This window comes from Aotus nancymaae, unplaced genomic scaffold (genome assembly GCF_030222135.1).
Source record: "Aotus nancymaae isolate 86718 unplaced genomic scaffold, 86718_ANA_hifiasm-v0.15.2.pri h1tg000059l, whole genome shotgun sequence".
Classification (NCBI taxonomy): domain Eukaryota; kingdom Metazoa; phylum Chordata; class Mammalia; order Primates; family Aotidae; genus Aotus; species Aotus nancymaae.
Genome location: NW_026988473.1, coordinates 44737027 through 45025384, shown reverse-complemented (window position 1 = coordinate 45025384; position 288358 = coordinate 44737027). Strand labels below are relative to the sequence as shown.

Sequence of the window (288358 nt, the reverse complement as noted above, 5' to 3'; positions counted from 1 at the left end):
AGCCTGTTCCTTGTTCCAAATCTGATTTAGTCAGTGTTAAAGGTGCTGGACCATCAATCTGGATATAAATACATACTTCTTTTTAAAAACCTCAGAGACAAATTACAAATTATGACCTATAAATGAACCCAGGGCGTTTCTGCTTCTTCTTGGAATATTTCCAAGATGCCATTAAAGAGACTTGCAGTTACTTATTGGTATATTTAAGCACTACCCTCTCCAGACTCATTATGCCAGGGAATAGTGGTGAAGAATTGATCTGCTTGTGGCCAGATGGGCTAGCAAAAAGTATAGCAAAAATTACTCGGGGAAGGTAGATATTTGTGTGCGATTTTATTGCAGATGGAATTTATCTTAGTCTGCTTGGGCTTCATAGCAAAAACCATACACTGGGTGGCTTAAACAATAAACATTTATTTCTCTGGTCCCTGAGGCTATAAGTCCAAGAGCAAGATGCAAGCAATGCAGATTTCGTTCTGAGACCTCTTCTCTGAGTGGGTGCCATGTTGCCATGTGCTCACATGACCTCTTCTTTGTGTGAAAGAGAAGAGAGGGCACTCTGGTATCTTTTCTTCTTATAAGTATACTTATAAGAAGTATACTTCTCACAATTAAGAACTGGTATACTTCTTATGGTATGCATCATGGGGGCCCCACCCTCATGACCTCACCTAAACCCAGCTATCTCCAACGGCCCTGCCTTCAACATACGAATCTTGGGGGGCCACAAACATTCAGTCCACAACAGCATTTATGAGTCAAAAGATGTGGGAAAATATGGCCACAATCCAAAACACTCGTAACCTCTTCAATCTGACTGTTCATCCCTCCATTGCAAAACTAATTGATTATCTTATTAAGTCATTATTCCCTTTTCCCCAACTCACCTCAGCAATTTTAAAACCAGTTCTTCCTTGTATCCAGATAACTATTTTAGAATTTTACCCTATCACAAAATTACCACCTAATCCTCATCAAATATTGTGACTTTGACAATACTACCCTTCTTTGCAGGGGAAAAGAACATAATATTTGTAATAAATGAATATTTGCATATATAAACATAAATTTTGCAATCTATTTGAAGTTGAGTTTTGTAGAATTATCCTACCTGAAGTCTATAAAATGAAAACTGGAAGATAAGAATTTATCAGTGTCAGATTAATATTATTCCAGGGAAACAAAGACTATCTAGAGGATTCTGATCCTCTTTTGTGGGTAGGATCTTACCAGGCTTTGCCAGGGATGAGATGAAATATCCGTGTTGGCTATCAACTTTCTTGTACCTTATTTTTTGCTGCTCACTAAGAAAGATCCTGATGATGAATTTGGCTTCTCAGGTATCTTGATATGAAGAAGAGTAAGCTCCAAAAAGTGGCATAAAATTCTGGTCCTTGGAAAGAGGAAGGCGTAGCCTTCATTGTAAATTACATACATCAGGTTTTGGTAAGTCCAATTTATAAGTCAGTTCCCCAAGTCTGGTCAACCCTGGTGCACTGAAAAAAAAAAAGAGTTTCTAGACTTCAAAGCTTCAAACAAAAGCCTGGTAAACAGACCAGAACAAGATACTCAGCTCAGTGAGACCTCGCTTGAATCGCTAGCCAGTGTATCTTTGTCTCTTATGTCTTCTCGCTTGAACAAATCTGAATGGGCAAGCAGAGTGGTCATGTCAGTTGCCACCTGCCAGCTGTTGTGTCATCTTCACTGACACAGAGAACTAACTCCCCCTGTCATCCCCACACAATAGCTCTGCCCCATGAATAGAGTACTTGGCAGCATTCACAGCAACTGTGCCAGAATGCTGCAGACATAAAATAGAATCATATTTTCAGGATCTCTGAAAATTTCTTCATATATAACATGCTACCTTCTCAGAGTCGACCACTCCTTAAAACAGCCTAGTTTTACGGGGACACTTTTTATGTTAAGAATCAGTGAAGGGTTTTAGAAGCATTAAAAAAAATTGAATACAGTTGTGTATTCTTCCTTTGAGTGGAAGGTTATACATGGGCACAGTTACAACACCCAGCCCAACCAGAACTGTATCTCTGAGCACAGCTGATAGTATCTGAAGTTAGAAACTGTATTCTGGAAGAAGACGGGGTAAAAACTTTGAGGCAGCTGTGCGCAATGGCTCATGCCTATAATCCCAGCACTTTGGGAGGCTGAGGCGGGCAAATTACCTGAGGTCAGGAGTTTGAGACCAGCCTGGCCAACATGGTGAAACCCCATCTCTACTAGAAATACAAAAATTTGGTGGGTGTGGTGGCAGGCACCTGTAATCCCAGCTACTAAGGAGGCTGAGGCAGGAGAATCGCTGGAACCTGGGAGGTTGCAGCAAGCTAAGACTGCATCACTGCACTCCAGCCTGGGTGACAGAGCGAGACTCTGTCTCAAAACAAACAAAATAAATAAATAATAAAAACTTCGAGGCAAGTTAAGTAGAAGGCATTTTTACTTTTACAAATTCACATTACAGACTAGACATCCTGGTAGTTTTCTGTCCACTAACCGATTTTTGATACAGATATTCTTGGTTTACTCTTTTTGCTGAGTCTTTCTGGATTTTTCCCTGTTCTGCAAACAGAATCTTGCTGTCGGTATAGTCTCTGTAATTCTTCAGGGTACAAGTTCCATTGAACTGCATGCATTAACACTATCCATTATCTTTAAACAGACCTTTGTCCTTAGAACAGCTGTCTCTATGAATATTTTATTAGTGAATGTTTACTAGTAACATTTTAAATTATCCTTTATTTTAAACAACTTCCCTGGTTCTCCTTTTTTTTTTATTAGAGTTTTGTATTTTTTTCTTAAAACTCTTACTGGAGAACATCTTCTAGATATCCTAGGAATATAACACGCAGAGGCTTTCTTTAAGTAGAGATGTCAGTGATGACCTGTCTGTGTATTGCTCACATAAAATATCTCCAAAAATATAATTCTTCTGATAATGGAATTGTGAAGTGTATAAAGCACACAAAGATATAATTCAAGAATAAATCTTACAAAGAGACAAAAATTGAGGTGCCTCAAATATCTTTAAATATCAGGATATTGACTGAAGCCCTAGACCTCAAGTTGCTCACTAAAATGTCAAGCTGAAGTCCAGTCTGGTGCTAAGACTATCAGTTATCTGAAGATAAATATTCCTTCCTTTGAGAACCAAGGTGGCCGGGCGCGGTGGCTCACGCCTGTAATCCCAGCACTTTGGGAGGCCGAGGCGGGTGGATCACGAGGTCAAGAGATCGAGACTATCCTGGTCAACATGGTGAAACCCCGTCTCTACTAATACAAAAAATTAGCTGGGCATGGTGGCGCGTGCCTGTAATCCCAGCTACTCAGGAGGCTGAGGCAGGAGAATTGCCTGAACCTAGGAGGTGGAGGTTGCGGTGAGCCGAGATCGCGCCATTGCACTCCAGCCTGGGTAACAAGAGCGAAACTCCGTTTCAAAAAAAAAAAAAAAGAGAACCAAGGTGTCTTCTGAGTCCTAACATATATATGCTAAATGAGCTGTTCAATAGATATACCCAAACCACTGATCCAAATGCTCGTGGCCTTATGACATGTCATTAGAAATTTCTTTCCAGTTTGAAGTCAATCAATCAGTACCTTTTAGTTTTTGTCATTTAACGAGTTGTCCTTCATATTGTCCAAATATCTGCTTTTGTCCACCAGGATTTCATGAGATCCATTAACAGAACCTGAGGTTGTGGGCATGGGAAGCATCAAATTCTACCTGTAGGTCCCGGGGAGTAATGGTGAAAGGTGACAATCTTATTTCCACTTCTTAGTTGTCTTTTCTAGCTACTGAGGATGCAGCACAACACGTAAGTTATTGGTTTAATACATATGTTGCATCCAGCAGGAGAGCTCCCCAATGCTGCAGAATGTCCCTGAGTTGGTGCCTTATCTAAGCCCTTTACCATTAATTCTAAGGCGATTTTACCATTCCATAAACTGGATACTTCTGAGAATGGGTACAGAGAAAGCTAATTGCTGCACTTCCTTTGAGGTACATGGATATCTTTGTCTCAGGCAATGTTATATGGGACATAATATCAACAGATCAGGCATTCTTAAGTCTAAGAGAAGTGGTGCTGAACAGGGAAGGCAAGATCATATTCAGAGTATGTATTGATTATAGTAAGGACAAATAGCTACCCTTTCTAGCCTATGTGGAATGTTCTCTGGACCCTAAACAAGGTTAACTCCATGAAATTATACCAATTAAGTGAACCAACTACTTGATAACCTTGATATCCAATTTCCTTCTGTTCTGTGTCCCAGTTAACCACAGGTAAAAGAAGCCTCAGTAATTGTGAGGCCTGCATGGCAGAATTCATAGCTATACTGCTTACCACTTAAATGGAGTCTTCTGTTGCCTTCAGACAATCCAACTCAAAGTCCATCATGAGGTCTGCTCTTCCAGGGCCACTGCCAGTGTTGTCTTAGTATGGGTTTCCTAGAAAACAGGATCTAAGGCAAAAAATTATATCCTAACATTGTAGAGTAGAATTTAATCCCAAGAAAGCAGAAATAAGGGAAAATGGGAAGCGACACAAGGGAAGGAGGGAGGGCAAACACGATAGGATGTGCCAGTGAGCTGGCCACCACTCCTAGATAATGAACATAGCTGATGACTTGGCCTCATAAGATATCTTCAGAAAAGCCAAATACAGTATTACTGCACCTTTGAAATAGCTCATGGTTCAGAGACTGGACTGAAGGGGGTAGGAAAGAGAGGGAGGAAAGGAGATGAATTTATTTCATCCTCTAGTGTCTTCTCCCATTTGTTAAGTTCATTCCATAAGGTGTTACTTCTCTTGTATTTTTGGGTTGGGTTGTATTGCCTCTTCTTTCCAGGAAGCTGCTGGAGAAGCAGAGCTCCTCCTGGTCCTTCCTTCACAATCAGCTCTATAACTGGGGTCATTTGATCTATATGTGTGTGGTTGGAGAGAGGGCAGCTTCAGTGACCTGGCTCTGTGACTATGGGAACTGTGTTAAGGGTAGTTGGTTGAGGGAAAGGTGGATACAAACAGTGAGAAATAGGTATAGCCATAAGAAGCTGGGAATAATGCATAAATTGAGTGTTGTTTTAACAGAATGCCACAGACTGGGAAATTTATAATGAACAAAATTGTGTTGGCTTATGGTCCTGGAGGCTGCGAAGTCCAAGAGTGAGGAGAGGGCATCTTGCAGAGGCCTTCTTGTTGTGTCATCCCATGGTGGAAAAGAGGATGAGAAAGAGAGAAAAGCAGGCCAAACTCATCTTTTTATTATGAACCCACTCCAGTAATCATGAACTATTTCCCACCATAACAGCATTAATCTATCCATGAGGGTAGAGCCTTCATGGTCTAATCACCCCTCATTAGGCCTCACCTCCTAACATTACTGCATTGGGGATTAAGTTTCCAACACACGAACTTTGAGGGACACCTTCAAATCATAGAACTGCATCTGGCAAAGGTTCAGGAAATTGTGTTGAGAAAACGGTGATTTGCCCCAGACCTACACCCCATTAGACTCTTTTCTGCCTAGAAATTCCACAGGAATAGTCAAGAATACATTTCCAACATGAATTCTCATAAAACATTTATACTTCTTGCATTCCTAAGGCACCTAGCAAAGTGCCTGCCACACAAAATGCTCTAGGCAATTTGGATTTAGAAGCCTTCCAATTTTTAAGAAGCTGTCTCCAGTGTCTGATGGACCCAGTGGACAAATTATCACACTATGGATTTATCTTCTTACAAAGTGTACATATTAGAAATTAAAAGGAAAAGAAAAAGCCTACTGTCCATGACATTTAATTTAATTGCCTGGTTCATTTCTATAACTCAGATGACATAACCTACTGGAAATGATTTTTACCCCACTTGTACACTCTTGACTACTTTTTTTTCTTGAACATAGAGAAATGTAAACCATTTTCTTAGTTTGAACAGGACATTTGAATTTATGTACCTTTTAATGATTCAGAGCTGTTTAATTTTGGACTTAAAACAAGCAAGAATATCCTTTAACACAGATTGTATGCTTTGTAGGTAACTTTTACATTTCATTTGTGAGGAAAGAATGAGGATTGGAGGTGGTAGGTGGTAAGAAGAAATCCAAGGAAAAGTAGAGCTCTATTAATTGGTATTTGCAAATGGAAGAAAGTTTTTTTACTTGTTTTTTTTTTTTTAACCAGAGAATCCTATATTACAACCAATTAATAGATTAATTGATTACCAGCATTGATAAATTAGTTTTCTTAGTCAATATTTCAGGTGCTTGAGCTATCATTCAGTGAAATTCAACCAACATCACTAAGTTATATCCTTTGAGAATTTATATATTAATATAACAAGTAAAAACAATCAATTATGGGACTGGTTTAGCTAGACTGTGTTAATAAGCTGCAATAATTTAAATTAAATAAAGATCTTCACTATTCTTGGACATATATGGGTATGTAAGCAAATGACTACATAGTCTATTCAATTAGAACACATGCAGGAACTAAGACTGCATTAAATCAACCTCATTCAGGTATTACTCCTTAACAGCATTTGATGGGTGTCTTTTTTTTTTTACAGTTTTATTTGGCAAGGATAAACTATGTGAAAATGGAAATCATTTATAATTAGCTAACATATTTATTACATACGATATGCATGCTTTATAATCATGCATTGTCATTCCTATGTATGGCTCTTAGGTGCATGGAAATTTTGAAATAAATGTTGTCTTCACTTGCTATTATTATTTCTATTTATTATCAAAATGATCCTGACTCAAAGGAACTGCATGCCTTGGGAAATAATCGAGCCATGCTGTTTTAAGGCTTTGCTATTGAATGGCCTATTTTATATTGACCACACACTTGTTGCATTGCCCAGCCCAGGGTCTAATGTGCTTTAATGGTAGACAAAATAGTTGAGATGGAGGGTGGAAGAGGGAAGAATGAGCAAGACTTACAAAACTTACAACAACTCCTAACTGCCTATTTAGCGATCTGAAATTCAACCATGAGCTCTGTAGTCTTTAGAGTTGCTTGAGTGTTGTCCATTGAGTGCTTTAAGAATTACCAAAACCGGCCAGGCACGGTGGCTCGCGCCTATAATTCCAGCACTTTGGGAGGTCACGGTGAGTGATCACTTGAGGTCAGGAGTTCGAGACCAGCCTGGCCAACATGGTGAAACCCAGTCTCTACTAAAAATACAAAAATCAGTCAATGTGGTGACACACACCTGTAGTCCTAGCTACTCGGAAGGCTGAGGCAGGAGAATTGCTTGAACCAGGGAAGCGGAGGTTGCAGTGAGCAGGGATTGCACCACTGTACTCCAGCCTGGGCAACAGAGGGATACTCTGTCTCAGAAAAAAAAACAAAAACAACAACAACAACAACAACAAACCTTTTGTTAGCCTCTGTCTTGTGTTTCCTGTTTGCCTATTTTAATTGTGGATCCTCCATGGTAGAATAGTTTCGCCACAGCAGAATGTCTTACCAGTGCCTATACTGCCACCTTAGGAAGCCTGGAATTGCGATGCTACTCAGACCACTTGCCAGCTGCTTAGCTCTATTGCTGGAACTCTTTTAGGCACTCTCTTCACATCACTGATTTTTTTTTTTCTTTTACGCTAATAGTTATAACTAGATTACTAGGAGCCAGTGTCCCAGGATCCTCATATAGCACTAAATTAATACCTTCCCTACTTCTCTTATGACCCAATACTTAGCACTGAATTCCTGTACTGGCCCTCATTAATTGGCTGCCTAGCTCTCTGCTCCATCATCAGGACAGAACTCCAACACTCTTGTTTTCAACCTTCCACAGCGGGAGGGGGAATTTTGGCTTCCAGTTCTCCCAATTTTCTGATTGGGTGTTGGGGTGAGATCCATACTCTATGACTTGAACTATTTCAGACTCTTGAGTGGTCCCTCCCTTTGTGGATTCCTGATCATTGTATTTGACTAATGAGAACTGACATTCAGTGCTGATGGCTTCTGGAATTAAAAATGTGAGGCAGTGTCCACTTAGGCACTAGCTTGTCCAACCCAACTCTCTTTTGCCTGTGTCTGCATTTAAATTGTTTTTTCCTAATTCCTATTTTGATGTCACCAACTCAAAGGTCCCAGTCCAGGGCCACCTGGATTATGACCAATGTGAAATCTTACGAGAACCCCATGGCAAGTCCTGTGAGAATGAAATGGAAACAGAATAGAGAAAAAGACCATCAAAGCATGTCTGAGAACATCTTGGTTTGCGTCATTGGTCTCCAGGGACAGTCTTAGTGATGACATTGCTCAGAACAGGGCAATTTGTATATACAGCGTCTTTCCATCTTTCATTTTCAAAAGGATTTATTTTTATCCCCAAAATACCTTCCAGTTTACTTATCCTAAGGAGCCCTGCTTCTTTGGCAGTTTTCCGCTGGCCACATTAGTTGGAAACCTCTCTGAGCATCTCTGCTTGGCTGCCAATCTCTATCTGACTGACAGCATCTAAGAGATGACTTCCTCTGGGAATAAGCAGAAAAATTTGAGGAAATAACTAAAAGTCGTGTAGAAAACAAAGCCTTTTTACAACCACTTACAGTTTTCTTCTAAGTACTCAGCAAAGAGAAATAGCTCATGGAAATCTTTCTCCTTGTGTTTGCCCTTTGAGGGCCAGCAAACCTTTTTCTATTCATTGTATAGGACTTCTTGGGTGGAACAGTAACTTAGAGATGTCATCATTTCATGGAAGGGTCTTGTCTTTAATATGCAGAGTAGATGAAAGCCTGTAGAAATGTGATCACGGTGTAAAAGGATTTTACATTGCAGTGTGAATAATGACAACATTTTTAATTGAGAAGAGCATTGTTGTGCATGAGCCAAGAGACTCCTTCTGCGGCTGTTGGGAACCATTTCCTCCAGGACTCACCCGATAGTCTGTCATCAGGTGAGAGTGTCTCTTGGGCTGCCAGCCAGTTCTTGGACGGCTGAAACACTTGCCTGGGCACTGGCTTCTCACCCCACAGTGCTCTCTGAACAGAGTTGCCCAGAGTGACTCACACAGAAAACTGTTACCTCATTTTGTTCAATTCCATTGTGTAGGCTGAAGGTTGAGTTTAGCTGGGAGAGAGGAAAGTGAGGACCAGAGATGAGGCGACTAATTGACAATCCCAATTATGAAATGACACATGAGAACATCAAAGGTCTTAAAAAGGAAGATAAGGTGAGGGATTTGCCCTCTATTGGATTTCTTTTGCTGCAGGGTACTTGTGAGTCACAGGCTGAGCTGGGGGCAGGCACAGTGAGTTCAAGAGGGTTGATGCAATGATATGAAAATGTTTCAGTGAACAACCCCCAGTGAAATCTCACAGGGCATAAGGGTAATAAATAATTCTCATTTCTACTGAATGAAAAGCAATAACCTTGAGAAACCTATCACTGAGTGGCTGTCCTGATGCTAGTGTAGCTCAGATGCAAGCTGAACTTTACCAACCCCTTACAAGATAGGGTCAGCTTAAATCCTTATTTCATGTTTTATAGCCTTTGGGCTTTAGTTTTTATGTGTGCTGACAAAACTCAACTCCTTCCTTCATTTCTCAAAAGTGTCCAGTTTAACAAAACACAAAAAATTATATTCAATTTTATTTAAGATATGGGGGTTATAGAAAGTCACATCATAGCCTACCAGGTAAAAAAACTAACTTTTCATATTAGGCATTTCTGTTTTTTCAATGTTTTTATCCTCATCTCATTCCTAACTACCAAGGCAAGTTTCTCATTTGCTCATCACCTGTGTAAGCTCTTAGACTTCTGCTGTTTCTACTTTCTCCTACTTTCTTTCACTCATCCCTTCCAGACTGTTCTAAGGGGACTTTAAATTTTCTTCCCTCTATGTTTGTCAGAACAATTCATTTCTTCCTGACTCCAAATCACAGACTTTGATATCTGAACCCAACAAAGATTCAGTAAAACAGCAGCAAAAAAAAAAAAAAAAAAAAAAAAGCTTTTGCACCTCTATTATTCATGTAACCAATATTTGCTGAGTGGTGACTATGTGTCAAGCACTGTTCTAGACACTATTCATCTCTGAACAGAAATCTGCACAGCATTTTTACCTTCCCAGGATTTTACCTGGTTTCAATTAAAATATCACATTGGTTGCTTTTGGGCCCAGATTTTTGGCTAGTTCTGATTTCTGCACCAATAGTTCCTTCATTCATTCTATCCTGGAAGACAGACATATCTCTAACCCATCCAACCTGTGGATGGGTCAGAGAAGTAGTCAACTAAGGAGATCCTGGATTCTGGTTTTGGGACTGGAGACTTCCACTCTGAAAATTTCTACAGTGTTTGTCACAGTCTTCAGATATACTGAAGAGATGATCAAAGGACAGTGATGGCCCAGACAAGACTGAATTTTGTCCTCCAAATGGATTTAGCTTTCCAAAAGCCTTCTTTCTTCCTTCCCTTCCTCCCTCCCTCCCTTCCTCCCTCCTTCCCTCCCTCTCTTCCTCTTTCTTTCCCTCTTTCTTTCTTTCTTTCTTCCTTTCTTTCTTTCTTCTCTCCCTCCCTCTCTCCCTTCCTCCCTTCCCTCCCTCCTTCCTTCCTTCCTTTTCTTCCTTCCTCTCTGTCTCTCTCTCTCTCTCTCTCTTTCTTTCTCATTCTCTCACCCAGGCTGGAGTACAGTAGCATCATCTAGGCTCACTGCAACCTCTGCCTCCCAGGTTCAAGCGATTCTTCTGCCTCAGCCTCCCAAGTAGCTGGGATTACAGGCGCCCACCACCATGCCCGGCTAATTTTTGTATTTTCAGTAGAGACAAAGTTTCGCCATATTGGCCAGGCTGGCCTTGAACTACTGATCTCAGGTGATTTGCCTGCCTTGGCCTTCCAAAGCGCTGGAAATACAGGCATGAGCCACTGCACCCAGCCCCAAGAGCCTTCTGTAATGATTATGGCTGGGCACCTGGAGAGATGGTTGGGGTTGCCTAGAATTTGACATGTTTGACATGATTGAGCTGACTATTTATCAAGAGCTTCTTGCTTCTCCATAAAGAGCTACAGTTGCTATGAAAAAGGCAAATAAACATAAATATTGAAAGTGTGGCCTCTGAAATCTGACTGCTTTATACTTAAACCCTCTCTTACTAATAAGACATTTGGCCAGTACTTAACTTCTCTATCCTCAGTTTTCTCAACTGGAAAGCAAGGGTAACAGTGTCTACTTCATAAGGCTGTTGTAAGGACTGTGTCAAGTTGCAGAGTAAGCATTCATAGGCTTCCATCAGACTTGAGATGTTTATTAACCCAAGCTTTATGTTGGGCACTCTTTCAGGTACTGGGATTACAGTGATGAACAAGGTATTCAAGGAGATGTCTCTCAAGGAGCTTACATTCTAGTGAGGAAAGACAAATAATATTCAAATAAATATATTTCAGAGATAATTTCAGAGAGTTCTAAGTTTTGTGAGGGAAGTAAAACAGGTTAATGTTGTAAAGAAATTGACAGGACTTTTTTAAAGATAGGTGGGCAGCAAAAGTCTTTTTAAAGTAGATGACACTGATTTTAAGCTGAACAGTAAAAAGTGATTCAGGATCATGGTTCAGTGATTCAGTGCTTTGGGAGCTAGCTACCAAGAGTGATGGTATGGTGTGTGTGTTGGGGCGGTGCCAAAGAAGGTAGGATTGATAGGTGAAAGAAAGCTTTTTAGGATGAGAAACCAGCAAGTGCAAAGGCTCTGGACTGGAAAAGGTCTTGGTGTTTCAGTTCTAGCATTTTTCAAAATGCCAATGTGAGTATATGGGTGAGGGGAGGCTGGCATAAGAGCATGCTGGTGAGACAGAGAGCAGCTAGACCACATAAGAAATTATTTAGTGTAGGAAAAGGATTTAATTTTTTATCCTAACTATACAGAGATTTGTCAGAAGGAAAGTGACTCAACATAATCTATACTTTTAAAAGATTACTCTAAGGGTTATGTGGAGAGGAAATTACATGGGCAACAGTCAAAACCAGGAGACTAGTTATGAGACTATTGCACTTGTCCGGGCAGGAGATGATGGTAGTTTAGTCTAGGTTCCCCAGTAGAGGTGGAGAGAAAGTGATGGATTTGAGATGTGTTTGGGGGTAGGGAAGAGTAAAGTTAATATGACATATTAGTGGATTGAATATAGATAAGGGAAAAGGAAGTTATTGGTGCTATCATTTATTATGATGGGGAAAAGTGTGTATGTGGGGGTCATATTTGGCTAGAAAAAACAAAAATTACTTTATTGGAAACAGTGAGAGAGGATTATTAGACATCCACAAGAAGCTGTATGTGGCTTGCTCAATACTTATTCAAAGGTTTCTTGCAAGCCTTTCTGCAGAGGCTAGAAAATTTAACAGTTGATTTCCTAGGTTCCCTTGAAGCTAGAGTTCCACACAGATTTAGGTTCTGGAAATCAGAGGCATTCATGAACACGTGGAAGGCAAAAGTGAGCACTCGAATATGATGGCTGTCTGAGAGGAGACTGGATATTATGGGAAGTCACTTGGATTCAAAACTTCTCCAGGTGAGCAGCAATGGACTTCCTACCAGAGCATTTCCATGGTGTTGTTTTTTTTCCTGGATGTATTATTCCTGACTGCTTGGGATCCAGAACTGACTCCCTGGCCTTTTAAAAAAATCTGTAAGCTTCGCAATATCCTGTCCTTATATGCAACTAAGCACCCAAATTATTACAACACCAAATGTTAATAATTACCATTATTGTTAATAGTCATACTGCCATCTCCCATGATCCTCTTTCCTTTCAGGAGAACTTACGAAAATTTAATTTTAACTCATTAAGAAAGAATTAAAAATACCTATCCACATAAATAAACCTAATTTAATTATCTTAATTAATAAACGGAAGAAGTTCATCAGTAATTTCATGGCTAAGGAAACTTCCAAGATGCTAGGTTTGAAAAAATAGGATTTGTCCAACAAGAAATAACAGATTGATTCATGAAAACTTATAAATCAGGATTGGGATACTCCCTCTGCTTCCCCCAACCTTCGTCCAGCCCTAGCAACAAGTCTTTTCTATATTCCTTTGAGCTGTGGGCTTCTGTGTGGGTTCTGATATATTGCTGTGAGAGAATAGAGGACACTGAGTTTTCTGTGTTTGCTTACTGATTAAAGAAATACTGAAGATAACTGGCACTAAGACTGCCAAAGGGCCTTCTAGATTCTCTGGGGAAAGGCCTTAAGAATAAGGTGGGCTGGAGTAGCCAATGAGGTCACAACATCATATAACAGTCTGTTGGCTAATCTTTTGCAACATGATATGGATGGGGAAACTTATTCCTGACTATTTCTAGGGAGGATCAGTAAGCAGTGGCAATCTCTTTGTAGTAATAATCTGGGCTATAGCAGGCTGTCTTGGTGCTCTGCCAGTGTTTGCCATTCCTATTTGTACCCACGGTTCTCTGTTATAAGACTTATGATTCTCTGCCTAGGCATTTTCTCTGGCCACAGAAGCTTGGCCATGTAGGACTGGCTAGTTATGCTGAGGCATCAGCATCCCTGGGAAGTACCCCTTAATAACAATAGACAGGAGTTGGTGGATAAATAACTTATCACTCCTTGGGTGGGATAATTCTGAGACATGCTCTCTACAGTGTTCCAGAGGGTCTCCACAGGATGAGGCCTCAGTTGCCTACACCAGTAACCTGCTCAAGATCATACTCCGTAAAGGCCACCTTTCTTCTCTGTCTCACTTCCCTGATTCCTTACCAATGCGACTCCCAAAGAAATGATTTGTACTCAAATTCTTGTCTTAGCATCTGCTTCTGGAGAAATCCAAAGTAAGATAATGGTCAACATCTATATAGCACTTACTATTAGCTGCACATTGTTCTAAGAATTTTATGATTATTACCTCATGTAATCCTCACAACAGCCCTAAAAAATAAGTAATAATATTATCCCTATTTTACAAAAGAGGATCCAGAGACTCAGAAAGTTTAAGTGATTTGCCTACGGTCACATAGCTAATAAATGTGGGAGCCAGAATTTGAAAAACAGTCTGACTTCACAATCTGCATTTAGCAACAACTATATTATACTATAGACCTATGTTGTCTCACAGAGTAGCCACTAGCCACATATAGATAATTACTTTCAAATTAATTAAAAATAAAAGTAAATAATTCAGCTCTTCAGTTACACTAGTTATATTTCATGTGTTCGAGAGCCACGTGTCTAGTGTCTGTTATACTGGTGGTGCAGATATAGAACATTTTTATTATTGCAGTAAGTTCTATTGGATAGCATTATTATGCAGGACCCTCTTTTAAATGTATAGTCTTTCTCAAACTTCCTTAACACAATAGAAATAGTGAAAGAAACTACGGAAACACTCACTGGCTGGGCATGGTGGCTTACGCCTGTAATCACAGCACTTTGGGAGGCTGAGGTGGGCAAATCACAAAGTCAGGAGCTCGAGACCAGCCTGACCAACATGGGGAAACCTCATCTCTACTAAAAATAAAAAAATTAATTGGACATGGGGGTGCGCACATGTAATCCTAGCTACTCAGGAGGCTGAGGCATAAGAATCACTTGAACCAGGGAGGCCAAGGTTGCAGTGAGCTGAGATCAAGCCATTGCACTCCAGCCTGAGTGACAGAGCAAGACTCTGTCTAAAATAAAAAGAAACACTCACCTATTCAGAAACTTCCTCTATATAGACCATAGTGAGAGCTAGAAAAGACAGGAAAATGGCCTTTGAGTAGCTGCAGTAAATGTAGTAATTCAATGCATTAGAGCCCTTTAGCATTCTTTAGCTCTGCACATAGGAGAGACACCTAGATCCTCTCCTTAACCTTCCTTCCTTCTGATTGGCTCCAGCCAGTTCTATTGAGCATGTTTCTATTGTTTTCCTGGTGGCATTAAATTAGAAGGTGAATATTCAGGTAGACTGGGCCTGGGGCTAGTGGCAAAGGTATTAGAAAAAGAAGCCAGCAAAATCCCAAAACATGATCCTGAGGTCCTGACTGTGAAGGAGGAAATGGTGGACCCTGAGCTCCAAAGCATGGCAGCTGGGGGTCAGCAGGAGTGATGATAAACAGCCTAGCCAACTCAGGTTTTTACTCGGGACACAGCACTGTGACTGATGTTCCTTTGATGATGGCTGTGAGTCATCCAGAGAAGGTTAAGAGGAGAGTGTAATGCATTTTAAGAGAGTTTCCATGCAAAGTGACTTTTTAAAAAGGTGCATTTACCACTTAAAGTATATTTCTCTTACCTGGGAATTTATCTTAGCAAGAATTGTCATTGTCTGAGAGTGTTGAATGAAGCAGATTTTACACCAACGAGCTTTACAAGGAAGTTTTAAGGACCTGCATTTCTACCTTCTTTGCAGTGTGGAATAATGCTCTCAGTCAGGGAGAGAGAGTCAGTTTGGGTTCTGCAAGTCTGAGCCAAGAGAGAATTTTAATCATCTCAGAGGAACCTGACCTGAGTAATTTTTTGACGTCACTCCTGAGTCTATTTATTAGAGTGATCAGCTTGAGTCTGGGCCACTATGCTTTGCTCATTCTCTGGCAAGCACAGACAACACTAAAAATATTCTCTAGAAGGAACTTCTCCAGGTTAGATGTTGGCATTTTTATTTCTCTGGGGTTTGAGGAGAGCAGCCTGCAGCAGCCAGATGGCCTGTGATGGGGAATGGGACTCAGCTGAAGTAGAGTGCCCAGTGAATTGAGTTTAAATTAGAGGGCTCTGTGAAGATTGTCTGTATTTCCACCCTTTAGCCAGTCTTCCTAACTAGCTTGGCAGAAGGGAAAGCAGTATAAAGACATATGTTTCTAGTAAACACTCTAGTAAGGTAGAGAAATATATCAAGAAGCAAGGACTCTAGAAGAGCTTAGGATTTTGAGCAATTGGTTGCCTCTGTTGGTAGAGTTACAAGATGAGCTGAAAGTAGGAGAGATTGCAGGACCCAGGATTTCCTTTTAAATCCTATGCAGTTAGATGACTCTCCCTCCTTAGTCCCAGAAAAGACTGGAAGGTTACCAGAATGAATGGCAAGACTCTCAGCTTCCTACTCATCTGCTAGTACTCCACTCAACCTCCATCCTGTTGCCCTCCAGAGGAGATTACAGGAATCCTCTTAAACCAAACAAGAAGCCAAAAAAAGACTTATAGCTACTGATAGTTTAGGGTTCCCCTCAATGAAACAGCAAGATCACTTACTATCCAATCACTCTATATTCAGGCCCATCATGGACAACTCTGCCATCCATATCATCTGATTAGCACTTTAATGTGAGAATAGCCTCTATGTGAAAAGAATAAAACAAGAAAAGAAACCTATATTTAATATCCTCAGAGAGCTAGAAGAGGGTGCTGTACCCCTTAAATAAAAACAGGAGGCCATAAAAAGTAACATTCATGGAATAAAATAGAAGCTTTTAGAAATTAAAAATATGATCAAAAGAATGAAAAAAAAAATCAATATACACTTGAAAAAAACCCTCCCAGAAAGTTGAACAGAGAGAGAGAAGAAAATTAAGAAAAGAGGCAAAAAAAAAAAAAACAACAACCCTTCCCTGAAGTGAATGACATGAAATTTCATATTGCGACTGTTCCCCCAGTACTCAGAACAATCAATAGAAACAGTCCGCACCAAGGCACATCATCATAAAATTTTAGAACACTGGTGAGGAGAGAGAGGGAGAGATCTTATAACAACAGCAAGAACAAAGGAGAAAATGAAATGAGTTTCTCAACAGTGACACTGGAAATAGAAGACAGCAGAAAATACTTTCAAAATTTTGAGTGAAAATTATTTCCAACCTAGAATTATTCCCAGAAAAGCTACCCATCAGATGATAGTGGAAAATATGCTCCACCTAAGTGAGAGAGTAAACCATGTGTGAGAACAAATAGGATCCAGGAAGAGGGATAAAAAAGTCATGGGCAGAAAGAAAATTAAGGAGATGAGAAGAGAGGGAGTTACTAACTCAAAGTAAAACATATATGCAAATAAATGTAATCCAAGCACACAATGTGTCTCAGGTAGGAATAATATATATATAGGCTTAATAATGTAAACCCTGAATATCTTTTTGACAAACAAATAGATGATGTTACTACATTGACAGGATGTGATTAGGGCAGGATGTGTTCTATTTGCAGGGATGGGTGATATACAAGGATTCTTGTTAAGTAAGTACATTACTGAAACATAAGTACAGGGAAGGCAGGAGTTTTTGTTTTGTTCACTGTGAATTCCTAGTGCCTAGAACAATGCCTGGCACATAGTAGGTCCTCAATAAATGTGTGTTGAACGAATGAAACTTTCTCCTAAGAAACATTTCTTCTAGGAAATTTGTAAAGAAAACAAAAAATAAACTAAAATAAATAAAAATAAGCTTCAAAACTATAGTACATGGAATCTGTTCCCAAAATGTTAAGACCACCGTTTTCAAAATGTATAAGTAATACTATAAGATTATTTAAACTGAGTATCAAAATATTTAAGACACAATTTAATCACCAGATATTCCTAGGAAACTATTGTCTGTAAATCTTTATGGTAGTTTTGTTGGTTGAGGCTCAGAACAGTTCCAGGGAAATCAAGATGCAATTTTCTCAATTTAAAAAATAAATTATTTTATTAACTTTTCCTCCCATTCACTCACTAATATCATACAAAGATGGGCTGAAGAAAACTGCCTTGTTTTGCTTTGCAAACTGGCAGACTTCCAAAGAGACGAAGCCCTCACTACTTCTTCTCACATTAGATTCCAGAAAGTTTTCACCAAAGACACTGATAAATTTTATTAAAATAAAAAGAGGTACGCCTTTGGATAAACAATCTGCCCTTCCATCTAATAGCTGTAAATTTTGTCTACAGCCCAATTTAACTTGGGTGAACTTATTGTCTGACTTTTAGGGTAATGAACCCATGAACTGTTCATTTGTTCACTGCCCTGTGCTTTCTGCTTCATTGAGCATTTGCAGGAACCTATGATGTGCCAAACACTGTGCAAAGACGCTAGTGGAGGAACAAAACTAGGTCAGGTAATCCTGGGTGCTCAAACTAAAATAGCTAATCCCATGGAGACACTCAAGAAGATAAGATAACCAGCTTGCCAAATGGGGTATGTTTGTGTTTAGGTTGCTAAACTTCCCTTGGTGTCTGGTAAGCACTCACTCTTCCCAGAGCAGAGCACAGGGATCCCAGTCTTGGCGACATTAATAGAAACTACCGCCTAATCTGCCCAAGGAAGGAGTTGTGTGCTGCTGGGTTGTGGGCCACCCAATATGTGCCTGTGAAGCAGAGGGCCTAGCCCGGGAATTGTGCCATGCTACGGCAGTCTGGCCATCTGTCCCAACACTTCAGAAAAGTCCTAGTGACACAGACCTGGCCTTTGGAGATAGTGCCAGCTTGTGAGCCCCAGTTCCAACGGTTCAAAGTTCCCTTCAAGTACTATTGCTGGGCTTCTTGGGAGGCCAAACACCAATTGTGACTCCTCTTGAGCTCCCAGCTTGCTTCCTGGGCCTTGCACCACTGACAACATTGGCAAGCTGGGGAGCCCACGGCTCTAGGGGCGGGGGCCTTCCAGATTTTCTCTCCTACTCAACTTTCTTCTCTATCCTGCTAGGCTGGCCCAAGGGTTCTGTGAAGAGTGGTGCTGCCCAGAACTACTGGGCTACGCTTTCTGCTAGATCTCAGAGACGGTGGTGTGTCCGAGGAAGAAGTGGGATAGAGGGCACAGCCCTCATGCAGTATAGCACCTCCCAACTTTGCCTTTCTACTAGGCAGCCCTTTTTCTGGGCCGGAATCGGGGAGAGGGAGACAGAAGTCTCCCCTAGAATTGCAGGGCTTTGGGAGGAAGGGCTCCCAAGTGACAGCCGCCTTGGTGTCCCTCATTGCATCCAAAAGTGAGCCCAACATGTAAAAATCTAAACAATTGAACTCATGGACATGGACAGTACAGATGGTTACCAGAGGCTAGAAAGGATAGTAGGTGGTGGTGATGGAGATGAGAAAGGTTAAAGGATACAAAAAATAGAATGAGTAAGACCTACTATTTGCTAGCACAACAGGGTGACTATGGTCAATAATAACTTAATTGTACATTTAAAAATAACTAAAACAGTGTAATTTGATTGTTTGTAACACAAAGGATAAATGCTTGAGGGGACTAATATCCCATTCTCCATAATGTGATTATTACATTATATGCTTATATAAAAACATTTAATGTACCCCATAAATATATACACCTACTATGTACTCACACAAATTAAAAATCGAAAAACAAAGCAAAACAAAAAACTCAAAACTGAGTCCAACAGTTTAGATGTAGATAACCTTCCTATTATGTAGAAATACTCCTTAGAAAGCTGCAGTTCCTGATGTGGTACTACACAGGTCCTGGAAGTCCTCCTGCCCTATTTTGAGTACACCACAGTCCAGAGCTACTTCTACAGCAGTTGCCTGAGTCAGCGGTCCTGATTCTTCGTGGGTGTTACCTGGAGTTTCGATTGCACGGGTGCTGGAGGTCTTCCCACCTTAGCTCCACCAGCTGGATCCTGCCACACGAAAAGGACCCAAAGGGCCTACACAGACATACCCTGAACTCCTTTCTGACCTGCAGAAACAGTGAGCACCACCTGCAGAGATTCTGCCAACCTCTGGCTTTACTTCCTGCCCCGCAGCCTCCAGCAAGGTTTCTGGAACGCTTTCCCGGAGTGTAGGGGGCGCCGGTGGATTCTTTTAGGGGAGCTGCTGTCAAGTGGCATAGGGGAGCTGCTGTCAAGTGGCAAAGAGCGAACCTGAGGCCCGGGGGCGGGGGCAGTGGTGAGTGGCGCTCCCTTACTTTCTTGCTACCACCCCTACCCACAGCTCCCTCCCTAGCCCCTTCTGCCAAAGCTGGGATCTTCTCCTGGAACCCAGGAGCAAGAACCCAGCTTTCCTTAAGAAAAAACAGCATGGTACTTATACCAAAACAGAGATATAGACCAATGGAACAGAACAGAGGCCCGGGAGGCAATGCCACACATCTACAACCATCCAATCTTTGAGAAACCTGACAAAAACAAGCAATGGGGAAAGGATTCCCTGTTTAATAAATGGTGTTGGGGAAACTGGCTAGCAGTTTGCAGAAAGCAGAAACTGGACCCCTTCCTGACACCTTACACTAAAATTAACTCCAGATGGATTAAAGACTTAAACATAGGACCCAACACCATAAAAATCATAGAAGAAAACCTAGGCAAAACCATTCAGGACATAGGAATAGGCAAAGACTTCAAAACTAAAACACCAAAAGCATTGGAAACAAAAGCCAAAATAGACAAATGGGACCTAATTAAACTCCAGAGCTTCTGTACAGTAAAAGAAACAATCATTAGCGTGAACTGGCAACCAACAGAATGGGAAAAAATTTTTGCACCTTACCCATCTGACAAAGGGCTAATATCTAGAATCTACAAAGAACTAAAACAGATTTACAAGAAAAAAAACAAACAACCCCATCAAAAGTGGACAAAGGATATGAACAGACACTTTTCAAAAGAAGACATATATGAGGCCAAGAAACATATGAAAAAATGCTCATCATCACTGATTATTAGAGAAATGCAAATCAAAACCACATTGAGATACCATCTCACGCCAGTTAGAATGGCGATTATTAAAAAATCTGGAGACAGATGCTGGAGAGGATGTGGAGAAATAGGAACACTTTTACACTGCTGGTGGGAGTGTAAATTAGTTCAACCACTGTGGAAGACAGTGTGGCGCTTCATCAAGGACCTAGAAATAGAAATTCCATTTGACCCAGCAATCCCATTACTGGGTATTACCCAAAGGATTACAAATCATTCTATTTTAAGGATACATGCATACGTATGTTCATAGAGGCACTGTTTACAATAGCAAAGACCTGGAACCAACCCAAATGCCCATCAACAATAGACTGGACAAGGAAAATGTGGCACATATAAACCATAGAATACTATGCAGCTATAAAAAACGATGAGTTTGTGTCCTTTGTAGGGACATGGATGAATCTGGAAACCATAATTCTCAGCAAACTGACACGAGAACAGAAAATCAAACACCACATGTTCTCACTCATAGGCGGTTGATGAACAGTGAGAACACATGGACACAGGGAGGGGAGCATCACATACTGGGGTCTGTTGCGGGAGACCAAGGGAGGAACAGCGGGGTGGGGGTGGGGAGGTCGGGGAGGGATAACATGGGGAGAAATGCCAGATGTAGGTGATGGACTACTGAGGTAGCAAACCACATTGCCATGTGTGTACCTATGCAACAATCCTGCATGATCTGCACATGTGTACCCAGAACCTTAAGTACAATTAAAAAAAAAATCTTAAAAAAAAAAGGATAGGCTGAGTTCGTGTGCGTGGATGTGCATGTGTAGGTATGCGTGTTTGGGGGACAGTATGTACCCCCATTTGCATAAAACACGTCCGTTTTTGAAAACAGAAGCACACGGGGTTGCTTTCGGGTCTGGGTGTGGTTAGTTTGGGTTCCTGTGCGCGCGCCCTTTGCGAGAGGCTGGTGAGGGCGCGTCTGTACCAGTGAGTGCTGGATGTCTGCGGGACTGTCTGTGAATGCAGAAGGCAGAGCGTGTGGCGGGGGTCCAGCCATGTGAGTGGTGATGCTCGCACCAGCTGATCTGTAGTCGCGAGTGGAACGGGTGTGGAAATTCTTAGGCTGACCCTTGGGCTGCAGCACCCTCTTCCCTCCGCTGGTGGCAGAGGGACCCAGCGCGCTCAGCTCTCAAGCGCTTCAGGGAAGTGGGGCAGGGGTGTGGAGCAAGAGCAATAGAGACCCGGGCATACACCATCCCCGCCAGGCAGCTTGGCAAACAGGGGGCAGAGTCGCAGTGCAGCTATGTAAGACAACTTCGGCGTGGCAGTGGAGGGTCCTGGCTTGGGGGGTTGCTGGACCCGCAGTCGAGGATTTGGGGATACAGGGGAAGGGGAGGAGGTGGACGCTGAGCCTTGTATGCAGGCAGTGACAGTTTAGTCCTCTCCTCGTCCTCTCTTCCACTCCTACCCATCCCAGAGGATTGAGGTGGAGAAGGATTGGCTGCCAGACTGGCACCAAAACAGCCTTCTTTGGGGACCCAGGGTGCCAGGGCTTGAGGGGTCGGAGGATATCCAGAGAAGCACCCCAGGTGATCCAAAGAGATCAATTTTTGAGGACTCCTTCCCTTTTCCCTTCCCCACCATTCCTTTCCTGCCGTGGGCTCTTTCAGCTGTGGTCTCTTTAGAACCCAGGATTACTGCTTAACCTCGCTGGGGGTTCAGGTGACTGGACTTGGGTTCCCCACTGGCGTGACAGGAGGGAGTGCGAGGCAGGAAGTTTAGGAGCCAAGGAGGTGAGAGAAGCTCTGGCCCCTCACTGTAGGTGACGCCAAACTCTCCTCGACTTGTCCCGACTCTTAGGTAGTTGAAAGCTCTCTGTCCTCTCCCAGGCTCTGCAGCTTCCCAAGCAATGACCTCAATAAAAAAAATGACAGCGGGGCGGACTGCCCCCGCTCCAGAGTACCAGTGCGGGCAGTGAGAACTATGACGCAATCCGAATTCGGTCGGTCCTCTGATTGGCTAGTCCTGGCCACTTTGGATTGGCCGCGCGTGCCGGTGGGGACCCCCCTCCCGCTATCTCTGTAATAAGAACAGGGGGCTCCCTGGGGAAGGCGCCCACAGCAGGCGTGGTATTCATCCCGGTTGGACCTGCCGCTCGCGCTGCCCTGAAACTCGCGTCTCCAGGTGAGGAACTTTCCATTCCGCTCACTCTAATAACCTGCCTCTTCGATTAGTTCATCCAGTTTGCGCCATCTGCCTGTCTGCCTCTCCACCGCCATCTGGTCTTACCCTACAGCGGTGGTCCTAGCTCTCTTCCAGGCTCCGGAGAAGGAGAGCGGTTGGGGTTGTCCCGGCCTTTTCTCCTACCCGTGCGAGAGGCGCCCGAGCATCGCCCGGGCTCAGCGTGGGCGCCGGAAGCGCGGCTAGCCGAGGTAGGCGGGTCTGCGGCAGTGGCTTTGGGGCCGGACTGCGCGCAGGATTCTACCGAGTTGGGTCCGGGAGCTCCTGAGCTGTTTTGTTTTTTGGGATCGTGTTTCCTTCCCGGGAGGTCGGAACCCTGAGTTTTCCTCTGAGGCGCCTCCTGGCGAGCCTTCCTGGGATTCTGGGCCAGACCTGAGGCAGTGTAGTCAGCCCACTAGAACCCTGGGCGCTCACCTCGGGCAGCTGCGGTCCAGCATCTGCTGCTAAAGTGCTCTACGGCAGAGTGCCTGCTTTGCAGGAGAGTCCCGAGACACCTGTAACTGGCATGTTAAAAATTTCCTCGGTTCCAAGACTGAGAGATGAGCGCTCCTTTCCAATCCACCCTTCCCGCCTTCCCCTCGCACGCGTTGGCGCGAAGCCCAGCAGAGGAGAAGGCGAGAAGACAGGCGCAAGGGGAGAGCAGGTCTACAGCAAGGTGCGTCCACGCCTGGTTTCGGCATAAATCAGGGCAAAAGTTTGGGTTAGTGTGCACGGGCGCGTGTGGCTTCCTCCTGGCCTTCAACAAAACAGAACCAAAATCCATCCTTTCTCCCTACCCTTCCCCCAGGACACCATTTTCTGTTCTATCAAGCCATTCACTCACTGCAATGTATCTATTGAGATTCACAGCAGCCCTTCCTGCAAATGAAGGGAACAGAGGCTCAGGCAGGTGAAGTAACCTGCCTGAGGTCATATGGCGGTTGTGGCAGAGGCAGGACTGGAACCTAGATCTGTGTTGGTGCAGTGGTAACGTCATCCGTCATCCTTCCTTTACAGAGAGGCGGCATGGGCTTCCGCAAGTTCTCCCCCTTCCTGGCTCTCAGTATCTTGGTCCTGTGCCAGGCGGGCAGCCTCCAGGCAGCGCCATTCAGGTGAGACAGCTTGGAGCCAGGGGCACCCTCTGCTCCCACTGCCCCTGGGACCAGACAGCTCTGTGCCTCTGAAGTCAAGCGTGGCTCCCGGTGAATCAGTGCCCACAGGTAGACACTGGCCTCATGCCCTGTTCCCTGGGAGTTGCCGTGGCCACATCCCCAGGGGAAGAAGCAGAGACCAGAAAGCCTGGCTGCTTACCCTGGGGGTTGGGGGGTGGGCAGGCAGGGGCTTACAGCCTGCATTGAGTTTGCTTTCCTTTCACAGGTCTGCCCTGGAGAGCAGCCCAGACCCGGTCACACTCAGTGAGGAGGAAGCGCGCCTCCTGCTGGCTGCACTGGTGCAGGACTATGTGCAGATGAAGGCCAGTGAGCTGGAGCAGGAGCAGGAGACAGAAGGCTCCAGGTGAGAGGCTCCGCAGGCGCCAGCACAGGGCTTCCTTCCCTGCAGCATACCAAGAAAGCAGATCCCAAGAGGCAGGAGAGACCACACTGGCAAGGGATCCAGCAGGCTCCCTTTCTCAAGTTCCAAGGGAGACAGAGGTCCCAGTGCAGCTGGAGGGACTGTGGTTAGACACAATTAAAAACTCCGTTTCTGAAAGCTGTTAGGACATAGATGTTGAAGCTTTTTCTAGACATAGAAAAAACTCAATTCCTGAAAGCTGATAGGAAATGAAATGGGGAGTGTGGAATTGCTCACTGTGGGAATTGCTCTTGCTGTACTGGGAGACCTCCTAGCAGTGGATGAGTTAAGACTGGTGAGGGTGAAGCCAGGGATAGACCCAGTATCTCAGAAAGTTTTAGAAATTTTACATTGTATAGTTGCTCTTTCACACCTGCAAGGAGCCTTCATTTCACATTTGCAAGGTGAAGATGAAGCCCTTGCAGGGGTTGGGGATAGAGCAGTGTCTGAGGTAGGTTTGAACCTTTAGATGTGCAAGCTCTGTGGAGATGTGCATATTGTCAGGAGGCCAGGGAGAACGCCCTTTCCCAGAACCACATCCCTGTGCACCTTGAGCCTGAGCAGAGACCAGCCTCTGGTCTGATCCCAGCACTGCTGGGCAGAGGCATGTGTCACACCTACATCCATCCTGAGAACCCCTCTGCTGAGCATGAAGGACTGAACAACCTGTGAATGTCAGAAAAGATCATCCTTCCCCATTCAGCCCTTCTCTACACTGCCCTGGCCCACTGAACCTCTCAGCTCTCCCAATGGAGTGTGTGTGACCTGCCCTCCTGCCTGTCCCTCCTGCTCCCACTCGACATGCCCCCTGCCTGCTCCAACCTTCTGAATTAGTGCCCATGGGGACAGCCCCAGTGCATGGTACTGTCTTGCATGTCCTTTCCTTGCAGCTTGAATAGTACTAGAATTAAGTAGTGTAGTAATCTGAGTACCTGCCTTCTAGGCACATACTTACAGTATCTGAACAACTTTAGTATGTTCCCTGTCATCAACTTCGGGCCTGAAATGCCTGGCAAGAGTAGGAATATAGCCAGGGGCTTGCAAAGGAACCAATACCTCACTTTACGGTACCCCGGAATGGCAGCTGAACTCCTCCCACATCTCCTGATTCACTTTCTTGCTCCACGTAATGAACCTGATGCATGTGGATTCCTCTCTAATTTGTCTTCATGCTGGTGTTGGTAGCTTTGCTTATAACAGAGAATGTTGTGAAAACCCCAGGATGGAAGGGAAGAGAGCAGAACTTACTGACCACATTAGAGATAAGAGAAAATGAGGGAAGCTTCTTCAGACTGTAGAGGATGTTATGACAGAGCTATCCAATTTCAGCTTCTAAATGTACTGTAATAAAATAAGCACATCCTTCATGCCTCAGCATTTGATGAATCAATCTATTTTTCTAAAGGAACCTGAGCTTCCATGCTCATTGCTCTGGTACACATCCAAGGCTTGAGGGTGTCCAGTGCCTATGCTCAGAAGTAGCCTTAGCTTCAGGGTAGCTGGGTATGGGGCTTGGTGGGTCATCTCTATGACCCAACTCAAGCAGCAAGAACAGTGTGTGAAGGAGCAGGTAGGTACTTCTGGGAGATAATGCTGCAAACCCTGTTCTCTGAGCTTCTGAAGACTTTAAGGAATTTCACTTTCCTGTGGTAAGGTGTAGTGTTGGTGCTTGTGGCTGGGTTATGGTCTCTGTGTATTCCTTGTGTATCTTGGGGTGTGGCTGAGCCTCCTTGCCCATTTTCTCCTTGAATCGTAAGTGCAGGGTTTCAGCATGTGCCCCATGGCTTGGAATTGTTTTTTTTCTTCTTTCTTTTCATGATGGTCTTTGGGCAGAGCTCCTGGCAAAGGCTGCCAGGCCATTTCCCCTAACAGCTTTGATAATTGCATTTTCGAGAAACACTTACTGTTAGGCAGTATGTTGAAGAGTTGCAGTTCCCTTGATGAAGGTCCCACGAGGTAGGCTACTCCCCCAGCTTTTCACTCACAGATCTTCTCTTCTTTCTCTATCCTGCAAATCAGCTCCACTACCCAGAAGAGAGCCTGCAACACTGCCACCTGTGTGACTCATCGGCTGGCAGGCTTGCTGAGCAGATCAGGGGGCATGGTGAAGAGCAACTTTGTGCCCACTGATGTGGGTTCCAAAGCCTTTGGCAGGCGTCGCAGGGACCTTCAAGCCTGAGCAGCTGAATGACTCCAGGAAGAAGGTAACTGTTCTTGTACTATGGAATCAGAGGGGGAAGGGACTTGCAGTTAAGACCCACATTTTGAAAACCTCTGCTCTGGTAGGTTCTTTAGGTTCCTTCTGTCCCATTACATTCCTCCTCTTGAGGCAGTGAGTTCTTTCTAGAACCTAGGACATTCTGACATCAGAGATGCAGTTTTATTTTTCCGAGAAGGAAAGTGGAAAGGAAAAAAAGCTTGCTGGATTCAGAAAGGGAGAGGTCTGCAAACCTTAACCAGGGCCAGTCTTCATTAATGAGGCTGGTTTCAGAAAGGGCTCAACCCTTGACTAGAGATTCAGATGGGAGAGTTGTAATCATACTACCAATATTAATAGCTGCAGTTGAATTATTTTAGTCTTCATCTGCTTACCTCTCATATCCATAATTCATAAATGCTGTTTAAAGAAGCACTTCCGTAAATTCGTATTTTTTTCAGTAATAATTGTGATTATTCATGACTTGTCTTCTGCTTATCTTCCTTCTCCTTTTCATCATCTTCTTCCTTTTTCTCTTCTTTCACCTCCCCTTCTTTTCCTTCCTCTTCTTTTTTCCCCTCATCTCAGGTTATCATGAACCTGAACTCACCATTTCCATTAATTTCTGTTGACAACAACTTGGTGAGAATGCCCCATGGAAGACATACTTGTTTGCATCTGAAGATTCCGAAAAAAAGGCACCTTTGTCACTTGAAAGGAATGAAACTGAATGCAAAATAAGCTAATTATATATTTGTTGTGCATCATTTTTATATTTAATTCTATGTCCAGTAAAAGTGATGGCATCTCTCATTGGCTTATCTGGTAGCAACCTGGTTCTTTGAGAGCCATCCTGTTGATCACGGCAGCTCTGTCAAACCTTTGAGGGGACATAAAATCACTGCCTGTTGTGGTCTCTGAGGACACGTGGTAATGGTGATGCTGTGCCTTGTTGTCTAAGAACATGATTGTATAATTTGTTTAAGAAAATGTCAATATTGTGCCATTTGTGAACTTCATCAAGATTAAAAGCATATTTTGGATACATTTGTTTCAAAACCTTGGTGGTTCATTACAACTTGTTTTCCTGTGTAATAATAGTAATGATGATGATGATGATAATAATAATAAATATTTTTGAGTGCTTACTATGTATGGGCCAGATGTTATTTTAAAACAGTGCTTTATATCTGTGAATTCCTTTAATCTTCATGACAAAACCATGAAGTAGATACTATTATTCATGTCCCTTTTCACCATGTATTTCTAAGTGGGAAGAGCTTTTAAAATATAATCACAATTTCATTTAACAACTAAAATAAATTTACAATAATTTGAAAATTATTTAAAATTACACATCAGTCATCATTCAAATTCTGTATGTATCATGTCATATAAATAAGATGGAGAATTTACATATATTTATATATACATGAAATCAGGGCTCAAATTGAGTCTTCACATTGCTGCTGGTTAATAAGTTTTAATTTAAGGCTCTTCCAAATTAGAGGTTCCTCCTTCATCTTATTTCCCCCTTGATGTTTATTTTTTGGAGAGACTAGATTACTTGTCCAATAAACTTTTCTAGGTTCTGCATCCCTGTGGTGAGGTTTAACAGGTATGTCCTGTGAATCAGCAGTTAGACCTCGAGTGAGTGATGGGGAAAAGAAGTAGGGGATGAGGCCAGAGAGTAGTTGGGGAAGACAGATCATGTAGGACTTTGTAGGTCATAGGAAACACTGGCTTTTTATTAGTCAGTCTCTAGTCAGGAAAATAGGAACCACCTCATTAATTTTAATAGAAATAATGTAATAACAGGAGTTGACTAAATTAGTATTAGTGTAGTGAAAAGGTGAAAGAGATAGAAACTGTAGGAAGAGGCCACCATCTGCAGGGCTATGGGAATAAAGAGAAGAAGAGGGGTAAGTAGGATCTGCAGCCTGGAGGAGAATTCTCAGACCACCAAGAAGGGAAGGTGGCAGATGCTGGTATCTCTGAAGGGGTAACAAGGCTATTCTAGAAGTAGGGAAAAACAAAACAAAACTTGAAACTGGAAACAACCTCACTGCCAGGGTAGAGCATGTCTGTGGGTGATGCCAACAGAAATAGAAGTCAACATTGGAAGGAACCTGTTTCTTCTTATTCCAAATGCCTCTTGTCTCCTCGTAAGACCCCCCAGTTAGCAGAGCCTGACACGGGCTCAGCTGACAAAGGAAAAGTTGGTTTGCAAAGTCCCAGCCCTAGTATTTCATAGTAAACGTATCATTTTAAATTTACATATAGAAAAGTTCATTCTTTGTGATGTACCGGTCTGTGAATTTGAAAAATACATTGTCATGCAATTACCACCACAATGGAGACACAAAACAGTTCCATTCCTTCTCCAAATTCTTCCATGTTTCCTTCTGCAGTCAATCACTCCTACCCTCAACCTCTGATCACAACTGTTCTGTTTTCTGTCCCTATAGTTTCGCCTTCCCAAGAATGTCATATGTATGTAGTGTTTTGGTCTTTTACTCAGCATAAAGCATTTGAGATTGATCCATATCGTTGCATGGGTCAGTGACTTGCTTCTTTTTATTACTGAGTAGTATCACATTGTTGCAGTGTGCCACAGATGATTTATCAATTTATTCAAAGAAGGACACTTGGGTTGTTTCTCATTTGGGATTTATGAATGGAGGTGCTATGAGCATTCATGGATAGATTTTTGTGTGAAGATGAGTGTAATGGGCTGCATTCAAAAGGTATTCATATCCTCATGACTGGAACCTATGTTGTTACCTTACTTGGGAAAAAGGTCTTTGCTAAGGTAATTAAGAATCTTAAAATGAGATCATCCTGAATTATCCAGGTGTGTCCTAAATCCAATGACCTATTCCTTAGAAGAGATACACACAGAAGACACACGTGGAGAAGGTGATGTGACAGAGGCAAGGAAGCACAAGCCAAGGAAGTCTGTGGCTACCAGAAGACAGAAGCACAGAGCAGTCTCTGGAAGAAGAGCAGCCCTGCTGACACCTAGATTTTGGATTTCTGGCTTCCAGAACTTTGAGAGAACAATTTCTGTTGTTTTAAGTCACCAAATTTGTGGTAATTTGTTATGACCGCCCTGGGAAACTAATACAATACATTTTCATTTCTTTTGGGTAAATGCATTGGAGTGGGATTGCTGGGTTATTTGGCAAGTGTGTGTTTAACTCTATAAGAAACGGCCGAACTATTTTCCAAAGTGACTGTACCACTTTGCCTTCTTGCCCGCTGTGTATGAGGGTTCAAGTTTTTCCACAAATAGTTGTGTAGCAGTATCTCATTGCTGTTTTAATTTGCATTTCCCTAATGACTAATGATGTTGAGTATCTATTTTACCATATGTTTATCATGTTTATTGAAGCATCTGTTCAAATCTTCTGCTAAATTTTTATTGGCTTGCTTGCTTTATTATTGTTGAGTTTCTAGAGTTCTTTACATGTTGTGGATGCAAGATTGTTTTCAGACATGCAATCTGGAAACTTTCTTTCCCTGAATCTGTGGATTGCTTTTTCATTTTCTTAGCAATGTCTTTCACAGATAAAAGGTTTTTATTTTGATAAGATTCAATTCATTTTTTTTCTTTCATGTATTCTGCTTTTGGTTCATGTCTAAGAACTCTTTGCCTAACTAAGGTCCCAAGGTCACAGTAACCTTATTCAATACTTTCTTGTAAAAGTTTTATAGTTTTATGTTTTACATGTAGGCTAGTGATCCATCCTGAGTTAATTTTTGTATAAGGTAAGAGGTGTAGGTTGAAATTCCTACCAGTGAATATAGATACCCAGTTGTTCCAGTGTCATTTATTAAAAAGAATGTTATTTCACTATTTAATTGCCCCTGCACCTTGGTCAAAAAGCAATTGATCATATTTGTGTGGGTATATTTCTGGTTTCTCAATTTTGTCTCATTGATTGATTTGAATGTTCTATTGCCAATGCATACTGTTTTGATTAGTGTAGTGTTAAAATGAGTCTCAGAAGCAGGTAATGTGGGTCCTCCAACATTGTTCATTCCTGTTCAAAAAGATTTTAGCTACACTTAAAATATTTTCTGCATCTTTTACACATTTTATAATTAGTTTGTCAATATCTACAAAATTTCTGATGAGATTTCTAATAGGATTGTGTTGCATCAGTAGGTTAATTTTGGGACAACTAGCATATTAGTAATCTTAAGTCATCCAATTCATGAACATAGTACATGCTTTCATTTATTTAGGTTTTTTATTTATTTTATTCATCAGTGTTTTCAGTTTTCAACAAAAAGATTCTACACATATCTTGTTAAATTTGTAACTATTTTATTTTTTGGTGCTAGTGTAAATGCTACCTAAACACTTTTATTTCTAAATGTTCATTGCTAGTAGATAGAAATACAATATTTAAAATATTAACATTGTATTTGGTGATCTTGCTAATCTCACTTATTCATTCTTTGAGTTTTTGTTGCTGTTGTTTCTTTCAGGGTTTTCTATGTAGACAGTTATGTTTTCTTCTGGTAGAATTAGTTTGATTTCTTCCTTTTAAATCAGCTTATTTTTAATTTCTTTTTCTTGACATATTATACGGGCTATAACTTCCAGTATGGTGTTGAATTGGGGTAGTAAATGCAGACATCCTATTCAATCTTTGTGGTGATATTAAAGAAAAGTTCACACATTCTTTGGTACTACTTCCTTTAAAATGGGGAGTCAACATCTCTTTTCCCTAAGTGTGAATTCTATTGACTGATTTGCTTCTAATGATAGAATGTGACAGAGGAGATGGTATGTGATATACGGTTAGAACGTATAAGGTATTATAGTATCCTCTTTGCTTTCTGTCTCAGATTACCTGCTCTGGGAGAAGTCAGATGACTTGTGAAGACATTCAAGCACCCATGAGAGGCCTACATAGCAAGGATCCGAGGTGTCCTGACAATAGTCATGTGCGAGCAAAGTGAGGTTGCAGTCAGCTTCTCTGGTCCCAATTCAGCCTTCAGATGACTATAGCCCCAGTGGATGCCCTGCCTGTAGCCTCATGAGAGACCTTGAGCAAGCACCACGCAGCTAAGTCATTGCCAAATTCCTAACCCACAGAAACTATGACCAAAAAATTGTTGTTTTAACCCACTAAGCTTTGGGGTAGTTTGTTATGCAGCAATAAATAATACAGCCTTAAAACATTAAATATGTTAGCTATAAATTTTTTAATACATGCTCTGTTAGGTTAAGAACATTCCCTTCAATACCTAATTTGCTGAGAGTGTTTTTTTTTTTTTTTTTTTTTTAAATCATTATGGGTGAATATGAGAACTTTCATGGGACCTAAATGGTGAGAACACATGGACACATAGAGGGGAACAACACACTGGGGCTTCCTGGAGGGTGGAAGGTGGGAGCAGGAAGAAAATCAGGAAAAATAACTAATGGATACTAGGCTTGATACCTGGTTGATGAAATAATCTATACAACAAACCCCCATGACACACGGTTATCTATGTAACAAAACTGCACATCCTGCACATGTAACCCTGAACTTAAAAGTTTAAAAAAGAAAAAAGAAAAATTTCCAAGTGTTTTTCCTGCATCTATTGATATTGTCATAAAGTTTTTTCTTTAGCTTATTAATGTGGTAACTTAAAAGATTTAAAAATGTTGAAACAGCCTTGCATTTTCAGGATAAACTCCACTTGGTTGTGATGTATGATTTTTTTTATATACTGAAGGAATCTATTTGCTAATAAATTTGTTGAAGAATATTTTCAGTTTATGTTCAAGGAGAGCATTAGTTTGTGCTTTTAATACTTTTGTTTTTAGAGTGTTGGGTAGTGCTAGCCTTATAAAATTAGTTGGGAAGTATTCCTTTCTTTTGTTTTTCTGGAAGAGAGTTTTTAGAATTTCTATTACTTCTTCCTTAAATGTTTGTAGTAATTTGCCAGTGAAGCCTCCTGGCTCTGGAGTTTTCCTTGTATAAAAGTTTTCAACTATATATTAAATGGATTTAATACATATATAGGATCAGTTTTATAATACCATTTAGATTTTCCTTCTTGAATGAGTTTTGGTAGTTTATGCCTTTCAAGGGATAGATTCATTTTCATGTAAGTTGATGAATTTATGAGCAGAGTTATTCATAGTATTCCTTTATTATTGTTGCTATTGTCTGTAGGGTCTGCAGTAATACCTTTTCTTTCATTAATAATATTGTTTTTTTTTGTCTTCTTTCTCTTTTTTTCTTGGTCATTCTGGCTAGAGGGTATAATTTAATGATCTTTGCAAAGATCCAGCTTTTGGTTTTATTGTTCTTCTTTGTTTCTGTTTGTAATGTTATTGGTTTCTGCTTTTATCATTATTATTCCTTTCTTCTTTTTTCTTTGGTTATTATATAAAATTCTTTTTCCATTTTCTTAAGGAGGAAGCTTAGGTTGTTTATTTGAAACTTTTCTTTTTTTATCCCTAATATATAAGCATTTAAAGTTATAAATTTCTCTCGAAATACTGTTTTAGGTTTATATTTTGTTATGTTACATTTTAACTTTTATTCAAGTCAAAATCTTTTCTAACTTTTTGAAAATTTTTTCTGACATTTGTTCTTTAGAAGTGTATCCTTAATTTCCAAATATTGCAGAAGTTTTCAATTTTCTGTTTTTGATTTACATTTTAATTCTGTGCATGATTTCAATTTTAAATATATATATATAGTAATTACTTTACTATTACAATAGTTTTTGTGGAACAGCTGGTGTTTGGTTACATTGATAAATTCTTTAGGTGTAATTTCTGAGATTTTGTCCACCCATTACCTGAGCAGTGCACACTGCACCCAATGTGTAGTCTCATTTCCCTAACCCCCCTCCTACCCTTTCTCCTAGGTCCCCAGAGTCCGTTATATCATTCTTGTTTTTTTTTTTTTGAGACGGAGTTTCGCTCTTGTTACCCAGGCTGGAGTGCAATGGCACAATCTCGGCTCACCGCAACCTCTGCCTCCTGGGTTCAGGCAATTCTCCTGCCTCAGCCTCCTGAGTAGCTGGGATTACAGGCACGTACCACCGTGCCCAGCTAATTTTTTGTATTTTTAATAGAGACAGGGTTTCACCATGTTGACCAGGATGGTCTCGATCTCTTGACCTCGTGATCCACCCGCCTCGGCCTCCCAAAGTGCTGGGATTACAGGCATGAGCCACCGCGCCCGGCCCCGTTATATCATTCTTAGGCCTTTGTATCCTCATAGCTTGGCTTTAATTTAAATTTCTAAATTTTATATTTAAATTTTTGGCAATCATATATATTAATATTTTTCTTTATAACTTCTTCTCTTTTTATCCTCAAAAACAGCTTTCCCCATGTGCAACTACACCAAACTTTTATTTATATGTGCCTTAACTCCATGAATAGCAAAATTTTCAGAGACAATTTTTCAGTCATGTTATTATATTTACAATACAAATGGAATTTACTTTGTTGTGTGGGAATCAGAATATTGTCTACAGCTTTTGATTAAGCCAAGCATATGAGGATGCAAAGGCATAAGCATCATAGCATAGCTCTTAAGAAATAGCCATAAAAAATTTTTAATTATGGCCATTTCTTAATCAAAATATCAAAAAATAATAGATGTTGGCGTGGATGTGGTGAAAAGGATACACTTTTACATTGTTGGTGGGAGTGTAAACTAGTACAACCACTATGGAAAACAGTGTGGAGATTCCTTAAAGAACTACAAGTAGATCTATCATTTGATCCAACAATCTCACTCCTGGGTATCTACTATAGGAAAAGAAGTCATTATATGAAAAAGATACTTGCACACGTATGTTTATATCATATCAGCACAATTCACAATTGCAAAAATATGGAACCAGCCCAAAAGCCCATCAATCAACAAGTGGTAAAGAAAATGTGGTATATATATATACCTCAAAATACTATTCAGCCATAAAAAGGAATGAAATAATGGCCTTCGCAGCAAGCTGGATGGAATTGGAAACTATTATTCTAAGTGAAGTAACTCAGGAATGGAAAACCAAACAATTATATGTTCTCACTCATAACTGAGAGCTAAGCTATGAGGATGCAAAGGCATACAAATGATATAATGAACTCTGGGGACTTGGGGGAAAGGGTCGGTGAGGGGAGTGAGGGATAAAAGAGTACATATTGGGTACAGTGTACACTACTTGAGTGATGAGTGTACCAGAATCTCAGAAATCACCACCAAAGAACTTATTCATGTGATCAAATATAACCTGTTTTCCCCAAAGCTATTGAAATGAAAAAAAAAAAAAAAAAGAAAAAGAGCTGGGCGGCTATGCTAATATTAGAAAAAAAGACTTTAAACAAAAAATTTTATAGAGATAAAGAGGATATTTCTTAATGATAAAAGAGATGACCACTAAGAAGGTATAGCAATAATAAACATAAATTAACCTGAAAGCAGAACTCCGAAATTTATAAAGTGAAAACTAACAGAATTGAAGCAAAAAGTAGGCCATTTAAAAATAAAAATAAAAAAGATAAATTATGGCCATTCTTGCAGAAGTAAGGTGGTATTGCATTGTGATTTTGATTTGCATTTCCCTGATAATTAGCAATGTTGAACATTTTTTTTCATGTGTTTGTTAGCCATTTGTATCTCTTCTTTTGAGAATTATCTATTCATGCCCTTAGCCCACTTTTTGATGGGATTATTTATTTTCTTGCTGATTTGTTTGAATTCCTTGTAGATTCTTGGTACTAGTCCTTTGCTGGATGCATAGTTTGTGAATATCTTCTCCCACTCTGTGGATTGTGTTTACTCTACTGATTATTTCTTTTGGTGTGGAGAAAGTTTTTAGTTTAAGTCCCATCTATTTATTTTTGTTTTTTTTTGCATTGCTTTTGAGTTCTTGGCCATGAACTCTTTGTCTAGACCAATGTCTAGAATAGTTTTTCTGATGTTATCTTCTAGAATTTGTATGCTTTTATATCTTAGACTTAAGTCTTTGCTCCATCTTCAGTGGATTTTTTTTTTTTTGTATAGGGTGAGAGATGCCAATCCAGTTTTAAAATTCAACTACTTGTGCCTTGCCAATTATCCCAGCACCATTTGTTGAATATGGTGTCCTTTCCCCACTTTATGTTTTTGTTTAATTTGTTGAAGATCAATTGGCTGTAAGTATTTGGCTTTATTTCTGAGTTCTCTTTTCTGTTCCATAGGTCTACATGTTTGTTTTTGTACCAGTACCATGCTGTTTTGGTAACTATAGCCTTGTAGTATAGTTTGAAGTCAGTTAATGTGATGCCTCCAGATTTGTTCTTTTTGCTTATTCTTAATTTGGTTATGTGGGCTCTTTATTGTTCTATATGAATTTTAGGATTTTTTTTTAGTTCTGTGAAGAATGATGATGATGTTTTGGTGGGAATTGCATTGAATTTATAGATTGCTTTTGGCAGTATGGTCATTTTCACAATATTGATTCTACCCATCTTTGAGCATGGAATGTGTTTTCATTTGTTTGTGCTATGATTTCTTTCAGCAATGTTTTGTAGTTTTCCTTGTAGAGATCATTTACCTCTTTTGTTAGGTATATTGGTATATTCCTAAGGTTTTTATTTTATTTTTTTTCAGCCGTTGTAAAAGGGGTTGAGTTCTTGTTTGATTCTCAGCTTGGTAGTTGTTGGTGTATAGCAGTGCTACTGATTTGTGTCATTAATTTTGTATCCTGAAACTTTACTGAATTCATTTATGAGCTTTTTGGATGAGTCTTTAGAATTTTCTAGTTATATGATCATATCATTGGCAAACAGAGACATTTGACTTCCTCTTTGCAAGTTTGAATGCCCTTATTTCTTTCTCTTATCTGATTGCTCTGGGTAGGAACTCCCAGTGCTATGCTGAATAAGTGATGAAAGTGGGCATCCTGGTCTTGTTCCAGTTTTCAGGGGAAATGCTTTCAGCTTTTCCCCATTCACCAAAATGCTGGCTGTGGGTTTGTCATAGATGCCACCTTATTACCTTAAGGTTTGTCCCTTCTATGCCAATTTTGCTGAGAAATTTAGTCATAAAGGATGCTGGATTTTGTTAAATGCTTCTATGCATCTATTTAGACAATCATGTGCTTTTTGTTTTTACTTATGTTTATGTGGTGCATCACATTTATTGACTTGTGTATGTTAAATCAACCTTGCATCCCTGGTATAAAACCTACTTGATCATGGTGTATTATCTTTTTGATGTGCTGTCAAATCTGGTTAGCTAGCATTTTGTTGAGATTTTTTTTTGCTTCTGTAGTCATCAGGGATATTGGTCTGTAGTTTTATTTTCTTTCTCTATTTTTTGGAATAGTTTCAATAGAATTGGTATTAATTCTTCTTTGAATGTCTGATAGAATTCAGCTATAAATCCATCTGGTCCTGGACTTTTTTTGGTTGGTATTTTTCTTTATTACTGTTTCAATTTCACTACTTATTACTGGTCTGTTCAGAGTTTCTATTTCTTATTGGTTTAACCTAGGAGGGTTCTATATTTCCAGAAATTTATTCATTTCCTCTAGGTTTTCTAGTTTGTGTGCATAAAAGTGTTCAGAGTAGTCGTGAATGATCTTTTGTATTTCTGTGGTATTGGTTGTAATATCTCCCATTTCATTTCTGATTGAGCTTATTTGGATCTTCTCTCTTCTTTTCTTGGTTAATCTCACTACTAGTCTATCAATTTTATCTTTTCAAAGGACTGGCTTTTAGTTTCATTAATTTTTTGTTTTTTTTTTTGTTTCAATTTCATGTAGTTCCACTCTGATATTTACTATATCTTTTCTTCTGCTGGGTTTGGGTTTGGTTTGTTCTTATTTCTCTAGTTCCTGGAGGTGTGACCTTAGATTGTCTATATGTGCTTTTTCAGACTTTTTGATGTAGGCATTTAATGCTATTAACTTTCCTCTCAGCCTGCTTTTGCTGTATCCTAGAGGTTTTGATAAGTTGTGTCACTACTATCGTTCAGTTCAAATAATTTTAAAATTTCCATCTTGATTTCATTGTTGACTCAAGGATTATGCAGGAGCAGATTGTTTAATTTCCAAGTACTTGTAAAATTCTGTGGTTCCTTTTGGAGTTAATTTCCAATTTTATTCCAATGTGTTCTGAGAAAGTACTTGATATAATTTCAATTTTCTTAAATTTATTGAGACTTGTTTTGTAGCCTATTATATGGTCTATCTTGCAGAATATTCCATGTCCTGATGAAAAGAATGTGTATTCTGCAGTTCTTGGGTAGAATGTTCTGTAAATATCAGTTAAGTCCATTTGTTCTAGGGCATAGTTTAAATCATTATTTCTTTGTTGACTTTCTGTCTTGCTGACCTGTCTAGTGCTGTCAGTAGAGTACTAAAGTCCTTAAATATTATTGTGTTGCCATCTGTCTAATTCCTTAGGTCTAGTAGTAATTGTTTTATAAGTTTGGGAGCTCCAGTATTAGATGCATATATTAGATTATCTTTTTATTCAAGAGTTGTAAGCGTTCTTTATATATTTTGGATACTAAACACCTATTAAATAAATGATTTGCAAAATTTTTCCCATTCTGTGTGTTATTTTTTCACTTTCTTTTAAAGCACAAAGGTTTAAATATTGATAAAGTTTACTTTATATATATATTTTGAGGATTTGCTTGTGCTTTAGTTGTCATATATAAGAATCCATTTACTGATTTAAAATTACAAGATTTGTCTATGTTTTCTTCTAAGAGCTTCATAGTTTTAGCTCTTACATTTAGATCTCTGATCCATTTTGAATTGATTTTTTTATACGGAGCGAGGTAGGGGTACAAATTCTTTTTTTTTTAATGTAGAAATCCATTTGTCTCAGCACAGTTTGTTGAAAAGATGATTCTTTCGTGAATTGAATTGTCATGGTATCTTTGTTGAAAATCAGTTGGCCATAGGTTTATTTCTGAACTCTCAATTTATGTGTTATTTCGGTGATTATGTATATTGATCTTTTGCCAGTAATACACATTTAAAAAATACTGTAACATTGTAGTAAGTTTTGAAGTTGGAAAGTGTGAGTTCTCCAAGTTTATTTAATTTTCAAAATTATCTTGGCTATTCTGGATTTCTTGCATTTTCATATTAATTTTAGGATCAGCTTGTCGGTTTCTGCAAAAGGGATAGCTGAAATTTTTATAGGAATTGTGTTGAATCCATAGGTCATTTTAAAGAGTATGGCCATCTTAACAATATTGACATTGTCCAATTTATGAACACTGATGTCTCATTCATACTATGAATTGTTCCTCAGATTTCATTGAATTGTCTGTCTGTATTTTATTGTATCTTGTTGAGTACCCTTAAGATCATTATTTTGAGTTTCTTTTTCAGCAATTTGTTTATTTTTTTTTTTTTCAGTGAGGTCTGTTGCTAGGGAATGATTATGTTCCTTTAGTGGTGTCATATTTCCTTGCTTTTTCATTTCGTTATTGTTGTTGTTGTGTGTGTGTGTATGTGTGTCCCCACATTGATGTGTGTGCATCTGATGGAAACATTTCCTATTTCAAACTTTCTAGAGTGTCTTTCACAGAGAAGAGCTTTCCCCCACAGTTGGATCTTAGTGTGCAATTTGGAAGGATGTGGTGACTATTTCCAAGTAAGTGCAATGGCATAGTCTCAGTGCAGCTTGTTTGGCTGCATTCAGCATCAGCAATAACTGTGAGTGCCTCAGTGGCTTAGGCTATAAAAGTTTGTTGTATCCCCGATGGCAGCATAGGTTGTTAACATCCTAAGGGACAAGGGATTTTGGGTCCTCCTATTCCTGTTTTCCCTACAATGGGAAAAACATAGCTGACAGGACCTCTTTTGGTGTCAGGTCTGACATGTCCTACAAGCTGCTGCAGTGGTGCTGAGTTTCAGGTACAGGTGCTTAGAGTGGCTGTGGGGCTGGGGACATAGGTTTGGTGTCTCCCAAAGCTTTGTGGCATCTGGGTCTTAGGGTGCAGTTTCACTCTCTGTGGAGGCAGGTTGCTCATAGAGCCAGGATCTATGACTCTGAGGCACCCTCTAGCAACTCAGGCCTAGGGGATTAAGGTTGTAGCTGTAATATTACCCTTAGGGGGCAGGGCACAGATCTGGCCCAACTCTAGGAAGAAGGGGTGCTCCAGAGGCTTGAGTCCAAGGCACATGGTACAGCTGCAATGCAGGAGCCTGAATCAATGAGGCTCAGTGGCAACTCAGGTACCTGTGGATGAAGCACTATATAGTGAGGATTCTATACTTTGGAGATGTAAGGGCTTGGTAATATCCCTGACTCTGTGAAGCCAGATACATTAGCAGCAAGTGCCCCAGAAGGGTCAAGCAAAGGTGTCATTTTGTTCTCAGGGGACAGTAAGAAGTACAGCAATAACTGTACCCTCCAAGGAGAGGGGTGTCTCAGCAGCTCAGACTCTAGGGAACTAATCCAGTTCCAGGGACGCAGGGTACTAGAGTCGTTTGCCAATAGGGTGAGGTATCTCAGCTCAGTCATTGCTCTGTTTCCCTGGGATGTGGAGTGCTACACCAGCTCAGTTTTTGCCCTACACAGCTTCCCATCTTGACAAAGGCACCAGTTCCTCAGGGGGTGAAGTGCCACTTCAGCTCAGGCCCAGGGACCTTGACTGTTCTAGGCAGCCCAGGCACCATTTTTCTGTTATGCAGGACTCCACCAAAGTGCTCTGTCCCTGAGAGGTAATATGTAGTTTCGGTTTAGGCCCCTAGAGGTAGGATGCAGCCACTGTTGACGGTGGTAGATGGAGCTGTTCTGTCAAAGTACTATTTTGCAAGAGGGAGTTTGCAGCTTCACCTCTTGCCTGAGGCAGACAGTTTGGGGATGGGGGCAGGTGGAGCAGTTTCATCATTGCTTGGCACCACCAGGAAGAGTGTGACAGTTGCCTGAAGCTTTGTCTGGGGATGCTGAGCCATCATGTAGGGGCGGCATAACTGTAGTTTAGCCTCAGGGATAAAGGGGTGCTGTGGCTACTTACCCCCAGGGCAAGACATACTCCAGCATCAGTTCCCTTTCAAAATGACATAGTGCAGTAGCCGCATGGGCCGCAGGGGCAAGGCATGGTGTCAGCTCCTTCTAGGGGGAGTACAGCTATGTGGACACTAGGTAGCTCCCTTAGACGGGCTTAGTGCCTGTGAGGACTGCAGGAGACCCCAGTGGACTGTAGCTGTCTCAGGTGTTGATGGGGGACGCTCGTGTCTACATGCCTACCTTTTCATTGTAGGGAGAATTTCCTCATAGTTTTCAGCCAATCCTGGGGGGTGGAGTGGTGGATGCTTGGCATTTCCTCCTTTTTTTTTTTTTTTTTTTTTTTTTTCTGAGACAGAGTCTCACTCTATCACCCAGGCTAGAGAGCAGTGGCCCAACATTAGCTTACTGTAACCTCCACCTCCTGGGTTCAAGCAATTCTCATGTCTCGGCCTCCCATGTAACTGGGTTTACAGGCATGTGCCACCATGCCAACCATCTTGTTGTCATCATCTCCAGGATGTCTTTTCATCAGTTAGATTTTCTTTAATTTATTTTTATTTTTTGAATTCCTCAGCATTTGCTTGGGAAAGTCTTTATTTTTCCTTCATGCTTGAAGGATATTTTCACTGTATATACTGTTCTTGGCTAAACATGTTTTTTCCTCCTTCAGTACTTTATTATTTTTTAAAAAACAAAAACATTATTTTTCAACATGGGGTTCATGAAAGCCAAGAGATTTTGTAGGCCATGATACCAGCCATTTAGTCCATCCTAAAGAACTGCAGGTCCTGAGAATTTAAATAAATCAATGAAGTCTTTTTACATTATTAACTGAAGAAAAGAGTATTCTTTGAAGACTTTTCTAAGATTAGAAAACAAAAATAAGTCAGAAGGAGCCAAATCAGGATTGCAAGGTGGATACCTAATGATTTCCCAGCAAAATCTCACAAAATTGTCCTTGTTTGATGAGAGGCGTGAGCAGGAGCATTGTTGTGGTAGGAAGGACTTTGTGGTGAAGCTTTTGTGGGTGTTTTTCAGCTAAAGCTTTGACTAACTTCCTTAAAACACTCTCATAATAAGCAGATATTCTTGTTCTTTCACCTTCCAGAAAATCAATGAGCAAAATACCTTGAACATCCCCAAAAACTATTGCCATGACCTTTGCCATTGACTGTCCACATGGTCCTTAACTGGCCCACTTCCACCTCTCAGTAACCATTGCTTTGATAGTGCTTTGTCTTTAGGATCACACTGGTAAAGCCATGTTTCATCTCCTGTTACAATTCTTAAAAAAAAACTTCGGGATTTCGATCCCACTTGCTTAAAATTTCCATCGAAAGCTCCACTCTTTTCTGCAGCTGATTTGGGCACAATGATTCTGGCACTCATTTAGTGAAAAGTATGCTTAACGTTAGTATTTTAGTCAGCAATATATGAGCTGAACGAATGGAGATGTCTATGGTGTTGGCTATTGTTTCTGCTGTTTATCATTGGTCCTTTAAATTAGGGCACAGACAAAATTATTATTTTTTTCTCACAAATTGATGTGGATGACCTGCCATTGACAGCTTCATCTTCAACATTTTCCTTTCCCTACTTAAAACAAGTTATCAGTTTGTAAACTGCGGATTTCTTTGGGGGACATTGTCTCCATAAGCTTTTTGTAAAGCAACAATGATTTCACCATTCTTCCATCCAAGTTTCACCATAAATTTGTTGTTAGTTCTTGCTTCAATTTTAGCAGAACTCATATTGCTCTTATAGGGGCTCTTTTCAAACTGATGTCTTATCCTTCCTTTGTGCTTCAAACTAGATCCTGTTCACACAGGTCATAACAAATTGGTACAAGTTTATTTTGGTGCAAAAAATTTCGAAGTCCATGTGTAGTTTTTCTTTTTTCTGATTGTTTTAGAATTCAGGTTTATTTCCTTTTTCTTAAAAAAAATTTTATGTTTAGGGGTACCTGTGAAGGTTTGTTACATAGGTAAATTCATGTTAAGGGGGTTTGTTGTACAAACGGAGTCTGTTTCTCTGAACTGAGCTGCCTAGAGCTGTGGGAGGGGTGACATGAACACCTCTGTGGTCACCACCACTGGAACTGCACTTGGTCAGATGCAAAGCCAGCACACAGCACTGGGTCTTGCCCAAGGTCCACAGTGACCATTGCCTAGCTACTGCCTCAAGGGCTCTATGATCAGCAGGTGACAAATCCAGCCAGGCTTGTGTCCTTTCGTGATGGCAAACTCTCCCCAGCCCCAGGCAGTTCCAGAGATGTCATCTAGGAGCCAGGGTCTGGAGTTGGGAACCTTAGAAATCTACCTGTTGTTCTATTCTACTGTGGCAGAGCTGGCACACAAGCCATAGGCAAAATCCTTCCCACTTTTTCTTCCCCTTTCCTCAAGCAAAGGAGTCTTTCCCCATGGTCAGCACTGCTTCAGGCTCGTGGTAAGTACTGCCTGGCTACTGCTGATGTCCACTCAAGGATGAAGGGCTCTTCGGTCAGCTTGTGGTGAATGTCACCAGTCCCGAGTCTCTCCTTTCAGGGAGATGAGCTCCCGTCTTGCCTAGGCCAGATGCAGAAATGCCACCCAGGAGCCAATGCCTGGAATTGTGGACTCCAGCAGCCCAGTTGGTGCTCTACCACACTGTGGCTGAGCTGGTACCCAAGCTGCAAGACAATGTCCCCTTTACTCTTCCATCCCTTTCCTCATGCAGGAACCTCTCTCCACAGCCACAACAGCTGGGAATGTGCTGGGTCTCACCTGAAACCAGCATAACACTGGGTCTTACTCAAGGCCTATGATGTACCACCTCAATATCACTGCTGGTTATTCAGGACCCAAGGACTCTTAAGCCAACATGTGATGGGTCTTTCCAGGACTAGGTCTTTCCCTTCAAGACAACAGGTTCCCTTCTGACCTAGGGTGTGTCTAGAAATGTCATCTGTGAGCCAGGACCTGGTGCCCTATTCTGCTGTGGTGGAGCTGGTATCCAAGTTGTAAGACAAAGTCCTCTGTACCTTCACCTCACCTGTCCTTGAGCAGAAGGAAGAAGTTTCTCTTGGAGCTGTGAACCACACTGCCTGAGGTTGGGAGAGGAGTGATGCAAGCACTCCATTGGTTGCTCCAGCTGGTGTCTCCCTAGTTTGCATGCACCTGAAGTCCGTTGGCTCTGAGTCCAGTCCAGCACCAAGATTTTCCCAGGAATTGCAGTCCTTGGGGCCTAGACCACCTTTCAAGTTTATTTGGAACCCCAGAGCACTTTATCCCGTGCTGATGGGACTTGCTGGAGCTCAGGTTCTGACCATAGGGCAGATGATTCACCTCTGGCTATGGCTGTTCTAAATGCTCCATCTATGGACACCAGCTGAGTTCTGCCCCATGTTACTTTCTGCCATAAGAGGGCAGCACTGAGTTCCAATGCCAAGTCCCACAACCACTGTACTCTCCCTCCCCCAAAAGCACAGATTCTTCACACCATGTGGCTGATGCCAGGAGATGGAGAAGGGGTGGTGTAGGTGCTTCAAGACTGTCTTTCCTACTGTCTTTAGTCCCTCTTTCCTTAATATGATGGTAAAACCTGGTACTGTGATCTCTTGCCTAATTTTTGGTTCTTATGAGGGTGATTTTTGTGTGTGTAGTGCAGTGGAAATTTGTGCTCTCATGTTACAGTGGAAAGCAACATTGAGAATTTTTACAGTGGAAACCAACACTGAGAACTTTTTAAAAAACATTATCATGGAAAGTCCTTGAGTTTTAGTGCATGCCTTGAGCTGAGAGTTTTGGGATGTAGAGACATAAGCATCACCTCCACTCTGAGATCTTTAGAGTGTCCAAACTTTTCTACTTGATGAGAACGTAATTGCAGGTATCAGTTTTATACTGAGTGTCATAGCTGCTAGATCTTTATTCTGGGACATGAATGGGCTTTTGTGCTATTTGTCACACATTAGTTAGATAAATGATCCTATATTTCCTATACTTTGCATATTTTACTAAGCATTTCTTTCCTTCACTGCAGTCATGATGTCAATCTCTGTATCAGTTAGCATTCTTGACTGTAAGCAATAGAAATGGACTCAGGACCTCTCATGCAGAAAGGTAATATTTGGAAGCATATCAGAGCTTCACTGAATTACTGAGGGTTGGAAATGTGGAAGTGGTTTCATTGGGTGGTCCTGGTTCAGAGTCTCTCATGAAGTTGCAACTAAATGTAAGCCAAAGCCGCAGTCTTCAAAGACTTGAAGGGGGACAGAGGATGTGCTCTAAAGCTACTAATGTGTCTGTTGGCAAGAAGTCTTAATTTCTTGCCATGTGGGCTTCTTCGAAAGGTTGTTTATATCATGACTTACCCCAGAGTAACTGATTGCAGGAGGATAGTGGGTGGGGCGGAAGAGAGAATTGAAGCACAACATGGAAGCTGAAAAGGCCTTTATCCCAAAATTACTTCTGTAATATTCTATGAGTTACCTTGACCACCTGTAGTATAATGTGCGAGGGAACTGCACAAAAGCATGAATTCTGGGATACAAGGATAATTGGGGGAATCTTGGAGGCTGCCTACTACAATGGCTAAGTGGAGGACAAAGCTGATAAATTAAAAAAACAAAAAATCAAAAAACTAGGGATGCTCCAAGGGCTGGCCAGCAAACCTTCAGAAAATGTCAGAGGGGAGGAACAAAAGTCTTAATGTTGCTATTGCCACTGTAATGGTTATGACTTTCAGTTATTCTACATTGTTAAATTATTTGCTCAAGATTGAGAGGCCTGGGAGAGCTGAGCCTGCCTCATGTGCTTGCATCTTTCTCGTGCTGGGTTTTCGACAGAATATCTATTCAATTCAGCTTCCATCATAGGAAGCAAGCACTGCCTTCCACCAGGACTACACACAACAGGGAATTCTCCAAATAACAGGTCAAGGTGCTAACTGGAAAGAAGGGTTTAATGCTAGATACATCTGCCCTTTCCCAGAAAAGACAGTATCCAAGAGAGTCATACAACATTGAGGGACCTCCAACTGGCTAATGTGATGTGTAGTCTGAGACATCTATGTGAATAATTAAATGTAGGAGTCACTGGAATTTGAATAGGGTATTTGAGATTATGATAATACACAAAAGAGCTAGTGAGTGTTTGTAGAGACAAGAGAAGAGGGCAAGAAGAGACAGAATATTTGAGAGGGTAGGAAAAGTCAGACTCATGGATAATGTCTCTTTTCTGATTTCTTACTGTTTGAACCACATACAGGAACTGATTCACTTGTAAGTCCTTGCTGCTATTGTGTCTCTTAGTTTTCTTTCGTCTGAAAGTATAGTCTTCCTCAAAAGGCTAGAGCTGTTATCAAGCAGAGACTGTCTCATTTACCTCTCCCTTTCTTCACCCCATAACTCAGAGTTGTTTAGCTATGTTGCAACCTGCCTGGGTGGAGGGGATCTAGCTATAGTTGATTATTCTATCCTTGCAGTAGCTCAAGAGAAGAAGCCACTCCTGAATGTTAGCAGACAGCTACAGAAAATGTGATTCAGAGTTTGCTTTGGAGGAGAATAATCTTTTTAAACTGCAGCATTCATTTGATGATTCTTCAGTAGCCCTCAGGTCTTAACCTCTAGGAAGACAGAAGTTACTATGCCTTGATCCATTGCAGAGATAAATTCTATGTTTAGTATGACTTGTGTTAAGAAATAATATACTGTTTGTATAACTTTTAATTCTTAGTAAATGAATATTGTGAATTAAACTCTCCTTATAGGGATGAGACAATAAAGGATAAAGCCAGAGACCTTTTGTAGGAGATAAGGCCTCACATACATTGTAAGCTTGTTATTTGTCCCAGTTATCTGGGCAATAGGCCTGCTTCTCTGATAAGAAACTATAACTTAGGAGAAGAGGTCTAGGTTGCCAGAAGGGAATTTATCTCTTCTTTGGTTTTGATTTCAGGAAAGGTTGTTGAGATATCTAGGAAAAGGCTCACTGATGATGGGTGTTAAGATGACACTGACCACGTGGAGGCAGGCTGGAGACTGAGAAGGTGGGAACCAAGGGAACAGAGTCAACCCTTTGAAGCTAGTTTGATGATGATCTCTCTTGAACAGAAATGAAATATTTTAGAACCTTCGAGCCCTGAGAATGTGCTCCTGATAGTAAAAACCAGCCTTGGACGATAAAAGCCAGACTTCACTTTCCTTTGGTGTTTGTTCACCTGTTGCCCTCCATCTGGGTTTTGTGAAATCTGTGCAAGGCCTAGGTAGTCGCAGCAAGCTCTCAGGGTAAGCAGGGTGGGGCTTGTGTTCTATAAGGGTTAGAGTTATAGAGGAGAAGTCATAGTCCACTTGTCCTTGGCCATGAGAGCGTTTGCAGTGTGGATTCAGAACAAAGCATGAACATGTTCCATGCCTTCCTGTGTATCACTGAGGCGGTGCCTGGAGCATTGCGCCATCTCTGTGTGTCCTTCCTAAGCCAGGCTATGGTCACATCGTTGGTCCCTGCTTCTGCTGCTTCCTTGGCGCTCCAAACCTGGATGGCATCCTCTAGGAAGGGTGTGAAGGCAAGAGTCTGGATTTCTTATCACTTAGTTTCCAGAACTATGAGGTGAAGGCCTAAAATTTTTTCAAGGACCCATGAAAATGTTGAAGTTTACAAAGTATGTTATTGGCTTCAAAATATGAATATGGTACAACAGGTTAATAAATAAATGTTTATTTAAGTGTCTTCGTGTCCGTTGGTCTACTCAACTCAACTCTTATGTAGTTGTATAGAATTTGTATTTTATATTAGATACAGATGCATTTTATTATGATATGAGGTGAGAATTTCAAAATAAAAGGATTGGCAGCATCTTAAAATACTCTCTTCCTCAGGCCGTCCTGCTGGGCGCAGAGCAGCCCCTTCTCCACCAGAGGGCGGACTAAGCCCCGCTTCAGCTTCCTTTGCCAGGATCCTTTTTTCCCAGGCAGGTTGCAAGCAGGTCTCCCAGATTCATCTCTAATTCTTCCTTTTCTCTGAGCCTTGGTTTTCTGGCCTATAAATTTGAATTTATGGTGCCTCCGTCACAGAGGTGAGGCAACGTACTTCCAAAGCACTTGGGATTCGGGGGCAAGTGGTAATGTTAGGAAGGAGGGAGGCTAGTTCCTCCCATCTGAGAAACCCTACTGAAGACACCTAGAGACTGAGAAAACTAGTGAGACCCATTTTGTTTTATTCCTGATTTCCCTCAAAGCTAAAGGCTGGGGCAGAGGTGGAGGAGTGATACCAGCCATACTCTTGCCGTAGAGTATTTTCTTTGACTGATTTCTTTTTTTGGAAAAGCTCTTCTTGCAGATTTGCATTATACATAACTCTTTCACCCTCATTTACATTGATTAGACAGAAAAAATAACTGTAGACTTTTTGCAGGAGTCATCTAAAACATAAGAATACAGAATGGCAAAAGTAAAAGAATAAAAATAAAATATATCATGTAAACACTAAAATAATGGTAGTATAATTAACATTAATTTGAATAAAATTGACTATAAGACAAAAAGCATTAAGAGATCATGAGGGCTATCTTAAGATAACAGAATGTAACATTTCTAGCAGAATGTAATTCTAATTGTATATGCACCTAATAATATAGCCTCACAGTATATAAAGGAGAAATACACAATTATAGTGGGACATTGTAATTCATCTCTCCCATTAATTAACTCTTAGCGTAGGAATGGTCTATTTATACATCTTTCTCCATTTACTAGGCTGTGAAGACCTTAAGGTAGAGACCCTGCCTTGATCATGGTTGTATTCCGAGTGATGTGCATGGTGCCAGGCATAGGGCTGGCTTTCATTCATTAATGTTTTCTGTACTAGACTTCCTCCAGCAATAGTGAGGTTACCATGTTCTGAAGTAGCACATTCTTTAGGAAAGCTCTTACTCTTAGAAGGCTCTTAGTCTTTAGTCTTCTGGATTGAAAGCTGTCTCTTTCTGCACCCCATCCTCCCTAATATATCCTCATGGGGCTTGGGCATAGATGGGTTCTGGAGGACCAATCTTTTAAATCATGAGTAGTGTTAATTGTAGGGAATTTAAAACAGATCAATTTTTTATTTCCCACAAAGTCCTGGGCTAGGCATGGTTTCTATTAGAAGGATCATTTCTAATGGATCCTCAATAATCTAATATATCCTCAATAATTTATCTGTGGGTTTGCATGAAGGCTTTTCAATTATTCAAATTGACAGATTTTTCATCTCTTGGTGAAACTTTTCTGGAAGCTTCTATCTTGGTTGTTGCAAGTGTTTGATAGCATAGCTTCTGCCTTTGGCAAGCTCTTAGCCAAGGGCTGTAAATCTGGGCCTGTCAAAACCATTACGGCAATTTAGAGGCTTTCTGGAGAGTTTGGTGCTTCTATAGAGAGATTTAAATGAGGCAGAGTTTGTGGGGACTTAGAGAATTTATAGGTCTTGGGTTTTCTCTGGGTTCTGCTTAGAAACCATTGTGCTGGGCATCCTCTGCCATAGCTTCTCTGTCATCTCTGCTCTGCTCTGTGTCTGGAGAAGCGGCTCTTCAGACCTTAGCACCTGGACTTCCTTGTTCCCTGGTTGGGTTCAGCCAACAGAGGCACTGGCTGGAGATCAGAGGAAGGAGCAGAGACAGGTTAGGGAATTTCTTTATTTCTCTCTGGAACCACGATTTTACGATCACAGTTTCTTCTGGGTAGTCACTTCCATGGCTGCCCTGGAACACCAGTAAGTGATTTCCCTTCTTGTCCCTCTAGAATTGGTGGTGGTAATGGCTTCCCGCAGTTGTCAGTCCCAGAATGCTTCAAACCACTTGCTATTATTCTCTTAACCCTTCATTAAATAGGCCTTCATTAAACTGTCTTTCAAATCTCAGCCGAGTGGCCTTCCATCCCACTGGGACCTGCCTGGGGTATGAAAGTGAACAGAATATGAATTTTGCCCGAACGATGGCCCCTTTCCTTACTATCTGTTGGCTCAGAGTCCTCATCAGATACACCTGGAAGGACTAGGTTTCAGGTGCTGTGGACGTAGGTGTGGAGACTCAGAGAAGGAAAAGACACTTGTGCAAAGTCAAAGAGAGAAAAGATAAGCCTCCAGCCCTCATTCCCTGTGCTGTGTGTTTTCCATCGGTGGGCCTTCTCTTGCAGCTGTCTTCACTGAGGAGACGGGCAGAGGAAAAACAAATGAGGACTTGTAAATAGACAAGTAAAAGTAGAAAACTCAAGCCAGCTTAAGAGAAATAAGAAAAATCTTGTTAGAATCTACAGGTATCTCATGGGACCCCCTCCAGGACAGGAAAGCTGTTGGTTCTCATAAATCAGAGATGGGAATGTCCTTCTCAGGGAAAAATTTTGGAAATCCAGGTCCTCTTTCTTTTGCAGACTGGGTTTTCTGTTGGTGCTGTTTCTCTTTTTGCATCTGGTTCCTGGATGATCTCCTCCCCTCTTTGCTCTGACACATGGAGCAGCTACTTCCCTTACCATGCTTGAACCATTCCATGGCAGTTTACTGAATATCTACTGTGTGCCAGCTACTGCACTAGAAGACAGGGTCTCTTTTCTGGTGGTATGGAGGGTGGGAGAGACAGTAATCAATCAAATAAACAAGGGAATTTCAGAGAGCAGTAAGTGGCATTCATAAGAGAATGACTGGGGCTGGTTTTCGTAGGTCAGGGAAGACTTCTCTCAGGGAGATGATGTCTTCTAGGGTCTCAGGGAGACCTGAGACCCTAGAAGAAAGAAGAATTATGTAGGTTTCATGAGACAGAAGAAAAGGTTTGCATTTATTTTTTCCAAGTGCAGTAGCAAGAAGCAATTGAAGAGTTTTAGGTAAGGGAGGACAAGCTCATCTTTATCTTGTTAAAGGATGACTCAGGCTGTGGTCTGATTAATGAAGGTTAGAGGGCAGAATAGGAAGCAGTGAGGTCCTTGCAGAAACTCTAAACAGGAGTCCAGGTTTGCAATGACAGCGTGGAGCATGGTGGTGGCAGTGAAGATAAGGAATGGTGGAGGGATTAGGGAGGAGACTGGAGGCAGAGCAGAGGACTGGCAGAGCAGTTGCATAGACAGGGAGGGAGATAGTGGGAGTAAAGAGGAAGCAAAGGCAGCTCAGGTTTTTTGATCAGCTTGGCGTGGGCTGGTGCCACTTAACGACTTGCCTTGATGAGAACTCACAAGCAGTCCCAGAGCTGCTGCACTCTCCAGGTGGGGCAAGTTCTTTCCTTGCCAGGCTCCACAGCTTCCTAATGGCTCCCAGGTGCCCCCACGGGTCACTTCTATCTGCAGGTCCTGTTTTCTCTGGGATCAGCCCTTGTCCCCACAGTAACTTTGTGACTCAGATCGGAGTAACCAAGTTCTGGCTTGTACACATTGCTCTCACTGCCTTCATTTCAAATGTATGTTTTCCAAGCCCCAGCTGGGCTCCTTTTGTCATATCTAATCCGATCCTTTCTTTTCCATATTCCCATGGGAGCTTGTGTGTCCTGTTCCTGACTCCTCAAGGCTCCACCCCCACTTATACCCGTTTCTTCTTCACAAGTCACCGAGCCTCCCTCCCATTTTGGGAAAAGGCCTTCTCACGTCTCCTCCCCCATCCTGCCCTTCTCAGCAGCAGGTGCACTTCCTCCTGTCCCAGGTGAACCTCTGCATCTGTATTGAAACTCAAGGGGCTGCCAGGCACGGTAACTCATGCCTGTAATCCCAGCAATTTGGGAGGCTCAGTGGGAGGATTGCTTGAGCCCAGGAGTTCGAGATCAGGCCTGGCTAACATGGTGAGTCCTTGTCTCTAGTAAAAATGCAAAAAATTAGCCTGGTGTGGTGGCGCATGCCTGTAGTCCCAGCTACTCAGGAGGCAGAGGTGGGAGGATCAGCTGATCTCAGGAAGTTGAGCCTGTAGAGCTGGTATCATGCTACTGCACTCCAGCCTGGGTGATGGAAGTGAGACCCTGTCTTAGAAAGAAAAAAGAAAAGAAAAAAACAGAGGAGCCTGGAGTCAGGCAGACCTGGGTTTGAATCTCTGATCTTCCGTGAACTGGCTGTCTGATCTTGGGAGAGCTATTTAACCTCTCTCAGCCTGCTTCCTTTCCTCTACGTGGGGCCAGTAATAACTGCATATTATTAGATTGTGGTGAGACATACACAAGATGAAACATGGAAAGTACTTAGTACAAGCAGGACTGGTATACAGAAAGAATTCAATTCATGGAGATGTAGTCACTGTTATTATAATTTTGTCCCTCTCCCTGAGACCTCACTTCGTCAATTATCTTCAACCATCTTTCTCCCTGAAGGAAGCACAGAAAATGAAAGAAACACTGGACTCTGAGCTGGTGAGGTCAAAATGGCTTTCGGAGCCAGGCTCTTGCTGTCCTCCTTCCAGAAGGACATGAGAAGCTGTCCCAGGCAAGACAGAGCAAGCTCCTGGGAATCTAAAGAACCAGGGAAGGTCTAATGGGAGTCACCTCCTCAGTTAGGCACCAAGGCAGTGACAGAAGTAGCATTTCCTGACATGTCTTTGCTGAGGTTGTCCTGCTGTTTTTGGAAAGGTATTGCTTTTTAGGCTTCAGAAAGGGGGACTGTATTTTAGTTTAGGATGCATAGCCACTGCTTAGTCTCTTGGGAGCAGAGGGTTAAGGAGCATGGGGTTAAGGAAGCTGGGCAGGAAGTGGTGTGAGTGGCAGCTTGATAGACAGTAGTGAGATTTTCTGATTCAGTCACTGTGTGGTGAGACCTGAGAATCTGCATGTTGTTACAAGATCCCAGGTGTTGTCAAGATTGCTGGTCTAGGACCACTCTTTGAAAACCACCATCCTAGAGAGTTGCATATTTGCACAATTCATTTGTCCTTTGGCATCCCATCTGAAGGCAGGGCATGATGTAGGGGAAAAACAAAGGGACAGGAATCTTGGGTTCTTATTTTCACTAGTTTGCTCTGTGGCTGTATTTCTGAAGATGGTTCTGATTATAAGAAAATATAGCTTGTTACTCTAAGACAGACATGGACTTTGTTGGAAGGATAGTAGGGAATCTCTCTGAATTCAAGGAACAGATGATAGTTAAGGTTTGGAGGGGCAGGGCAGCCTTGGAATTTATGTTTTGCTGTCCAGGGCACCCCAGTCAGGTAGTTCAAATTCTAAATGCTGATGAGAATTAATCTGGCTCACAAGGGACAGGACTTTCCCACCCTCCCCCACTTAGCCAGTAAGCTTCAACAGGTATTTGGTGGAGCAGATATACACAGGACAAGTTCAGGTAAACAGGCAGGGCTGCTCCCCAGCCGCCACCAACCTGAACTGAGCAGCCTACTACAGAGACCATGACTGTGAATCTTCTCCAGACGGGGCCTCAGTTTTCTTATGTGTACTATAAGGGGTTTGGGTTAGAACTTCATCACTAGATTAGTGTTTCTCAGAGTTGGCCTGCATCATAATTGCTTGGGATACTAGAAAATAGAGACCAACAATGTCCCATGGTGTGTTGGTAAGTGATCAACAATAGGCTTTCCAAAACAAAACAAAACACCCTAATTTATAGTGTTTGCTCTATTTCTGTAGTGTAAATAAGTACTCCTACCTTGGCCAAGTTTAACCTAACAATGTGAAGTCACTGAACTTCACTTTGGGGAAGAGAGGTGCATGTTGGCTCCAGCACACCACCCATCTACTGACTCAGAATCACTGAGGGACACCATGGATTCTGCATTTTTCTTCCCTTCGGGTGATTCTAGTGGATCATAAAATTTCAGAACCCTTGCATCCAGAGATCTCTGAGGGCCTTTCTGTCCCTTCTATCTCTCCATTCCAATTATATTACAGATTCTCACACTGGCTCTGGGAGTCGAGAAACATTTTCCTTCTTGAAAGAATTGCAGAGCAAGGCTTGGAGAGATAGATAGGACATTGCCCGAGTGAGTTAATGAGGCATCTGCACCAGCCTGTCTGGTACTGTCTCCTTGTCCTCTGTGAGGGCCCTGTCTCTCCTTCATCTCCATGTGCACGTCTCAGGGGGATACTGGAGGTTGCAGCTGTGGGTACTGGGACCCATGCCTATTGCTCATCTGTAAGAGTTGGAAATGGCATTTCAGCTGCTATCACTATAACCTTTTGATCTCTTATCTGCATCCCTGGAACTGAGAGCCTGCTGGTCATCGCTATATTTGTGCAGGTCCCTCATCTTGATAATTTTCTCTGTGCAGGTAGAGGACAGGGTGGAGGATACCATTTTTGTCTTGAGGTGTGCTGGGACAGAGAGAGCCATGACAGAGCCCATGAAAGACCCACCAACAGATGGCAGGGGTGACATGGAAGTTGGGAAGAGGAAGGTTAGGCAAGGAAGTGAACGAACTGCTGAAAAGGTTAAAACATTGCAAAGTTCTTTTTTTAAAAAAAAAACTTTTAGAGACAGAGTCCTACTCTGTTGCCAAGGCTGGAGTGCAGTGGTGTGATAATAGCTCTGTAACCTTGAGCTTCTGGACTCAAGCAGTCTTCCTATCCTCCTGCTTCAGCCTCCTGAGTAGCTGGGACCACAGGTGCACACCACTTTTTCTGGCTAATTTTTACTTTTTTTTGCAAAGGTGAGGTCTAGCTTTGTTGTTTAGGCTGGTCTTGAACTTTTAGCTTTCACTTATTCTCCCACCTTAGCCTCCCAAAATGGTACTGGGATTACAGGTGTCAGCCACTGCACCTGGCCCAGGATTGTACATTCTTTCTTTAAGGAGATTTCAGAAGAAACCATTTATACTCTGAAGTTAGGTTGGAAATTTAGTTTTGAACTGGAATGATCCTTGACTTTGTCTTATTCCAGAGAGTAGTGGTTCTTAAAGTGATCTCCAGATCAGTAGTATCAATATCACCTGGGAACTTTTTAGAAATACAAATTCTTCAGCTCAGAATATCTCCCCCTCTTAGAGCTATTGCCTGAATCACCAGGATTCCTTACCCATTTGTAGAGATTAAGCACTCCTCTCTCAAAAAGCTCTTTTCCAATGCTGAGGCCCCTCGGGACTGCCATGCTGGGCAATTTTCTCTGACCACAGGGTGGAAGAGCTTGTGACAACAGAAACAATTGGAGAATTCTGGGTTGGGGATGGGGAAACCACAGAGACAATAGAGGCTACTCTGGCTATAACAGGCCTTCTTAGGAACTTTCTATTGTGGCTGCTTAGAAGGAGGCCCAAGGCCAACACACCTTCTGCTCCTTGGAGATATCTAGCATAGCATGGACATTTCAAGCAGTGGATAAGCTCCTGGTGGACTAAACTTTTCTGATCTCTCCTGCATGTCTGTCATCTCAACTATCTGAACTCAGGACTTCACTGCCTTTCCCACAAGAAACAGGACTTTTCTGCCCTCCCCAACTTGGCCAATAAACCGCAACAGGTATGTGGTGGAACAGACACAGGAGAAGGCGGAATGACCCGGCCCCAACCCCTCTCTCCTCTCATTCCACCAGGGTTTTGCCAGCTTCTTACAGTATAACTTTAACTCCCTCGGGCAACACATGCTCTGCTCTACCCGATGCTTGGGCTCCTGTGCCAGGCCTTGTCCCAAGGGCCCTGTTTAGACTCATCTGGGCCTGAAGGACAAAATCCAAGCATTGGAGGCTGGTCAGTACTCAGAGCCTCTGAGGTGCTCCCTCCTTGGAGGTGTGATCCCTTCAGAAGAGTGTAGCTGAGGCTTCTTTCAGTGACCATCTAGGGGATACTGGGGAATCAATTTGGAGCTGAGGATGGGGATTGACTATGAACCTGGAAGGCTGGAGTGTAAACCTGAAATCTTTCCTCCATTTAAGTCTGAACTTGTCCTTCCTAAAGTGATGTGTGAAGCTGCTGAATCTGGGATAGGCCATTTGCACAGGAGAAGAACATGGAGTCAGGCTGGAGGGGACCTTTGCCTGATATAGCTCTGGACCAGTCCTGAGGCTATTTGCGGGTGAACCTCTGAGCGTATGCATGTGTCTCTACCTGTGTGTCTCTCTCTGCATCCATAAGGGTTCCCATGTGTATCTGTGTAGAGTTTCCATCTCACCAGCTGTGAGGCCACAGACAGGTAATTTAAGCCACCCGGCCTCCATTTTCTGTGTCTGTATTATGGGGCTAATAATAATTTTTATAAAGGGTTACTATGGCAGCAAAATGAAACAATGCACATAAACTTCTTAGCACTGTTCCTGGTACTTATATGTTGGGCTATTATTACCAATGCCTTGGATAAGTTACTTAACCTCCCTGGGCCTCAGTTTCTTCATGTGTAAAATGGGGACAATATCAGAACCTAGAACTGTTCTAAGAATTAGAGCAATTGATAACCTATAAAGTTATCACATATGCAATAAATGTTAGTGATTAGAGTGTGTATTATCTTTGTGTATGGATATGTCTGGAAGAGAATATCTGAGTTTGTGAATGTCTTTGAGCATGTCTTGCTGCTTGTGTGTGTAAATACACATGTATATATGTGTTTAAGTGTATTTATATGGCCAGACAGGCCCAGTCTCTCTTGTGGAGTTTGCTCTTGGCCCAAGCCTGGACTCCCTGAGCCAGCTAGGGCCGGCGCCGGGGATGGAATTTCCATTAAGAATTAAGCAGGACAGCACAGCATTGAGAAGCCAGGGAGGCAGAGGGGAGGGGGTCGACGGGGTGGAAGCTTCAACTCTGAGCTCCCTTGGGCGGCCTCAGTACTGAACTGCCTTGGACAAGCTTTGCCTTGAGTCACAGGCCTTCTCAGCACCATGGCCCAGAAGGATGGGCAAGGGGATAGAAGCTGTTCACAGGGGCCTCTGTAAGGAGACTTGGAGTTGCTGTAGCCAAGACTAGAGCCATGAGGCGGCCCCCCGGGAATGGACAGGCGGCCAGCGAAGGTCCAGGTGGCTGGGGTCTATGGGGAGTCCAGGAGTCCAGGAGGCTGTGCTGTGCTGTACGTATCTGGGCAGGTGGGTATATGGGCTGTGTGTGTGTGTGCGTGTGTATTGGGAAGTGGAGGGTGGGGGGCATTTATGCCAAGTGCCTCTAGGGAACATCTAACAAACCAAGTCTGTTCCTCTCTTACCTTGAAACCCAGACATAGAGTTTAGACCTGGAAATAAAAGACCTTTGAGGCTTTTTTGCTAACATCGATCTGTTTATGATCTAAGCCTCATTCTATTTCTAGCATATAATAAAATATCTAAGTTTTCAAGGTATTTTATATCCTTAATCTTACTTCATACTTTCAATAACCTCATGAGCTGGGCAGAGATTACTATGTTCCCCAGTGTACATATGGGAAAACTGATACTCAGAGAGATGAAGTGATTTGTCCAAGGACTCATCACTGGAAAGTAGTAGAGGCAGGATGCAAAACCAGGTTTCTTTGAGGAAGAAGTGGAGACTATTCTTATCATGCCACCTGCCCTACCAGAAACAGACTCAAGAGAAGATTCTGCAAACTCTACCACCTGTTTGAGTAAGACTGTGGTTCTAGTGGTAATGCCCAGCCAGGTGGCACCAAGCCCTGTCCCCAGCCTTAGCATTTGTTGAGACAGGAACTAAGGTCCCTCTCAGGGAGCTTGGGGAGTAGAATCAGGCTGTTCTGGATGACTGGAGGATAGAGATGAAGCTGGTTTGTCTGAGAGGAACGACTTGGCCACCTACTGAGCCCTGGGCCCCCAGAGACCTGAGGAGAAGACTTAATGTCAGAGAGCTAGTGTGTGTTCGAGGCCAGGGAACAGCAGGCAGCTGCAGCCAGAGCCTGAACAAAGAAATAGAGATTACTGGCATCAAGGATGAGAAGGCTGCAGTGGGACCTTGGTGTGGTCATTGTGTCACGGGGATGGAGTTGAGCTTCTTCTCCCTGGATACATATTGTGAGCAAATTGACATAGTTTGCATGTGAGAGATTTAGGTTAGATGTCAAGGAGAACTTTCTGCCAATAAGAGGGTTCAAGCTTTGGAGCAGGACTCAGGGAGACCAGGGGCCACCTTTGCTTGAGGACCTCCAAGGATAGGTTGAGATTCTCCGAGCTCTGGGGTACTCATACCAAGACGTGGTGGTGGTGGTGGGAGGGGGGTTCTATGAAATAACCTGGAACTTTTACTCCAGGTCAATAACGCCACATTGCCGAGCTTTTGGGTGGGAATCAAGTTCCTCTAGATTTAGCCATTTGACAGAGTCCAGGATGGTGTGTGTGGGTGGGGGGTGGGATCCGAACTAATGTGCCCAAGTTAGAAGGAGTTTCTGCAACAACCCTGGTCATTTTTGGCAGGTCCAGGATGTAGAGGGTGACTTAGATGTGTGTGACCAAGGTTCCAGAGGGAAGCACCTGCGGTGAATAAACCGCCTCATTCTAGGCGTTTGGGGCCGTTCAAAACTGGGCGGCTTCCTCCTTCCAAGCAAGTGAACTGCACCCAAATCCCTCCTTGTCTTGTTTCAGCTCCAAGGGAAACGATCGCGGCACATTCCCTTCCCCTCTCCAGATGTTGGCATGCAAGGTACCTTGTGGGCGCCCCCGCCTGGATGGCTCCATGGCTCCCGGGCGATCACCCTGGTGCCTGCCGCCCGGCCTGGGGGAGCCCGGCCTCTAATTAGGCCTGACCGCGTCCCCATTCCAGCGCACCCGCAGATGGGAGGAAACGCCATGTTTCCCCTGCCAGGGGCACCGAAATAGCCTCGCGGTCCCGCGGCAACTGCAGGCAGCCGTGGCTGACGCGGGACAGAGGCTTGGCAGGGAGCGCGCTGTTGTGGAAGGAAGGTCCTTGGGAGGCTGTGGCCGCCTCGGAGGGGCGGGCGGGAGCGAGCGGGGCGGGGGCGGGGGCCGGGGGCGGGGGCCCGGGGCGGCCCCTCGGGCTGGGCCTGCGGAGCGGCCACTTTACGCGCGGCCTCTGGAGCTCCCGCTGCGTCCCGCCACCGCTGGCCGCTCGTACCAGCCGCCTGTCTCGCACACTAAGTAAGTAGACAGGTCCCCTGGCTGGACTCAGGGGCTGGTGCTGCCTCTGCCAGCCTAGTTGGGAACAGTGCAAGTTTGTGACTAATTGGATAGTAGGAGTAAGTGTGTCAGTGTGAGTGCTTGTGAAGGGGAACTTGTGCCAGTGTGAGGGAGTGTGTCTGGGTGTGATGTCCACATGTGGCATTTTCTAGCATGTGCCCCAGTGAGTGTGGGTGAATGAGAGTGTCAGAGTGTGTGTGGTGGCCTGGAGTGGGCCACAGGTGTCTGTGTGGCACCTGCTGCCCTGGGTGGACTGTGTCTGTTCTGTGGAAAGGCCTGTGTGTGTGTGGCAGGAAGGCCTCCAGGTGGGCTGAGCCAGGCCATATGTGGATGAGTGGATATGCCAGAGTCAACCCAGGAAGGCAGAAGCTGGGGCTAGGAAGTGTTATACGAACTCAGGCTTTCTAGGGTGACCTGACTTGTCCCGAGCTGGGGTGTCTTCTCTGTGGGTCATTCGGCTTTGGTTTCTCAGGGCTTGGAGCAGGACAGAAGCTCAGAGCCCTCATACAACACTGGAGTGAATGTGGCTCTGACTGACCCCATCTGGCTATACCAGGGTCAGGGAGACAGCTTGGGGACCCCACTCTCAAACCAGGAGAAGAGGCAGGAGGCCAGGGGATGAGCAGACCACATGGCCATGGCCACCCACAAACACTCGCAGTGCACCCACGCTCACATGCTCAGCGTACACACATCCCTGTTCACGCGCACAATCTTGCACACACTCTTCTCAGGATTGCCATGCAACCATTCACACACTTTCGACATGTATACCTGCAGACAACGACATGTATGCAACACGCACCCACTTTGCACAATGCATATGCACAAACGTATCCCTGGCTTGGCCCCACCCTCAGCAACTAGCTTCCCCCAACCCTTTTGTTCATTTTAGCCTGTATATGGTTCCTCTGACAATGGGTCCAAAAAACTGGCCTCAGCAGGGAATATTTTAAGTCAGGGACTTTGGCTGGGGGGTCAGTGCAGATGGTGATAAGGTGTCTTTGAGGGGTCCCATTTAATCTGAAATTGATGCTGCACATGGAGCTCAGCCAGAGAGCATCTTGGCCCTTAGAAGCAGTATTTGCCCTTTTAGAAGTGAAAACTTCCAAACATTTCCTTTGGAAGGCAAGCCAGTTCAGGCTGGGATCTGAGATGGAGCGGAGCTCAGCACCTGTAATTTCCTCCATGCTGTAGTTTATACTCTGGATTACCCCTGCTGCAGAGAAGTGGTGACCCTTCTGGGCTGGGGCCCAAGGCAAGAAGCCCAGAGCAGGAAGGACAGTGAATTGAGCTGGGCTGATTCCTTCTCTTCTTTGGTTTCATTCAACTCTACTTTAAGTCTCCCTCCCGCTGGCTGGTGGAGGGATGGTCTTTACTCCTATTCTTTCTTCCAGTGGTTATCTCTTTTCTGGACAGAATCTTCTCTATGACCTCCTCCCTCTGGTTACCACTGGGCACACACTAAACAGTGGTTAGAAGAGTAGGTGCCAAAATATCAGCTGAGTGATGGTATTATTCTTAGTAGAGCTTCTAGACCTGTCCCATCCTGGCTATTTCCTTCTCGATACTTCAGTGAGGTACTCAGACTATATGTGCTCCTTCAGTTGGGAAGTTAGAAAGATGGTACTGAGTTCTTTCTTTTCTTTTTTCTTTCTTTCTTTTTGTTTTTTTTTTTGACAGAGTCTTGCTCTGTCATCCAGGCTGGAGTGCAGTGATGTGATCTCATTACAACTTCTGCCTCCCAGATTCAAGAGATTCTCCTGCCTCAGCCTCCTGAGTAGCTGGGTTACAGGTGTCTACTACCACACCCAGCTAATTTTTGTATTTTTAGTAGAGACAAGGTTTCACCATGTTGGCCAGGCTGGTCTCGAACTCCTGACCTCAGGTGATCGAACTGCCTCGGCCTCCCAAAGTGCTGGGATTACAGGCATGAGCCACCGTGCCCGGCCTGAGTTTCTACTTTCTTAGTGTTTATGGTTTGGTGTAAGGGGTGACTAAGCTCTTACCTACTAACTCCCCTAATATGCAGGAGAGCAAGTTGGGTTCAATCACTTTTTGAGGGGAATGCTAGGATCTATCTTCTCTTTAGCCTGATCCTACACCTGACCCTTGGGAATGGTTAGAAAAGGGCAGGATGTGGTCAGTCCAGCAGAATAAAGGTGGCAGGGGATGAAATTATCTTCCCATTGTGTTTCTTTTCTCACTCCTGGTTGCTGGGAAGCTCTTAGTCCATCACACTGCTCCGTTGTAATAACTATGTTAGTTGAACCATTGCTTTGACTTCTAATTTCTACTTTATCAACTTTATAGAATACATATTTTTAACTGTAAACTTCCGTATCCTTTGTTGAAGGAAATCAGAATAAATAAATGAACAACCAGCAATCAGGATTCTATTGGTCTCTGGGGATGGGAACCACATTGGATTTTTGGGGACATCCTCAATTTCAAATATGTCATCTGGTTTTCAAACCAAATGTCTCAATTTGGCTTCTGTACCTTTGGACTCTGATTGGTGACAATGTCTTGGAGGTTTTTTTTTTTCTTTTTCTTGTAACTCTGGGACATAATGCCCATCTCTGTGTTGGCTCAGACAAGGGGGATAATTGAGAATGAATTGGGCCATTGATAAACACCCCCTGCTCCAAGTACTTCAGCTGCCAGCTCCTCCCTGTCTCAAAAGCTCAAGTGTCAGTGTGCCTGAAGGAGTTTGACCCTTGCCCTAAGCCTGCCCCTGGCCCCATGGCTACCCCTTCCTCATGTGACCCTGTCTCAACCCAGGACTCTGCTAGGAGCTCCGTGTCTCTTGGATCTGAGCCCTCCCCCAGTATGGACCACAACATCTCTGATCAGGGATGGCCCTTATGGAACTGGAGCTTGGGATGAGGAGCTTGGACTTAGGAGTGTGGAGGAGGACATGAGGAGCTTTCCTGCCTCCTTGCCTGGGTCTGTGAGGCCATAGGTCAGTGCTCAGCACTTTCTTCTTCCTCAAATGGAGTCTCCAGTCTGCCAAGTGGTCAGGGAGTCATTTATCACCTCTCACCGCAGAAGTGCACCTCATCTGAATGCAGGGTAGTGCTGTAGCCACGTTGCAAAGTTGGTGAAACTTCTAATTCACTCCACGACAAATTATTTGTGCTGCCCGAGGCCATTCATGTTTGGAAAGGAAAAAGCTGGAGGGTAAAACTGAGCAACAAAGAATGATTAGAATAACTCAAATGGTGGGCTTTCAGGCATTGCGCTGAGTTCCTGCTTCTCAGTATGTGTTATGTTAACCCAAGCTGGTGGATATTGCCTGCCTTCAAGATTCAGCCTCCCAGAGGCATTTGATCACAAGGTAGAAAAGAGGAAATCCCCTGTGGCCTGGTACTGAGTAATGTGCTGGTGGCTTGGTGTGGATGAGGAGTTTTTTCCTTCCCAGATAAATATCATCTTAAAAAGGTAAGACAAGACTGGAATGCATCTCTGCTGAATTTTCACACTATTTAGACTTTGGTTGTTTCCATGGGCTTTAAGCTCAACCAAGTGAAAATAGGCTTAAAAACCAGCAAGACAGCATCATGTGATATGGTTAGGACTTCAGTGTGGGAAAGGTAACTGACAGTAACTCACGTTTATTTATTATCGACCACTGTCCAGCTTCCTTTTTAGGCTCTTTCCACTTTTGTTTCATGAAACCTTTACACCACCCCTATGACATAGTTAAGACTCTTTAAAATATGAGGAAAATGAAACACAGCAAGGTTAAACAACTAGCCCAAAGTCAGAGCTAGCAAAGATTCCTTCCCAGGTCTGTCTAACTCCAGAGTGTGTGGTGAATGTCCACTGACCACCAGAAATGCCAGGAACTCCCTCATCTCAAAGGCTTTCAAAGTGGGAAAAACCACTCCTTTGGGCAGATTGGGGAACGAGGCTAAGGGCTTGACTTCTCTGTCTGTCTCCAGGATCTGAATGTGATCGGCATCATTGGCCTTTCCAGCCTCAGATGGAGACTGCTGCTGTGTGAGAAGCGGGGATTGAAGGGGTGGGAAAGGCCTTCTGGGCTGTGGGGGATCTCTCCCCTGCCTTTCAACCCCCCACCAACATGGTCTGGGCAGCGTTGAACTTCTGTGGCTTCACTTCTTCCCTGGAGCAATCTCCGTCCTGGGAACCAAGCCTCTGCCCAGACTTTGTGATCTGGCCAGCTTGATCTCACCTCCTCAAGCTCCGGGGTCCCCTCAGTGCCAAGCTCTGGGGGAGTCCTGGATGCTTTGAGGATGTCTCAGGGCAGATCAGACTCTGTTTGGTGTGATGCAGTGTCTGTAGGCGTCAGCAGTTTGGCTGGGTAGTTGTGTATAGTGTTCACTTTCTGCTGGAGAAATGAAGGTTTTGTCTTACAAACCAAATATTCTGGGTTTGGAAACCATATGAAATGTGGCCTGTGGTTGGAGGGTGTGAGCTGCATTGTGGGCCTGCGTGTGGTGCTGGATTAAAAGGCACTGTTGAGGGACAGAACAATCGGCCCAGGCCATCTCACTTCTTTTGATGGAGAGTCACAGGTAGGCAGTTCATACTGGCAATGTGCAGAAAAGAGAGCATGAGGCTTTGCAGCCAGATAGATCTGACTTGGAGCCTCAGTTTCCTCATCTGTAAGGAAATGTGATGCTAGAACTGGAAAGTTTATTTGAAATACCGTGTCTTGCATAGAATAGCCAAACGGTAAAATGGAATAGCTTTCCTTCCTATGCCACTCACCTTCTGTGAAAGAACACTGACTGGACTCATTGGCACAAGATCTGGATTCCAGCTCTGACTCAGCCTTGGGCACACTGTGTTATCTTGGGTTAAGTCACTTATCCTTTCTGAGCCTCCCTTTCCTTGTGCATAAAATGAGAGAACTCATTTCTCTCACTTCTCTGCTTTTTCTGAGGACAATGAAGGAGACTAAAGTTAAGGATTCTCTTGGAAGATCCAGAAAGTACAACCAAAACTGATTCATTTATTCATGCCTTAGTATTAATTGAGATCATTTGCTGTGCCAGGGTCTGTGCAAGATGCTGGGGGTAGAGGTAAATGGGAATATCTCAGCTTCAAGTAGCAATCAGACGAAATGGCAAGACAGACTTGTAAACAAACAAAGACCTGTCTGTGGGGCATGATCAAGGCAGGTACTGGAGGCACTAATGTAGCAGCAAGGACGTGTGTCTCCAACTGGGGCAGTCAGAGAGGGCTTCCTCTCTAGGGGAGTCCTGGATGCTTTGAGGATGTCTCAGGGCAGATCAGACTCTGTTTGATGTGATGCGGTGTCTGTAGGCCTTCCTCTCTGACTCTCCTCTCTTGACTCTGAAAGTGTAAGTACTTGGTGTGAATCTTGAAAGGTAACAGGAAGTTGCCAGGAAGAGTAAGAGGAGGACATTGTAGGCAGAGAGACCAGCATGTGTGAGGGCACATAAGTGTTGCCTAATGTGGTAAGTTTAGGGAACTTTAAGCAGTTAGCATAACTGGAGGCTATGGTGTGGGTGGTCAGTAGTGCTGGGGATGAGATGGAAGATGTTACAAAGAGCTTTGTATGGAGTCCACTCTGGATTGCTTTCCTGAGATGTTTGAACTTTTTGTCATATTTATGGGCAAGCACTGAAGTATTTTAAGCAAGGAAGGGGGGACATGGTTGGATATGGGCTCACTTATTCATTCAACAAACATTTATTGAGTGTTTCCTATTTTTATGTCACTTTAAATTTTGGCATATCAAATATAATAATGTATAAGACTTATATAAGAAATCCCTCTTTATTCGTGTCTCAATTGTTTACACGATCTTCCATTTACTTTGCTATTTTCATTCTCTTCAATAATATACAAATATTATTTTTATTGTTTGTATAATTATATTTCTCTGTATATTTTTATATTTATTATTTTATTATATACATGAATACATATGAAAATGTTTAAATTTCTGATCAATTGAAGAGTAATTGGAGACATGATGCCTCTTTAGCCCCTGTATAGTTCAGTATGTATTTCCTTAAAAGGGATATTATCTTACCACAGTGCAATTCTGTCCTAATTATGTCTTCATGGCTCCCCCATCTCTCTCACCTCAGTCAAGATCCAATCCGCAGATTGCATTTAGTTGTCATGTCTCTTTAGTCTCCTGGAATCCAGAGCAGTTCTTGTGCTTTATTATTTTTTTGAACTTTGTTTTTGAATAGTACAGGTCAGTTATTATGTGGAATATCTCTCCATTTGGTTAGTGTTGATGGTTTCACATGATTAGATTCAAGCAATGCATTATGGGCAAAAATGCAACTGCAGTGAGATTATGTCCTCTCCAGTTTTCATATCAGCAAGCACATGATGCGGGGATTCTCCTAGTGCTGGTGACAGGAGCTTTTATCACTTGCTTAAGATAATGTCTGCCAGTTTCTCCCCTGTGAAATTATTATTTTTTTCTCTTTGTAATTCATAAGTAATTTGTGAGAGATACTTTGAGACTATGTATAACTTGTTCCTTATCAAACTTACACCCACTAATTTTATCATCATTGATCACTTTGAATCAATTATTTCTTCCATATTTAGTAGTTGGCATTTTACTTAATAAAATCTTTTCCCCTCTCCCTCCCTTCCTATCACTGGGGTCTCATGAATTCTTCACTTATTATCAATGATTAATTATTGATAATTAATGAATTATCAATTATTATCTTTATTTTATTTCAGTGTTCACATTGTCCCAGATTTGATTAGTGGGAGGCTCTGCAAGCTGGCTTTATTTCTTTTTGACTTACCATCATGATTCTCTATGCTCTTCCTTACTATTTGCTATAGCAAGACGTTACAGGCTCAGTTTTTTTTTTTCTTTGCTACAGACCTGGAATTAGCCATTTATCTGAGGAGGCCTGGATCCTTTCAGTTGAAAATAGTATTTAGAAACCAACAAGATTTAAAGGCTACCTGTGCTCCTTGTGATTGGTGCGTCATTGTTTATATGCTGTCTTAGCAAACAAAGTTAAGACATATATGTATATTTATTTCTCCAATCAACCAATACAATACATTGTTACTTGTTTTTAGAAGAAAAAGTCCCCAAAGACTGTGATAGAGGATAACGGGGTAGGAATACTTTAGATTGGGTGGTTAGAAAGGGCCTCTTTTAGGAGATCATATTTAGAAAAACAGCATGAGATGGGTGGATGGATGGGAAGAAGAAAGAGGCTGGAGATGATTGTTTTATTTATTCATGCAATAATTACAAGGGCCTGAACTATGTTCAAATGGAGAGGAGGTAGAATCAATAGGACACAGTGACTGGTGAATGCAGAAAGTGAGGGAGATGAAAGAGTCTAGGAGACTCCCAGGTTAATGTCTTAAAGGCCTCTCAAACTCAACGTGTCCAAAACAGAATTTCCATTGTTCTTCTTTTACACCATCCTACTAAAACCTGGTCCTCTTCAGATATTTCAGATCTCATTGAATGACTCCTTCATCTGGGTAGCTGCACAAGTCAGAGACACCTGACAGTCATCCTCAACACCTTTCTCCCTCAAAACCCATATCCAGTCCATCCCCATGTCTTGTTGATATTAGCTTGTAAATATCTTTCAAATCCTTCACTTCTCTCCAAATCTACCAGCATCACCCTAGTTCAAGGTGCCATCTTCATGTTACTCGGGTACCATAAGAGCCCCCTGATGCCCCTATTTCTGCACTGGCTCCCCTCCAATTTGTTCTCCACACAGCAGCTAGAGTGCATTTCAAAACTCAACTCTGTTCATATCATTTTCTTCCTTAAAAGTAGGTTAGTTGCTTCCTGTTGATCTTAAGATAAAGACCACACTCTTCAATAAGTCCTATGAGGTCTTACTTGTCTGCCCTCTCCTATATCTCCCTACCCAGCACTCCCTGGCTCTTCCTGCCTCACTGGCCTCAGCTCAGTCTCAGTCCCTAGGGCTTGTTAGGTTTCCTCCTACCCTAAGTCTTTATATTTGCTGTTCCTCTGCTTACAATGCTCGTTCTTCCTGACTCCACCTACTGAATTCCTGCTTCACTCTCAGTTCTCAGCTGAGTTGTCACTTTCATATTCCTCAGGACTAGGTCCAACCTCATTTTATAAAGTTTTAAAACATCATGTACCTCCTTCAAGGCTTTATCATAGTTTCAATTTTGCATTTATTTATGTAATCATTACTGCTTATCTTCTCTATGTGATGATGAGGTCTGTGATGGTTGGGACCAAGTCTGATTTTGCTCATTACTTTATCCTAGCAGGTATCATGGTACCATGTTACTGACACATGCTACAAATACATGTTGAACAAACGAATGAATGAAGATTTATCATCTGAGTAACCAGATAGAAGATGGTACCATTCAGTGGAATAAAAATTATGAGAGAAGCAGATTTGAGGAGGAAAATGATAATTCATTTTGGGACAGCTTGCATTTGGGGTGCCTGCCAACCATGTCTGTCCCCCAGAGACCTTACCTTCTTTTGTACAAATTAGGATGTCACTAAGGAGCTTTTAGGGGGCTGGTGACAGGTGACATCTAATTCCTGGATTAGTTTAAGAAGGTCCCTGGAGGAAGTGGCTAAGTCACAAAAGGCATCCCTGAGCTGTGGCTTCTCTGTCTATCCTTATCTCTGGTTTGTAGAGCATACAGGAGATAGAAGGGGTTTCCAGGTGGTCCTGACTTGGCTCCTTGGATACTGGCATAAAATATCTTTACAATCCTATGAAAGGCTCCTTGGAACTTTAGTTACTTGTATGATTCACATTTGTCAGGAGCTGCCAACATCCTTCCTACCTCTAGCAATACACTAGACTTAGGCTTAAAAGAGAATACAGAAAGTGGGTCTTACTAAGTTCAGTGAGCCATCCTTGCAAAGATGTCATCAGCACTAGGACAGAACAGCCCATTCCATCCCTGACTCACTCACTCTTAACGTTCCTCACTCACTCATTCAACTTTGTATTTCATCTTGTTCTTTCAGTCACTTACCCACCCACCCATCTGACACCCACCTATCCATCCATGAATAAGAGTTTATGTTGAATTTATAGCAGGACTCAAGGCTAATGCATTATCTTCAGCCTGACTACTTTATCCCTCTTTTCTATGGTCCTCATAGCTCAGAAACCCAGGCAAGGAGACTGTCAGGGGTGGGAAAGATGTTACTGTGCTGGTCTAGGGCTGGGCTGGGTATGATTGCAGGGTGTTAGCAGGAAGAGTGGGAGACCAGAAGCGACCACACCGATGACTCCTCTTGGATCACTGTCTGCTTTTCTGGCTTCCGCTCTTTCGTTGGTGATGAGAACTTAGAGATTAGGCTCCTTATTCAGGTAGATAAAAGGCGGACTGGGCTTTGCAGAGGTGTTAGGGAGCTCTGGCCTTAAGGGGAAATAGGAACATAGCTCCCTGTGAGCCATACTGTGGAAAAAATGATGCTTTTGTTTTCGTCTTCATTTTAGACTACAATTGCACTTTAACCCTGTGGAATTTGCAGAGAGGCTGGGGAAGGGTGGGAGAGCAGGATTTAAAAATGTGGCATTTAGAAACCAGGCAGTAGACTAATCCTGGCCCTGCCCCCCCACCCCTAGAAGCTGCTCTTTCAGTTCTCTTAGGCTTGTCATTTACAAAGAGCTCCCTAGAATGTGTGCTGTCCATCTGCTTTCGTGGCTGACAGGGCTGGAACTGAGCAGGCATAGGACAATGACAGTCACATCAGATAACAGCATCTTGGAAAAATGCCAGAAGGTTGCAAGGGTCTAAGTTACAGACTCATTCACTCATTCCCTCCCTCCCTCATTCATTCATTTATATACTTAGCACCTACCTAGTAGGTGCCACATTTAGTTCTTAGCACTGGAGATTCAACTGTGAACAAAGCACAGATTTCATGCCCTTGGAGGATTTGGTTTGGGAAGATAGACAGTAAACGGGTACTATACACAATACAAAGTGTGAATACCATGGAGAAATATAGTAAGGGAGCTCCAAGGGTAGGAGGGGTTTATACGTTTATACAGGCTAAGGAGGTTTTCTCTAATAAGCAGACACTTACGCAGAGGCCAGGAGGAAGCTATGAGAATACTTGTCAGAAGAGGAGCCAAATAAAAAGAAGAGTAAGTACAAAGGCTCTGAGGCATGCTTGAGAAAGAGCCTGCTGGTCCATATGACTGGAGTCAAATGAGGGATGAGGAGAGTTGAAGGAGTTGAGATCAATGCAATAATGGGGGCCAGATCATGAAGGCTCTTGTGGGTTATTTGAAGAATCTTGGTTTTTAATATAAATGTTGGTGAACATTGAAAAGTTTTGAAGAGAGAAATGACATGCTGTAACTGCTATGAAGATAGTAGAGTGTTTCCAGGGGGAGAAATGGATTAGGAGCCTATTATAGTGATTTAGGTGAGAGAAGATGGTGGCTAGGACCAAGGTCCACTTATTCATTCATTTATCCTCCATTTCATTTTCTATTGTACAGATGTCTCTGTAACCCTGCCTATGTATGAGGCCCCTTAGCACTTTGCATTCATTCCTCTGTCTGCCCTGCCCCCATGATCTGTCCAGTTATCCTCATTGCTTTCAACAAGTCTTTACTTGCTATTTGTAGAGCATTGTGCCAGATGCTGGCTAATATGGGCATTTTTTTTTTTTTTTGAGATGGAGTCTTTCTCTGTCACCCAGGCTGGAGTGCAATGGCGCAATCTAAGCTCACTGCAACCTCTGCCTCCCAGGTTCAAGCAATTCTCCTGCCTCAGCCTTCCTAGTAGCTGGTATGACAGGTTCATGCCATCACACTGGGCTAAGTTTTGTATTTTTAGTAGAGATGGGATTTCACCATGTTGGCCAGGCTGGTCTTGAACTCCTGACCTCAGGTGATCTGCCCACCTCAGTCTCCCAAAGTGCTGGGATTACCGGTGTGAGCCACCATGCCCAGCCAATATAGGCATATTCTTGCAGGACTTTGACACTCTCAAGGAGACAAGATGCACCCATAGGAGATCACCAGTCAGCTACAAAACCAAGCAAGTCTCTCAGGCTCAGGATGAATGATGTCAACACTTCAGTGTTTTAGGAGCCCTGTGGGTTGGAGGTCAGTGTAAGCATCTGGGAGGAAGCCACATTTAAACTGAATCTTGACAGGTGGGGAGGGTAAGTCAGTCCTGAAGAATAATGGAAAATTTGCTCTGAAGCTTGAACATAAGGGACATGTTGGGGAATACTGAGTGGTAATGCTAAAAAGAGGAGGGGTGGGCTAGAAACAGGGTCTGGAGTGTAACAAGTACCAGGCTAAAGAGTTCACATCTGAGTTGAGAGACTTTGGGGAGATACAGGTTTTCAAGAAGCTGTTACAATGAGAGCTGTGTTTTGAGAAGCTGAAACTAAAATCAAATGGAGGAAGAATAGGCTGGGACTTGAAGAGCAAAAAGACAATAGCCTTGTGTGAATCTGCTTGGCCTTTTGGTCAGCAGGAACACTCAGGCTAGGAGGACTTCTGGGGCGGCTCCTGGATACAATGGTGTGGGGCTCTATGGCTAATACAAACCACAGGAGATGGGCGTGGCAGTCCCTGGGACAAACCCTACATGTCTCCTATACCTCGAAGCCACCTTTGAGCAAAGAACGCAGAGCAGTCTGGGTTCTAGGAAGAGCAAACTGGAGAAAAAAGTTCAGGTCTGGGCTCTAGCCATGAATGACTCTTTTAGAAGCTTCTGGGGTCATTGGATTGTAGGAACATTAGATTCAGAGCAGGAGCTCATCTAATTCAGCCCTCAACTCTTATAGATGGGAAACTGGAGGCCCAGAGAAGGGGCATACATTGTCTAAGGCACTATAGAGCACTTGTTTCAGAGAAAGGTCAAGCATGTCATTGAACTCATGCTAGAGGAATTTCTGTTTTATTTAATTATTTATTTACATATCTTTTTCAATGGAAAAAAAATTCTAAGAAGAAAATTGTTTTCTTCATCTCCTCTGTCATCTAGCTGGGGCTTGATACAGAGCAGACGCTCTGCCTAACCCCCAAGACCACACTGTCTTCCCCTCTTGACCCAGACCAAAGCAGGGTGTTAGCCTGGTCTCAGAGCTGGCCAGATGTGGAATCAGAAAGAGCAGCCCGTGGATGGAGAGAAAGCGTGACTCTGGACCCTTTATGCATTCATGAAGCTTGGCCTGTGGTCAGTTTCTATCTCAGTTATGTGTACAGCCCTTGTTGACATCTCACTGGTGGCCATGATCATGGCTGCTGCCATGAAGGGGCCTGCTGAGAGAGAGGGGAAGGAGGTTTGTGTGTAGTGAGGGGATGTCTTGTGCCTGAGGCCACTGCAAGAGGAGAAAGCCCCTTCCCAGCTGGAGAGAGAGCAACCCACAGGGAGATTAACAGCCTCAGATGGGCACCTATGATACATATTTGGGCCCTAAGGCCAGTGCTTGGTCTGGCCTGAGGCCGGGGCCTGCAGGGACTTCACCAAACTCACCTATTTGTTATCCTACTGTCCTAAGGAACTTAAAGCCACTTGTTTAAGAACAGCTTCTCTGTGCAATCTGCAAAAGTCTATGGCTTAACGTCAACAAGATTTCAAACTGAAGTGTCTTTTGATGTACCTCCATTCCTGCATTTAGAGTCCTAGTGGGTAGGGCTGAAGCTGATTTCTTGAAAAGTCAGAGGGATTTGGACCATAGATCCTGCCAACCCAGGCACCAAGGTTTGCATCAGTCCTGGATGGTAATTAGTTCTTAAGCTCTTAGTCAGAACCATGTCCTGTTTGTCTTGTCCCGTACGGTAGGCAGAGGGTTTCTGCATGGAGGAGAGTGAGTTATACTTGTGAGCAAGCTAACTTGTAGGCACAGGAAAATAAGTACTTCCTCACCCTGTTCCATGTTCCTCAGAGAATATCCTGGGGAAGGCAGTGGTGTTTTCTTCAGTTGTGGGGTCACTATGCCTTTTGAGGTGGCAATCATGGATCAAGCAAGATGGATAGAACTTGGATGGGTGAAACTCTAGAAGGAGGCTAGAAAGAACTTGAATTCTATTCTGGGTTCTACCACAAATTTGCTGTGTGACTTTGACAAGTCATTTACTCTCTCTGGGCCTCCATTTGTTTTTGTGCAAAGTATAGGATTGAAAAAAAAAAAAAATTTCTGAGAGCCTGTTTTGTATAACATCCCAGATTTCTTGTTTACGTTATGCCAATAGGAAATGATTATTCAGAAGTCAAATGTAGTTCTACTTGATCCTGTCTTCCAGATTTCTATCCCAACCAAGGGCTGATTTTTCATTTTGCCTGAATAATACTTTTCACTCCTTTTGGTCTTTTAAGAGATTTATTTATTTTTCTCCACAGACAATATTGCCTCACAAAATCTCCCCTATTTTCCTGGAATCATATGGGGATATGAAGCAGTGTCGTAATGTCATATCCATTATTATATCTTAATTTTTACAACAAATGTGACAGGTAATGAATATATATTATTATCCCCAGTTTGCGTAGGAGAAGAGAGGCTTAGAGGAGTTAAGTAACTTGACTAAGGTTACGCAGTTAGTTACTGGCAGAGCTGGGGCTAGGCTGAAGGTTTCTTGGCTGCTAGTCTGTGTTTGGCTGTGTCACTTTTTGGACTTGGGAAGGGGCATCATAAGGACTACATGGGATAAGGGTTGTGGGATTCACCAGGTGACAGAATTATCAGGATGGCAGCACCTGCCACGACATACCTGTACCATGTAAGGTTGAAATGTTCTTAGCCTGGGGCAGCCCCCACCCATCTGGACCCAGAGGTGAGGGGCTAGGCTGGCCCCTGTGCCAGGTGTTGCAAAGATCACGGCTACAGAAAGCCCTCTTTGGCAGCTTTTACTGACGATTCAGTCTTGCTGTCTGCTGTGTTAGCAGGGTGGTGGGTATCTGGTCAGTGCCTCTTAGTTAACCTTCCCTTCCTCATTTTTAGAAGCTTTTTCATCTGCTTGGTCCTAGAGCTAGGCTGGCTCTTTCTGGCTACAGAAAGGGGCTTTTAAAGTACCCCTCTTAGTTTATTTTTCTCTGGACCAATCCAGCCAGATATTTACTTGGGGCAAGAGGGAGCCTCAAGAGTAGAAGTATGTGAGCAAGAAAGAGCTCTCCCCTCACATACCAGTCAAGAACTACTGGACATCACTTGCGTCCCCAGCCCCATTCACTTTCTATCTATTCACTTTCTAATTGTAATTTGGGGTGTGTGTGTGTGTGTGTGTGTGTGTGTGAACTCTGAATAGGTTGCACTCCATCTTCCCCTCCTCACTCATTAATCAAGTTTCCATATTTACTTGGGTCTATTTAGGGGCTTGCCGTTCTGTTCTCTATGTTTATTCCAATTCCAGGGTCAATATCCCACTGTATTTATTAGTTTTTAAAAAGTCTTATTAACTGGCAGGAAAAGTCTCTCCAAATTTTTTTTTTCAGAAATATCTTGGCTACACATCTCAGATTCAACTGGTCAAGTTCTAGAAAAAAAATCCTATAGGGAGTTGATTGGAATTGAACTGAATCTTTAGAGCAGTTTATGGTGAATTAACATTTCTCCATCATATATATGATATTTCATATGCATGAACTATCTAGTAATTTATCTTAGCCTTCCTTAATATCATTGAATAATGTTTTACAGTGTTCTCAAGGAGGGACTTGCACATGTTAAGGTTCATTTCTATGGCCCTTACATATTTTTGTTGCTTCGTTAATGACCTGTCTTCTAAATTTTACCCTGTTTGTGCTGATGTCTAGAACTACACTTGACTTTTGAATATTCATTTCTGACTAACTCTCTAAGACCTTATATAAATGAAAATAATATTTTTGTAGAAACTCTTGAATTTTCTACATAGACAATGAGGATTAATTGCTAGTTGATATTTGTCATAGGAATCAGGGAAGAGTACTGTGTCTGCAAAGACACAGAGCCGTGGATGCTTGGCTTGCCAAGTGGACTGGAGGTCTGTGTCTGGTGGACCCAGGCCTGTGTTGGGGTGGCTGGATGAACACAGCAGAGGCCAGCTTCAGACTCCTCACTCTCCTGGCTGTGTGTAGTCGTGCACAGGCAGATGTGGCTCCCTGTGGAAAACCATATCAGCTGCAAATAATGACAGTTTTGTTTCTTCCCATTCTAATACATTTTCTTTCTTTCTACACTAGCTAAGATCTCTAGCACAGTAATAAGTAGAAATTGTTAAGAGCTGGGCATCTTCATTTTGTTTCTGATCTCATAGGAAATGCTTTCATTCAACATGCCATCAAGTATATTTTTGTGGTGTATACTTTTTCTTGGTAGATGCCCTATAATCAGTTTAAGGATGTCTCTTCTATTTCTAGTTTGCTAAAATATTTTATGAATAGCTGTTGAATTGTATCAAATTATTATTCTTCATCTGTTGAGATGTCATTAAGTTTTTTCCTTCTTTATGTGATGAGTTTCATTGATGTATTTTCTAATGTTAAAATAGCCATGTATTTTTAGGCTAGATCCAACTTGGCCATGATATACAATCTTTTTCATATCTAGCTGGATTTTCCTTGCTAATATTTGGTTAGTATATTTTCATTTATGGTTCTGATATTGGCCCATATATTTCCTTTCTTGTGCTGTTCTTGTTCAGTCTCAGTATCAAAGTTATTTCTGCCTTATACAATCAATTGAAGTATGTTTTCTCTTTTCCTATTCTGTGGAAGAGTTTGGCTATTTTTCCTTTGAATGATATAAACTCATGCATCTCTGGGCTTGGTGTTTTTCTTATGGGAAGATTTTAAACTACTGATGAATTCTTTCAGTGGTTATGGATCTATTTTTTCTTGAATGAATTTTGGTAAATTATATTTTTCTAGGAATATATCTAGCTTATTTATGTTTTCAATGATATTGCATAATATTCTCTTATCTCTGCTGCATCTGAAGAAATAAACCTCTTTTATTGCTAACGTTATTTGTTTTCTCTTTTATCTAATTTTTTCCCCAATCTTGCCAGAAGTTTCTCTATTTTATTTATGAAAACATAAATAAAATAGACAAACTTTAGCCATTTCGTTTGTGTTTATGTTTTGTTTTGTATTTTGATTTGTGTTTTATTTAATGTTTGTTCCTCTCTTAATTATTTTCCTTCTGATACTTTCTTTGGAATTACTTTCCTCTTCCTTTTAAAGTTTCTCATATTGGAGAGCATTATGTTGGAGAAACTGGAGATTCTTTGAACTTTCACATTTGTTTTCTAATTTAAGTATTTACGTCTGTAATTTTTGTTTTTCTATTTTATCTATATACTACATGATTTCTATATGTGTATTTTCATAATCATTCAGATTTATTTTCTAATTTCTGCTATAATTTTTTATTTGACTTATGGCTTGTGTGTTTAAAAATATCCAAATGTTTGGGGTATTTATGTTGGTGTAGAGATTGCAAACCCAATGTTAATTTTTTGCAATTTGTTGAAGCTTGCTTTAAGGTCTAGAAAGTATTTGATTAAAAAAAAAAGAATAATTCATGAGTGCTTGAAAAGAAAGTATATCCTGGGTATTCTATTAATGAACATTAAATCTAACTTTAATATGTCATTCAAATATCCTGTATCCTTACTGTTAATTTTCCTGCTTGATCTATCAATTAATGACAGAATTGTGTTGAAATGTATGTGATTTAAGACTAGTTCATTTCTCCTTGAAGTTTTATCAATTTTACTTTGCACATCTTAAGACTATGCTATTAGGTATATCCTCATTATTATATTTTCTTAACAGGCTGAACTTTTAATTTTTATGTAGTGAATCTCTTCATTGCCTTAAAGTTTGTTTTGTATTATATGAATACAGTAGCATCAGGTTTCTTTAGGTAAGTATTTTTGTGGTATATCTTTTGTGGCCTTTAACTTTAAGCTATTTTATATCTTTTTGTTTTAGGAATATTTCTTGTAGCTAGCACACAGCGTGCACAACTTCCAGTTCTTTCCATATAATGTACCCTTAATAATCTCTGCTTATAACTGGGTAGTTTAGCTAATTTCACCTTAACATGATTACTACTATACATTGATACTCCCCTCTACTCATTTATTTTTCTTCCTCTACTATATAGTTGGAGGGAATTGTCTCTTTCTCTGTGTCTGTTCTTTTAGTTAATTACTTTAGATATCATAGCATTAATAATAACCTAAAAAACCTAAACTTAATTTACATCTCTGTTTTTCTTCCCTCAAAATAGAACCTTGGAGCACTTTAAACAATTTTAGTCATATTCTTCTGAATTATATACAGTATTTTAGATTTAACTATTCTTATCTTAAAAATCTGGGATTATAATTTTTTTTTAATTTGGAGACAGGGTCTTGCTCTGTTGCCCAAACTGGTGTACAGTGGTACAATTACAGCTCACTGCAGCCTCAACCTCCTGGTCTCAGATGATTCTCCCACCTCAGCCTCCTGAGTTGCTGAAAACACAGATAGGAGTCACTGCACTTGGCTAACTTTTTAAATTTTTGCAGAGATGGGGTCTGCACTATGTTGCCCAGGCTTGTCTTGAACTTTTGGGCTTAAGTGATCCTTCTGCCTCAGCTTCCCTAAGTACTGGAATTAGAGGCATGAGTCACCATGCCTGGCCCTGTAATTGTTACTTAGTCAAAGTCTCTTTGGATTTACCCACAGTTTCAAACAAGTTTGCTCATCATTCTTTTTGTATCTCAAACCTTCCACATGACATTACATTCTTTCTGCCTGAAGCAAATCCTTCAGAATTTCCTTTAGTGTGAAATTTTTGATTGTCTGAGAATGCTTATATTTCATACTTATTCTTCAAAGATAATCTCTATGGATATAGAATTTTGAGACAATTATTGTCTGGCATAATATATTTTCCTGTTGTCTGCTGACTTTCATCATTGTTGTTAAGTGGTCATCTGTCAATCTGTTTCCTTTTTCCTTTGATTGCTTTCAAAATCTTCTGTCTTTGGTGCTCAATAATCTTATGAGTTGTTTAGGGTATGTATGTATATGTTGTCTACTTACCCTGCTGGGGATTCATTAGGATTTCTTAATTTGAAAGTTGTTTTGTCTTTCAAAAAATCCGGGAAGCTTTCCAGCCACTGATTATTTAAATATCACTGTTTTCCCCATTCTCTCTCTTATCTTTCTTTGCAAATATGATGAATACTTGTTAGATCCCATCACTCTATGTTTCTTAGCTTTAATTTTCTCATATTTTTTCTCTCTTCGTCTCTCTGGACTGCATCTTGGTTAATTGCTTTTGTTCTATCTTTTGATATGCTAATCCATTTTTTATCTGTGATTAATCTATCCAATGAGATTTTCATTTTAATTACTGTATTTTGATGTAGAAAAGTTATATTTGGTTCTTTCTCAAATTTTCTTGGCCATATTTTATAGCCTTTGTTCTTTGAAAATGTTTCCATTACTCTCTTTTATTTCTTGAAACTAAATTCTCTAATTGAGTCCCCGTTCCCCCAACAGATAATGTAAATTCAGGCCACAAGCCTATGTGAGACCCATACTGTGGTCATTAATTCTCAACTTTCATTGTTGACAATTTTGATTTAGAAGGCTTATTTCCAATTTACCCTTATACTGAGTTTCTGGTTTTCTGGACCCCTATTTGATTCCTCCCCTTGGGAAGTTCCTAGGCTTTATCACATGTCTCCTTTCACTGTACACATAGGAAACAGAAGTCCAGAGAATACAACATTCAACAGATGTTCTCAGGGAAAAAAAACAAAACAAAACAAAAGAAACATAAAACCAAAAAAAACCTCCCTTCAACTCTTGCTTAGATTTCCTGGTTCTGCTTTTGCTTAACTTTTGGCCTCTCCGGATTTCTTACACTTTTGCCAGCTCAATAATATATTTTAAAAACATTAAAAGGATCATTATTCATCCTTAAAAATTGTTATTATGGAGAATTATTTAAAGTATCTGGGCTACCATATTGCTGGAGATAAAAATCTTATATGAGTTTTCTCTATAAGGAGAAGGATTAATTGTCCATTAAAAATCAGGTGCTAAAAATAGTGGCTTGGTATGCCTCTCCAAAAGAGAAGGTAGAGCCTTCACCCTCACCCAGCATGTTAGCTGTGTACCTTAGCAAGTTGTTGAACCTCTCTGAGTCACCATTTCTACATTTTAAAATGGGGATAGTAGTAGTACTTCTTATTTTGGATATTTGGAAGAATACATCAAGTTATTTATGTAAGACACTTAGAAGAGTTCTTGGCACATAGTTAAGTGCCTAATACCATATTTCACTGGATTTAAGATGCTATATATTGTAAGATCCCTGTTACTTCATGAAAAAGAAAATATGGTTCCAATTAAGCAATGACACAATGCCAAGATGCCATTGACTGAAATATACATCCCAATTTTGGTTGTTGAAATATGAAAAAAAGATACCTTAGAATGACCTGACTATAGTAAATTTTAGCTATTATTATGAATGGATGCATATAAGCAAAAAAGGCAGTGGTTGAGAAACAGAATCTTAGTCTCAGAACTGATAGGACTTAATAGTTCATAGGTATTTATTCCATCCTACCCTCATCCCATTACTTCTGGACTTTGGCTGTATTGTGCATGAGTTAACTTCTGTGTCCAGATGGCTGATTGTCATTAGACAAACAAAATATCCCACGATCTTCTCCAAGACTGAGGAAGAAGGGAAAAGGACCCCATGTGTATTGAACAACTTCCACAGGTGTAGCACACTCATAGGTGCCTTATATATAGCATTTACGTTAGTTCTCACAATGAGTCTTTTTAATTAAGACCAGTTGCTACAAATAACTCCATCCCCCACCCATATTAGTGGTTTAATATGTTATGTTGATTTCTTGCTTACCCCACGTATTGATGTGGATTAGGTGACTCTACTCCAAGCTGTGATTCAAGTCTCAGCTTCTTCCTTTTTTTTTTGCTTTGCCATATTGTGGTTTTCAGGTTGCTTTGGCATCAGTCAACACAGGTAGAAAGGGGAAGAGAGAGGGAGCATCAAAAAGGTACACCTTCTATTGTAATATAATTTAAAATTCTTTAAGACCTTACTGCTTTCTTTATTCCTAGATAACATATTTGGAGGGAGAAATTAGTGTAAGTTAGGGTGTTTAAAGAGACCTGCCAGATAAGATTGGATTAGAGATGAGTCCTGAAGCATTGGAATTACTTGGAGATAGAAAAGAGAATTGAGGGATTTCAGTTAGGATGTGCTGGGGTACCATGACCAATGCATAGAATTGTGGAAGTGCCAGATGTTTTTGGAGCACCATAGAACACTCTGTTGGTGGAAAGATTAACATTTATTGAGCTCCTATTCTGTGCTAGATGCTGCAAAGCACTAGACCTAAACAAGTCTTGATAAAACAGTATTCTGCAAATGGGTTGTTTTTCATGTTTGATCCATTCTGAACCCCAGATAAATGTGGATCATGTGGTCCATGTACCTTATACCCTGTTTCCCAACATAAAGGATTCTTTAACTGAGGATGTTATGACAATGACAACAGGATTTGTTGAGAATGATTGTGTTGTGCTCACACTCTGGGGTATTCTGTTATATACAGTGGTTCTAGAATAGGTGATGGTTCTGTCTTTTGTCCCTTTGTGTTAATAAGCTAGTAAGAGCTCTTCTTCCTTGTGGCCAAGCCAAGGTTCTGGTTCAGTCTGGATTCTCCTTTGAATGTTCCATAGTACTTTGATCACATAGGATGTGAGATGAGATATTAATTGTTTCTTCTGGGTCAATTTTACTCATCACAGAAAATGTCTTAGTGTTTTTGTCTGTGTTTATTCAAAACATGGTTTCTTTCTTAGTCCATTTTGTGCTGCTATAACAGACTGTATAACAGAATGGCACAGAGTGGCTAGTTTATAATGAATAGAAATTTATTGGCTTACAGTTCAGGAGGCTGAGAAGCCCAATATCAAGATGTCCACAGGTCTGGTATCTAGTGAAGCCATTCTATTCTTCCATGATGATGGCTTGCATGCTGTACTCTCTGGGGGAAGGAAGACTGGATGCTCACATGGCAGAGGCAGAGGCCCAAGAAAGTGAATCCACTTCTGTAAGGCCTTCTTCTAATGGCATTCATTCATTCATGAGGCCTCTGCTCTCATGACTTACAGGCACTCCTTGGAGCTTTTGCATATTCAGTCCCAGACCACTGCAATAAAGCCAATATTACAATAAAGAGAGCCACACAAATTATTAGGTTTCCCACTGCATATAAAAGTCATGTTTGCACTATACTGTAGTATATTAAGTGTGAAATAAAATGTCTGTGTCTAAAAACAGTGTACATATATAATTAAAAATACCTTATTGCTAAAATGCTAATGATCATCTGAAGCTTCAGCAAGTCATAATCTTTTTGCTGATGGAGAGTCTTGCCTTGATGTTGATGTCTGCTGACTAATCAGGATGGTGGTTGCTTAAGGTTGGGGGTTGCTGTGGCAATTTCTTAAAATAAGAAAACAGTAAAGTTTGCCACATCAATTGACTCTTCTTTTCATGAAGATAGCATTTTACCCATAGTAAAATTTTTTGTAAAATTGGAGTTAATTCTTTCAAACCCTGTCACTGCTTTATTAACTAAGTTTATATTATGTTCTAAATATTGTCTCTTCACTAGAGTAGATTATATCTCAAGAAACTTCTTCCTTTGCTCATCCACAGCTGTTTAGTTTTGTCATGAGGTTGCAGCAATTTAGTCACATCTTCAGGCTCCACATCTAATTCTAGTTTTCTTGCTATTTTTAACCACATCTGCAGTTACTTCCACCACTGAAGTTTTGAACCTCTCAAAGCCATCCATGATGATTGGAATCAACTTCTTCCAAATTCCTGTTAATATTGATATTTTGACCTCCTCCCATGAATCATGAATGTTCTTAATGACATCTAGAATGGTAATTGCTTTCTAAAAGGGTTTCAATTTATTACACCAAAATCCATTAGAGGAATCACTATCTATGGCAGCTACAGCCTTACAAAATGTATTTCTTAAATAATAAGACTTGAAAGTCAAAGTTACTCCTTGATTCATGGGCTGCAGAATGGATGTTAGCAGGTGTGAAAACATTAATCTCTTTTCACATCTCCATCAAAGCTTTTGACAACCAGGTGTATCATCAATAAGCAATAATATTTTGAAAGGAATATTTTTGTCTGAGTGATAGGTCTCAACAGTGAGCTTAAAATACTCAGTAAACCATGCTATAAACAGATGTGCTGTCATCTAGGCTTTGATGTTACATTTACAGAGAATAGGCGGAATAGATTTTGCATAATTTTTAAAGGCCCTAGGATTTTTGGAATGGTAAATGAGCATTGGCTTCAACTTAAAGTCACCAGCTGCATTAGTCCCTAACAAGAGAATCAGCCTGGAAATTTTGAAACCGGGCTTTGATTTCTCCTCTCTAGCTATGAAAGTCATAGATGGCATCTTCTTCAAATATAAGGATATTTTGTCTCCATTGAAAATCTGTTGAATGTAGCCACCTTCATCAATAATTTTAGCTAGATCTTCTGGATAACTTGCTGGACTTCTTCATTAGCACTTGCTGCTTTACCTTGAACTTTGATGTTATGGAGATGGCTTCTTTCCTTAAACCTCATGAACCAACCTCTACTACCTTCCAACTTCTCTCCTATAGTTTCCTCACCTCTCTTAGCCTTAATAGAATGAAATAGTTAGGGCCTTGCTCAGATTAGGCTTTGGTTTAAGGGAATGTTGTGGCTGGTTTTCTATCCAGACCACTCAAACTTTCTCCATATCAGAATAGGCTGTCTTGCTTTTTTATCATTTGCGTGTTCACTGGAGTAGCATTTTTAATTTCCTTTAATAACTTTTCCTTTGCATTAACAATTTGACTAACTGTTTGGCGCAAGAGGCCTAGCTTTTGGCCTCTCTGGGCTTTTGACATGCTGTCCTCACTGAACTTACTCATTTCTAGCTTTTGATTTAAAGTGAAAGATGTGTGACTCTTCCTTTCACTTGAACATTTAAAGGGCATTGTAGGGTTAGTAATTGGCCAAATTTTAATATTGTTTTGTTTCAGGGAACAGGGAGCCCAGAGGAGAGGGAGAAAGACAGGGGAATGGCAGGTTGGTGAAGCAGTCAGAACACATATAAAACTTAGCGGTTAAGTTTGCCATCTTATGGGGGTACAGTTTGTGACCCCCAAAACAATTGCAATAGTAACATCACAGATCACTGATCACAGATCACCACAGCAGATATAATAGTAGTGAAAAATTGGAAATATTGTGAGAAATTACTAAGGTGTGACAGAGACATGAAGTCAGCACATGCTATTAGAAAACTGGCGCTGATAGACTTGCTTGATGCAGGTTTGTCCCAGACCTTCAATTTGTAAAAAAAGGAAAGAAAAAAGCAGTGTCTGCAAAGCACAATCGAGTGAAGCACCCCAACTCCCAACACTGCCACACTGGGGATTAGGTTTCAACCTATGAACTTTGGAGGGGGAGACACTGAACCATAGCAGTCTCTATGTGCTGGGTTTCAAATCATATATCTTCTATAGGATGCTTTGCTTCTTTCCAACATATTTAATATATTTTGCTTTTTAATTCTCTCTAGTGGAGAATAGCTCTTTGGATCTGAAGTCTGGATAGGAAATGGATCCTTCATTGGTCACAAAGATGAATATCATAAAACTTCTTATGGAGTACCATTAACTAGCCTGCTGGGTCAAAGTAGCTTCTGGTATTATTATTTCACTTTTTCTGAAATATCATGCAGCCTACATCATCTTGTGTGATTTTGACCACAACCCTGAGAAGAGGTTTTATTTCCTTTTACAGATATAGAAGCTGAAGGTCAGAGAGGCCTAGTAACAGGCAAAACTGGGATTGGAATTCCGACCAAAAACTTTTGGATTTTTGAGACCTCACCAGGCTACCTTCCAAATGTTATTGACCAAACTCCAATTTGGAGGATTTGAGGAAGAAATAAAATCGGAGAAGATCAGGTTATCATGGTTGTTGATGCAATGCTATCATTTGCTCAAGGCTTTAGAATTCAGAGAAAATCACATTTGTGAAACTATAAGAGATTGTACAATTCTCTCTCCTATTTTACTTTCCCAAGGGTATACAGACCCCTTCAACCTGGGTCCTCATCATGACTCAGAGAGGGAAATAGCTTGCCAAGTATGCCCTTTGAGTATGATTTATCAAACAGGATGTATCCAAATTTTCACCACGTTGGAGCTATTCAATTTTCTCTAATGGCCTTTATCTGAGAGTTATGTCTATTCGTGGCAGTCACAACCAGTAAGTCATTAGCTTAAAGTATGCTGATTGTTAATTTTAGCACCCTGGGCCCTGGGCCCAGTGGGAGAGGTCTCTCACTTTTGCAAATCAAAGCTAAGGAACATTTGAGCAGTTGGCAAACATTCACATCAGGAAGAGTTAGAAAGTAAGAAGGAATAATTTAAAAGTTAAGAGTAAAAAGCAGTGGAATAGTTGGAGCTGAAGAGGCAGCAGGATAGCTTTTTTCTGGCTGCCTCCCTACTGCTAGGCACTGTCCTCACCAGAAGAGAGGTAGAACCAATCTTTAGATCAACACCTACTGTGTGCCAGGCACTTCACATATGTGTGCTCACTAATGTGCCTGGCATTCTTATTTTATCCTTATGATAGATCCCATTTTATAGACAAAAAACCTAATGCTCAAGGTCACACAGCTAATAACTGATGGAGCTCATATTTGAACCTGGGCAGTTGATTCCTGAATCTGTATTCTTAACCAACAGAGCTATGGATAGGGGTGGCTCAGAGGGCCAACCAAGCCTCCCTTGGAGCTACATTTTGCCTAAGATCTTGAGATCTGGGCACCAGATTCTCACTTTTGACCATTAGAAAATTGTCAGCTCAGAGCCAGCTCCCAGAATGCCAGCAACTGCAGCTTCCTTGTGTGGCTTAGGGTTGGAAGCTCCTCTGATGAGCAACTGAGCAGTCAGAGCCCCAGAGCCAGGAAGACCCCACCCTGAGACACAAGGTAAGGACAGCCGTGGCTTTCCTGATTCCAGGAACCTGAGCTTTCCTCCAAGAGGACCACATAAGCTTCTTCAGGGCAGCCTGCTTGGACAAGTTGGAGGTATCTAGAGGGTATGTAGTCATATAAACCAGGTGCTGGCACACACTGGCTTCAGTGAGGACACCTTGACACTGGGCTCCTCTCTCTCTGATCTTGGGGACTAATGGGCACTTCTGAGTTAACCTGCCTGTCCCATTCCATGGCTGAGCTGAATCTGAACGGGATTCATGAATTTCCCTGCCCACTCTCTATTTCCTTGTACTTGATAACCACAGCAAACTTCTCCATTTACAGATGGAGAACTAAGGCTCCATGAACTTCCTATGGTAAACCATTCTGAGATCCTAGGGGGTCTCTTTGCTCCAACCAGGCAAAGCCTCATTTGGATTTCCCATGGTGGGAATGAGGAAGCCTGTGTGCATGTCCCAGGTTGTGACCTCAGGCAGTGTCTTTTTCTTTCTTCCTTCCTTTCTTCCCTTTCCCTTTCCCTTTCCCTACCCTTCCCTTTTTTCTTGAAGCAAGGTATTGCTCAGGCAAGACAGTGGCATGATCATAGGTCACTGTAACCTTGAATTCCTGAGTTCAGACAATCCCCCACCTCAGCCTCCCCAGTAGCTGGGATGCAGGCATGCACAACCATGTCACATCTAATTTTTCTATTTTGTTTATAGAGATGGGGGTTTGCTATGTGGCCCAGGCTGCTCTCAAACTCCTGGCCTCAAGTGATCCTCTTGCTTCAGCCTCTCAAAGTGCTGGGATTGCAGGTGTGAGCCACTGCACCCAGCCTCTCTTCTTCTTCTGAACATGTCTCTCCATTGTCCGTGTTAACCCATCTGTGCTTCTGGCTCCTCATCTGAAAAATGGAGATAACAATAGTAACCTACCTCATTGGGTTATTTTGAGGACTAAATATAAAGCATTTAGATCAGTGCTTTATACATAGCAAGTACCCAATACATGTTTCTCCCTGTCTGCCTCCTCTTCCTCCTCCTCCTCATTGTTATTACAAGGGGGTAATCTCTAAGGCCCCCCTACAAGTTCTCATACTCTGAGAGTATGATGTGAGCTTCTCCAAGAAGGCTGCTTGGACGTTGGTTGGGACCTGTAGTCTCAGCTCTGTCAAGTTTATGGATATATTTGTGTAGATAAGGTTCCTATTGCCTTCAAAGTAAGGCCTAAAAGGTAGATATATCCAATTAATCAGGTGGAGGCTTGGAACCTTGTCTGCGCTTTGTTGAAACTTTATTGGCTCCAGAATTGAGGGGCAGAACAAAGGTCTGGGTGGGGCCCCCTCTACTTGATGCAAGTCATTCTGGGCTGTCTAGCCAGGGTCTCAGGTCCTGGAGGGGATTCAGCCCAGCTCTGTGGGTCCTGAGGTCTGTTCTGCCTACTTGTTGAGCTCTGTTGCCTGACAGCTGTGAGGGGCTATTGGCGCTTCCTCCAGGGAGCTAGAGCTGTCTATATTTCATGAGGCTCAGTTCATTCAGCAGGGCTGGGTGGCAGCTTGCTTGGTTTCTTGTGCCTCCCCTGGGAACCAGGGCTCTTAAAGTATTTGATTGCTGTAGGATGCCAGCCACCCCAGCTAGCAATATCTCCAATGATTATTGCCACCCTTGCACAGGTCACATAGAGGTCCAGAGCTGGGTGGGGAGGGAGATGTGTTGTGATTACCTGCCAGAGATCTTTGTAGCCCTTCTTGCCACTCCTGGGTCCCTACCTCTCCACCCCTAGGGCTTTAGTGCTCCAAATGAAAGCTTACACCTGCCTCTTAAATTAACCCTTGTTCCTGGTCTTACTTTCTGGAGTAACTCCACTGGTTACCATGAGGACTGAAATTCCACTCTGATCATTTCACTTCCCTGCTCAAACACGTTTGAAGACTCCCTATCACCCACAGGACAGAGACTAAATAAGCAATTTGTTTCATGGTCCGGCCATAGAAGCACTGTCCCTACAGCCTCCTGAGAGAGATCTGGGTCCCCAAATACATGCTACATTTTCTGGTCTCTTTGCCAAGGTTCACACTGCTCTTGGCTCTGAATGCCCTTGTCCCATCTTCACCTGGCAAAATCCCTCCCTGCATTTGAGGCCCAGTTCATATGTCACCTTCTCTAAGGAGAAGAAGTCTGCTGTATTTCCCTAGCTGAAAGTGACCACTCCTTTTTCTGCATTCCCATACTACTGAGATAGTTTCCTATAAACTCCACCACCAGGCCAGAGTGCTGTAGCCTTCTTGAAACACTTGCAGCTCCATAATCTCACCACGCTCAGGATTCTGTGTTAAATGCTCTTCCTTGTGCCCTGCACACTCTTCCTTTTAGCCTCCTTTCCTTCCTCTGCTTTTTCTACATTCTTCTTTCAAGTTTCAGTGTTGGAGTGATGCCCTGAGAAACTTCCCATGACCCCTACTCACCACCTTCCATTCTGACTTCGTACTACTTAACAGCTTGCTTGCCCCACTTGGGGGGAGGGTGTCATTCCCTTGATTACCTGTCATTGCAGTTTTCACACAACATTGTGACTGTCCACTGATCCATCTGTCTGTCCTATGGGAGAACTTGATGAACACAGAGCTGGAGGGAGGCTGCCCAGACAGTAAGGACTGCAAGAACTCAGGAGGGACAGGTGACTTTGTCTCAGTGGATGTTAGGATGAAGAGCCCTTTCAAGGCACAGTGCATATGGTATGCAAAGGCTCCTCCTCCCCACTCCACAGTCATCTCACTGAATCCTCATCAGGGCACTGTGAGATAGTTACCATTGTCTTCAGCTTATCAGTGAGGAAGCTGAGGTTCCTTCCACAAGAACTCATCCACTCAGTGAGCAAGTGTCTATTGATTATTATGCACCAAACTCTGTCAGGCACCGGTGGTATGGCAGTGAGCAGCACATTCCTCTACTCCCTGCTCCCGACCTTCAGGGGAGAAAGACATTAAGCTCTTATCAAGCCCCTAACATTATAGCCCTTAATTATTTAATTACTATTGTGATAAAGTCTATGGAGGAGAAATACTGAGGGGACTAGGGAATCTTATAATAAAGGACGTGACTGAATCTGTGGTCAGGGAAGGCTGCCCTGATGAAGTGGCATTTGTTCTGAGCTCTGAATGATAGGAATAACTTGGTAAGAGGGGATAGAGGAAGAGCTTGGCAAGGGGAGGCGTGGCTTGCTGTAGGGATGAACAACAGCCAGAGTGGCTGCAAAGCTGAGGGACAAGAAAGGCGGTTAGACAGGGACAAGATCCGTGTGAGACAAGTAGGTTCTGACAGGGTTTGGTCTTTGTCTAGTAGCAACAGAAAGCCATTGAAGGATTTTAAACAGTGGGTCGATGTGATTAGATTTGTTCTTGAGATCACCCTGGTGGTTGTGTGGAGAACAGTTTAGAGAGGGGCACATCTGGAAAGGGGCAAGTGATGAAAGGAAGGCCTTGCAGAGGTCCGAGAGAGATGCCAATGCCTTTGACCAGGAAGGTGGTTGTGAGATGAAAAAAAAACATGATGAAGGGAAGGGATGTATCCAGGATAAATCTCAAGCAAGACATCCAAATCTAGCCTCTGGGCTCTAAATCCTGTGCACTTTGCACAGACTGGGGAAGGCAGATTGAAGAAAAGCCTACATCGTAGTCCCATGTTAAGGTGTAATCTGCATGCCAGATACAGGAGAACTTGATTCTTCTGCAGGTACCACAAGGCCTCAGAAAGAAATCTCTTCTCAAGCTCCTAGCCCTGTGTGCCTGATTAGTGAATCCTAGGTCATGTGCTTCTGTTCTGTGTGCCTGATTGGTGAATCCTAGGTCATGTGCTTCTGCTCTGTGTGCCTGATTGGTGGATCTTAGGTCATGTGCTTCTGCTCTGTGTGCCTGATTGATGGCACCTAAGTCATGTACTTTATTCTTGCTGCAAAGGATTCTGGGAAACAAGTGACTGGTTTTTTAAGTTTCTATGTTGGGAGGCAGGTTTCCCCTTCCTTGAGACTCATAAGTGAAGGACTAGTTCTCAAATGTAGGAAGTAGGTTCATATCTTAGGGGTCAGAAAGAAAGGTAAATGTTTTATAGATAGGAAGCAGATATGGAGACACTAGAAAAGTCTTTATTTCTTCCCCAGTAAAGAAAGCAGTGCTCTCTAAGGGCCTTTTCAGCTCCAAATGCAGAGATTCACAATGATGGGCTGACAGGACAGCTCTGTTGCTTCCAGCTCTTTCACTTTCTGAAGTCTTTGAGGAAAAGCCATATCTGCCTGTGCTGTCCAACTCCTCTTTGACTCGACAGCAGTCTCCTCCCTGTTCCTCGAGCTGCTGCCAAAGCTTACTACTTTCCACAGTTCTTACTATCCCCTGTCCCTGTCCCTTCCATATTGACAGCCCTAATGTTGATGGCCCCAATGAGACTGCAGATTAAGCAATCTCAGACATACCTTGAGCTGTACCCGGATTGGCTCATTAGACAATGGCAGAAACCACCTTTGCTCCTGATTTTAATGGAATAATTTACTGTTAATAGTCTCCATTTCCTCCACAAACCCTGTGTGGTTAGCCAAATGGAGGTGAGCAAAGTCTGCCTCTAATGGAATGTAGGCACAGAAATGAGCTGTCCAAATGGAGCTGTTGTCACAGCAGGCATTGAATTAAATCAGAGACATTCAAGACTTCAAGTCTTTCTTGTAAACTAGCCACTTCTGATGGGAGCTACACAGCCCAGAGACCTGAAGAAACAAGGCTGCAGGATCCATGGTGGGATTTTCAGTGAATTAGGAAAGACCCTGGGGGAAGTGATGGAGGGATTTTCTCTTCCTTGTTCATTCCTACATGTGTCCTTTTTACCTCTCTTACTGGGAAAAGCAGCAACTCTGCTCTGAGATATATTTCTTAACTCTTTCTTCCAACAGGAAGGGTACTTCTTTGAGGCTGATATGTACTAACCACAATATCAGGGACTTTTGCAATGATCTCATTTGATCCTCATGATGTTCCTGGGATGTAGTATAATTGCGGAAACCATATTTTCAGTGGGTTGGCAGTTTCCCCAACGTTATGTACTTATCAGGTATAGAGTCAGGATTTGAATCTATCAGATTCCAAAGATTCCATCAGATTCATGTTCTTTTTGCAACACCAGTGAGGACACATAGCACAGGACCAAGGGCTTATCTTGAACTCAGTTTTGGTTTCCTAACATTCTGTGTAGCTTCGGAAGGGGTTTATTTTTCACGTCTGCTCAACAGGATGAGTCTGACTTAGGGCTGTGGGAGTGGGTAGCCAAAGGGCTTCAGACTGGAGATGGAGTTTCACAATAGGAGCTTCCCTGAGGGCTGCATGCTTTAAACAGGTCTCTGCAGTTTTAACTGGGACTATGGTCTCCCCTCCTCTGATCCCTTTAGGGCCTATCTCTGTCTATGTGACTTTCACAAAAGTGCCAGTAAATGAGGAACAAAAGAGAAATGTCCTCATTGTATATCCCCCTTTCTTCCCTCCATATGCCTGCAGTGTTTGCTTTTTTTTTCCTGAGAGCTGTGTCACTGAGGGCTGGCACTAGGTGAAGCTGGAAGATTCACAGTCTGGAGAGTGGGAGCAGTAGAAGGTGCTGGTGAGAGGGAATAGTGCTGGGCCCTCTGGGGCTGGGTGTTGCCATTAGGGAATGGAGTCTGATTGTCTGTTAGCAAAGGCTGAACACAGGCTCTCATGTTCATCTGCTCCAGCACCTCCCCTTCAATCATCAAACCTGGATTCTAGTCTTCTGCCACCTACTAACCTGTGCTTCTCACTGAATTTAAGATGTCTCATCTGTAACAGAGGATGATGATGGCATTAAATGAACTAATACTATGTGAAGCATTTAGAACAGTGCCTGACACGTAATACATGCTCAGTAAATATTAGCTATAATTATTATTGTTATCGACACTTTATAAACAATGGCTGGGTTAAACTAGTATTTCCTGTCTTGGCTTCCAGATATTCTTCCTCATCCCTAGTGAAAATGAGCTGTGATTCCTCTGACAGCTAACCTGATTCACAACCCAGACTCTTGACCATGCAGGTCATTGGGTCAGAACTGTGCCCCATTCCACACTAAGCAAGTTTTGACTTTAGACATTAAGGAATCTTATCCTTTTGGGGCAAAGAGGTAGCCAATAATGACATAGTCTGTGAATAGGGCAGTGATGCATATGCAATCAGATGTCCTTAAGGGGACTTCCCAGTCTTTGGGAACACATGAGATCACGTGAAGTAAGGCTTTGTGAGCTGGCAGGCTCCCTCTGCATAACTGCTGGGAAGCTATGGGTAAAAAGGATGAATGAGAGCACCTCACTGGGGTACTTTAAAAAATCAAGATATATTAGGCTTATTACAGTTCCCTCAGCTAAGAGCCCAGAGGCTTCTGAAGGAAAAGAAGATGATTTTTTTTTTTTTTTTTTTTTTTTTTTTTTGTGGCTTGTTCTTGCTGTGTTCTAGCTGGCTTCTTGTGCTCACTACTTCTTTCCGAAGGGTTCACCAATTGGTGATCCAGATTGGCTATAGAATTTGTGGTCATAGAGCTGTGTTTCTGGAATCTGCCTCTTAGAATTCAGAACACTTTCTTGTATTCAGGCTTCTCCTCATGGCAACTCTTTTTTTTCTGGGTCCCTCAGAAATGGCTTGAATTAGAGCCAGAGGTTCCTCTAATACTTTATGTTATGGTATGTATGCTTCACCTCATCCTACAGAGTTCTATTGGTTCAAACTTCTATGGGCCATGGAATTTCCTTAGTGTCTCCCTGTCTCCTCTCCTGCATTAGGCTCGAATCTCCATTTCAACATTTTCACTTTGCCTCTTTTATTGTCAATGGTGAAGATATGGAAATAAAATAAAATCTACTTGCTTACTACCATCTAATCACGTCTTAGCTTTTATCCTGAGAAGTTGATATTTTCCTTTTTTGTTCTTTAGCCAAACATATTGAAAAGGGAACAAATGCTTCATTTTATTGTTTCTAGTTTTTCTTTTGTGCCATCTCTTTTAGCCTACTGGCTCACTAGTTTCCAAAAATATACCTTCTCAGTAATGATAATAATGATGGAAATAACAATGGTGAAAGCTAATGAACGCTTGTTGAATCTCTTGCTGTGCTAAGTACATGACCTGCTGTATTTCATTTTCTGCATCTCCCTTAGCATAGCTGACCACAGAGCTGAGCACATAGCAGACTTATAGAACATAAAAATAATAACAGCTACTATTCATTTAGCTCTTACATTGGCCATATACTTCCACATTCCTAATCTCATGTCATCATTATAGTAGCTCTTTAAAGTAGATATTATTATCCTCAGTTATAGATGAAGAGATGAAGCTCAACATCAATGTATTAAAAATTTATCCCACTCATTCTTTCAACAGATGTATAGAATGCAGGCTAAGTGCCTGGACCTTGGCTCAGTGCCAGGAACACATGTGGCACCTGCCCTCAAGAAGTTCACAGTCTAGTTGGCCCTACAGACAAAGAAACAGGAAACAGCAGCAAGTCTCTGGAATTATCTAGTGCCCTAGTTTATTCTGGGCTCCTACCTCCCCATACTTTTCAGATTGATCATTTTCTTCTTTCTTCCCAGCATTATGAGGGGTGCTTCGTGTTCATCCACATCACTATTAAAGTGCTCCTCCTCCATTCTTTGCTATGGGGGCCCCTTGTAATCATGGAGTAAGAGTCTTATGTTGATGTGCCCAGGCAAAGGTGACAGAATCTGCATGTTCCTCAGGAGGCCTTACTCATGGGCTTGGAGGAGTTGGCAGAGAGAGAGAAATGAAACAGAGACAGTGTGTGCAAAAAGGCCTCCAGGAGCACAGCAGGGACAAGGTGAGGGAGAAAAAGACAAACAGGTGGGTAGCTGGTTTTGGTTCAGATGTGAGGCACAGGGGAGCTAGGTGCATCCTCAGTGCTGGGATTAAGGGTCCCAAGAACCTGGCTTAGTTTTATTCGTTAGGATGCTTTTGGCTGTATAGAACAAAAACCCTCACTCAGACTGACTTAAACAACAAGAGCTTTTATTTTCTTAGATGATAAGAAGCCTAGAGCTGGGCTAGACTCCAGCATTAGTTGATTCAGTGGCTTAGTGATCAAGAACCCAGCATTTTTTTCTTGGTGCGCTAATTTTGTTCTTCAGCTAGGGCGTCTCATGATTGTAAGACGGTCTTTAGCAGCAATGAAGTGGATATGCTTCCTTGTTCAAGTCCAACAGGAGAGATACTGTCTCATCTTGTAGCTCTCTGTTGTGACAAAAAAACACTTTTCTGTTGGGAGGAAAAATATACTTTTCCTAGTAGCAATCCTGTCATGGCTCATTGGCCTAAATTGAGTCACATGCCTATTTCCGAACCAATTACTGGCAATTTGGGTGCAATTACATCATCTGCAGTGGAATGGATTTGAGAAAGCAACCACTATGCCAATAACAGGGTCACATTTTCCAGGACAGACTTAAGCATAATCACAGTGAATAACCCAGTTCTACAGTGGTAATAGCCAGCGAATTAGAATGTGGAATTGCCACATTTAGCAAGCAATACAGGATGCCCAGTTAAATGTGAATCTCAGGTAAACCATAGATACTTTTTAAGTACAAGTATGTCCTATGGAATACCTGTGAGCTGTGTGTCCCAATGTTTGATACGTACCAAAATAAGTCAGGCAAATATTTGGCAATTGGAATAAGAAAATATTTTAGATATATAAAGTGGGCCAGGGACTTAGAAACAAGATCAAATCTGGGTTCTGCCATACTCATGTGAAGATAGTGGAGTATAAACTGGTTCCAAAGGAGAAGAGGGCTAGGAGGACTTACCTCTTTGCCTGCTTTGGTTCCTTATGGCCTGGGTCTGGGAGAGAAGGTGATTTCACCTCTTCTTTTAGGGCCTCATTGTGCCACCCAGCCCTCTCTTTTCAGGATCACGACCGCTGCCAGCAGGCCTTGCTGCAGATTGGGATCAACATGATGGCGCTGCCTGGAGGTCGCCACCTGGACTCCATCACCCTGCCAGGTCAGCGGTAAGTCCTACAGCTGTCACTCCAGGCCAGGGCTGCCCCATCTGAACCCTGACTGAGGCCCAGCTCCAGCATCCTGAGGCTGCATGCATTTTTCTGGGGAGGAAGCCAAGGATAAGTCTTCCTCCCCAGAAAAATGGGGATGCCATATTCACTCAGCAAATATGAATGGAACTGGGCCCTGGGACATGGAGAAATCAGGCACATCCCAGTCCCCAATGAGCTGAAGTCCAATGCTGAGGCCCACCATGAAACAAATAATTGAGTGGAGTGTGCTAGTAAGATGGAGGACCCCAGAGGAGGCTCCTGATCCTGCCTGGCTAGGGGGCTGGAGCCACTGGGGATCTTTGGCATTAGTGCAGGCCCTATCTGAGCCTTTTGGAAGGTGCCAGTCTACCCTTGAATGTCTTCTCCTTTGCCCAGAGCACCAAGGAGATAACTGAGCGTAGAGTTGATCCTTAGGAAGTACTTGTCGTTCTGAGTTGAACAAGGAGGGAGGGTGGGAAAGGTACATACTGAGCGTAAAGCCTGGATGATAAGGTGAGAGGGGCTTGAAAACATCTTGTCTGAAGAAGGAGACACTTGGGGCCACCAGAGGTGCCTGCACACAGCTGGAAGATGTGGCAAGGCAGGTGCAGGTTTGATGTGGCTGGTCCTGGAGCCTGAACCTGAACCAGTGTTGGAAGTGTCAGGGTGCTAGAGCTTTGCTGACCAACTGTCCCAGTTTGCCGGGGACTGTACTGATTTAGGTATGAAAGTTCTGTGGCCCTGGAAACTCCTGGCGAACCTGGAAAATTGGTCACTGTAATGTAGGTTTGGTCTATGGAGGAACTCAACAACCTCAGAGTGTTTGGGGCTTCTGCTTAGCCTGATTTATTCATTTATTTTTTTGCTGAGACATTTTGATTGGGTTGTTTTGAGGCAACAAAACCCAAGTCACTTTTGTAAAACTATTAAGCCATTGTTTTATTTTGTAATGTTCTGTGTTATATATTGCGTGTATCACTGACATTTTACCTTTATCCTTAACCCTCCATCTGAATTACTTGGGATTTCATCTTACTATGTCATTAATTTCAATATTGTTTGTTTGGTTATTGAGTATTTGTTTTTGGGTATGTGTTGCTTTTAAAATCAGAAAAAAATATTATTTGTTAAAAATCTACTGGAACTGATTTAACCTCTGCGTACACACCAGTCTGCTTCCCCAAATCCATCATTATGAAGAGGTTTTGGATTTGACATACAGTTCATTCATGTTCCTGAGGACTCACAGCATGGTTAGAAATGCCACTAAGAATTTCCTCTGCAGCTGGAAGCCAAGAATAAGAGATCATATGGGGTCCCAATTATCTTTGCACATAGCACCTCTAAGGTGGATCTCAGAGATGGTGAGATACAGACCTGTCAGAATATATGTGGTTTTTTAAAGATGGGGCCTGCCCCAGCCTCATGAAAGCCTAATGGCCTTTCATGAGGCAGGGAGGTGGGGTCAGCTTTGGACACATGACTGCCTGGCTTCAATGCTGAGCTATACTTCTCACTTGCTGTGTGGTCTGTGCAAGTTCCTGAACTCTATCATCTGCTCCTCACTCTCCTCATGTAGAAAATGGGATAATAATGGCACCTACTTCACAGAGTTAATGTGAGGATTAAATAAATTTATCTATGCAAACTGTCACACATTGAGAGCTGCATATGCAGAGCCATTACTTATTGAATGCCTGCTGCTGTGTGTTAGAGCTCTTCACATAGGTGATCTGGGGAAATTCTTCCAGAAATCCCTCTCCTGACCCCTTACCCTCAGCAAGTAACCTGACTGAGAAAAAGAAATCATAACAGACACTCTCAACGGCCTAGTATTTTAAGCCAGGGAAAAGGAAAACTATCCTGGTTGAAGTGAAGTCTGAGTCTTCCCTGCCCAGACAGTAGATTGGGAGCTGTGTAGCCAGGTGGGTAGCAGCAGCTCCTGCCATAGGGCTTTAGGATCCCTCCAAAGACCCTTTGCAGTCCTGGTATGGTCAGATCTGAACCTGTGCGGGGGTTGGGGAAGTCATCATCAGGACGTTTAGGAGAGTTGGTTAGGAGTGCAAACTGCTTCAACTTGGTTCTTGGTTCTGCTACAGAGTAGCTATAACTTTGAGCTTTAGTTTCTTCATGTATGAGATGAGGATAATTTATACATGCATCATTGGGCTGTTAGGAGCATGTTATGTATGAAGCATCTGCCTGGAGCACAGGACCTGCTTAATCAACACTAATTTCTCCTGCTTCCCAGGAGGAATAGGTGCTCTGAGTAGATAATGAGGGGCAAAGATCAGATCCCGGACCATTTTAGGCCACTGAGAACCACTGACCTATCTCTCCCTCTCTCTCTCCCACTTTCAACCTCTTCAGAAGTTTTAAGGTTATAGGAAATTAAATTACATTAAAATGATTTAGGAATCAAATTTTTAGGAGGCAAGGCATGATTTCTAACTGATCTTGCACAGCAAATACGTTGGAAGGAAAACACCAGACTGACTTAACATCAGGAGTTATGGCTGGCCATAAAAACTGCAGCTTGTGAAATGTTTTTTTTTTTCACAATGTCTTCATCCTTACAGTTCTGATAGGGCAGGGTGAGCAACAGAGAGAGTGGTATTTCCTTTAATATGTTCACAGCCTGGCATTGACAGACCTAGCCAGAATACTGAGGGAATAGAATCCCTGGACCTAGCAACCTGTTAATTGTGTGTGTTCTGGGGGCATGAGCATGCTCCACATTCACAGAGAAGGCACATGTGTATTTACAGGATGTCAGAAGTGTTACTTTGCCTACTATGCAATCTAAAGCAGCATAATAGGCAGACAGTAGCAACCACTTCTTTCCTCCTGTTCCAAGCTACAGAGGCCTCTCTCGTGGGGAATAATACCACGGTTATTGTCTCCAGATAAATAATTAATGCTGGATAATTGACTTCTTTCTGTTGTATTCCACTGAAATTGAATTTAATTTTGCAGTGCCATTGTTCACCTCAGTGCACAAAAATAAATAAATAAACAAGTATTACCAAGTTGCATGGAAGCATCCAGCAGCCTGGGTAAATCATATGCATGAGGACATTGGTATTTGAGACCCTTGTGAGTAAATAGCAGCATGAAGGGCTGTTCTAGGTGCAGATTCCTAGGAGAGAGTAGAAGTCAGAGAGCCACAGCCCCTGGGCCAGGGGTTGGATCCTTTGCTGAACTGGCGTGAGTGGTGGGAAGTGGTCTGACAGGATGTGGTGGTTCTCAACTCTGTATCTGAGTCTCCTGGGATACTTTCATATTTAAAAACAAGAAAATAAGCAAAAGAACAAAACTCTACTCTTGGAATCTCTTATGTGGGCCTAAGTGTTTGAAAGCATGTAGACCTTGGAATCAGACTTGGGTTCAAATCCCAGCTCACTTCCTACCAGTTTTGTGATTTTGAGTGGCTGCTTAAGCTGTCTGTGCACGTGTTTTTCCTTCAGCATAGTGGCAGTGACAGCTGCATTAAAAGGTAGTAAAGTGCTTGGATCCAGGAAGGAAAGCCTCTATAGTGCTTCAGGGTGCTTTGCAGTATATAAGCCTCACTTTCCCAGGTCATATAAATCAGTGGTCCCCATCCCTGGTCCTCAGCCTGTTAGGAACTGGGCCATACAGCAGGAAGTGAGTGGCCAGCAAGAGAAAGTGTTACCACCTGAGCTCCACCTCCTGTTAGATCAGAGAAAGCATTAGATTCTCACAGGAACACGAACCCTACTATGAACTGCTGGCGTGAGGGATTTAGGTTGCATGTTCCTTATGAGAATGTAATACCCACTCCCCACTGCCCCACTGCATGGAGAAAATTGTCTTTCACTAAACCAGTCCCTGGTGTCAAAGGTCCCTGGTGCCAAAAAGGTTGGGGACTGTTGGTATAAATAACAGTAATATTTATACTCCCTCTCCCCACAAGTAGTGAAAACAATGCAATCTCAGGTCTGAGTACCTCCCTGGGAGGGGGTCAAAGATTTATTGATGGAAGTGAAGGAGGCCAGAGATGAGCTTCCTGGATAGCAGGAGACTGTGGCTGCTATGTCCCTAGCTGGTCTTCATTTGCTCCTTGGTCTCTGGGCTCCTATCTTTCCATCTGGGATGTTGATCTTCTTGTTGGTTCTGGGCATGGTGGTGGGGCTGCTGGAACCTAGCCATAGTGGTCAGCATGTTGGCTCCGGGCTTCACACTCCCAGGGTTGTGCCCTCTGCCATCACAGCCTGGCCCTCATATTCTGCCAGGATCCAGATGACCCAGCCTTTTGGTATAACTGTCTTTATGGGAAGGCTCCTGGCAGGCAAGCTGGAGGCCAGGGTCCACACAGGGCTGGGTCCAGATGTCCCCTTCCTTCTCCACTTCCTTCTATAACTTATCTTGCTCAGAAATCAATCTATGGCATTTAGAATTTTTCACTCTCAGTCCTTGCCAGTGAAGAGTCAGGGTGGCAATATTGATTAACAGGCTGGCCTTTGCAAACCCTCATAACAAAGTTGGCTTATGGTTTCAAGCAGTTGTTATGGGCTGGGTACTTCACATAGCTACCCATTTAGTCTTCACTATGACCCATTTATATCATTATTATTGTCTATATTTTGTAAACGATAGGTTGAGTTCTCTGGGAAACAGCTTTGAGGTGGAGTTTAGAGTTCAGAGTGGTTTTTAGGGGACATCTTTGGGACCAAAGCCTGTGGAAGGGAGAGGAAGGAAGCAGGACTGGGCAGAGGGCAAGGTTCAGCCACAAAACTTGGCTCAATGATGTCAACTGATCTCGCAGGGGAGTTTTGGAATCAGAGTTGTTGTCCATTGGCCAAAATGTCCAGAGCCTTCATGTCCCACCTTAATCTGTCATTGGAGTGTGTTTAAAAAATATTTTAAACTGGGAGGTCATTAGCCTGGGGCTGCTCCAACACTTAAGGTTTCTACATAGCAAACTGAAGCCCAACATCAACAGTAGAATGAAACTAGAAACTTTACTGACCAGAAATCAACTAACTTTTAACTAGGAACTTTCTCCTTTAATCATTAGATGCATTTTCTTTGTTTTCCTTTAGTGTTCAGCCCATAAAAGTTTGCTGCCCATGCTGCTTCAGAGGAGCTCTTCAACTTCTTCTGGTTCTGAGTGCTGCCTGATTCATGAATTGTTTTTTGCTTAAATAAACTCTGTTAAATTTATTTTGTCTAAAACTTTTAGACATCCTTTGGAAGGATGAGATCTTAGGTGAGATGGCTCTAAGAACATCTGGAGGGCCTGAAAGCTGAAGGCTGTTGGCTATTGATACTCCCAGCAGCTGGGGCAATACATTCTGCCAAAAAGAGGAATCTGGGAAGCACATCACCATGTCTATCCCATGAGGGAACTGAGCCTTGAGGAGGTGAAGTTACTTGCTCAAGAACAGAGCTGACAGGTAAAGAGCTAGCATATGTATTTCTATATGGTGCTTAAACCTCAGTGCTAGGTAGTACTCTCACCAGTCTCTGTCTTTTCCATAAACAAATCATTTACTCATTTATGCAAGTAGTTGTTTATTCATTAGCTTTCAATAAAGTTCTTCCATAAATATTTACGGAGTGCAGGTCATCTGCCTTTTATGGTGCTGTGTGCTTGAGGACATGTTGGTGACCTAGTTGGACATTGTCTCCTGCCTTCATAGAACTCAGTCTTTATTCACTAACTTCTCTTTTGGCTTGATCAGGCCTGGATTTGTAGCAAGTATGCAATTTGGGGCTTTCATCTGTGACCTCTCCCTGTGAGTGAAACACTTTTTCACATGGTTTCCATTCAGCTTTGAGTATGAGATGAGCCTGGACTGGATGTAGCTGCAGCTTGTGGCAGGCAGCCTCCTGGTTGCCCATGGCTAGTTGGGGAGATAACCAGCTTCCCTGAGCCAGTGGGGGTCATTACAGGCCAGCCTGTCTCCATGTAGATAATGGCTTGCATATGTGTACCTCTGTTCTGTGGCCAGTTTTCTGCTGCTGGGTCATTTTCTATGGCTGTGGTGAGATGTGCAGACTGTAATTGTGAATGGGATAATTGGATATTTTTCTGTTGTTTAAGCTGAAAAGAAGACCAATCAAAGCTAAAATTGAGTTCCATCCTTTCTCCCGTTTCCAAAGAGAAATCCACAGAAACATAGGGTGTGACCCTGAGAAGGCAGGGGGACAATGACTCAACAGTTATTTTTAAGAAGAGAGGTAGGATTAAAATTTTTGTACAGTGCTGGGAACAGAGATCATAGAGGCATTGGATGTTGTTGCTAGAGTTTCCCCAGAGTTCATCTATGCCATCCCTTCACTATAAGATGGGGAAACTGAGGCCTGGAGAGGAGAATGCAACTGTTACAATACTCTTCAGGCTGCTTTCCCACCTTTTGGAGTCCTGCCTCCCCTGGGTTGTTTCTTAAATTAATGTTCTCACTCAGCCTTCAGTAAATCTTATGAGCTCTGTGGCCCCACTTCAGTAGAGTTCTCACATAGCAATTATCTATAATAGAGAAATCAATTTCATTCATTCATTTGAACGAAATTTACTTTGGACCAAGAACTTACTTTGAGCCAAGCCTGGGGTAGACCAATAGTGATTTATGTATCTGTCTGTATCTGTCATCTTTTCTATTCAGGGATAAATGTCATGAGGGCCTAAGGGCAGAATTCATATTTGATTCATATTTATGCTCCCAACTATGATTAGAATGCACACAGTAGGAACTTAATAAGTGATTGTTAAGTAAAAATATTTGCTGTTTGATAAATGAATGATGAACTCTTGGCTAGGGAGTCTCAGGTGATGGTGAGAAATTAAATTAAATAGCTTGGATTGTGATTTTTTCTCTAAGACACTCTTCTTTTTCCAGCAAGCTATTCTCAATTATTTAGTATAAAATTCCTGTTTGGAGGGAAAGGATAAGCCAGAGATTTATCCTGATTAATTTAAATACTCTCTTTGAGTGGGAGCCAAAGATTTAATTGGTTGAAGGAGTCAGAGAGTTGAAGAGACTTTGTTTTCTTCTAATGAAGAATAATTAAGAAGTATTTTTAGTCTTTGCATTTAAGTTCACTGGGAAAAAGTGTGCAATCTCATCATCAAGTCCCCTGCAGAAGAGCACAGTGCAGTGAGGAGCATGGATTAGGAGCCAGGGGCCAGCCTTCCACTAACATTCTGTGTATCCTTGGACAATTTTTCTCCCTCTCTGGGCCTTAGTTTCTTCATCTGAGGGTGAGGAAGTAGACAAAAGTATCCCCAGGACTCTTCCAGCTTTAACATTCTGGAAGTCTATGAGTGAGTTTCTAATGGTCTTGTCCTTTTCTAGACAAAAATAACCCACTTTAGTGCCACAGGGCTAGGAAAGCAAACCCATTGACTAAAACAAGTTCTTCTCATTCTTTCCTATAAAATGCACAAAGGGGTCTAGTGTTTGCCTTGTGGTTGGGATGGAAATTTCAAGGCATAGTAGTTTGAGAGTCCTCCTGGCATCTGAGAATGTGCCCCGTTCAGGTTTTATAGAAGCCCCTTGGTATATCCAGGAGAAGTGTTCTATTGTGGGGTTGTGGGGTGGCTTAGGGTGTCCTGTCTTGGTGGAATATAATACAGATAAACTCATGGATCCTAGCACTCTAACATTCTTCAAATTTGACCCAGTGAATTTCAACTTTACCCCCACCCCTCTGGCTGCACTTAGCAACTTGCCATTTTCCCAACACAGGAGTCCATGGTTCTACTTCTTTGCACATGGTGTTTCTTCTGTCAGAAACTCTATCCTCTTCCAATACTAATGCTTTTCCTGGCAAACTTGAGGACATCGTTTAAGAAGTGGCCTGGGAAACCTACTGAGATATCCTGGCTTGGTTTACATATCCCTCCTCTGTGCTCCCTTAACCCTCCGTGTTAACTTCAAAATGCCATATGTAGCACAGTGGCAAACAAAGAAACAAAAATTGTTTGTTTATAATTATTTAGTAAATCTTTATAGAGTGCCTATGAAGTACTGGGTGCTGTTGTAGGTAGAGGGAGATGTCACTGTGCAATAAAGGATCCTGCCCTCATGGGGATCATATTCTCACATCTCTCCTTTGTAATCCTAGCACCCAGGCCCAGTACCTGGCCCATTTGGGGTGATTAGTACGTTTTGAAGGCCACTTCTAAGTGTTTCTGGTATAGTAAAGTGTTTCTTTACAGAGAACTCCCCACTTCACACAGAAGGTAGAATAAAGTAAGGCAGAGAAATCCAAATTCCGGACTTTGAAGATTTTAAAATTGAAGTTCCATTCTAAGTGAAAGGAAATTAAAATGAGCCAAGAAAAGAATAGGCATAGATTTCCACAAACTATTGACCCTAGAGTTTTGGGGGACACTGGACACCAGATCAGCGGGATAAGCTGAGAATAAGGAGCTGGTACCAGTAGCTGGAAGCCAGGGCATGGATCTTCTGAGCTTGGAAAATTGTTCTCTTTGGGCTCTGAGGGGTCAGGTACAGTGACCTTCTCCCAGTGGTGGGCTTTGGGGAATAAAAAAGACAGTCCACAAGACAGGGCATAGGCAGGGCGAGGCCACTGAGGGAATGAGGATCCCCCTAGGCAGTCAGGGTCCCATGAATGTCACTCCCCACTGAATCACTGCTTACTTGGTCTTCTGGGCTTCCCCGCTGCTGCTACAAATTCATCAGAGGTCTGTGATGTTGAGGCCAGGGCCAGAAGTTCTATTCTGAATGTTGAAAACATGCACCCCAATTTTCCTCAGAAAGAAACCAGACAAGGGTTTGAAAAAAGACTAGACACTCCATCGTCTTTATATGATCACACGCTTTAAAAAGGCAGCCATATGTCACGTAAGAGCAGTCTTGCATAGCAGAAAGAGCTCTAGCTTTGGATTTGAGGGTTTGAGTGTTAGCCAGATTGCTGAAAACCATCAAAGAGCATAGCATAATAATTAAGAACAAGGCTCTGGTCTCACATTGCCTGGATTTTTTTTCCACTTATTTACTGTGTGATGTTGGCCTACCAAATCTCAGTTCCGGGAATCTCATAAGATTGTTTTGAGGGTTAATTAAACCATTAAGATTGAATCAAGCACTTAGCACACTGCCAAGAATGTAATAAGCACTCAATCAATTCTAGCTTTATTGCCACTATTAACAATGAGGTCTCAGACAAGTTATGTAATGCCTCCTGGCCTCAATTTCTCCATCTGTAAAATTGGGGTGGCAATCTCCAATCATCAAACCATGGTGAGGCCTAGAGCAGAGGGTTCTTGGTACATCGAAGATGCACTATAGTTGGTAATCCTCCCTTTTTGTTTTGTGGGTTGCTAATTCCTTCTGACTTTCGAACACCCCTGAGGAAATATTGTAGGGAGAACACTATTTTATACTGCAATTTCTTGGTATGAGACTTTGCTACTCCCTTCTCCCACCCTAACTCTACCATGGATAATTCTGGCTTAGAAAAAAAGTCATCCGGCTTGTAGCCTGGTATATGGAGATGATTGTGGTTGCATCTGGCTTTGTGTTTGAGTCTGCCAGACTTCAGAAAGCCCAGATTTTAGGACTCAGTCCCCTCATTCCACATGCTCAGAACAGCCTCCCTCAGAATGCAATGAGCAGGGCTACTTGGGGAATAGGCAACTTCTGGGGGCTAAGTAGGAATCCTGGGAGCCACATTCACTGTCTTGGATGCCCTCCTTGTTCCCCAGGCAAGGGGACAATCTTAATAGCATCAGCTTCAGATTTCAGTTCACCATGGAGACTAAGGAAATCAAACCCAAGTCCTGGCCTCTGGCCCCTCCAGCTCCTTGACCAGAGACCTTACAAGCTCCTGACTGTGGTGGTTTTCCACCATGAAGGGAATGTGACTCACTGCCAGTCCATCTTCCTTGACCTCAATTTTCAATTCCCTTCCTCTGTGTGAGTAATAGGATCAGTCGTTTGTGCTTGCAAAGGAAGGATTTCATGCATATTGAGATGGCAGCTCACAGTTCATGGCTGAAGACGATTGACCCAGCGGGAGTTGGAAGGGGTTGGGGGAGCAGGCAGCCCCCACCACACAGCGAGAACTGCTCTGTTTAACCAGACTTTGCATACTGGGATCAAGCAGCAAATCCAATAGGAGAGGGGGAGCCCAGAGAGCCAGAGAGCGAATGACAGAGAGTCAGGCAAGCTGTGCAATTATGGGATGTTCAGCACTAACACAATCCAAACCTTAATGAGTCACAGTCCCTAGACTCCCAAAATTGAGAAGAGCGCTTATTATGTGGCGGCACTGTGACCGTGGCTGGTATTAGATGGGCTGGTGGTGGGGCCATGTGGGTGGGGTTCACCAGGTCCAGTCTCCTCCCTGAGAAAGCTGGTGCCTTGATTGATGGGCCCCTCTGTAAGGCCTGGCCCCCATTTCTGCTGTGGACTTGTGTTTTCCACTTGTCAGAGGCCACACCCTGTAATCAAACCAAAGGAAAACTAGTTCCTCCTTGGATGTGCTTCCTATCTCAGCTAGGACAGCTTCAAGAGAAACCAAGAGAGTCAGTTTCGATTCTTCCCTCTTTTTCAGCCTCATATCTTATCCTTTCCCTCCCAGATCATCCACTTCTTCCTATCCCATGCCATTGCCTTAGTTCAGGCTTCTATCTTTCTTCTCTCTCTGTTTTATAACTGTCATTTCCCAACAGACTACTCTCCTGCCTAGAATTTAACCTGGCCGTGATTCATTTTTTACTGATTCTTCGCACAAATGTTGTCCCTTCCCTGTTCTAAAATGATTTTGGTGGCTCCAAATAGCCTTCAGGATTAAATCCATGACCCTATTCATGGCATTCAAGGTCTTTGATCAACTAGTCCCTGTTTCTCTCTTCAGACCCCCTCCTGGCCCCTCCCTCAGAGGTCCCTGATGTTACAGTCTAGTGAAACTTCTTGCCATATGGCTTTTTGGCCATATGCCTCTGGGCCTTTGTACCTGGTGTCTCCCCTATGTGGAAGTCCTTTTGCCTTTGTCATCTTGGCCAACTCCCCTCCTCTAAGAACCAGGGCAAATGTCACTTCCTTTGTGTAAATATTCCCAGGCAAAGTCAGGCCCTCTGTCTTCTCTGATCCTAGTCTACCCTGCTCACAGCTGCTTGATGGTAGTGTGGTGTTTAGTTGATAGAAGCTGAGACTCTGGACTCTAGAGGCCTGGGTTTGCATAATGGCTTCATTATTTACTCACCATGTGATCTCTCCAGACAAAAGTCAGGCTTAAAGGAGATAATATATAGAGAGGGCTTGGACACTGCCTGACTTTTAGCAGGAACTCAACACTTCAGCTACTCTTATAATTATAACCAGATTGAATTGTTGGTGCCTTTTTGCCTGTTTGGGTCTTGACTGAGCTCTATGAAGGCTGGGATTTTCTCCTGTTCAACTTTGTGGCCTCAGCTCCTAGGACAGGGCTGGTTCTGAGCCGGCCCATGGAAAACACCAGGAGCTAGGGCTCCAGCTCTGGCTCCAGTGTGCACTGCCTGTGGGACCTGGGACAGGCAACTTCTCCTGGCCTCTTGTACCTGGGGTTTTTTTTTTTGGAGGGGAGAGCTGCCAGTGCAGCCCCAGGTGAAGGATCTTTTGTTCCTGAGTCTGCCTTTAACTGAGAATAGAGAATCCTCCATAGGAGCCTGAGACTTGGGAGTGGAGGCAGGGCATGGTGGAGGCAAGGTATCCAATTGGTGGCTGGAGGCTGATGGAGAGTTCTGGAGCCTTGCAGATGGTGGAGAGACTGGCTCTTGGAAACCCTCTAGTGGTGATTTCTATACTCTCACCTGCATTTCATAGAACCATATGGAGGTATCAGGATGGTAATGAAGATATTACATCTGTGAATTCTCCTAAATGCCACTTTGGCAAGTGAAAATATTAAAGTAGGGAGAAGAACAGAATAGAAAAAACAAAACTAAACCATTTTTAGTATATACATTGAATCCCATGTTACTGCCTTGAGAATTCGTGACAAATGATAGGAATAGCTGGATGTGTGTGTATGAGAACACATTTATAATTTTTACCTGACAGTACTGCACATGATGTTGGAACAGAGCCCAGCCTAAAGCAGTCTACCGCAACACTTAAGAACATACAGTTTAGACACTGATGAGCTGGGTTCAGAGCCCAACTTTGCCATTTGCGATCTGTGTGATCTCAGATATGTTACCTGGCCTTGCCAGGATTCAGTTTCCTCATCTGTAAAAGTAAGAGCATGAGAATACCCTCCTCACAGGGTCGTTGTGAGAACCAACTGAGATAATACATGTGAATCAATCCACATGATAGCTGACACAGGGCCCATCCTCAATTAGTACTGTTATAAAGATTATAAATTTTATCTCCCTCACCCTCACAACCCAATGAGACAGACAGTACAGCAGCATAGGTTATTGTTATTCCCATTTGATAAAGGTTTAAATGTAATTAAGTTCCATACATAGACACCAGCTGCATCGTCAGTGTGTCAGGTCCAGTGCCTTGCAGATGGCATAGCATGTAGCATGGTGGCATGTAGGGAAGACAAGACAGACACAAGATCTGCCCTGCCTCATCTGGGGGGTAAAACAGACATTTAAAAATTGTTAAACAATTGAGACCAGTGTAGATCGGGGAAAGACAGGGTGCTACAGACACGTGGGGCACATGGGACATAAACTTGTTGAGGAGTCACAGAGGACTCCTTTAGAAGAGACATTTAGACCAAGACTTCAAGGATGTTTAGAAGTCATCAAGGGGGCCGGGCGCAGTGGCTCACACCTGTAATCCCAGCACTTTGGGAGGCTGAGGCGGGTGGATCTCGAGGTCAAGAGATCGAGACCATCCTGGTCAACATGGTGAAACCCCGTCTCTACTAAAAATACAAAAAAATTAGCTGGGCATGGTGGCGCGTGCTTATAATCCCAGCTACTCAGGAGGCTGAGGCAGGAGAATTGCCTGAACCCAGGAGGCGGAGGTTGTGGTGAGCCGAGATCGCACCATTGCATTCCAGCCTGGGTAACAAGAGCGAAACTCCTTCTCAAAAAAAAAAAAGAAGTCATCAAGGTGAAGGAAGTGGAAGAGAGAGACGAGCATGTGCAAAGTCTGGGAGGCTGGACATCACAGTAACAGGACTGAAATAGCTCAGGGTGGCTGGGACAGTGGTTGTAAATGAGGGGGGAAATGAGCAGGTCAGGAAACAGTCTTGGAGAGGACAAGTGTCATGTGCAAGGACACCCAGCTATCAAGAGGTGGGAGTGGGAGGAGGGTACAGGTGATGGCTCCTAATTAGGTGTTCTTGTGGCTTATATCATCATAATAATTGGCATCATTCATATACTGGCAGTACAAATACACAGACATGCCCTTTTTAGAAGTTAAAACTAAGTAATTCATGAGTTAATGAGTGATCAGAGAGTGTGCTGGAGTTTGACAGTTAACAAGATGGGGCTCTGAGTCATCAAAGAGAAGGCAGTTGTCAGATGTACACATTGGCTCATAGGAGTGGAAACAGTTACCTGGAGCCAAATTCAGGTTCCTTGGCTTTCTGAAACCGAAATAACAACAAGTTCCATTAGGGTGCTGGACAGACTGCGGAGGTGGTGAGAGCACAGGCTTTGGAGTCAGGCACTGGACTGAAATCTGGCACTATCATTGACTATTTTCAAAAACCTCTTTGAGCCCTCTTCTGTAAGATGAGGGCAACAAAATAGCATTTCACTGAATACTAGTTAGGTATCGTATGTGCAAGTACTTGATATGTGCCTGGTATTCAGAAGGTACTCAAGAGATAGTTTCTTTCATAGTGTGCTTGGAACTATGCTACACTAAAAAATAATTCGTTAGAGTAGTCAAATATCTTCTTTACCCTTAAACCCTCCTACTGATTGAGAGAGGGCCGCAGCCTGGAGAAATGGGTATGATAAAGTGATGGCAATGCCATATCCATACCCATGTTACAATTACTCTCATTATTAGCTTCGAGTTGGGTTGCTGGGCCTCGTTTTGCCTCCCCCAAGACCCCTGAGGTTATACCACAGGATTCTCTCTCTTACCATATTATACTAAATAGTTTAATTAACAGAAAATAATATAGAACACATGTCAGGAAATGATATGGAACACCAAATGTTAAGTGGGTAGGATGAAGAGTGAAAATGGAGATTTCTGACTAACATTGATAGGAAAACTTTTTCTGCCGCTACAGCTTGGAGCAGAGGACCAGTGCATGGAGACAGGAGAGAATGCAGAGGAATTCAGAAGAAAAGGGGCCATTTCCACTGTAAGTGGGCACAGGAGGCATTTTGCAGAGCCCATTGAAGGAGAAAAAACCTCAGTGTTTCTGGTATTGCACAGATGGGTCAGTGGCAAGTTAGAAACATGCCTGTTGCAAGCTGCTCGGTGCCAAACACTGGTGCAGGATTTATACTTAAAATGTGAACGTAGAGTGGTCAGGGATGGAGAGATGGAGAATTGCCTGCCACTTACATAAAAGCCCAGATGCACAGTAAGGCCTGTGCTGATGCAGCTCAGCATGCGGCTCAGCATGGTATTCAGAAGCAGATCAGAAGCAGAGCAACAAAAACATTGAAAAATTTGAACAAGATTAGAGTAGTCACATTTCCTTTAGTCACATTTGACTGGGGCTTCATAGGAGCCTTAGTGCAGAGGGATGGGAAGTCAATAGTCTAACCATGCTGTAAATTATTTATAGCTTGTTACATAAATAATTATGCTTTAATTAGCTGTTTGGTAAACAGTTTATAGTTCACTGCATAGCAGAGGTTAAGTCATTCTAAAGTCATCTATGTTGTTTTTTTTTATGAGGTCCTCACTGGGAGAGTCTTCCTGTTGGGTTATAGAAAAGTGTATGGGCTACATGGACCCAGCTGACGTCTGGTGACAAGAGTTGTTGGGGGACATGGGAAGTATTCTGTTTACTCAGAATAAAACCCAAAGTGTTTACAATGGCTTCCATGGCTTTACATGATCTGGCCTAATCCATTCTCTGAGCTCCCTCCTACTAATATTTCCGTTGTTCACCCTACTCTAGCCACACTTATCTCCATACTGTGTTTCAAACAAAGCAGGCATCCTCCCTCCCAAAGTCTTTGTGCTAGTGTTTCCTTTGCCTGCAATGCTCAGTACCCATATTTCAGCATGGCTAATTCTTTCACCTTCTTGAAGTGTTTGCTCCATCTTCGCTTCTCAATGAGCCCTGCTCTGACTGCTTATTTAAAATGGCCATTACTTCCCTGATTCCCACATGACAATCATGATACCCCTTATTCTATCACTACTTTTTAATAGAAATCGTCTGCTTTTAACATACTATATTCATTTTTATTTATTGTATTTATTATTGTTGTCTGTTTTCCCCTGCTATAATGTACTCTCCACGGGGGCTGGGATGTTAGTTTCTTTTGCTTACTAATATACCCCAAGTGCTAGAACAGTTCCTGGCACCTATTTGGCACTAAGTAAATATTGTTGAATGAATGAATGGGACTTGTGAGAGTAGGTCAGCCATGCACTCTGTATGGATGCTAAGAATGCCTGGAAGTTTTTAGAATGAAGTTCTATAAGAGGGAAGTCCAGTAAGCGGGACTGGACTTCTTGAAAAGAAGAGATGTCACAAACTGAACCCATCATTTTGTCTTCCAAATTTATTTCTCCTATCCATTCAGCTGTTCAAGTGAGAAATCTAGGTCTCATATCACTCTCTCTCATTCATCCTCTATATGAGTCAGTGTCCAGGTCTTACTGATTTTGTATTTTTAATTATTCTTGAAGGATTTTTACCCAACATCACTTCAGTCATCAGAGCTGAGAGTTCCTACTCACTTTACACTTGAAAGTAATTTTGAATGAATATAAAATCCTTGGCTCACACTTTATTTCCTTGAGTATTTTTAAATATGTAACTCTACTTTTTCTGGTATAAAGTATTGCTCTCAGAATCTGATGATAGAATAATTTTCTGTGTCTTATGGGTAACTTGCACTTATTTTTAGACTCACAAACAATTTCTTCTCTCTCTCCCTGCCTTCCTTCTCATTCTTTTCACTTGTGCAATAATCTTACCATCTTACTAGAGTATGTCTTGCATGTTTGCTTTCATGTATGTAGTATATTCTTTCAATATGTAGTTTTAAATCCCCTGCCTTACCTGAAAGTTTTCTGATTTAATAGTTTTTAGTATTTACCGTTTCTGTGCTTTGAATTTCTTCCTTAGGAACTTACATTGTGTGTTTGTTGGATCTTCTTACCTAACGTTAATATTTGTTGTTTTCTCTCAAATTCATTTTATCTTTTTTATTTTTAAATTTTTTTAGACGGAGTTTTGCTCTGTTGCCAGGCTAGAGTGCAGTGGTATGATCTCGGCTCACTGCAACCTCTGCCTCCTGGGTTCAAGCGATTCTCCTACCTCAGCCTCCCAAGTAGCTGGGACTACAGGCACCTGCCACCACGCCTGGATAATTCTTTGTATTTTAGTAGAGACAGGGTTTCACCATATTGGCCAGGATGGTCTCGATATCCTTACCTCATGATTTGCCTGCCTCGGCCTCTCAAAGTGCTGGGATTACAGGTGTAAGCCACCATGCCCGGCCGCGTTTTATCTCTTTCTTCATTTTTCATTTTCAAAATTTTCTTCATTTTTGCATTTGATTCTTAAAGGCATTATCTTACGTGTTTCTTCTTGTTTAGCCTTTGTCTCTAAAATGACTTTCCCCCTTTATTTCTAATTCTTTCCTGAGTTAGGACATTTCCTTTCTGAGAATTTATGCTTCTTTTTCATGTCTTTTACAATTTTCTTACAATGTTAAGCTTCTTTTGAAATAGTAGGTTATAGTTTTATCTGTTTTATGAGTACATTTTTTTCTTCTTTCTTTTTTTTAATTTAAAATGAATTTTTTTTTATTGTACTTTAGGTTCTGGGGTACCTGTGCAGATCATGCAGGATTGTTGCATAGGTACACACATGGCAATGTAGTTTGCTGCCTCCATCCCCCCATAACCTACATCTGGCGTTTCTCCCCATGTTATCCCTCCCCGACCTCCCCACCCTCATGCTGTCCCTCCCTTGGCCCCCCCACAACAGACCCTAGTGTGTGATGCTCCCTTCCCTGTGTCCATGTGTTCTATGAGTACATGTTTTCTGGGCATTTTTTCATTGTAGGGATATTATTCTGCTCTTTATTCTCTTTTTAAAATAACTGCATGTAATGAGACGACAATAATTTTCTGTTGCTCATTTTTAAGTGAAATTAATTTTCATGAACCTTTAGAAGAAGGAAGTGTTTAGGAAACCTGTTCTAACTTTATAGAACTCCACCTCTTTTGTTTTGGTATAGGGTCCAAAAATACATTGACTTTCCCAGCGTTCCTAGCCCTACTTTCTTCCCTCACATTGATCTGAATATCTCTTTCCTGTGCCTCTGTTGTCCCTGTTCCACTGAATTTGGATTCCACTCCCAGGAGTTTATCCTTAATGTGGTGCTTTCTTGTAGAACAGATTCCTGGTGGGTCAGTTTTGAGAGTTCATAAAACACCCTGAACTCAGTTATATTGGAAAGGCAAATCCCCTTCTAGTTTCAGCTACTGTTCTCAAATTGCCATGCTGTGCTTTCTAGTAAATACCCAGAGGCTATTTTGGGTTCTTCTTTCTCATGTTCATCAGATGCCACCTTATTGCTTCTTTCTTCATCTTCTCATAAATAATATGATATGGTTTGGCTGTGCCCCCACCCAAATCTCATCTTGAATTGTAGCTGTGATAATTCTCATGTGTTGTGGGAGGGACCAAGTGAGAGGTAATTGAATCATGGGGTAGTTTCCCCCATACTGTTCTCATGGTAGTCAGTAAGTCTCATGAGAACTGATGATTGTATAATGCCTGCTGCCAGGAAAGACGTGCCATTTGCCTTCTGCTATGATTGTGAGGCCTCCCTAGCCATGTGGAACCGTGAGTCCATTAAACCTCTTTTCCTTATAAATTACCCAGTCTTGGATATGTCTGTATCAGCAGCATGAAAACAATCTAATACATGATATCGAGCAGGTCTTACAGCTGTTGGTGGTTTGTCCCCACTTGCTTGTATTTTGAAGTTTGTGGGGATAACTTATGACCTAGTTTCATTATAAATATTATCCATGGGGCAGGGGTTGTCATACAGTTGCTCTATCAGTTTTCATGTGGCTTTTGAAGACATTGAAAAAATATGCTGCCACCACTGCCATCGTTCCAGAATTTTCTTCATGTTTTTGACTTTTAAGTAGAAAAGATTTGATGATACAGTGGCTTTATTAGAACTGCTCTAATAGAGACTAACAGAGTATTACTCATCAGGAATGTTATATTTATATATACGTGTATATATACACACACACACACATATATAAATATAAAATCACTTCACTTAATAATCACCAAAAGCCCAGGAGTTAGTTATTATTATCTTTCACCATTTGCTAGTGAGGAAACTGAAGCACCAAGTGCTTATGTAACTTGCCCAAAGTTACATAGTTAGCAAGTGGCAGAGCTGGAATTTGAATCCAGGTAACCCAGCTGTAGCGTTTATGCTCTGGTGGGAGCAGTGGTAACCAACAGAAGTCTCCATGATGCCTAGGAGACCCAGTGGGATGCCTAGTGGTGGTACCATGGTACTTAGGAGAGGTAGCAGTAAGAGAAGAAGTGGTGACTGTAACAGCCTGAGATGTCTTGTAGAGCGCAGAGAGCATGACATTCACTGGAAGGAATGTCAGCCATGCTGGGTAGACATGGCAGGACATGGCAGCTAGGGTCATGCCCGGTGTAAGGCTGCTAAGGAAGCAAGGACGTCAAAATCATTCAATTCCACCTTGTAGTTGTTGAGTCAGTCTTTTTGGGGGTGATGGGAGAAAATATGTGAAATGAACTCTGGGGACTCTTAGATGCACTTGAGCAAGCCTCATGACCCATCATGATAGGATGAGAGTGAAGTTGGGCTATCTTTCTTATGTCTGTGTCTTCTGCTACACATGTGAGCTTCCTGAGGGCAGGGATCACTGGAACAAGACCTGGCACATTGTTGGTGTCAGTAGTGTTTCATTGAATCAAGTTTATCAGGGATTTCCTGAGAGATGCTGCTTAATGTTTTAAACCTTGTTGAACTGGTTGAGAATATTGTGTGTTTGATATTGGTGTCATGTGGGGTCAAAGACTTCTCAAGAGCTTGAGAATATATACCCATACCTCACCAGAGCACTGTTACCTTTACATTCAGGCCAGGCTCTGAGAATTGAGACAACAGTGGCTAAGGGTTCACGCTCTACCCAACCAGAGCATTGCTTAGTGGAAGACAGGAACATTTGCAAAAATGCCTTGTATGAGAAGTTTCTCTGGTTCTAATGACATCAGCTTCAAATATTTCAAAATTGTTATTATCATATTTTTTTGTGGGATTTAGCTACTTGCCCAACACTTAAACTTTTACCACAGGGCTGGGAACTCATCTATACTTTGTCTGACATCCTAGCCAAAGACAGAATCCATACCTCCTAAAATGAGACTGAGGCTACCTGTCCTGGGGAGAGAATGGAGACACTCACACCCCTTTACCTCTGGCCTGGAAAAGAAAGAACCAACACAACCCAAGACTGGAAAACAGGCTGAAGTGCCCTTCTTATCATATCCTATACCTGCTAGCAAGATGCCCTTATCCTTGGTGAAATTAATGTTGATCACTTGGTTAAAGTAGCATCTGCCAGGTTTCTCTGCTGTAAATTTTTTTTATTTCTCCCTCTTCTACACTCTTTTCTTTGGAAATGATTCACTAAGTGCACCCATGCTCAAGCTCCACCCCCATTCTTAATCATCAAATTTATATGAGGTGAGGTCTTTAAACACATATATAGTCATCTATTTGCGCAGATAGGGATATACAGACACACAGACAGACACAGGCATCAAGATAATATAAACAGGCACCCAGATGGATTCATATCCACAAACACAGACACTTATAGGCACAAACACACAGGGCTTGAAGAAATCAATAGTTCTGTCATTCCACTTCTCCTACTTGCAGAGTGCCAAATCGATTAGGAGTTTGATTAACACGGCTTCTGAAATCTCACTTTTTAATTCTTAAATAGCTTTAAAAGCAAGAACTAAGTATACACTGTATGCATTGGGGTGGAAGACTTGACAAAAATTTGAGTTGTGGATCTGAGCAGGCCTCCCATGTCCTTGTTCTCCTTTCCTGCCTCTACCATGGCTTGGGTTGTGTTGGTTCTTTCCCTTCCAGGCCAGAGGTAAAGGGATGTGACTGCTTCCATTCAGAAAGTGCCAGAGCTCTTCCTCAGGGAGCAGTCCCAGCATACAGGTTTCCTGAGCCAGGTGGTGGTCCCAGGTGCTGTGATTTGGCTTTTTTCTAATCTCACCTGTCCCCACCTCTGCTGTCCTGCCCTGCCACCCTCAGCATTTTCTCAGCGCTCTCAATACCAATGCCCATCCCCTAATCTGGCACCAAAGGCTTCTCACAATCAGGGCCTTGGTGTACCTTTCTGGCTTTCCTTATCATGGTTCCCTCTCTTCCAGAACGTACAACTGTAGAGCAAGGGACTTACTTATTGTCCCTTTGACTGCCCCACCCTGGAGTATGCTCCCCCACAAATCCAAATCCTACCCAGGGTATGACCACCTCCTCCAGGCACCTGCCCCTGATTGTCAATGGAAAGGAACAGTTCTCTTCTTGGAATTCCCAGCAGACCTTTACTCTAAGAACACCAACTCAACTATGTTTGGTTATTTGTGCACTTGTGTCTTAGAAAATGTTCTTTTGGTTGTAAGCAATAGAGATTAATTGTTGGACTTGTCACCCCACTCCCCAAGTGATCCTGGAGTTTCTCATGGAACAACTGAAGTTTTCATTGTTAAAACGTCCCATGTGCAACAATTCCTGTCTGTATGACCCTTGGTTCTAAGTTTCACAATTTGGGGCAAGAAACTGGATTAGTGCAGCTTGGTTCAGAAGCCCACCCCTGGATCAAGCACCAGTTCTTTCCAGGGGCATTTTAACACAGTCCAGACATGGCCACAGATGGTCAGGGGATCACCCCTGTGATTGAGAAGAGGGGCCTTTAGCAAAGAAGAGAGAAAAGCTGCAACCTGGGCAGCCATCCAAAGAGGTAGCTAATTAAACTTGTCTTTGTGAGTGACAGAAGAGAGAGAAAGGAATGCTGGAAGGATAATACAACAGATGTCCATTGTAAAGTGCTTATGGGGTGAATGAGTCAATGTGCAAGTGACTTGTTCATTTGTTGCCTCTTAAAAGCCCTGAGGTCAGTTTGCCTCCCATTTCTTTGTCTCTAGAACACAATAATCACAGTTTTTCCATCTTTAACATCTCCTTTCCCATCACTTCAATCTTGGGGCACTTTCTGAGTAGCTGTGTGATGGAGGCATATGAAGTCTCTGCATAGGTACAGACCTATGGCAATAAATGTCTGACACTTGGCCACTCATTCATGGGCATACATTTTCTGAATAACTGATATGTATCAGATACTGGCAATAAGCTAGGCACAAGAGACTGTTCCTCACAGGACTTGGGGAGTTCACACACACCAATTGCAATAGAATGTTATTAGTGTCCCATTGAAGGATGCAGGGGCCCTGGGGAGGAACTTATGAACTCTGGCTGAAGTTTTTTAGAGGAAGTAATGTAAAAGCCAGGTCTTGCAGGGTGAATAGAAACTTGCCACGTAGAGAAGAAGAAAAGAGGATTCTAATCTGATGGAGAACTGCATGTTCAAGGCTGCAGAGGATTGTGAAAGAGAGTGGCGTGTTTGGGAAACTGGGAGATTGAATGTATCTAAGGTATAGAGTGTGTCTGTGGCAGGGGTGCTAGGAGTTGGAGGAAGATGGACAAGGGAGATGTGTGGGAAGGGAGTCTGGGGCCATATCATGGAAATTCTCTCATCTTAGCCTCAGGAGTTTTGACTTATTCAGGAATGGTGGTCTGGGGGATAACTGAAGGATTTAAGCAGGGGAGAAATGTATTTCAATATTTATGTAGAAAGCCCTAGTATGTTCTTGGGGGAATGTAAAGGATTGGGGCTTTTGAAAGTCAATGTGGCAACATCTGTTGAATTACAATTCTATTCCTGGGGATCTATGCCCTAGAATTAAGGTTCTGATGTGTCAGAACATATGCATGAGGATATTGAATGTCGCATGGTTTATAGAGGTCAGGAGCTAAACAAAAAGTGAATGCCCAGCAGTGGGAAAATGGTTTAATAAGTTGTGGTATATGCACAATATGCATTAACGTTCAGACATTGGAAAGAGTGTTTCAGGATTCTGCTGGATGACTTGGAAAAATTTCAAAGTTACATAGGAAAATCAAAATGCAGCAAAATGTGTATATATTATGGTCATATTTACAAAACAAGCAACAGGTCAGAAAACCTTATAAATGTATATATACTTAGATAAAAGTCTGTGTAAAAATGCATAAGTGTGGAGAAAAATATAAAATGATACCTACTAGGTTAAAATTAGTTAGCTGAGTTTGGTGGGGGGAGGAAGTTGCAAATATAAGGGAGTGATAATAAGTACAGAAAATTAAAAGTTGTCTGCTATCAAAGAGTACATGAGATGTGGTTCTACTTAATGTAAAATTAAATATGATTTCATAAAGATAGATGGGCAGTAGAGTGCTGTGATTTCAGATTTAATGAGTTTCTCTTCTCTCTCTGTGTGTGTATACATATACAAGCATGTATGTGTTCACATACATATGTATATATATGTATATGTTCAATTCTTTACACAATGTAATAGCTATTTCAATGAAGGGAGGCAGAGAAAGAAAGATCATTGGTTTTTTTTTAAAAGCAATTTTCTAAAATAAATCATATGTTCAATTACCATAAACATTATAAGAATTGTAGCTAAAAATTACATGTAAAAGCCTGTACTCAGGTGGTTACATCTTTCAGAAAATCCTGCTCCTTTTCATTAAATAACTGTAAACATGAAGACATGATTTTCTAACCTTGATAACTGGAGTCTGCCTTATAATTTAAACCTTACTTGGTAAATTTGCTCCACCATGCTGGCCTCATTGGTACCCTTTGTTTGCTATATTGACTCAGAATAAAAGCCAAGTCCCCACGTTGTCCAACACAGCCCTATAGATCTACTCCCTTCACCCCCACCTAATTGCTTTCAACTCATCTCCTACCCCAGCTGACTCTTCCCACGCTACTCTGGTCACCTTGCTATTCCTCGCACATCTCAGGACACTTCTGACCCCAAAGCCTTTGCACTTGCTGATCTCTCTCCTTGGAGCAGTTCGCCCCAGATATCCACATGGCATCCTTCCTCCTGTGCTTCAAGTCTTTGTTCAAGTGTCTCTTTCTCAATGAGCCTCCTCTGATCCTTTTATTTTAAATTGTGAGGTCAACTTCCCCATCCACCCCTAACACTCTCTAGCCTTATTTCATGTTCTCTTTTCCTTCATAGCACTTGCTACTTGCAACATATTACATACATTGCTCATTTATTTTGAAAATTGACTGTTCTCTCACTTGAATGTAACATTCGCTAGAGAAGTGATTATTTGCTGCTACAGTCTAGGTCTTAGAACAATATTTGACATGTAGTAGCTAATGATATTTGTAGATGAATGAATGAGTTGGTGGCAGGTAAAGAATGTTTGACGCAGGTAAGAGCAGCTGGCAGAAAGACTAACCAGAAGACTGTTAAAAGCCGAAGACAAAGGAACTTGAGCTCAACCTTAGTCATTAACTATGCATGTCTTCTGTTGTGAAATGATGGTGAAATTTGTTATTGTCTTTTTAGTTTAGTTTTGTTTAAAGTTTTATTTTTAATTGACACAAAACAATTGTCTTTTAACTTCTCATTAGTTTATCTTGATTCTTTAGGCAGATCAAAAGCTCCTTGAGAGTAAAAGCTTGACATCTTCATCTCTGCTTTTCCCACAGTGGCTGGCGCTTATATGAAATATAAGGCACTCAATGAATGTACAGTGCTTTATTAATGATCTGATATTACTGACTTTTGCTTGACTAAGTGAATTTTAGAGTGCATTTTATTTGATTAAGATGTTAGGAACTAATCTATGTTCTCATGCTGTTATACTAAATAAAGTTAATTTTGTTCCATGACAAAAGTAATATACATGCTCACTATAGAAAATTTGGAAATTAGAGAAAAGCTGAAAAAAATGAAAAAGACTTTAGTTTTTATTACCCATTAAGATGTAGCATTCAAACATTATTGTAATAATTGTGTGTTTCCATTGCCATTTTTGCATACTGCATTCCCTACTTTATTAGCACATACGTTTTTCTTTGCTATAAACTTTTGGAAATAATCATTTTAAATAAGTGCATACTACATAATCATAGCTATACCATAGCTCACTTAGCATACCTATTATATTTAGGCTATTTCCATTAACTTTTTTTAAAGAGATGGGTTCTTGCTATGTTGCCCATGCTGGTCTTGACTTAATTGCCTGTTGCTTATTAGTCTGGTCATCTGCCCTTAAAACTTGGTGCTTCAGATTTGTTATCTGTAAGATGAAGAGAATGAGAAATGACTGAGAATATCAAGGTTCGTGAATGGGAGAAACACTGCTAAGCATATAGTAGGTGCTTAGTAAACATCAGATGGTCTAGAATTGAGACCTTTGGAAATTGTGGGGTGTTAGTAGTCATCATGGTGCTGTTTCCTGGTTGCAGACTGCACCTGATGCAGGTGGATTCAGTCCAGCGCTGGATGGAGGATCTGAAGCTCATGACTGAGTGTGAGTGCATGTGCGTCCTGCAGGCAAAGCCCATCAGCCTGGAAGAGGATGCACAGGGTGATCTCATCCTGGCTGGCGGCCCTAGCCCTGGAGACCCCCTGCAGCTGCTGCTCAAACGGGGCTGGGTCATCAGCACAGAGCTGCGCAGGATCGGGCAGAAGCTGGCCCAGGACCGCTGGGCACGGGTGCACAGCATGAGCGTGCGTCTGACCTGCCACGCCCGCTCCATGGTCAGCGAGTACAGTACTGTCAGCAGGAGCTCCTCGCAGGAAATGGGCCAGGTCAGCTGCCCTGGGATAGGGGTGGGCAGGAACTGAAAGTCAGGATGCTTTAGAGAAGAGTGGATTTGAATCATGTGGTATCTGAATCTTTGTTGCTCCAGAGGCCTTTCTCCCCTTCCAATAAAGGAGGGAAGAAAGATGGTAGAACCTTTACTGAGTTCCTACTATGTGCTGGACATTCTGCTGGATTTTTTAAATATGTATCTCATTTAAACTGCACAACCTGCAAGGTAGGTGCCACTACTGTGAGAAGTTATGCAATGGTTAAATTTATTGACTTTAATGTCAGACTGCTTGGGTTGAAATGCCAGCTCTGCTATGTGGATATTGGCAAGTTATTTAACTTCTCTGTTTCCCAGTTCCTTCATTCTAAAAGGTATGATAATAGCATTTATGTTATAGATTTGTTATGAGGACTAGGTGAATTGTTATATGCAAAACACTTAAAGCAATTAATTAAAAATATGTTAGTATTACCATTATTTTGTAGATGAGGAAACAGAAGTTCTGAGAGACCAAATAGTTTGTTTAAAGTTATGGAGCAAATGGTGATAAGTAAGGTTCAATCTAAGCTTTTCTGATTTTACAGCCCATGTCTTTGAATCTTCTTCTCAAAGCCCAAAGTGAACCATTAAAAATCTCCCTTATTATTTCTTTCTTTTGTCATTCTCATTTCACCTTAGTGCTTTACCCCTTGCCTTGAAGTTTTTCTTCCTCTGCTTTGCAGACATTAAAACTTCTCTTCATTCTTGAAAGCCCAGCTTAAATACTCCTTCTTCCCTGAAGCTTCTCAGCTTCCTCAGCATAAATAATTGCTCAGTTTCATTTTCTTATACTCCCAAAGCAGCAGACAGTGATCTCTTTTGCCATCCATATCACATTCTGTTATAGTTTAAGTGCCTGTTTCCCAAGTCACATTACTTGATTCTTCATTTTTAATGCCCCCGAGTACTCAGCACAGCAGTTGGTCCTCAATCAATGCTTATTGAGTTGAATAAAATTGACTTGTTCTTCTACAGATTGAGAAGCTGCTAATGGAGAAATGCTCAGAGCTCTCGGCAGTCACAGAGAGGTAAATCTGGAACCTGGATCTTCCAGGGTCTGCCTGCCTGACCTCTGGTAGAAGGGGCTGGTATCTTCTCCCAGAGGGAAAATGGAATGGGAGGCCTGGTGGTGGTTTCAGAGTTTGCTTTTTCTGATTTTTATCAGAAATCTTAAAAGATTCTCTTGAGATTCTTTTTTTTTCTGCCCCATGTTCAGGTCCTAGGGATAAGGTAAAAGGCAGAGGAAAGGCCTGGGCATAGGAATAAAGAGAATTTTCTAGGAGTTGGTAACAAGGAAAAAGTTCCCAAAGCTTTGGGAAGACCCACTGATCTCCAAAGTCAAGGCAAGAGTCAAGGCAAGGTGAAAACAGATACTCACACCCTTACACACATACACATAGACTTCAATGCCCACAGACACTCACTTTCTCATACACAGATATATAAACATATGCTCGGACCAGCACAGAAATACACTCACACTCTCTCCTCCATATTTCACACACATAAACATACATATGTTTATACTTAGCTATGTCCACACACTCAGCCTCACGTGTATACACACCCATTTTTGTTCACCCCTCCCAGCGCCTGTGTCCTGAAGATAAAACCTGGGTCTTGGCATCCCCTAAGCTCCCTAGGGTCTTTTGCTTTCCTGGGTGGAGCATTGTCAGGCTACAGGGGTAAATTTGAACCTGATCTCCCTCTGTTTTTCTTGTCTGGAAAGAAAATTCTCAAGGTTCTCTGCACACTCTAGGCAGCCGTTTCTTAAAGGGCCACAGGCATTGCCATCCACATTTATAGAGCTCACTAGCATTACCTGGCACTTGGCACCTCTCCTTGAAGCTTCTTGCCCCTCCACATCCACCCCAACGTTACTGAGAAGATAGAGCCTGGCTGCAATGATGGCAGATTCTCTAGGGAGAAGCCCAGAGGTATAGATTTTCCACACTCTGATGGCCTTTCTTCCTGGTGATGTGGATGGTAGTTCTCATCTCAGGCCAGGACTTTTCTGCATACTAAGAGACCAGGGGGCGAGCCAGATGTGGGATAGTCTCTGACTCCCAGTTGTGGATGTCCCTCCCTCTAGGATACTTTCACCCCACACCAGACTTGGAGCAGGTCCAGTTCTGGCCCCTGCAATGTTTCTGGGCTGACCACCTGCCCTTTCCAGTGACCCACCTCATGGTTTCTTCCCTTCAGGTGCCTTCAGGTTGAGAATGAGCATGTCCTGAAGTCAATGAAGGCCTGTGTGAGTGAGACCCTGAGCACGCTGGGCCAGCACTTTGGCCAGCTGCTGGAGCTGGCCCTGACACGGGAGGTACAGGTCAGTGCAGGCTGGGCTGTGGGGAGGGGTGCCTGTGTGGACCCTTGTGGGAAAGCTGGGTAAGAGGGGCTGAGCCAGGCTTGGGGAAGCTACTGATGTGGACTTTATTGGGAAACATCCTACTCAAACCACCAAAGTCAACTCCAGAGTCTGTGAAACAAAACTGTCAGAGCTGGGCTGAGGCTTCCCAAGCACCTAAGCCAATTCTGCATTTTCCAGATGTGAAAACTTGAGCCCAGAGTGGGGAGAAACTTATCCAAGGTCATAGAGCAAGATGGTGGCAGAGCCCAGCATCTCCTAATTACACTTTCAGTATCGCTCCCACCACCCTCAATCTCTGTTGAGTTATTGTTCACAGTGCGTCTGATGGATCCTTACTATCTTGAAAGAATTGAGGCACCTGCCAGGAATACTCCAATTCTAGAAATCCTGACAACAGAGAAGAACCTGGAAAGGTCATATAGTCTAGCCCCTGCCTCTAGGCAAGCTTGTGCTTAATTCCAGAAAGAGAGAGGGCTTTGGAGCCTGACAGATCTACTTTCAAACTGTGGTTCACCATGGAGCCTTGGTTAAGTTCCTGAACCTCTCTCAGCCTTGTTTTCCTCCTCTATAAATTGAGAAACTTCCCCCAGAAGAAAAGTGAGAGGACTAAGCAGAGGCATTTGGAAGGTGCTTAGCACACAGTGTGGGTTAAATACATGTTATTTCCCTCCCTTGCCCTTTGCTATTTTAAAAACCTTCCAGTAAAGCAGATTCCATAAGGTTTTCATTATGAAAGGTATTTATGGTTATTTATAGTTACAGAAATATTGTGTTACATATTTGCCATTCTTTTCCCACCACCAAATAAAAGCCTACCACAAATAACAAATCTCTTTCCATATCGGCTCCTCTCCAAATTCAGCCTCTCTGCCGAGCCCAGGGTATGCTTTCTCTTCTTCCTGAGTGTTTGACTGTTTGACCCTTCTGGCCTGACTCGCATGCTGGTCCTGCCTCACCCCCAATCCTCCTACAAGACCCCACGCCAGTGAGCTCTTCCTGGGTAATATCACCCTCCACCCAACCACAGGAAGGTTCTCAAGGGCCACTCTCCATGTTTTGACAGAGACAAAGGGAAGAAAGAGCCACAGGCTGGGATGCTGGGGCAGGCACTTGAAACTGATGAGCAGTGCTGACAGTCACATGCAGGGGCAGGTGGTGATCAATCCTCAAGTCCAGAGGGACCCATGGGACACAAGGACCAAAATGGGCAAAGAAGTCGAGGGAGTGAAGAGCAAGAAATATTGGAGTTAGTGGTGGGGAGGGAGACCTGGAACAACTTCTGAGCAGGGGTACAGGTGCTGGCTGCTGCTTTTTATGCCATTTTTGTGCCCACTTGCCTGGAAGTGCCAGGTTCAATTAAAAAGGCTGAAAAGGAGGTGTTAAGTTGGACTGTGAATGAAAACCAGCTGGATTTGGAACTAGTCATCAGTGTTTTCTATGAGGCAGCAAAGAGGCAGGGTATCTTTGATGCTTTAGGTCAGGAGGGCCTGGGAAAATCTCTCTGGGCTTGCTTGGAGCCTACTTCCCTGGACTTTGGGCTGTATATTTGGATCCATTCTGGTATTTCTTCATTCTGACCGTATCTAGGGTGAAACTACTGATCTGGTGCTTCTACTTCTCCATCTGTTCCCTGCTTTATTGCCAGGTCTGACCACTTGGTTCACTGATGCCTGGCTTGGAAGCTGAGCAGACCAGCTCTTGCTCTGTTAGAATGGGTTCCTTATTGGCATTCCACCCCCGGTGGGAGTATGGGAGGTGGGTGGCCACATGTCCTCCACTCATCTGCATATTAGTTTTCTTCCTGATCACCCCCTTCCCTGATGGTTTCCCCCTTCCCTGCCAGCATGTCCCATGGTTTCCTCCATGCCCTCCTATGGGCTGAGCTTGCCATCCTCATAATATATTTTTGGCTGATCTTTGGCTTCTTTTTACATTAGAAAGTTTCCATACAGGGCAGCAGTGACATCAGGAGATATGTTGGCTGAAGACAGAGTAATTTATGTTCAGTGTTGTAAGCATGTATTTCTTAAACTAATGACTTAGATATTGTTCCTTAGGACGTTAGTAATTATACCAGGATCCTACATTTGCGCTGTCTTGATGTAAATGAAATCAAATCCATTTCTTTGCATCAAAACTTGTCTTGTGATGTGCTATTCTGTACTGCAAATCTTCCAAAAGGTCCTCATGCACTCATAGTATTTCTTGTCTGACCTGAGCTTCTATAGGCAGGGATTTTGGTTTGTTTTGCTCATGCATATATATCTAATAACTAGAACAATATCTGGCATAGAATGTTAAGCAACATATTCCAAACTTTCAGGGTCACAGATTTAAAAAGTATTATTAATGCACCTATTTACTTCTTCTGAGATGCTGGTGTTTTAGGAAATGCAATTCGGGAAATATTCTTTTAGCACTACGAAGTCATGTAGGCTCTTGAGCAGAGGAACAAATCTCCCCATCCACTCCACCCCAGTATTAAGGGCTCCTTGGACTCTTTCAATTATGGTTGGGAAAGACTGGTACAAATTGAGAAGTCCTGAAGGAAACTCCCATTGTTGTACAGTCAGTCTGGAATAAAGTTGTTGAAGGAAACCCAACTTCCCATACACTGGAATGAGGCCCTTCTGGCTGAGATGAACAAAGTATGAAAATTGAATAGATTGTACTAACCTAAGAATCTGGGACTTTGGATTATTCCTAGAGTAAAAGGATTTAATTTTTTTCTTATTTTTTTCAGGGAACTTTAAGATGGGATAGGAGCATATTAAAATTTTGGAAATCTTTATGTTTGTTATCTGACAAGTATGTTTGGATTATCTTTGTATTACCATTTAATCTCATTGCAGCTTCTACTTACCTATATTGGGCAATATGGGTGAGCAAAATCTGCTCAGTGGGAGAGTGGAAAATAGAATAGGAAGCAAATTTCAATGCTTTTCCTTTTAGGAATAATCAAAAGTCCCAAATTTTTAGGTTAGTACAATCTCTTCAATTTTCATATCCTGTTCATCTCACCCAGGAGGGCCTCATTCCAGTGTGTGGGGAGTTGGGTTTCCTTCAGCAGCTGTAGCCCAGGCTCTTCCTTCAATAATGAGAGGGGTTCCTTCAGGACTTCTCAATTTATACTAGTCTTTCCCAACCATAACTAAAGGGGCTCGAGAAGCCCTTAATACTGGATACATGATGCTATCATAGCACTACCTATATATTCTCAGAAAGTTGAAATAAGCCAATCTTCAATCCCTAAAGAATTTCAGGAACTCCAGGCTACATTTTGTCCCAGGATGCCACCCTTAGGGTTGCCAAAGGCCTTATCAGTTAGATGCTCATTGGTAGCTTGAGGAAAAAAAAAAAAGGATGTGTGACTGAGACTGTCTTGGTTGCAGCCTTGGCAGGATGATAGTCAGTTTATTTCAGTTGAATACAGTCTATAAAGATTTGTGAATATACACTCACTGGGGGAAGATATCCACCATAGGTTAATTATGTTACTATGTTTACCATACATGGGGAAAAAATGCCTCCTTTCTCACTGGCGGGCATTTGAACCTTTTTTCTTTTCCTGCAAAGTCAGGCATTTGCAACTTCTTTACTAGGACTTGCTTGATTTGCATTCTTTCCCATCCAGCATATTCAAAACATCTTAATTTCTAGCTCCCTCAAAACACTGTTTCTGCCACCCCAGCATGCATTGATTTGGGCTTCTTGAAGTGACAGACCAGTAGTGTTCAAACCACTTCAAATGCACTGCATTCCCCAGGTTCCCAAAGATTTCCCAGGAGAAATACAAGCACATATTATTTTAAGGAAATCTTATTTCCAGATCTTTAATTTTCATTTGTTTTCTTTCTTAAAAAGGATCTTCCCAATAATACACTGCGTTTTTTTATAGGCCTTCTATTACTTTCCAAAAGGAATACTCTTCACCCATCCCAAATCTAACAGTGCATTGCCTTGCCATGCAAAAATCTGGGTATGGGAGTGGAGAATCAAGCAAAGGAAAAGCCTTCGCTTATGAACTATTAAGACCCTTAGGCTTCCATGAATTATTTCCATGCTTCATACAGTGTATGTTGAGAGTGCCATTAGAAATTTTGTATTTTTTCCGGTGTGAGAAGTTTCTCAATTCAGATATATGGTAGTGTGTGTGTATGTATGTGTGTGTGTGTGGAGTGGGGGAGTTGGAGGGATGATTATGAAAGTTGAAAGTTTTCAATTTATTTTATCCCTTCCATCCATTCATTCTCAAATAGTGTATGGCTCTTGAGGGACATTCTCCTTAGACCAAAGCAATACTGGTTGTTCCTTTCTGTGTGTAGTGCTTCTTTCAGAAGCTCTTGTAAAGCAGGCCTGGTGGTGATGAAATCTCTGAGTGCTTGCTTGTTCGTGAAAAATTTTATTTTTCCTTCATTTATGAAGCTTAGTTTGGCTGGATATGAGATTCTGGGTTGAAAATTCTTTTCTTTGAGGATATTAAATATTGACCCCCACTTTCTTCTAGTTTGTAGGGTTTCTGCTGAGAGATCTGCTGTGAGTCTGATAGGCTTCCCCCTTTTTTTTTTTTTTGAGACGGAGTTTCGCTCTTGTTACCCAGGCTGGAGTGCAATGGCGCGATCTCGGCTCACTGCAACCTCCGTCTCCTGGGTTCAGGCAATTCTCCTGTCTCAGCCTCCTGAGTAGCTGGGATTACAGGCACGCGCCACCATGCCCAGCTAATTTTTTGTATTTTTAGTAGAGACGGGGTTTCACCATGTTAACCAGGATGGTCTCGATCTCTTGACCTCATGATCCACCTGCCTCGGCCTCCCAAAGTGCTGGGATAGGCTTCCCTTTATGGATAACCTGACTTCTCTCTAGCTGCCCTTAGAATTTTCTCCTTTATTTCAACCCTGGTGAATCTAACGATTATGTGTCTTGGGGTTGCTCTACTTGAGGAATATCTTTGTGGTGTTCTCTGTATTACCTGGAGTTGAGTATTGTCCTGCCTTCCTAGGTTAGGAAAGTTTTCCTGGATAATATCCTGAAGAATATTTTCCAGCTTGGATTTATTCTCTTCATGACATTCAGGTACACCTATCAAATGTAAATTAGGTCTTTTCACATAGTCCCATATTTCTTGGAGACTTTGCTCATTCCTTTTTACTCTTTCTTCTCTAATCTTGTCTTCTCGTTTCATTTCCTTAAGTTGGTCTTCGACCTCTCATATCCTTTCTTCTGCTTGATCAATTTGACTGTTAAAACCTCTGCATACTTTGTGGAGTTCTCGAATTGTATTCTTCAGTTCCATTAATTCACTTATATTCCTCTCTAAATTGTCTATTCTCGTTAGGATTTCATCAAACCTTTTTTCAAGGTTCTTAGTTTCTTTACGTTGGGCTAGAACATGTTCTTTTAACTTACAGAAGTTTCTTATTATCCACCTTCTGAAGCCCAATTCTGTTAATGGAACACACTTGTTCTCCATCAGGCCTTGTTCCCCTGTTGATGAGAAACTGTGATCCCCTGTAGAGGGAGAGGCATTCTGATTTTGGGTATTCTCAGCCTTTTTACGCTGGTTTCTTCCCATCATTGTAAATTTATCCACCTGTCGTCTTTGTAATTACCAACTTTCAAATTAAGTCTCTGAGTGGACGTCAAACTTGTTGATTCCCAGCGCCGGAATCTGAGCAACCCACTGCACTGGCTAAAACAGCGGCATTAAGATTCATCGTGCTTTTCTGCCTGGGAATCTCTGGTCTGGCTTCCCTCTTGAATCCTTTTTCAATCAGCTGAATGGGCGACTCTGCCTTCCCAGAGCTCCAAATGTCGACCAGAAGGGGACCCAGTCCCATTTACTCTGCACCGAGAACTGCTGTGCTGAGGCGCTGGCAAAACCACCATGCCAGCCACAAGAGTCGCGCTGGTGACCTGTGGGGCTCCTCTGCTGGGAATCTCCTGGTTCGTGAGCAACAAAAATTCATCTGAAAGTGTGGCATCCTCTCGTTCTCTGCGCTTTCACTGGGAGCTACAATCCTGAGCTGCTAGTAATTGGCCATCTTGGATCTCTCTCTCTGATTCTTTTAAATGTAACTGAAATATGCTTTTGACAACAATCAAAATTTTCAAGATATGGTGGATAAAATACAGATATAAATTTTACATTTTAAAAAAATTTGTTGCACATTGTTTAAGATAACGAAGTCTATTTTGCCAAAATACTTTTTGAAATATCTACACTACTTTTCACTGCCTGTTAACAAAAGAAAAAATTAATTGCTAGCAGTTATACTAATTAGATTTAAGCAGTATATACCTTTTTTTTCTTTAAATACATAGGGAAATTTGATCATGAGAGCTACTAAAATTAATTGACTTATTTATGATTTTTAAATTCTCAGTTCTTATTTAAAATACACCAAAGTTTAATACGTATGTACCCATTTACTAAAGGAATACCGTGCTTTTTAAATCATATTCTTAGATTTGTTACTAACTTAGATTGTTAACACATATTACTTTGCATTATTACATATTCAGTAAATTATTTTATCTTGGCTTTATAACATGTACAAATAAATCAAATTTTATTTCAGGTCTAATTTATTTGAATATTGACAGTTTTTAGATTTTTTCTCGTAGAGAATAATCTTCATAATTATTTGTCAGTAGATTTTTGCATTTCTTGAAATACATATAGAAACATTTCTTAAATAGAAATGAAGTCAGGTCTTTATTAAGGAAAAGTTAACTCTGACTTGGCTGATTGGGTTGACTAGAAGAACTATCTTTGCCAATTAGGTTATAGAGTGTGTATTTTTCACAAATTAAGTAAGTAAATGCTTCAAGCTTTTGACAAAACATATTTGAAGAACAAAAATATCTTATTAAAAATTGTATTGGCAATGAAATTAATAATATTTTGGTTTTCCCAATCCTTTTAGAATAATTTGGGTGACTCAAGGTGCTCTTAAGTGAAAAAGTAATGGTTGTAATTAATAGTTATTTGATAAGTCTTGTAAAGTACTTTTGGAATTTTTCCCAGAAACTGAGAAAGTAAATGAACAACTCTAATGATTGGGTAACAAATGCTTTTGCAAGTCAAGTCTTTTCCAATTCTTTGCTTCTGTCAATTTTGAGGAGGACCAATTTAGAGGAGTTATCAGCTGCCAGATTATTAAAAAAGTGTTTGATGATAGATTGCTATGTGATTATATAACTTTGAAGGTGACTCAGGGGGTTGAGCAATGTACACAAACTACTCTCATTCCCCTCTATTGATTTATGGGAAAAAGATTTTTTGGAGTTTACATCTAAAAATATAGCATAAAGTCAGTATTCAATCATAGATACATAAATGAATTAGCTTAAAAAGGATAAAGAACCTCATTCATCTTATTTAGAGATATATTTATTTTAAAAATTAAATTTGTATAACTTACAATTTTATAACCTATTTATTTCATTTTGACCACTTGGGCTGATAATAATCCTCAACCAAGAAAAGATTTTTTTTAATACAGAGCCTGATAGTAACAGGAAATAACATTTCAAATTTCAATAGTAAGTGTAATAAGGGTGATCAATAAAACACTTTAAAACTTAAATTTGTTACATTAAATTCTGAAGGAAAAGTGAAATGGGAATATAAATTTAATGGATGACGCAGAATGCTAAAAAAGAGATTATTCATGTATTTTTTTTTAAGTGTGAATGATGATGGTATCAAGTTGTTTTGGCATTTAGAATATATTGAATACATCTGAAAGAGTGATGTAATGGTTTTATTTTACATCAATATTTGCAATTTCTGGAAGTTACATTCTTTCCAACTTTGCTTTTTAAACTTATGATAAAAAATTTAGCTGTCAAATTAAAAATGTGCAAGGGTACATATATTTTTCAAAATGTTTTTAGGGTTAAATTACAAAAAATATTCTTTTGACGTAAGATACACAGGTGCTTCTCGTTCTGTATCAGGAGGGTTTTGTCCCTGTCTCTTGCTAGAGGGTTGCTTAAACTTTAAGATCCCTGTCTGCTGGGAAGGGTTTTCATTTGGTTTCTGCACTTGCTGCATTTGAACATCATCCTCAGCAGATACCTGAACTGAGGCCACTCTTGATGTTCCCGAATTCTGAGTCCAGGAGGGCCAGTACCTTTGCCAGGTGCTTCTCAGAATAGCATCTTCCTATAGCTTTTGAATATACCAGTTTTGAATAGTATTTCTTTCTGCTACATTTTTTTTTTCAGTAATGAACTCTGCCTCCAGTGTTCTCTTTCCCTCTGTTAATCCCCTATTCCTGTTAGAGAGACTCATTTGAATTTCTAACAATTTATTCTTCTTCTCATGTTGGTCTTTTTCCTTTTCTACTCAGAGTGAATGCAGCATCTGGATCTGAGCTACTTTTCTGCTTTTACTTCCCTTTGCTTTCTGACACATTCTTTTGTTTTTCCAACAAACTAATCTAGATGTTGAGGTTTCCCTGATTGAGAGAAATGAAATTAAGTTTTGGGTCTGTCAAAATACTTTAGTTCTAAGAGATCTTATCCACATTTATGTTCCTAAATTGGATATTACCATTAGGAGGTATTTTCCCATCTGACCAATAGCTCATCTAAACCCGGATATAATTATTATTTTGTCTGTCTTCTCTACAGCACATCCAATCTTTCTGTGCTTCCCTCAGAGTCCTAATTCATGCATTTCTCCAGCAAGTTCTGTTAGGACAAAGGAAATACTGCATCCCTACTTCAACAAACTTTCACCTGAGATGGTTTATCCAGTAATCCTTCAAATAGTTCATGTTGGTCTCTGTAGTCTTTTCCTGTGTTCTCAGCTCTATTATTAAAACATTAAAAAAAAACCCCAACAGCAATTGCTTTTATTATATCTCATGATTTTAAGGGTCAGTAATTTGGATGGAGCTTGCATAAGTGATTCTTCCATTCCATGCAACAACAACAGATGTGGTATTCAGCTGGCAGGTAGCTTGAAGAGTGCTAGACAATAGTATTCACTTGCATGTATGGTGCCACGAAGGGGATGGCTGGAAGGCTGGTCTTAGCTAAGGGTATTGATAGGGATCCTACACTTGGGTTTTCTAGCATGATAGTCTCAGAGTTATCAAACTTCTGATATGGAAGATCAGGGCTCCCAAAACAGTATTCCAAGATGCCTGGGTGGAAGCTTCAATGAAGGCTTTTTATGACCTGGCCTTGGAAGTCTTAAGACCACTTCTGCCAAATGCTGGCTTCTATTGGTCAAGCAAGGCATTAAGACCAGCCTAGATTCGAGGGAAAAGGAATTAGAATTCATCTGTCTATAAAATAAGTAGAAAAGAATTTGTAGCCATCTTTAATCTACCCCATCCTGTCAATAATACCTGCATTTTATGCAACCCCTTTGCACAGATGGCTACTCTACTCGGTCCGATTATCGACTTTCTATCCAAAGCTTTACAGAGAGATCTTATAATATTTTCCTGGCTCCTTCTGAGGAGCTCATGCCAATTTTGTTTTTGAGAGTTTACCTCCCTTCTGATAGATTTCTCTGGGTTGCAGTCACTCTTTTTCAGATTGACAAACAATGAAAAATACATTTTTTCTTTTCTAATTCCTTATCCAGAGAAGTTAAACTGCTTGCATCTCCTTAGCCCCCTTTTATCCCTTTCCCTTGGTATTTAAGATCTTATTTTTTTTTTTGTTTCACATCTGCCTAGTATGAATTTTAAGAAAATATTTGTCATTCGGCCTCAGCCTATCTTCTTTTATTTTTTTTCCAGTCTTTTACCACTCTTCTCATGACACAGAGTGAGGCATATTTTTAAAACTTCTCCAATTTCTGCTTTATTTCCTGAAGAAAACACCTTGATTTGTAGAGACTCTGTCAGTTTGAGGCAGACACTAAGGTAGTAGATAGGAAATTCCTATGATGGATGCAGAGGAGGAAGCAGAAGCAGGCATGGAAAGCCATGTTGCAGGTTTGACATCTGAGAAAGAAAAGGAGGAAGGAAAAGAGACAGGGAATCAAGCCAAAATCTCATGATGCAGGAGTCCCCTGTCCCACAGTCATGCTGACTGTTATAGCTGGGAGTAGCTTAGGGGAAGTGTTGCTTTGGCAAGAACACAGGGTGGATCCACAGGGGCAGTTGCAAGGTCCTCACTCACAAGCTCCGGTTACCAACACATAGTGTTAGACGTGAAGGGAATGGGAAGCCAGGATGAAGACTCACTCTCCTATTTGGTGAGAGCTATTAATGAGACTGGACAGTAGCCTTGCCTTGAGAGTTCCATCTCCACTAGACCAGGTGAGGCCCTGCCTACATTAAAGAAGATGGATTTACTGACCTTATAAAATGGGACATTGAATTCAGAGGAGTCAGGGCCCAACTCCTCCGTAGACCATATTTGTAACCTTAGTCAGGTCTACGTCTGTTTCTTCCACTACAAAATGAAGACTGGACAGATTATTTCTGAGGTCCTTTCCAGCTGTGACATATGGTGATATTTAGGGCCTTGAAGATTTCAGTGGCATCCCAGATTTACACTGTGGAAGGGATGCTTACAACTTTTCTTTGTCAGAGATCTGATTCACTGAGACATATCTGAGGTATAATTACTGTATATATGTGTATAGACATTAACATGAAATTATTCTCAGATTTAAATTGTCTAATATTAGCAGCTGATTGCAAAAGACATTGGGTTTGAATTGTTTAATGTAATGCTAATTTGCTTCAAGTGCAAACACTAATCAGGAGCATTAGGTAATTGTCATTTAGGTACAGGACCCCAATATATGAAATCTGCATTTTCATGTGAGCATTAGTATCACACATGTAGCTGCTTATGGTAACAGTGGGGAAGAATTCTAAGAAGTGTGATTATTATAGAGATTTGTAGTGACAAATCTTGCTTATTAATTTTACCTTTTGTTGAATCTCTAACAAGAGGCATCTATCAAAACTTAGAGCACAATTTTTATATTTAATATAGTTTGATTAAATACACACTTAATCTTAGACTGCTATATCTAGATTAGCATAATGCGTGTGTGTGAAGAATTTCATAAATTTGAATAAAGAAGACAAAAGGGAGAGCAATTTACCTTGAGCCTCAAACCTCTTAATTTTAATCATTTTACAAACAGGGCAACCAAAGTATAAGGAGCTTATCTTAACTGCACAAGATCACAAAATTATAACTGCTTACAGTTTTATTTTGCTTTCACCTGGCAGGTACCATTACAAGTCCTTTATATATATTGACAACCTTAAAAATGGACACAACTCCCTTAAAAGATAGAAATTGTTATTTACACCATTTTATTTATTTATTTATTTGAGATGGGGGTCTTGCTATATTGCCCAGGCTATTCTTGAACTCCTGGACTTGGCCATACCCTCTGCCTCAGTCTTCCAGGTAGCTGAGACTTACAGGCATGTACCACTGCAGCCAGCTTATTTTTACACCACTTTATAGATGAGGAAACTGAAGCAAAGAAAGGCTAAACTGCTCCAAGTGTTGCTCTTAAGTGTCTTTTCCATAACACCAGTGTTTAATTAAAAATAAATTTCACTATAATGTTTTAAATAAACCTGGCAACTGGAACCGCATGAGTGGCTGCTCAGAGCACCCAGGTCTGGAGATCTTACTTTCTTGCATGAGGTCCTCAAAAGTTGCTCTTCCCAGTCTCTATCTTCATCCTTTCTAGGAGAAACTTGAGCTACTGGCCTTAATTAGCAGGAAGGAATCCTTTATAATCAATGAATCACATGCTCCAAAGCAAATGGTGGATAATGAAGTGGTTTCAAGTTACATAAAACACGTTCCCCCAGAAATTAGCTAAACTTTTCTAGAAATAATCTTCGTATCGTATTTGTTAATGAATCTTTCATTTGCTTTCCTTCCTGAATCTCCCTTGGTCTTATGTTCAGTCATTTCCAGCGCCTCTCACCGCTACCCTCAGATTCTTCAGCCTTGATCAGTGTGACATTCCTCACCTAATTACACACCCTTTGACAGGATTCCCAGTGTTGCTATTTCGTTTTGGCCATATCCCCTAAACAATAAGCTACTGGAGAGGGCAAATGTCCAAGAAAAAATGTCCCTCAAGCAGTAAACTACTGTGGAATACTTCTCTTGACTTAACCCTTGAACCCATCACTCAGCTGGATTTCACCATTGGCTAATAGGCGTTCAAAATGAGCAAATTCTTTGGTCATAGCTGTAGCCACTCATTGACTTTCAACTTGATGGTTTGTTAATTTAACTGATGATTTTTGTTCTCTTTAGAAGCCAATAGTATTTACTGACCCCATCAATGCTGGGGACTGATTTTCTGAGGGACTAGGGCAAGGCTAATTATTGCCCATGTCCCAGGGGTTTCAAATGATCCCATATCTCTAAAATGTAGCTTAGACTTTACCTTGACTGATACCTTTCCCAAAACTAGAACCTCATTGCCCTCACAGTGGGGCAGTGGATAGGGGCAGGAGTAGATTCCATGGTTACGATTAGGAGCATGGGCCCACTGTTGTTCCACTAAAATGAGCAGAGGGTAGAGATCATGAGTAACTAGCTAACTTTTCTCTCTCTCCTTAGGCACTGGTGAGAAAAATTGATGCCTCGGACAATATCTACACCACAGAGTCCACCACAGGGAACCTGTTCAGCTTGACCCAGGAGGGGGCTCCTTTGTGCCGCATCATAGCCAAGGTGAGCTTCATGGTTAGGGGCCAAAATGGCAGGCCTGGGGAAATGCAAGGAAGCTCACTTGTTCAATGGGAATGGCTGGCTAAGGAGGTCTATCTTGGCTCCTGCATTAGCTTGCTGTGTGACCTCGGGAGAGTCACCTATCCTATCTGGGCCTTGGTGTCTCCATTTTTAATAGGTGGCTGGCTAGCCCCTCTGATTTCATTTCACACTTGAGACAGAAATCTGGTGCTCTCAGAGCCTCTATCATCTTTCTTTATGTAGTGTATGTTATAAATATCAACCCTCCTTCTCCATCTCCACACATCCTTCCCTTCCTGGTAGCTGTGGTGTCCTGAGGTCCATGGGATGTGGTGATTTAGTGGATAAAGAGACCTTCTGGCATGTGGCATTTTGGGTGATCTATTGACCTTATATGGCTCCCTGACATCATGGTTGTAAGACATGGGCTGTCTCAAACACAGTTCAAAGAAAAGGTTTTTTTTCATATAGACGTGTGTATAGCTTAAACTCTATCCACATCTCTTAATGCTGCTGCCATAACAATACACACCCCATAATAATTAGCAGTAGCATTAGCAGGAGAAAGAGGAAGAACAGGTCTACAAACATGACATTTGCCACAAACTCAGAGGCATTTGTTTTCTGTGTTCCCATCCAGTGCTCTCAGTACCTTTTTATGTCCCCTTAGAATCTTGTGAACCTCAGCATCTGCCTATGATCCCTGGAAAAGCAGGAGGAGAATCTGGGTCCTCTATTGTTTTGTCACCAAAGATACCGGCCCCTGTTCAGCAGGCAGCAAGACAAGATGGGCTCTGAAATACACTCAGTCTCTGCCTGTCCTAAGCTTTCCTACTCCTCCCCCAAAAGGAGGCTATACAGTTCTCTGAACAAAATAAAATGTAAGGATTTGCTCAAGGAATACAAGAAGGGAGAAGAATACAGGCTAAACTTCAAATCAGGCTTGATTCAAGTAATGCATCTCAATTCTGTTGGCATCCTTTTAGGCCTTCCTATCAGTTTCTCCCTCTCCCAGGCTGAAGAGGAGCCCAGAGACAGCCTCCCTCTCTCCTCTGGCTCTCTCTGTTGGTTGGGTCCTACATTCTGGCCATAGGCTGGGGTGGCTATGGCTGTCCCAGCTGCTTGTCTGAGGAGAAATCAGAGGAAGGACAGGGACATAAGTTATGGCCTTCACACCTTTTGTCTTTGTGATTTGAACGTCTTTCTCTCTTTTGCCACTTGGAAAACTCTTACTCAGCATTCCACACTCAACTCTGTATTCTTCTGTATTGCTTTCCAGACACCCTCCCACCTGTGATGTCTAAAAAGAGTAGCAGGCACTGTCTCAGCACTTACCATATTCTATTTTGTTATGTGTTTTAAGCTGTGTGCTTTTTAAGGACAGAAACGTCTGAATCATCTCTGTGTCCTTAGTGCCTAGTGCAATATCTGCACAAAGTGGGTACTCAAAGAGTTTGTTGAATGAGAAAGTTACAAATTCATAGATCCAAAATCTCTGAGAGTTGAGAGGGAACTGAAGTTCATCTGACCTTCAACTTCGGTAGGGGGTTCTGAGGGGCTGTTAAGAATCCAATGGGTCATCCTGTGTCCAGAAACAGATTCACTGGATGTGAAGTTTTTAAATACACCTCCTTATCTCTCATGTCCTCAGTTCTAAGGCAAACTCTCAGAGTACTACACTTTGAGAGCTACCAAAGCTGGTATGGTACTCCCTAACAACATTTATACTCAGGCTAGATTAATATATATTGGAAGAGAATTCACATATATTTGATTCTATTATATTTCTGACACTATATCAATGAGATCTCATGTAATTGTTATGATTCTGTGAGGAGGGTGGTACTAACATTTTATACAAATGAAGACACTGAGGAACAGAGAAAGTAAATAACTTGCTCAAGACTATATACCTAGCAAGTTGAATTGAAGGTATGCAAATTGTGGACTTTGATTCCAAAGGATTCATTGCACGTATATGTCTGGAAGTGGGTCTTGGATTTGTGAGGACAGAAGCTTATAGAATTATTGGGGCCTTACTTAAGTAAAAGATTGTAGAGTTATGAATTCAAAGTGGGTATTTGTTTAGAACAAGAAAATAATTCAGGAATATTTCTAAAAGGCAATTCTATACCAGGTTGGTTTGCAATAATTCACCTACATGAGATACCTACATGAGACACCTATATGAGACACCTACGTGAGATACCTACGTGAGATACCTACATGAGACACCTACATGAGACACCTACATGAGACACCTACATGAGACACCTACATGAGACACCTACATGAGATACCTACATGAGACACCTACATGAGACACCTACATGAGACACCTACATGAGATACCTACATGAGACACCTACATGAGATACCTATATGAGACACCTACATGAGACACCTACATGAGACACCTACATGAGATACCTACATGAGACACCTACATGAGACACCTACATGAGACACCTACATGAGACACCTACATGAGACACCTACATGAGACACCTACATGAGACACCTACATGAGACACCTACATGAGACACCTACATGAGACACCTACATGAGACACCTACATGAGATACCTACATGAGACACCTACATGAGACACCTACATGAGATACCTATATGAGACACCTACATGTCTCTCACACTCAACTTCATGGCTGGATCTGAAAAATGCCTGCTACCACTCCAATAATACACTTGGAGAAGACTAAATCAAAAAGGATGGTGGTTTTCATTAATTACAATGGGGGTTGTAACTCATTAGCTTCATGGTTAACTTGCCCCTGAACTTGGCTTCAAGATACTTAGAGCAAATATAGGTAACTGGTAGCCCTAGCACCTCAGTAAGGTCTTTTGTTTCCTGTTTCCATTCTCCCTTTTCACTTGAGATGTGACATCATCATCAGAGACAGAACCAGGGATCTAACTGGTAGCAAAGTTATATCCTTCAATAAGTTTGCTTAAGTTGCTAGTCACAGGAAGATGCCCCAGAAACAGTGGTTCCAAGTGCCCACTCTGTATCACAGTCCCTCAGGGAGTTTGTGGAAAACACAGATACTTTTGCCCTTCCCAAGATTTCCTGGGGTCCTTGAGTTTTCATTTCAAAAAGCTCTACAAGTAATTCTGAAGCATGGCCAGACTCTCAGTATCACTGATCTAAGCCCCTAAAGCAATCTTAAGAGTAGAGCAGGGTAAATGCTTGTCAACTCTTGTGAGTGGAGAAGTGAATTGTATGTAATAGCAATAGCTAACATTTGAGTGTTGCTGTGTTCTGTCCTTAATGCATTACATACTTCATTTCTTTTAAGTCATGAAACCATTCTATAAAGAAGGTACCATGTTGTTACCGTCAATAGTTGAGGAAATGGTTTAAGGAGCTTATTCCAGATCATGCAGCTGACAAGGAGTAGAGACAGAATTGAACCCCAGTCTGTAATTTTAATTCAGAGTTCATGGTCCTAAATCCCACAGTGGTGACTTCTGGTTCAATTCTTGACCCTTCAGGTCCTTGAGCCAAATTGTGACTCAGGAGTTCTCAATCCTGGATACACAATAGAACTACTAGGGAGCTATTTTTGGATTTGATTTAATTGGTCTGGAGTAGGTCCCGGGATGAATATTTTAGCTTTCCAAGTGATTCTACTATGCTAAATGGTTTGAGGACCTCTACTCTCTTTTGGGAGTCATTTACATGTATTTAACCTGAAGACCTTGTGGTCATGTTGGGGCGAAGGGGATGGAAGAGGTAGCATTGGATCTGTTTTCTCCAAGGCTTCTGTAACTCAAATATTTAACTTGGTCAAGAATGCTGACTGTAGATTTTTGTCTTGTTGCTGTGGGGGAACAGCAAACAGTTCCAGCCTCTGAGTTGAAACTGACTCAACGTTAGTTTAATGATTAACTCCAAACAGTAAGTAGATGAATTTCTTTTGGAACAATGATCATTTTTCCCTTTCAAAATGAGTTGCAAACACATGCTAGGTTTGGCTTCTCTGTATGGATCCGAGGTCTGGGTGGGAAAAAGACTTCTTCTGAATGGTGCATGGGGTCTGAAGATGTTTTATGTTTTGTAAAGAATGGGCCTTAGAAGTTTCCTGGGAAGGAAACTTTGCTGGGCAGGAGCTCTGAAGCTCTGGGTGTTCTTTTTCAGGACCTGGGCACTCACGGTCTGTTTCCATGTGCCACTTGATATAGACAGCTCCTACCACCTGCCTGCATTTGTGCTTCATGTTCAGGAAAGCAGAGAAGGGACATGCATTTGGTTGTAAGTCAAGATGATGTTTAGCCTCCTGCAGAGTCAGTCCCCTGTCAGGACCAGGCCTTAACTCTAGTTAAACATTAATCCCAAACATTTCCAGTTGTAGAAAGCAGGGGAAAAGGCCTGTGTTGGGACAAGAGGGTAGCTCTCATCCCAGTTCTGCCACTAGCTCACCAAAGGAGGTTGGCCAGACCACTGGGTATTGATGCCTCCTTTGTGGCCTGAGGATGCCGGACTGTATATTTAAGACACTTTCCAAATCGACCATGCTGCCTGACTTTCCCAGTGTCCTCATGGGAAAAGCGAGGATGCAATTTTACTTTTATCCTGTTCTGTTTTAAAATACAAGGCTAAGGTGAACTGTTTTCCACATTTAGTCATCACTTCCTTCGTTTCCGTCCACAGGCTTCTCACCTGTTCCATCCCCTCCTCAGCTACTCAGAGATCTCGCATGCCCCTAACACTCCCCTGGGCTCTCAAGTGCCACGACCAGGAGTTGTTAAAGATTTGGAATGATCTTTTGGTTATTTACATGGGTCATACCCTCCAGAGCCTGCCAAGAGAGATACTTGAGTCTCATTGAATATTAACAACAACAATGATAATAATTACTATTTATTGGTGGTGTCCTATGTGTCCAGGCCCTGTGCAGGGACTTTCACACAGTTGTTGTATCTTGTCCACATGCACCCCTCTGAGAAGTGTATCAGTGACCCTCTTTTACAGGTTAGAACTCCAGGACACACAGTGGTTGAATACATTGAGCAGTTGACTCTTGAAACCAAATTTGTCCAGCTCTGGAGTCAGTGCTATTTCCATTTCACCAGATCAGTTGGTTAAAACTTAGAGTCTTTCCCTTTCCAGACAAAACTCTGCTACAACAATCTGTCTCCCTCTTAATCAGTATTTCCTCTTTCTCTGCTCCTGGTCCACTGCACAGTGATCAGCTTGCTTGCTCTGTGTATAAGGCTGGTGGAGGTCAAAATTGGAAGGCACTGACAGGAGCTGGGAATGAATGGGAGAATCTGAGCTTTCTGAAGCCAGAAGTGATCAACTCTGATGATGATGGTGGTGATAACATCTGTAGTAGCAGTAGTAATAATAAATTTATTTTTATGGCACTCACTAATGTTCTAAGGGCTTTATATAAACAACGTATTTGAACCTCCCAACAACCCTCTGTGGTAAGCAGGATCTATCCCCATTTTCCAGATTGGGGATCTAAGACAGCAAAGAGGTCCACAGCTAGTAAGTGACTGAACTGGAATTTGTACCTGGCTATTGGGCAGCAAAGGCTATGCGCCTGGTTACTGTTCTGAACTGCTTCTCAGCAGCCCCTCCTCTTCTTCTTCTTCCCACCTTCCTCCCCATTCTTTTCCTTCCTCCTACCCACCTTCCATGCCCATTGTTTACTCAAGCATGGTGCTATGCTTTCCATTCACCATCTCATCTGATGCTCCAACAGTCTTTCAATATGTTTTAATTCCCATTTTGAAGATGAAGAAACAGAGTTTCAGAACGCACATAAATAATTTATTCAAGCAGAGCTGGGATTTTACCAAGGTCTGTAGATTCCAGAAACTTAATCTCAACCTTTTGATCTGATGTTTAGGGTCCAAGGGATAGAGTAGACAGAGTGTTGAAGCAGAGAGAAGATTCAGGGAGGACTTTCATCTTTCCAGCTCATCTTTCCATCCCATCTTTCTGGGCTAGAAAAGGGAGTTCCTGAATCTTCTCTTTGGGAGAAGATGGGAGACTAATTTCTCCCACACAATCACTGTGTTTGGGTTTCCAGTTCCAACAGTGAAGTAGGAGTTGGGAGTCTCCAACAAGCACTGGACAGCATCCTAACGTTGGATGCTCAGTAGATGTACCCAATGTTCTGACAATGTGGGGCAGTGACCTAGTGGCCTTCCTTATCCACCTCTTTGGGACCTGCTGTGGTGTTTGTTTGGGCCCTTCATCTATCTGAGCTGCTTCTGGGAGAGAATTGGGCAACCTATCTGAGGATGTCCTCTCAACTTCTTGGGTTCCTCTGAAGGCAAAGAATAAGCACAGGCCTCTCTATGATGATGGTGGCAAACCCCATCCCTTCCCCTGTGCAGGGCACAGAAAACTCCTCTGGGCTTCATCAAAATTATCCCCCTACCACCAATAACTCCTCTGTTATTCCCTCCACCAGCAGCCCACACTCCCCACAAGTGATTTCTTCCCACTTTATGACAGTTCATCCCAAATCTCTCTGAATAATTCATACTGTTATGTGGCTGGGCTCTGAGCCGGAGCTTTCTATAAAATTAAACAAGCTTCAGCCAACAGTGTGATTCTGCTTGCTCAGGCCATTCCCAGCTTCTCTCCAGGATGAGTGCTGCACTTGGATCTTGAATGGGGGCTCCAGAGTGATCCTCAAGACCAATCCATCTTATTTCCTCTATGGCCTCCTTCTTCCTCTCTCCTCCCACATATCCTAGCCCTTGGGGCCCCTTTCATGAGAGTATGAGACATTCTTCTAACCAGGAGACCTCACATAGCCTGACCCTTACCCACTGTCCAGAACCAGGTAGTAGGCCTTTCTACATGCACTAACTCAACTGCACCCCCTCAAAGCTCAGACATATACTATTGTAGCCCATTTTTAGTGTAACACAACCAGCATCAAAACCAGGATTTAGACTAGAATCTCCTTCTTTTGGATCCAGGAATTTCCCCCTCCCTTTCCTGGTAGCTAAAAATGCTAAGAAGGCCATTTTTCATAGACTTGAGAGAGATGTAATGAGACTCCAATGCAAATGCATACAGAGGCTTAAATATAGTTGTGCTGGGCTCAGTACCTCCTGAGCCAAAGGAGGGCTGCCACATTCATCCTGGCTCAGGCCTCACGCATGTTCTTTGGCACTGTTTCTTCATTGTCTGCTCCAGATGCAAATATCTGTCAATCAGTCATCTCTCTCTCTCATCTATCTACATATATATAGAAATAATATAGTATGATTTATACAATATGTATATTTATAATTTATATAATATACAATATGTAAATGATTTATACAATATGCATAAATATAAATAATATTTATACAATATGTTTCAATATAAGCACACACATATATAAATATATATCTAATATGTAGGAAGGCTAGTAATGACCAGCAGGACTGGCTGAGGAGAGCTTAGGACTTCTATTTCTTTTCTTCTCATTTTGAAGAGTAACCTGGTTTTGCTTCAGTGATTTTCTGAGTGAGATCTGTATGTAGAACCCTCATGCAGATGTCCCAGGAGCCATGGGAAAGTAGGAAGGCAGGAGTAAAGGTTGTGGAACGAGAAATCAGAGGGGTAAGTGTCTGTCTCATGCCAGACATTTTTATTGGAGTAATTATGTGCATTTAAAATCAGAATGGTTCTGTCTTGACCCTTTTACAACCCTCCACCCTCTGAGCTTGTTAGGGGCTCCTGCTCTGTGCTCCCTTAACCCTCCCTGCACCCCCAACCACATGCCATCGTTTCTTTACCCAGCTTTGTATCTACTTTTAAAGTCATCTGCCTTCTCTATGAGACCATGAGTTCGGTATGGACGGGACTGAAGCAGTCTTGCTCAGTGTCCAGCATGATGTCTGGCATATAATAAACCATCAACATTTTTGAATGCATGAATGAATGTACCAGCCCTAAGCTATGCCCTTTCACACCAAAAGAAATGAGGGGAATTCAGCCACCCCAAAGGGAATATAAAAGTTGTGATCACTCTTAGCTGATTTTAAAATGTCAGAAACTATGAACTCCCCCAGAGTTGGATACCTTCATCTTGATCCCTCAAGTGATCAGCAGCAAAACTCTTGGAAGGCAAAGGGCCCATGAGCCCCTATCATTTTGGAGTGGAGGGGAAGGGAAGATCTGGGATTCAGCTATTTTGGTGAACCTGTGCTGGGCTTCTTCTTTCAATTTCCCATTCATTGTTTTATCAGTCATTCACTGCTGTATCCTCAGCACACATGAAACTGAGCCTGTGCTTTTGTTGCCAGAGTTCTCAAAAATCTGATAGAGGGTGGTCTTTTGCTGAACTTGCCTTCTTCCTGTAACATTTTCCTCAGTTTTGGGAACTGGTGCAAGGAGGTTAATCCCAGGAGTGATGAGGTTAAAAGTGAGTGCCCTGAGGGACCCAGTTCAGATCAGTTGCTCATGCATTATTTACTGCTGCCAACCCTAGGCACCCTGCCTGCCTTCAGGGTGGTAGAGAGAGAGAGAGAGATCTAGGCAAAGCTAGATGTGGGGTATCCAATTCCTACCACTCTGGATGCCCCAGGTAGTGTTGCCACTGGTTTGCTGGGCACCTTGATTAGTCACTCTAGTGATCTCTTGGCTTACTTTGCTCCCAGAGTTAAGGTGGGCTCTGGTGATTATTATGAATAAGTCTGACTAGTTAGCAGGGCCCCTGGACAATGAGCTCCACACTCCCAGATTCTTGCCTGATGATGAACACTTTACTAGAAAGAAATTTCCATAAATAGCTCTTATAAAAGGAAAAGTACATGCTCATCACACCCAAGAGCTGGGATGATTGTTTTTAAAAGGGTTATTATACACACACACACACACACACACACACACACAAACAGGAGTAAATGAGAGAAAATGATAATGTGAACCCATCTAGACTTCAGTTTTTTTCAATAAAATAATGGGAGGAAATGGTAGTACTAATGTAAATAAAACTTTTTTTTTTGCCTGCCTCCCGCAGCAGTCAGAAGGATCCAAGGAATAGCATGGTGATTGTTGGCAGAGGGAGAACCAGCTCTAGGCATCTAGTCAGTTCCTTCCACCTGCCCCGATTGGTTTCTAGGACCTGTTTCCTGTGACTGCAAACCTGCTCTATGGGCGGCTGCTCCAAGGGAGTTGCCAGATGTTTGAGAACCCTGTTGAAGGGTGCTGGTCACCAGCCCTAGCAAATATGCCTGCCTCACACCCCTGGCTCCCGAGCCCCAGAAGCATTTAGGGTATGCCATCTCCAGCTTGGACTATGACGAGTGACATTATTTGTGGAGCCAGAATTTCACTGTAGTGTACATTTGAGCATGTGAGCATGTATGAGTGTGTGCGGGGCGGGGATTGCTGGATGCAGGGAGGACCCAAAAGCATATATGGTGAATGAGGGATGTCACTTATTCTTGAGTTAGCCCCAGACAAGGAAGATGATGTAACATTTTTTTCTCTTGGCAGGAGGGTGGGGTCGTGGCACTCTTCAAGGTTTGCCGGCAGGACAGTTTCCGGTGCTTGTATCCCCAGGCGCTCCGCACGCTGGCCTCCATCTGCTGCGTGGAAGAGGGTGTCCACCAGCTGGAGAAGGTAAGGACCGCTGACTGGGTGGTGCGTGAGGTCCTTGAACGGGGTGGGGATGAGGGACAGGCCTCATGGTGGCCATTTGTTCCTTTCCATGGAGCAAGTGCCCCAGGTAGTCCTTTTCCCAGGCACCATTCGGATAGGGCTGCTGGGACCTGGACTATGGGAGTTGGTGAAGAGGTGGAAGAGATGGGGACTGAGGAGCCTGACCAGGAAAGGCAGGGCTCAAAGGGACACTCAGCACTTCCAGGGAGGGGGGTGACTACTGGGGAGACTCCTGTGGGATGGAACATGGTAGGAGGCAGGCAAGTCAGTGGGGTGGTGTTGGGGTTCAGGGTGGTTGATTCTTCACCCACAGCAGGCCTCTTGAAGACAGAAGAGGATTCAGGTCCTGGGGTGATAGAGTGGGCAAGAGTAGGGCAGCGCTGGGTGCTTGGAAAAGCAGGTGGGGCTACTCTTCACTAAAGACCAGTGGGCTTGGGTGACAGAGGTGGGAACCCCAGTCCAAGTGTTCACTGGGCCAAGATGGCGTGGGAGTAGGGTAGGGTTAGAGAAGGAATGTGGTGATCTGACAGGCCCTAGTGCTTCTCTTCAAGACTAACCTATGGTGACATAACTAATTCCAGCCACCCAGACCCCTGCCCTGGTTGTGGGGCTGAGGCTGCTCCTCTACCCAGACATGAGTGAGTCTGAGCTTGTGTATAGGCGCCCAGGGAGTCCAGCCAGGAGGGCTGGGGAGGCAGGGGCTGAAGTCTGGGGTTTCCCAACCAAGTTTCCAGGAAAGATGCTGAAAATTCTTGTAGAAAAGTGGAAAAGCATGGTATGTCCTCGTACTATGGTGGTGCCTGCAGGATTTGGGGTAGGATCTGAGTCTGTTCCTGTGAGCTGGTGTAAATGGGGACGGGAGCCAGCAAACTGCTCGCTGTCCTTGGCATCAATGTCCCACAGTCTGGTCCTGGCAGCCCAGATAATTCCACCCTACCCTCAGCTTCCTCACTTTGGTCTGGACTATTAGACAAATGGTCATCTTACTTGCTACCCTGCCTCTTTCCAAATCTACTCAGATTATTGGGACAGGGTCATAGAATCATGAACTTATTGATGCTCTTAGCTAAGGATGGAGCATGGATAGGGAATCTGCTTATTTTACAGATGAGAAGGCTATGGGTCAGAATGGGGAAATAATTTGCCTAAGGCAACAATGAGATAGTAGAGGAGCTAGTGCCAGCTCTTTGGACAGAGTGCCCCCTTCCCACTGGGTTGAAAGTCTTCATATCTAGTTGCTATGAGCACTAGATTTGGAGGTGAGAAATCCATGCTTACTCCTTCATTGTGCTATTCATTGGGTAGCTAGGCTCTGAGGAGAGAAGTGACTTGCTTAGAGAGAACCAAAAGCAAAATCTGAGTCTTGTAAGACTGAAATCAATTACACTTATCTCCATTCCAGTGCACTGTCTGATGGTGTGAGCACAGATATGCTATGTATCTCTTATATGGCAGAATAGAGGAGTGGGGTGGGTGGTGAGTGAGAGAAAGACAGACAGACAGTTGGACTGGATAAAGGAAATGCATTGAGCATCCTCAACTTCATGTGCTGAATATAATTCCCTCCCTTCTCCCATAGAACTTGTTCTTCCTTTGATAGTGTACAAATGACCAAATGGGGTTTGTTTCTCACCTTTCCTGTCTGGTTGGCAGGGAGTATGGGAAGAGAAAATAGAAGGAGCTTGGGATCACCAGCCCTCCGAAAGCAGCAGATTATATGGGTTTAGTGAGCTTGCAGTGCAGAAGGAAGTTTTCGATTCAGGGAAGAAAAACAACAGAGCTTTTTGCTTGTTTGTTTGTTTAGAGATGAAAACTTGTGCAGCTAGGACAGCTGGAGGCATTTTTCCTTTTACCTACCTGATGCTGCTCAAATGCGAGTGCTTTAATGTGTCCTTCCCAGTCCTGATGGCCCAGGACCTAGCCTGGGATTCAGACCCTGCCTAGCTGAGCAAAAGAAGAAAGAGATGGTCATAGTCTAGGGCTTACTATGTGCCAAGTGCTGAGCTAGTCCACTACATATGTCCTTTCATTAATGCACCAGAACCTTGTGAGGTGAGCACTATTAGTATCTCCATCTTAAAGATAAGTAAATGGAATCTCAGACAGTTTAAGTGACTTGCCTAAGTAACATAGTAAGTGTTGGAGCCAGAATTTGGATCCCCATCTGCCATAGTCCAACACCCAGTGTGTGTTTCGACCTTGCTGGTTTAATGGTTCCTCTGAGAGAACTAAAAATGTCCCTGCAGCTTAACCCCAGACCACCTTGCTGTTCCTGATCAATGTGCTAACCTATCACGTTCCCAGCTGGCATAGGGATAGTAGCTTACCTGGACATTTCTCCCCTACAGGCCAGATTGCTTATAATACACAGACACTCATGAAATATTTCCTCTGTGCCAGGCACTGAAGAGGAATAAGACTTACCCTGGTAAGGGCCTCTGAGTGATCAGAAATAACTATATTGTAGAGTAGTTGTAGAGCTTGCAAAGTGACTCCACATGGATTCTAATTTCATTTGATGCTTGCTTCAAGTTTGAAAGTATCCCCATAGTATGGATAAAAAAACTGACATCCAGAGAGGTGAAATGACTTCTTGCACAAAATCATACATTATGTAATTCATTCAGCAAATATTTACTATCTGCTATTTGCCAGACACTGCTTTAGGTGCTGGGAATATAGTAGTGAACAAAACAGACAAAGCCCCTTGTCTTCATGGAGCTTACATTCTAGTCTAGAAGGTAGCAAATTATGGTCCATGGGCTAAATTCAGCCTGCTGTCTGCCTTGTATGGCGCATAAGCTGAGAATGAATTTTTTTAAAAAATTTTTAAATGGTTGGAAAAAAAACAGAAAAAGAGTAAAATGTTATGTCCCATGAAAAATTATGTGAAATTCAAAGTTCAGCATATAGTTTTATGAGAACACAGCTACGCCCATTTGTTTGGGTGTTCTCTATGTGCTTTCATACCAAAACAGCAGAACTGAATAGTTGCAACAGAGACCATATAGTCTGAAAAGCTAAAAATATTTACTCTCTGGCCATTTATAGAAAATTCTTGCCGAGCCCAGTTCTAGCAGGTAAGGAGGATGTCATGACCACAAAGAGAAGAGCAATAACTAACATATATCGAATACTTGCTTTGGCCAAGCACTTTGCTAAGCCCTTCCTTTCATCAAGTCATTTATTCCTGTTATATCCCCACTGCTTACAGAAGAAAGGGAGAATCAGAGACTCTCAGGCAGTAATGTAATTCCAGCTCTGTTGGGCCACAGCCAGCCTGGGCTGTTAACCATTGTGCAGACTCAAAATCTGATATTGTGAGGCCAGTGTCTATGCTCTTTTCCTCCATGTCATATCGCTTCCAAAGTTGTGAGAAGTTCCAGAGATACCCATGAGGGCCTTAATGTCCCCCACCCTCCACCCATGACCCCCTCCCTGGGTCCTGCCCATGCCTTCCACCCACTGTGACCTGGACTGCTCAGCACTGCCCACAGAGGCTCTGGTGAGGTTGGCCATTGTCAGTGTTGAGGATGGAAGGTGGCGAAGACCAGGCACAGGCCGGATTGTAGAAACCACAGAGTAACAGGTGAGTGAAGGTGGAGCGGGGAAGTGCGGTTCCCCACGGCTCTTGTCAGCCACCTACTTACCAGTTCATGGCCTAATTAGATCACATCGAAGCTGCAGCCTTCCCCTCCTGATTTACTGGCCTGGCTTTCTCACCGAGGTTTGCTTAATTAATTGGCATCGGGAAATGAGCTGGATTTGGTGAAATTCATCACTGTTGTGCAGCTTCTCTCTCCTTTCCTTCAACCTGGAAGAGGTTCATTAAATCCTGCACAGCCCCCAGCGGAGTTGTGGATCTAGACAGATGACTGCATCCATCCCAATTGCTGCTGTGTCATCCCTGACCCTTGCCGGCTTTGGGGGACTAGTGTGGTCATAGATTCAGTCGTGGTCTCATTCATTTACTCAGGGGAAGTCACTTCGTCTGCTTCTTCATTTCTTCTGTCTGCCAGTCAGTCATTCACTTAATTTTAAACTCACTCAAATCCCAGTGCTTTAGGAGGGTGAGGCAGAAGAATTGCATGAGGCCAGGAGTTCCAGACCCGCCTGGGCAACACAGCTAGATCTTGTTTCTTAAAAAAAAAATTTTAAAAAGTAAACTTACTCACTTGTTTGTTCTCTCATGACTCTATGAATTTCTTCTTTTATCACTGAAGCAGCCTAGTACAGTGGAGAGATCAGGAACTTAGAGAGCCAGGCAATCCTGGGTTTGAACATATTTTTGTTACTGTGAGCTTGGATATGTTATCCTGGGAAACTTGCTTAGGACAGTTCCTTGATCAGTAAAATGAGCCTATAAAATATACCTCATGTACAGTAACATGATGCTTGGCACATAGTAGGATGTGAATAAGGTGGCTACTGTGACTGTGGCAGGTGCAATGCTAATCGCTGGGACTTTGAAAATGAATGAAAGGTTAGGGTCTGTTGGGGAAGGGAGGGCTGGTATGTGGGAGAGGGGCTGGCCTGGTCAAAGTTGCAGTGAAGTGCACATATGGAGAAGCTGGGTGGGGCGGGGGCATGAGTCCTCACAGCCTTTCCCTTTTATAGACGAGGAAACTGAGACTCAGAGTGTTTCCTCAGTCATAAATGTAGAACTTGGATGAAACCTAAGTCTGGCTGGTTCTAAACCCCTGCTCTTTCCTCTGCTACCTGGGGAGAACTGGCCCTTCTGAGGCAAGGACTGCAGAGGGATGACTTCCTGGGAGCCGGGTTCTCTGTGTTGGCCTGGGCAGGGGGCAGACATGGACACCCACCAAGCAGGAATGTAGGAGGCAGGATGTCAACACACAGCAAAGGCCTCTCCGCTGTCTGACAGGCCTTTTATGGCCCCATTCTTTCTTTTCAGAGCTGCTACATGGAGGCTGGTTCATCCAGGCCACAGCCTCCCTGCATCTTAAGCTTCAGAACATCTGTCCTTCCTTCCCTGTACCCTCATCTGACATCACTCTTCATTCCCCAGCCCTGTGCTGGGCTCTGGGGAAAAGACAGGCTCCCTGCCTCTCAGGATGGCTGAATGGGGAGAGGCCCAGCAGGACAGAGAGTGGGAAAGACTGCGTTTTTGCTCCTAATCATAACTGCCCCCCCCCGCCCCAACCCCATCCCATTAGGTGAATGGTATCATAGTGTGTAGATCCCAGGGCAAAGCTGCTACTTTCTTGCTAGAGTTGGTTCTAATATATAAGCCGTCAGAGGCAGGAGGCCCCACCTCTGGTGGGGTTGCCGGTGCAGGCAGCACAAAAGAAGCAGTGGAGCTGGGCCCAGAAGGGCCAGGGAGGAGCTCCCAGGGAGGCCAGAGGAAAGCAGTCTTAACAAGGGCAGGGGCAGGGGGGACTCCACAGCGGGGAGCCACCTCATGGTACTCCAAGTCTTTCAGGGTTTCTGTATTCAGTGAACAGGGGGAGCCCCAGGGAGGAAGCAGTGTTCTCTGGACCTCACTTGGGAGAAAACTAGAGGGAGAGAGTGAGGGCCCCAGAGCCACACAGTCCAGTGAGAGCAGATGAACTCGACCCAGCAGGGCGGACTGCTCAGGGTGGCCTTCCTGGAGAACTGGAGCTGTCAAGGTGGACTGGCATTACTAAGGGGGAGGACTGTGGGGTTTGGGGAAGGCTAAAGAGAGGTGAAGGAGCAAGTCACTTCTCTGCTCTGAACCCTGTTTCCTCTTCTGTAAAATGGGACTACCACCTCCTTTACGGGGCTGCTATGGTGATGCAATGAAACAATATGAGTGGGGCTTGCAGCAATGGTGCCTGCCTGGAGAAAGCACTCTGCCTGTGTCCATTTCCTTTTCCTCCTCCCATGTCCATTCATCTCCACTTTTTCAGGCTGGTCTGGGGAAAACTTCACATTGCCCCCAAAGGACCTGGTTATTGGGGATTTTGCAATGACCCTGGCAGGGTGTCAGATGCTCTGAGTAGCGAAAGGGAAGGTCAGGGCACTGCCGGTTCAGGGATTGTAGTTGGATAGGGCCAAGCCAGGATAGGGTTGGAGGGGGCTGGGGACTAGAGCTGGGCTGGGGACTGTGGTCCAGATGAGAGGCTGGGGTTGTAGGGGACAGGAAGCTGCAGGTCTGTGGCCATAAGGAGTGGGAGGCACTCAAAGCCCAAGGCTCAGACAACCTCCAGGACAGTCTGGTAATTGTCTTTTTCAGCTTTAAGATCAGAGACAGCCTTGATTTCAAAAGAGCATCCTTTTATTCTCACCCTCTCTCTTTTGTTTTATTTTTTCAAGTAATGAATTAGTTCACCCTGTGCTGGAGCCAAGGGGGGAGTTTAATGAAAATCAATACAGAAATTAAAGATGGGGGAGAGAGGGGAGGAGGGCTCAATTTCAAGTCCAAGAAGAAAATCACCAAAGGCAAGAGCTGGGAAAAGTGCTGCCTATCTCTATGCAGCTCCCTCACGCCCCACCCTTGTTTCCTGGGGCAACTTCTTGGCATCGATAGGCCCTGACAGCTGAGGTGCTGGGCTGGATGAGAGATGAAGACAGGGAGACCTAGACTTAGCTCTTGAAATCCCAGAGGCCCTGGGCAGGAGGGAGTGGGCTGCAAGGGGGAGTGGTGGGCAGGCTCTGTGGCTCCAGCTGCCGTTTTACAGGAGTCTCTCTTTACTGCCTGCTCCCTGTACGATGACAGATGGTCAGAAATAGTTAATTTTTGCAAAAAATGAATAAAAATTCAAACAAGCAAAAAAACCTGACTTCAACCAGTTTTTCTTACCATTATGCCCATTTGCTTTTCACAGTCATTTTGTAAGGAAGGCAGGGATAGATGGTCACCTCCATCTTATTTACAGAAGAGCAAATTGAGGCTGGAAAGGATAGAGATTCTGAAAGGGACAGAGGCTGGACTGAGAACCCTGTGTGTTTGCTCCTAATCATAAATGCACCCCCCAGTCCCATTAGGTGAATTGTGTCGTAGTGTGCAGATCCCAGGGCAAAGCTACTACTTTCTTGCTAGAGTTGGTTCTAATATATAAGCCAGGCTGAATAGAGACAGAGGGGCTGTGAATGCAAGGCAAAAAAAAAAAAAAAAAAATCTTTGCTTAATTTGTCTTGCAGTCCCTTCTTTACCTAGGACTAGCTTCTAGAGAGAAGCTTTGAATGAAGGTCCCAGGATGCCTCTTCACCCCTCTTTGGGGCCCAACCCATCTAGAATTATCAGCTTCCTCCATTCCTCACACCCCCAGGCACTGGCCTTCAACTCCCCTGGGAATGGGCTAAGGCTTTGCAGAAAGCCCCAGGGTCCCAGCTTAGCTGTCTGTGCTGTGATTCTGGCTGACAGGCAGGAAGGAATTGGGGCTGGCACTGTCACTGTCACCCTTCCCTGCTTTGCAAGGGAGCAGGGCCCATGACCAAGCCTTCCCAGAGGGAGTGTGGCTTGTTCACTTTCAACATGCCAAGGCTCCTGTCTGTCTGTCTCGATGGCAGGGGTGGGGACACCTAAGGAGGCCAGGGTGCAAAGAGGCAGGAACTAAATCAACCACAATGCTCCACCTGCCCTCTCCCCTTCTAACAAAGATCTAGGCTGAGATTATGGGCCAGTACTTTCCAGACTGAAGGAGAGCCTTGCTGGATCAGGGACTGTGCCTTTCCCACCAGGTCCAACCTGAGTTTGGAGAAGGGAATGGGGCTGCCAGGCAGTCTGGGTGCCTAAGTGCAGCAGTGAGTTTGCAGGAGCAGGCTCCATCCTTAGAAGCTCAGCAGGACCCCATGTGCTGTGCAACAGCGGCCCCTGGTGGATATGAATACCAGTGGCAACTCCATCAGGCTGCCTGCGGCAGGCTTCTGGGGCTGTTGAGGCTGGTGGTCTCTGGGCTCCAGTACCAACAGTCAGGGCCAGTGTGTGGGGCAGAGTCAGTGGGGGAGTAGGGGAGGTTTACAAATTCAGAGCACTGAGCCAGCCTCCTCCGGGAGGATGATGTAGACAAATCTTTCATTCCAACTTGTCTCTAATTTCCAGATTTCCTCAGAGAGTCTGTCCTGTGTGTTCTTAGAGTGGAAATCTTCCTAGGCCTCCTAGTTCCCACTGGATAAAATCCAACCCCCTCAGGCTGACACTGAAGGTGCCCTCTGAGCAAGCTGCCTCCAGCACACTGGCCCTTTGGTAAACAAGCCTGGGTTCGATGCCCAGTTCCACCACTTATTCATTGTGTGTATGACCTTGCACTCCTCTGAGCCCCATTTCATCATAGGTGAAAGTGAAGTGACAGTCCCTGCCTTGCAGGTTGTGAAGCTGAAACAAATCAATGCTCCATAGATGTGAGTTATTTTCCCCTTCCCACCAAATTTCTCCACCAAAGGTCTTTGGGGCTTCCTTGCCTTGGAGCCTTTGCCTGTGCTGGAATGTCCCAATAAGAGTTTCACTTCCACTGTTGACAACTCGCTCTGAGGCCTCCTCCTCTGGACCTTTTCCTGGATGTGATCCTCTCTCCTTGGTGCTCACACAGTGTGTGGCACTGCTCTGGAAGCATGTCCCTCACTGCCTGGCCTCAGAGCTCTGCCTTGGCTTCCCCACCAAAAGACACTATTTCACCCATCTCTTTAGTCCATCAGGGAAGTGGTCTGCACACACAGGTGAACAATGTTTGGTATGGAACTGACTAAATACCATTTGAAGAGTTCTGGTTCATTATTCCTCATTGCAGAGGAGAGGATAGAGGCCCAGAGAGGTGGAACAATGTGCACACCCACATTCCTGAGTTTCCCGAGATCGATCCCAGGGCTGAGACCAAAATGCAGAATGTTTGACTTCACTTGAAACAGTGTGGCAGGATGCTTGATCAGTTTCAGACCCTGGTTAGGGGTGGGAGCTGTGGGAGTATAAACATTGTAGGGTCCCTCAGTAAGGATAGAATGGCTAAAAATCTTTATATGGAATTTGCCCTGAGCCCCCATTTGCACCACTTATCCCTGGCAGTTTCCACTGGCTTTGCCTGTCTCCCAATTCTTATGGCCCTGAGCCCAAGTTCTTAGGTCTCAAACAGACTTAGGGAGGCTGGTGAGCCAAGATGAACTCTGCAAGCCAGCCTGAGATAAGTCAGATAAACAGAAGGCCTTTGAGGCTGGCAATGCCCTCTGGGTAAAGTTCAGCAGGCTTGATGTTAGTGAAGAGATTCTGGGACCAGTTCTTCCTTTGCCACTGATTTGCTAAGTGATCACAAGGAAGTTTTCTAATCCCTATGAGCCTCAATCTTCTCATTTGATGGAAGTCCCAGTTCTGCCGGTATCCTGTGGCATATGAAGTAATTTTGTGAGATGTAATGTGGCGAACAAAAGTTAGATGTTGAGCTGACAGGGCTAGGAATTCTAGATGCCTGTTCCGTGGATTTGGGTTGTGTTGAGCAGGTGGTGTTCGTACAGGAGTTGTTAGAAGAAAGCTGGGCACCTGTGAATTCTTAGATGGAGTTCTGCATTTGAGAGATCTCTCTCTCTCTCTCTCTCTCTCTCTCTCTGTGTGTGTGTGTGTGTGTGTGTATGTGTGTGTGTTGGGGTGGGGTGGGATGCAGCAGGCTCAGCAGGGTAAAGTCAACGTGCATCTCCTAGCTGGCCCCAAAGAATCTGGTGAGATCAGAAAATAAATGAGAAGTCAGATAAAAATGGGATGCTGGTGCTAGGGAGAAGGGAGGCTGTGCTCACAGGGAAGGAAGGATTGCCTAGGGCATGGGACAAGATACAGAGATGGCACTCACAGCCACCTCTGAGTGCTTCTGGAGTGGGGCAAGTGCTAGTTTGGAGGGGAGCAGGGTAAAAGAGGTTGCTTGGGCTGGTAGGGTAGCGGGAGGATTGAGAGGATGATACAATGTGAAAGTTTAGGGTAGAATCTGATAGGCAGGATCCACTTCTGGCAACAGTCTGGCACTGACAGTGCAGCATGGACAGCAGGCCAGCCCTCAACACCCAGAACTAGAACAACCAACAAACACCCATCACCCGCTGCCGGCAAGTGGTGGGTCCTCTTGTCACCCACAGAGACAAAGAGATAGGGAGAGGGAAGGAGGATGAGAAAAGGGGAAGAGACTTAGAAGAGGAAGAAAGAGGGAGGAGAGCTGGAAAGACACAAGCCCAGCTAACGAACAATTAATTTCCAAAGGAGTGTTTCATTCTTTCTTTGGGCTACTTCAAAAATACAAATCAAGTTATTTGTAGATTTGTGAAAGCTGGACATGCAGTGCTCTGCTTGTGACCAACTTGAGTGCACCATCCTCTCTTATTATGGTTTTAGTTTTTATTTTCCTAATGAGTAATGGTTTTGAACACCTGTTCACATCTTTACTGGCCATTTGGTTATCATCTTTGGTGAAACGTAGGGCTGAGTCTTTTGCCCATTTTAAAAACATTGGATTGTTTGGCTTTTCTTATTGATGTGTAAACTTTGAAAAACACATTCTACGTACAAATCATCTTAAGATACATATTATCTGCCTATGGTTGGCTTTGTAATTGTCTTAGTTGTGTCTTTTGATAAACAGAAATTCCTAATTTTGTTAAAGTCCAGTTTATTAATCTTTTGTTTTGTAGTTCTACTTGTGTCCATTTAAGAAATCATTGATTTTTCCAAAATTTTGAAAATATTCTCCGAATTTTCTTCTAGGATCTTTATTGTTTTGCCTTTAACATTTTGGCTTATGATATATTTCAACTTAATTTTAAAATGGGTTGAGGTTCAATTTTTTTCCCATATGGATACCCAATTGAGCCAGCACTATTTATCGAAAAGACTATACTTTCAGCACTGAATTGAAGTGACACCTTTTTTTAAAAACAGTAATATATGCATGAGTCTGTTTCGGGATTTTTTTTCTCTTCATTAGCCTTTTTGTCCATTGCATGCCAATAGAGCACTGCACCCCCATAGTCTAACAAATTTTGATATTTGGTAGCATAAATTCTCCAACTTTGTTCTTCTTTAAGATTATCTTGGTAATTCTTAACTTCTTTGCAGTTTTACATAAATTTTAGAATTAGCTTGCCAATGGCTTCAAAAATACCTGGTGAAATTTTGATTGGGATTTTAAAAAATTTAAAGATAAATTTTTGGAAATTGCCTTTTTTTTTTTTTTTTCTGGAGACAGAGTCTCACTCTGTCACCCAGGCTTAAGTGATGCAGTAGTGTGATTCCAGCTCACTGCAACCTCTGCCTCCCAGGTTCAAGAAATTCTCCTGCCTCAGCCTCTGAGTAGCTGGGATTACAGGTGCGCCACCACATTCAGCTAATTTTGTATTTTTAGTAAAGACAGGGTTTCACTATGTTAGCCAGGTTGATCTCAAACTCCCGACCTCAGGTGATCTGCCAGCCTCGGCCTCCCAAAGTTCTGGAATTACAGGCATGAACCACCACACCCAGCTGAAATTGACATTGTAGACAATATAGGATATTCTAATCAATGAACAAAGTGTATCTCTCTACTTCATACAAACTGTCTTTAATTTCTCTCAGCAATGTTTTGAGTTTTTAGTGTTGACATCTTGCACATATCTTGTTTAGATTTATTCCAAGTTATGATTTCATGCAAATGTAAATGGTGTTTTTTAGTTTTTATTTTCTGTTGTTGCTAATACATAAAAAATACAATTTTGATATTGTATCCAGTAATCTTGCTTGCTGTATTTATTTACTGACTTTAATAGCGTATACATTCATTGAGGTTTTCTTTGTACACAATCATGTCATCTGTAAATAGTGACAGTTTTGCTCCTACTTTTATAGAATAATGCAATTATTCTATCTTTACATTTCTTGTCTGATTGCATTGGCCAGTATGGTATTAAATGAGAGCAGTGATAATGTATATCTTTATCTTGTTACTGATTTCAGGGGAAAGCTTTCAATGTTTAATTTACTATTTTATTATTAAGTATGATACCATTATTATTTTAAAGATGAGAAAATGAGGCTCTGAGAAGGTGGATAACTTACTCATTTTACCGAGTCAGCAAGGAGCTCAGGCTTTTCTTGCTCTGAAATTTGTGCAACTTCCTTGTATCACAGATATCTCTAGAAAAGTGCTGCTCAAACTAGGATGGCCGTGAAAGTTTTTTGATGAGTTTTACAAACTAATGATACCCCCAGCAGTTTAGGAGGCCAAGTTGAGCAGATCACTGCACTACAGCCTAGGTGATGAAGTGAGACCTTGTCTCAAAAAACAAAATCCAAAAAAAGCAAAACTTTAGTGATACCAAGACTCCATCACAGACCAATTAAATTCAAATTTCTGGTGGTAAGCCTGGGTATTTGTGTCTTTAAAAGTGTCCTAGATTATTCTAATCATCTAAGAACCAGGCTGAGGACCACTGTTCTAGAACCAGGTTGGGTACAATTCAGATCCCAGCTCCTCCCAGTAGTGCTTTGCTGAAAACTTGATATTTTCTTCTCAGCACATGCCTAGTAACCCTAGCCCAAAGGGAAATCCACCCCTAAAACGCCTGCAGAGCAACTGTTTGAAAATCAGCTATAAGGAAAATCATCTGCTTAACAGGGAAATTATTTACTCTATATACTCTTAAGTGATTCAATCCATAATTGCTTCCCACCTTAATAACTCATCTCTGCTTTCTCTGCCTATATGTCTCTCTCTCTCTCTACCTCACTGACTTGCCTGCCAAACTGGTTGTATAATCCCTTTTATTCATTGTTTCATCCATATTACATATTAATATTTGTATTTTTCCATTTTGGCATTTAGCTTTTAACTAAAGATTCTTGTTTGACATAGCGAAAGAAGTTGAGTGCTGGGATATATTAGTTTGGATGAGGATAATATTATCCTCCTGAAGGCCTGTTTTAGTTTCTGTAGCTTTCTATGGCGCTCTCAGTTCTACCAGCACTCTGTAAAGCAAACACCTCATTGTATAAAGGGAGCCTTTAACTAACCTCTTAGACTTTGTGGACCAATGAGCAGGATTCCAGTCACTTTGTGATTCCCACTTGCCTTGTGTTTTCGCAGCCTTTAGGTGTCCTGAAGTATGGAAAGAGAGAAAATGTGGGTGTCTCTAGGTCACTCTCCTGCTCCTGTGGCTAAGTTTTCAGTGCATTTCCGTGATTCTGTCTAATTGTTACAATCTAGCAACCAACTTTTCCTCCTTTTCCTTAAAATTAGACACATAAGACAAAAACAACCTCCCTAAAAAACAAAACTGAGAAGAGCAGACTAGCACCAGTGATATATGATAGGCCTTTATATGTTAGCCTGTGTCCTTTAGATAGTTGCATAAAACCCACCACTGATGCTTTTCCAATAATCAGTAGGAGAATATTGCCCATAAATCTGATATTATGTTTACTGTACACTTTGGGTTCTTCCACTGCAAGAGTTCTGCTGTGGTTTAATTATGTCCCCCAAGGTTCATATGCTGGGAACATAATCCCCAATACAACTTTGTTGAGAACTGGGACCTTTAAGAGGTGATTAGGTCATGAGAGCTCTGCACCCATAAATAGATTAATTCTGTTATTTTGGGAGTGGGTTAGATATCTTGGGTGTGGGTTCTTGATAAAAAGATGAATTCCTCTCTGTGTCCCCCATTACTTTTATTGCAAGATCTCTTGCCCTTCTGCCTTCCACTACAGAATGACACAGCAAGTGGGCTCCTCAAACTTGGACTTCACAGCCTCCAGAACTGTGGGAAGTAAATCCATTTTTTATAAATCACCTGGTCTCAGGTATTTCATTATAGCAACGTAAGATAGACTAAGACAATTTATGTGCTCTTCCTCCCACTCTCTGGGAAGAATCTCAGCGTTTGCCAGCTCTTTCTGTATCCAGACTCCAGGTGCATCAGCCCCGATGCCAAGATGATGACCAGGCCAGACCATTCTCATCACCACTTGCATGCCTGCCCATGAGGAAAGTCTGGCTTCAGGCCCAGGCCCATTCCATTCCATGTAAAAGCTAATTATCTGTAAGTGCTTCCAGCAGCAATTTCTTTAGGGATGTGAAAGTGCTTTGATTAGATTGTTCTCTTGGCATCATTAAGTTTACAACAAGGGATGGGAAGTGGGTGATTTGGGGATAGAGACTTTCCTAAAATTGGACTTGTGTTTGGGGCAGCTGGCCTCAGGCTGGGCTACTCCTGGGCCCATTATGGGAATTGAGCTGAGCAACCCCTGCTCACCTGGCCCTTTCACCAGCTTCTCCTTTCCTCCCTCGAGGCCCCAAGGAGGGAGGCATAGGATGAGTGAGGAGGCCAGAATTAGGGTCCTGGCCCTCACATTAACTTGCTGTGTGGCCTGGGTAATCTCATCTCCTCCCCGGGCCTCTGTTTCCTCATCATTCAGCCCATACTTCATCAGTTAACTGCTGTATATTAGGCCTTAGCTGGGTGCTGAGGACCTAGAGACAATTTTGTGTAGGAGCTGCCCTGAGTGGTTCAAATCCACTTGGGGAATGTGCATGTAACCAGATGAGACCATCTAACTTGATAGGTGTTCTAGCTGAGGTCAGACCACAGTGGTGTGGCAGTGGGGAGAACAGAGACGACCTCTTCTGGGTGAGGCAGGTGCATGCATGTTCACAGAGGAGGTGACTTCTGACTGGATCTGAGAGGGGAGTGAGGACGGAAAATGGGGAAAATGACTGCTTCAGCTTTAAGTGATTTGGGTTTGAGATGCCTGTGGAATATCCATGCAAATTATGTTTGGAATTAAACATAAAATGATAAGACAGCAGTTTGGAATGTAGAGGTGGATCTCAGAAAAGAGGGCTAGGTTTGGGCGTCATTGTAGTGAGTCACTGAGGCAACTTGGGTTTGGGTGCCTTTGTCTGATACAGTGTAAAGGGGGCTGGCAGCAAAACCTGGTATATGCCAGTTGAGATGATTGCAAAGGAGGAGAGGCCAACAGAGCAAATGGTAAGAAGTGGTGAGCTAGGGAGGAGCCCAAAAATGTGGTGTCATGAAGTCTCAGCAGGAGAGCATGGCAAGATGGAGAGTTCCTCTCTCACTTGGCCTCTCTGTAACCTCTACTCAGCAGCAGTAGAGGTTACAGAGAGGCCAAGTGAGAGAGGAACTGAGAGACTGAGCTGCATCAGACAATTTCTCAAATCCTTTGTAAGCATATGATTTCTGTTTCCCTTCTCTAACTCACTTTCTATCTCGCTCTCCATTTTCTTGTTGCTGTGTGTCTTTGCTTCTTCATCTCCGTCTTATTTATTCCTGGTTCATCTCCATGTCACTACCCAGGTCAGCACCTATCACAATGTAGGTGCTCAGGAAATGTTTATTGAACTATAGAAATGCAGGGATAGTACTGATTTTCTCTTTATTTCCTTCTGAGGAAGTGTAATTGTTCATCGCATTGTTCCTAGTTAGGAATCAAAACAGAAATCACTCCCCTATTTTAAGAGTCCTAGTTCTGGGCTGCATGACTGAAGGATGTCTAAACAAGTGGTTAAACTTTGGGCCCCAATCCAAAGAGCTGAGGTTTTTGGTGGGGTCTCAGTCCCAAAACAGTGTATAGAAAGGAGCTCTGGAGAGAAGCTCAGTCAGGAGGCTGGGACAGGCAGAAGTGGGGTGAACCTAGGATTCAGGGCCCCAAGTCTAGGAGCCACCAGGTGCAGAGGGGAGGGAATGATGGTGCCCCATGTGGCAGGTACTATACATGCAGTCTCTCATTTAATAATTCCAATGGTCCTCTGAAGTTGTTACTTTTAGTCCCATTTTGTAAAGAGGAAAAACAATCTATGAGCTTGGTATTATCCCTGTTTTACAGATAAAAGCCCTACTTTGGGTGTATTAGTCTGTCTCACATTGCTATAAGGACATACCCATGACTGGGTAATTTATAAAGGAATGAGATTTAATTGACTCACAGTGCCGCAGGACTGGGGAGGCCTTGGGAAACTTACAATCATGGTAGTAGGGGAAGCAAATACATCCTTCTTCACATGGCAGCAGCAAGGAGAAGTGCAGAGCAAAGTGTGGGGGAAGCCCCTTATAAAACCATCAGATCTCATGAAAACTCCCTCACTATCATGAGAACAGCATGACTCAGTTACCTACCACCAGGTCCCTCTCATGACATGTGGGGATTATGGAAACTATAGTTCAAGGTGAGATTTGGGTGGGGACACAGCCAAACCATATCAGTAGGTAAGAAAACTGTCCAGCTAATAAAGTATAGAGGCAGAATTCAGAGCTGGGTAGGCCTAACTCTAATGTCTGTGCGTATTCTGACTCTATAGGAATTGCCTGAGGTGCTGGGAAGCCCAGACCCCAGTGATGTGGGGCACTTGAGTAGCCTCCTTCTGTGGTGAGCTGGGCTGTGCAAGGGTTGCTGAGATGATAGTGAATATGAAGATCAACTTGCTGGCAGCAGACCAAGTGGCTGGTCAGCAGCATGAGAACCAAACACTAGGAAAATGTGGCCCCTATGAAAAGACACTTTACTAGTAAAGTGAGCAAAACATACAAACAGGCAATTCATAGCAGAGAAGATCCAACCTGCAAAAAACGAAAGGCAAAACAAACCAAATCAAAGCAAAATAATGATATTAAAAGTCTCTCAACCTCATTACTAAGTGGAGACATGCAGGTTAAAATACAATTTTTTATACCTATAAAATTGGCAAAAAATTTAAAAATCTGCCAATATCAAGTATTGGCAAGAATCTGGTGTTAAGTGTGATTATGTATTGCTGGTGGGAGTAAGAATTACTACTACCATGTTGCAAAACAATTTGGCAATACCAATAAAGCTAAAGATGTGGAAACACTATGCCCTAGGAATTCCACTCCTATATTGGGACCTCTGAAGAAACTGGCACGTGTTCACTAGAAGACATTTAGAAGAACATTTATAGCAACACTGTCCATTATAGCAAAAACTGGGAAGCCACTCAAACACCCATCGATGGGAGAATGCAGAAATGAATTGAAATTGATTTATACAATCAAATACCATACAGCAGTGAAAATAAATGGATCATAGCCACATGGAACAACAAGAAGAGTTTTCATAAACAAATGCTGACTGGAGAGAAAAGTAAATTGCTGTATTCAACATGATACCATTTATGTCAAGTACAAATCTTGCAAAACTAACAGTGGATATGTGCAATAAACCTCTCAGGAAAACAAGGGAATAATATGCATAAAATTCAGAGTAACAGCCCATGCAACAGGAGAAACCAGAGGTATGAGATCAAGAAAGGTGTGTAGGGGACTTTCTTGATTTTATTTCTTAGAATGTCTGGATATTAGGCATATACATCTACACATACAGGTGTTCATTTTATTATTTGTTATAACTTATTCATTGTCTATCATTCATTATTCATTTTGTCTATCTATCATCTATCATCTATCTATCTATCTATCTCTTTTGAAGGGATAATTAATAAGTTACCAAAAGAGATCTGAAGCATATAAAACAAATTGCAAGGAAAGCAAGACAATGGGCAATTGGCAATTGTATAGACAGAACTCCACAGATGCTCTGGAAACCAAAGGACAGTGAAGGAATTGGGTTTACATCAGGATGGGGTCACTTTTCTGGAGTCAAGAACTGATTTATGTTCTCATGCTGGCTATTTCTCCAATGCTGTCTTTTTCTATAACTGCCTTTGCTCACAATAGCTCCTCCATCTGCAGTGCCATTCCTTTAGCTTTGCTTGTCTGAAGTGTGTCCTTAAGTATTAGGTCAAATTTTACTTTCTTGTATTTATTTTCTACTTAGAGAAAGCCTACTACATGCCAGACCTGGAGCAGCCAAGAGTTAACAAGCTGTGGTCCTCAGGCTTGCAGAGATGGCAGGGGAACAGGAGAGCAGACAAAGGAGCAGAGAATCACACTCTAGTAGTGCTTTTCTGAATTGCTGGCACATGAAAGTCAGCTGTGGAGCCGTTAAACAACAGATTCTCAGGTGTCCCTGGCAATTCTGGTAGACTAGGTCTGGGTGGGGTACATTAACTTGCTCTTAAGAAATTCTCCCTGAATTTGATGCAGCTGGTCCACAGACCTCACTTGGAGAAACAGCCTGTTGGTGTGATAAATGCTACAATAATAGCAAAGGTACTTGGGCATGGGAGCCCCAAAGAGGGCCACCTCTCCCACCTGAAGCATGAGCATTAAGTCAGAGTAGCTTCCAGGAGGCCCCTCTGTAGAGCATCCTCATTTGTTATTTGTAGATGTGAGTCATCTCCCCTCACTGCAGGGAACACTGTTCCCTGGTTTACCTTTGCTCCAGCACAAGGCTTGGCATGCAGTATATGTCAGGGATGTTTTATTCAATGGGATTTCAGAGCAGCAGCCTGGACTAGGGAGCAGGCCTAGTAGCCAGGCCTTGGGTGGCAGCAGACCCTGGGGACCATCAACTCCTTAGTCTCTCTGGTGTGTTTAGATTGGCCTATCTCCAAGTATGTGTTGAGGACTAGGTAAGGTTACTGGTTTGGGTCTGACTGGTATTCACATCTAAGCTGGGGACTAGGATAGCATCTGCAACCATGTTGAGATTAAGGAGACGGGATTGATTGAGACATTTCCCCACTAATGACCCTATAGCTTCTTAGCAATCAGCTTTATCTCTGTGCTAGAAGGAGGAAAGGGATGAAGGCCGGATGGGGCAAGAGGTTTCTTATGTTGGCAATAGGGCTGTTTCCTGCTTCTAGCTCCCATTTCCCTTCCCTTTTCTAGGCCCAAATGAGGCCCCTCTCTGAGGACCTGTTAGTTAAACACCTGGCATGAGTCCAGTCCTGCCAGGGACTGCCTGGATGCTGTTTGTTCCCTTTTATTAAGCACATCCAGGTGAGTTTTATTGCGGACAGTTTCCTGGGCTCTTGTTTCCACATTTGTCTCCTTTGAGTCTGAGATTGCCAAAGGCTTTCAAAGCTAATGGACCTTACAGCTCCCAAGAGCCATTTAAGGGAGGCACAGAACTCAGTGGTAGTAATTAGTCAAACGAAACGCAGACCTCTGGAAGCCCACTGGAGCTAAGTGGCAGGAAGATGTAGGGACAGAAGCCGTGGGTCTGTGGCAGGTGTAGGGAACAAGCATGGGCTGCACCTCCCCCCACCTCTCCTGTTCTTCCCCTGCCTCATCCCTACCTCCCACTCCTAACCCGAGAAGGACTTGGTGCTTGGTAGCAGGGTCGCCAGGCAGGCTGTTATCCAGGGCATCTGAGGGTCTGCAATAGCACGGCGGAGCTAACCTTGACAAGCTCCTGCCTTCTTTTTCTCTAACAAGTCTTGTATACTCACCCTGATGGAGGCTGAGGTCTGAGCTCAGGTGCCACTTCTCAGTAGGCAGGATAATATCCTGTTCAAAACCTGGGCTTTGACACCAGACCATTGGGTTCAAATGCCAAACCAACTGCTTTTAAAGTTCTTCATCTGGGGCAAGTCTATGAACCTTTCTGTGTCTCAGCTTTCTTGACTGTAAAATTGAGATAATAATACTGACCTTAAAGGGTTACTGTAAGGAATAGATTGTATAACATCATGTGCAGTCTACATAGAGCAGTACCTGGCACCCTGTAAGCACGTGCTTAGCAGCAGCTGTTATGCCAAGAGCAGGTCTGACTCGGGCAGAGCTTGAAAACATGTTCTTATCTGGAACTCATGTCCCACCAGTTTCAGGTTTTCTTCTCACTGGCTGGGCACAGAAAGCAAGGCCCCCAAGGAAGCAGCCCCATTTCTATGGGAAAGGATGGTGGAGGACAAGATGGGGAAGAGAATACTGAGCTCATCCTGTTGCTAAATCAGAGGAAGGGAGGAAGGAACTAGCATTTCTTGAGCATCTCTTCTGGATCAGGCATTGCCTACTTTATCTCTTCAATCCCTTAATACCCTGTTGAATGGTGAGGAAATAGAATCTCAGAGAGGCTAAGTCACAGAGCAAAGAAGAGGGGTCCAAAATTGGAGCTTGGGGATGTGAAATTTCTAAGTGACTGTTCTTTCTGTGGCAATTTGCTGTGGTAGGTGACCAGGGCCCTGTCTCTGGACACGTGACTTTATGTCTGCTATTTAGAAGACCCATGGAAGTTTACTGATCTCTGCTTGACTCAAAGAAGAGGCCTCCAGGTACCAGAATTTGAGTCATTCTGAGGGCCTTGCCACTGGATTGTCCCTGGCTCTACATGGGGTCCTGGGCTGTTCTGGGAAGGCAGAGCTGGCTTCCATGGAGGGGGGCCTGAATCTGTCTCATTAATGTCATGGGCAGTGGTGTCTTCCTAGGGTTCACAGGAAAGCTCCCTCTCTCCATCTGCAGGTGGATGGCGTTCTGTGCTTGGCCAACATCCTGACCGACGACAGCCACTCAGAGGCCACACGGGCTGAGGCTGCGGCTGTGGTGGCCCAGGTCACCTCCCCACACCTGCCCGTCACCCAGCACCTCAGTAGCTTCCTGGAGAGCATGGAGGAGATTGTGACAGCCCTCGTCAGTGAGTCACCCTGGGCAGTGGGACCACTAGGAGAGAGGGCATTGGCACAGTTGTCTTCAGGAATAGTCAGGAAGGCCTTCCCATCTGCCACTGATTGCACCCCAGGTATCTCCTGTATAGATGATCACATTTGCTGAAATCCCACCATTAAGGGATCAGAATTAGGCTTTGAAGAGCTCTATTGTCAAGAGTTTCTTATTAAAATGCATGCAGCCCTCCGAGAAGCAAGTTGAATGATTGTCAGTTTGGGATTAATTGGCATTTCAGAAGGGAGTCCAGGACAAGCCCCAGAAAGGAATGGAGCCTCAAATTTTGAGGTTCAGATACTTGGATAAAGAGACTCTGATAGGCATTTTTCCTAAATTCTCAGTCCTTGTACCCAGTGATTATCACAGTAATGACTGGAGCAAATGGTTTCTCAGAGAGCACTAGCTCACCACAACCTGCTTCCTGAAAATCACACCATTGGTCTCACATCATGGGGCTGTGAAAGTGCTGACTCTTCTAGGTTCACCTATTCAAACATATGCACTGCTGGCAGGAGAATCATAGCTCTGTATCTAAAATATGCTCTTTTCTTTGCTTTCCTTTGCTAAGCTATAGAAACCAAAAGGGCCGGTCTGGATAACAATCCCCAGGGAATTGTTTTTCGAACCACCTCTTTCTTTTAAAAGTGCTAGTGGTGATCTGTGTTTCTATTTCTCTGTCACTCTCTTTATATCTATATCTTATTGAAATTTCATTTCATTTCATTTCATCAGGAAATGTAAGATTAACTCTTGGAGTCATCATACCAGGGCTGGGAATATCTGAAATAGCAAGAACTTAGGGGCAACATAACACTGGGCTAGGAGTCAGAACCCTGGGTTTGGACTCTGGCTTTTGACTCATCCATTCAAGTGGCTATGGACAGCAAGCCTGTGCCAGTGCTGTGTGAGATCCCACCACTCACTCCTTACCATGTTGCACTATACAACCCACTTCACAATTTTCCTAACATAAACAAGATATTGCAACTTGTTTCTCTCAAGGGTCCTTCTAACTCTAGAATTTGGAGATCTGTAAGTACTTTGCACATAGGAGACATCAGTTATGTTGACTTTATGGCTGATTCTAGTCATGGGGCCAGTAGCACTCACAGGTCAGGCTGGGAGAAATCAATTTGCCAACGTCCACATTTATTCAAAATTGAGAAAACATGGAAGCCCATTGTTGAAAGTCTTGGCTAGAGAGAGCTCAAGAGATCCTATAGTTCCTTGCATACTCTCTAGGTGAAATCTAAGCCTAGAGAGGTTAAGTTACTTTCTCAAGGCCACACAACAGCATTAGGACTCACTTACACCAGGAGTCCCATATTCAACATCCACTAGAGCCCAGTAAGAAACATGAATGTGTTGAAGAGAGCCACATGGAAGAATAAAGGTGTTTGAGTCCTGTGTCAAATTGAAAAACTCATGCAGTGTCTAAAGGGATGGTCACTGGTAAATTTCAGTTGATTGTTACCATGTGGGAAAGGCATAGACTTTTAAATATAAGATAAAATTTGTAAATTTTATAGTAAATTTCTCAATTTATAAACATTATCAAATAAAGTATATATAGTCCAAGTGACCTTCCACTATTGTCATATATTCATGCTTGCTTTACTTCCCAGGCTGGGTTTCTCCCTGGAGCCAAGGAGTCTTCCTATTTATTGCATCCTGATGAAGATGCATTGTAGAGTTCACTCTGAGATTCAGCAGATATATTCCGGGCAGGATGCCATACTTCTGTTCTTTGGTGGGAAATAGCCCTCCAACTTCTTGCCATTCCCTGGAAACATTTATAAATGAGTCACTGGAATCCTCAATTTAATCTTCCTAACACATCCCAGGTGACTCAGACTGTAGTTCAAATAAATGTGCAGCAAAATTAAAAGGCACTTAGGTAGTTGTGTTAATAATTGCTGTGTTGGCAGCAATAGCAACTGAATGAGAATGAGGAGGAGTGTTTGGACCTAGAAGGAATCTTACAGAAAAGTGGGCCACCAAGCTCTGTAGACTCACCCAAAACCTTGGATGTAGGGAGGTGGCCTGGAAGGGACTGGGGACTCCAGTGATTTTCCTAAAATCAGAGGATGGGGCAATCACTGGATAAAGGGAATCAGAGTTCTTAATATCCCAGCTAATCTGTTGTCCCAATCCTGGTGGTTGGATCAAGAGTTTGAGCTGTTTAATGGTCACACCTGGGCTGTGGGGAGCAACATTGCCCAGAGGCAAGAGTTAACCTCCTGATAGAACTGAAACCCACATCTCTGGAAGTATCACTGGGAATGAGTCAAAGAGGCTGAGAGACGAGAAGCAACCTGGAGTTTAAAAGAATGGGGACTTTGGAGTCAGGCAGACCTGGATTTGATTCTAGCCTCAAACAGTTACTTACAGGCCATAAGACCATGGGCAAATCACTTAATATTTGAATCTTCAATTTCTTCATTTACAAAACAGTGATAAAAATGGGATTTTTGTAAGGAGAAGTAAAAAAATATGTACAGCAGCGAGTAAACAATAAATGGTAGCTGCTGCTACTACTAGCTTCTCTAAGACTCAGCTAGTTGCAAATGTGGACAATCATTTTCTACTTTGAGGGTATTCAGAATTTAATGGCACAGTGCAAGGCCCACTGCAGGTGTTTGACTAACGTTATTGGTAGAAAAAGGGTTTTACTGCTAGAACTAAAACGCAGGCATCAGAAGGTGCATTCACAGGTAGATGCTAGGAGGTGGCAGTTGCATCAGAACCTGGAGGTATAGACTGTTTGTCTGGAGACAAGAACTAGGGACCAGGATAAAACATAGCTCAATTTTGTCTCTCGAACTTTCTTTCTCTCCTGAAGCTCATTTTCTGAAGTATGGTTTTCCCTCTTGTGGTTTTGTGGAGATGTTATCAGGAGGAGAGGGCCTGGACCACAGAAGTACCTGGATTGATGGTCAAGTTGGAGCTGAGGGCTAGACATCAGGTCTACCGAAATGGGGGAAGCACCATGGATAGAATCCATCTATTCCTCCTCCTGAAATGGGCGTCCATTCCAGGTTCTGTGGAGCCCATGAGGGATGTGTCAGGTGGTGGAAGGATGAGGTCAGTCTGCTCCTTAAAGGCCCTTAGTACAATTACAGATGGTAAGTGGGGGAATTTGGTTAGTGCTGAGCTAGGACCACTAGGATTAGAGATAAAGAGACTGACATTCAGGAGCTTGGTATAGGACTTTCTTGCTGCCAGATGACCCTTATCCTGGGACCAAAAGGAAACACCAAGGCTCTATTGATGGCAGCTGGAGGGGTATAGTCTCTCTGTTTTGCCTTTAGTCCCTTCCTTAAGGCAAGGTTAGCAGCAGGCTAGTGTGCATTACTGGAGAAGCGAAGGGACTGGAAGCTCATTCCCAGCTCATGGGCTTTGTATTTGTTTTTCCTTTGGTCTAGAATATTCTGTTTCCCCAAGTATTTTTATGACTGGCCCCTTTCTTCCTTTAAGGTCTCAGCTGTAATGTCACATTCTTAGGGACACCTTTTGTTGTGCACCTCAGTGGGCCACTAGATATGCTGTCTTAGTACTTGTTTATTTTCTCCCTTATATTTATCAGACTTTGTAATTATGCATAGTAATTTTTTAAAAGTTCATTTTCTTGCCCACTAGTAGAGTGTGAGCTCAACAAGGGCAAGGACCTGACCTGTTTTGTTCACTATGCCATCCCAATACCCCATTGGCACCTGGCACATAGTGTTCATTCAATACATATTTATTGGTTGAAGGAGTGAGTAGAGTTACATGCCATGTTTTAAATCCCAGCTTGGTCACCTGTGTAGACAGATACTGTTACATCTGTAGTAACCACTTTCCTCATCTGCAAAATGGGTATTATAACACCTGCTCTAAAGATCTCCCAGAGCTATTGTGGGAACCAAATGAGACAACTGATATGAAAACACTTGGCATGGAAGTTATTTTCTTTCTCTTCACCATCCAGAACTGTGCCAAGAGGCCTCATCAGGGGAAGTCTTCCTGCTGGCCTCTGCGGCCCTTGCCAACATCACCTTCTTTGACACAATGGCCTGCGAGATGCTCCTGCAGCTGAACGCCATCCGTGTCCTCCTGGAAGCCTGCAGTGACAAGCAGAGAGTGGACACGCCTTACACTCGAGACCAGGTAAGATGCCCGGAAGGCACCAAGCCCAGGGCCTATAGCCGTGGAGACAGAGGTTAGGAGGCCAGCACTTAGTTTCTGAGGCAGGGGAGAGGGCATGGGAGTCCTGTTAATTTTGCATGCTGTAGGAAGGTAAATATTCTCCATGTCTCTCATTGACCTTGAAGCCTCTTTATGAGACCTCCTACCCCTTTTGCTCATCCCATTGTGAGCTTTACATGCTGCAGGAAGGTAAAGGAATATATTTTCCATGTCTCTCATTGACCTTGAAGCCTCTCTATGAGATTTCCTATCCGTTTTGCCCATCCCAACCACTACAGGGCCTTCTTTAATCTCTTCAGATTGCCTGTTCTTGGAGACAGAAAGACCCACAGAAAGTGCCTAGACCTCCTCTGAATTCTGTGTCCTGGTCATGTTGGTGCCCATCTGACACTGAACCCTGTAGTGAACCGCTTTCCTCTCTACCTTCATGAGAAACAGAGGCTTGGAGCAGAACCTTAATTCTGGGCTTCAGCCTCTACATCAGTCATAATTTTCTTTGTATATTTGAGCTCCGTGAAATATTTTCTTTGGTAGAAAAGGGATTTTACTACAAAAGTGTTTGAAAACATAGAATGAGGGGGTTTTAAAGGCTTTTTGAACTGTGATGTCCTAGAATTTTATCCTGTTTCACCTCTGGTCCCCACCAAGGAGTGGGGGTGGTAGATTAGGTGGGCTTTTGGTCTCCGTGAATTCCTCCCAGCACCTGAGCTCTAAGTTAGATGATCCTTTCTCCCCCAACTCAGCTTATTCCTGTCTGCATTTTAGCTCCCACACCATCGCCTCTTCCACCCTTATCTCTTAACTGAAGTTGCTTTGGTTTCTGTCCCATGTCAGCAGCTCCAGGAAGGCCTTTCCTGATGGTTTCGGCTCTCTGGAGTTGCCTCCTTTTCTTAGCATTCATACCTCACAATGCAGTGTTGACTTATCTAATGATATTTATTCCTCTTAATTATTTCATGTGATTTTCCTCCTCTGAGGGCATGATCTATGTTCGGTACTTCCCTAGGATTTTTTAAGGCCTCTAGCCTAGAGCTGGTGCCCTTGGTGAAGTTCTCCAAACTTCATCAGTTATTTCTTATCCTTAGAATCATCTGTGAAAGGGCAGCTGACCATAGAAGCTCCTATTCGGAGAGAATTTTCTAATGTCTAAGCATTTGCATATGGGAGTTCTAATAATACTGTGACACTGGTGATGTTTGCCCCATTTTATAGATTAGAATATTTCAGCTCAAGAGGATATCCCCAAAATTAAATAGTTGGCAGGCAGCTACCCAGAATTTAAATCAGGATTAAATTTAAATTCTTAGACCTTGATCTTTGACTCTCATCTGCTGTTGTCTTTGAAGAAAGGAGGTCGTGCAGCTGTTGAACCACAAACTGGGTGTTGGTCCTGCCTGGGCCATTTATCAATTGAGTGACATTGAGCAAGTCAAAGGCACCTGGGTGTTAGTTTTCCATCTATTAACTGGGACATTAATGTCTATGTTGCAGGGTTATTGTGAAGGTAAGTGTAATAAGATATGTAAAAACCTAAATATAAGGCTTAGCCCCTACTAAGTTCATAATAAATGGTGAATATCATTATTTTTTAAACCTGATGATCCAAGGAAGAGCATGAATAGCATGTTATCCAAAATCCTCAACTTGGCCTTCCAAACTGTATGATATGTATGATTCCAGACTTCCTTTCCAGTCTAATCTTTTACTTCTAAGAGTTGGATAAGTCCCTGGAGAGATAAGGTATGACAGTAACAGATAGAGTGGTGGTCCCCTGGTTGGCCATTGGCCTGACTGGCTCCTGAGGGGGACATGCCCCTTGTCTACTGTAGACATATGCTTGGTAGTGGGGAGGGAGACAGGAGGGCCCACCCTTTGTGATCCATCTTACTCATGTTCCTGTTGTCTTCAGCTAGGTACCTCCAGTTGCTGGGTCTCTCATCTACCTGACATAATTTTAGGTCCCTTCACCTTCAAGTGCCTCTCCTGTGGCTGACTCCAGTCATTTCATACAAGATCCAGTAGTGAGTCAATAAGACCAGGAATTTTGGAGTCAGACAACCTGAATTTGAAGCTTTTTTACTATTAATAATCATGTCACTTTGGGCAATTAACTTTGAGTCTTATTTTGTTAATCTGTAAAATGGAAACAAATAATACATATTTCACAAAGTTGAAATAATTAAATAAGTTAATAAATATAAACTCTTGGTACAGACTCTGACACATAGAAACTATTAATTCAACGGAAGCCACTATCAATGTTATTATGATTGGCCTTTGAATGTGTGGCACACAGCACTGAATGGGAACCTCCAGAGGGGAGTTCCCTCATCTGTAAAAGAGTCATGGCTTCTTCCATTTTGGATGTCCTGTGACTCTATGTGTAGAAGCCCTGCTTCTCATCACAAGGAGTGACTGGCCCACTCTTGAAGCCTCACTGAGTCCTAGGAAAAGGAGATCAGAGTAGGGAGAGAATGTGGTCATGCTGCCAGCAGATAATTCTTTCTGCACCTGGAGTCAGTAGCTTTTCATGTTATTCCACTGTCTGAGCCAGGTATGCCCCCCCGTCCTCAGGATGGCTTCACCTTCTGCCCTGGCTCAGAACAGCCACTTAGCTAGTGAAAGTGTACCCATTAAAGAAACAAATGGCTCTTTCCTGTGGCAGCAAAAGGATTAAGGTGATCAGGGCTCTCTGTAATGAAGACAAAAAAGATGAATTAGGCTTTGAAGTGCTCACCGCCCCCTGAAATACTTAGGAGATTAAATGCCCCATGAGGCTTCCGGTAATGAACCTGCCAATGACGCCAATGCTGTGTGGAGCCTCTTGGTCTTGGATCTATACAGACCACCTCTGTTTGAACAATGAGAACTTCTCTATCATCCTGGCAAGCCAGGTCCACATAATTCGTCCAACAGAAGCCTCGTTAGCCATGCCTATCCTGTAGCCAGCACTGGAGTGTGGAAGTTGGTGAGGGCAGCCTTGGACCTAGACTTTTCCATCCCCTTCAGCTAATTTACAGGAAAGGGGCCTGGGCTGCAGCTGATATGCTCAGGCATTGAGAAGCCTAACAAGTAATCTGGATAGTCCTATGTTTTCATGCCCAGGAGGTATTTCCAGGAGCCATACTTCCCATGGAATCAGCTACAGATCTGACAGGGGGAGGTAGGAAAGGGGCTGCCTCCAGATGTATTGGTGAACCTCTGCCCTGCCTGTCAAGCAGGGACAATCTAGGATGGAAGGGACCTGATTATCTTGTCTAATGTGTAATAGAGACTTTTACTGAGCCTGACTTTTTGTGGTCTTCAGGAATTAACTACTTTCATAAGGGTAGGAGTGCTAGCATATACTTCCCATAGTAATACACCATCTGTTTGGCATTTTAGAACGACTAGATTTTGTAACATTTCTGGGACTTCACTGTGAATACCATTTATCAGAAAATGCCAGTCACTAGAGGTTGCATTTTTGGCTCACATCTCAAAATCTCTCTATAGTTTATAAAGCTCTGTCATGTATATATATGATATATTAGAAACAGCACAGCTTTTTAGTTCAGACAGATGTGAGTTCACATTCTGGATCTGCCATTTCCCAGCTATGTGACCTTGGACAAATCACTTAACCTCTCTGAGCCACAATTTCCTCATCTGTGTAATGGGGATAATAACATTTGCTCCCTCCCTCATGTCATTATGATGAGTAAATGAAATAGCACCAGTAAAGTACTTAAAACCAAACTGAATACTCAATAATGAATGGGACAGCAGTCTCTAACAGAACTGGAGGCTGGGATAGGTTTGAGACAGGGAATGTCAGCTTTGAAACAGGAAGGTAGGGTCAGGAAATGTAGTTAACGTGGTGGCCACTGTATTGGTCTGTTCTCACATTGCTGTAAAGAAATGCCTGATGTAATCCCAGTACTTTGGGAGGCTGAGGTGGGCAGATTGCCTTTGTTTATGAGTTCAAGACCAGCCTGGGCAACATGGTGAAATCCTATCTCTAAAAAAAAAAAAAATTAGCCAGGTGTGGTAGTGCACACCTATAGTCCCAGCTACTCGGGAAGCTAAGGTGAGAGGTTGGTTTGAGCCCCGGAGATGGAGGTTACAGTAAGCCAAGATGGTACCACTGCACTACAGCCTAGATGGTACAGCCAGACTTTGTCTCCTGAGATTGAGTAATTTGTAAAGAAAAAAGGTTTAATTGGCTCATGGTTCTGCAGCCTAAACAGAAAACATGAAGCTGGAATCTGTTTGGCTTCTGGAGAGGACTTAAAACTTACAATAATGGTGGAAGGCAAAGGTGAAGCAGACACATCACATGGCAGGAGCAGGAGCAAGAGAGAGCAAAGGGGGAGGTGCTTCACACTTTTCAACAAGAACTCACTTCACTATCACAAGAACAGCAGCAAGAGGATGGTGCTAAATCATTCATGAAGGATCCACCCCCAGGAATCACCTCCCACCAGGATCCACCTCCAACACAGGGGATTACAATTCAACATGAGATTTTTGGTGGAGGCACAGATCCAAACCATATCAGGGATGTTATGTAGTATTGGAGGAATCCCGGATCATAACACCCCGTCCTGACCTGCTCCGGAAACCCCTCCCTACAAAGCCAAGGGCAAACCAAGCACAGAGAATATGGTTTGGCCTTTATACGCTCTCTAACACTGTGGAGTTACAGCCCAACATTTGTGTAATCCCCAGGGTGAGGGAGCTGGGTCTTACCCAGGAGAGCCCTTCAGCCTATTCACCAGCAGTATGAGGCCTACATCCAAAACAGTTCTATGGCTTTTATCGTGCTGTCTCCTAAGCCTAAATTTTAGTCCTCCACTCTTGACTCTGTAGTAGTAAGAGAATGCCAATCCTGTCAATGAGAAGACCCAAGTACTGGAGAGAGGAAGCTGTATGCTTGTCTCTGGGCCTAGGCAGATGCCCTTCTCCTAGTCCCTATGCCTGTCCAGCCCTCTCAGGTCCTGGGCCCTGGGCCCTGGGCCATGCCTGCTAGAGGATAGGAGAGGCTCAAAAGAGAGCAGAAGAGGAGAGGGCTATACCTTCTCCTGGGCTCTCTTGCTTCTCTGGCCTTGGAAAAGAAAGTATGTTCAAAGAGACGACACCTTTCCTCCCTTAGACCCCTCAATTCTACAAATCAATGTCCTTGTCCGGATTCTTTCTGCTCTTTGGTAGAGGAAGTCGTGTGGAGGGAAGAGGGTGCAGAGAAGCACCGAGCTTCCCCTAAGGCAGGGGTATCCAATCTTTTGACTTTCCTGGGCCACACTGAAAGAAGAATGTCTTGGGTCACACATAAAATACACTAACACTAATGATAGCTGATGAGCTGAAAAGAAAAATCACACCAAAAAATCTCATAATGTTTTAAGAAAGTTTACAAATTGTGTTGGGCCATATTTAAAGCTGTCCTGGGCTGCATGTGGCCTGCAGGCCACGGGTTGGACAAGCTTGCTAGAGGCTGAAAATGATTCTGCTTTTTGTTCTCAGGGATGCAGTTGACATTGTTGCTGAAAATATCAGAGTTAACATGGTGATAATAGAAATCTAAATATTCATCTGGCAATTAAAGAGTAATTCAAATTACAGTCATATAAGCTGTTGGCCTTTTGGTCCTAATTTCTGCACAGCATAAAAGTAATCATAACTTTTCATGAAATATGTGCCAGGCTTTCTGTGTTGAAAGTTCTTTAGATCAGAGCAACTGTCTACCTGGGTGTCCTGGGTATTCTTCACTTGCCTTGAATGCAGTTCGGTCTTCAGTATTAGTTTCCAGCAAGGGAACGCAGGTAAAGTCAGGGTGTGATCAGGGCTGACTGCTGAGACACTGTTAGGATGTGGCAGGCCTGGTTCATACTTTGGCTTCAGCGTGCAGACAAGTGTTTCCAGAAAACCTGCTCTGGGCCAGCACAGGGCGCACCTTTTCCTCTGTGTGCACTGACATCAAAAGGCCTCGCCAACCTCCTTACTACCACACAGGGGCATTTCTTCTTGAACCAGTGATGTGGGAGGTCCCCTGCTATCCTGGATCAATTTTCTGTCTGCCTCAATTTTATTAATGTCTTTGGGGGCCAAAGAAAATATAATTTGAAAACGCTACATAAGGTAGTGAACACACTCTTTGTTCCTCTGGTGGGAAGGGTTGTCCTGCTCTGGACAGGCTCCCCTTTGGGAGGAATCTCACATTAGCAGCGTGTCTTTGCCATGCTGATGCTCAGCCACCCACCCTGCTGCCCCCAGGTGCTGCATGTTGCTTGGCTGGTGCTTCTTGACACATCTTTTAAAGCTTGCATCCTTTCAGGTTCTCCTGCCCAGAGTGATCCATATTTGTTTTATTTAACAAAGGGTGCTTAATGAGATATTAATTACTGAATGCTCATACAGGTCTTATAAGAGATGTTTTATTTATTTACTTATTTATTTAGAGACAGAGTCTTGTTAGGTTGCTCAGGCTGGTCTCAAACTCCTGACTTCAAGTGATCCTCCTGCCTCAGCCTCTGGAGTAACTGGGATTAAAGGCATGAGCTACAGTGCCTGGCTGAATTATTTTTATTTCTTGTGGTAGGGCCCCCAAGGATGTCTACATCCTAATCCTCAAAACCTGTGAATAAGTTACTTTATATAGCGACAGGGATTTTCTAGATGCAATTGAGTTAAGATCTTGACATAGGAATATTATCCTTGATTATCCAGGTAAATCCAGTGTCGTCACAGAAGTTCTTATAAGAGGGAGGGAAGAGGATTAGAGTCAGAGAATCAAACGTGATTAAGGAAGCAAAGGTCAGAAGGATATACTCCCCTGAGCCAAAGAATGAGAGCAGCCTCCAGAAGCTGGAAAATAGAAACTAGGAAATTGATTTTCCCCTAGAGCCTCCAGAAGAAATGAAGATCTGTCAACACCTGGATTTTTGCTATGTAAGGCTCATTTAGAACTTCTGACCTCAAGAACTGCAAGATAAAATCGTGTCGTTTTAAGCCACTAAGTTTGTGATAATTTGTTTTAGCAGCAATAGAAAATGAATACACCAAGGCACAGAAGGTTAGGTAACATGGCCAAGATCATAGGAAAATGTGATAGAGCCAGGATTTAGATGTAGGTTGAGCTATACACTTAGCTATTACATTACACTGGCCTTTCACCTAGGGCCACTCTCAAGGGTGATATCCTCTGGATTTACCAAACAACTGCAGGGCAATGGTGCCCTTTCACTCGGGTGGAATAGAACTTAATTGAATATCATCAGACAGGAATGAATTAGCCTGGGCTGGGGAAACTGGCTGGCTGGCTCCTGCACTCTGCCCCCTCACAGCATTGCTAGCTTGTATCCAACCAGGTAAAACAGTTATCCCTAAAATCCCACCCATGGACTTGACGGTGAGGATAAACAATGACTTCTTTCCTCTCTACATTATGGTGCACACAAGGATGTTTCCAAAGGGGGGCTCAAAGCAGGGCATAATTGGCATTTATTCAAATTGTGCTTAATTGAATACTTCATCTGCACCTCCAGAAAGCCACATGGGGTACAGGCTCTGTAAAGAGGAAGTAATTTTCATTAACAGGATCTAAATTAGTCTGACACAAAGACCTACGTGGTGCCTGTGACTCGGCTAATAATTACTGTGTAATGAACCCGTTGCCGCAGACAAAGCTTTCCTTTTCTTTTCCTACTTTGTCCTTCCTTCCTTCCTTCACTTTCCTCACTCCTTGACTCCTTCCGCCTTCCCTCCTTGCTTCCTTCCCTCCCTTCCTTTCTTCCTTCATGATTCTGCATGTCAACTAAGTGTTTTTGTCAGAGAGGCCAGCCTGGTGATGGTGGGATGGCATAGCCCCTGTGTGGTGGAAACGGAGTCCATGCTTCCTGCTCACAACGCAGAGTTAGCCAAATAAACTCTAAACAGACATGGGCTTGGCTGTGTACCTCCTCTCTCATAAGAATGTGCACACAGTGCCTCTTGGGGAACTTTCCATTTTTGACTGCGTCTTCAACCCAGCTTTTCCCTCTAACTCCTTCCACTGAGCCCATAAACACAACCTTAAAAAGTGCAAAAATAGTAAATAAATACATTAAAGATCCTCAAAGTCCTAAATCTCCTTTAGTCCTATTATCTTCTTAACTACAAATAGGAGCTTGTCACCCCCTTCATAAAACATCTGGTGGTATGGAGTAGCTTTCAGGATAAAGTTTCTGGAGTATTCTCCTGTCCTTCCTCTGGCAACCCACTGTAGTCATGCTTATCCACCCAGGCCCCAGTGGGGTCCGAGCTAGAAGGGGCTGTCACACACACAGATGCTGCAGAAGAATGCGGCATCGCCTTCCAACATGCGTTCAGAAGGAAAGGGGAGAGATGGGTATTCTATTAATATGGCAAGCTTTTTCCTTTCTGTTTAAAAGAAGATATTTTTATATGTATTTGTTATCCAGAGTAAAATAGTAATATTTGTTATCCAGAGTAATTAAAATGTAGATAATACTCTTTCTTGGTAGACATCACATTACTATTCAGTTTCAGAATTTTAGCTGCCTGAATTGTACTCAATAGACTGTTAACTGCTCTCTCAGAGGTGAGGAGCATAGCCTTTGCTTATACCATCCTGCAAACTTTGAAGAAACCTTTCGAGAGAGAGAGGCTTGTACTAGTGAGAAGTGTTTTTTAATTTAATTTTATTATTTATTTTAATTACCACTCGAGAGTGCTGTACATTTCTGTGAAAGTGGGTGAATTTTCATCTTGCGATTTCTATCAGGAGCAGCATTGTGGGTGGTATCTGAGTTAATAGGTGCCATGTTTCCAATATATTCCAGTAGTGTTTTGGCACTTTTTGCAATTTGGAGTCCCTGGAATGAGTCCCCTGTCAGGCCATTTCTTAATCCAGTTTGTGCTGTGAGTTCTGTGTTCTCCCTTGACTATATCAGGGGTTGCAGGTGAGGCTGGTTACAACCCATAAAGTTGTAAATGAGACTCACTGTCTACCTGGGGTCAGTACCCCTTTCCTACAGGCAGAGACTTTCAGTGATGACTGATAACTGAGTCTTACCCAGACTTGTAACATGCAGCCGAGTATGCACTTTCTCATCAGATTCCATATAATACCCAATGCTTGGGGTATAATGCTACCTCCTCCTACTCATGCCCTCTAACGTGACCTTAGCTTTCATCCATTGTAGGTTAAAAGTAGGTGAGGGTTAATATTCAGGAAAGAAGCTGGGATGGAGGAACTCAATCTAGAGTAAGAGCTAACTGTCAGGAGGACAAGCCAGCAAAGAGTAGTTAGGGGGCCAGGGACCTGCTGGTTCTGTCTGCATTTCAGGACTGGGGACCAGAGCAGAAAGACAGCTGGGCCCCAACTTCACCCAGGGTGATGCTAGTCTTTCCAGGGTGTCCTGAGGCCCTTGGGAGGCATCCTATGGCCATAGGCTGATAAATGGGCATTAGTCACTGGGGAAATACATCTGAATAGCAGGAGCCCATGAAGATGGAAGAAAATACCATGGAAGGATAGGCCCAGTGGACAGGAAGGAGTCATGGGATAAAAGGAAGATTTGTAACCCCTGGCCGACCTGTCTGTAGAGAGTACCATTTGGATTAGGTGTGTTCATTTTCTCAGTTTCTAAATTCTCTTTTCCAGATTGTGACCATCTTGGCAAACATGTCTGTCCTAGAGCAGTGCGCTTCTGATATCATTCAGGAGAATGGTATGTCTTTGCAGCAGTGTACATGTTATGTGGATTATCCGGATGTAGGGGACTGTGTCTTTGTGCTTGTGTGAATGCCTGTGCAGGTACGTAAATAGGTACACGTATCACCTCGCTTGCCTGAGCATATATGTATATGCTTGTATGTGTGCAGCTGGGCCTATATATGTGTTTGTTTGCTTTTGTGAGGCCTAAGTTCTAGTGGAAGACAGACAACATACAAGAAGATAGAAAATGTCCAATGATGATACTGTGACAGTGCCCTGGGGAAAATAAAGCAGGGAAGAAGAGAAAGGTAGTCTCAGGGTGTGGTGGTGGTGGTTGCTATTTTAATAGGGTGGTGAGGAGATGGCAAATATTTCATTATGATCCTCAAATTAAAAAATCTATTCCTACCAAGTAATACATTCCAACTTTAAACTTATTGGATTTGGCCTCAGTAAAAAGCTGATGAAGGGGTGAGCATGGGAGAGCAGGTCAGGGCAACCTGAATGTATTGAGCCCTCACTGAGAGCATCTCTTCTCCCACTTGCTCCCTTGTCCACCTTGTGCTGAACGTGTCATGAAGGTCCAGGTGGGGCAGGCCAGGTTTCATTGGCCTGGAAGCTGATCTAAGCCGTTTCTGCCAAAGGACAAGGTGGCTGCCTTGCAGCTGGGAGCAGAGATGGTGAGGGCTTCCTGTGACTGGGAAATAAGGGAGCAATTAGCAACCGGTTGGAAACCAGAGACGCTAATGAGGCAGAGTGAGCTGGGAGCCTGGGCCCGCTGCTTCTGCTCTTGCTAAAACTCCTTCTCCCAGGCTTCCCTGCTGTCTTAACAAAGATACACTTCCCCATTCCCCATTGCTCTGTTACTAATTGAAGGACATCATTTTGTGTTAATTTTATGTGATTGAGCTAATAATGAGAAACTTTGCTGAGCCAGCTGAGGCCGTGAAGCTGAGCTATTGCATCTGTGCCCTGTTCTTTCAGCACTTACAGAGCCTTATGTTGAAGCGTTCAGTGGGAGTAGGTCTCCGTAGGCCTGTGAATTTGGGATTGGACTATCTGGCATCTGTAGAGAGTTTTATGATTCGCTAAGTGCTATTGACTGACTCACTCAGTCAACTGTTATTGAGACCTAATATGTGCCCGGCATTGTGCTAGACAATGAGAACACAGAGATAACTAAGTTCCTGCCTTTGTCCTAGAGGATCTCAGTCTAGACAGAGAGCACAACTTACCAAAACTGATATATGATAAAAGTATAACATCTACAGTAGAATAATGCAACAGAGGGAGGTTGGCATGGTGGTTGAGGTTGTAACTGAAACCATATTCTGTGGGTGTAAATCCTGGCTCTGTTTACTAACCATACAACCTCTTTGTTTTTCCATCTGCAAAATGAGAATAATTCCTACCTTATAAAGTTGTTGTAAGGATGCATGTTAGAAGATTGTCTGGCACAGAATTAGCACTAAGCTAAGCCTATCTCCTCTTTCAGGAAATAGTGGCAGTTTCATGGAGTTTGCCTGAAGAAAATTTAACGAGGGAGCTATTTTCAAAAGTGGGGCAGGATTCAAGTATTCAGCAATGGTGTCAATGCAACTGGGGTCTGATGGAAGACAGGCCTCTTAGGTCTGGACAGGGCAAATCTTGTTGCACAGGATGGACTTTGAGAGTCCATGGTCTAAATCACAGTTCAAACTTAGATGTCTACACAATTCAGACAGGTAATATAAATGGATGAGGTAAGCTCACCAGAGACAGGATCAATCTCTTTCAGTGAGACTCTGTCTCAAAAAAAAAAAAAAGGAACTCATAATAAGCTTTAACAATTTGTTGTTGTGCAGACATGAGGGCCTAGTGTTGAAATTCAGGAGGCAATTTCAGAAGTTAGAAATCTGGATTTTTATAGAAATCCTTCAATTAGCATACTATCAAAAATCTAAAAAATTTTGGACACCGTGTAGAGCAACAAAACGAAGCAAAACTATTTCCTTGAGTCATGTCTGGCTTAAGTTCTAAGCTGGCAGGAGCCACTGGGTGCAGAAGAGGGGAGTGTGAGATGGGCAGTTGGGCAACAGCTCACATAGAAGGTGAACTTTCACTACAACCTGCAGGATGGAGTTTTTTAGATGGAGCATCAAGAGGGAAAATGGCATCCCTTGTAGAAAGAAAGTGTGGGTAAAAGCAAGAAGGTATGAGTGGACATGGGTGTGGTTTGTGGAACAATCAAAAGACAAATCTGATTTCATGGGGAGGTAGGAGGCTTCTCAGCAGAGATTATAAATCTCTGTCTAACTACTATACCTTTTTCCAGCTTGAGTTCTCTCTAAAACATTTGATCTAGTCATTATCAGCTAGTCATAACCAGCTTAGGTTTGGATCACCTGTTACCAGGGGGATTCATCACCACTGGACCTGTCTCAGATGCAGCCAGTATCAGATGTGAAGAGGTGATGGAGAGAAACCAGTTATCTGAGTTTCTTTCATTTTTGTTTTCTTAATCCCAAATGTGATGCTACATCTGAATTTCAATAGCAGCTCCCCCAGCTACTAACCATGTGACACTGGGCAAGATACTTCACTTCTCTCTGGGCTTCAAAATGGAATTGTAATGGTACCTAATTCATGAAGCTACTGGAAGATTTTAGGGGATTATGCAGTTACTGTGAATTTATCACAGTGCTGAGTATGTAGTAAAAGCTCAATAATAACATTAAAAAAATAAATATGTCTTCAGATGCTCCTTACAAGTATAGTGACTTGGTACATGGATTCACCCTCAGGAGTAGAAGGCATGGAGGAGTGGCCTTGTCCAGCTTCCTCCCTCTGGGTGAGAGCCCTCAAGTCATCCTGACAACCTTTGCTTGCACCCTGCAGCCATCTGTCCAGCTGGCCCCATGGGGAAGGCTCTTTGCTGGGGGTAGGTACCAACTATTCCTTGTTTCCTGCCTAGGGGTCCAGCTAATCATGGGCATGCTGTCTGAAAAGCCAAGGTCTGGAACCCCCGCTGAGGTGGCAGCCTGTGAGAGAGTCCAGCAGAAAGCTGCAGTGACCCTGGCCCGTCTCAGCCGAGACCCAGATGTGGCACGGGAAGCCGTGCGGCTCAGCTGTGAGTAGTGCTTGCTGGCTGTGGCTGGAGTAAAGTGTGGGGTTTAGGGGTGGGAGCAGCTCTGATTTCATGGCGGCAACAGTGGACACAAGGCGAGGGCTGGCTAGGGTAAGCCCCATCTCTGGGGGCTAGACAGTGCTGGGATGGAGGCTCAGGGTACAGCCCCTCGTCTAGTTTGTAACCTGGGGCTGAAGCAAAAGGGAGAAAGGATCTAGAGAAGTGAAAGTTGGCCAGAACAGTGACTCACCTGCAGACTGTTAATAAGAACCCCATTCTTTCATTCACTCATTCATTTTTTCACTTGTTCAGTTATTTATGTACTCATTTGTTTACCTATCTACTCACTTGTTCATTTATTCATTAATTTATCCTTTAGTTCATTTATTCATTAACCCATTCGTGACTTCATTATTAATTCATTCATTAATTTACCCATTAACATGCTAATTCATTCAGTTAGTTACTTATTTACCCAACAAATATTTTCAGAGCATCCACCCTATGCTAAGCTCTCTTCTGAGCACTGGGCATGTAACATTGGATATGACATTGTTCTGACCACAGGGGCTCACAGCCTCACAGAGGTGACAGATAAAGAGATATTCTCACTTCAGAATCATGGGAGTGACACTCAAAGCATGTCCGTGGTACATTTGACATGCAGAAGAAGTAGCCCATGTTTATCTGGGTGGGTCAAAGAATGTTTTAACAAGGGGGTGAGTCCTCTGCTGTGGTTTGATGGGTAAGTAAAAGTCACTCCCATGTGAAGGCTGAGAAAGGGCTCTGCAGGAAGAAGCATGAGAAAAGGCATGGCAGTGTCACCAATCATCCAGGTACCCCAAGGGACAGTGATAGGTGGCCTGGAGCAGCAGAGGGTTCCCACTCCTTCAGGACCTTATAGAGGATTGACACACAGACTGCATTTGCATACCTTCTACTACTATGTTATAATGAGAGATTTTTTTCCTTAAAGTTGAAAGAAGTCAGTCTGCATTGAAAAGCTAAGGCATTCACTTAACTCTCCCCAGTAAAGCCCTAGGAAATATTAGTAGAGTCTGTAGTTTTCTGTTATTTTAGCCACAATATATTTTCTGACTGAAACAGGCACTTGAGAAAAAAAAGGTACAGCTAGGAATTTTGTCTGCTAAAGATTCAAATATTAAACATAGCTCTGGTAAAATCAGAAATGCCTGAATAGGAAGTCCTTTCTTGGTGACATGAGCACTATCTCTGCCACAGTTTTAACTAAGCTTGGTCTTAGCAGCCAGTGGCTGCTGTGGCACCTGTGGGTTGGGCTTGCCTGCTTCAGCTTGGCCTAACCCTGACCAGGGTCTGTTCACCACTGAGGGAGTAGAAAGTTTCCATCACAGACTCCCCCAGGGGGGTTCATCCCCCTTCTCTGGCAGATTGGGTGTGCAAAGGAGGTCCAGTACCTCTGGGTCAGGCCTGGCTAGGCCCCATCCTGGGCTTGAGGCTCTCTGTGTCTCCTACAGGCATGTCTCGTCTCATTGAGCTCTGCAGATCCCCGTCAGAGAGGAACAGCAGTGACGCTGTGCTCGTGGCCTGCCTGGTGAGTTTTCAGTCTTCCCCCAGCTTTTTCCCTGGCCTTTGGGAGGCATACCAGGGGCATAGGAGAACTGGCTGTGCTGTAGCTGGCTTCAGTAAGCCATAAAACCTCTCTGGGCTTTAGCTTTTTTCTTTAGGATTGTGATCATTGTAATACTTGTTTCACTTGATTCATAAAATTGTGATGAAAATTATAGGAGGTCATATGTGTGAAAGATGGGGGCTGAGAAACCCCCTCTTCCCTCTGTTCTACTACTACAATTTTAGGAACCAGGAACCTTTGAGGTTCCTGTGGAATGCTAGCTAGTGGTATCTATGTCATGGTGCCTGCAGAACCTATGAGCTAGGATAGGTATATCTCCTGCCTATTTCAAGGGTAATGAAGTGAGAAAAGCCTCCATTTCTCCCTACAGGGAGCACATGTGCTGGTGCTTTTCCAGCATTGTAGCTTCCTCCTTCTTTGTGGGACAGAACGAGAAGGAATATGACAAGACAGAGGGGACTATTCAGCCAGCAACCTGGATCTTCACCTTGAACACAATCAAGTGTGTCCTAGGAAGTCCCCACCCAACATCTTTTTGCTAGGGGTCCACTATGAAATAATTAATAGTGCCAGACAGAAAATGTATGCTCTGTCTTTATACTCTCCCTATTGGGGCCGTAAGGATTCCTAAAGTAGAGTAGCTTCCATTCGGAAACTTTTAGGAGCAGGGAAGCCACTCTATAAACAGAACCCTTAACTTCCAGAAGAAGGTGCCGGCTCTTGTGATCAAAGAACACAGCGGAGAAGTGATGGATTAAAGATCCTTCAAGCTGTCTCACAGTAAAGTCCTCTCCTCAGCCCATTTTTAGCTGAGCTCATCTCTTTCCTGGGAGTTTCTGATGGGCATTGCACAGTTGTAGAAACAGCAGGGCATTGCTGTCAATCACACCTGTCTTGGTTGTACCATTAATGAGCTGTGTGACATTTGATAAGTCACTCAGTGCTGTACATTTTATTCAATAAATGTTTACTGAATGGTTCTGTGTTCCATTCACTGTTGTAGGCTTTGGGGCTACAGCTGCAGGAAAAAAGACAAAAATCTCTGTGCCCTCTTGCCGTGGCTTTTATTTTGGTACATTGAAGGCAATCTTAATCTTTTTGTGCCTAACGATGCAAAAATACTTTGATTGCCTTATCTCCTCATCTTCAGAAAATCCCTGATTCTATTTTCATGGTGACAACTCAGTCACCTGAATGGGGTTATCTTTCCCAGTCAGATTCAAGAAGAATCAGAAAGTGCTATGAAGTTTACCCTCTTTAGCCCATGGGGTAAATCATGCCCCATGAGAGTCGAGATGTGCTAATTAGAGATAGTTCTGGGGCTCTACTTCCTGTTGCTAGGGTCACAGACCCTGCTCATTAATGCGCAGAGATACATGCTCCTTCTCTTTGATCTGGCCTGGACATGACAGCACCTATGACTCCCAGCAACCAGCTCAAGCTATCCTCTCTTTTCACTTGGTTGGCCTGATTTCTCAGCAACAGGCTACCTGCCATGTCCAGGTAATGAGCGGTACTCCTGCCTTGTGCTTAGTATAACCTCACATCCTGGTGTTGCAGCATCCTACCTGTGTGCGTAGGTATGAATGCCCTGGAGTCAGACTCCTGTGTGATGTCTGGAAGGCCACTTTCCCTCTCTGAGCCCTAGTTTCCTTGTTTCCAAAATGGAGATCATGACACTTAGCTTGCAGCATCATGTAGGGATTTTGAGGTGCTATGGGGAGAGTCTCAGTGTTTGCATTCCCTCTTTCTTTGCTTTTTTTGCCATTCTAGATATTCCCCCGCTCTTTTTGCTTCCGGGGGTGAGAGGGGAGGGGCACCTTGTTCCCTGCTGTGTATATGCTCAGGAAGAGGGAATAAATTAATATTCATCAAGCACTTAGCATTCATTGCCTCAGTTAACTGGTAAACACTCGTAGGTAGGTGCATAGCTCACATTTAGTTTCAGGTTGCTATAGAGTAGACCTCAATATTAAAGCACTTCATTTATTCATTTCTTTTCAGCCAAATTTATTGAGCCCCATGCCAACCTCTGTGTTGTCTGCTATAGATAGAGAGAAATAGAAAGCAAGATTCTTACTTTCAAGGAGCTCAGAATCTAGTGTAGGAGATAAACACCTAAAAGCTAGTTACAGTCAGGTGTGAGAAGCTTGAGGTCAGCCCAGGGGCCCTGGTTGCACAGGGGAGGGAGGGATGGACTATCTCTGCTTCAGGGTAATTGGGGAAGGCTTCACAAGGGAGATGACAATAGGCTAGAGCAGGAAGTCACTTCAAGTCACAGGTAAGAGTATGAGCAAGGAGGAGGGAGAATAATAGCTCAGAGGTAGCGCATTGGACTGCAGATTTGATTCTTTTAGACTCTTACCATGAGAATGAGTGCTACTCTGCAGGAATGTGCAAAATCTCAAGGAGCAGAGGGGTCATCTCAACTGGGCCATCATAGATCAGCCAGTTACCAGGCAGCCTGACTGCAAACACATCAGCTGAACCTGGCTTGGATCAGGAAAGCTGTGCAGCTGACACATGGACTTGTGAGCCACAATAAAATGCTCATTATTAAGTTAAAAAATATGAGCAAGGGCACATGGACATAAACACAAAAATAGCATACTCATTGCTCATTGTGTGGGGAGCTGGGGAGTGACTTTATTCTGCGGGCACCTCTCTTTCCTGTTCATCCCCCCTCGCCATATGTTGAATTTCTCAGTAGCAGAATCCCTATCTACTTTTACAATATGTTCTCCCTCTCTTTTCTTCTTTTTTCTATAGTGCTTTGGACAGGACCTTGTTGAATTTGTGGATAAATGAATAGTTCTTGCTGTTCTAAAGTTACTCTAGGGATCTGGAAACAATAAAGACCATTATTAAGATTATTAACAGCTTTCAGATGACATACATCTTAGTGATCAAGGTGCAAATAAAGCCAGGTGACCAAGAGATGAGGTTGCTATGGTGACCAGGTGACCAACATGGTCACTGAGGTGCTGAATGGCCAACATGACAATCAGCCCAAATTGTCTGGTAAATGCACCACTTCCAGAAATGCACATTTCAGGTTAGGTGAAGGAAATACATGTACCTGACTTGGCCCAGTCTGACATGTGTCACCTCTTCTGTCTTCTCCCCAGGCTGCTCTGCGTAGATTGGCTGGGGTCTGTCCCGAAGGCCTCCAGGACTCTGATTTCCAGCAATTGGTCCAGCCTCGGCTCGTGGACTCCTTCTTACTCTGCAGCAACATGGAGGAGAGTTTTGTGTAGCGAGTGTGGGAGAAGAAAGACATTTGGCTGTTCTCACGCCCCCTCTAAGTATACACCAGTGAACACACCTGAATACATACCAGCTCTCCTCATCTCCTTATTTATACTTAACTTATTTTTTTGTGTGAAATAAACGGAGGGCAAAATCTTAAAGTAACATTGTCAAACAGTCTGTGGTCCTTGGGAATCTTCTTTGTTTTTATTTTTTGACTTCTGTAGCTTTTCAGTTGCAGATGTTGAAATTCATAATGGCTAATATGACAGATTGTCATGAGTGATTCCACTTCATCTTGTTTTCTCTACTCTTACTATATAATCTTGCCTCATTTTTTTGAACTTTGGAACCAAAGTATTTCAACTACCTAGCAGGGTTTTTTTTTTTTTTATGTTGGATTTGCTCTTCCCAAAAATCTAAAATGAATTTCATAATTGGGTAGACTAAATTGGAAGGATTTTTTTTTCTTTAATTAATGGAATCATGTAACATGTATCCTGGATTTTCTTATTAAATTGTATTTTAAACTAAGTTCTTGCTTCCCAAGGTTTCATTCCCCAAAAACTTTTCCAACTATTAAAAATAAATACAGAATTGTCTTGTTTTCACAGGTGTATAAATAGGTGAAGTTCTGAATGATTTAATGAAAAACCACAATGACTTTCAAAAATACTTCCAAAGGCACCAGAAATCTGCTTCCGTTGTCTTCTCTGCTTTTGTGTAACCTCCTATTCACCTCCTGGTGAATGGAGTCCTCAAATGAGGTTTCTTGAATGATTCTTCCTCAAAAGTATATTTGAAAGCAGTGATGTGCTGAAGCCAACTCATGCCCGCTCATGAGGGACAACTGTGAGAATTTCTTCCCAACTCTGCACTTAGTGACCTTGTGTTGGTAGCTGTGAGCTACCTCTTGAACCCTCCTGTTAAAATTGGCCATAGTGGGAGTGTTTACACTCCAGAAATTAGCAGATGCTATAAAGCACAGCTTTTTTTTTTTTTTTTTTTTTTTTAAGAGAGAGCTGGTTTACTGATATCACGGCTTGAAAGTATCACAAAAATCTGTGTATTCTTCTGAAAATTTTAGTGCCATCAAATTGTGATATAATTTTACACAATATAATATAATTGTGTAAGGTTGTGATATAGTAATGTTTCAAGAAACATTTCTTAAATTCCCAATTACTAATTTAAGTGATTTAACCTATTGAACTAAGTCCTAGGCTAAGCATCTAACATGTATTATCTAATTTATTCCTCACAATAATCACATGAGAATTAGTATATTCATATATGTTATTATATATGTTCATATTATTAATTACTTTCCCAAGGTCACTAGCTAGTAAGTGGTGCTAGGATTTGAACTTGGCAATATCTATTACCAGAGCCTTTGCGCTGAAGTCATATGCTATATAGAAAGGTAATGTCTAGGTCCTCCCACCTAATGTGAGGATGATGTTGATGATTATGGTGATAGCAAACACTTGGCCAGTATTAACCAGGTGCCATGCACTTGTTTGACATCATTCTCTGAACAGACATTAGCATTTATTACTACATACTCATTTTACAGAGAAGAAACAGAGGAAACTCGTTTTACAGATGAAACAGTGGAGCTGAAGTAGCACGAAAATGGCAGACCCTGAATTCAAACCAAGGTCTTCTGAGTCCTTATACAAAGCTTCCATTTTTAGAAATAAGTGTTATATCTATATCTGTATCTCTCTCTCTCTCTCTCTCTCTCTCTATATATATATATATATATATATCTCACTGAGTTACACAGTTTGTTCAGATATTGGCAACTTTCATTATGTCATATCAACAAATAACTTTTGTTAATATTATTTTCTCATCAGAAAAGTTTTTAAATATTGGGAAGCTACCAAGCTTGAAAGCATAAATTGTGTCATTGGCAACAAATACTGTCAGTTGTTTTCCTTGGAGAGACAGACTCACTTAGTTCATTTTTGAGAAAATGTCTGCCAAATGCCTCAGTCTCAATAACCACAGTTTGTCAATTATTCTTTCAAGTAAAAATAGTGTTCCACAGAAAAAGCAACTAGTTCATACTGCAATTCAAACAATCACACAAGTGCCTTTCTCTCGAAACTGACATACATTCTGCTTTGGCATACAGTAGAAATGCCTGAAGTACAGTTCTCATATCACTCAGAGTAGTTAAAATGACATGTACCAGGGGTAAGAATTTAATATACTTAATAATTTTTACTGCTTCATCAAGGATATTCCTAAGTGGAATTGGCATTTAAAAAATTTAAGTGTGTGGCAGTGAAGAATACAATAAGTACAGTTTGGTGCCACCGCCTTGATCATATTAAGGTGCAATTTTACCATTGCTTTTGCACCATTAGTGCAAATGTCAATAATTGGAGAAAGGTAAATAGCTTCTTAGTATTTTTATAAAAATAGTTTTGACCTCACAGAGCTCCTGAATGTGTCTTAGGAATCCCCAGAGATCAGGGGCCCTACTTTGAGAATCAGTGATCTAGTTTAATACTCATTTTATAGTGAGGAAACTGAGGCCTGTGTTGAGGGGAAGCACATAATTTTTCCCCAAAGCATACAGAATGAAGAATAAATCCCAGCCTTTTGCATTCAAGGTCAAAGCTCTTCCCATTCATCAATATCAGGCTAGTTGGTCACTGATACCACAGAACTGGAAGAGATTAAAGGAGAGTAGCTCTTTGGATAATATATAATGTTGAAAATTTCTACACTGCAACCTTTATTGTGATGGTGTATGTATATCAGTCAGGGACCTGGTAGGAAACAGAATTTAACTCAGGTGGTTCAAATAATAAAGTTTTAGTAAAGAGACTACTTGGAGACTTGAACGCAAAGTTAAGGGAGCTATTGAGGGATGCTGAGTCGCTCAGAGACTAACCACCACAGTAAGCCCTTACCATCCTAAGGGCAGAAAAGCCAAGTGAGATAATAGTGTTACCAAAGTCCATTGAGAGCTGCAGTTGTGGCAGAGGGGCTATCCAGTAGGAGCCATAGGGACTCAGCCACTGTGAGGGACATGGAGTCTGGGCAGGAAGGCAGCAGGACAGATATACCTGGACTGTCTCTTCTCACCTTCTGACCTCCTGACAGTGCCTCCCATTGGCTAGTACTCTGGTGAGAGCCAGCTACGAAATCCTCTGGAACAAGCCTCTTAAGAAGAGAGCAAGGCAGAGAAGAGTAGAGATTGGATCCGGATAAGGTTAGGAAGGGGCCAAACTGAGAATAATAAGCACAGGTAGAAAAGTCCACATCCTTCCTTATTCTCCAAAAAGCAACCAGTATTACTTTGGGCCTGCAGCAAAACATCAAGTAACAGGATTTGAGACTTGTTTTAAAGAAAGAGAAGGTAGAGGGGTTCTAGGTACAAGCAAATAATATCCCTCCTTGGAGCCTTGCTTCAGAAAGAAGAACCAGGAAGGATGGAGTGGGAGATGGCAGCAGTTGGGGAAAATGGAAGTAGATTGTGTCCCAGGCCTCAGAGTAAGGAAGATAGAGATATTTAGGGAATCACAGAGTGATTCCAGAGGCCCAGGAGTTGGTACAGTGCTGAATCAAGTGCAGCAGACTGTTAAAAGAAGGTCTAGAAAGAGAGGAGTCAGTGTGGTTGATGGTTCCTGGAGATGGGACCAAAGACTGTGGCTAGGGGTGTGCTCCAGGGAAAGGTATAAGAGTTTTCACCTTCCACACCAGCCTCTGGCTCTGCCCCATGGTTTTTCCACAGTAACTTTCACCCTACTGACTCTCTACCTGCACTCTGTACAAGACAACTACTATACCAGGCAGGACATTGGCCAGTTATGTGGCCTTAGGCCTTCATGATTGAGGCCATGGCATAACATCCTCACTGGTCAGGTGTGACCACAAGTTAGCTCAGCTCACACAGATCAGGTTGGAATGGGAGTGGCTGATTGATTAAAAGTTAGGATTTCCTTGGCCTAAAGCACACATATTGCCTGAAATCTTCCTTTATATCTAGGCCCTAGGACAGGATTAAGGCTGAGACTGGGTTTTCAGGAAGTCCACAGGTTGAGTAGAGTCTATATCTATATTCACTGTCTAGATAGGGAAATCTGGACACCCAGATTATTTAGGATAAGTGGGCAGCATGCTATGGAGAAAGAGTCACCACCAGTTGGAATCAGGAGGATTCCTCCGTGAGTTAAAAATCCTAGCTCTACCACTTTACTGTTGTTGACTTTGGACAAGACTTAGTACCTCTATGAGCTTCTGTACTCATCTGTAAAGTAGGGATAATACTCCTGCCTGACCTCCCTCTTAGATTAGGATTAAGATTAAGGGAGATCATTTGTATGGAAGTTCTTAGTACACTATAAAGTTTTGTGCAAATGTAAGTTGTTTTCATCATTACTGTCATTTTGGAAAGGACTCTGTAGATAACCCAGTACTTCATTTTACTTAAGCTGGGCTCCCTTGACAGTATCTCTTCTAACGGAGTCCTCCATTATTGCTCACACATCTCCAGTGAATGTCATTACCTTCTCTAATATTTGACAGTCTTCAGGATCAGGAAGTTCCACCCTATGTGAAGCCATACTCTGAAAATTCATCTGTTTTTCCTAGTGTTGGTGTCTATCTGTTGGCATGTTATCTGTTCAACAAAACAAATTACTCCAAAATTTAGTGGCTTAAAACAATAACAACTACAACAACAGCAACAGCAACAACAACAACAAATTTATTCTCACATTTCCTGTGGGTCAGGCTTTCAGGAATGGCTTAGCTGAGTAGGTATTGCTCAGAATTTCTCGTAAGTTTCTAATGAAGATGTTGAAAGCATTTACAGAATGGCAGAGCAAGGGCTCCCAAAATCTGCTTCTCCATAAAAGCAATGAGAACACTGTTAAAGATTGTAAAAATCAATTTTTTCAGAACTTTGACAATTAATTAAAGGCTTACAATAATCCATGGAGTCCTAAAGAAAAAGGCCTGAATCTCTGTAAGAACAGTGAGCTTTGTAGTGTTTAACCTGTCTCATTCTCATACCTTTCTCCCTAGCTCCAGTGTATTCTTAAAGACCAGCAGCCTCAAAACTACAATAGCTGTGAAAAATAGCAGCCTAGCAGCTCCTGGAAGAAGAAAAATGAATTGAAGTTTCTGTAAAAATTCCACCTAGACATCCACATGCAAAAGAAATCTGGTTGGAACGCTACATTATACCAAACACAAAAAACACAAAAAATGCATCATAGACCCATAAGTATAAGAGCTAACACTATGCAAGTCTTTGAAGTAAACATAGGTGTAAATCTTCACAATCTTGGGTTAGACAATAGTTTCTTGGCTATGATGCCTAAAGCACAAGAGACAAAAGAACAAATAGATAAATTGGACTTCACCAAAATTAGGAACGTTTGTGCTTGAAAGACCACCGCTAAGAAAGTGAAAAGGCAATCCATGAAATAGGCAAAAATGTTTTCAAGTCATATATGTGATAAGGGATTGATATCAGATACAATAGATTCTTAAAATTCAATGATAAAAACACTACCCAATTAATAGTTGGACAAAGGATTTGAATAGATATCTCTCCAAAGGAGACACACAAATAGCGAAAAGGTATGTAAAAGATACTCAACATCATCAGTCATTAGGGAATGCAAATAAAAATTGCAATGAGATACCACTTCATACTGGCTAGGATTGCTAAAATAAAGAAAAGACAATAACGAGTATTGGTAAGGATATAGAGAAATTATAACCCTCATACATTGCTGGTGAGAATGTAAAATAGTGCAGCCATTTTGGAAAACATTCCTTTAGTTTCTCAAAATATTTAACATACAGTAATCATATGACCCAGAATTTCCATACATGGTATATGTTCAAAAGAAATGAAAACATATGGTCACACAAAAACTTGTACACTAAGGTTCATAACATCATTATTCATAGTTGCCCAAAAATAGAAACAACTCAAATGTCCATTAGCTGATAACTAGTTTTTAAAAATGTAATAAACCATACAATGGAATATTATTTGGCAATAAAAAGAATAAAGCATTAATGTAGGCTACAACAGTGATTAACTTTGAACACATTATGCTAAGTGGAAGAAACCAGTACAAAAGGCAACATATGTATAGCCATGCCTGTATGGATAGGAAGTAGATTAGCGGTTGTCAGGGGCTTTGGGGAGGAGAAATGGGGAGTAACTGCTAATGAGTATGGAGTTTCTTTCTGGTGTGATGAAAATTAATGGTAAATGTTGCACAACTCTGTGAATATACTTAAAATCCAGTGAATTATACGCTTTAAACAGATGAATTTATGATGTGTGAATTGTATCTCAATTAAAACTGTTATTTTTAAACATTTGGTAGCCAGGGCTGTAGTCATGTGAAAACATAAGTAGGATTGGAGGATCTGCTTTCAAGGCTGCTCATTCACCGGGCTGGCAAGTTGGTGCTGGTTGGTGGTGGGAGGGCTCAGTTCCTCTTCATTCGAGCCTTTCTACAGACTGCTTCAGTGTCCTCTGGACAGGGCTTTAGCTTCCTCTAGAGCGAGTGATTCAAGAGAGATAGAGCCAGACAGAATCCATCCTTTTTATGACCTAGCCTTAGAAGTCACTTAGATGACTTCTGACACATTTTGTTAGAAGTATGTAACTGAATCTAGCTCTTCTTCAAGGAAAGGGAAGCTCCACTGTTTGAAGAGTGGATTATCAAAGAATTTTCAGACATTTTAAAACCACCATATTGATTATATTTTTAGCAAGGCTTTTCTGTCTGATATTCTATTTTACTAGTCACATTCATGTTTTCCAAACTCTTTGTAAACTGCTCACTCAATTTCAGGAAGTCTAAATGTGTCAGTATACCTCAGGTACCAACCATCTCCCGGTGTCCTACTGCCGTCATAATGAGCACACAGAACTGAAAACAAACCCACCCCTTTCCTTCTACTCCCCTTCACGTCTCTCACCATGCCAGCCACCGACTGTGGTAGAACAAAGCCAGCAACAATTGCATTTGTTAGAAGAATGAAGGTAAAGAGAAATTGCCACTGAAATTTGATTTCAAAAATGACAGTTCAAAAAAGAATGAAAGGAAAATGCAACAAGCAGAAGAAAACATACTTTCTTGCTTAATAACAATATTCCACACTCTTCGAATTTTTTTTGCTTGGGGTAAGGCTGGCTGGGAGCAGAAAGTGTGTATAAGTTGTAGCAAAGAATAGGTAGGGAAGATCAAAGAAAGAGGGAACCAAGAGCCTATTCAAAGGCATTGAGACACAAATGACACTACGTAAGCTTCCAACGTAAGATCCTTCATGAGAGGACTTGCCCCCGGAGGGCCTGCAGCTCTGTCATGTCTCATCTCTGGCTATTTTAAACCTCAGAATAATTACTGTCCCTTCAATGCTGTCTTTTTGTAACACCCACAAATTCATAGTGTGGCAAGATGGTGTTACACATAAAGGAAACATTATTAATAAGCAAAAGAAGAGGAGGAAGAAAAGGAAGTTGGACACAGAATGGAAAACTCAGGCCAAAGACCTACAGGGCCTTTTTTTCTTTAAATAATATTAAGAAAGGTGGAAACTTTGAAAGAGAAAGTTTAAATGAGGAAAGAAGGGATGACATCAAGCCCTGGATGAGATTTACAGTTAAAGCCATAGCAGGTGGGAGAATGTCGTGTCCTCCCTCTCCAGGCTGGAGGACAATGGCTCTACAAAGATCCAGCACCACATCTACCAGCTAGTAAGTGTCTGGTGCTAAGTCCCTAATTTCTTCCTAATTAGCTTCTGCAGTGTAGAGCAGGCAGGAGACATGACTCAGTCTCAACTGATGAGACCCTCTCCAAGTCCAACCAATTTTAACAGAGCCTTGGAGTATAGACTGGGAGCTTGGCCATATCTATGACCTAGGTAAAAAGCCATAACAGGGACCCTGGGGCAAAAAATCCTATTCTGGAACTGAGAACAGGGAAGAATTGAAGGAGCCTTTCTTCAGCTCAGGGGCTCCATTTGAAATTTGTCTCAAAGTATGGAGCAAATGCTGATTGCATTTGTTGAGTGCCTCCTACATGTGGTCATTTTACCAAGTGTCACCTCTCATTTTCCCCTTTGTGAGTTGGGTGCTATTATTTATACTTCCACCTACACTCTCCATTACACATGGGGAAACGGAGGCTTAGAGAGATTAAGTAGTATTGCCAGAATCATAAAGTTAATACTGATGTGGGATCGAAACCATATCTCTTTGAGTTCAGAAGTCAATTAGAAAGAAAGTAGTGACTTAGCACCAGACATTTATTAGCAGGTAGATGAGGCACTGGATCTTTGTAGAGCCATTATCCCCCAGCAAACCTATCATGAAGGTCTGCTCTAGGCTCAGGAAAGAAAAATAAGTATGAGTAAATGCCAGTATTACCTCTGATTTTAGATTAAAGGGTGGTGAGTTGTAGATAAGCAGCCAATCCCTTTAGAAAAGCTGTATAGTGGTTAAAACTGTAGACTGTCATGGATTCGAATCCTGGCTCTACCATTTACGAACTATATAACTTTGGACAAGATATATACCTTCCTGTGCCTCAGTTGCCTCGTATGTAAAATGGAATAATGATAGTACATTAGGCATAGGATTGTTGTGAGAATTAAATGTGGTAGTACATGGAAAAGGCTTAAAATAGTGCCTAATAGCAAGTGCTTAATAAACGTGGTTACAGTTGAAGTTAACCGAATCCCACCTTTGCATCTATTCAGGTTGCCTGATCCTGCTTGACAGTGCTTCAAATGCAGGCTCATAGTGTGTTAGAAACAGAGACTATTAATCCTGTGAGGGATGCAGAGACCATCTAGGCTGATTTCTACATCCTCCACCTAGGAATGAAGAAACAGACTTAAAATTACAGAGCAAATAAATGGAAAAGCTACGACTTGTATCCGAGAAATAACAACTGCTACCACTACCATAGCTGTTATTTTTTTTTGAGCACTCGTTCTGTGCCAGGCACTGTACATATATTAATTCACTAAATTTCTAAAACAATTCCTCCTAAGTAGTTATTATTGATCCATTTTTACAAATAAGGGAACTGAGGTTTAGAAAGACTTTACATCTTGCCCAGGATCACATAATAGAAGGCAGGATTTGACCAAACATTTCCTGAAACCAAAACCCATGATCATTCCACTTGTTACACATATGTTTTAGGTATTTTATTTTATGTGTGTATACATAAGCCCAAACATCATACGTGATCTTAAAACTAAAATACTTCGGCAAATTCCAAACTTTATTTGAAAACAAAGGTTTATATTTTAATTAGTTAATTCTTAAGCACAGATACACAATATTTTAGCACTTGCTAAAATTTCAGTCATAGATATGAAAATTACTTCAGGGAGAAAGAGAATAGGAATAAGAATAAAATATAATACTTAAATAATGAAAGTAAAAGTCCTGTGCAATTCCTGACCAACACCAGAAAAATCTCTAAAATATCTACCCTTTATTCTAGTTTCAGAGTAAACCATCAAAGACAAATCAAAGTGAATGCTATACATTATGAGCTCAACTTTTAAAGCATTGACAGCCTTTGAGAACAAATGCTTTAACATGCCTTTTTGTTAGATATTTCTGATGGTTCCTTTGTAGACATTCTATTTATTTCCACATTCTTGTCTTCTTTACAACTTTTGGTGCTATCCATAACTGACAAAAACAGAAATAAGAGGCTATTTGTATGTATGTATACGCAAGAATGTGTGTGTGTGTGTGTGTGTGTGTGTGTGAGAGAGAGAGAGAGAGAGAGAGAGAGAGTGTGTGTGTCTTGGACTTGTGGTCCTCAAAAGAAACTGTGTAGCTCAAATAGAAATCCATAAAGGAATTTTTATGAAGAGTTCTCTAACAAGATAATCTATAAACGGATATTTGCTTATTTCCAATTTTTTTTTTTTTTTTTTTTTTTTTGAGACGGAGTTTCGCTCTTGTTACCCAGGCTGGAGTGCAATGGTGCGATCTTGGCTCACCGCAACCTCTGCCTCCTGGGTTCAGGCAATTCTCCTGCTTCAACCTCCTGAGTAGCTGGGATTACAGGCACGCGCCACCATGCCCAGCTAATTTTTTGTATTTTTAGTAGAGACGGGGTTTCACCATGTTGACCAGGATGGTCTCGATCTCTTGACCTCGTGATCTACCCACCTCGGCCTCCCAAAGTGCTGGGATTACAGGCATGAGCCACCGCGCCTGGCCCTATTTTCAAATTTTAGCATTACACAGAAAAAAGAATCTTCAGTTTGCCTACATGGTTAACATGGCATTCTCTTGTAAACTCCACGGCCTCTTTCTTTTCCACCCTGAGATTGAATCAGTCCCACTGCAGACATATCCCACCATCAACTGTTAAAATACACCCAGTTCTCACTCTGGTGCAAGCCATGATGATCATGCATGACAGCTGGAACATGGGAGTCACACCACACATGAAGGAGTGTGTTTCTGCTCTCAAGGAAGGCAGGGGAAAGAGCAGCTTTCAGGGCATTAGCCCCATTTTGCAAACTTGGCTGCTCATGCCATTCCCAACTGCACCGTGCTTTCAGCAGAATCTGTGCATGACTTGAGGAACAAGAGTGGGGGATGGGACATGCTAATTTTAAATGGTTTTTGAAAAATGTATTCTTTAGACCTCAAACATGTTAAAATTTAATAATGAATTTACCTGTACTTCTAAAGTACTTCTAAATTGAAAAGTTCACCATTTAGCTGGTGCATCTTGATAAATGTATCACAGAATCCATCTGAGGAAGTTCACAGCCTCGTATCAGATTGGCACTTTCCTACGGCAGTTCTTGGAGAAAATTTCAAAGACCCAGGTAGCAGGCAATAAAAGTGGAAGTCTTTCCCTCAAATTCATGTACAATTCATTTCCCACCTCCAGAAGTCAAATACCATCTGATTTTTCAAGCATTTTCATCAAGGGGCCAGTATTTGGGTATGACATGGAGCTCTCACAAAAGGGTTCCTCAGGGAGTAATAAATATGGTGGCACAAAAAAGCAGAAGGCAGCTGGGTTCAGAGCCTGTAACACAAGCTGCTTGGAAGGCTGAGGTGGAAGGATGCCTTGAACCCAGGAGTACAAGGCTGCAGTCAGCTATGATCATGCCACTGCACTCCAACCTGAGCAACAGAGCAAGATCATATCTAAAACAAAAACAAATCCAAGAAACAGAAAGTGTTCACAACCAGATGGTACACCATTAAAGAGTGAGAAATTAGCCCTGGGTGGTCAAGATCTCTTTCTCCAGGATTGCTTCTCAGGAAACCCCATCAACGCTCCATCCATGCTGGGAACTCTGAGTCAAGTGACCAGTGGACATTTTTACTTTTTCTAAGAACTTGCCCAGGAAGGCCATTTCTTTATCTGTCTCTTGGCATCTGAGTTTGACAGCCTTGTGGCGTACTTAGATATGCTGCTGGGTCCTCCCCTCCTCCCTGTGGTTGGCCACACAAGCCTACTTCAAGTGTGCTATATCTTTTGCCCTTAAGATCAAGACCTCCTTCACTTTGCTGAATCTCAGGTTGGCCATTGCTAAAGCATGGGACAGGGAAAAGCTGCAGATGAAGTTGTGGCCCTTTCCTTGCAGGAGGGCCTGGAAGCCTTTCTGCTGCTTTCAGGTTACTCATTAACTCTCCTTTGCAAGGTTGGCTGCTCTCTGTGACTGGTGACCAAAAGACAGTGGGGTGGGTCTCCTTCCCAAAGACCAGTCCAGGAGAGTAAAGGTGGTGGGGGGGGTGGGGGGTCACACAGCTGATCTCTGGCCTTTGCCTTCCTCCTAAAGCTCTATCCCTTGAGCTTGGGACATTCACCTGTCATCCCAGGGCTCTCCCACATCAGACACAAATTTTAGAGTTTCTTTATCAATTAAAATGTTTTCCTTCTTTTCTTTGTTATTTAATGATATTTTCCAATAGTTGAGTGGCTCTCCTTTTATTGCCTGATATGTCCTTAATGCTGGAGCCTGGCGAGGCCTGAAATTATAAAATTGCAAGATCAAAAATCTCAGCTAAAGAGCCATATAGTCTTGGCAAGGATGACAGAGAGCTCATTTAATCCAAGCCCAAGATGCACATATCCATTATTATTTACTGATTGGATGACACTTTGAACCTTGTATATATTTTAGCTGTTAATATAGAGACGAGATTGCTAGTAGTAAATTCATAAAATAAAATACTATAAATAAATTGGAAAAATGTGTCATCTGAATACATCTCAACATATTGTTGGAGTAAGAAAAAGGAAGTGATAAAAGATACATACAGTACAATGCCATTTATACAAAAGTTAAATATATAAAAGATGCTAAATTATGTTTATGGAAAAATCGTATGTTGTTAAAGTATTAATACATGGATGGTGTTATGGGGTGAATTTTATGCCCCCAAAATTCATGTTGAACTCCTACCCTCCCCTCAGTATCTCATAATGTGACCTTATTTGGAAAAAGGGTTATTGCAGAAGTAATTAGTTAAAATGAGGTCGTATTGGAGTAGGATGGGCCCCTAAAGCAATATGACTAGTATCCGTTTTATAAGAGGAAATTTGGACATAGAGGCTCATGCACAGGGAGAAGGCCATGTGAAGTTGGAGTTATGCTGCCCCAAGTCAAGGAACTACCATAACTAGAGACAGGCCTGGAGCCCATCCTTCTCTAGTGCCTTCAGAGGGAGCACAGCCCTGCCTGCCCTTGGTCTCCAACTTCCAGCCTCCAGAACTGCATGACAATGAATTTCTGTTATTTAAGCCACTTGGCTTATGGTACTTAGCTATGGCAACCCCAGGAAACTAAAATACATGGGAAAGATACACATAAAGTTCAAGACACTGTCTATCCCTGGGGAGGTCAGAAAGGGAACAGAATTGAAGAGAAGCATGTGAGGCCTTTATTTCATTAATAATAAAATAAAAGCTCTGCAGTATATATGGGAAAATGTTACCAGTTGTTAAATCTAGGTAGTAGACATATGGACGTTTGCTATATTATTCTCTGTACTTTTTAAATATGTAAACTATCCCAAAATGAATCAAAATGATATTCAGACGAGTGTCTCCGCACACCTAAGACTGGCAGTGTTGTCTCTGGTTGTTGGTTCTAAAGCTGTAATCAACCTAAAGCCCTGCCTGTCTTTGGTTATAAAGAGAGAACCTGCTGGATCAGAGACTGAAGATGCTGAGAATCTATCCAGACCAGTTATGCAGAGGAAAACAGATAGCTGGCATAGACAGATTTATTTTTAGAAACAGCCACTTTATTCACTTGTTTCATCCCTTGAAGGTTCTTTCTGGTTGTGACTGTATCACTCATCCAGCTTTGTGGCTGAGATGTAAGGTCAGAATTTTACCAATTAGAGGAGTCGACTGTCTCTGAAGCTAAAGCTCTTAACAATACCCTGTCCAGAGACAGCTCGCCAGGGCAGTGGGTGATGTAATTTGATCTGTTAATACTTAACCAGGAGAGACTCAAGAATTCATACTGACATCTGCTGGACCCTTTGAATACTTCCTGGTGTAAGTTAGAACCAGAAATTCTGGAGCAGGAGAACTCCCAATAGGCCCCTTTAGGGGCTCTCTGACCTGGGGCGGGTCTGTCAGCATGCTGAGATATGCAACTTGAAATCAAATTTAAGATCTTTTGCTCACTGCACACATTTAGCATAATACATCCATGGCAGAATGAGGCAGGACATCTAGGGTATAATTAACAATCACTATTCTATGATAGTCTCAGCAACACAAATGCCAATTTGCTTGTCAAATTCCAAAGAGAGAGGAAGGGACCATGTGGTAACAATACAAAACAAGGTCTTTGTTTTCAGGGCTCAACTCAGCAACTGCTCTGTTCTTTGTGTAGCAAGAAAGAAAATCTTGTCAGCTCCTGGTCCACTGGGCTCTAGATACAAAGTTACCGCGTGGACGTCATTCCAGAATCAAATTCCAATACAACTCAGTTCTCTGGATCTGTGAGAGTCTGTGAAGATATAAACTGAGATCCAGGAGCCCAGTGGAGGAAGCTCAGATAAAGAAGACACCAAGTTCCTTTACTTTCTGGCTTGCTGGATACATTCTGTCAAAAGCTCTAGTACTCATTAAATTTTGTTATTTCTTAATAAAGACAAGAAAGCAAATTGTTACTTAATAGCTGCAGTTTCTTTGACAGGGAAAATTTTTCTAAGAGTGGACCTATCTGAAAAAAAATTAAAAGAATTTTGTTGTGGTATGCATGTCGAAAGCTACTCTACAGATAATAATAGAGTTAAATATTTTTCTCCTGAAAAGGAACTATTGATTATGACATAAATAATAAAATGTTTCTCTTTCACTCCATACTCTCCTGATATAAGAATTGTATGATTTGAGTTGAAATTGGATTTTTAAGTAACTTTCATTAATTTTTGTCTATGAATGCGATTTTGTCTAATTCATTTTGTCTAAAGAATATGAGAGTTAGTTCTCATATTCTTTCTGTTGAAGAAACAGAATGAGGGAAGGAGATAAGCATTTATTGATGTGCAAGACAATTTACATTCATATTTGAATTTCATTCTAAGATATTGTTATGCCCATATTACAGATGCAAAACTTGTTCTCAAAGAGATTAGTTTTTTTTCTCCAAATTTCATAGCTATTAAGCAGAAGATTTAGGGTAGGAATTCATTTTGGTCTGACTTCAAAGCCTATGCTCGCTTTCCCTTACATAATATTGTCTATATCTGTTTATAATTGCTAGATTAAAAGAAAAATTACCAGATTTTACTTATGTTTTCTTTATGTACCTAAACAATTGAAAGTTCACACAATCCCAGTCTTTGGACTTGAACCAGCTCTCTGTACTCTGATGTGAGAGACAATCTGGAGGTGGAAATGGCAGTATGATCAGTGGGAAAAAAAGAGGAGGCCAAATTGACTGAACTTTGGTTTTATATCCAAGGTAGGCATGGATTCAACAGCTATGGGGCAGTGGAGGATCTTACCCAACTCAGCCTGCCTGAGGGAGGCCAGCCCACATCCAGGAAACCCTGAGCCCTGCTCACTCTCTATTTTTATTTATTTATTTATTTTGATGCTGGAAGCCAGTTTCCAACCAGTCCTGCTTTCCCTGGACACAGGTTGTAAATGTCATCTGGGTCCATCCATTCATTGTGCTCTTGACTAGGTACCTTAAAAGACAACAGCAGAATGCAGTTGAGAAGCACTCTCATGATGAAATGTAATGATCTAATTTATTCATTTTGTAAATGTTTAGTGTCTTTTTTTGATGTCATAAGACAGAATACAGGTATGGGGGCCATCTAGATCTGGATGTAAATCCCAGTCAGTCACTCACTATTTAACTTGAGGCCATTATTTAATATCTCTGTACTTTATGAAATGAGAATATCAAGCTCACATGGTTGTTGTAAGAATTAGAAATAATATATAAGATGTGTCTAATACAGAGCCTAGTACCTTGAAGGTACAAAACAAGATGTGACTTCTTGTTTTTATTATTCATACATTTAAAATAGTTACTGTGTTATATTGATGTAATAGAGAACATGATAGACCTAGGAAACAAATAAACGGAAAAATAGGAAACTCCCTGCCTTCGAGACACGCACATCTAGTCCTGGAGCCAGATGCATGAACACATGATGATGGGATGAGAAAGGTTTTGTGACTGAGGTCAGGGCAACTTGCTCTGGGAGCTCCTCTTATGGTTTATTATTAGTTAGCTTAAATATAATTATATATAGGAGCTACAAATAATACAGGGTCTAAAGATGTTGGGTGCCCGTGGCATCCACCAATGCCTCACAAGGGTTCCCAGCTCTAAGGTGGGAATCTCTGGGTCAAAGGTGAAAATTAGGTTTTCTTTCATGCATCAACTCTGATAATTGATAGTGGGTTCTTGCATGGCTTTATTAGTGGAAACTCAGCAGAGAAGTTTGCTCACATTGTAGAAGCAGCGTATCCAAGAGACTGAGAATTTGGCTTCTGGAGCCAGACTGCTCTGTTGCTTGCTTGATCCTGGACAAGTTTCTTAACTTCCTTGTCCTTTAGTGTCTTCCTGTGTATGCCTGGTTCTGATCCAGGTTTTCTTGTTATGTCATATTCTGAGTTTCAGCTTTAGTTTTTATGTGCTGGTTTTTAGTCCTTTCTATACCCCACATTAGCTGCTGTTCCATTTTGACCTTTGCTAGTTTATAAGAGTTTCTTATATCAGAGCTGATATGTAACAGCAAGGACATCACATTCTTTCTGTAATTACTTAAATTCTAGTCTTTAAAATATAAAGTAACACAATATTGACCACATAAACTCCATAATCTTTGTTTCACTGTTTCAGGCATTTTAAATTAAGTACCTATTTTGAATTAGACACTTTATTATCTGTGGTACAATCTGACAAAGATATATTTACAAATGAGAAAATAGAGACTTAGGAAAGTTAGGTGGTAATTAACAAGTGGAAGATCTGAAATGTAAACTTTGGTATTCAGGGGTCCAAAGTTTGAGCTTCTTCCTTTCTCACTACATGCTGCATCCTGGAACCTATTGTTTTCAGCACTTGGTTCTAGGACAAGTTAAGATACAAAACTTTGGAGAATATTGGGAAAGATGGGAAAATTAGTAGGAAAATGGGGTAGAGCTCCCAGAAAAGAAATGAGCAATTAAAAATCAAGTGCACTCAGGGACTTAAGGTCTAATCTACTTCTATACTTATGTACAGTTGTGAGAATCAAGCTGGACTGATTTGGGTTCACGTAATGGGGGTGAGGAAGATCAGAACTGCAGAGCAGGCATGGCAGGATATTTGGCATGGGGGAACAGTGGGACTGGACCTCAGGGAGGCGACAAGTAGAGCTAGCAGGCTGAAGCAGACAAGTAAGCCTATCAAGGTACTGGCGTGCAAGACAGGACTCCCATCTTTCTGGGTCCTAGTTCCTCAGAAGGTATCCGAGAGAGAGTGAAATAGGCAAGTAGCAGCTTGGCCTCCCCTTGGAGAATTTATCTTGCAAAAGGATAAGGTGCCTGGATCTTCCATTTCTAATAATAAGACAGAGATGAGGTATCCTGATTGACACTTACTGAAAACAATGGAAAACAGTGAATAAATTATATACAACATCTTATTAAATGCTCTAATGAGCTGGCAAGAAAATAAAAAGCCATGAACCAAGTGAAAGTAAAAATCCACGAGGCAGGTTTTTAACATAAAGGCATTTGCTAAACCAGGTGGAAAACAGCCTTGCATAATCCTGTTGGATGAAAACAAAGTCCAGAGACTGCTGGACATACTGAGTCCAAAGAGAAGTTCCCAACAAAACGTTGGGGCTCTAAAGGATTTTGTTCTCAGCATAAGGGTGAGTTAGAAATAAACCCAATTATCTGACCCAGGAGGCCGAAAGGAAAACTGTCGGTCTTGATTCTCAGCACCAACAGAGAGGGAAATTTGTGCCCTAAGATGGCCCTCACATGAGTTTTCAGCCTGAATTTAGATTATCTGGGTGATAAACACACACACACACACACACACACACACACACACACACACACACACAATCTCCAGCCCAATAATTTTGATTAAAGTGGTTCTTTAATTAGATGGAAGCACAATTCTCTATGGAAGAAACAATTTCAAAGGCCTCAAAGCATTTCCACAGACAAAACTCCAAGACATATGAACTCAGTCCAAAATACCAACGAGAAAGAAAAATATAGCACTCTGAGAAAGAGAAGGAAAAAGTCAGAAGAGCTAGACCTACACTGAGTATAGATAGCTGACTTGTCAGATACAGAATATAAATAAGTTTTAATTTTTAGAGAAATACAAAAGGAATCACAATATTTGCAAAGGGCAAAAGTATTAAAAATGACCAGATTTAAAATAGAAACGACGGAACTCCTAAAGTTAACAAAAAATAAAATAATTGAAATGAGAATTTAATAGATTTAATTCAGTGGATCAATTCACTATTTAGCAGATTAGAAGCAGCTAAATAGTGAACTGATGAACTGGAAGATACAGCTGAAAAAGTATACATTTGAGAGTATTTGTGGACAATATGGAAGAGAGATTTAGAAAAATTGAACACAGAGTCAACCGGTTTAATATGTATGAAACTGGAATTCTGAAGAGGAGGAGAGAATCGGCCAGAGATCATATCTGAAGATGTAAGGGCTCAAAAACTTCCAACATTGATAAATGACATCATCATCACTCTCCCATTCAGAAACTGTGATGATTTCCCATAGGAAGAATAAAAAGAAATCCATATGTATACATATAAAAGTGAAACTGCAGAACATCAAAGACAATGACAAGATCTTAAAGATAGGCAGAGGAAAAAAACCAAATTACTTTAAAAGAAATGATAATTGAAAAACAGCCAGTTTCTCAATAGCAAAAGTGAAAGCTGTAAGTGAAATGATACTGTCTACATATTGTGCATTTGTTTTCTATTGTTGTCATAAGAAATTATCACAAGTTTTCAGCTTAAAAACACACAAAGGCAGTGTCTTACAGTTCTGTGGGTCAGAAGTCCAGGCGGGCTCAGCTGGTTTCTCTGCTCTGAGTTTTACAAAGCTGAAATCAAGCTGTCTTGATTTCAGCTGGGCTCTTATTGGAAGGCTCTGGGAAGAATTCACTTTCGAGCTCATATGATTGTTTGCATAATCCAGTTCCTTGCAGCTGTAAAACTGAAGTTCCTGTTTCTTTGCTGGCTGTCAGCTTAAGGATGGCTGTTAGATCCTGGAGGCCTCTCTCTGGTCCTCTATCTAAAGCCAGCAATAGAACCTCAAATTCTTCTCATGCTTGAAATCTTTTGATCTTCCCTTTTGCTGCTGCTACATATCTCTGACTAAAGGCACCGGAAGTTCTCTGCTTTGAAAGGCCCCTTTAGTTAGATTGAACCCACCTGGATACTCCAATATACTCTTTTTCAAAGGTCAATAGCCTTAATTATATCTACAAGTTTTCTTCTGCCATGTAATGTAACCTATTAACAGGTTCCAGGCATTATGGTGTGGACAACTTTGGGATGGGAGCATTATTCTGCTGACCCAGAATAGTGGGTTTGATTTGGAACTATTTTTCAAGAATAAAGGGAGAATGACACTTTTAGATAAGCAGCAGCTAAAAGAATTTGTCACCAAACAACTGTCACTAAAGAAAACTCCAAAGAATGTGTTTTAAGCAGAAAAAAAATGTGACCTAAAAAAGAACGTCTGAAATGCAAGAAGGAATGAAGAGTAAAAAAAGTTTTGCATTGTATAAATCAGTAGTAAGTACTTTGTAGATTAAGAAAAATAAGCTTAAAATATATGACAACAATAATGTTTAATTGAGTGGAATAAATGTATTCTAAGGTCTTTATATTTGTTCCTTGAATGCAAATAGACTTATTGTGAAGAATGTACTTCAGGCAGAAGACCTCTGCAGTGTCTCATGGTCATTAATCAAATTTCTTTCTTATTTTATCTATTTTAGGATCTGGAATAAAGTTATGCTATCTTCTTAATAAAAGTTATACAAGTTTCTTTCTGGAATAATTTGTAAGATAGAAATATTTTGAATAATCAGTAAAACTTCTCAATAAGATCATCTAGTGTTCTTAATGGGAAGATTTTAAAAAGTACCAATTCAATTTATTTAGAGATTATTGCACCATTCACCTTTTTTTCTAGAGTCAGTTTTGGTAAATTGCATTTTAATTCGTGTTTCAATTACTTATTAGCATACAAATTTCAAAATACCCTCTTATTACCTTTTAAATTCTACCTAATTTGAATTATGTCCTATTACTGATTTCTGGTATTTTTGAGCTTTTGTTTTTTGTATTGATCAAGCTTGCCAGAGCTTGTCAATTTTACTAGTTTGTTGAAAGTACTAATTCTTGGTTTTGTATATTCTCTCCATGTTTATTTTCTATTTCATTTAAAAATCTTTATTTTGGGGTATTGTAGGTATTTTGAGGTATATATTTTTAATTTTTTTTTTACTTTTAATCTTTCTGTATCCTCATGTTTAGCAATTTTTTTCAGTTATCATAGTAAAATTTTCCTAAAACTTAAAAGTACATGAAATCTTTGCCTCAATGGAATTTTCCAAGAGTCTTGTGGTTCTCTCAGGATAGGAGTTTCTGTAGGTACTCATAATGACAAAGTCCATTAAGCCTGAGACCACAGACATATTTACTCAAGATTTGACATGATTTCCAGGAATAGGGGATGAGGGAGCACAATATAGGATTGAACTCTCAAAATGCTTCTTAGATGTAGAGAAGAAGTAATCTAACCAAAAGTTAGTTTTATTTTTAGGGAATATTTGTATTTTTAGAGAAGGGAATAAAATAGGTTAAAATAAAGACCTTTCTAGAATAACACCAAAATCAGAGCAATTTTTTGTACAGGTTCCCAAGTTATTTGTCCATAAATAGATTCCAATCCATAGTCTCATGACAAATATAAAGTAAACCTCTTTGATTCAGAGGAAAAGGAAAACATAATACACCTGTGTATAATTAATAAGGGCATGAGATACTCTAACATTAATAAGAGAAAAAATAATTCTCTTATTAATGTTAAGAGAATTCTTCTTAAGATGATATTTCATTCTTCTTCAATGAAACATCATCTGATGTATTTTGAAGCTCACTTTGAAATTTTTAAGCCTGTATATAAGCATTTCTAGGTATATTTATGTTATTAAAAGTAGAGGAGAAGAAGATCACAGTTTTACCTTATATAATATCCAAATGAGGCTAAAGGCAGCATCTTGCCAACTTTTTACTGAAGAAATACCATTAGGGCTTGGTTTATGAGTTATTTCGGATTTTTCCATAGGACGAGAGGAAGATCCATGTAATGCCCAGATAATTTCTTGACATTTCTTTCCCAATTAAAAGTAAAAGTATGAGACTTAACAGTTTTTACAGCAATTATATGGAATTTTGGAATACATAGGATAGGTAACATAAAGAGGAGTATTTATCATTGCTCATTAATAAGATTACACCAGGAACTAGATAAAAGGCATATTTTTTTAAGGATCCATGTTAAGAAAGGGAAGCCCTTGTTCAGCCTCTATTTTGGGCACATATATTTTAAAAGGAAAATTCAAAATTGGATTCAGCTTCAATGAGAAATACCACAGTCATTCACAGGAAGTGTGTCAAGGAGGAAATGTGGATAACAGCCATCAAGGAAGCATTGAAATAGATCAAGGCAGCAGTGGATTTCCTATACTCCAGATGTTCCTCAGGAAGTAGTGGAGATATTCTGCATTCTCCAGATCAGTACTTGATCTGCATTTTTTTTTTGAGATAGAGTTTCGCTCTTGTTGCGCAGGCTGGAGTGTAATGACACAATCTCAGCTCACTGCAAACTCTGCCTCCTGGGTTCAAGCAATTTTCCTACCTCAGGCTCCCAAGTAGCTGGGATTACAGGTGACTGCCACGACAGGCACCTAACTTTTGTATTTTTAGTAGAGACTGGGTTTCACCACGTTGGCCAAGCTTGTCTCAAACTCCTCTTTAAATTACAAATTGAAAGGATATGTCACACTTATGTTCATCTTCAATCAGGGATGGAATTCAATCAGGATCACAATATGATGTGATCTCAAAATAAATGCAACATTGCACATTATTCAGGATTTGAATTGCAAGGACATGCACCAGAATAGAAACATTTCCAGATGCCTTAGGAACTGCACTGGCCTTCATAGGGGTCTATTAACAATTTTAAGGTCACTTATTGCTACACATATTTAATTAAATAGAAACTTCCTGGCTATGTCCATTATTTGTGAAGAATAAATTACTAAATTTTACTGAGAGTAGATGAGTAAAGACAAGAAAAACATTTCTTAAGTGGGTAGAGCTAGGTGCTATAAGAAAGGCAAATAGTTTTCCTATATACCTTGGCTACTATAGCAGACTATATAAACTCCTGTGTCCAAATTAGAAGCTATCTTACTATGCACATCTTTTTTGGTAGAAGAGTACCCTATTGTGGTGTACCCAAGATTAGTGAGCAATGAAATGCTCCAGCACACACATAAAATGGAAAGTTTGAACACTACTTTCATCAGAAAGTAGAAAAGGTCTCTCAAGAAAGGTATATTTTTCTTCATGTATTTCAGAAGTTCCAATGTTAACATCCAATCCACTTTCTCAACCACTTCATGCAATTTCCCAAGTAAATTTAGAAAAGGAAGTTTTCATGATTGGGTTGAAGAGTGGAAGACACAGAGATTATGGGCTATGTGCTACATCAGTCTCTATTAATCAAAGAAGCAGAAAATAGAAGCTATTACTTGCATTTTTTATTCCTCTGTGTAAATTCAGATTTCTATTTAGTATCATTTTTCTTCTGACTGAAAAACTTTGAAAATTTCTTGTAGCATATACATCTACCAGTGTTGAATTCTTTCAGCTTCTGTGCATCTGAAAAAGTATGTCTTGCAGGTTATAAAATTCTTGGTTAATAGATTTTTTGTACACCATCCCTCTAGCCCCAGTTTTGTTCCACTGCCTTCTGGTTTGTATTGTTTCTGATGAGAAGTCTGCTGTCACTCTTATCTTTGCTCCTCTATATAATGTGTCTTTTATCACTTGTGGTTTCAAAATTTTTCTCTTTATGATCTGTCTTAAGCAATTAGGTTATAATATGCTCTATGAAGAGCATACATAAAGCATATTATAACCTAATATTAGGTTATAATATTAGAGATATAGCCTACAAAATATATACTATGCATATAATATGCTATATAATAGCATACAATATGCTATATCTAATATAGCATGTTATTATTTAATACTTAATATTAGATATAGCATATTATAACCTATTATAATGGTTATTCTAATTTAGATTCTTTCAGCTTTTTAGATCTATTTATTGTTTTCACCAAATTTTAAAAGATTTTGGCCATTATTTCTTCAAATACTATTTCTTATTCACTTTCTTCTCTCATTCAAGGACTCCAATTACATGCATATTGGGTTGAATGAAAATTTCCCATAGCTCACTCATTCACTATTCATTTTCCTCCCATTTTTGGTTAAAATTTTATTTTATTTTGAATAATTTATATTGCTATGTCTTCAAGTTCACTAAAACTTTCTACTGCAATATCTAGTCTGCTGTGAATGCTATCTAATATATTCTAACTTCAGCCTTGTAGGCTATATCTTTCCCTGTTCAATTTGGGTCTTTAAAAAATATATCTATAGTGTCTTCACATGCTCTTTCTTCTACCTTCTTAGCATACTCTACCTTCTTGAAGATAAAGCATATATTTATAATAACTATTTTAATGTTGTTTTATACTAATTCAATCTTCTGAGCCATTTTAGGATCTGTTTCTGTTGATGGAGTTTTCTTATCATGGGCTCTAGTTTCATGCTTCTTTGCAAGGCTAATTATTATCGATTGGATGCAAGACATTGTGAATTTGCTTTAGGGGTACTGGGTATTTTGTCTTCCTATAAATATTTTTGAACTTTATGCTAGGATGTAGTTATTTGAAAATGTTTGGCAATCTTTAGAGCCTTCTCTCTGTGAAGCTCTCTTATCACTGATAATCTGCCCTATCAACTCCAGCTGCCTTGGCTTCTTGGACTCCTAATGCCATCTTCTCAATTCAGGAGGACTACCAGTCTCTGCCTGCATTTCACCTCCTTGCACTGTAGCCCGGAAACACTCATTAGGTGATCAGATGGTACAATCAGAGGTCTCAATTCGTTTTTTCTTTCTCAGAGAATTTACTGTCCCACATTGATAATGTCCAGTGTCTGAAAACAATTGATTTTTATATTTTTTCAAGATTTTAATTGCTTCAGGTGAGAATCAAGTCTAGTTCCTGTTACTACATCTTGGCCCAAAGAAGAAGTTGCCCTTCTATTAATTAAAAAATTCAAATATTCACTGACCATAAGAAACTAATTAAGTCAGAAAATCCTTTCTTGTTTTTCAGTTATCTTTCAGCATATAATAAAGACATAGTTGACATGTTTTAGGTGATGACCATGAAATAGACTCAGACTGTTCTATTTAAATAGATATGATTCTTGATCAGTGAGGGATCATTAACTCTTTTCATGCTGGAAACAATTAGATTCAAGAATCTGAAAATCAAGATGGCAGAAGTTATAGTCTCTAAAATGACAAATAATATTTTGAAACAAATGATTTGAGATATCAGCAATTCCTTAATGTATAAAATGTGTTCGCCTTCACTTATCTGGAAGAAAAAATGCTGCTGAGAAAGAATTTGCAATGGCATCAAGAAATTAAGTACTTTAAACTTCAAGCTATTTATTGTTTACATCAGGATTGCCCAGATTACCTAATTATTCACAGTCAGTCTATGTTATGTTTCAGTTACTGAGTCACAGCATTTTTAGAATAGTACTGTAACCTCAACCTAATCCTTAGCAGTGGTCATAAAGGCTGAAATTTCATAAGACTATATGGACACTATAGCAGTTTTTCTTATAGTTTTAGTTTCTTAAAAAATGCTATTTGAAAGTAAGAATTATCCTAAATACCTACATTACCAACTTCAAATTGGTATAGAAAATGTAACATCTGTTATTCATAGAGAGAAATACAGGGTAATCTGCAATTTTTACATTTTTGCATTCATTTGAATCTGAATTCCTTACAATAAAATATTCAATTAACTAGCAGTCACTGCCTGCCAAACAATGTTACTCTACTCAGTATGTCAACAATTTTGTTTTCAAAGGTATATCTATTTCATTAATAGTTATTATTTTATTAATATAGTAATACTTTTCTCTTTCCAGGTGCTCATTCAGAATACTGTTATCCGATTGGAATGGGTACTTTGATTAAATCTTTGCCTATTATATATTAAAGTAGCCTACTAAATATTCAATTAGTCATGGCTATGAGACTTCGTGGCTTTTTCTACATGTTCCAAGACTCTTTTTGAGATACTATTGCCTCTTTTTCTAATCTGAAATTAAATGACCAAGGTCTCCCAACCATCTTTAGGCACTTATGGTGTAATACTTTCAACTTCACCATTTTATGGAGGACATTTTTCCTTCCTTGGCTATGATGTGGTGCTTTTCTTCTCTATCCATGGCTGACTGGAATTCCTGATGTTTTTTGGATTTTGTTTCCTTTTCCTCACAGCCTCTCATGGAAATTTCTTCAATAGCAGTGGTGAGGAGGAACATGATGTGTAAAGAAGATGGTTTGAACTAGATAAGTGAGATTATCTTTTGAATAGCATCCTATATGATATGCTCTTGTCTGTCTCTGCTCAAGTCTTTATTGCTCAGCTCCATGGGAATCAATGTTTTCTCCATAAATCTAATATTTATAGTTTTACAGGAACAAAGAAGCTTTTTTTTTACATTATTGATTAGGTTGAATTCTAAGCCAATATCAGACTTGACACCATGGCAAGTTCTAGTACAGGGCAGTTCACTTTTCACCAAGGAAGCTTTTAATTATAGGTAATTCCTGCACACGTTCACTCTTCTCTCTACACAACTCTTCCAAATAGGATTGGTCAGATCAGGGCCACTGTGTTACACAATGTGGTATAGTTAAATGGTGTCCCCTGGGATTATACCACACACATCCTTGGGCTAGGTTATCCTCAAATTTCCCAGAGCCTGAATTTCTTGTTCTGCAATTCTTCACCAAAGACTTATTATAAATGCTTTTCAAGAGACGGAAGTCCTGTATAGCCGATGGCCTGATGCTTTTTCATCTCTGGGAGGGTTTTGTCCTTTACTCGTACGGTCATCCTCATATAAGATGGAGGCAATTCCCTCCTTCCAGTTACTCAGACCAAAAGCCTTGTATTAATACCTGCACTCAATTCTTCCTTTTAAAAGTAACCCATAGTCAATGCAACAGCAAATCTGTTTATCTCCAACCTCCATTTAAACATACATTTTAGTTATTTTGAGCATGGATTTTCTTCACTACATTCATGAGAAAACTTTATAAATTGCAACAAAAACAGATGAATTGAGATATGGGTTGCAGCTAACATTTAAAGAAAAAGTGAATCTGGCCCAGTGCAGTGGCTCATGCCTGTAATCCCAGCACTTTGGGAGGCTGAGGTGGGTGGCATGAGGTCAGGAGTTCAAGACCAGCCTGGTCAAGATGGTGAAACTCTCTCTCTATTAAAAAAAAAAAAAAATACAAAAACTAGCTGGGTGTGGTGGTGGGCACCTGCATTCCCAGCTACTGGGGAGACTGAGACAGAAAATTGCTCGAACCCAGGAGGCAGAGGTTTCAGTGAGCCAAGATTGCACCACTGCACTCCAGCCTGGGTGACAGAGTGAGACTTCATCTCAAAAAAAAAAAAAAAAAAAAAAAAGAAAGAAAGAAAAATGAGTCCAACAGCACTGAAACTACTATTCCAGTCCAGTCCAGGGACAAACAAGGTAAGACCCCATTTATTTCAAGAAATAAGTGTGATATTCAGAACAAAGTCCTGGGAGCCTCAGATTTACAGACTGAGGTTAAATGTCCAATTTGGGTCGCATCTCAGTCCCCAATAGCTGTGCCTGGGAACCCTGTGCTACTTGTTGGAGGCACCTCCTATTCAAAGATGTCTATTTGATTTTTTAAAATCAGTCTAATGATACTTGTCATTAAACTGGCCCAATCTACTTACATTTATTGTAACCATTCATTTATATCACCTTATTTTATGCTTTCTTTATCTCTTCTCTCTTGCCTATTTTTGAATTGGACATTTTTTCCTTCATTGTATTTTTTATCTTTACTTCTCTTTTTTGGGGGGGGTTACATTGGAAATGTGTCATGCGTGGTTAATTTGTCAAAGTCAAAAGATAAGCTGTATATTTACCACCCTCCCAAACATTACAAAAACTTCAGAATTTTTGTCTTCAATCAGTCCTTACCAGAAAATATTATTGTTTAGGTATATTTATCCTTGTTTTCCTTGTTTTTTTTTTTTTTACTCATAAGACATTATTATTTTGTTCAAGATAGTCAAAATTTGTTCAGATTCACATATTCACCAATTTACTTGCTCATTTTTACTTATTCTTGAATATTCGATCTTAGAAAACTTTCTGTAGAGAAATTTTTCATCAAATCCATCAAAAGAAAGTTTAAGAATGTTTGTAGCAGCACCCGCTATAATGTCCAAACCTGGACAACACACACATCTGTTCAACAGTATACTGGATAAATATTTTGTTACGTTCCTTCAGTGGAAAGCTATAAAACCATGAAAATTAATGAATTGATTTTGTACAGAAAAATTGAATAAATCTTAATAAAACAAGGCTGAGCAAGAGGATTAAAGTCACAAAACGCATACAGTGTGATTTTATTTACATGAAATTAAAAAAATGCAAAACTGAATAGTATGTTGTTTAAGGATACAAAAATGTATAATGAAATTATAAAGAAAAAGGAAGAAGTGATAAATACAAAATTCGGGAAGATAGTTACGTCTGAGGGATAAGGAAAAGAACTGACCTCTGAGAAGAGAAGACAGAACATGTAATAATAATGTTCTCTCTCTCTTAAACTCGTTGATGAGTACAAGGATGTTTGCTCTATGATCACATATTGTATTGGAGGCATACCATGTGTTTCCTCCCCGTTTCTACCTCCTTGAAGTTAGGCAAGACTATGGAATTGGTTCAAGCCAATAAATTGTAGTCAGGATTGATGTGTATGTGTGTGAAGTATGTGTGTGTTACTTCTGGACCAAAGCATAAAAAAGTTGGTGAATGACCCTCCAGTTAAATCCTTCTCTTCCACAGCCTTATGTTGAGATGGGGGAGCCACAGGATCAAAGCAGGCTGAATCGCTGAGCCATTGCATGGAGAGCAACTCTGGAGAAGTGTCCCGGCCAGCAGCTGATTTTGCAGAGATGAGAAGTCCACGTTTATTGTGCCAAGTCACCGCCATTTTAGGGTTGTTTATCACTGCAGTATAAAAACTTGGACTAATACAAGTATTTTTACAAATGCTCTTTTATTTTTATTCAATATTTAACAAAATCAATTTAGAAGGCCCACATTAAAAATTTCAAAGAATAGAAACCAATGAAGAAAAAGCACCACCTGGGACTTGGGTATAAATTGGTTGTGACTACTTCCAAACTCCTCTAGCTTGAATGGTAATGAAATTACCATGCTGATTTATTGACCACCTGTTGGGTCCAGAGAAGAGTCAGTAGAGCAGTAAGCATTCATTAGAACCAGCTCTATGGTGCTCAGCCAAGGAATGGCCTTGCTGACTCTGGCCTGCTTTGCATTGTTATTGAACTTGGCCATATGTGTAGGTCTAGTCTTCCCAGTGGGGTCGAACATTCCTTGAGGCAGGGATTATGATGTCTCTTGCACCTTCCTGCCATCGTCATCCTGGTAACAGGTTTGTGAGTGATCCTCAAGTACTTGTTGCATTGAGCTCAGAATGCCTACTTTTCTTCTTCAGCTGAAGTTCTCGACAGCTGCCACATCCTCCCTGCCCTCTCCCACCTTGCCAAGCACCTTTGGCCTGGGGGTCTACTAAACAAGACCCAGGGGGTACAGTTTTCTAAGAAAAGCTGGCTTCTCCAGCAGGGGGGATTTTCCAGCGGCGGGATGTCATGCGAAACAGATTGAAGACGCCTCGCCTCCGTGGCCATCAGAATCAGAAATGCTTGCCTGCCAATCAGCATTACAGTGAAGAACTGTGACATGACAGTTGTCTGACTTGTGTTAATACGTTCTAATCTTGCAAACTAATTTTTTCTCCCCACTTGGCCATCCCTGCATTGTGCTTGGCCTGCCAGGGCTGGCACCATCCATCAATCATAGTTAGTGACCTACTCCTTCTACCTTACAGCTGAGAGTGTCCCTCGTCCCATCGAGACGCTCATACCCCCCTCAACAAAGCCTTCTTTTCAATCAGTCTGTAAGAATGCAGTCATCTGGTTCAGAGCAAAGATGCATGTTCTTGTCTGTGAGGGCTGACAAGATGTCCATTGTCTGATAACATTTTTCAGGATGGCTTTTCTTGGGGGAGAATTCCCCATGGCACAAGGAGAACATTGTGGGCCTGGTTGTCATTTATGAGCCAGAGAAACATGTTAAATTTGTTGAAGTCAAATTCTATGACCTCTTTTTGGGCCTAGTTTCCCCATCTGGATGTAGAGGTCTGGGCTATATGATCACCAAAGTATTTGTTGTCTCTGAAATTTGATCAGTCTATCATTCTATGGCCATTGATCCTTGTGTCTGGTAATAGCATTTTGTTTCAAGTTCTCTTTAGGCTACTATTTTAACACTTTTGTGGGGGCATAGGGGTGTGGCAAACCCCTTGAAAATCTGATGAAAGTGATAAAACCTTTCTCCCTAGAAAAATGCACTGACACAAAACTTGTACTTAAAATTTCCTGAGGTTTGTAACTCCTAAAAGCCAATTTGTGGTCTCCAGAGGTTGAGAAACCTAATTTTGATTTGTGTCCTGATTTTATTTCTTACTCTAACATTTACCTCATTTTTAAACTTGCAAGCCATATTAAATACTTTTTTTCATCTTTCATCATTTGTTTTGAAAAATTTCAAAACTACAGAAAAATAGAAAGTTCGAATGGATATTCACATACCCTGTAACTATTAATAGATTCACCAACTGTTACATTTGCTATCTTCTCCTCCTCCTTTTTCTCTTCCTCCTTCTTCCCCCCATCCCTCTCTTATTTTCCCTCTCCTTGTGCTGGAGGCTGGGTATTTGGAGATGTATGAAACCCAGCCTCTTCCCTTTCCTCTTAACTGTCTTGTGGGATGATAAGACAAGAACGCAGTTAATTGCAATAGAAAGCAAACTTCACCAGTGCCACATTAGAGTCATAAAAAGATATTGTGGAGTGGGAGAAGAGAAATACTTCTACTAGAGTAAGGGTCTGAGGACAGATTGGCAAAAGGTATCATGAAAGGGTGGCAATTACGGTATTCCTTGAAGAATGGGCACTTTTGGTGTAGGTTATAGTGTGAGCAAAGGCATGGAACTGGCTTGGAGGAAAGTGAATGTGAGCAATGACAGATACAGTTCTCCTTTGGACTTGTTTGCATTATTTTTCTATCCTACTGGCCTGACCCTGAATGAATCCATCCCCTACCAAAGCCTTTTGGAAAATGTTCCTGAGGGGACCTAGCAATGTGGGTCATTTCTGTAGCCCTTCTTCCCTTTATCAATGAAAGAGAAGAGAAGGCTTTTCCTGCTCACATGAAACTTGGATAAGGAGCAGGTGATGGTTAATATACAACCTGGCCTCCTCTCCCCATCTTGTCCCTTCCCCTTCCTGGAATTCAGGTAGGGGTTGACCCAGCCTTCTTGGACAGAACTGCCAGCATTGAGTGTTCACCAATTTTGAAATCCATTGAAAGGCAAGGAGCACCTGTGATTTTCTGACGAGCCACAAGAGGGGGAAGTGTGAACACAAATGAAAAAAGAGGGAAAAAAAAAAAAAAAAAGAACCCACACAACAACAGCATCCAGCTGGGAAATGAACAGCTTTTCTGAGGCCCTCATTTCTGATGCAGGCTAGCAGTTTCAATCTGTTACGTTTCTCTGTCTCTGTCTCCTCGCTCTGTCACTGTTCTTTCTCTGCCCCTCTCTCACTTTGTCTCTCACTTTCCCGCTGGAATTTCTCTGGGAAAAAAATGCAAATTTGTTTTTCTGCCTCTAGGTTCAAAAATCAGTTGCACAATTTCTAGATGGGGGGAGGTAAAGATCTGAGGGGGTTTTAACTTTAATTTGAATATCAGTCAATGGGGAGTTTTTGCAACTAAGCTCCTCACTCCTCGCAAAAACAAAACAGAAAAGCCTCAATGAAACCAGTGCCGTTTGGCCACATTAATACTAACAGTTAACATTTGTGTAACCCTGTCCCTGTGCCAGGTGCTGTTTTAAGTGCTTTGCATGGATGAACCCTGTTAATCCTCCTAGCCACCCTCTGGGGTCAGTACTATTATTGTCACTGTATTATAGATGAAGAATCCGAGGCACGGAGATGTCAAAGAGCTTGGTCAATATCACACAGCTGGTGTCGAAGGGGGCAGTCTGGGTAGAGACTTTCTGCTCTTAACCTCTCCCTAGTAGCTAGATCATAATATTAATGAGTGTATAGTGTTCAAAACAAAGGAGGTGATGACCCTAACACAGTCTCCCACAGTCAAATCAGATCTGGTTGTGTTCAGTTCATAGGAGCATATATTAAAAAAGATAGTTGACATTTGGAGCTACCCAGATGCAGGTGATAAGGGTGATAGAAATAAGGTCATATGCAAAACATTTGGCTTAAGTAAGGGGGTTTAGTCTGGCAAAAGCAAAAGAACCTGAGAGCGGAGACCAGAAACCATTGTTCTCAAATATTTGCAGAGACTCCGAGACTTCTCTCTTTCTCTGGAGGTTCAGGAACTTTCTTTCACAGATAGTCCCCCTGTCCAGGAAGGGTCCATGGACGGGGGGACTATCTGTGGCTTATTTGGGCCCAGGTTTCCCTATCAGTCCCAAGACTGGCAGGAATTCCATTATCTGGGAAGAAGAGTGACCCTCAATCATGTGAGTTTCCTTTGCCTCCCACGAGGTCGTTCAACCAAGGCTTAGTTTCCCAGGCTGTGGGATTATGTCTACATGTATCAGTGATAAAATGCAACTTGACATGTCCTCGTATGTCACTTCAGACATAACAGGAGTGTCTTTTCCTTAAAAATAATGCATATTTAATAAAGAAAATTTAGAAATTATAGTAAAGTACAGAAAAAATATCTTACACCATCCCATCATCCTGAGGAAGCCAGTGATAACATTTTATATTATCTCCTGGTCCTTTTTTCCTGTGCATATATCCTTGTCCACAATCTTCTTAATGGTTGTGAAAGGAATCCCTTCTGGAGCGCCATAAAGAAAACTCAGAGAAATGTCACAGTCCATTATGAAGCATGAGCCAGAGCTTCCTTCAGCCTCAAGAGAATGTCTTTGGTGGAAATATTTCAGAAAACATTCTGAAAATAAGTAGTGATTTGATTTATTCTAGGGCCTCCTCTAAAGAGTGGGGATGACACTGAGGCAGAGAACAGAGTGTGGAGCATTTGGACTTCATAATAGCACGAGGTTGGGAGGGGAAGAGAATGCCATACTGGCATCTTTTGTGGGCCAGGCACTGAACTGGGCACTTTACTCACTTATTCATTTATTCAAGAAATATCTGAGTGCCTATAATGATGGCCACTGGGGATGTAGTGGTGAGTACAAAGCGTATGCTGTGGATCGTGCTCTTAGAGAGAAACTAGTGTCAAGGAGAAAGCTGAGAGTAACCAGTGGAGAGAACAACCAGAGAATATAACATGGAACATAACACAGACAAGGGTAGGGTGGTTGGGAAAAGTCTGCCTTAAGGAAGGGGGATTGGATCCGAGGTCTAAAGAATAAAATGGAGTTGTGTGAGGGAAGAGGAAAAAGGAAGAACACGCCAAGAAGAAGTTAGAGTGTTTAGCTGGAGGATGCATGACATATTCCTGGAGAAGAAATGAGACCGGATAGACTGCACAGAGGGAGCAGAGGAATAAAGCAATTAAAGTTAGATACTCTAAAAAAGAATGATCTATTGTACCTGCAGCAACACGAATGAATATCATAGACAACCTTAAGTAAAAGAAGCCAGACACAATAGTGCACACAGTGCATAATTCATTTATACTAACTAAGTTCAAGAACAGGTAAAACTAATCTGTGGTGACAGAAGTCGGGACAGTGGTTATCTATGAGGGGGCTTGGTATTCACTGGGAAGGGGCATAAAGGAACCTTATGAGGTGCTAGAAAACGTCTATTTCTAAATGATGGTGACACCAGTGTGTATGTATGTAAAATTTCATCACGTTGTATGCTTAAGATTAGTGCACATTTCATCCTTTATCAAATGTACAATCTAACTCCATTAATAAATGCAATAGAGACATTTTAAGTGTACAATAAACCACTCAAAGTGAGGTCTATGGGCTGATGCTGCTCTGTGAGCTGTTTGTTACCAGTGGGCACGCTTCCTCCAGAATGCAAATCAACGAACAACTTCTTTCATGGAGAAAGTCTCACTGCCACAAAATGTTAGCCGACTTCAGCAGCATGCAGGTTGATGTAGCACTAGTGGAGGTGAGAGATGATGTGGCTTGGATTACAATAAAGTGGGGGATGAAAAAGTTAATGAAGAATCCTGTGAGGTTTGGTTTGGTTTCTGTGTGAGGTTTTTACAAATTAGGAAATTGAGACTAGAAATGTGACTGTTGTGGTCTGAATGCTTGCATCCCCCTCTCCAAATTCATATGTTGAAACCCAAACCTCTAAGGTGATGGTATTAAGAGGTGGGGACTTTGGGAGATAACTAGATCATGAGCTCTGCCTTCATGAATGGGATTAGTGTCCTTTTCAAAGGGGTCCCAGAGATCTGTCTTTTGCCTTCTGCCATGTGAAGAGGCAGCAGGAAGGCACCATTTATAAAACAGGACAGATTCCAGACATGGAATCTCCCTGTGCCTTGATCTTGGGCTTCTCAGCCTCCAGAATCATAAGAAATAAATCTTCATGGTTTAGAAGCTACCCAGTCAATGGATACTTGTTATAGCAGCCTGAGAGGACTAAGCCAATGACATAAGCATCCAAGGTCAGGCCGTTTGTAAGGGGTAGGCTATTCCAATTCACCATTTCTCTGCAAAGAAATAAAGAAATAATTTGATTAATTTTATATTTTCTGTAGAAAAGGGCTGCTATAAGCAACTTTCCAAAGAGAATCCTAACTTCGTTTTGCTTCCAAATGCAGAGCTCAATCATTCTTTAATATACAGATAACAACCTCCAATAATGAGCCTTTACTCTGGGGCCTGTGCCCCTGGATATTTTTCCCATCTTGTCTCACTGGAGCCTCCAAATAACCCCCTGAGGGAGGTATTATTAACATTCCCATTACCAGTTAAGAAAATTAAGCATAAAGAGGTGAAATGCTTTTGTCCTGATGTCACAAAGGTTTTGAATTCACCAGGATTTGAACTTGGGTCTACATTTTATTCATTGCACCTCACCCAGTCACGCTTCCTGGCGTATGTCCTTTTCAGCGAGGGAGAAGTGGCTGAGTTTGAGTCATTTAGTGATTTCTCTGTGGTTGAATACACATTGAAGGGAACTGCTCTGGGCTGATGGGAGTTTCAGAAGGAAGACTCATATACATTGCCTTTGATGTTCACCATGGTAATAGGTCTTAGGAAACCGTTTCTCCCAGACACCTGGCCTATATTTTATAACAACGAACACAGCAACACTCCCTTGAGTCAGTTGTTTAGGGCAGAAAAAAGGGCTTGGCTGGGGACTACACTACCTAGGGACAAGAAGAGATGCAGAGAGTGTGGCTGAATATTATGTATCACCAAGGAGTTAGTTCCACTAAGACCCACAGGATTTTAGAGTGGAGCCAGACCTGGGTCAGTCCTAGAACCTAGCAAGGAATACCTGCAAAGTCATTGTTAGTTACTTAATCTCTTTGTGGCTACTCGGACTAATTGGTCTGAACCCTAACATGGACCTGGAAACAGAATAAGATTTTGAGTCTATTAACCTGGATTTTTTCTCCACCTACCTACTCTGGTTAGAACCATAGGCCAAGCAGACATTGAGATACAACTTTTTAAAGCCTCAGCTTCCTCATTTCTAACATGGAATAGCAATATCTTAACAGTGTTGATACTGAAGTTCAATGTATGTGTAAATGCTACCATAGAGACTGCTTCTTCATAGCAGATACTCAATAGATTCTTCTTTGTTTTTCATGAAACTGGCTTTCTTTATGTTTTTTCTCACGCTCATCCAATTTCCTTTGGGATTCCATTGTTGTTCTCAGTGTAGTTTTCTTGTGTGTGTGAGTGTGTGTGTATGTGTGTGTGTGTGTGTGTGTTCTTATTCCAGCGGATGAATCTATCTGGGGTGGGAGGCGATCCCTGAGGAGTGAGAGGAAAACAGTGTGGGTTGTTGCAACGTGACTCTCTCTCCATTCCCATTTGCTTCTTCTCCCTTGAGTCAGGGCAGTGAACTTGAATAAGCTCTGACAGGTTTCCTAAAGGAGCTTTGGAGAAAAGAGGGTCATGGGGTGAGAAGGCAAAAGGAATGCCTCCCTAGGTCTGAAACTCCATGCCTGCACATTCCAGTTCACACAATGCAGGCAGAGACTTCAACCCCATCCACTCCTGGTGCAACTGTCCTCTACCAGCACCTCTCAACCCTGATTTTCTGGCATAGGAAAGGAAAGAGATGCTGTGGTTGAATTGGGGGAATAAATGTTTTTCTTGTTTCTGAGAGGGAAAAGGCAGCTACAGGGTCCCCTATACATGCTTGGAGCCACTGCCAGTGGTCTCTGAAACCATGCATACCAGGGTATATATATATGGTTCCCAGCCACCTTACAGTCTATAGGCCTCCTATATACCAATGCCAGGGCAATGTGTCTGATGCTTTAGCTTAGTTTCACCTTAAAGAAGAGCTGGGACCATAACTCATGGAAGGAGCCTCTGCAGGCTGTTTGACCCAGGGGAGAGGAAAACTCCTTATTTTCTTTCATGATGGCAAAGGATTGATCTAGTGATTTTTTAGGCCTCTTGGCTTCCACAGGTCAAACAAAGAGGTGATTTTGCAATGTTGTTTCCAGTGAGTAAATCTTTTTCTTGTATTTTCATTTTAAGAAGTCTTAAAAAGGCAGCAAGAAGAGAAGCCTCGAATGTTTAGGATACGGACACCTTGACACAAGGTGATGAGCTGAGCTAATGTTTGTTTCTGTGGAAAGGTTTGCTGCTGAACAAAGAACAAGACAAATAACTGCATGGCTCTTTAAGAGTGAATGATGAGAAAATTCTTTCATTTTGAGAAGCAGAAATGAGTTTGCGCAAGTTTGACAGGGTAGCAGGTAAGGAATGGAGTCAGGGAAGGACTTCTGGAAGCTAGGGAGTGTATTTCTGATACAATAGGGCTGCATGACTTGGGGTTAGGGTAGCGAGATATGAGTGGATGATGGCTAGAAGGTGCTGTTCACTGTCCCTGGGTTGAGGGGAGAAACTGGATCAGGAGGAGGCTGCTTTTCTCTACTGGTTTCCTCCTCCCACTGGATATGGAAGAAAGTGGATGCTGTGTTAGTGAGTCTTCCTTGGACCACGATCTGAAAAATCTATAGATTAGGTGACTAGGAAGAACTTGATGGCCTTAAAGTCCCACTTTTGTGGTGGGCTTCAGTTAGTGTTCCTGCTCTGCTCTACAGCTAGGATATCACATTAGTAGAGGGAACAAACATTTCATGGGCTTTTTAACTTCCAAGATCCTGATAGTCTATGAAACTCTACCGTGTAGTTAAAGAAACATAGAAAATGATCAAATGGAAGAACCTACTTGTTATGACAGAAGCATAAACAAAAAACTCTGGGGTCCAGAAGAGGGAGCAGCTATGTGTTGAGGAATAGAACAACTTCAGAGAGGAGGTGATGTTTGATATGGATTTTAAAGGATATATAGGAGTTTGTCAGTCAAAAGCACGAGGAAAGGCAGTCTAATAGACAGAAAGACATTAAAAGACACAGAGATAGGAGAGGGCATGACATACTTGGCAATGGGGAGTGGAGAAGTGAGGGTGAGGGATGGTGGGATGGAGTGACAGGAGGCACACCCAGAAGTCATCTGTCTCCAGGGTGAGGAATCTTGGATGTCATGTCAAGAAGCTTGAACTTATATCTGTGAGGAATGGAGAATTAGCAGAGCTTTTTTACTTTTTAAACTTTATTTATGACATGAACTCTATATACATTTATTTTTGAAGGATTACATAATACAGATAAGTAAATGAAAATAATCACTATTAACCATACCTCATTGAAGATAATTACTGGTAACAATTTGATTCATCTATATCTTTTAATAACTCTCTATCTATCTATCATCTATCACCTCTCAATCTATTCCTCTTTCATAAATAAGAACATTATACACACACACACATTCACATACACATATACACTGTATATATATAAGCCCCCACATACATACAGTCATCTCTCCATATCTGCAGGGGATTTGTTCCAGGACCCCAAAAAGAATAATAAAATCTGAGGATGCTCAAGTCTCTTATGTAAAATGACATAGTATTCACATATAACCTATTCACATCCTCCTGTATATTTTAAATCATCTCTAGATTACTTATATCTAATAAAATACAAATGCTACATAAATAGTTGTTGTATTATCTTTCATTTGTATTTTTTTTTACTATTGTAGTGGTTTTTTTTTTTGTATTTTTAGTAGAGACGAGGTTTCACCGTGTTGACCAGGATGGTCTCGATTTCTTGACCTCGTGATCCACCCGCCTCGGTCTCCCAAAGTGCTGGGATTACATGTAGTGTTATTTTTACTGTTTTTCCTCAAATATTTTCATAATCTGGTTGGTGGAAGCTGTGAATACAGAGGGCTGACTGTATATATCCCATTAATTATTTGGATTTTTAAAAATTTAACATTTGTTCATTGCCAATGAATATATTCCCTGGCCTCATCCTTTTTATGGCTACATGGTTATTTTAATGCATGGGTCCACATCTGGAGTTTATTTAACCAGACTTCTATGATTAGAGATTTGGGTGATTTTCAATTTTCTCTGTTGTAAACAATGCTGTAACAAAAATCTTTGCAAGTATGTACTTGTGTAATTTTCTGATTCTTTCCTTTGTATAAATCTATAGACGTATAACTGAAAACTTTTGGGAACTTTTAGGTGTTTAAATATCCAGAATGGGTTTTAAGCAGCAAAGCAGCTATAAGATTTTTATGTAGAAAGCTCACTCTGGCTGCTGGTTGCCTGGAGAGGTCAGGAAAAGAGCTGCTTCACGAATCTATATGAGGGTTGATGAGGACTTGAGAAAGAGAAATGAAAGAGAAATTTAGGAGATAAAATCAACAGAAATGTTTGTAATTTGATATGTTTGACAGATTTGGAGAGTATAAATGTAAATATTTAACACTGAAAAAATGTTTTAAGGCAGTGATAGTCTTTCCTTTATAAAATGGAGGAAGAGAAATTTAGTGTCCAATAGTGTTACGGGCTTGTGTTCCTGCACCATGCCCAAATCCATATGCTGAAGTTTGAAATCAGAGTACTTCAGGATATGACAATATTTGGAGTTGAGTCTTTAAAAAAATAACTAAATGCACATGAGGTTGCTAGGCTGGGCCCTAATCCACTCTGGCTGATGTCCTTATAAGGAGACAAAATTTGGAAACCGTTGGATATAGAGAGAAGACCACTGAAGACACAGGGAGAGAAGCATCATCTACAAGCCAAGGAGAGGCCTCAGAAGAAATCAACCCTGCCCATATCTTGATTGCCCTCTAGAATTGTGGGAAAATAAATGTCTGTTGTTTAAGCCCCCACTTGTCTGTGGTGCTTGTTATGGCAACCCTACAAACTAACACAACTAGAAAACAGGAGGAGATAGTAGAGTGGGTTGCAATTTTAAAAGGGTTTTTTTGAATTCTCCTTCACTTTCTTCTTAGCCACAAATGGTTTGTAATATTTCAGTAGTGAAGGAACTCAGTGGTATAATCAAACTCTGTTTACTAAAGATATAAAAATAGTACAACTAATCAAATCAAAATGGTGTTATCAAAGGAATTCCCATCAATTTTCTAACCATTTACCGGATAACTCTCTCGTTTGATTAAATTTTATTTCTTTTTTTTTTTATGAGCAATTGATCTTTGTAAATTTTCTGCATGTTCTCAAGGTTAAGTGTTTTAGCGTATAATTATCCTACATTGTGTTTGTGAACTTCCAACAAGCTGCCCTCCATTCTTTGTGGACAATTTCAGCCTTGGGTTTGTTTACCTATGATTATTAACACATTTAAATGCAACTGCAGAATTCTCATGCTTAATTTCAAGTTGATACATTGAGATGTTTCAAGAGGAAATTAATATAGCTGATAAAATAATTTCGATAATTTTCAGGTATTTTAAAAGTATATATAAGGGTACAGCAAGGGTGTTACAGAATTTTGTTCTTGGAAATTATTAGAAACTTATTTATCTCTGGTATAAGCATTGCTCCTAAAATATTCTCTAAAACACTACCATCTTGGAAAAACTGCCAATTCAAGATAAAATTGACACATGACATTTTCCTTGTGTGGGTTACTTGAAGGGAGTCTTCAGCTGCTTGGTCATCTGGAATACTGAAAGGCAGTCCATAGGCCTTTGCCATTTCAGAAGAATCTGACTCAATTATCTCTCAAGGAAAAGTAGCCGTTATCTAAAGCTGATGGAACAAGTACCTGGGTGATCCACGTTTCTTTCGGAAAACTTCCATGTTCTAAGTTGAGATTAGCTGATGTCTAGAAGCTGAAGAAGCATCCTCACTGAACTTCTCTCTACCCTCTCTGGGTTATGGAACGTCTATACAGGCCTGAGGCTAGGACGGTCCATGACAAGCTCAGGACTTCAGCATCTTACTTTAGGTCTTTTCCATACACTAACATTTTCTAAGCACGTTGTCTGTGCCAAGTTCTCTCCTGGGCACTGGTGATACCAAAAAAAAAGACAAGTCATTCTTTCCTCAAAGAGCTCACAATATTACCAACATTTTTATCTCCAATTGTAATTTGAAGGACATGAGAGCTGGGCGATTCTCTATAAAAAAGATGTTTCCTGTTCAAATAAATGTGTGACAATAGAAGAAATGATGTATATTCAATCCCTTTCTAAGAGTCACACTGTACAACAACATAGTAAAGGTTCTACTGCGGACATTAAAAAAGGAAAACAACAACCTATAGGTAAAATATCTAGAAGCATCCTAAAGAGTACACTTCAGAAAACGCTGAGATGGTGGTGCCTTCCAGTCCTGGGATTTCTGGTCCTCTTGGTAACTGTCAAAGTTACATCTCACTTGATCTTTTGCTTGCTGTTCTTGGGTACCCAATTTATACAGCATGTGTTTATATAGGCCAAACCATTTTACAAGGACCCCAAGGGCTTCTTTGAATTCTTTTCCTGTTACAGGAGATTTTATTGTTTTAAATATTGCTTACAGTAAGTGCGTCACTGGCTGGGAATCTTTGGTTAAACTGAGATTTCACAGTAATAGAATCCAATTCAGTCTCTAGGGTTCATTGCACACGTTGTTGGTTGCGTTTTTGCTCAGATTGCTACAAGGACAATTACAGTTCTACTGGTTTAAGCTATCCATGAAGGTCTCCCTGAAGGCAGGGACTGAGGTTCTTCTTTTGTCTGTTTGTTCACCTGTACATGGCCAAATATCCTCCTTCCCTTATGCCACATAGAAAGCTTTCCATAGCTACTGTCGAGACTGAGTTGTTTCTTTCAAGTTTCAAGTCAGTAGCCCCACTTATATGAATGTGACATTAGGTATATATCAGTCTTAGTGTTCTCCCTCCTACACCTTTATCTTCAAGCTTACATGCCCTACCTTTCTTGACCAAAGATTAGGCTAAAGAAAGTTCAGGAAAACCTCAGACATGGCCATCTTCCCACTTTCTCAGCCTTCACATGGCTAGGAAATGTTATTTCCTGTTGTGTTTCTTGAGTTTCAGCCCCATTCCTGCCTCATTACCACCATTTCCTCAAATCTCTTGTGAATAACTTGGCAAGTCACCTCTGAGCACTACACTAATATCAATGAAAGATGGTGAAGAAGAAATGAGATTTTGAAGCACTGAGAATGAATAATAATGAAAACTTGTATGTGGATACCAAGGTTGTCTTTTCTTCTCCCCCATCAGCTCATGTTTTAGAAGCTATTTTGTTCTAAGATGGCTTTGCCTTAGGGAGCACAGATAAGGACTGGACAAGGCTGAGATCCTTTCTGTAAAGGTCACAGGAGTCCCCACTCAGTGAGCTGCTCTGTCCCACTCCAAATTGGGCAGCATTGCTCAGTTCACGAAGTTTGTGTGTGGGTCTCTTTGAGGTTCAAGGTATAATCCCATGCTAGTTCATCCATTATTCATGATTAATTCAACTATCACCTGTGAGAGAAAAACAAATGCAGGCAATGTGGTTCCTTCCCTTAAAGAACTCACAGTTCAGTGGTGGAAGTAGGCACCCAATCAGGTCACTAAAATACTGATATGCATGCAAAAGGTAAAGGTATGGGGGGGTGATAGGGGCATAAAGATGGGGTGCTGAATACATCCTGGGGATGAGGGTATTAGAGTTGGCATCTTTTTAAACAGAATCTTAAAGTAGGGGGCAACAGAATTGTTCCACAAAGAGATAGGTAGGAAATAGTCTAGGCTTTGGGATTCATATAGTCACTGTCACACATGGGCAACTCTGCCATTGTAGCAGAAAGGTCATAGACAATACATAAACAAATGGGTATAGCTCTGTTCCAGAAAACTCTATTTATGAACTCAGGCAGATAGATTTGGCCTGCAGGCCACAGTTTGTCAACACTGTCTTAAAGGATAATAATAACAAATAGCTATATAATGCCTACGAGATACCACAGTGTACACACAGACACACATGTATATGCAAACACATATACTTATTTAATCCTCACAATGCCCCTATGATGTAAGTATTATAATCTCCATTTTATAGTTGAGGAACTGAAGGCACTAACAGGTGAAGAAAATTGCCCAAAGTTGATCAGCTGTTGAGTAGTAGAGCTGATATTCAAACTCTTAGCTTGGCCCTAGCCAGGCAGTTAGTTCAGGCACTCAATGACTATTCTATGTAAGGCAAGAATAAAGGAGTTGATGAAGAGGAAAAAGCATAAGCAAAGGCCCACAGGCAAGAAACTGTATGAAGAGTACATGGAGGAGTAAGTGGGAAGCAGAGAGTGGCAAGAAATGAGGTAAGAAGGGGCTAGATTGTGGGAGGCATTGAATGCCATACTGTAGAGTAAGGGCTATTAAATATACAAGGCAGCACCAGCCCTGGGAAAGAGACAACACATTATTCTGAGACTTAACCCTTCTCCTTTGCATTCCTGGGAGCAATAGACTTTGACCGGAGGGAGGCAGGAGCAAGTGCCAGGTTCCTGCAGAGGCTGGGAAAGGAGCAGAAAGGGGAGTCTTTTGGCAGATGCTTGTTTTCCTAAGGGCCAGCTCTGATTGGAGGATGACCCAAACCAAGGAGCTCTTGCAGGGCAAGGGGGAGTCTAAGTATGGCTTTGCTGGCCTCCTTCTTCGGTTGCCAGCCTGTTTGCCTTGGCAGAGGTGGAGTAGCAGTTAGCCCATCAGGCCAAAATTCCTCTGCCAGACGTGAAGTTTAGTAGTCATCAGAGTCTCATAGCTGGGGAGAGTTTATAAATTCTCATACTTATTATAAACAAGCCACAAGACTGTTTATTGAGGTGTTTTTTTTTTTTAATTAAAGCTCCAGCTCAAGCCCCACCCACACCATTACCTTATTGAGTGAGTTATTTCTCTCTCCATCTTTTTAATGGGCCACGGTCACCCTGGTCTCTTGCCTCAGGCACAGGGTAGAGCTCTGCTGGAAATAAAAGTGTCTAGCTTGGAAGGAAGCAGCCAGCTGCAGGCCAGGCTGGGCCAGTAATTGGCTGAGATGATACTGGAGGCTTGGCTAACAGGCCCAAATTGGTCCCTAATCAAGTCCAACCTGAGAGCTGCTCACTTCCCTGGGCTGCCAATTTTCTTCTTGCTGTTGGGCAGGATTCTGGCTGCCTGTACAAATGGCACTACAATGGTTAAGGGCAGGAACACAAACCCTCTTCAGAAACCATTAGAACACGTCACCTGCTTTGTCCTGGAAGAGACTCGGCTTCATTCATCTCTTGGTTTCCTGGTGCCAAGTCCTCAGCCCAACTTCGGTGAAGTCTGAAGAGGTTGGAGGTCTAGTCGATGCCAGAGCTGCTGGCGATGGTAATAATCACCTCATCTCCTCTTGCACTTGATGTACTTTAGAGGACTTGTCATATACATGGACTTGAGGGTAACTCTGTGTAGGGGCCCAACAGGCATTATAGTTTCCCATTTTGCAGATGAAAGAAAATCCCCATTGTATAGATTTGAGAGAAATCTCTATTTGGCGGAAGAAGAAACAAAATCTCAGAGAAGTCAAGCAACCTTCCCAAGGTCCCACAGCATCTGGTCTAGCCTGGAGCTGAGACAAATCTCCAAATCTCCTGGCTACTAGTCTGGGCTCCTTGTCTTTCATTTTTCTTCCATGAGAGCCAGCAGAATTGTGAATTTCTGGGCAGGTGTACTCAGATTAAATGGCCTTGGGCTTGGCTTAGCCAGGGACTGGTAGATGTAGTAGAGAGATATATTCCTGGGACAGGTGGTGGCCCCTGGGAAGGAAATGTCACCAGAGGTCAGGGCACATGTGTGTAGAGAGTAGAGGGGTGAACACTGTTGCCAGGCAACTAATCCCACACTGCCCCAGTTTCCTAGGTGATGGTGGAGTGAAGAGGATCTGGATAATACCAAGTGGGAATGAATTCCAGGTCCTTCGTTGTATCCAGGCCTTGGCGTAAAGATTTTTCTTTTTCTGCTGATTTTCTTTCCCTAGTTTCTGGTCATCATGGTGGTGCTAGGATGCCTCTTCCTTTTACCCCAGCAGTGAATCTGTTCATAGACTTTTTTTTCCCTCAGCTTACTTCAGTGTCTGACTTAAATTATAAGCTTTGGAGGACAAGACCCAAGCATTAAATACAGTTAATGAACATTTACTGATTTCTTAGTAAGGGGAAACCTATCTTCGTATTCATTAACTCATGTTATCTGAGGGATGGTCTGGCTCTGGCTGTCTTGTGAGAGCCAATTGTGTACATCTCTTCCCAATTTGGCATTTAGTGATACCACGTTGGTAACTTGAAGCCGGGCTCACTGCGAGTATTTACTTCATGAAAACCCACAAACACTAAACCAGGGATTTTTGTTGTTGTTGTTGTTGCCCAGAAATCTGGTTGTTTAGTATTTACCAGCACATGACTGTAATTCTCTCCACAACTCAATGAGGAAAGTGTTTCTTATTTTCACTTTATAGGTGAAAAATGGAAACTCAGTGAGGATAATCAATTTGCTCCAGAGCATTCAACTAGTAAGTGCAGATTCACCACTGGAACCAACCTCACTCTGATTTCAGAGCCTTTGTTCTTTCCATGCTGCTCCACTTATGGTCCTGGGAATGCTTCAACTGCATGGATCAGAGATTGGGACTCTGTTGGAACAAGTTACAAGAACAAGACATACAATTTTTATGGCACTTTAAAAAGTTTCAAATACTTTCATACTTATTATATTACTTGATCTTCACAACCATCTTGTAGATGAGTGTCATTAGTTCCACCCAAAGTTGAAGAAATTGAGACTCAGAGGTTAAATAAACATCCTTTAGTCATATCAGTAAGAGATGGTGAATTTGAGGCTGGAACATTTGTTAAATGATCCTTGGTTCAGGGTTCTTTTCATCATGCATTGTAGCTTCAGATCTTGACAAAATAGGTCCTAGCTAATCAAACATTTCACCTAAATAGAATTTTTGTCTTTCCTCTACTTGTGAGACAACACAATGAAGTTATCTCATATTAAGGATTCTTTAGAAAGAAACAAAAAATACATGCTAGGATCGCTTATATCCAAGTAAGCCAAATCTCTGCCTCCTTCTATGTCTTAATCTGTAATATGGGTGGTGGCAGTGGCAGTGGGAGGGTGAGCAGGGGAAAAGGAAAAGATGGCAAGAAGATGAGGGCTGGGTAAGAGAACTTGGAAATTCTGCGATCCTGAGATTCTCTACCTCTCTTCAAATTCACTCACAGTCCTGGACAGTAAGAAATACTTTCAAAGAGATCATTTCTACATGTAGCTCCTTCCTAGAAATACTCTAATGTTCTCTGCACTGACCAGTATCAGAAAAGAGATCCGGACATTGTTCCAAACTTACTGACTACCAAGGTTGAAATAGAAGGGTTTTCTTTTTAACTCTGAGTAAAATGGAAAAGGACTTTAAAGAAATCTTCTAGGTACTAGAAATTCTGGTTAACTGAATACATTGGTCTCTACCGAACTATGACGTGGGGCAAGGGAGGGATGCAGAAGAAGGAAACCAGGCATCTGTGGGGCCATGAGAAAAGCTCTGGGAGTGGACTCAAAAAATACAATGGCGACTCTGCCATGGGTCAACTCTGGGACACTGGGCAGATCAGTTTGACTTTGCTGAACTCCAGTTTCTGCCTTTATAGACTAGAGAGAGTAAAATAGCCCTATAGATAGTTGTTTTGAGAATAGAGTTAAATGGGATAACCAATGAAAAAATGAATAGTGGATATTCAATAAATATATTCAATCAATGGTTTTCAAATGAATAAGCCATTTCATTGCTTACTCTTGAGGAGTCAACTCTTAGCTGTTCTTTGTCAAAAATCCACCTGGCATGGCATAAAATTAGTTAAGTTTGATTCAGCAATCCAACTGATTGTTCTCTTTTTTGCAAGCCTGTTTAGAGAATGAGGCCATTCTGCTGCCACCTCCCTGGTGGCATGGTGCCCAGCTGCTTTCTGTAGGCAATGGTGTGAAAAAAATTTTAATAGTCAGTCATGCCCTCGAGTGGGCATAGTTTATAATTTTCCATGACTTACTATGCTCAGCCTCAATTACTTTTGATTGAATATATATATATTTTTAAATCACCTCATTAATAGTGGTGCTTGCGATTTTGTCTTCTATTTCTAATAGAAATCTGCCATTTTTCATTCGATGGTTTCCCAGCCAAGTGGGAAAAAGACAGCCAGGATGAAATAGATCCACTGAAAATAGTTTATGGAGAATATGGGGCAGGAAAATGTTTTCCAAACGAATACCAGTAACACAAAGGGTTGCCCCCTACACGATTCTGTTTCTTTTTTCTTATTGTCTCATTATCACATCTATCCATCTTAGCCATTTTGGTTATCTTTTAGCCCATTAATTACTCAATCTGTGCGAAGTAGTGAGTCCAGTCCAAGAAATGTAGAGAAAACAGATTGAGTTAATGCATATGAAGTTGGGAAAACTGTGCCCAACACACAGAAATCATTTCTTTAGTGTTCAGTCACAAGCATCACCACTTCGAATGTGAGTAGATAGGCCTTCTGCAAATTGAGCTGTTGGAATAGTTTGTCTTCTGAACTTTCAGCTTGCTATCTTTATGTTTCAACATTCACCACCTCTCCCTAACCTTAGCCAGGTTTCATATAGGTTTCCCACACCCTTTTCATAAAATCTTGCTCCCAGAAAAGACTCAGAGGGATGTATTTAGTGAGGTGTCAAGGATGAATGTTATTTGATAACTGGGTGAGGATGGGTCTGCAGCCCGAGGGTTCCTTTTAGAGGGCAAATTTAATTTGAATTTCAAGCCTAGTTGTAGGAATTTACATCTAGGAAAGGCAGACGTAGTTTGCGGGATGGACTAGGAGTTAATCCATATAGTTTCATTGGCCTTCATAGGTGTCAGGCAGCCAGGAAGCAGCATTAAATAAGGTCAGCCATCAGTGCTACCCTTTACAGTGGCCTCAGTACGTGGTGCAACAATACATTCTTCTTCTAGACTTAAACCAAATAAGATGCCTTCTCAGTGCCCACTGGATACTGACAGAGTCTGCCCATTTTCCTGGTAGAGCTTTAGAAACAAATCTCAGCCACAATAAGTACTTGACCAGTCCAAATGTCTATCTCCTGGACTTTCTGGATTCTGCTTCTGCCTTGATGAAACACAGAGATGCAGCAATCCCTATGCTATTGGTCCTCCAAATAATACCAATCCCAAGAAGCCAACAGAATGAATCTGCTTTCCTGACAGCTCTCAGGTATAGGCCTTTTTGCAGGCTCACTGTTCTTTGTTCCTATGCCAACCCTTGTGTCAGTGGGCTCAAAGCCACAGCAAGTGTGGTCTGAGAAAAACTGGCCATTCTCTCTGCAGAGTCTAGTGGGGAGGAGAGTGGCCTGATTGGAAGGACACAGACTCTGGAGTTGGGAGAACAGAGTTCAGATCCTAGCTGCTCCTAGGATTTGGACAAGTCCTTTTATCTTTATGGACCTCAGTTTTATTAATCTATGACACAGAAATAGAAATCTCTGCCCTGAATACACTGAAGGGTTGTTTTGAGCAGCAGATGAGATCCTGGCCTGAAGCTAAGATCAAGGGTGAGCTGCCCCTTGGCCTGAGGCTTACGTTTTCTGAAGGGGTTGCAGAGAATCAACTGACATTGTCTAAAGAGAAGGGAGGGGATATATCAGACTGGCTGCCCTTCTCTCTGACAATCTGTGAACCTGGTCAGCAAACCTTCCAGAGAAAGTCTGCCCTGGTCCCAGGTGATATTTGCAAAAAATGGGACCCTTGGGCTAAGTAAAAGACCAGACTGTGGAGGGGAAACTGATAGAAATCATAACTGACAGGTCACAGATTTAAACATTTATTGACTCCAGCTAACTATGCATACTTATTCCAGTGCTACATACACTTACTTTGATCTCACACACACACTCTCTCAAGACGTCACAAACGCTTGGATGTTACACACACTCAGCCTGTTACACAAACACACCCATGCAGATGTTACACATAATTTCTCAGATGTCCTCCGCACTTACTCAGGTGTCCCAGACACTCAATCATAGGGTAGACACACTGGTTCTGTTTGGCTTCACACTGTCTTAGGTATTATTTGGTTACATGAGACTAAGCCCATTCAAACCAGCTTATGCCAAAAGGAGATTTGTTGTAAAAATTAAAGCTGTGTCACAGAACTCTGGATGGGAGTTGGCAGCAAGGGTGTGACTTTTTCCTTTCTCTTTTTCTGGAGAGGAATGAACTAGCACCCTGGTTTCTGCTCTCTGTGTCTGTGGTTTATTTGTTTCTCCACTGGCCAATTTTCTTTTCTCTGCTTGCGTTCAGCTCATCATAGCGGTTCTTAAATGTTAAATCAGGTTTTATTGGTTTTTGCTGTTCTTGTTTTTAATATCATGATAGAAGCCATTTGTCTTTGCTCTCAGAGACTAGTCATAGGCTACCCGTTGGTCTTTCTTTTTAATTTTTAATGTTAATTTTCTGTGTTTTTCATCATAAGACAAAACTTTTTGTTATGGAAAATGGCAAAAACAATATATCAGCAAAAGGAAAAATAGGACTTATTGTTACACCACTCAAAGATAAATTACTTTCTTCTTATCTTTGCTTCTCTGTGGTTATTTTTATAGCACTGGTCATATAAAATAAAATAAATTAGAATATTTTAATATCTTTTGCAGGACTATGGTTGAAGACATTTTGATTTAAGCACATCCTCCCAGATGAGTCAATCAAGGCTCTGGTGCCTTGAGATGGGCCCTGGTTCATCTTTGCCTCAATCAACAGCAGATGGAGTCTTTAGGTAGCTCAGGTGAACTGTGTTTGACTAGGTTGGGGGCCACTGCCTCAGGCATTTTCCCTAACTCTCATGGACACACCTGCATGCCCAAGAATCCAGTGGGCCTTCATCTCCACAATAGTTCTGATTTGAGCCTTTCTAGACTTATCAACAAAGGCCCATGGACTAACCTTCAGGTTCTCAGGGACACTCTGTGATTGTATGCCAAGTTTTGCATTTCGTATTTTTTTTTTCTGGAAGAAAGAGTTCATAGCTCAGAAACATACATGATCTGGAAATTCAAGAACCCCTTGTCCACCATCAATAGCAAAAGCTATCCTAGACACCAGGGGCCTCTGCCCTCCTGGTTTCCAGCCAGCCCAGCCCTAGACAGGGAGAACAACGAGCAAAAGAAATCAGCTTATTCTTCTTCCTCTATTTTTTTTTAACTTTTGTTTTCATTTTTGAGGTTTGATGCACATTATTCTAAACTGTTAAAAGGGGTGAGAACCTTCCCACACAGAAGAAAATGGAATTGGTATGCAAAGTAAGCCCAGTCTTGAATAATTAATTCTGATTTGCATGTTCAGATGAGCCTGAGAGCTGCCTTGGCAGCCGGGAGGGAATTCATATGCAGGAAGGTGGAGGGTAGTGTGCCCAGAAGGGGAAATTTGGCTTCCCCAGGAACCTTCACTGTCTTTCTCAAGTCAATTCTTTTGCTTTCTGGAGCTATAAAAGCCCTGGGAGATGGGGAATTGAGACTCAGAGAGGGAGAAGCATCTTGCCCAACTCACACAGCAAGTGAATGACAGAAAATATCACATAGTGATTAATAGTCAGAGATCAGGGATTCCTGGATCACTAGGATTCTAATACCCCCACTTAGCAGCTATGTAACCTTGGCAAATTACTTAACCTAAGCCTCAGCTTCCTCATCTGTAAAATGGGAACAAACAATAACATACACTTTATAGGGATGTTGTAAACATTCAATTCAATGTGTTGATTGCTCTTGCTGTGGCTCTTATTATCAAAATCTTCCTCCTCCTTCTCCTCCTTCTCTCTTTAATGATGGAACTATAATTAGAACACAGATTTCTTTATCAGCACAACATATGTTCATCAAAAGGAGTTTAGGGTCTTTAGTGAACCTCAGTGCCTCCTCCATGCTAATTACCCTCTGATATTATTGCTAGGGAACAATAATACTAATAGTAATAAATAATAACATATGCCAGATGGGCACTTCTTCCAAGGTACTTTGCTAAGCCCTTTGCAGATCTTTAGGCCCTTGAAGGTGATGATTCACGAAGGTCCTGGACCACAATGTCGAGGATGGAAAGGATGCACCATCTAATGGGATGGAGCGCTGTCTGAGGGAATCTGAACAGAGGCTGTTGAGACTCAAGCCCGACCAAAGCATAGGCCCTCTGCTCAGCTCCACTGCAGTGAGGGCTGGTCAGATCCCTTCAGGGTTTGGTGCCAGTCAGACTTCCCACAGTCTGCAGCTCTGAGACCCACTGAAGCTCACTGGAGAGAATGCAAGCCACCAATAGACCCCAGGTATACATCCTGAGGAGAAGCGTGTGTCCTCACTGCTTCCACTATCTGAATGAAAAAGGGTCTCATGGAGGAAGGACTCAGTGTTGAACCAGTGGGTGGAAGCTGTAGAGAGACAGATTTTTAACTGTAGTTTAATTCTGTAGAGCAAAAACTCACTACAAAGTTAGAATTCATCATTGAGATAAATTCCCAGCCACTGAGAGTGTTTTTTGTAGGAGTCCCTGGGAAAGTTGTAAAAAGGGGCCTTTTAGACAGGATGGTGCTTGGGGTTCCTAGATCCCTGGAACTATCAGGTTTTAAGTCTTCAGCCTGGTTGATGATGCCCCATTGCCTTCACAGAACCACGTTTTCCCTCTTTTTATTTCTTTCTTTCTTTTCTTTTCTTTCTCTCTCTTTCTTTCTTTCTTTTTCTTTCTCTCTTTCTCTCTCTCCTTCCTTCCTTCCTTCCTTCCTTCCTTCCTTTCTTTCTTTCTAGTTCTGGGTACATGTGCAGATCATGCAGGTTTGTTACATAGGTATACATATACCATGGTAGTGGTTTGCTGCATCTATTGCCCCGCCATCTATATTAGGTATTTCTCCTAATGCTATCCCTCCCCAATTCCCCCACCCCCTGCTATTCCTCCCTTAGCCCCTCAACCCCCAGGACCCAGTGTGTGATGCTCCCCTCTCTGTGTCCTAGTGTTCTCATTGTTCAACACCCACTTATGAGTGAGAACATGCAGTGTTTGGCTTTCTGTTCTTGTGCCAGTTTGCTGAGAATGATGGTTTCCAGTTTCATCCATGTCTCTGCAGAGAACATGAACTCATCTTTTTTATGACTGCATAGTATTCCATGGTGTACATGTGACACATTTTCTTTATCCAGTCTATCATTGATGGGCATTTGGGTTGGTTCCAAGTCTTTGCTATTGTGAACAGTGCCACGATAAACATATATGTGCATGCATCTTTATAATACCCATACCACTTAGGACTCAGAAGATGCCAGCCAGGGAGCTGGGTTGTTCAGTTAGTCCATGATAAGAGACAAGCAACTTCCTTTTTTTGCACCATGACCCCAAATTAGAAGGACCTTGTGCAGATGTAATAGGCCTAGCCTTGTTGGGCCCCAGGGGCTTATTCTCAGAGGAAGCATAATACAGTGGAAAAAAATAAACACTGAACTTGGAGCCAGACCTTCTGTGTTAAATCCCAGTACTACTCATAGTTTTGTGCTTTTGTTTTGTTTTTTACTTTGGGCAACTTGCTAAACTTCTCTGAACCTTAGATTTTTTGGGGGAGGTCATGTTACCCACTTGAAGATTTTTTGGGGAGGTCATGTTACCCACTGTAAAGAGTAGAGATCATACTTGCAATGTACCTGGCATAGCATAGGTGAATTGTATAATGTGCCTCAGCATGTATGTTACAGAGGTACCTAAACATAGGACAGTTGTGCAGACTAGATGAGAAAACAAATGGCAAAGCATGAATGTCACTTTCCTTTCCTCAAGCCCTGTTCATGTGTTAAGGAGGCTATATCCTTTGATATGTCATTCTCAGTAGCCTAATATCTTTCCTCAAGCTTTACTTTCAGAAGCCCCTATTCTGCTGGTACTGAGAGGGGAGGCTAAGCTGGGACTTCCTTCCTTCGTTCCTTCCTTCCATTCATCTAATTTTCTCCTTTTTGTTACTGTACTCTTGTCAGGAATTACTCTTTTAGGTGCACAGTTGTGTGGTTGGGATACAGTGAGGATCACCTGTTAGTGTATTATTACTTCTAGGAGTAATATCTGACATTATTACTTCTATGAGAAGATTGTCTGGAAATCCCTGATTTTAAAATGCCCAAGCCACTGAGCTTGTGCTCAAAAATCAGAGAGGTAATGAATCTTCAATTAACCTCTGGTACCTTCTATGCTTTTATAGATGAGAGTCACAGACAATATAGTGGGTATATGAAAGCTTGACTTGCAAACTTGAGTTAGATTAGAAATAGGGGCAATGGATTTTTAGATCCAGAGTTGCTGCCTTGAGCATTCCAAAGACATATTCATTTGATCTTCAATTGATCATATAAAATACAGTGTCTAGTTTTGAGATATTTCCTGCCAGAGAATGCTGTGATTCTTAGACACTGAGGCCTGGGTATACAAAGCCACATGCACACATGGATTGCTCAAAGCACACATACAGGCATGCACATGGCCCTGGACAAAATCCACCTGACCTGCATCTTCTTCACCTGACTTCCATCTTCTTCACCTGACTTCTTTCCTTTGTCTAGCTAACTCCCCCTTATTTTCAGGTCCTAGTTTAAGCGCCCGTTCCTCTGAGAAGTCTTTCCTGATTTCTCTTAATTTTTATGTCCCAGCTACGTATGCCAAAAACACTCTCTCATCCCCGATCTTATCACTTATCCTGTTTTACTGTGATTGGCTAGTAAGTAACATATAGAACCTCCACAAGATCATAGCTCCCTGAGTAGAGATGCTTTCAAAGATTTCACAACCATTATAACTCCACATTGTGTAGTACATAATATATGCTCAATAAACATTGTTGAGTGAATATAAGAAATGGTCACACAAACCCCAAACGACCTACAAAATCACTCTTGTATACACACTCACAAAGATATAAATGTATACACAAACATGATATGTGCACAGAGAGATGAGCTTGTGCACTGTTGCACACACCCATAGATCCACAGGGACAAAGCGGGCACATACTCTCCCAAGTACAGGGATGCTCAGATTCACACATAGGCCCACATAAGGACTACTATACACATACCCACCCACAAGCGAAATACACACACATGCACGCACCTCAAGGAAGAGATTTTCCTTTCACTTATATTCACAACCTGTGTATGCAAATTGGATTTTCAGAATGTTCTAATCCTTTGTTGACATTTATTAAGACAAAACAGAGGTGGGCACACACAGCCTCTTGGCTGGGCGGATGCGTCTTTGCTGCAATGTAATGTCAGAAACTGTTGATGCAGAATTAATGCTCACTTTTACGAGTTTATCTTATGTCATAGAGTTGAAAAAAACCTTGGTGTAAATATTCATCATATGGCTTAATTGGTTTGATGTACCGTAGCAACAAGCTCAGCGCCAGACGCTTGCTATGGAGGCCTCCGCGTTGTTTCAAAGTCTTTATTATTATGACAGCAAAGTCTTGTTCATTAAAGTTTCACAATCCATTTTCATTAGGTTGAAGCTGAGTCTGTAAATGAACAGTTGCTCTGAAAATTCAAGCCCTCACAGTTCTCGCTGGGGAGGCAGCGCGTCTGTATTAATTATCAGGACGCTGGTGTCGATCGACGATGTTAATTGCACTGATGGCTCGTTATTTGGGGAATTGCCATGCATTTCATGCAGGGATAATAAAAATGAATTTTTAAACAAAGAGACTTAAAATAATATCGAATCTGCAGAGAATACCAACATCAAAGGCGTATCTCAAAGCTTTGAATTTTATCTTTGTGGTCCAAAATGTTAAAGAGGCGCCCGCAATGCAGTTGGTTCAAGTTTGCAGTGAAGGAAAACAAAACAAGAGTTAATTAACTGTTATTACAAACCTTTTCAACTTTAATTTGACTTTCAAATATTAGCATTTATCTATGAACTGTGCTTCTGGGTTTGACAAATTAGTTTTCACAGAACAAGTTTAATTAGGCGTCATTGTGCTTTTATGTCAGTTTTCAGAGCTCCAGACAATGAATGGATTAACTTATTAAAAGTCATCTGTTTAAAAGACTTTGTCTAATGGCAAATGGGTGGGCAAAGTTGCTTGGCTTTGCAAGGAGATGGGGAAAATGATATTGCTGGTTGGGTGTCGGGGGGTTGTAGATCAGATGAAGAGGGGATTGGCCTTCCTGCCAGCTGACGTCTGCTTCTGGGGCACCTTCCCTTTCTTGCTCTCTCAGGTGGTGAGGGATCTGTGGTCACTATACCAACACAGTGCCTAGGAAAACTGAGCCAAGGAAGGCGCCATGTCTATTGTGGAGGAAGGAAATGACAATGGCAATGGAGAGAGTTTTAGGGTCTGTTCCCATGGCAATCTGTGCTTAACTATGTGTTATATTCCATGATTATCTAGTTCAGAGTTCAGCAAACTTTTTCTGTAAAGAACCATACAGTCTCTGTCACAACCACTCTACTCTGCCATTGTAGTCTGAAAGCAGCCATACCAAAAAAAACCAAAAAGAGCTCCAGTGAAATTTTATTTACAAAAAGAGGAAGAGGGGCCATCCTTGGCCCAGTGTCATAGTTTACTGACTCCTGCCCTAGTTGAATGTCATGTGTTGTCATGTGTTGTTCCGGCCATAGCAACCAGAATGCATTCACAAAAGGGAGTCTCTTATCTGTTAATTTTCTCCTAGAAATGACCCATAACTTCTCAGTCATCAAACATCGTCTGACTTTCATCTAAAGCACTAGGCATTGCTGGGCAAATGGTGATACAGATGGTTTATAAAATGTGTCGTGACCTTGAAGAGGTCACATTCTAATGGTGGAGCTCTTTCTTTGGAATCTGCTATGACAGGGTTAGGGTCTATTTATTTTGACTAGTTGAGTTAGATGTCTAGTGATGTATTAGACCAGAACACACATGGCCTCGAGGGTTTCTCTGGAAACTTCAAATACACTCATTGCTGCAAACCCTGGACACCTCACTCAGACCCTGGGAAGTGAAGTGGATGGGGCAGAATGAAGGAGAAGCAAGCAAGGCCAGCAAGGCCAGCCAGGGTGCAATACCTCAGGAGGTGTGACGGGGGGCAGCTTGTCTGGAAGAGGTACGGACTAAGAGGCAAGATGCATTTGGCCTCTTTGGCTCATGGTCAAAATAGAAAAACAGAAGTCTAGAAGGAGATCTGGACTTGTCTGAGTTCAAACTGTGGAAAGAATAATAGGCCTGGAAAGTGAGCTCTTAAGGAAAGAGGAGAAAGGAGCCAGATTCCAGGGGTCTAGTTTCCAGCCTTAGGACCATTGACACCACCCATCCCTACCTCTGCCTTTTGCTTCTCCAACTCCCCACTTCTGGTGTCAGTACCCCTTTTCCCCCCTATAATTTCAGCCTGTTCTTATGTCCATAGCAATGGGTACACTGGGCAGGCAGGATTGAAACAACTTTGATCTACTTCTGCCTTGCTTCTGGGGGCTGTGTGTAGCATCCCTCTGGGGGCACTCTGCTGAGCTCCTGCCTGCCTCTCCTCTCAGTTCCCCTGCCCTGGGGTTGCCTAAATTCAGGACTTGCCTCTGGTTTTGCTGGAGGCCCATCCCTTGTCCTGAAGTCAGGGATTTGTACCTGGCTTGTGCCTGTCATCCTTGGGTCATCCCTCCTGAGGAGGGCTGCCCACCTGCCTGACCTTGTATGCCAGATTCCCTTTCCAGGGTCATGCTTCCCTGAGGGAGCTGTCCTACTTACAGATTCCTTTAGTGTTTAGAGATTTCTGAGTCTCTCAGACCCGAGTCTTGCCTGCCTTAGGGGCCAGGCCCTGGATGTGTTCAATATCAACCCACAGTTCCACGTAAACTTTTGCCAGCCCTGGGATGTTGCTATTAGGAACTTCCCAGTACTATATATACCCTGGACATGAGAATTATAGTCTGACTATACACAACAGGGGATGGTGAATATCAGACAGTAACTTGTGGATTGAATGGAGATAAATAAACAAAACAATAGTCAGGCAGACTTCAACTGTGCTTGGGATAAGGGGACAGCCTTTCTTTAGGCTTTCAACATGAAAGATTGATTTATATATACCCCCTATTAGATGCCTCAGTAAGAAGGAAAACAAAATAATTACATTTTATCTTATTACAATCTTTTGAAGACAGATTTATGGGTCCCATTTCACAGATGTGGAAACTGAGGTTTGGAGAAGAGAAATGAATTAAAGAGCTGGTAAGTTGTAAGTCTAATCCCAAGAGGATGCTCTTTTATGGCTTCCCACATTAACCACACCCTGGAACCCATGCCAGAAGGATGGATGCTAGCCGAGGACTCTCTAGCTAAGCACACAGGGCATCCACTTCTTACTTTGTCAGTCCCAGGAGAGACGATGGCTTAGTGTACACATGCAAATGACATCCAGCTTCTCATTGCTGAATCCCTGAGCACAAGCACTTGTTGTTCATTTCTATAAATGTTAACATATCAGGATGTATTTTGACACACTACTAAGATAAGTGCTAGAGCTGACAATAATAATGTATAATTTATGTCTCTCATATTACCTTCCCATCACTATGCTTACATTATTACATAAATTAGTTTAATGTATCTGACATTCATCAGATAATTTAAGCATTTGTTCTTTTGTCTTCGTCTCTAGCTCTGCAGGCTTCTAGGCTACGGATCATGGCGCCATGTTGGCACTGACTTGAGGGCGCCCTGGGAAAGTTATGGAAGAGTTTCCTGACATGCATAGAGGAGATTTACTTTCTGGGGAAGTGATTAGACCATAGGGTACAGACAGCCCTGGAAGAAGCACTCACCTCTGAGGTAGACTGCAAAAATATCCACAAATTCTTCCCATCCTGATATGAATACCCCTTTATAATGAGACTTTGGAGCCCCTCCCATCCAGAAGTATAGTGTATTCACCTTTTTAATTTGGACTTGGTTACATGTCTGATTTTGGCCAGAAGGGCATCAGCAAACTTGTGCCCAGTGACTTGCCCTCTTTCTGCCCTTGAAATCTGCATTCACCATTATTTGAATGAGCCCCAGATAGCCTGCTGGATGATGAGACCCAAGACCCAGTTATCTCCTTTGCCCCTGCTGACACTCAGCCATCTGCCAGACATGTGGGTGAGGCCACAGACTGCTAGCTAACTGTAGCTACATGGATAGGCTCGGTAGAGGCCAGCGGAAGAACCACCCAGCTGATCCCAGCCCAAATTGCTGATCCACAGAATTCTGAACTAAGTGCATGGTTGTTATTTTAAGCTAATAAATGTTGAGGTATTTGTTACACAACAAAAGATGATAGAAGGCTGAGGTTGATTGATAGGGGAGTCCTCCTTATAGTTGTCAGAGAGGAGAAGGGGATATTTCTTGAGTTCCTACTATACCTCCAGGCAGGCTGAGCACTTATATATCCTTATAAACTATAATGAGCACTTATATATCACTTATAGTATCTCTTCAGTCCTCACAACAGATATAATATTTCCTTTGTGATATAGGAACTGTTATCCCCATTTTATAGTTAAGAAGACCTAAGATCCAAAATATTTAGATTTCTTGCCCCAAGGTCACAGAGCTAGTAAGTGGTAAAGCCATGGTTCAAACTCAGGTGTATCTGCTTGAACACCCCAACCCTGATCGTTTATTCAGATTTTAAAAAGGAGAAATGTTTAAACTGATGAATTCTCAGGTTGCATTTCTGCCCCAGGTGAGGAGCATACGTAAAACAACTCCAAGTGTTTGCTATGACCATAGTCCAAGAAGCATCAATGCAATGTCTATTATTTGCAAGGCTTTTTCACTTGCAATACCTCACTTAATTACCCAAGCCTACAGTCTGCATTATTTTCCCTTTTTTTCTAGATGAGGCAAGTAGATTCAGAAAAGTTAAGGAACTTGTCCAACATAAGCAGGAGAACCAGGACTTGAGCTCAGAACTCTTGAATCCAAGCCCCATGCCTGCTCCCTTCAGCCAGGCCATCTCTCTTTCCAGTTTCCTAGTGGGACCACAGGCTGGATGCTTTAAGTTCCAGACCTTTACGTATTGACAGAGATGAAGATAGCTGATTTAGAGACACTATCAGTGTGGGGGACCCTGTGCTAGGCCCCTGTAAGTTTCAGAGACAAATAGGGGATATTCCCTGCCCTCACAGGGCTTGCTGTCTGGCTGGGGAGACGGCACTCCACAATGTGGTAAATCTGGGTCTATGCAGTGCTGATGTGTGGAACGTTATCACATGACCGAGTGTATCAGCACCTTTTTCTCAAGTGGTACTAACACTTGTCCACTTGAATAAATCAACATGTCCATTTCCACAGTCAATGCTTGTGCCCATGTATGCCCCCTGGGACCCCTCTAAAGTGCATCACTCTGTTTTCATGTTCACAAGTGTTAAGAAGCAGTCAGACTTAAAAATGAAATGTCCAGTTTTGGTGAGGATATGAAGAAGCTGATAGAATTAATAAATTGATACAAATTTTTTTATAAGACAATTTGGATTAGATAACAAAATCCTCAAAATATGTATACATTTGATCCCCAAATTCTAGGACTTTATTAGAAGAAGATCACCTACCATTAAGATGTGCAAAGGTTTGGTTATAATATTTTTAATGATAATGATATTTAATTGGAAATAAACTAAATGCCAATAATAGATATTGGTTAAATAAAATATGATATATCCACACAATGAATTGCTAACCAGTGAGTTAAAATGATGCTGCAGATGAGTATCATGAGATATCATTAAAGGAAAAGGTAGACTATAAAAACAATATTGTGGTATGAATTCACCATGTAAACAAAACATACAGAAAAATTCTGGAAGGTTGTATGCCAAAGTGTTAAAAATGCTATTTCTGGTAGGGGGTTAAGAAATTAAGAATATTTCTTATTTTCTTCTGTATGTTTCCTTGTATTTGTTCCTTTTCTTTTTTTAATTAGTGGTGTGATGCTTTTAGTGGGTACCAAAAAAAAAAAAAAAAAAAAAAAAGAGGAATAAGCCATATTAAACAGCATTCAGTATTTAAAATAAAATTTTTACAAATCCTGTTTGCAGAATCCTGGAAATCTGGGTGATACTGATGGTCTAGTTTTAAATTACATAGAAAGGTAGTTACAGAATTTAAGAAGTGAGGGACAGGAGAAACATTACTAAGATTTAGGGATCAATACCTCATTCCTTCTACCCTTACCTCAAAGCTATCTGGCTTTGTTACTCGCAGACTTCATGTCTCTTATTTTGACCCAAAACAGATCTGAACATTATTTAGTACAAAGAAAAATGTCTTTGGCATCAGACAAATATGGGCTTATCTCCTACTTCTTACTACGTTAGTGTCATTGAGCAAGTCACTTAACTTCTCTGAACATCTATTTCTTTGTCTTTAAAGGATGGATATACAACCTAGCTTGCAACAATGTTGAGAAAATTAGTGTGTAAAGAGCAAAGTATAGTACTGACATAGTAGGTGCTATATAAATTGTCATCATTATTATTATTGGTGTTTTGGTATTGTTATTGTCACATAAAGGAACAAGAGAGTTTGAATGCTATGCTTATATTTTCTGATGAGCAGATCGAATCAGCAATAGAAATGGACTTCTGCAAGTCCCCAAGGGTAATAAAGAATGCTGGTTGACAGTTGATTCCAGGACTTCTCTCTTCCTTGGCAGTGACATTTTAAACAGGCTCCTACATACTTCAACCCAAAATATCTTCACACCTGAAAAAAAAGCACATTTCCTTTTGCAAGCAGGTCAGGATTATTATCTTGCAGGTATAGGAAAGTGTATCATTTGTCCCCATATAAACATGGCTTATCCTAGAATGAGACCTGATGCCCAACTCTGCATACCTATGCTAATGACTAGATGTTGGTCATTGATCATAATGCCCTTTCCTTCAGAACCCAGGCATAGTATTGAGATTCTTCTCAACACATGGTTCATGCAGCCATTGTCAATTGATCAGAGGTGGCAAATAAGATGAAACCTACTTTGCATGTCTTGTTAAAATCTGAGAGTCAGGAGGAGGCAAGGGCTGAGGGTTCATCTATTTCCACCCTTGATTTACTTCTGGGAGGTTAGAAGAGACTTTTTCCTTCTGGGCCTCATTTTTCTCGTGGATTCATTGAAGTCCTAGGATTATATCAGGTGTGGTGAAAGGTTTCCTTTCATGTGTCTATTTTGATGGATTAGTATCTCTATAAAAAGTATCTTGTACAAAAATATTCAAGGGCCACATCCAGAGTTGGCTGGAGAGTGATGCCTGCCATAGCGTGATATGAGCTGGGGCTGGGGCAAGGGTGCCAGGGATTTGCCGTTCCTGGATTGGATGGTCTCAAGTAGCTTGCAACTTTTACAGTTCTAGGAAACTTAGTGGGGAGAAGTGACAAATCCAAATAAGTTTTTGGTAATGCTGGGCTTTCTGCCTGGGGCTTGTTCCACAAAGACTCAAATACTACTTCAAGCCTTTGGGCCTCATGAATGTTCCTCCAGAGGAAATAGGAGTTCTGGATGAATGGACAGCATCAGTCCTTCCTTTTCTGGGACAGATCCTGGCTGCCCCAGTGAGGATCTCTGCTAGGCCTGACACCCCTGACTGCAGCAGTGGACTCTGGAGCTAGGGCCAGGCTGCTCCTCCAGGCCTGGCAGAGGACTTTCTCTGGGTCTTCCCCAAAAGGCTTGGGGAAGGAAATGATTAGATTCTGAAGTCTTTCCCCTGGGGTGGAGTTGGGGGGTGGGAGGCATTTCCCAGAGTGGGGCTTTGGCTAGGCAGGGGGCTCAGCTAAGAGCTACAGGGAAGCAGCAGGGGTTCCTTAAATATGCAGAGGGAGCAGCTGCCTTTGATCTCTCCAGCGGCAGAAGCAGCCACTTCCTGCTGAGCTAGAGTGTGCATATGTGCCTGAGGGTGGCATGTGATGTGTGTGGGTTAACATGTAAATAAAGATAGACTGAACACCAGTGTGTGCACACACATGCACAACTACAGATTCATATGTGTGCACATGTGTATACACATCTGTGTATGTGCACTCTATTAGTGTGTGGGAGTTATCAGTGTGTGTACATGTGTATGTTGTATAGTTTGTTGGGCCTAACACATGTTTGCACTTTTGTTTATCTGAGATATCTCTATAATACAATGTTATTATCTGCCCATCAACTCCCATTTGGGGCAACTCTTTTTCCTTTCCTTATTCTTAGCATTACTGACAAAACCACAATAGTAGTTCAATCTGATCCTGCCTCCTGGCTCAATCAACTTATCAAGGAATGAGTCACTTCCTGTACCCACTCACCTGGTCACAGATGGTCAGGAGATGATGTGGTAGATTGTGTTACTCTTTAGAGCATTTGTTGCCTTCTTCCCCCTGTTGAAGTCAGGATGGCTGACCAACTTATTTCTGCCAGTGGAATGAGGGTCCAGACACATGTCACACATGAGTATGAGTTCTAAGAGCCCTTTCATGGCTAGCCATCTTTTCTCCTTTCCCTCTGCCATGAGATATGTGGTATTCATCCTGGGTTCCAAAAAGGAGGTGATATGGAGCAGAGCTATAGGCATTTCATAATAAACGTTAGCAGAAATGAAAAATAAACCTTGTAGGAATAAGCTATGAAGATTTTAAGGTTTGTTTTTGTTTTTTTTTAAACTTTGTTACTGTAGCATAACTTATTCTAAACTAACTAAAACAAATGGGCACTGGAATCAATTGTCCTTCTCTTGGATTTTTGACCTAGGAGCCCGAAAGCACTTGCATTTATCTACCATGTATCTGCTTCTTTCTACCATGATCTGTGGCTGGAGATCAGCAGGTGTGTGGCTATGTTTCCCACACGTAGAGAAAGGCCATGCTTTCCATATTTGACTACACATTAGCTTTTTTTGTGTGAAGCTTACACACAGAGAAATAGAGACCAAAGTGAGTAAAGAGGTCAATAAAGTCCATGGTTCTGAATTCAGGTGACTCTGAGGCCCAGCTACATTCTTGCTTTGCCTCAGCTTCACTGTCACACCTCTCCTTGATTCTGAATTCCCCTTTTAATGAAAGCAATGTGAATTAGGTAGGTTTCTGTCATTTGCACAAAGACTCTAATGTAATATGCGTGCTCTTATATGACTATATCCTTGTGTGTATTACACTGCTATGTGTCTACATGTACTTTTGTGTATTCACATATGTGCCCCATTTGTGAAATGTGTGTGTCCACATATCCTTGTGTGTCTATGTGTGTCCTGGTAATCATATGTAGCCATATAATTATGTTTATAGAATATGAGTATATGTGTAAATTTGCTTGGCAAAAAATAGGTAGTCAATAAATATTTTCTGAATGAATATACTGTACTGCAACAGAATGTTCATGTTTGTTGCACCATAAGTGGCTAAGAAAAACTGTGTGAGGAGGAGGGATTGTTTATACATGGTAACATTCTGCTGGAACATTTCCTGGCTATACTTGGACTTGTGGTGGGTATGATCTACATATTTCCACTTCTCCCAAAGGGTTTACACATTGGGTTTGCGGGTTACCCCTCGGGCATTCTACTGAGCTGGGCTTTATCCATCCTTGGTCCGAGACAATAGAAAAAAATATAGGCCCACCCAAATGGTCTCTGGTGGTTCTGGGACAGCCATTGTGGAGGCCCGGGAAAGTCCAATGTTTCAGGAGGATTTTCTGGAAGGATTGTTTAGGTCCAGAGTCAGGATGGCTGATGTCATTCCCAGCTATCTGCTCAAGCTCTGGTTCAGGCTTTCATTGTTGTAACAGGGAATTTTAATCAACAGACTTTCTGCATTTGACTTTGGCAGTTTTATGATTAGGTGGTTTGACAGAAACTTGGGATTTGATTTCTGCTATTTGCACTTCATTGTCATGTGTTAGGAGAGTATTTTGAATTGGTGAGGTGGAAAGATTGAAGAGACAGCAGTGAAGGGCAATGGAGGCGAGATGGCAAGATCACTACAAAGAAGGAAAGCATCACACTTGGGGGTTTTCTGAGTAAAAATCAGGGACCCCTGGGGTTGAAGGAACTTTAAAGATCAACTGCTTCAAACCTAACCCCATGCTCAAATTTCCTCTAATAATATTAATTGTAATTACAGTAGCTATAATAACAGCTATTCTGTGTGAGCACCTACCAGCCTTTGTTGGAGTCGGGCTTGATAGGCTGCAGAGAATATAGATTCACCCAAGAAAGCTCATGCCCACTCTTTCTTTCTTCTCTCCTTTCCCCTTCTGTCTTCATTTTCACTGACCCTCATCCTGTGTTTTTTGTTCTGTTAACCACCTGGGACAATATGAAACAAGCCCAAACCTTCTCTTGTAGGACAGCCCTGCCGAGGTGCAAAGTCAATGCTTGTGGCCTCCAGAGTGGTGTCTTTTCCAGACTCTTTAGCTTCAATCCTTCCTCCTCTGACCTTGAGCTCCCTCCCTCTCCTTTTTTTCTCCTCAGACAAATCAAGCATGTCAATTTCTCTCTTCAAATGTGGCTCTTCAGGAAAGACTTGTTATGCCCCAGGTATGTCCTTGAAGCACCTTTAAACCCAATGGGATCTTTGTAAACAAGAGTCCTTAAAGTTATGGGGGTCCTCAAATCCTGCCATGATGGTCAGTCACCATCAGTCTTGGAAGGTTCAAATCAGTTCAATTCAATTCATTCAACAAATATTTAAAGCATGGACTTTGGAGTCAAGCAGACCTAAGTTTTGACTCTGGCTCTATCATTTCTTAATTGTCTGATTTAATATCAAGTGACAATTATTCTGAGCTTCAGGTTTTTGCATCTTTATTTACAAGTCATACCTGACTTATGTGTTTTCCATAAGGGTTGACTGAAACCACATATGAGAAACATTAAGAACAATGCTTCATCCACCCAACCACTCATTCATACATTCCCTTATTATGAAGGATAAGAGCTTGGGAGATTCAGGAGTGGACAGGTCCTTGCCTTTACAGAGTTCAGAGGGGTACCTGCTTGCCACATACTCAACAAATATCACCCTGCTGACCTCCTTCATACCTCTGTACACACAGGAGATAGTGCTGGGAAATGGGTGTGGGTAGAGTTACAAAAATGAATAAACCAGGGCAATGGCTTCCAATGAACCGAGATTTCAGGAACAGCACTATGCCATTATGGAATTGGGGAGGGGGCTGACCAGTTTTTAAGCTTGAATTTAAATTTGACAGTAAATCCTAGAAAAAAAGAAAACAACAACAAAAAAGACCCTTGACTTTCTTGGTGACTGGGATGTTGATAGTTCAGAGGTCTGAAATGGAGCTGTGGTAATAGTAATTGTAGAAGTCTAGTGTCTCAGAAAGACCAGCAAAGATAGAATCTGGATGAGGGAAGACTAGCTCTGAAGGGAAGTATGGAGAGATTCAGTTCATTGATTTTTCCTGAGTGTCTAACTCTGGTTGGGTCACTCATTCATTCACATTTATTAGAAGTCCAGTATGTGCCAGGCATATGCAATGTACTGGTACAGATCCTTGTGTTTTTACAGTATAATGGGGGAAACCGGCTTTTATAATCCAATATGAAGAATGTTAAGACAGGGTGGGGATCATCACAGTAATTTCCTATGTAATGGTGACCCAGGGAAGGATCATCCTTCTCTATCCTGCTTCATGCAGTTCAACTACAGGTGATTTTTGACCCCCAGGGGACATTTGACAGTGTCTGGAGATGTATTTAGTTATCACAACTGGAGTGCAGGTTTGCTACTAGCATCTAAAGGGTAGAGGCTGAGGATGCTGTTAAACATCCTACAACAGTCAGGACAGTCCCTTTCAACAAATAATTATCTGACCCAAAATGTTCATAGTGTTGCTGTGGAGAAACCCTGATCTAGAGAGATCATATAAAGCTTCTCGAAAGAAGAGATACTGAGTTGGATCCACAGGATGAGAAGTTAACTGGATAAAGGATGCAGGTGGGCAGGCCTCCAGGAAAAGAAACAGCAGATTCAAACATGTGGGAATGACAGATCACAGAGAGCAAAAGCGAGAGCCAGGGTGGGTGGGAGCAGGACTGCCCCTGAGACCCAGAACTGTAGAGCTACCAGTGTGCGGCTTCAGCCTGGGAGAGCCATGGGCACAAGACTCCAACCTGTGAGAGCTCCAGCGTGGGCTGTGGCTGAAAAGCTGTGGGGAGGATGGGGTCATCCAGAGTCTTGGGGGCCCAATCCCACTACAATATATCTATAAGGCAGGACATGGAGTCAAAGGAGATAATTCTCAAACCTTATGATTTAATGTTGTTTGTCCTGTTGGTTTTTGACTTATTTGGGGCTAGTTACCTCTTCCTTCCTTCCTATTTTTCCATTTTGGAATAGGAATGTCTATCCTATGCCTGTTCTGCCATTGTATTTTGGAAGCACATAACTTTGATTTCACAGGTTCACAGCTGGAGAGAAGTTTACTTCAGCATGAATCATGCCTTGAGTCTCATCCATATCTGAAATGGGTTGATACTTAGATGAGACTTAGATTTTAAAATTGATTTTGGAAGAAATTAAGACTTTGGGGGCTGTTGGGATAGAATAAATGCATTTTGCATGTGAAAATGATATGAATTTTGGGGGACTGGAGTGGAATGCTATGGTCTGAATATGTGTGTGCCCCCACAATTCATATGTTGAAACCCAACCCCCAAGGTGATAGTATTAAAAGGTGGGGTCTTTGAAGGGGGTAATTAGATCATGAGCTCCACCTTTATGAATAGGATTAAGTACTCTTATAAAAGAGGCCTGAGGGAGCTTGTTCATTCCTTCCGCTGTGTAAGAACTCAGTAAGAAGATGCCATCATTGAAGCAGAGAGAGAGAGCCCTCAATAGACACCAAATCTGCTGGTACCTTGGTCTTGGACTTCCCAGCTTCCAGAATGTGAATAGTAAATATCTGTTGTTAATAATTGATCCAGTCTAAGGTATTTTGTTATAGCAGAACCTGAATGGACTGAGATGCTGAACTTTCTTCTCTATCTTTTGCTCCCTTTTCTGTCTTGACTTTTCTCTCTCTATTTTCGAGGTTACATTGAAGCTGGATCAACAACACCAAGCAAAAGAATGAGATTTTATGATGAATTTATTTTAGTTCACTCAGCAAACATTTCCCAATTTGTCACTCCTAACACAGTGAGTAACACATATTAAGTGCTCAACAAATATTTGTTAAATGAATGTAAGAATAAATTTCAGTCTTCGTTTAAATGTCTTCTCCTTGGAAAAGCCACTTTCTGGCCATCTTATGGGCAACAGTCCTCCATCCTAAGTTTGTCTCTAAACGATTGCTTCACTTAATTTCTTTCATGGTACTCATAGGGATCTGAAATTATATTAAAATATGTGTTTGTTTGTATGTTACAATCTGTCTCCCTTACTAGAATATAAGCTCTGGGGAAATCAGGGAATTCATCTGGTTCACTTATTCTCCCTAGTACCTGGAAGAATGTCAGGTACACAGTAGACATTCTCAAATATTTACTGAAAGAAGTTTGCTGGTTAGCTTCTCTGCGTCAGACCCTGTGATAAGTACTGGGGATTTAGAGATGAACAAGATATGGTCCCTGGCCAGAAGACTCTTTCATGTTGGATAAAAAAATGCCGAGTAAATTCTAGACATGACATAACTGAAGCTCCACTTAAGGCTGACTTATCTGCCATCAGGGAGAGTGGATTAGAGTTAGGAACCACTAACTGCTATAAGCAGCAACCTCAGAAGATCGGTGACATAATCCAATAAAAGTTTTATTCTTCTCTCCTCTCAGTTCAGTGCAGGTCACACATCTGTCTGTCAAATGGTGACTCAGGAACCTAGGCTCTTTGATTTTGTACTGCCGTTCTGTGAAACGGGAAAGTCGAAGATCACACTAAAAGTGGTGTGCATGGTGATGGCCTACATTTGATTGGTTGAACTCAGCCATACGGCCCTAGCTAACTGCAAAGAGCTATGAATATTATCCATCTGTGCACCCAGAAGGGAAAGGAAATAAATTTGATGATCACAGAGTCTTTTGTTTTGCCATTGACAGGATGGAAGGGAGAGGCCATAGACTGAGACGGGAAGACCACCAGAAGAATTAATAAGAACCAGTACCAAAATAATAGCAGTGGCCATGGGGCTTTTATATATTTTATTTGTTTTGTTTTGTTTTTTTTGAAATTTAAAGAAAAAATTTATTGAAGATCTGAAAAACAATTCCTAAAAGATTGACTTTTCCAGAAAACTAGCTACACAATGCATTGCATCTATCACGTTAAAACGTGTATTAGACACAAATACAAAAACCATGAAACAAGCCATCATTCTTCAACAATTTGAGCAAAGATGATAAAATCCCTAAATAACAACATAAATGACTTGCAAAGGATGGGCTCTTTACTTTAGGCACCATAAAAAAAAAAGGAGCACAAATGGATGAGTGTGTTCAGTTATATACATTGAATTGAACCTTTGGCACTAGGAATCAGAGCATTTTGTCATGTATCATTAACACGTATTATAAAAGTGCATAGTGTCAAAGAAATAGAACCACCAGCATTCAAAAGCAACTTTGTCAACTAGGCTATTTTTAAAATTTTTTTGAGATGGAGTCTCACTCTTGTTGCCTAGGCTGGAGTGCAATGGCATGGTCTGGGCTCACTGCAAACTCTGCCTCCCGAATTCAAGTGATCCTCCTGCCTCAGCCTCCCAGGTAGCTGGGATTATAGGCACCCACCACCACTCTGGCTAATTTTTGTGTTTTTAGTAGGACAGGGTTTCACCATGTTGGCCAGGCTGTTCTTAAACTCCTGACCTCAGGTGATATGCCTGCCTCACCCTTCCAAAGTGCTGGGATTACAGGCATGAGCCACCACACCCAGCTGGCCATGGAGATTTTAAAAGAGAGAATTGGATGAGACTATTATCAGACCTAGAAGTTAAAAATCACGTAATCATGCAGTAGTTTGATGAGTCCTTTAATATAATTATCATAAAACTTTCGTCGAGATGTCTCCCGACTCTGCACTTGTTTCATTAGAAGTTATTCTGAGGATAACATTGTCTCTGCTGTTCTGAGAATTTTGCTACTGATACAAAATGACAAGGTTGTGTCTTACTGAAAAGATAATTGAAGCATGCACAAAGGATGAGATTTTGGGGTACGAAGATTACCCGGATCCTTTTCTGCGATACCTCCATTCTTTAGATTTCACATAAAGTCCTCCCAATGAGAGTGCCCATTATGTGCCTAATTCTGTGTCAGGTGCTCAGGGATATGAGAGGGAAAAGATATCAGTCTGGCTCTCAAGTGGCTTAAGTTTTTCCTCAGAGAGCTGCAAATAACTCATGTGACATAATTATGGAACCCAAAGACATCAAACCTTGAGCTGCAGTTGCTCAATGTTGTATGGGCTCCCAGCAAGGAGAGATTAGTGTGGCAGGTGATGATGATAATATTTCTGAAGGAGGTGGCCCTTAACTTGAGTCTCTGAGCATTTCTTTCAAAGCCACCATTGACTTGGGGCCTAGTATATTCCAGAGGCTGACAGAATGACTTTGGAATCAGATAGGCCTGGGTTTGGAGCTGGGTTGTATCTACTAAATCTATGGTATCAAATAAATACGGATAAATGAGATACCATAAACGGGGTGCCTTATGCAGAGGTCATGTTCAATAAATGATAGATGTAAGACTGTAAGAGAACAGTAACAGTATACTCTCTGAAGCCAGAATTTTGGGCTATGAATCCCAGCTCAGCTCATTACTTTCTGTGTGATCTTGGGCAAGTCACTTATCTTCTCTGTCTCAGCTTCCTCATCTGTAAAACAGGGCTAATGCTACTGCCGATACGTAGGGCTGCAGTGAGGGCTCAAGCCATTAATAGATATATAATATATAGATAACATGTAACCTATATATTAAAAACATGTAAGTGCTGTATGCAAGTTGTACCTATTAATATCACTATTATAAAAGTAATCATTTCACATCTATGTGTAATGACCTCTACACTGAGAAATAGAGGCATTTCCCTCCTTGGAGATCCACAGAATAATCCAGACACACACTGTGGATTTTTTCGGTGTGCATCTCTGTGTGTATGATGGAAAGTGATGGCCTGAGTGATGGAGTTTTTTTTTCCTTCACGTTGTGACATTGACACATGCATTTTCAAATAAATTGAGTTCCCATTTTGCTGTACTCATTTGGCAGCAACCACAAGTTCATGGAAAAATATGAATAGACAAGGGGAAGGTGCACACAAGGGGTTGGCAGTGGAAGAGTCAGAGAATCAATTTACAGTTTGTCAAGACAAGAGTATTAATGCCTCCCTTTTATTAAAAAAATTAATGCACTGGGTCCTTGTCTGTCATGGATTGTAATAGCTGTAGCAATCACTTATTGAATACTCACCATGCGTGGGGCTTTTTCTAAGTGCTTTATAAACGCATTATCTTATTTAATTTTCACAGTAACCTAAGAGGTTGGTACCACTTGAACAGGCTTTAAGAGGTTAACTGGCCTGAGGTCACATAGTCAGTATAAAATGCAAACTTTTCTGACTCCAAAAGGAAATTGTCTTAACTGCAGCAGATGTCCAGCCAGGGCCTGCCAGGATGGCGGCACAGGTTGTTTGTAGCCACTGTCTTTTCTGATGGGTGGGGCCCCATCATACTGGCTGTTGAATAATTCCACTATCACTACTTCTCAACCATGAGGTGATACTACACTGTCATAATCCGTGGTAGAGGAAAAAGGAGACAAACATAGGGTATCTTCCTACAATCTGTGATACATTGATTTGAATCTAAAGAAAAATAAAACTAAATTTAAAAATGCCCACGATCTTAGGAATGAAGTGATCATCAAGTATGGTTGCAACACTTAATCAGCATGGTGGAAGGGAAAGAGCACTGTGCTGTGAGTCAGAGGAGCTGACTTATACACACCTCTGTCCTCCAGGAGAAAGATGCTATTGACAAAAAGAATTTGGGTAAATGCAAACAACAAAATAAAACAAAGATCTAAAAAGGAAAAAATAGCCACAATTTTCAAATTCTTATCTCTTAGAGAGAACCCTTGAGAATGACTGTGACCATTTTTATGGCTCTGTCTGTACACTTTTAGAAATACGTTTATATATTCCTCTGTCTGTTGGTTCGGAGGTTGATTTTAGAGGTCCCTTCTGACTGAAAGCATTCTGACAATAATTCAGTAACTCCTGTCAAGGTGTGCAATAGGAGAAGCTGGGGATGTGCCACTTTTGACTGGTTAGCTGGGTTCTAGTTCATCCCCAGTGAAAAACTGTCTAAGGGGAAATTTTCTTAGTGTGTAAAACTGAAAAGCAGAACTCAGTACAGTACATAATCCTAACAATGCCGTATGAAAACGCAGTAAAAATAGAGTCAATTATACACTGTCAAAGCTTTTCTCTAAACAGCTGCCTAACAGAATATGACAATTTTCCTACAATGTAGTAAAAAATAAAAAAAATTCTCTCACAATGCCAACTACACAGGGCCGAATTCATTAACACTTTATTACCTTAAACTTCATTGTAAGACAAAAATAATATGACGCAACTTGTCACTTTTTTCTTTTCCTGGTTTTGTTACTGTGACACATTAAGATTTGGGCGCCTGCTAGTGTGTTGTGATCTACATTTAATGATCTTAACAGGGACTTAGTAAGACATTGTTCATTTCTCTTGCGCTATCCCTGAGCAGAGTGTTACATGAACAGTGAGACCCAATTATATCATAGTGTAATTTACAAAGGAGAGGGAAAAAAAAAGTTCTTTTCATGGTGTGTTCCCCAATGGGACTAAGAGTATTGTAGCAGTTTCTTGGCTCTGCTTTGCAACAATATAATTAGCTATAATCTGAGTATTTGCATGTAGTACATAGAGCAGAGTAATTCTCTGCTTGCTGGTTTAGGATGTAAAATAGTCTTTTATAAGACAGTTGCTCTGATACACCTAATTTTACTTAGCACATTTGCATCTATGTTGTGGCTGATCATCACAAATGGAAATTGTCACTTTCAATATGGAAGAAAAATGAGGAAATGCATCATAATGAAAGGTAATTTTTTTTTCCCAATAGATTGTGATCGAGGGCTTATTATGGGCTCGGGGCTAGGGCAGGACCCTGATGCCTTTGAGATAAAAAGCTGGACTTTAGTCCAAACTTCATATGGCTTTACAGTTAGGGTGGCATTTCACACTTTGTAATTATACTTGAGAATGCCAGGTCCTTCAGCACCAGGATAGCTGGTGCTTCTACTCTAAGCACAGGGAACTGTGCTTAGGGAAGCACAGTTTGTTTAGGGGAAGCACACTTTGTTTAGGGAACTGAGGAACAAAAAGAGCGTTTATTAGTTTGTTACCTCTTTCTTGTAAACTGTCCACTTTCTCACACTTAACCACCAAAGCTGAGATTGATCATAAATCCATAAACTGGTCACATTAATTTGTTTCATTAATTGATTTCACCTTAGAGTGGGTATGTATCATTCTAAAGTGTCAAGCAAAAATCTTTGCATCAAAAAAAAAAAAAAAAAAAAACTCTTGAAAATCCCATCGAATTACATTTAAGGGAGTTAAGAAGTTCTATTACAGGCCTATGGGAAATGAGCCAATTGAAGGGGTAGTGGATTCATAGTAATTTTCCATTTCAGGCTTTCTCCAGGGCACACCTAAATTGTAAGTGGAATGGCCCCATGTTTAAGTAATTATCTCTGTATCCCTATCTCCTCCCCTTTCTTCTTCATCCCATTTAAACAGAAGTGTTTAGTTGACAATAAGCATGACCTTCAACCACTCCCACTAGACTGAAAGCTCCACTGGAATGTTGGTCTTGTTCACTTTGTTTCAGTACTAGCACAGTGCCGGGCGCATAGTAGGCCCTCGGTAAGTATTTATGAAAATAACGATGGAAAGGATTTGCTAATCCTTCAACTTTCAGCCACATGAGATACACAACTAGAAAGACTGTGGTGGACGTCAGGTCTCAATAGTCTTGTTCATCATCTGCATCTTACCACCTTGAAAATTCAAAAGATGGTGGAGCTGAGATGCTAATGTGTTTTCTCCAAAGTTTGATTTATTTACTCACTGCAGGTTTGGGAATACAAAATTCCACCTCTTTGGATTGGATTAAAGCTAACTTTTGGTCAGCCAACATGCATTAATTGGACATCAGGAATTGTGGATTCCTAGAACCAGAAGGTGTTAATGCACAAGGTCTCTTAGAGATAGTGGAGTCCAGGACTCCAAATTCATGGGTGGATGTTATGGGTTACATTGTATCCCTCCTCCACTAATCCATATGTTGAAGTCCTAACCTCTAATACCTCAAAATGTGACCTTATTTGGAGATAAGATTTTTACATAGGTCATCAAGTTAAAATCTTAAAATGATGTCATTAGGGTAGGCCCTAATGTAATAAACCTAATGTCCTTATAAGAAAGAGAAAATTTGGATACAGAGGCACTCATAGAGGGTAGATGTTACAAAAATATACAAAGAATGGCCACTTACAAACCAAGGAGAGAGATGTTGACTGGATTCTTCTCTCATAACCCTGAGAAACAACCAGCCCTATTAACACCTTGACTTTGTGTCTTCAACCTCCAGAAATCTATGACTACAAGTTCGTATTGTTTAAACCCCTAAGTCTGTGGTATTTTGCTATGGCAGCCCTAGCAACCTAATACTGTGGGTAATCTGGGGACCAAATTTTAGGTCAATACCCAGGCTGCTTGTTAAGCAAGATGGTATATGCTTTTGGCCAGGCTTAAATATTATCTTCCTCGGCACTAGCAGCTATTTTTGAGAGGTCATGCAGTTTCCTCCACTTGTGGTCCCTTCTTGAAGAACACTCTTTAGATTTAGATGTTTAGGAAAGTTTAAAATGTTTAGAAAATGTTTAGGAAGAAAGGAGCGTATGTAATGATCAAGGACATGTGGCAAAAAGGAGCCGAGCTCTTCCTTCTATGATTCCCTGCTTGTCCCTCAACCAACAACTTTGCAGTGCATCAGCGAACTTTTCCTACTTAGTAATACTTGTTGTAATATAGGATGTCAGGTTTATTTTCCTGTTTTTTTTTGTGATTTTTTAATGGAAGTTGTGAAAACAGTAGGTGCAGGGAATAAAGGATATAGAAAGTGGGGAGCAATGGAAAATGCAAGATATAATTCTTCATAATTTGCATACAAGCCCTCCAACTTTTTAGCTCTTTAACTTGAAATAATTTTAATTCTACAAAAAAGTTTCAATAACAGTGAAGGGGCTCTCATATGTCTTTCACTCAGGTTCATCAATTGTCGAGATTTGTTACATTTTTCCACATTTCTTTTATCATTTTATATATATGCTCCTTTCTTCTTAAACATTTCAGTGTGGCTTTCCTAAGAATGAAGTTATTTCCTTATGTAACTGAAGTGCAGTGATCAAAAGCAAGACATTTAACATTGATATTAACTGATAGATATTCAGATTTCACTAATCGGTTCAATAATATCTTTTATAGCACTGTCCCACCAATTCAGGATCCAATATAAGATTATGTCTTGCATTTAACTTTCACAACCTCTAATCTGCTTTTACCTGGAAACATCCCTTTCATATGAAGATATTGAGGTGTTTTAAAGAGTACAGTACAAGTCATGTGTTTTGTGGATCGTCCTCATTTTTTTTGTTGTTGTTGTTGGATGTTTTCTTGTGATTGGAGCCAAGTTGTACCTTTCTGGCATGAAACTTCTAAGACTGGCTGTATCCTTTCCTGTGCATCACACCTGATACTGGGTTATCTCACCAGGTTCCTCTCAGCCACACATTCTACTAGGTAGATGAAAACAACAGGTTAATAATGAGTACAGCTAAAGATAACTTTGTCTTCATCCATTCATTCATTACACACAGGAGTTTTATGATCTCCAGAGCACCAATTTGTTCTTCTTTGGAGAACAGATAAATTAGTTTTTGCTTTGTTTCAACAGTTTTCAAAAACTGTTCAGGTTGTAGAATGCCTGGAAATCAGGACGCTTTTTATGGATTTTTGAAAGATCCTCTCTCTAAACGTCTATACCAGAAAACAAAGTGTAAGCTTTCCCCTCTCCCAAGTGCTCACACAAAACAAGAAGCAAAACAAACTATTGAACTAAACATTATCCATTGTTTCTGAGTTTTCCTGTTAACAGCTTGTTCTTTGCCCATTCATTTTGTGTCTTGTGAGCCCAGTCTAGAAGTCCAGGGGTAGCTGGGTTTGAAATTATAAAGAAGAACATGTGGGAAGGAAAGGTTGTAGCTAAAGGAATTTCCTCATTAATATGTGTTCTACAAATTGGAAAAGAATGCTGATGTTGGATTTCAGCTTCAGAATTCATTTGTGGAATACAAATGCCTGTAAAGAGGGAAGATGAGAACTTTGGTTTTCTATAGCATGTTTTCTCAACTGGTACAGGATTAATGGATTACTAGTGTGTGGAGATAGTGGTTCCCCCAGTCTGGGGGATGATTTGGTGGGGCTGAAAGAGCTGGAACCCCTGGGCTGATTGCCTGTGATTGTGAATTAATCTCTGTCTGCCCTTAAAACAATCATTTTCTGTGCCTACCGTAAAGTGAAAAGATTGGAAAACACTATAGTCACCTGTTTTGTTTTATGCTTCTCTGAAAGCAGGTGGCTGAAGGCAGGACTTGGGTCTTATTCATTCATTATATATATTTACTGCATTGAAATTGCTGACTACCTGTTATAAGCAGGCACTGTAAGAAAAGCTGTGATGGTGAAGCATTGAGATACTGTTTGAGGGGCCACTTTTCCAACAGCTATTGCCTTGGAGGACAGAGAGTCTTTTTAAGCACAGCTTAAAGGACACCTTGAATTTGAAATAGAGCAAATGACAAAGTGGCGAAAGAAGAGACACGTAACATATTTCTGGAGAAAGAGAGTGAACCCAATCTCTGACAGGATTAGCAGGTTAATTAAAGAATCTGTCCTGATGATGCTGGCACATCTTCAATTCAGACTGACATTAACTCAAGACACAGGCCCCAATCTATCTTTTCCACCAGCTGCCATGAAGCTAAAATACTTACCATACAAGATGATTCTTAAGAACTTTCTAGACATGTGTAACTGTATCCCAGGTGGAAGCCCACTCCAGGAGAGGTGATGAGTCATCTCATGGATTAGCAGGAGCAGAATTATCTGATTAACGTTGACCACCTAGTAATGGTCAGTGGGTATAATGAGCAACAGAAAGGGAAAGTTTAGATGGAGTGTGCGAATTTGATAGATGCTCAGAGAGCATGCCTGGCACAGTGCTAAGCACATTGCCTCACTTATTTCATTTGATGGGCTGATTAAGAGTGGCTACTATGCTGTCAGGTAGACCTGGGTTCAAATCCCAGCTCTGCTATATTCTGACTGACTGTGGGTAGGCTACTTTTCAGTAAGCCTTGGTTGTCTTATCTATAAGACAAGGACAATAATACATTTGTATTAGTTTCCCAGGGATGCCATAACAAATTACCACAAATTTAGTGATTTAAAACTACAGAAATGTATTCCCTCACAGTTCTGGAGGCCAGAAACTGAAAATCAAGGTGCTAGCAGGATGGAGCTCCCTCTAAATGCTCTAGGCGAGAATCCGCCCTTGCCTCTTCCAGCTTTGGATGGCACCAGGCATTCCTTGGCTTGTGATGGCATCACTCCCATCTCTGCCTCCTCCTTCACATAGCCTTCTCCTCTGTGTCTTTTCCCATTCTGTGTCTCATACAGACATTTGTCATCGGATTTAGGGCCTACCTGGGTAATGCAGTATGTTCTTATCCTGAGATCACTAACTTATTGGCTATAGAGAGCTATGTCACAATACTATAAAGACTGGGAACTGGATCTTATTAACCTCTGTTAACATGTTAAACAGGTTCAGAGAGGTTTATTACCTTGTCCAAGGTCAAAATGGGTTTCCTATACAATGCTGAGTAATCATGGAGTCTCTGTTTTTGTCCCTCATTGTGAAAAGTGGGTTGGATCTTCCAATGCAGACCCTAAGACAAAAATTTGGGTACAAGCAGATTATTTAGAAAATGATCTTAGGAAACAGTGAGACAGTGGGGAAGTGAACAGGAAAGCAGAAAAGCCAATGCAAGTTGAATTATTGTGAGTGTGTTACTGCTGTGGGCACCTCGGCCTAAACCCCACTAGGACCCTATGGGAGGTTGACGCATATGAGAACACAGGTAACCTCCAGGATGGGCTGAGGGGATACAAGAGAGGCAACAGGAGCATCCTACCCTAAGAAACTCTATGGTGGCAGAAACCTTGGGGGATCAAAGTAGGAGGAAGCACTGAATTGAGGGATGGAAATAGGCAACAAAAGTCAACCTTAGCTTTTTGAAATTTTGCTTGGGCCACTCCTGGGATGTTTGATGGAATCACAGATTCTCAGTGCTGGAGTGGGCATTACAAGTCATGGGGTTTGACCTTACTCCCATTGATGAGATTTCCTTTACAATAACCCCAAATCCTCAGATTTGTCCTTAGGGTTCATCTACAGCCACTACTTAGATACACTGCCTCCTGAGGCAAACTGTTTTATTCCTGTACACCTCTAACCATGAAAAACAGCTTTATGTTGATTCAAAATTTGACTTCTTGGGTCTTCCGCCCAGGAGAGCTAGTTCGTGTTCTTGAGCCCTCATTCTTCCTTAAGAGATCTACTTTTGCTTTCACATTGCTTTCAGCTTTACAATCCCATCCTGTCCCTGCCCTAAAAGCTGTGACTCTTCGGAAACACTGTATCCAGCTCCCATAGGACTCCTGTTTATAATGGTCTAGGAAGTAACTTAAGTGGTTTTAGAATGAAATATAGCTGAACTGTTAGGGGCAATTTAAGCTTATGGTACAGAAAGAAGAACATATGCTCAACAAATGCCAAATAAGCACTAACTTTGTGTGTCAGATCTGTGGCCAAGAGTCTGTTAGAAGATATGGACACACAATTATAAACTACAATGCCCAGGATAAAGGTCTTGAAAGCCCACTCTAGAAGGGGCAAAATGAGGTGTGCCATGCTTACCAAAGCCTGAAGTACTACATGCTCTGAGTGTAGCAATTTCATCATGGAAATTGGGAAAGACTTCATGGAGATGACATTTGAATTGGGCTTTGATGAAAGTTTAAAATTTTAACAAAGAATCTGAAGGTATGGGAATGGCACAAAAATGTCCTAGAGATGAGAACATGTATGCTTTATTCAGGGAATGGCAAGTTATCAGGTGTTCCTAGGAGTTTAGAGTGTGTATATTTATGTGTTTGTATGGTTAGTAGCATATGAGGTTGAGATGGCATGCAATAGACCCACTTAGATAATATTGTATGACACCTGGTCTTGACTTATACATTAGATGATAGAAATGTCTTCAAATGCATTTGCACATGGAAGATAATGATTCAGTTTTATTTTTCAAAACAGTCACTCTTAATATCTCTGTGGAGGATAGGCCAGATTGTGGTGAAATTGGAGATAGGAAAATTAGGTAAGGTGGGAGTGCAGACATTCAGATAATTTACCCATCTATGCTTCCACCCATTTTTGTCCATACTTTCATTCATCTGTCCATCTAGCCCTCCAAACTTTAGCATTTACATGCAAACTATTGTGGTCAGAATTAAGGATTTGAATAAAGGAAAGGTATTTTCTATCTTCAAGGGGGTTATGCTCTAGTAGGGGTTGAACTGGGGAAGTGGAGAGAAGGATAGAAAGATGTTTCAGGATTGAAGTAGACTCATCAGTGTCAAATTGCAAGTGGATGAAAAGAAGAAAAATAGAAAAAATCCCTCACACTAGAGAGGGATACCTGAAATCCAAGCCCAAATATACTATTGGCTGTACTATACTATACACTGGCTGTGTGACCATGGACAAGTACTTAGCTCTCTCCGGGCCTATTTTGCTTATCCACAAAGTTTCGACTAGATGAGTTCTTTCAGTGCTTGCCATTCCAGGATTCCACTCTTCTATCTCTTTTTCCATTAATTATTAAGAGAAAGAGGGATGGTTAGGAGAGGGCAAACATTGGGGTGTTTGAACTTAGGAAGTATGCACAGGGCAGTGTGAATCAGTGAGGAAACAGTTGGAGAGACAGATGACTAGGAACACAGGTTGAAATCAGGTTGCAGGGGCTGTGAATGTCAGAATCATGAGCAGTAGTAAAAAACACAATTTTTATGGCTTTGCTCCATCACTTCATCTTCCAGCTTCTGATGTGCTTCCCTATGTCTGGCTCTGACCTGGAATTACTCCAGGAGTAATCCTGGAAACGACTGCTCAGAAGCCAGATAACCACAGTTTCTTCCCCTTCCATCTCAAGTGGGTCTCAGCCCTAGACAGGCTTGAGGCAACTGTAGACTAGCAGGGTGTGGACCAGGGGACACTTGGGTAAGGACATGACTGCTTTTCTCCTCTGTGGGCTGCGTGCCTCGTCACTCTGGGCTAGAACTTGTTCACTTTTCTTCCCTTGGCCTCTCCTCAGAGCCTTTGTCTTAATTGGCAAAGAAGAGTCATAGAGTCAGGCACCTAGGATACATGAGTGGTTACTGATTCTAGAAGACTGGGTACTCCTTAAGGCAAGGGCCACACCTTGGTGCTTGCTGAATTCTCAGCCTTTAACTAGATCCTAATTCATAATAGGTGCTCAACAAAGCTCACTGAAGGAATAAATGATTGAATGATTGGCATCAATAAATGCTCATTGAAAGAATGAATGAATGATTGGAGCCAATCATGTACAAATAACGATGCTGAAGTCAAGGATGGCCAGTGGCTGCTGAAAAGAATACTGATTTTGTCATCAGACAGAATTGGGGTCATATCTTAGTGACATTTCTTCTTGAATGTAGCTCTTTAAAGTGAAGAAAATATGTGCTCTGAAAAAGATCAAGTATGAAGATTAAAAAGACATTGCAGGTAAACCTTCTAGAATGGTGCTGAGCACAGTTTGCACCCAATATTTTTTGGCTCTAGTTCAAGGGTGTCCAGAGTATCAGTGACAATTCTCTGATCTTTGGAAAGAATGGGGGCATCATGTATGGACCCATTGTTTGAAAGGCTTTAAAGAGCATAGACAGCTTCATTTGGCTAGGGCAGCTCAGGATACAGCCTTCTTAGAGGGAGAAGAGGGATGGACCAAATGCCCGCTGGCCCTTCCCACTCCCTTTTGGGTCTTGGAAACAAGGATGCACTTCTGATCCTGACCATGGGGTGGCACCAGCCCATCAGGTTAGGTAACTCACAGTGGCAGGCAAGGCCTCTCTGCTTCCCAGCAGGGGAATTGGAAGGGGGTGGGGGCGGGGAGTCAGCAGGAGTGGGGGTAGGGGAAGGAGCCGCCTAGAGAGTCCAGGTGTTTGTGCCTCTGTGAGACTGTGTGTGTGCCTTTGTGCATGACTGGGTGGGGGTGGGCTGTAGAAGCATTATGAGGGTGTACGAGCATGTGTGTGAGTGTGTGTGTGCCTGCATGAGTGCTAACGACTCAGAGAAAGGGGGCCTTTGTTTTACTCCTGTTTATGTGCAGGGAAATCATTTGACCTAAATGAAATCGCTCTGCCCTAAGGCTATTAGTATATGGCTGTGGATGAAGTAAGCCTTGGGATACGGAATTTTCAAGATGTTAGAGGCACTAAAATTTGTTTAGTTGAACCCCTCATTTTACTCATGGGATAAACTGAGGCCAGATGGGGGCTCTAACTGGGTATGCCATAGACCCTTGGTGGGCCGGGCCAGGGCTCTGGTTCCCTGATGCTGCCTACCAAGGTTTGAGTGTTTGAGCCTTGTGGCTTCCTCAGGACAAGGAGACGAACCATCTGAATATGATGGGTGACCTCCAGGAAGCAAGCCCCGCAAGATGAGACTGAGGACCTGCTGCTTAGTCAAAGCTGCATTTAGTGAGAGCTTCTTGGCTTCTCCCCTTTGTACTTCACTCCTCACACCTTGATCCCGGAGCCAGCCAGATTGGCCTTGTCATCCCCTATGCAGAACCCCGAGGGTAGCTGACCTCGCTTAGAGTCCCATAGCAGGCAGGTGACAGCCTGAGACTAGAGTCCAGATCTCCTGTCTTCTACTCTGTTTCCTTTTCCTGCTGTCATTGCTTCCATCTCACCTTCGGGGATGGATTTTACCTTGCCTACTCAGTAGCTGGAGGATCAGGCCTCTGGGGCACCAGCCCTCAGCTCTGCCTTTTCAAGGATCTCAATGATGTCTCCATCCCTTTAATAAGGACCTTGAGCTATACTTGAGGCTTGATGATGTTCACAGAGATTTGGGCATGCACCTGGTCTGCAGCCGGTAAAAATGATGGCCAGCACTGCCATTTGTTCAAGTTTGCTCTGCTCCAAGGACTGGGCTGGGTTCTTTAGCTCTGGAGTCAGACTACCTGGGCTTGAAGTCTGCCTCATTCACCGTCCAGCTCTGTGACCTACAGCCAACCTCCTAACGTCTCTGATTCTACATTTTAAAGCCAGAGATGTCATATGTGCCCACCATGGAGGGTTATTAGGAGGCTTAAATCAATTAACACATACAAAATGCCTAACACTAATGTCTCAATGCGTGTTCTTACTGTTACGCTTTAAATCTTACAACAACCCTGCCCAAAATAGGAGGTATGATGCTCCCATGTTATGAATGAGGAAACTGAGACCGAGGGAGATGATGTATTCTATATGATTCAAAGTAACAGCTAGCAAGTGGTGGGTATGATAACAAAATCCAAGTCTAGATTCAGACCTTATACCAGTCCTCTGAAATCCTTTATTGTCCCATTACCAAGTCCAGGAATGAAGGGTGGCCTCCTGTATAAAAGAAATTCAATGAAAGCAAAATCAAATATTGTATACGTTTGTACATTTATATATAAATATGAATGAGTAAGAGAGCATTTAATAAAATAAAAAATGACTTTCTCCTAGACCTGGTGTTCTCATCAGGCCCCAGGTTTGTCTTGAATTCTAACAGGTTGGTACCAGGATGCTTTAGGAGACAGACATATCCCAGAAACCCTTCTTGGTCTGCCAGGAGTCCTGCACTCACAGCACCATTCCCTCCCTACTTACCCATCCTTTGTTAACTCAAATCCATCCCACTTGGATGGGGTGTCTGTACTGGGTAGCAGGACGGTGCACCCCAGGCTCCCAAGCATAGTTCATAATCAGCGCCCCTTTATGAGCTCTGTGCCAATGCATAATCTGTGTTACATAAAACATAGTTATGAGCCCTCATTATGGCTGGAGGCAGTAGTTAACATAGAAATTACTCAGTTGCAGATGTGCAATGTCAAGCCACTAATGAACCAGTCTGGCAACCTAGTGGGTCCCACCTGATCCACGGAAGGGTCTCTGGGCTGCTTCACCCCAGCCAGCATAAAGCCTTCAAGATAAGCACTGTTTGCTGGACTGAAGCTACCTTGAAACTCCTCCCCATGGTTCCTCCATCAGTGGAGGTTCCCTCCATCCCAAACTGGCAATGAGCATCCAGAACATCTATAGCCATCCATTTATTATCTTTGGTGCACCCATTCTGTCTGGCATTAGAGAAGCCTTGATGAACAGTATCTATCAACTCTTGCTGTGCCTTCATGGATCTTGCAATCAACACCTTTAGAGGTTATAAGTGGCGTTTATAAGCCAAATCACTGCCATTTTGGGATCTAGACTACCCATCTGATCTCAAATTGTGCAGAGCCAGCCGGGCAGGTGGGAGGGTGGCCAAAGTAGCTAACAACAGGGCAGGTCAATTCTGGGGGAGCCTGGGATGAGGAAGGAAGGAACTGGGGAAACTGAATTGCTCAGCAGGAACATTGAGATTGGAAACAGGAGCCAAAATTGGTAAATCAGACATCAGTGCAAAGTGAATGAAGTCTTGGCTGGACACGGTGGCTCGCACCTGTAATCCCAGCACTTTAGGAGGCCAAGGTGGGTGGATCTCTTGAGGTCAGAAGTTTGAGACCAGTCTGGAAAACATGGTGAAACCCTGTCTTTACTAAAAATACAAAAATTAGCTGAGCATGGTGGTGGACACCTGTAACCCCAGCTACTCAGGAAGAGGCTGAGGCAGGAGAATTGCTTGAACCTGGGAAGCGAAGGTTACAGTGAGCTGAGATCTGAGATCATGCCACTGCACTCCAGCCTGGGCAACAGAGTGAGACTCAGACTCAAAAAAAAAAAAAAGAAAGTGAATGAAGTCTCCCTGCTTTTGTTTTTGTTATCTACAGTTCATTCTTCACTCAGCAGCCGCAATAATCTGTGAAATCATACTATATTTCTCTTTGCTTAAAGCTTTCTAATGGTTCCCCATTATGCTAGAAATAAAATCCAAACCCCTTCCCATGGTCTGTAAAAGTTTGGACAGTTTGTGTCCTCTCTCCTGCTTCTCAGGCCTTAGGTCTTAAGCCTTGCAATTCTCCCATCCTTCTCTACCCCACTACCTTGACCACTGCTCATTTGCTCCAAGTACACTGACGTTATTTCTATTCCTGGAAACACTGGCGAGTTTAGTCCTGCCTCAGGGTCATCACACTACTTTCTCCCCTGCCTTGGGGTCTTCACACCCACTTTCCCTCTGCCTCAGGGTCTTCACACCCACTTTCTCCCCCTGCCTGAAATGCTGCTTTCCCAGATTGTCACAAGGTTTGCAACTTCTTGTTATTCAGGTCTCAATTAGAATGTTACCTCAGAGTTGTAGTGGGGGTGGGAGTTTTGATCTTTTCATCTTAGAATCAGTTGTGGGATCCTTGGAAAGCCAGGACCATACTGTGATGTCTGGGATGTTTCTGGATTAGGTCCTCATGGACCTGGGAAAACTTCATCCCACCAGCAATGTTGATTAGAAATGCAGTAGATGTCTGCTTTTACAACAGGGATAGGAAGTGAAGAGACAGTTTGCCACCATGCATTTTGAGCTCTAAAAATGATAGTATTTTAACAGAGCAAATGGATTTTTGTGTCTTTTCTTCTAGGCTTTTCCATATAAATCAAGTGAAATCATTTTCAAAATGTTCATGTGCAAGGCATCATTCAGTTATTTAGGAAAATCTTACAAAGAACTTAACATACATTCAGTCCCAGGTAAGGCACTGGGGTGGAGAAGATGAACAAGATTGGCCACTTTCTCTAAGTATATGCAGATCAGAAGGGAGGCAGGCATGTATCTGGAAACAGACTTCCTGAGTTCAAATCCTGGCTGTGTGTCTTTGGGAAAGTTATTAACAGCTATATGTCTTAATGGCCTTCTTGTCAGTAAAATGAGTCTGATGAACACAATGCTTCAGAGGACCCTTGGAAAGATTAAATGAATTAATATAAGAATAGAGCTAGCACAATGTCTGAGACATTGTAAAAGACAAGTAAGTACCAACGAATATAGTTGTTATAAAGGTAAAGTGAAGGAGGCTCTCAAGGGAGATGTACAAGGTGCCATGGGGACAAGGAACTGCTAGAGAAGGACAGAAACTACTTCTGGCAGAAGATGAAAGTTCCCTACAGGGTGGCAGCATCATCTCAAGGCAAGAGTAGGGCCTTTGGAAGAGAGGCCTCTTCTTCAATTCTAGATAGCTATGTTATTTATCAGCATTGTGACTTTGGACAAGTTATTTAACCTTCTCTTTGACACAGGTGTTATGAGAGTACTATGAAGATTAAATAAAAATGTCATGAGTGAAGCTTCTGGCACATGGTAGGTGTTGGAAAAAGGGCCCTGCTCACTAGCCACATAGAGAGGGGATGTTGTGTTGCACTAATCCCATCAGCCTTCTTGGGTTTTGCCTCAACTGAAGAAAACTATCTCTTCCAGGGTTATGCCTCTTTTCAAGGGCAACCTGCTTCCAATGTTTGATGACCTGACTCCCACTAGAAATGACTCTGAGTGACCATCCTGGCTCCAGAGCTCTCTGTGGGGCTAACTGAGGTCTTAACTGGGACCGCATTATGACTCAGTGTTTGCCTCTGCCTTTCATGCTTCCTTCATTTCTTGTCTTAGTAAGCTCAGGCTACAATAACAGAATATCACCAACTAGGTGGCTTAAACAACAGAAATTTATTTACTTACAGTTCTGGAGACTAGAAGTCCAACATCAAGGTTGGTTAAAACCAATCAGCAGGGTTGGTTTCTGATAAGAGCTCTCTTCTGGCTTGCAGATGGCCACCTTCTTGCTGTGTCCTCACGTGGCTTTTCCTCTATGTGCATGGAGAAAAGAGAAACTTCTTGTGTCTCTTCCTCTTCTTATAGGGACACTAGTCCTATCAGATCATGGCTTCACTCTTATGACCCTATTTAACCTTAATTATTTCCTTGAAGGCCCTAACTCCAAATACAGTCTCACTGGGGGCTAGGATTTCAGCATATGAATTTTGGGGGGAACATAGTTTACTCCATAATGTCTCCCTTTCACAGGAGTGGATCTTAAATGTACTCCTTAGTAATGCCTCCCACTGTCTGCCAGTTGAGTGCCTTCTGGGGAACCCAAGGTGCAGACACACTTCTAAATAATCTCAGTGTGCATTGTGCCTGGAACACAGTAGTTACTTAATTCATATCTATTGAATGAAATGATATTTGGACCAATATTTGTTAGTGGTCAGAGAAAATAAAAATTCAGCTATTTCATTATGGGTTTTTATTTAAGTAGTCAGGTACACAAACACCACAAACTTTAGCCCAGGGATCACAAGGTCAAGTAGACTTTATTTGCTGCATAGGAAAGGGGGTCATCCAACAAGTCTAGGTTCTAGTAGGAAGGTTTAAAGGGAAGAATGGAGAAAGAAATTTCTCTTATTGACTACCTTCTGTAAGCCAGTACTATGCTAGAAGCTTTGCTGGCACATATTTTCACATATACAACTCTCAACTGCTCTGTGAAGTAGAAATCTTTGCTAACTCCACCTGAAAGACAAACTGAGGCTTCCTGTTCAAGGTCACACAGCCCGCCAGTGGCACAGTTGAGAGTCAATCCTCACCCAGCATCCAAGCCCCTGAAAAGAAGGTACGAGTCCTCAGATCCACTCTCTTTCATCAGAGGCATCACCTTCTGCCTCTCCAGACTGGCGGTGACAGGACTGCCCTCCCTCAACTCTAGGGTGTGCACAGGTCCCACCCCAGCTGCTGTTTCCCGGAAGGCTTTGGAAACCTGAGGAACCAGATCTCTAGGGATAAGGCTGACACTGGAAGTTAATGACTATCAGTTGATAGAAAACACTTGTTTACATGTTTCCATCATTAGAGGTTCCAGCCTCACCTCTGCTGGGCCTCCTGCCAGATGTTTGGAGGGGGTTTTCGCAAGCTGTGCAGTTTACTAAATGCTAAAGCACTCATATTAAGGCGTTTTAGTATGAGGCAGTACAATGTTGCAATGTTGATAATGGGTAACTGAATTTCTTTATCTGGAGCAAAATGGACATAGACACTCTCAGAATTTGCTCAGCTGGGGAACACAGATGGTTGCTGGAGACATGAGGCTTCCTTTCTAGAGCCTCCATTGAGGAGGATAGTTTGATTTAATGATCCTTTGAGCTTTGTATCTGAGTCCTGGCAGATGCTGAAGCAATGTTTCCTGAGGAATCAGGGGAGATTTCATAGGGAAAGTGGCATTTACACTCGATGCTAAAGCATAAATGAGATTTTTACAGGTAGAAACAGGGAATGGGTAAGGGCATTCCAGAAGAGAGAACAGCAAGTGCAAAGGCACAGGAGTCTGCTAGCTCGAAGACAGAACGCAGTTCCTATAACACTAAGCACACGTTTGTGTCTGGCTGGCTGCTATCCTGACCAGTGGCTCTCTACCCTATATGAACACTAGAATCGTCTGAGGAGATTAAAAAATTACCCAGCCCTTCTTCCTAGATTTAATTTAATTAGATAAGATTCTGAGTGTCAGTATGTTTGAAAAGCTCTCGGGATTAGTCTAATATACAACCAAAGTTTAGACTTAGTCTTACATTTCAATGACTTCTTGCCTTCTCAACTTTTAGACAAATGCATTGGGGAGAAACTTTGGTCAACTTTTCAAATTTGTTACCAAGTGTAACTGAAGTGCAAGATGGGCCTTCCTCAATGCTCAGCCTCGAGGGCAAACATTTCCCTTTGGGCTGGTGAGGCATATGAGGCACCCTCTTTCCTGTCAGAGCCTGTTAGGGGAAGAATAACTTGTAGGAAGAGCTCAACTTTGACCAGATCTTGACCACATTAATCACATAAGTAAGCAAATACCAATAGGGCCCCAGTGCTTTTACCTGCAACTTTCCTTCTGCTGACTTTTCTGGATGAAGGAAAAAAATGGTAAATTATTCAAGATTGGGGAGAGCAGGTTTTGTAACTGTGAATTGTAAGATGGCTGAATAAGAAACTATAGTAGCCTATACATGTTTTATCCCTATTTTTTTTATCCCTTGCAGAAGAAGATTTCAGTTTTCGTTTCTCCCAAGCAGGACTGCTCACTTTGACATTCCCTGGGTGTCTGTAGTACTAGGCAATAATTAAATATCAGGTGCATAAGTTGCTCTTTAATTTGACATGTGTGCTCCAGGCAATAACGGCACGCAGTGCCATGTGGGAGTGTAATTGCTAAGGAATAAAATCTTGTAGCGAGTGAGATCATTGTATCAGGTACGGTGTGACAGCTCATTTGATCATTATGCCCAGGCTAAAGAGTTTGCCTAATTAGTTTCCATTAAAACTCACCCTTTAATCAAGAGTTATTCTTGCATAAAGAATGTCACTCGGTCCAGATGAATGAACAATGGTTTCCCCTTGAGATTGGACTCTCGGCTGCACTGGGATGCCATATGTCTTTGGAAACAATCCACACCCGGCTCTCAGCTGGAAAGCCCAAGCAGGAATGGCTGGTATAAGTGGAGAGGAGGAAAGACATTGGGAGGAAAGAAATGGATACTTCCAGCCCTTCTGGTTGGGGCTTGGGGTCTAAGGGAAGCCTTCTGACAGGCACAGAGACATAGGATTCCAGAGAACTTCCATATTAAAAGAGAATGGGGACATATAGAGGAAGAAGTGACTTGGTCACAGGTAGGTTGTGGCAAAGCTCAGGCTGGGACCCAGTTCTGACTTGCAGCCCAGAACTGACTCTACCCCATCAAATGCTGACTTCAACTCTCATGCTTCTTAGGACTAAGGACATAGAGCTTTATCTCCTGACTCACTTTGAGTACTGGGCTCTGAGATGGCAAGAGTAAGAATGAATTCTGGGTACACTCAGCACTTAGTCTTGTTCCATTTCTATCTCCTAAGCTGTGAGGCCAACCTACTCTTCCTCTGAATCCCAGCTCTGCCCTTGAATAGCTGTGGGGCCTTGAGCACTCTCAGGTTTTATTTCTTTACCTTTAAGGTAGAAGTAATAGTATCTACCTCCTAGATAAAAGGATTCTTCTCTGGGTACCTGGAATTCAGAGTGCCTCCTCTTAACTTGGGATTCTATTTTGAGGAAATTGTGTGCCAACATTATGTGGTGTGTCACTGTTGCAATTCCATCCACTCCCATGAATGTACCTACCCATATATGATGATGATTTCCAAATATGTACCGTTAGCCTTGATTTTCTTATTTTTAACCCTGAACTATCATTTGTCCACTACTAATTGATAAGTAACATTTTGACAGTCGTCAACTGCTAATGACACCTCAGCATTTCAGAAAAACCCACCTTATCTGGAACTCATTGCTTACCTATTCCCCAGGCTTATTTACTTTTTTATTTTTCACTGACTTTGCCAAACTCTGAGAACTCCAAGCTAAGTAGCCTCAGAGCCACCCTTGAGTAGTAGTAGGAGAAATGCAGGAAGGAGTAAGAGCTCTCAGCCTGAAGCCCTGACCTGGGACAGCTCACTTAAAATATCTGAGCTTAACTTAGTGTCCTCATACTTAAAATGGGGGGAAAATGACATTACATGTCCCCCAGGACCCTGAATCCTTGCTTGACTTTTGACATTAGCTGTTATTTCTCTTCATCAAATAGCCTTTGCTGCAGATGCCCCAGACCACATTCTGCCCCCAGATCACAGTTGTCATTTTAATTTATGCCTTCATTCATTTGCTCATATAATTTTTCTCCACATGGAGTATTCTTCCTTTTCATGCTCACCTGGCAAACTCCTACCATTCTTTATGTCTCAGATCTTTATTAAGACTTATCTTTATTAAGCTTTCCCTGGGTTTCCCAGAGAGAGTTAGGAGTTCTATTCTTTACTTTCATACAGTACTTTTCTACCTATCTCTCTGGGACTTTTATACTTCATAAATCCCAATCTATCTTTAATATCTTTTAGCTTTTCTTTAGTTTTTTGTCTATTATTTCCTCAGTTTGGCCTTCTAATTCACTAATTCATTTTTTCTTCAGTCAGTTTCATCTTGTTATTCATCCCATTGTGTTATTTACTTTGGCAATTTACATTTTTATATTTAATATTTCCATTTGGCACCATTTATTCATATATCATTCTTTCTTCATATTGCTATAATTTCTGCTCATATATCCTTAAGTGTATTTATCATGCTTATTTTATATATTTGGATCATTTGTTTCAACAATTCTGCTTCAGATGTTATTCTGTTTGTTATTTTCCTTTATAGTAATTAAGTCTTCACATCTAGCTATTTTGGTTTATAAAGTGGTGTTTCCATGGAGCTTTCTAGCAAACACTTAGGTAATCTGTATTGGGAAAAGAATCAAGGTCAAGTGTGTCTGTCCCCATGGTTTTAAGGAGAGAGGGGAACAGATGAGTCCTAGTGCAGAAAGCCCAAGACCCTAAAGGCCCAGTGGTTGGAGTTTCATGTCAACCTGTAGGGTGAAGTGGCAAGAGGGGAGGGTGGTCTCTTTAGGTTGTGTTCCCTAGCTCTGGGTTTAGGAGAGGGTAGGGTGAAGATGTGAAAGCCTAAGGGCAGCAGAGCAGACGCTCTTTGTTTTAATCAACTCTTAATCCCAAAAGGGTTTTTCTGCTGCTCCAGCGTTGGCCTGGCTGAGCAATGAAAGGGCAGGCAATGGCTTGCTTGAGGCAATCCAGAGGAAGATGAGTCCAGGATTTCAAAGTTTTTTTCCCGCATATTGGTTGGCACCATCTCTGGCTGCCCCAGGCCCCATGAAGCTGACCCACTCCCTGACATATGCCAGTTCCAGGAACCTTTCCCAGAGGGCTCACTTTTTATGTTATTGTTCTTAGTTCTTCGAACCTACATTTTCCCCTTGCTTCCACCATTTTTTCAGTGTTAATTTTTCTGGAGAAAGGAGAGAAAACTAGTCAACTATCTTGACATAAATCAAGATTGTATATTTTTTAATACTTGATACAATGTCTACAAACACATATGTCACAATTGTTAGATTGCACAGTTGTTAAAAACAAGGACTCTGAAATTAGACTATTTGATTTTTTAATTTTACTTAATAAAATTTAAATAAACCTTATGGGTATATAATATACATCAAATAAAATTTACTCACTTTAAGAGTATAGTATGGTAACTTTTGGCAAATATATACACCCATATAACTACCACCACAACCTATATAGAAAATATCTTAAAAATTATATATTGACAGATTATAGTTGTATATATTTAAGGGGTGATGTTATAACTTTTGAATACAATGTGGAATGACTGGCTCAAACTAATTAACATATCAATCACCTCAAATATTTAGCAGTTTTTGTGGTTTCATTCTCTTGGTGATATTAAAATATGCAGTACTCAATTATTAACAACACTATGCAGTTGATCTTAAAAAATCAAACTTATTCCTCCCATCCAACTGAGGTTTTGAATCATTTTATTATCATCTTCCCATTCTCCCCACCCTCAGCTTCTGGTAGCCACCGTTCTATTCTCTATGACTTCCAATTGTTTTCGATTCCACGTATAACTGAGAACTTGTGGTATTTGTCTTTCTGTGTTTGGCTTATTTTGCTTAACATAATGCTCTTCAATGCCATCCACATTGTCCCAAATGACAGAATTTCCTCCTTTTTTAAGGCTTTGTGTACATGTACCACATTTTCTTCATCCATTCAACCTCTGATGAATACTTAGGTGGATCATGGCTATTATGAATAATGCTGCAATGAACATGTGCATGCAGACATTTTCTGACATGCCACTTTCAATATTTTTAGGTTAATACCCAGAAGTGGGATTGCTGGGTCATATATTCATTCTATTTTTAGTTTTTTTTTTTTTTTTTTTTGAGACAGAGTCTCACTCTATCACCCAGGCTGGAGTGCAGTGGCGTGATCTCAGCTTACTGCACCCTCTGCCTCCCTGGTTCAAGGGACTCTTGATTTCAGGTGATCCACACGCCTCGATCTCCCAAAGTGCTGGGATTACAGGAGTGAGCCACAGTGCCTGTCTCTATTTTTAGTTTTTTGAGAAACCGCTATACTGTTTTTCATAATGGATGTATTAATATACATTGCCACTGACATGTACAAGTGTTCTCTTTTGTCTACATACTCCCCAATACTTGTTATCTTTTGTCTCTTTGATAAGAACAATTTTAATGGTTGTGAAGTGACATTTTATTGTGGTTTTAATTTGCATCTTAATTATTAATGATGTTGAGCAGTTTTTCATTTGTCTGTTAGCCATTCATATGTCTTCTGTTGAGAAATATCTATTCAGGTCCTTCACCTATTTCTTATCAGATTATTTATTTATTTTTTTTTCTATAGAGTTGTTTGAGTTTCTTATGTATTTTAGATATTAATCCCTTATCAGATGTATGAGTTGCAAATATTTTCTTCCAATGTGTAGGTTGTCTCTTCACTTTGTTGTTTCCTTTGTTATGCAGAAGCTTTTTATCTTGATGTAATCTCACTTGTCTAATTTTGCTTTTATTGCTTGTGCTTTTGGAGTCAAATCTAAAAATCATTGCCCAGATCAATGTCATATAGTTTCTCGCCTATGTTTCATTGTAGTAGTTTTATAGTTTGTGATCTTATGTTTAAGCCTTTAATTTATTTTTCTGAGCATGGGGCCCAGTGAGACTTCACAGATACACAGGTGTCCTTCTGAGCATGGGGCCCATTGGTTTTATTCTCTGTGGTTGCCAATTTGAAATCTTAATACTTTGTGAACAAGTAGCTCCGCATTTTCATTCTATACTAGGCCCACCAAATTATGTATGAGTTTTTCCAGATGTCAATATCCTACATAGTCATGGTGCATTTATCAAAACTAAGAAACTAACATTAGAACAGTACTATTAACTAGACTACAGACTTTATTTGGTCTGTATCAGTTTTCCTACTAATGTCCTTTTTTCTTTTCCAGAATCCAATCCAGAATATCACATTACATTTAGTTGTCATGTCTCCTGGTTTCTACTCTGTGACATATTCTTGGTCTTTATTTGTCTTCTTGGACTTTGAAACTTTTAAATGTCCTGGCCAGTTATTTTGTTCCTCAACTTGAGTTGATCTGATGTTTCTTTTTATTAGACTGAAGTTATGATTTTTTTTTGATAGGATATCACAAAGGTAGAGCACTCTCAACACATCACAGCAGGAGGTACATAATCTCAACATGACTTATCACTGGTATATGTAATCTTGGTAACTTGGTAAGGGTGGTGTGTGCCAGGTTGCTTCATTAGGAAGTTACTACAGTTCCTTTCCATGCTCCATTTGTTAGAAGAGAGTCACTAAGTCCAGCTCACTCTCAGTGGGAGGGGAATTAAACCTCATTTTCTAGCAGGAGGAATATTAAACAACTTGTGAACAAATGTTCAAACCACCCCAACAATAAGTAAATATTTATGTGGGACTCTATGCCTCTTTATAGGTCTCTAAGAACTTGAACATGGGTGCTCCTGTGTTGGGTGTATTTAGGATAGTTAGGTCTTCTTGTTGAATTGAACCCTTTACCATTATGTAATACCCTTCTTAGTCTTTTTTGATCTTTGTTGGTTTGAAGTATATTTTGTCTGAAATTAGGATCACAACCTCTGCTGTTTTCTGTTTTTAATTTGCTTGCTAGATTTCTCTCCCTCTCTTTATTTTGAGCCTATGGGTGTCATTACATGTAAGATGGGTCTCTTGAAGACAGCATACCATTGGGTATTGCTTTTTTATCCAGTTTGCCAGGCTGTTCCTTTTAAGTGGGGCATTTAGCCTGTTTACATTCAAAGTTAGTACTGATGTGTGTACATTTAATCCTGTCATTGTGTCGTTAGCTGGTTATTATGTTGACTTGTTTGTGTGGTTGCTATATCATGTCACTGGTCTGTCTATTTAAGTGGATTTTGTATTACCTGGTAGTGGTCTTTTCTTTCTATATTTAGCACTTCTTTCAAGATCTCTTGTAAGGCAGGTCTGGTGAAAACAAACTCCCTCAACATTTGCCTGTTTGAAAAGGATCTTATTTTTCCTTTGTTTAGGAAGCTTAATTTGGCTGGATATGAAATTCTTGGTTGAAGATTTTTTTATTTAAGAATGTTGAATATAGGCCCCCAATCTCTTCTTGCTTGTAGGGTTTCAGCAGAGAGGTCCACTGTTCATCTGATGGGGTTCCCTGTGTAGGTGATTGGCTCTTTCTCTCTAGCTGCCTTTAACATACTTTTTTTTTTTATTTGACCTTAGAAAATCTGATGCTTATGTGTCTTGGGGATGGTCTTCCTGTGCAGAATGTTGTAGGAGTTTCGGTATTTCTTGAGTTTGACTGTTGGCCTCTCTGGCAAGGTTGGAGAAATTTTCATAAACAATATTCTGAAATATGTTTTCCAAGTTGTTTGCTCTCTCCCCCGCTTACAGGGATGCCAAAGATACGTCGATTCAGTCTCTTTACATAATCCCATACTTTTTGGAAGTTTTGTTCATTTCTTTTTATTCTTTTTTAAAATTTTTATCTGACTGTATTATTACTGTGGGTTCCATGGTGTAATGGTTAGCACTCTGGACTCTGACTGTATTATTTCAGAGAGCCAGTCTACAAGTTCTGAAATTCTTTCCTCTACTTGGTTTATTCTGCTGTTAATACTTGTGATTGCATTATGAAATTCTTGTACTGTGTTATTCAACTCTGTCAGATTCATTTTTTTATACAAATTATTTTGTTCTCCTGTATTGTTCTATTGTGATTCTTAGTTTCCTTGGATTAGGCTTTTCATCCTCCTGAATCTCAATGATCGTTGTTCCTATCCATATTCTGATTCTATTTCTGTCATTTCAGCCAGTTTCTCACTAGGGATTGGTCCCTTTTATTGGACAGATCTTTCTTCCTAGATTATGTGCCAGCTGCATTCTGTTTAGTTAATGCTTACTAAACATGCCAGCAATTTCAAAACTTTAATCTATGGGACCTATATGTAACCATACTAATGTAAGTACTGCAATGCCTCATTAATTTGAACTCAAAAAGTTTCAGAACTGGAGTGAACTTGCACTATAATGCAGCTGAATTTGCATTTTGATTGTTTCTGAAGACTGACCAAGCACATGAAAAAGTGAAAAGAATCAAGAATAAGCATAGGAACCACCTTGAGATAATCCAATCCCATGGTTTTTGAAATGCTTTTTTTTTTCCCATCTAAATATAATACTGGAAGCCACTTTAAATTATTGTTTAAAAAAGAAGGAGGAAAAATGGAATGAAATCAGTGAATTTATGAGAACTTTGATTTATTTATTAAAGCAGGTTTTGAAAGGACTTAAACTAGGCAAGCCTTAGTTACCCTAGTCTGGGGTTCCTGTAAGTTTTGGAATAAATAATTGTGTATTTATACTCATAGCCTCTGTAATTCCAATTGTGCCTGAATTAAAGAATTGTGGCAATCCATGATATTAAGGGGCAATGAATGAAATCTGGAAGGTGCAAGGCTCTGATTCTCCTACCACAGCCTTTGCCTTCTTGACGGTCTCATAAAGGCCATAATGTTTTCCCAAGTCTGTTTTTGCCCTCACAGCTGAGGAGGCCCAGCCACTCCTGGTGGCAGGGTGGGGGTGCAGTGGTGGGAGTGATTTTCACCCCATTTATCTCTTCAATATCAGCAATTTCTGTGTGTTCCTAACAGCAATAGATGTCATGCTGGGTAATCCTCTTCCTGTTGTGAAGGGACCTGAGCAATTACCAGTGAAGTGTTCAGGAAAGATCCAAAGGAAATGATACCTAATGATGACTTTTATCAGACCTACCAATATATGAGCAAACATGCTTTGGAGAAAATAGAGATTTTATTATCTTTATGGGTATACCCATGAAAGTTGTGTTATAGTGTTTGAGTGTGTATGTGTGTGTGTGTGAGAGAGAGAATTTATATGTTTTAAAAGTCTTATCAGTATTATTTTATTAAGAAATTCACTTTACTTTCAGGGCCACCTTTATCTTGTCAGAAAATCAGCGGGAATTAGAAAAAAATTGGCTTTCTAATTTTTCACATGTTACCCCCCCTTGTGGTACTACTATCGCCTCTCCCCAGAGCAATCAGAGTGGTCCCTGAACGACATGGCCCCTGCCCACTTCCTCTCTCCCCTTGGGCCAGCCTCATCCACACTCTGGCTCACTGCTTTTCTTTCTGGTCTCTAAATATGCAGGGCCTGCTCTCATCTCAGAGCCCTGCTAGTCCCACCTACTGGTCCCACTGCCTGCACATATACCTCCTTTCTGAAGTAGAAGACACCCATCTAGTTACTCTGTTTCACTTTTCCTTGTTGGATTGTCTTCAAAGCATTTAACACTCTCTGAAATCATCCAGTTTGTTCATTGGCTTAATATCTGCGCTGTCTCAGTGTAAACTTCCTGAGGGAGAAACTCCCTGTTTCATTCACCACTGCATTCCCAGCAGCTGGAAGAGTTATCTGGACACTAACAGGTGCTCCATATATTTTTGAACAACTGAATGAATTAATGAATATAAAGTTTGGCTGCCACCTCCATCTGCTGTGCTTTCCCTGGTTTAGTTTTCCTTTTAGGATTCTAATACAATTTTGGGGGAAACTACCATCTGGTAGATCAAGTTGGAGTGAGTGCTATGTGGGTCAGAGAAATCTGGCTCTGAAGCCAGCTAAGGCAGGATGCATCAGGTGAGTGTAGGCATTTGGGACTCAGGGGCTGCACCCCTCTTATCCTCAAGTTTGAGATGTGGGTGTCAGGAAGCTTCTGAAAGAGATACTCACTGGACACTGAACGGTTATATATTTGTGCTCTGCCAACTGAATGAATTATTGCCATGAACACAGGGAACTCCTGAGAGCCTCCTTTAGCATGGAAACCCTTTAATTGTATTTCTAAAATACCATCTGCCTCTATTCTGACACTTCTGTTTCCACTGCACTTCCTTAGCTAAGGTTCACTTTATCCTTCTCTTGAAGGAGATGCTGAAGGATCTGTCTTAAAAGCAAGTGCCAATGGTGAAAATTCCCGGCTTGCTCCTCAGTGAATATGGGAGTTCTAGCCTAGGGCTGCGGAGGTTTGCACAGATGTTAACTATCAGATAGAGATATAAAGGGTGTTTGCTGCCCCTTTAATCGAATGATGACCCTTTATAGCCATTCTCCTTGTAGGCAGTTACCCCCTTGTATTCCTAGCTGCCAAAGACGATTTCTGTGCACTCACCTCCCCCTGCCCAGAGACCCAGATTTATTGCTTTGCACCAATCAGAACAAAGTGGCAGAGACTAAAAAGCATTTCCCCATTACTCAACCTGGAAACTAAAATCCTTTCCAGATAAAGGACAACAGAAAGACTGAGGCCACCCTAATTCAAAGATTCTTAGGAAATGTCATCAACCTCATGAAGCCTGTAGGAATCATAGTGCAAGAACTCAATGTCATGTTTTGCTTCAAAAAATACCTTTAGAAAAAAGGCTTGTATAAGTTGCCTCTGTAACATATGGTAGAAGGGTTATAAGGAGAGACAAATGAAGCAAGGCTACACATGATTTTGCCCTTTATTTGAATATTTTTCTTCACTGAGGTTTTATTAGATAACATTTTCTTTGTAAACTTTGCATTTTGTAAAATATATTATTTGTCTATGAGCACAGAAAATATCTGGATAAATTTAAGACCAAGGGTATTTCTTAGATAAATGTCTTTTTCCATGTAAGCATCAGCAGATGAGAATAAAACTCAATGTACATCAATACCACATATCTGTATAAAGGCATTTCCCAAACTAGAGACCCAAAGGACACACTTTCCAGGTATTAATGTCACAGAAAATGTTTGGTGCACTATTAAGTCACATTTACTGTAACACAAGCTCCATGGGAAGAGAGACTTTGTCTTTTTTACCACTGGATTTCCAGCATCTAAAACAGGCCCTGGCTTATTTAGGCACTCAAAATATTTATTATTAAATGAAATGTTGCCATAAACGAATTTAACCAGGTTTCTTTACTGCAGGACTTCCCAGAGTCTTATCATGCTAATATATGTAGTGAAGCTCCAAAAGGAGGTGCTGGCATAACTTATTTCTCAAACCTATTTGACCATGAATAACCCTAAAATATATCTACTCATACCTAGTGGCACTATGTTCCAAACAAGTTTGGGAAAAGCTGAGTTAAATTAAAAGGACACGTAAAAATGTCTAAGGCAAAAGGGTTCAGTTAATCCACCATTTAGGTTCTGTTACAACTTTTTGCTGACTTACATTCTTTGATCTTTGAATACAGGAAAAAAGAAGAGGATAGAGGAGAAAGCATGGATGGGAGGAGAGAAAGGGAAAAGAGGAAAGAGAAAGAGAGAGATGACCGTTTGAGATTGAAGAAGTGGTACTCTGAATTGCAGGAAAAAATTCACACTGTGCTGGGCTTGGCTGGCAGATGATTGGCAGCTGGAGGCCTCTCGTGGAACCTAGTGATGATAATTACCCACAGAGTTGATTTATTTGGTAAAGGCTTGCTTGAAGCCTTATCTGCTCAGTTGGCTGTGACCAGGAAAGAGGACATAGATGGTTAGATCTGTTCTCTTTTTTAGATGTGGGTTCATCCACCCATCCTTTCTACCCTGGGACACACATTAATGAACGATCTGGATTCGTTACTACAGAGGAAATTAGGCATAGATGATGAATAGGTAAGACTGCAGATTTTGGAGACAAGCAGTTGGGTTGATGGTGAGTATCTTGTGTGGTCTTGGACCTATTCACCTCTCTGTATTTCAGTTTCCTCCTTCAAAAGATGGAGATGATAATAATATTTACCTCATAATGTCCTGAGTGTCAAATAAGGTGATATATATGCACATATTACAGTGCCTTGCACATCTAAGTGCTCAAATATTAATTATTGGTATCATTAGCAATAATAACTAAAGATAATATCTGGGTGTTCTGTTAACTCATAACTTGTATTTCAATTTATTTCTATGAATTTCATGTATAGCATTATGTAAGTAGACTCTGTAAGTTACTTATTTTAATACAAAACACTTATTACAAAATTACTTGCTTAGGGGAATTTGATACATGGTTTTGAAAGTGGGCGTCCTTCAGGGAAACAGGACCACTTGCAAATAGAAATATTCCCCCTCATCTTATATTATTGGTTCCTCTATCTGAAGAAAATAAACAATGCCTGCCCTGGAGAAAAAGGGGAAGAAAAATTTAGATTTGCATCTCAAGCTAGTTGCTTAATATCCCATCTCAATTTCACTTTTTACCTGCTTTTATCTTATGCAATATGTTCTGAATCCAAAAGTCTCTAACTCCAATTCTCCAGGCTCTGTTCTACTGTATAAATAAAATGTAGCATAGCAGGAAAAAATGAGCCCTTTCCACACCTTATTCTCTAAAGCAGGGTGGGAGAAGGCGTCTCTCACCTGTTATGCACACCTTTGGCTCCTAGGTCATAATTACATCCGTCAGCTGGCCTCACTCCATCCTGATGGCTCAGCCCACCTATCTAGAGGGATGCTTTTAACTTAGGACTCTAGAAGAAAAATAAAAATGGCGATGACTATGTGCAAGGGTTGAATTATATTTAATTTAAAACAGGTAGTTTTGGCCCAATTGTGTATTTAGTCCACAAATACTGTTATCTCAAGTACCTAGAGCAATGCCTGACATACAGTAGGCACTCAATACATTTTTTTTTGAATGGCTAAATCTTAAATCTAAAATGTATTACCATTTTTAGGCTATAAAGAAGAAACCAAACAAAAATTAGCCCTAAGTTCCACACCCAGAAAACCCCTACTGCCACTATATGAGTAATATATAAATAAAATTAGAAAATATAAATAAGATTATGTAAGTAGACTCTAAGTTATTTCTTTTAATACAAAACATTACAAAATCTACTTGCTTAGGGGAATTTGATATGTGGTTTTGAAGTTTTAACTAAACAGAAATTACTGAAGCAAAAAGCTGCCATTTCCCTTTTTGCTCCTCATTCCGTCTTTCCAAAGGTAATAATTGAAAACGATTTATTCAATGACTTTTTTCTCAAAGCAATTATTTGTGTAAGGGTATAGATGAATATACAAGGCCACATTATTAAGATAATGAACAACAAATCCAAAAGCAGAGGTTCTCAAGGTAAAGTCTGCTGATAACCCACATGAAGCCCAACTGCCTCTGAAACACCTGTTTGTCTGTTAGCAGTACAGACTGGAATAGACATTCTGATTTGGTTGGTCTGGGAGTGGACAGGAATCTGCATTTCATTAAGCATCTCAAATAAGTATATTCTATAACTATGAAGTTGAAGGATGTGGCTCATTAAGGCTCTAATGAAGCTCAAGATAGTTCATGTTTTAGCACCAATCCCTCTTTATTGTGGAATTGGTGGAACTCTTAGCCAATTGTAGGTGAAGCAACACATTTCTGGTGTGTGCAACCTCTGACTTTATCAGCTGGCTTCCATCTTATCCAGTTATCTTAATAGCCCCTTCCTGTCCCTTGTCTTCTACCAAATTGGTTGAACTTGTTTCTTCATTGTAGCAGACATGGCTATTAACTGCAGATATGCCTAGTCTTTCTCCCTTCAGCTGCTCAATTTATGTCCAGCTTTATGTTTCTAGCTGTAACTGTGGCTATCCCTGTTCTGGATGGTTCCGCCGCATAGATCCATGCAAGGTTGGAATTTCAAGCTCTTCTTCCTTAGGGATCTCATTCTGAAAACTATCTGCTGATTTTGACCAAAGCAATGTCTCTGTCCTTCCCTCTCTTCCTTTCACTCTTAATCAGCTGGACCTGTGCCCAAGTGTGGGCCTGTCTTTTTCTTTTTGATTCTCAGGTAGTGGAGCTTCTATAAGCTATCCTGGATTTTCAGGCAGAAAAGGATTACATGTAGATTTTAAGATTGTTGAAAAATTCTTCCCCATTCTGTAGATGCCATGGGCTCCATGCGTTGTCATTAAATATGGTTACAAAAGCAGGAACCTAGGCTTGTTGCCCTCTGCTCAACTCTTTGAGGGCAGTCTCTGCTTGGGCTCTTAGATATCAGATAATGAACAAGATGGAAGGGGAAAGAGATGACTATGCCAGCTGATGTTTCTGTACAGATCTATACAGATCATCAACTTAAGAGGAAATGGAGGTGGACACTGAAGATACTACCAAGGAAGCCTGTCCCCACCAGGATAAACATGACCAAAAAAGAATGCCCTTTTCTCCAAGAAAACTTAAGCTGACTTAATGTTGGAAAAGGACCACTTTGATTATTGTGTTAGGAACTGGAAGCAGGGACACCAGCTTCAGGGTATTATGGTAAGAAACTGAGATTTACCAGTTTCCTACCAGACTCACTAGAGATGACTGGCTCACACCAGGGTGGTAGCAGCAGGGGAATGGGAAACAGTTGGAGGCAACGCAGAAACTGCCTGACTACTTGATGTTCTCAGCCGCCTGAAATTCACAAGTCATCAGATTCACCCCAATCACATTTCTATTTCACCCCAAAGGCCCTTAATTACAATATCTCCTGAGACCTTCCTCTAACAAGCTGAACAATGTCTGGATGAAAGTAAAACATCTGGTATCCACAACTTTCCAAGTGGTTCCGATCATTTGAATCCACAATTTGCAGCTTTTGAGCTGTGTCGATGCAGGCCTGTTGCAGGCCTGTGGTGTGGTACACTTGAGAAGCAGTGTGCTAGGGCTGGAGGAGCTGATTTCGCATACTAGTCCGGCCCCTGACTTGCCCTGCAGCCTGGATAGGGCCCTTCTCTGGCCCCGTCTACCCTGTTACAAAATGAAGAGCATGGAGGAGGTGCTTTCTGAGGTTTCTTCCACCTCAGACAGGCTATAGTTCTTTTTCTTTTGAGACAGAGTCTTGCTCTGTCACCAGATGCCAGGCTGGATTGCAATGGCGTGATCTCGGCTCACTGCAACCTCTGCCTCCCGGGTTCAAGCAATTCTCCTGCCTCAGCTTCCCAAGTAGCTGGGACTACAGGCACACGCCACCACGCCCAGCTAATTTTTGTGTTTTTAGTAGAGACGGGGTTTCACCATGTTGGCTTGGATAGTCTCGATCTCTTGACCTCGTGATTCACCTGCCTTGGCCACCCAAAGTGCTGGGTTACAGGCCTGAGCCACCGTGCCCGGCCCAGGCTACAGTTCTTAATTGATCCCAGGCTCCTTGGTGAGGCTTACAGGAAGCTTTCTGGTTTTCTCTATTCTCATTCATGTAAATTCTGAGTGTTAACACATGATCAACTTCCCTGAGAATCTGCATGTCAAGTTCAAGAGAGAGTGACTGCATTAAATGGGCGTCACTTTTGGAGCTGCCGCTCTGCTTCTTCTCAGAGAGCAGTCAACTTGGTTCCACTTGGAACCTCACAGCAGCAGACTCCCTGGTTTGGAGAAAGCATTTTCCTTGTGTGTTTCATCTGGTTCAGTCTCTGGGAGTCTGTGATCCTGCCTTAGGACATACCTATCTACACTGCTGGTTTCTCCTTGGACATGATTGGAAACAATCTCTAAAAGCTTTGGCCAGCTTCCTCTTTAGTTTTTGCGCAGCACCCCATCACTACACAAAGGAATATTGTGCAGCTTTGTGGATGCTAAGTGCCTTTTCCAGGTTTGTGTGTGCCCAAGTCTGCCCAGAACTGATGAACATGGACTGGTGAGCTGAGGTAGCCAAGGGGTAAATATGAAGAAAGCTTTCCTTCTTGGCAGGCTTTTCTTATGAGGCATTTCTTGGGAGAATTTTTTCCTCTCTATTTGAGAGAAAGCTTGTAGTATTGTTTATACCAGAAAGCATCTTTTTAAATGTAGTCTACAAAATTGTGGAGGCCAAGTTCCCCAGGGGACAGAGGCCATAGATGATGAGGCCCTCGTTAGCCAAAACAAAGGTTCATGTCTCTTAAACAGTTCCAGGATGTTTTTTTTCAGTGGCAATCTGGCCAACACTGACTGAAGAGTCAGAGGACCAGGAAAGTTTGGTGAATCAGGCTTCGTAACAACTTTTTTTGGTGGTTCGGTGGTCAGACCTCCCGAGAGTTCACAGGTTGCCCTTGCCACCCTGACTAGGAGCCCAACTGCAGCTATTACACTTGCAGCCTAACACCAGCTAACATTTAATGGGCACAACACTTTACTTTGCATTACTTCACTTAGCTTCTCCTGTCATTTTTCCACTTACAAATAAGAACACTAAGATTTGGAGATCTAACTATGTAAGTGGCAGAGCTTGGATGGTCTGAGACCCAACATCCTGAGCTCTTACCAACTTAGCTGTATTGACACCCTCAGTCATGCATCACCCAGTGAAAAGTACCTGGTCCTCTTCTCTCCTTCATGGGCTTATATTGTAGAGACAGGGCCCATGGACCACAGTGAGGAATAAAGTTACATAGAACCAGTGATTAGGAAAGGGTCAAAAGAATGTAAATCCAAGTTTAAAGTTTGAAGGTAAAGGAGATTCTGTGTTTTCAAATATGTTTGCCTAATAGTTAGCAAATCTTTTTCTTATAAGTTAAAACTTTTCCCTTCTGTCTATTTTAATTCTCCTGATTTTTCCAATTTTGTGTATTGTGTTTTATTTATTTTATTCAAAAGTAAGCAAGCCAGTGACTTACCTATTTTATTATTTTTTTCCCTAAAGAAATAGCTCTTTGATTTATTATTTCAGTTCCTACTCTATTTTCTAATTTACTGCTTTATATTTTATTTTACTAATTTCTTTTTTCTGTGCTTCAGCATCATTTCGCTTTATTTTTAATTGTTAAATTTAGTGCTTAATTTGTTCATTTCATTATTGTTTAATAATCATACAAGGTTGTACGGTTTTGAGTCTTTTGCCTGCACTGTTCTGGCTGTATTACACTCTCCTTTATTCACTGAATAAACTGTATTTATTGAGTCCTGCGATGTGCCAGACGTTGCACTAGTGGCTGGAGATATGGCTCCTAGAAATTCCTGCCTTTATGGAGCTAATTCAGATGAGGAAAAGACAATGATTAAGTTAATAAATAATGTCAGGCAATGACAGGGAGAAGAAGGAGAGATGGAGTGATAACTTGATACTTAAACAGAGATCTGGAAGAAGTGAGAAATATCTATGAAGGAGAATAATATCTCAGACAAAGGAGACAGCACATATAAATGATTTGGTGCAGGAACGTGCTTGGTGTGTTCTAAGATTCCCAGGGAGGACAGTGTGACTGGGGCAGAAAAGACTTAGAGGGAAGTGGTAGGAGGGATCTGGAGAGGTGTGCAGAAGCAAGGTCATTTGCAGGTCACGTGCAGCATTATAGGGCATGGCAAGGATTTTATTTATTATAAGCGTGATAGGAAGATGGAGGATTTTGAGCATGTGACTGATGTGATCTGACTTATGGTTATTAATTAACTATTTGATAGTCAATTTTATTAATATATAAAACAACCATTTTAAGTGTGCAATGTGATTAATTTGGACAAATACTGGTGTGTAAACCAACAATCAATATAGCAAACATTTGAAACACTTCAGAGTTTCCTTGTGCCCTTTTACAGTTGATCCTCATTTCCACGTCCAGGCTTAGGCAACCATAGATCTGTTTTAACTAACTAGAATTTTATATAAATTGAATCATACACAAAAGTATTTTGTCTTTTGTGTCTGGCTTCTGTCACTTAGCATAATACTCGAGATTAATCCATGTGGTTTCATGTATCAGCTGTTAATTTTTGTTTTTTATTGCTGAGAAATATTTCTTTGCATGGATATACCACAATTTGTTTATTCATCTATCGGTTGATGGTGATTTCAGGTTTTGTGGCTATTATGAATCAAGCTGCTATGAACATTAATGTACAAGACTTTGTGTATATATATATATATATTTTAATTTCTCTTAGGAATATATGTGGAATAGTATTGGTAGATCATAAAGTAAGTATACACTTCCTTTTTAAAAAAACTGGGAAACTCTTTTACACAATGTCTGTATTTTTTGCATTCCTACTAGTTGTATATGAGAATTCTAATTCTTAAACAACTAACACTTATTATTAAGTGTTGGAACTCCTAATGCTTAATATGTCTTTATAATTTTCGTCAACTGGATATATGTTGGTATCTTATTGTGCATTTACTTTGCATTTCCCTTGTGACTATGTTGAACATGTTTTCATGCACTTGTTTTGCCACTCATATATATTTTCTGGCAAAGTATCTGTTCAAATATTTTACCCATTATTTTATATAGGTTGTTTGCTTTCTTATTATAATGTTGATTAATTAAAAATTTTTAAACAAATCTTACATTTTTGTGATAAATCTCACTTGGACATAATGAGTTGTTCACTTTACATGTTGGCATGTTTGATTTGGTAAGATTTGGTAAAGGATTTACACTCTTATGTTTATGATAAATATTG

General features: G+C 41.7%; 2 protein-coding genes and 1 long non-coding RNA gene across 6 annotated transcripts; 2 read left to right on the top strand and 1 right to left on the bottom strand.

Annotated features, from left to right (window-relative positions):
- The first annotated feature begins 22656 nt into the window (after positions 1-22656).
- On the top strand, positions 22657-27730 carry CALCB (calcitonin related polypeptide beta). Its single transcript, XM_012456591.2, has 5 exons — positions 22657-22776; positions 23830-23924; positions 24190-24327; positions 26404-26588; positions 27170-27730. Exons 2-4 carry the CDS (start codon positions 23839-23841, stop codon positions 26561-26563), a joined length of 384 nt encoding a protein of 127 aa, XP_012312014.1. The 5' UTR covers positions 22657-22776; positions 23830-23838; the 3' UTR covers positions 26564-26588; positions 27170-27730.
- A 28600-nt stretch (positions 27731-56330) lies between these two features.
- INSC (INSC spindle orientation adaptor protein) lies at positions 56331-186052 on the top strand. Of its 4 annotated transcripts, XM_064365140.1 has the most exons (15): positions 56331-56480; positions 92521-92621; positions 106836-106910; positions 117386-117731; positions 117833-117961; positions 118751-118803; positions 119981-120104; positions 132732-132845; positions 142346-142471; positions 162776-162947; positions 166947-167125; positions 176808-176874; positions 179815-179970; positions 181464-181540; positions 184708-185567. In XM_064365140.1, the coding sequence occupies exons 1-15, from the start codon at positions 56385-56387 to the stop codon at positions 184834-184836; spliced, it is 1944 nt and encodes a 647-aa protein (XP_064221210.1). In that variant the 5' UTR covers positions 56331-56384; the 3' UTR covers positions 184837-185567. The 4 variants fall into 4 exon arrangements, with proteins under 4 accessions (XP_064221210.1, XP_064221211.1, XP_012312010.2 ...); XM_064365141.1 differs by lacking the exon at positions 117833-117961; XM_012456587.2 differs by lacking the exons at positions 106836-106910; positions 117833-117961 and having other exon boundaries at positions 184708-186052.
- LOC105720226 (uncharacterized) lies at positions 166703-203580 on the bottom strand. Its single transcript, XR_001108097.3, has 3 exons — positions 203391-203580; positions 184659-184805; positions 166703-167079 (listed from the first exon to the last, which is right to left on the bottom strand). It is a non-coding gene; the product is annotated as an uncharacterized LOC105720226 (long non-coding RNA).
- Between the last annotated feature and the right edge of the window lie 84778 nt (positions 203581-288358).

Excerpts from the sequence above, each read along its gene's own strand:
- INSC (XM_064365140.1), top strand. The coding sequence starts at position 56,385 with ATGAGGCGGCCCCCCGGGAATGGACAGGCGGCCAGCGAAGGTCCAGGT. Across the intron at positions 56,481-92,520 it reads CCAGGAGGCTGTGCTGTGCT|GATCACGACCGCTGCCAGCA; the intron begins GTACGTATCTGG and ends CTCTCTTTTCAG. Across the intron at positions 142,472-162,775 it reads GTGTCCACCAGCTGGAGAAG|GTGGATGGCGTTCTGTGCTT; the intron begins GTAAGGACCGCT and ends CTCCATCTGCAG.
- CALCB (XM_012456591.2), top strand. The coding sequence starts at position 23,839 with ATGGGCTTCCGCAAGTTCTCCCCCTTCCTGGCTCTCAGTATCTTGGTC. Across the intron at positions 23,925-24,189 it reads CTCCAGGCAGCGCCATTCAG|GTCTGCCCTGGAGAGCAGCC; the intron begins GTGAGACAGCTT and ends TTCCTTTCACAG. Across the intron at positions 24,328-26,403 it reads CAGGAGACAGAAGGCTCCAG|CTCCACTACCCAGAAGAGAG; the intron begins GTGAGAGGCTCC and ends CCTGCAAATCAG.